Raw genomic sequence first — 288,358 nt, forward strand, 5'->3', positions numbered from 1 at the left:
CACTGTATCTCATCTTGTGTTGGGAATTGAGAGTGTCTATGGGCGGTGGCTTTCATTTATTCCCTTTCATTCCTCATTTCTAGTTCCCACACCGCCCCCTTTAGACTTTCAGCGCCCACAGCGGGGCGTTATCGCCCACTTTGGGAAAGGCTGATTTACCATCAGATGATATTATATCTGCTTATTTTCATTTATGTAACGTTCTTATTATACAAGTCATAAGAGTACACAGACTAACGTTTAGGTACGTAGTAACTATTTAGTAACAGATTATAGTTGGGGAGAGGAAGAGGGGATTTCGGGAGTAGCTCGAGCGTTAGGCTTCCGACATGTGTCTAGTTATCATGGTATAGAAATTAGATTTCTCACGTGGTGGGTAATTTTTTTTTTAAATATTGAAATGTCGTCGGATCTGTCAGATTAAGAAAGGGGATGTAGTATACTTACCCCTACGAATAATAAAAACTAAAGAATCGTAACGCCCATACTATTACCGTTTTAAATTTGGTTCCTTTTGATCTGTCATGTAACGTCAGCCTAGTATCGCTCAAGGTAACCTAATTATTGTGAATGTATTGAAATGTGTACCTAAGGTATACTTTTTTGACAAGTATTGTGGAGCATGTTTTTTGACGGAGTTACTTTTATTCGTAAACTTACCCCTAAGAAGCTTCCATATAAAGCACTGACGATTCAAAGGTTAGATAAGCCTGTAGGGACATTTCAAAATATAAAAATAAAGCTTCATATTTTCTTAACTAAGCTTTGCAGATATTTTATTTTGCTCCTAACTAAATGATTTAGTCCTTGTGGTCTAAAATATATTTATAATTTACCTAAATAAGCAATTTAATGAATATATTTTCTTTTTCAAAACTTTAAAATGGCTGCAGTTTCTGAACCCACCGCTAAAATAAAAAAACGCTCATATTTTTTTTATCAGTTTTACCTAATGTACAAAACCTACTAGGTCTGCAAGACGCTCGAGTGACCACAAAAATAGCACCCTCTCCTCCTCTACTAGTACAGCTGTATGAACTGATTAAAATTATAAGGGCTCGTTGTACTAACAACTGAACCCTAAAAAGCAAGATACATAGTTGTTTTTGTTAGGTTACGCACGTTTAGTGCAAGATCAAAGTTCTTTAGTAGTTATATTTTTTGTTACATGATGTCTATCGAACGTAGGCAACTAGGTATCTAAAAACTATACAATTCAATATTATATTTATTGTTAGTTAAGAGATTGCTTAATTTTTAGGGTTCAGTAGCCAAATGGCAAAAAAACGGAACCCTTATATTATATTCGTCATGTCTGTCTCTCTGTCTGTCCGTCCGTATGTCACAGGCACTTTTCTCCGAAATTATAAGAGCTATACTATTGAAACTTGGTAAGTACGTGTAGTCTGTGAACCGCATTAAGATTTTGGTACAAAAATGGAAAAAATATTTTAAAACTTTAAGGGTTCCCAATTCCCATAGGTATAAATAGTAAACCTTAATTTAACTTTCATGAAATCAACTGAAATAAGAACTAAAAATAAATCGAAAACTTTTCATCATAGAAATAAACCTTATTGCTGCTGCGGAACCCTTCATGGGCGAGTCCAACTTGCACTTGGCCGGTTTTTATTATTCTTCGAATCTATAGTCACATACCTATTATTTACTTAATTCATTTACATAAATCTATTAATATTTTTTAATTCATTTCATCACAATATCATCAATAGCTATTTGGAATTGCAAATAAAATGTCGATATGTTTTATTTGAATTTAGATTTGTTTTCGGCAAGAGTTTCAATTTTTAAGTTCTAGAATAATTTTCTCTCAGTTTCGGCATAGTAAAAGGAGGGGAAGTAGGATAACTCCGGCCCAATCCGCGATATAATTACCTACTGTCTTAGGGTTGTCAATATTAGGCGGCACGGAGGCGCGGCGGGTTGGTTTGGGAGCGGCCGTCCGCGCTTCGTTCGCGTAACCGCATGAACAGCGGCAACGTCGCGTCGCGTTCTCCCGACTTTTAATAAAAAGTAAATCTTTATTGTGCATATTTCGGCCATTTTTCGTGCATATTTGCATGCATATTTCGGCACTTTGATCGTGCATATAATCCGATGTCTAAATAAAATTATAAAAATACCCTGTAAAACAACATTAAAAACTAACGCCTGTCTCTTATACTAAGAACAAATCTGTTGTTATGATTCGAACTTTGCTTTATGTGTATTGTGATTTACAATAATTAGTCAATTAATACTTCTTTTTATTAACGATTTAAAATAAGTAATTGACTGTAAGTAGTTAGTTAATATACGGTCTACAACACCAGAAATCGGCAAATTACTATTACGTAAACAAAGCAATAGCGGCAAATTAGTTGACCCGGGATCAAAAGTACATAAAACATTATCTTATTTATACTATGTTCTAGTGGGAAAGTAGATCTACCTACCTACCTACTTCCTTTGTGTGATAGAAAACTAATACAATAAAAAAAAAGTAAGTAGGTATCTGATCATCAAGTAAAAATTATTACTTATATTATGCTAGAATAAGTGAGTAGTACTGACCTTTCCTGTTCTACAGGTAATTTAAACAAAGACAATTCTGGAATTGTTGCATTACTGTTAAAACACCCAAACACACAGCAATATCTGTTACTCAGTGCGATTATCGGACATTTTTGATTCGTTTAGCCGTGGCGCGGCGCGAGCGTGCAGCGTAAAGTGTTAGCCCCGACTGGTTATGCCGAAATATTGTCCGAGATTTTGTTGTGTGCCGTGTGGCGACGTATTGATACTATGGCGCACACATACAAGCCGCGCGCGGTGCCTTTGTATGAAGATAACTTACTTCCCCTCATTTTACTATGGTTTCGGCCATGACATCGCACGTATTATATTTTTGTCCATTATGTAATTTTGTACACGTTAATGGGTGAGACCGCCAATTTTTGCTCATATGACGCAAAAGTAAAGCGTTGGTAGCGTAGTTTAAAGTGACGAACAATAATAATAATTGTTAAGGTGTGCATACAATTATTTGTATTGTATAAGTACTTAAATGTTATACTTATTTTTAGGGTTCCGTAGCCAAATGGCAAAAAACTGAACTCTTATAGATTCGTCATGTCTGTCTGTCTGTCTGTCGGTCCGTATGTCACAGCCACTTTTCTCCGAAACTATAAGAGCTATTGAAACTTGATAAGTAGATGTAGTCTGTAAACCGCATTAAGATTTTGATACAAAAATGGAAAAAATATTAAAAATTTTAGGGGTACAACTGAAACAAAAAAAAATTTTTTCATCTAAGCTATGCGTGTGGGGTATCTATGGATAGGTCTTAAAAATCATATTGAAGTTTCAAATATAATTTTTTCTAACCTAAATAGTTTGCGAGAGAGAGTCTTCCAAAGTGGTAAAATGTGTCCCCCCCCCCCCCTCTAACTTCTAAAGTAGGCGCATGATAAGTCTAAAAAAAATATGTGATATACATTACTATAAAAACTACCAACGAAAATTAGTTTAAACGAGATCTAGCTACTAGCTAGTAGTTTTTTTATACGCCATAAATGTATTATACCTTAAATTAACTTCCATTAAATCAACTGAAATATAATAATAAATCAAAAACCTTTAAATTTCATAAAAATAAACCTTATTGCTGCTGCGGAACCCTTCATGGGCGAGTCCAACTCGCACTTGGCCGGTTTTTTAATGGTATTTTCATGGGCGTATCCAGGTTCTGGGCCAGGGGGGGGCAAATCAGATTTTTCATAAGCTAGGTGTTTATAAAGAATAAAAAATTATTAATTTTTAGTTGTAAAAATATTGTATTGCAAACAAATGGCAAAATTTCGTTCTTAATTTTTATAGATAAAAGTACTAGATAATATACTTAGTAGGGACGTCAACATGATCCAGGGGGGGGCAGCTGCCCCCCCCTGCCCCCACCCCCCTCGGTACGCCCATGGGTATTTTATTGTTATACATACATACCCGCATATTTTATTTATTTTATCTATTCTAATTATAAAGAAGAAAGGTTTGTTTGTATTTTTTTATTTTATTAAATAGGCTCAATAACAACTGAACCGATTTAAAAAATTCTTTCACCCACGGAAAGCTACATCTTATGTGAAGAACATAGGCTATGTTTTATCCTGAAGAATTTTCTATTTTTTACCCGCGACGAAGATATAGTGGTAAGTTTGACGTGTCTGTCTGTCTGTCTGTCCGTAGCATTGTAGCATCCAAAGGGGTTGGCCGATTTCAACATAGTTTTTTTTAAATATGGCACGATCGAAAGTGTTCTTAGCTCTAATTTATCATCATCAGCTCACTCACTGCTAGAAAATTTATTTACGTTTTTGATTTGACATCTATCTAAACCAAGCTTTAAGTTAATGGCATGTTTCTCTTCCTCTCTTTTATTTAACTAAGCAACGTTGTCAATATGTGACTGCTTATGACTAATAAATCGTTAAAAACATGCATACAAAAAGAGTTAGGTTGTTCTTTGGACGCGTAGTCCGTAGATCGAAATCAATATGGCCAGTGATCCTAAAACTTTGTGTAAAAATAAATTGTCTATATTAGGTACTTACTTATTAAGTAGGTAATTGAAAGGAACAGAGGCGGATTTAACACTTATTTACTCAAAATAATGTACCTATAACATTAATTTTAAGAAATGTAAAATGAAATGTAAAAGTAGCCGAATTTGCCTGTCAAATCTAATTTTACTTTTCATAACAATGCAAAATGATTTATATTTACAACTAGCTGTCCTGGTGAACTTCGTGTCACTTCAAAACCTTCCCTGGACTTCTATGAATATTTTAAGACTAAAATCAGCCCAATCCGTTCAGCCGTTTTCGAGTTTTAACGCGACTAACACATTTGGAAATCCATTTTTATATATAAGATTAGTAGGAATATTTCAACAAATTATAAAGATCAAACCAAAAAAAAATCCTAGACTGCTAATCGTAATAAAGGAACAAATTTTTGTATGCTTATTTCCTTGACTCATTGACTACAGCTCGAGAACAGCTGAACCGATTTGGATAATTTCAGTCTTAAAGTATTCGTGGAAGTCCAGATAAGGTTTATACGGTGATAAAATTTAGGAGTTTGTGATACCAAGTTCATCTGGTCAGCTAGTCTGTTAAAAATGTTTAGCACCACAGCATAATTGTTCAAACTTAAATTTAAAGCATGTTTGTTTTGGCTAATGACATGGCCATTTTTTCTACTACTTTTTGTTGTTAACCGAAAATACCTGATGTCCTTGGTAGTAAAAATCGAATTATTATAAAAGACCTGTGCTTGACGATACCTCATCTAATACTTCCTAAACTTTTGTGAAACGTACACTACACCTCAAGATGAAGGCAGTTATTGTATTGTGTTTGGTCGCAATTGCATTGGCAGAGGTATGTTAATTTTAAATGCTTGCCCCCTTACTAATAAACGTTGTATAAGCTTTGAATAGCTATACAGTGTTTTGTTCCTGTCACACAAGTGACATTTTTAATTTCATTAAAGAAGACCAAACACTGTGAGCGTGCTTCAAAGCTTATACAGCGTTTATTAGTAAGGGGGAATGTAAATAGGAGTTATTGAATATTGATGTATAATATATTTTGATGGTAAAATATTGATATAGCGTAATGCTAACAGCTAAGTAGATACACGTATTAGACGTGACTGCAGTCTGCAATTAGATGTTAGAGTTTTCTACACAGCGTTAAGTAATTATGTTAGATACATAATCAATAAAAACTTTTTGAAGCAAATATATTATTATGATTTAAATACTATAAGGGTTTTAAAAAACGGTATAAAGACACGAGTTTATTAATACATTACAAAGAGTTTCATAATATACTATTATAAAATATACAATCAAGTGAAGGCGTTGATAGAAACCTATGTAGAGACTTATGAATCAAGTAGACCGTAATCAATAATAGGGATGATGACAAGGTCAAAGATTAGCGAATTTTGTTAATAAAATAAAGAAATCACGGTACCAAATAAGTGTTCCCAAAATTTCAGCTTGATAGCATTTGTATTTTTTTTGTTATGCGCCTTCAAAGTTGGATATTCAAGTCGAATTTTTTTTCAATTAAATTTCTTAATATTTGTATACAATTCGATAACTTATGCAATTAAAAGCAACTTTTGTTATGAAACCACTTTCATAAACGCAATATTTAATATACCTGTAGAACAAAGTTTTCTCCCGATGCGTACAAACTACGAAAGACTGACGTCATACTTTCGTAGCACTTTGTATGGAGCGTTTCGGGCAGGTCTTTTTTATGAGATATTTGAATTGTCATATCTTGGTGAATTTTTAAGCTATCAGAGTCATTCTTTCAACGATGTTTCAATTTTTTAAGTGTCTTTCAATTACCGATGAGAAAAAAAATAGTCATCATGCCTATTCTCTTCGGAAGTTTGCTAGTAAGATCATATTTTGAACTAATGTCATAATATAATTTATATGGCATCTAATCATTAAATAATATTGTGTATTATAATTGCAAGATATCAGCTTACTTATTTTTTTTTACCTATATTATGTTAATCTTATTGGTAAGTATATAAAATTCTCGTGTCACAATGTTAGTTACCGTACTCCTCCGAAACGGTTTTACAGATTTTTATTACCATATTTTATATGCATATTCAGTAGGTCTGAGAATCGGCTACTGGCTACTTTTTATATTGTTAAGTGCATTTGTTGAATAAAATATATATTAATAGTTAATCATTACAACTCGAGACTGACGTCGACCATTGTACTTTGTGCGACTAGATAGCGATGGACGATGCCATGGTATTATTTAGACACTAGCTGTTGCCCGCGACTTCGTCCGCGTGGACTTCAGTTTATAGCGCGCGATGTCAACAAAATTGGTGTCAAAAGCTTTTATAAAAAAACCCTGGTACCCCTTAAATCAATACAGCTGTGCAGTGTGCAAACAATAAGTACTTAATTTTTGTATCTTTATATATTATGCCAAATTTTAAAGCTTATTTAGCCCCCCAATTACACAACTTTACCCATAAACTATTTATCATTGATAGGTTTAGCCCCAATTTCACCAACGTCTGTTAGTGTTAACAGCTTGTTAAAATATCCTGTCTTCTCTTTCATTCATATGAAAAACGAAACAGCTAACGTGATACTAATTCGAGCATTAACTTTAACAGTCGTTGGTGAAATTTGGTCTTAAGGTTACGTCACTGCCTGCACAGATAAAGTACTGAGTTATTTAATACCGTAGAATAGATATAACAATCGAAAAAAATCGAGACTTAAATGTAAGATGATACCACCTCTTATAGAAAGACTTTTGAGCAAGCGTCAGCGCGATGTAGAAGACGCACGGCGCCATCTATTATGAATTTTTTGAACAAATTTACGACCCTTACAACCCTTATTTCCAGTAAAAAAGTAGCCTATGTCCTTTCTCAGACTTTAGACTATCAGTATACAAAATTTCATTACAATCGGTTCGGTAGTTTTGGCGTTTGGCGTGAAAGCGAGACTGACAGACAGACAGACAGACAGAGATACTTTCGCATTCATAATATTAGTACAGATTATGTGCACACTGCACAGCTGTTTTTGGGTATTTTGATTAATTAAGGGCCGCGCTACACCGGAATGGCAGCGGCGAGGCGAGCACTTTCAGCGCTGCCATTCCGGTGTAGCGCGCTGCGCGGCCCTAAGAGGGGTACCACTTACCAGGGTTTTAAAAAGTTTTTAAATTTGACACAAATTTTGTTGACACCGCGCGCTATAAACTAAAGTCCACGCGGACGAAGTCGCGGGCAACAGCTAGTTATGAATAAAAACAAATTATATATGTATAATAAAGTAGGTATGATTAGTTCTGTTATAATAATGAAGTAAAAAATAAAGCGCCATCTGTTTTCATATATTAGAATTAAAATGTAAAAATATTTTCTGGATGGAATATAGGCCAACACAACACACTCGAACTCCTTAGAAATGCAGTAGGAGTTCTATAAGATAAGATAGATTGATTATTATTATAGCAAGTGATAATATTATTAAACATAATATTCTAACGTATTAAAAACTATAAACAAAAACATAATAACTAATAAGTATGATTAGTTCTATGTTACAACGAAGTAAAAAAGCGCCATCTGTTGAATCGTATTAGAACTAAAATGTTCATTGCATCGCGTCGATATATTTCTGGATTTTTTATAATATTATACATAAAATATATTTAAGATTTTTGAAATATTATTTTAATACACATCCAAGACCCAGGAACATTGAAAACTTTTTGTTCCGCCTGCGGGACTCGAACCCAGGACCCCCGGGATGAGCGCTGGCCACGCGCAATGCGAAGTAATTTTCATCGATATTTTCATGGAAATAAGATATTTTCCCACATCAAAATGTAGCCTATGTCCTTTCTCAGACTCTAGAATAACTGTGTACAAAATTTCATTGCAATCGGTTCAGTAGTTTAGGCGTGAAAGCGAGACAGACAGACAGACAGACAGACAGACAGACAGAGATACTTTCGCATTTATAATATTAGTATAGATTGGACATACTTATCTTATATCTTTAAACGAGCAATTCTTGTATATATATATAATTGGAATCTCGGAGTCGGCTCCAACGATTTTCATGAAATTTAGTATATAGGGGGTTTCGGGGGCGATAAATCGATCTAGATAGAAATTATTTTCAGAAAATGTCTTTTTATTCGTGTTTTATCGATAATCGATAAACTGAAAAATGTGACTCTTCCTGACATCTATTGGCGAATAATAATACTACATATTTTGTTAGCAACTAATTGTTTTAACGACCAGCAGATGGCGTTATTAAGTAACACGAAGTCAATGAGTGTTTGCTATACCGAGCAAAGCTCGGTCATCCAGGTACTTTAGTCATGAAGTGACATAAAATAACTTAACTTTTATGGTAAAACAACGTTTGCCGGGACAGCTAGTTGTAGTATATTATTAACGTAAAATCACTAATGGTAGACACTATAAGGAAAAATAAAACATTTGAATGTAATAACTAATAAATAATAATATATATGTATAATATTATGTTTATGAAAATAAAAGGTTGATAACTTCTTCTATGTCTCCAGTAACTCTTACAAAATAAAACTATTACAATAATTAATATTCTCTAACAAATAAAAAAAAATATGATATTATTAGTCTTTTTGTAAACCTAGTCATAAGACCTAATGGATGACATCACAAAAAACAAACATCACTAAAGTAGACACCAATCAATAATTATGAACTAATAGTTGACATAGAACATGACATTACATTTTACATTTTTCCTATTATTAGGTCTTTATTGGCGTTTCTTTAAAATATTTCATTAATTATTTAATCATAGTAACTACATCAGAAATATCATCTTGTTATCTCCAGATTTTATCCATTCTTCTTCCGAGCTTTCTTCTTATTCTCTTTCTCTTCTTTTTAATTTTCATATTTCGTCTTATCTTTCCTCTTATTTTTATTTTCATACAAGTATTTTTTTCCAATCAAATTTATTTTTAGTCTTTAGTTTCCGTGCTTCTCTTGCCTCTTCTTTTTTCTTCTTTCTTTTCTCTGCTCTCCTTGTTTTTTGTTTTACTGCTAAAAACTAAAGCAATAGATTGTTAGATCAGTACAAGGTCTAATATTAGACACCATGTCTTTTTTAGGGTTCCGCACCCAAAGTTTCTTACGCCGGTTCTTCTCGCCGGGGTAGTTCCCGAACCGGTGGTAGGCATCAGGTAGACATTCTGAAAAAATTTGATTCAAATTTACTCAGAAATAAAACATTTTTTATTTATTTTATTTATTTATAAAGGGTAAAAACGGGATATGAATATGGCCACCGAATTATTTTATACAATAGGTCAATGCTAAACCCAGCAAATAGGGTAACGCCAAAACCAGCAAAATCTCACATCAACATACATGAATATTGGCGTTATACATGACTAGCATGTAATTTCCCGTTCGACAATTAAAATAAAATAAATTGATCCAATATAGCCAAAGGTGTACAACACCACAAGGTGACAAAAATAAGTCACTTAACTACCTTTCATTTCTGTTTATACACGTAAAAAATCACTTCTAAATACTTGAAACGAACTATTAAGGACGCTGTCACAAATATTATGACAAATATTAGCAGGTCAGTACGAATATCGACGTTAAGGACATTAAAATAACATTCAATATCAGGGCGCCTTGTACAGTGGCGGTTACGACGCTCGCCGCTTTTTTGATAGGGCGAAAATGTATGAAGAAATTTGAGAGCGTTTCTTATTTTTCTTTTAAATAGAAATGTTACTTATTTTTATTTAAAATATTTAGCTATTCGTACAGGGGACTAAATAAGCAACAATTTTTTTGTATATTTATTTTCCTCAGTTCAGTGTATTTAGCTACAATGGTACCTAATCAGGCCCCTTTTTTAATAATTTGCGATTATTGTGATGGTTAAAACGTATTTTATGTGAAAATTTTGTATGCGGCTGTAACATTTTTGTGGTATAGACGTGGAGATGAATATATGTATTATCTTTCATTTGAAACCTAAATAATATCCTCGCAGTGTGACTCCTAATTCTTCGAAATGGTACCGGAAAATCGTTGATATTTGTGAAAAAATGTAATAGCGTCCTTAATTCGATTGCTGTTGGGTCGCTACTAAAAAAAAAGCAATTAGAAACAGACGAAACTGGCGCTCGACAGGAGCCATTAAATTTCCTGGCGCTTGGCGCCTCAGAGGAGCCACGAAATATTTGTTATTCGTGGCTCCTTATATACACAAAAAATTGCAAAAAATGACACCGAGGGATTCAGTGCGGTTAACCCATCAATACTGAGACGGCAGCCGGCTGCCGCATAAAAATTGAAAATTTACTGTATCTGCGATACCCACGATGGAGGTGTTAAATAATAGAGTCATTTACTTCAAATTACGCGTAGAAACTCAACGAATTCCTCTTTATTTCTAGAAATTGGAGCTGACCGAGAAACAGAAGGAACTCGTCAACAATCACATAGGGCAATGTATAAAAGAAACCGGTGCTGACGTCGCAGCAGTACAAGCCTTCAGGAACGGAGAGTGGAGAGAGGATGAGAAGCTTTACAACTTCTTCTACTGCTTCTTCAGGAGGGTCGGCAGCGTCGACGAACAGGGTAAAGTCATCATCGAAAAAGCTTTGGCCAAGTTCCCTCCCGGAGCCGATACGGAAAGCGCAAGACAGGTCATGAACAAATGCATCTCTGAGACTGGAGCCACCCCCGCCGAAACCACCGCCAAGATCCTCAAATGCTACAAGGACAACGCCAATCAAAACATCCAACTGGTCTTCTAAGATTATTGTTGGTATTATTAGTTAAGTTTGTGTAATAAATCTGTAACTGCATTTTGTCTATTTTTGTCGTTCTTATTTCAAACCAGATGACGCCGGAACTCGTTTACCGCGCGGAAACCGTACATTTTCCGGGATAAAATGTATCCTATGTCCTTTCTCGGGACTCAAAGTATCTCCATGCCAAATTTCAGCAAAATCTGTTCAGCGGTTGGGCGTGACAGACTGACAGACAGACAGACATACTTCCCATTTATAATATTAGTCTGGATGCCTACAGCAAATTGAAAATAGCTCTTTCTTAAATATAATTAGATTAAACTGGAACAAGAATAATAATATAATAATAATAATATTATATTCATACTTAGGTATGCATAAATATCAAATAGGTACTTATTTATGATGTCATTCTGATCAGGGATCTTAAATCTAACTATGCTTTCTACCATTTTTTTGTCAAAATTAGGCTCAGAATAAATCCTTTTACCAATTTTTATCAATTAAGGGTTGATACAGACCGCAATGCGACGCGTAGATGCATTTCTAAGGCCCCATCCCCACTAGCGCGCGAACCGCGCGCGACGCCGTGAACCGTGCGCGACGCCGCGGAATTTCCGCGAAACGTGAGTGTGGATCCGATTCGCATATTTTTCGCACTTCGCGGCTGGTTCCCCGACCACATCCACACTCGCGCGCGAACCGTGCGCGAACCGTGCGCGACGCCGCGGCGCGGGCGCCGCGAAATTCCTGCGAAGCATGAGTGAGAGATCCGATAAGCATATGTTTCGCACTTCGCGGCCTGTTCCCCGATTGTTGTACGCATCGCATTGCGGTCTGTATCAACCCTTAATTTATAAAAATTGGTAAAAGGATTTATTCTCAGCCTAAGTTTGAAAAAAATATTGGCCCGATTAAAAAAATATTTTAGTGTTAGATAGCTCATTTATTAAAGAAGGCTATAGGCTATTTTATCACGCTAAAACTAATAGGATCAAAGAAACAGAGGAAATGTGGTTAAAACGGAAAGTTATTAGGAAGGGTTTATCTCACGAACTACTAAAGCAATTTTGTATGTTATTTGGCACAGATATAGAGTAGACTACGTGAAGAGAGATAAGCTATTTTGTTGCGAAAAAATGTACGTTTTCCGTAAAATTCCTAATGATTTACGCGCAGCGAAGCTGCCCGAGACATCTAGTTTATAATATAAAGTAAGATAAATACGGCTCAAAAACTATAGTGCGTCAAGAAAGTGAAGAAATTAAAAAGTGGCAACATTGCGGACATGTCACGAACTTTGCGAGTGTGGATCAGTAAATTTGGCAGTATGCGCGATCCGCGCCGCGGTCCGCGGCGCGCTGTCGCGCGCGAGTGTGGATCGGCAGTAAATTAGTATGGATTTGACAGATTCGCAAGATGTCTGACGCAATTGAAATCTGTCAAATCCATACAAAATTTAGAAATGCATATCGCGTCGCGTTGTGGTCTGAATCAACCGATTGTTTACGTTATTTATACATCTAAGTAATAGTTCAGATCATATTTTGTACTGTATGATTTCTCTATGATATCTAATATGCAACTTTGTCTCTATTATCTTGCCAATCGACATCACAAAGAGTAACCTATTTGACATCGAACTCTTGCTAAGAAACGAAAAAAATACACCTTACAAATACAAATTATTACAATCATATTATTACAATGATCACGACTTTGATCAAGATTGAACTAAAGTCTAATGCTAAGTACTTACATACCTCACATACGGTTTTGCTCGATAGTTTTACTCCGAATCGAAGGAAATGACATATTTGACATCTATACTATCTATACTAATATTATAAAGAGGTAAACTTTGTTTGTTTGTTTGTTTAATTGTTATGAATAGGCTCAAAAAGTACTAGACCGATTTTAAAAATTCTTTCACCATTCGAAAGCTACATTATTTACGAGTAACATAGGCTACTTTTCATTTCGCAAAATATAGGGTTCCGTAAGATATTTCAGTTTTTCGGAAACAACCAGAAAATATTCTTATTTTGCGTACGCTGCCTAATCTATAAAAGTTAGAACCATACAATGTTCTAGATAAATGTAGATCTTATAAATATCTACAAAAATGTCCGCGACACACTATACCTATCTATGTCGAGTGAGGCTCAACAACCATTTTTTTATTTAAAAATCTAGATTTTTTTTGGACTACATTTAAACGTATTTATTTTACTCATGCTAATAATCCTTATCAAAATAAATTATTTCATCTCTAAGTGAAGTTTATGCAGACAATATTTGGTCTTTGAATGATTAAAATTGGACGTTTGGTTTAGAAGTTATGGCGAAATTAAAATATTGCGATTTACGCCCGTTTCGAAGTGGGCGCTACCAATGGCGGTGCGCTCGCGGGAGTTAGGATCTATGAGTATTGACTATTGAGTAGTAATGTATCTATCAGTAGTATCGACGGAGAGCTGACGACCAAATCAGTCATGTAGCTTCAGCTGTGTTAAAACTCCGTTAGCTACTTCCCTAAACAACCCTTGCTGATAATCTGCGTGCTGGCAGGCCGTGGGCGGTGGGTGTGGGAGTAGTGGGGTGGGGAAATTTTTTAAAAGAATGTAGGTTCGGCTGTATTAATTCCGTTAGCTACTTACTTCCCTGAACAACCCTTCCTGATAATCTGCGTGCTGGCAGGCCGGGGGCGGTGGGTGTGGGTGTAGTAGGGTTGGGAAAAAATTGAAAAAAAAATGTATGTAATTGATTGTACTGTCGGTTCTTGGTGGAAATTCATGTTGTACACTAATAAAACACACTTTTCTTGCACTTGCACAAAAAAAATGTAGTTTCAGCGACTTAATAGTGTTTGCGATGATAAATGTAAATTAAATTTTTTTCACATGGATAATAATGCATAATCGGCCAAGTGCGAGACGGACCCACGCAGGAAGGGTTCCGTACTGGTATAGACCGAAAGTAGACAAAAAATTGTGTTATTTGGATGGGAGCCCCCCTTAAATATTCACTTTATTTAAAATTTGTTGTTAATTATTAAAATACAAATATAATTAAGGATTTTGTAAATATTTTAAGTACCTACCTAGCTGTTACCATTATTGATCACGAGCAAAAAAAGGCCAAAAAATCAGGTTTATTATATGGGATTATTACTACCCTTAGATATTAATTTTATTTTGTTTTTAGTATTTGTTGTTATAGCGGCAATAGACACACATCATCTGTGAAAATTTCAGATGTCTATCCATAGCGGTCCTTGAAATATAGCCTGGAGTCATGTCGTACAGACAGACGGACCGACGGACAGACGGAAAAAATCAAAATTGCTGAACATATATTTTTTTTTCATTTTTACCCACCCCACCACTACCACACCCACCGCCCACGGCCTGCCAGCACGCAGATTATCAGAGAGGGTTGTTCAGGGAAGTAGCTAACGGAGTTTTGATTCAGCTGAACCTACATTTTTTTTCTTTTTTTCCCCACCACACTACTCCCACACCCACCGCCCCCGGCCGGCCAGCACGCAGATTATCAGAAAAGGTTGTTCAGGGAAGTAGCTAACGGAGTTTTAACACAGCTGAAGCTACATGACTGATTTGGTCGTCAGCTCTTAGTCGAGTAGTAGTATCTATGAGTAAACAAACAAACAAAGTTTACCTCTTTATATTATTATTTATTAATATAGATTAAAAACTACTGAATCGATTTTAATCATTTGTTCAGTGAGTGACATAGGCTATATATTTTATACCCGTGCGAAGCCGGGGCGGGTCGCTAGTAATATATAATTCCATCGAGCCGGCTCGAAGCGAGCCTTCGAGCTGTCAGTTTTGCGGTCCAGTGCCACACGGTGGTTATTGCTCGATTTGGAGTAAAACTATCGGGCAAAACCGTATGTGAGTACTTAGCATAAGAAATACGTTTGCACAATGACATGATAAACTAGGTAATGCCTGCATTACCTAGTTTATCATGTCATTGTGCAACACAAACTATAGATTGTAGACGAGGTGCATATTCGTTTGTATGGTCAATTTAAGACAAATCAAGTTTGTATGGTAGTATGGTCAATTAGACGTATTGTGCATGTAGATAGTTTCCGCAATTATGGTGATAAAAATCGCGGTTACCCATCATCAGCCGGATTTATAAATAGTCCGTATAGGACGCGGCCTTGGGGCGGCAGCATCCATACCGGGGCCGACAGATTTCGTACGTATGAGGCGACGGAAATAAAGAGGCCTAAACTCATCTATACAACTATACATCTATACATATAAATAAAATTGAAGAGTCTGTTTGTAATATTGAAAGAACCGTTTTTTACTAAATGCATATGAATGTATATAGGATACATACACCATAAAATTAAATTAAGAAATTTAAAAAAACCCCCGCCAAACAACTTTAAAAAGTAATGAAATAATATTTACTGCCATTAAGTTCAAATAATTCCTAACTTGTGTAAAGTAATATTTTAGTCCATAATTGTTGTCAAGGTGTGTCGGGGGACCGCCAAGTAAACTACACCCTACAACCGCCAAGTCGCTGATTATCTCCATTCGATTCGGATATAATGTTATGTGAAATCTCAAATCAAACATCTACAATAGCGGTCCCCCGACACACCTTGACAACAATTATGGACTAAAATATTACTTTACACAAGTTAGGAAATATTTGAACTTAAAGGCAGTAAATATTATTTCATTACTTTTTAAAGTTGTTTGGCTGGGTTTTTTTTAAATTTCTTAATTTAATTTTATTTCATACTTTTTAAACTTGTGTTGGTTATAGTGCAGAATAATTCCTATCAACGTAATTACCATCTATCAATGTCCTTTTCGATGAGGCCGTTAATATGAGCCCAAACATGAAACCTCCACTTTGGGTTCATACGAAGCTCGGTTCCTATAGAATCCAGGTGATTGATGCTGCAGCAGCAGCATGTAAATATTTACTGTCTATCTACTTTTTACTGGTTGTCGCAATTAAAATGAGCCCAAACACGAAACCTCTGCTCTAAATTGGCGAGGAGTTGGATCCTATTGATTACCAGGTGATGCTGCAGCACCAGGTCAACTTTCCATTAATATGTGTATACGTATATTCACAAATGCCACGAACTAGAATGAAATATAAAACCCATCAAACGAATACAATATGTTGCTAACGGCCTTTCATGAACCAGATAAACCCTGGTTGTCCAGCAGTGAGCAGGCTGATGATGATGAATTATAGCTAAGAACACTCTCGATCATGTCAGCTTTCAAACAAAAAAAACTAGATATATACGTGGGAGAGCCATGTTTCGGCACGAATGGGCCGGCTCGACCGGATAAATACCACGTTCTCACAGAAAACCGGCGTGAAACAGCGATTGCGCTGTGTTTCGCCGAGTCAGTGAGTTTGCCGGAGGCCCAATCCCCTACCCTATTCCCTTTCCTACCCTCCCCTATTCCCTTCCCTTTCCTACCATCCCCTATTACCCTATTCCCTCTTAAAAGGCCGGCAACGCACATGCAGCTCTTCTGATGCTGCGAGTGTCCATGGGCGACGGAAGTTGCTTTCCATCAGGTGACCCGTTTGCTCGTTTGCCCCCTTATTTCATAAAAAAAAAAGATCAAAATCGGTCCATTCGTTTGGATGCTACGATGTCACGGACAGATACACACACAGACAAACAGACAGACAGATAGACAGACAGACACGTCAAACTTATAACATCCCTCTTTTTTGTCGGGGGCTAATTATAACACCCCTCTTTTTTGTCGGGGGTTAAAAACAACATTTTTTACAATTTTTGTCTGTATGTCTGTTTGTTCCGGCTAATCTCTGAAATGGCTGGAGCGATTTTGACGAGACTTTTTTTATGCACATATCTGATGTAGTAAGGTAAAACTTAGGCTACTTTTTAACCGACGTCCGAAAAGGAGGAGATATACATATTTCACTTTTTTATAAAGGAACCTTAAAAAGGTTTTTTTTTCTCTTTTATATTATCCTTGTTATCACATTTTGCTGACGCAGACGAAGTCGCGGGCAACAGCTAGTGAACAATATAAATTCGGCATTGCCCACCATGGCTCATGGCCCAACTTGCTTAGCTGTATCATTTCATCATCAGCCTCTTTATACGTATACACTATACAGGTTGTAACAAAACTAAGTGATAATATTTTAGGGTGTGTATGGATTCCCCATATACAGTTCACTGTGAAAGTAGCAGCGCTGAAAAAGTAATTTTTTGTGATTTGTATGGGCAATTTGTATGTCATAAATTTTTCCATCCAAAAGTAAAAAAAAGTTTAAAAAACACTTTTACAGCGAACTATGTCTATACATAGTTCATACTTATTCATAGTTTGTACTTTTTTTACATCTTGACACCCTGGATAGAATAGAATAGAATATTTTTATTGCAAGAATGTAGTGTTACATAGGTCTTAACATTAATTAGTATATTGTTCTTATACATTCTGCCATACAAATTGAACATTGAAAATATCAGCTACTGAACTATAATAAGTAATTACAAAATACGATAGGATTCAATTAAGTAGTTATTATTTTATCAAAATTAGTGTAACAATGTCAAGGTAATGTCAGAAAGTTAATTAATTAAATATAATTTAGTGTTAGTAATAGTAAAATGGGAAAGTCAAAATGGAAGTTAATTATTAAATTGCGTAATATACCTAATATTATTATAATGAATAAATTTTTGGTACATTACATTGGCTCTGACCTGCAGAAGTATTATCACTTAGTTTTGTTACACCTTGTACAAGGAAAGTAATATAATAAAGTTTGTGTCAAGAAAGTTGTACAAAGAAGAAATGCAGAACCCTGGAACAGTAACCTATAAGCATATTCAAAACAATTAAGGCATTATACATTGAGAGTATTTACCATAAGCGGTCCGACCCACATATTGAGGTCAACGGGTTTTGAGAAGGTTTTGCAGTAAAACATCGGATTGGTAGAAAATTCATGATACAGTGTGTTAGTGTAAACACCGTTATCCTTGAAACCATCAAATGAGCCCGTCAAAATGAACAACAAAAAAATGCCTTCTTCATACCCATACGGATGCCTGGATTGGCAATTTGTATGGGTATGAAGACGGACTTTTTTGAGTTCCCAGCATTGTTCTCATAGAAAAAGTTTTTCATTTTGACGGGCTCATTTGATGGTTTCAAGGATAACGGTGTTTACACTAACATCTTGTATAATGTATATATATACCTACCTAGTATATACGATATAATTTTAATAAAAATATAATTAGCAAAATGCACATTATTGGGTTAAGATTTTTAGCGTTCACCACGAAAAAACTAAGAGTGTGCTGTGTGACGAAAAGATAATAATATTTAAATTTAACTTAAGTAAGTACTTACCTGTTTTTTTCGCAATGCAATTTTATTCTTTTTTATAAATATTTCTTGTCCAGAACACAATAAAGTTTTATTATATTGCTGTGTTATGAGTAAAGACAAAATAAAAATATATTTTGCTTTTAAAAACAAAACGTTTCAATTTTTTAAGCAGATCTTTTTTGTTTTTAACCATAATATTTACCTAGAATAAATAATTATCTTTTATTATGATCAATATTTTAATCATATAAATCTAACTTATGAAAAACAATTTTGTTTCCTTCTAGAGTGTTGGTCGGTACTTGTGCGAGAAGAGAGAGTGATACTGCCTTGACCACAGCCTTGTCGAGATGGACACGGCCAAGCACACATTGTTGACCTGTCCATCAAGGACGGAAAACGCGTGGCCCTTACGGCTGCCATTAGATTTGATCTCTCCTTGCCATCAATAATCCGGGCAATGCTGAGCAGCGAGATTGTGTGGCAGGACTGGCAGGCGATGAATAACTTTTCCCTGGAGGTCATCACTGCAAAAAAGGAAGTAGAGCGTAGGAGAAAATCTCGTCCCATTAAGACGGCCGAAGTGAAGACGCGCACCACAGAGTAGCCGCAGCGCGCCTTGTCTTAGCCGGGATACTCGGGGTGGCAGTTTGGGGATACCACCGCCCGTTGCACCGAGGCCCAGAGAGAGCCCTGATATGGTGCTCCTGCGCATCGCCCCGTGTGGGCTTTTCTAGGCCACCCCGCGGGGCGGCCCAAAATAAAAAGGCACACTGTGATGGGCCTGCAAAACGTGGACAACCGTTGGTAGAGATGCGGTGGGTTGATCGTGCCCGGAACTATGCCTAATCGGGGAGTGGATCCCCATGAGGTTTTAGTGGATATATCCTACGGAGAGTCCCACGAAGCGCGACCGATGTCGCCAGTACGCAATATAGGCAAAGCATTTCCCCCATGTAAAGAAAAGAGGCCGTCGTATTTTTTTGAACCGGCCCTTGCAAGCTATAATATAGCTTGCAAGGGCCGTGTAACATATAATGTTACATTTAGCAAAGCGACTATGGCAATTTTGCGCAGACCAATAGTGAGGTCTTTCTTATTTTCCTTGTAAGTATACATCTTACTATTCAAAATATAAGAAGTTTCCTTCATGTGTAACTCTATCGCCTCAATAACTCAATGTAATAAGTGTTCGAAAAAAGTGACTTTATAACTTTATTAACATTAATCTTATACTTGCTGTCCTCGTTTGTTGCTATATAAGCCTGAACTGCGTGGATTTATGTCAAAGTACTAAAAACCCTGCCAATATGAAATACCTTGTTTTGTTATGTTTGGTGGTCGCTGTTAGTGCCCAAGTAAGTAAAATTATGATAACCTTCAAGCTCTTCTTCAAAAACTTTGGTCTATTGTAAATAAACGAGCTTTTGCCCGCGGCTTCGCTCGCGTTAAGAAGTATTATTATAATATACAAACTTTCATCCCCTATTTTAATCCCTTGGGGTTGGAATTTATTAAAATCCTTTCTTAGCGGATGCCTACGTCATAATAATATCATCTACCCGCATGCCAAATTTCAGCCCGATCGGTCCAGTGGTTTGGGCTGTGCGTTGATATATCACCATGTCAGTCAGTCACCTTTGAGTTTTATATATTATATAGATAAAAAAACTATAACGTAAAAACGGCGAACACAAATCATATTAGACAGGAGCTAAATGCCCATGTAAATAATAATTAACTTACAGCTTTTTTCTACCATCCATATTCATAGCCGAATTATTATTTTATTGAGTGGCTCCTAAATTAGGTGATATTATGACACTCGAATGATGTTATGTTTAATGTTATCATTTTGAAAACAGCACAGATTCCTTGTTATTCAAAGAGCTCCTAATTTTAAGTGGCGTTTAAGTTTTTGTCTGTTGAGAAAAGTTTAAATGTGACGTTATCAAGTTCTTCATCGTTTGCAATAATGGAAAATGCCGTAAATTTTTGCAAATATTTTTTTTATAAGATACTCGTAGGTCTTAAAAAGTCTTCGTTACCTCAAAAATAGGTCCAAACTAGGATAAAGCAATTTTCATTTATTTTATGTAAACAAGTCCTGTATATCTACATATTTTTGAAGAAGGTAATGCGGGGGTATTATTTACGTGTAAAATTTGCTACAATTAAATTACGATAAGCCTGATTACTTAATTAGATTTAGTAGTAGTGTGCTAACTCAAATATTTTTCCAGAATGCACACCTGTCAGCAGCACAGAAGGAAAGAGTCGCAAAATTTACAATCGAGTGTATGAAAGAGACAGGTGTCAAAAAGGAGGTTTTAGCTGAAGCGAAAAAAGGAAACTTGAGCGACGACGAAGGATTGAAAAAGTTCTTTTTGTGCTTCTTCAAAAAGGCCGATATAATTTCACCAAATGGTCAATTAAATATGGATGTGGCCTTAGCCAAGCTCCCTCCAGGCATAGACAAGGCTTCCGCTGCGAAAATCCTGAACCAGTGCAAGAGCAAATCTGGCAAAGACCAGGCAGAAACAGCCTTCAACATCTTGAAATGTTACTACTCTGGCACCAAGCAACACATTATTTTCGATTAAGTTTTTATTTGTGTATTTTAAGGATTATTGTTATTGTTTTGTTCATTAGTTTAATTATTTTATAATAAAGTAGTTTTCATATTCCATGTTTTATTATGTCCTTAAACGGAATTACAATATCTTGACGAGAATACAAGTCAGAGTACCTACTTAAAGTAGAATGTTTTTGAAACAGTTCTTAGCCCTTTATCGTTATCGTCATACTATGTAGTCGACGCATCATTTTTTGTAACGTAAATAAGTTGCGATCTAGGATCTTGAAAAGTAACAATAATAATAATTAAGTTACTGACAACAATAATTACTTTAAGGAAACCGAACAAACGAGATGCTACGTGCATCCTTATAATTATACCTGTGGCATATAAATAGGCAACAATAGAAGGAGTTACAGTCTTACAAATTCAAATAGCCTGCTGCATACAATCTATTGATATAAATATTATAAATAATATCGGCATAAAAATGATTAAAACAGTGTTTCTATGTTTGGTGGCCTACGTGGTTGCTAATGCTCAAAAAGTAAGTATGTTTTGCTTAGAACATTTTATTAATATAAATTTTAAAGGATTTTTATAATACATATCTAATTATAATTATAACGTAATCTTACTCAAATTTAATTAAAATACAACTAAAATATTAAAGTTACATTTTACTTGTCAAACGCGAATTACACAGCATTGAAACAAACTTACACCTATGTACCCTCTAAAACAACATGGTGCTTAATATCAATTAATATTTTGTCAACAGGAATATATACCATTACCTCAAGAAGTTGTACCCAAGATTGGAGACTCAGCGTTCACCTGTCTATCTAAGAACGGCTTAGACCAAGAGGCTCTGCCCAAACTCTTAGCGGGAGAGATTCAAGATACCCCTCAGATAAGAAAATTCATCCAATGCTTCGCTACAGGGTCAGGGTATGGTGACAAAAATGGTCACTTTAAAGAGGACAAGATGGTGAAGCTGGTTGGTAACCATAAGAGCAAGGATAAGTACAGATCTGTTGTACAGGAATGCAACAAGAGCCAAGGGAGTAACAGCGAGGATACTTTGTTCCAAACTGTCATTTGTTTCGTAAAGAAGTCACCGATTTTGTTCACTCTATAATTTTTAATGGTGTTGAAAATATAAATAGTGAAATTTAAGTATTTTTCTATCTTAATATTGTCTATCATGTCAAAGGTATAATATGCATTGATTCATACTAATTTCTTACTTTTCTTACTTTCTCCTAGCTATCATATTATGACACTTTGTTTAAAGTGAGTTAAAATAATTTATAGTCTGTCAAGAAAGTGAAGAAATTAAAAAGTGCCAACATCGCAGTGTCATCCCTTTCAAATTAATCTAAGAAAAAAGGGATGACACTACGATGTTGCCACTTTTTAATTTCTTCACTTTCTTGACGGACTATACAAACGTAATCGGTCCCTTAATACAACTATACAAACGCAAAGAGCACAACTAAAACAACTCAATTTTCGAGAAAACGCGTTTAAAGTTTTGGAAACTTAATTTTTCATTGAAATACGCATATTTTTTTTATTTATAAACTTGATTTATTTCTTTAGATATATTAAAAATTAAATAGCAATACATAAATACTCGTAAAAGAAAAAAAGAAGTTCCCAAAATTTTAAAAGCGTTTTTCAGAAAGTAGAGTGTTTTGAGTTGTGCCCTTTTAATACGACTAGCCGATGCATAAGTCACGATAACTCTTTATAAGTTATATTTAAGGCTGCTCCGTCTCTAAAATTAGCAGGTCAATGTCTGTCAGTACGAATATCGACGTAAAATACATTAAAATAACATTCATACGCTCGGCGCATCCTTGATAGGGCGAAATAGGAGAAAATTATACTTTTCACATGGACGTGACTGTTCGATTGAAAATTCCTCGTTAGGAACTGTAGTGTAACTGATAATGTATGAAATATAAAAATTTCAATGCTCTAGCTCTAACTTAGCCAACAGGTTACGAAGTTATTAGAATATTTGCAGAAAAATCGATGACCACAGTATTTTTTTTTTCTGAAAACCTATTGAGTTTGGAAAAAAAAATCCTCGTGAGCAATTGAAGATTAAAGACCAGTCTAGAATATATATTTTTTTCGGTATTTTGCTTTGAGTTCTACCAGACTTTATAGAGGTTGAACTTAGTCGAAATTGCCAGGTAGCGCCTAAATCAAAACAATACAAAGTCTCAAAAAATCGTTGTGAAAAACTCGAAATTAGGTGTGAAGTGATTACAGCATTTAGCAGGAATCTTAAGAAATACGGATGTCGTTGTAATTAACAAATAACGAGCATCGCGTGAGCCACTACTGTATTTGTTTGCATTATTGTTCCCAAGTAATTAAATGAAATAAATAGCATACTATAGCAAGATTTATCATTGTACTTTGTTCCGTGATGTTTAAGGATACTTTTTATATGTTCTACATCTAAGTACACAGTAACGTCAGTAACTTATATAAGTAATTATAAAATATCGTCTTATTAAAATATATTATTTATTAATTATTGTTTTGTTATACTGCATTGTTAGTGTAATTGATAGTTGTCATTACCTATTGTTCTTTATAATAGATAAGTCTTATTGTACAAATGCCACCAGTAAATATAAGATAAATAATTATTTATCGAGAAACTCAGAAAATTAAATATTTTATTATATTTATTAATTATATTATATATATTAAATATTAGAGATGTCAAGAAAGTCACAATCACAAAATACAACAAAAAACGCAAAAGAATACCACTTTTATTATTCTTAAATCTATATTGTTCTTATGACTAATTTATAAATAAACTTAATTTAATCATTCGAATCCTAATCACATCAAATTCTAGTTTCCATCACTTCCGATTCTAATTTACTATCGTCATCCTTTTGCATTGTTATATCAATGCCTTCTTCAACATCACTTATGATTCTCACATCGTTGTCAATATTTTCATATCCACTAGTTTCGCTACTTTCTTCTTTCGTTTCGGTATAGTCATTTGTAAAATCTTCATCACTTGAGAAATTTTCTAGATCAAACGTTGAGTATTCTGATTGGGAGGAAAAACTATCTGTATCTCCACAAGCATTAGCATATGGTGTAGTTCTATTAAAATTTTTATTTTCAGCTTGCGTAACACCTGATTCTTTATATTTTTTTACTAAATTGAAATCTTCGTCGAGTGGTACAAAGTATGTGTTTACGTATCCTCTACCTTTAACGAATGTTTCGCCTCGGTATACTGTGACTATACCACATTCACCTAAAATATTTGCAGTGTTTTCTGTTACCTGAAAAATAATTAATAATTTAAAATTACATTCATCTTCGCAAGTCATAGCTGTTATAAGGCCAAAGAATGATATTATATTTACTTGTATTCTACCAGTTTCCCCAGTTGAATCCATACGTGAAGCCATGTTTACAGCGTTACCCCAAATATCGTAGAGTGGTTTCAATGAACCAACTACACCAGCAGCCACCACACCATTTGAAATTCCTAAACAAACACAAAAGTTTTTAATATCATGAACCTTAATTTCAATTAGAAATATATGCAGAAAACGTGTGGTAAAGTAGGAATGGAAGTAAGTATAAAAAAGAAATAGTATCTAATGCTAAGTACTCACATACGGTTTTGCTCGATAGTTTTACTCCAATTCGAGCAATAACCAGCGTGTGGACCGGAAAACTGACAGCTCGAAGGCTCGCTTCGAGCCGGCTCGATGGAATCAAATATGTCAAATATGTAATTTCCTTCGATTCAGAGTAAAACTATCGAGCAAAACCGTATGTGAGTATTTAGTATAAAGGGTATTAGTATCTACTCTTACCTATACGTAGATTTAACCCTTCAAAACTTTGAAAAGATCCACGGTTGAAGTTTTGTAGTTGCATCATCATGGCTGCAGCGAATTCGACCATAGTTACTACTATGGCTCTATTGTATGGTGCGTTGTGACCTCTATCCATAGCCGAACCGTATGATGTTGAGTCGAATGAATCTCTTCTGTTTGGATCTAGACCACAAGCAGCCATATACGTCCATCCAGCCATTTTTATTTTTTCCACCTTGTACACGGATGCACCTGTCAGTAGAAGCTGAAAAATCACTTCATTATTTGACTGACCTAGGTAGGCTATTGATGCAATAGAGAATTTTCTGTTTATCTATTTGCAGATGTATTAGGTCGCACACAATTTTTAGATTGCTCGCCATAAATCAGAAATGCGCGGTGTTCGTATAAGTTAGGTTAGGTTAGGTTAAGGCACAGATTGCTTAATAGTTTAAATATACCTACATAGTAAATAGTAAATAGACCTTTAGACTAGAAGAGAGGGAAGTGGCCGCACTCGCAACGGGACGCTGGTTTTAAGTTTTTTCCTAGCGGACGGACGAATACACGGACCTACTTTATATGGTCGGTTTCCATTAAGATAATTTCAGTCGCCCGAGCTTGACATAATCTGACCAAATAACGTAGGCCCGCCGTCTGTGTAAGAATCAATATCTGTGTACATTATTGGTATTGTAAGCATGCGTTGATTGGCCTTTCCACTTTCATCGACTGATCTTAAGTTGTGCGCAACCTATAGTAATGGTAAGATACTTACTCTGTCAAAATCCGATATAACTTCATCCAATATGCTCAATACGAATTTGTCGCTCATCTCAGCGTCGCTCTCGAGTCCCAGTTTGTAGTCAGTTAGTGATGCAAACATTACTGCTACGTTGTCATACTTCTCGTAATATAATTCATCTATAGATCTATTTAGATCCAAATAGACTTGCACTGAAAGGTAAAGAAAGAAACCTTTTAACATGCATTAACATTTCGGTAACAGTAGATATGCTTTTAATAGATGTGTGTATGATAATTTTAACGCAGATTAGATATTCTGATGTCTAAATCCGGAAGCAATACTGCAGCAACTGATCAAGTACTAAAATTTGTGATGATTTTGTTGACTACACTATTGCCTACACATTTACTCACCAACATGCGCAGGCAAGATGTTTTCAAGCAACATGTTATTGACTTTTAACATCGTCTCTGCCTCCTCTTGTTCCTCGCTCAGCTGTATTTGCCACAGATGATCTAATCTATTCCTATACTCTGTCGTCCTGTCGATCCAGTATAGAGTGACAGTTATAAATATGACTGACAGAGTATGGGATACTCTGGGATCTAGGCCGATGTTCCAAGTAACGTCTATCGCGAACAAAGAGGTTTTCATCTCCCAAACGATCCAGAGGTAGAAGACTGTCATGCCGCCGGCGACGATCCATTTGAAGATGAAGAATACTCTGCTGAAGAGGAAGTTGAGGAGTAATGCTAAACTCCAACATTGGGTCACGTGCTGAAAATATAAAGTAAGTATTAGTAGAAACGTATTCACGTTCATTTTTGCTAAGGTGGTAGGTAGTTTAGGCGTAGGCCGGCCCGGCCTCTCATAGAAAACAAGCAATGGAACAGCAAAAAATGGAAAGGGCGTAGCGACAAAATGGTTTTTGTCGCGTAATTTAAAAACCATAAATACATGTCATTTATGCTATGGGCAAATTAAAGTGCATGCTTGAACCAATCTATGTACAAATTTTGGAAGCTTAAATTACTCTCCTCTGTTGGCAAAATTGGAATCTCTTTTTTTACAGAGGTCTTTTTGATCGATTATTCTGTGTTTAGTTATAAAAGTTGACCAATCGTGTTATGTTATGGGTGATTCAAAGACAAAGACATGATGAATACTGACAATGAACTTTAGTTTCTTAGCTTTAGTCATTGCTGAGAAAAATAGATATCGCTACAGCCAAATTATCAAGGCGTCACCTTATAGTGAATAATCAAAAGTCTCAAATAATTATTTTATATTTATTTAACAATCTATTAAGGCATTGTTTCCATGAAATAAAGCCTATTTCATGGAAAACGACTGATTCGATTATGATGTACTTTCACACATATAGAGTAAACTACATACTTAGGCTATTTTTTTTTATGAAATAAGGGGGCAAACGAGCAAACGGGTCACCTGATGGAAAGCAACTTCCGTCGCCAATGGACACTCGCAGCATCAGAAGAGCTGCAAGTGCGTTGCCGGGCTTTTAAGAGGGAATAGGGTAATAGGGGAGGGTAGGGAAGGGAATAGTTGAGGGTAGGGAAGGGAATAGGGTAGGGGTTAGGGGATTGGGCCTCCGGTAAACTCACTCACTCGGCGAAACACAGCGCAAGCGCTGTTTCACGCCGGTTTTCTGTGAGAACGTGGTATTTATCCGGTCGAGCCGGCCCATTCGTGCCGAAGCATGGCTCTCCCACGTACAGAATATATTTTGGTTTGATTCAAAAAATGTAAGATTCCTTGCAGTTCCATTATACGCGTGCGAAATCAGTGAAAAGAAAGAAGTTTAGTAAAATAACAAATATAGGATTACCCACGAAGATACGCAGTTCGACAAAACAGTTTCTGATGACGGTTCTACTCTTGCTTCTTCGCAGCCAATCACGTTTATAATGGACGTCGCAGCCAAACCCAGACTAAGCAGCAAGTACATAGCAGTCCTGATCTTTGGACTCTTAATTATACCCAGGGATAGGTCATAGAACCTCCGAAGATGGACGTTGGTTGGTTCATCGATTCCTCTATGTTTCCTCCATAAGAATTGAAACCAGGACAGAGGCTGCATAACCGCTAAGAAGGTTATTAGTATGGCAAACGATAACCACGCTGGCCATTGAAAATTCGCTAGCCTGAAAAAGATATGACAACTTACTTTAAAACTCTACCGGTTGTGCTTTTCGATGCACACGATTGCTACAATTATAATAATAATAATAATAATACTCCCCACACCGGTTTCGGTGACGGTGGCCGGTTTCATTGAAACCAGACCAGGTACGCAGGAGTAATTTTATAGTGCCCAAGTGTGTGCGCAGTACACAAGAGCACTCTCTATTCCTTTACTCTCATAACCCAGTGGGACGGAAGACCGACACGACTGGCGAGAGATCAGGCGCAGGACCGACTTTTTACATGCCCATCCGACGCATGGATCATCTTACTTGTCAGACAATCAGGTGATCAGCCTGCATTGTCCTAACCAAACTTGGAAATAACATGTTTCCAACGCGGGATTCGAACCCACGACCTCCGGAGTCGAGAGCGACGCTCTAACCACTAGACCACGGAGGCATTATAGTAGTCGAGAAGATGCCAAAATTCTAGTGTTCACAGTTTACAATACAATTCACATGAATTTGCCAAAATTTTCAACAGCCAGGAGATATTTTTTCTTTTATGCTAGTACATATCCAGTTAATGTAACGTCATTAATATAAGAAATAATTTAAATACCAATAAACGAGAAAGCTCTATGTAATGTGATATCAAAACTACCGTCTCAGAATCCTATTTTCTGGTGAAGATCGGATGATAGATAGTACCTTCTAACCCTTAAAATATCCGCTTCTACGGTTCTACCAAATAAACATCGTATTTTACTTTGGAATGTAAACCAAAGATTGAATATCATAGAGTCGATAGCTCATTACTTTATTGAGTACCCATAAAATAACTTCGATATTTATGACCCAATTTTCAAATACCAAACATATCAAATGGTTTTTTGATGATTAAAAAGTAAGGATTATGGTTATTTGTGGAGAGAGAGAGATAAAAATTAGATGTACCTATAATTAGTTTTAAGTAGCTTTATGTTCATAAGTAGCAAAGAGAAAAAAAAAATCGGATGATCGTTGATGATTTCTTAAAAATTGGATAAAAAATGTTCGTCTGTATATTTTTACCATTACTTATTTCACAATGTTCTAAGATTTCAAGGAATGCAAAATACCCAAATAAATAGAACGAGTTGGCTAATAGATTTCACAGTTTCTATTTATTTCATTTTAACCAAATTAAAAATAAAAGGAAAGGAGGACGTTATAAATTATAATATTAATAGGTCTGTATGTATTGAAAATAATATATTTGAAACTGGCCAAAGCCGAAAAATTGATGCATTTCGTAATGAAAATTATACCATAACTTACCAATTTGTAGTAAGACCATTGATAAGCAATATCAACATTGATATAATGAGGCAGCACGTCATGTAATACTTGAACAGGGGGTCGGGCTGCAGGAGAAATGACTTCTCTAGCTTTATATCCTTGTACATCAATGTGATTCTGTTCAGTTTTAGCTCGTTACGTACTTGTTCTCTGTGAATCACAAACATTTATAAAATTATTTTTAATTTAAATACACACTTATGCTTAATCTAAAAGCAATAATATCCCACATCCCACAACCTGTACATTTTGTGGTACACTTTACGAAAAAACTATCACGCCTATGGATTTGTACTTTATCATAGTGATTTCTTCTATATCTATAGTAATAGGTATTATAAAACAAAGTCGCTTTTTTCCCTCATGTCCCTTTGTTCCCTTTTATCTTTAAAACTACGCAACGGATTTTGATGATTCTTTTAGTGTTAGATAGCCTATTTATCGAGGAAGGCTATAGGCTATATTTTATTACGCTAAGACTAATAGGAGCGAAGAAATAGAGGAAAATGTGGAAGAAACGAGGAAAATTATTTGAAAGGACTAACGCGCTTATCTCAGGAATTACTGGTCCGATTTGAAAAATTCTTTCAGTGTTAGATAGCCCATTTATTGAGGAAGGCAGGCTATATTGTATCACACTAAGACTAATAGGAGAACGTGGAAAAAAACGGGGGAAATTATTTGAAAGGGTTTATCTCGCGAACTACTGGAGCAATTTTTATGTTATTTGGCACTGATAAGAAGTAGACAACGTGAAGGATCAAAGGCTATCGATTTTATTATTTTTTTCAGTGGCTATATATTTTATTTATAACATGTAGATGTGTTATAATCAGTTAGTCAAGGTTTTTCGTAATATGTAGGGACGTGTTATCATCAGTCAGTCAAGGTGTGCCCCCACAAAGCTCAGCTTTTAGCTAGTTTATCCATAGCACCACTTTCTACGTATTGTATTATAAGTTCCTCATCATAATTACAGATGATTTACACATCCAGTGTTAAAACAATCTTCTACTTTTTTTTCACAAATCAAATACACATGCAGTTCAACCGTATCACACATTTATCAACCGCCGAGTTATAAATAACAAGTTTTATGCGTTATTCAACGGGATTGGACTTAAATTATTACTTATACTCGAAAATAGTTAATGTGCAAGAGAAAATATAAATCAACAGCACTGGGAACTGATTAGGTGGCATTATAAATAAACTATGAGCATTCGTTTGATAGTAATGAAAACGTATGTTTTTTAATATAGTTATGCATATCTATTACTTATATATAGAATTAAGTTTTTATAAGAGTGAAAATAAGTTAGGTTTCTACAATAATAGGGTAGAAACATCACTAATAAAAGTTTTTACCACTTTGCTTTCTGAATGAGAACATTAATATCAGTATGCAGTACTATTTATAATCTAATTAAATTCTTGCTTTGCTTAATTGCATGCTTTGGTTAATTTCGCTGTCTTTTGAAAATTACTACAGTAACTTCTTGTCACATTGCGATAGCCTTTTGTCATATCTCATACATTTTTGATGTCAACATAACGAAAAAAAATATACAAATTAAATTCAGCAAGCTATTTTGTTACTACTTACTTTTGCACCCACGGTAGCCTGTCTTGGCCACCATTCTTTTCACTGAGAAAGTAGTAGCTTGCTATAATAACTTTCCGAAAATATGAATTTACTACTCTTAAAATACCTTATTAATTTGGAAAACTTTTTTTTCCTGCTAGATACTTACTTGCCATTAGTCATGTCCTCAATCTCTTTAGCCATCTGTGCGTCAGCAGCCTTCAACATTTGCTGGTACTCTACCAGGTTTTCATCCATGAAGGATGTGGTTCGACGAAAAGTGGCAGAATTTCTGTTCTCCAATCGCTACTAAAAGTACATATGATATAATATATTGATCCAAACTATAGGTAATTGAAAATTGAAGAAGTAAGGTACCTATAATATTCACAGGAGGATTTACCTATATTAATTACGGGAAGGATTTTTTACTACTCTTGAAATATAATGTTTATACCCCTCTTTATATTGGGTCATGATGGATTTCTAAGATTGTTGCCATCATTGTGAATGTCCATAACATGCAATTAACTAGCTCATGGGCAATTTCGCTCATATTGGTCCCACATGAGCCAACCTTAAAAGGCCGTATACTTACACAACATTGTCATGACAAAAAGCAGTTCTAAAAAAAAAAAACAAAAAGAAGAAGGAGAAACAAATTTGAAATAAGAACTTACTCTAGCCCGGGAACGAGATGTAATAATTTTGTTAAAGCCCACAGAAGCTCGGCGAAATGGCTTGTAGTCGGCTAGAGGCTGCAACATAAACAACTAAATAAAGGATTTAGTATTAAATACGGTTGCCAAGTTGCTTATTAAGATATTTCAATTTCCGTTTCCAAATGTATTCTGTAATTGAAACGGAGGTCTTTATTCTTAACTATTATTTGAATGGAAGTTATTATTCTGAATTACTTAAAAGCTGTTTTATCCGTCTTGATATTAAACTAGATGATGCTTTTCGTTACTTCATAGGAACCATACATTTTGCCGAGATAAATAGTAAGTACCCTATATCTCTTGACTCAAAGTGTGTCTATACCAAATATAACAATCAGTTCGGTGGTTTTAGCATAAAGAAGATACAAATAGAGGCATACAGATTTAACATTAATTAATATATTTGTACTAGTTTAAGCAGTAGTTACGAACGTTAAAGTTTACCTTAGGAGGTCTAGATAGCAGATAGGTTTCAAGTTTATTCTTGGCTATAAACGGGTCGTTCTGTGAAGCGAAATTTGGCTCTATAATGTATTCCCTGGCGTAGTCCAGCAATAGCTCTAAAGTTTGTTTGGTCACGTGCACTTTACTGAAAATATATAAAATATTCATACAATAGCTTTTAAAATATCTTTATGTATATTAGACAATATTCAAAATGTTTACAACGTACGCGTATGAGTCTAAATACAAAAGACTTCAAGTCGAATACGAATTAATATATTTGTACATGATAAGCAATGTACCATCGAGGAAATTGTTCCTAGGCACCCTACCTACGTCATTTGGTCTGCTTATGTCAACTCAATGTCAGCTATGATCGGTCGGATGGGTTTGACTTAACGCGACCAAATTACTTAGGTCCGCCATCTGCCTAGGAAGTAGGAATCAACATCACTGATAGTGGAAAATAAATTTTATTAATTAAGGCTTTGTTTTACGCCCTACGGTAATGAAATAATTAAATATTAAGAGGTTAAATTAAAAAGCATAAAATGTCAATAACGTACTTAATGCATCGAAATAAGAACTACTTAAACTATAAAATGTAAACCTTATTTATTGTGCCACAAAGGGAATAAATACAGTCCAGGTGTCTACATTTGGGTAACAGATTTATTTATTCAATTACAGGGAACTACAAATCAAGCGGGGATGCAGTCACTAGTCACTCTCCCGAGTCCCGACACTCAACTATGGTTTAATGACATGCAATTTTGTGTTGGAAATATATGGACACTAAAACGTTCAAGTTTTTGGTTCGACATAAATAATGGAGTTGGAGTAAAGATGCGTTTGTTTCAAATATAAAAGGGCAATCTATATTACTCAGTGTCAGAGATGTCTCACTAAATAGCTCGTATGCAGCGTTAAAAACTTTACTTCAAGTATGAGTAAGCTTTTTGACAAGAGTTTATTTATTCGATAGCGCGTTTAATCAGCTGACACCAAGTGAGCCTAATAACAACTTTATGAAACGTATAAACTCAACATAGGAAAGTCTAAAACCAAGCATAGATAGACTTATCAGTCGATATAGTCGTTTACTGGCCATAGAAAAATATATAGATAAATATATGCACGCAATTAAGCTTTTTCTATATAATAATATAGAAAAAGCTTAATTGCGTTCGAATATAATAATTGAAAACAAATCCAAAAACATTACTGGCCACAAAAAAAATAATATAGATAATAAGAATTTGAAAATCGAACGCTAACTTTTTAATACGTTCACAACAATGCGGCAAATATCTTACCCCGCTTTGCCGGTGGACTCCATCTTGTTGGCTATGGTCACGTCCTTAGACCAGATATCGAACTGCCATTTTCTAATACCGATCAGCCCGCAAAGGATTTTCCCAGAATGCACACCTATTCTCATATCGATGTTCAACGATCTTTTCTCTCTGAAACACAATGTTAAATTATGTAGTTTATTAAAAACAAAATGACACTATTGCAAAAAAAATGGTTGGAGAAAAACTTTTTCGATTTTATTAAGTGTTATGAAGAAAACTATAACTTTTCCTGACATAATTTTTACTTGACTTGAATCTTATATGATTCTGTCTACTCTGCTTATGGTATTCCAAGAATTAGCATAAAAGCTATTAAAATAATATTACTATGCTAATAATAATATTCAAGATTAAACTTTTAATTTTACAGCTCGAGATAATAATTATGAATTATTACTATGAACTTGTAGGCTTAAGTAGGTTAATCGTTTGTCTTTGATAGATTGTAAAGATACTAAAATAATCTATTTATACTTGTTAACATTTGAGGTTTTAATAAAATCCATATTCATTACATTTACATGTTAGTTTTACTACAGGTGCACAAACTGATATTGAGCTATGATAGCTATATTATCTATACTTAATAATAATATATTATAATATTATTAAGTGTTGTTTGTTTGAACGCGCTAATCTCAGGAACCACTGGTCCGATTTGAAAAATTCTTTCGTTGTTAGATGGCTCATTTATCGAGGATTGAGGAAGGCTATGGACTATCATTTCCGGATTCCGGAGTGTTCCGGATAGGATATCTACAACTTTTTTGACAGATTCTCCATACTTTATCTGTCAAGTTAAGTGTTGGATAGCCTATCCGGCACTTATCAGGAAGTGGTGAAACAGGCCCTAACACTAATAGAAGCGAAAAAACATACGAAAATGTGGAAAAAAACCGGGGAAATTATTTGAAGGCGCTTACCTCGCGAACTACTGGATGAATTTTTAAGTTATTTGGCACAGAATATGTAGAGTAGACTATGACGTGAAGAAACATAGGCTATTTTTGGTGGAAAATGTACGGTTTCCGTAAAATTTTTCATTTATGCGGACGAAGCCGCGTGGAACTTCTAGTTACTTATGTTAGTAATCTCTATATTTCTTGGTTTGCGCCTGTGCAAAAATTACCACAATATTCAAAGGCAACTAAAAGTTCTCGTATGGTATAATAATTGTAGGAAACGAATATTTTACTGTACTATATTTTTTATGACGCTTGTATAATAATATTATACAAGCGTCATAAAAATTATTGTAACTAATTACTAAATATAATAAGTATATTATATTATATTTAGTAATTAGTAGTATTCTATATATGATGTAATTTGTATCGTGTACAATTACTATTTCTTCATAAAGATACTTCTTAGAAGGCTGTACTCAAACTTGTAAGTTGTAGATATAGATGATCGCGTTCATCTTATATCTTTAAACGAGCAATTCTTGTATATATATAATTGGAATCTCGGAATCGGCTCCAACGATTTTCATGAAATTTAGTATATAGGGGGTTTCGGGGGCGATAAATCGATCTAGCTAGGAATCATTTCTAGAAAATGTCATTTTCATCGGATACCGAGCAAAGCTCGGTCAAACAGCTAGTTTTTATTTAACCCTGAGAGAACCTTTATGTTGACGACTTAAGGATCACTCTCTATAAAAGTCTATAGTTAAACAATTATAAGAGTGAGGCCACATTACTCCGTTGCGTCGCGGTGCGTCGTAGGCCGTAGCGTCAAAGCTCTGTCGCTTTACTTACTGCCAGGAATTTGACTATAAAATATGTAAAAGGCGGCTCTACGTAATTTGGTCGGGTTATATCAAATTAATGCTAGTGGGATTCGGAATAGCCCGACCAAACACTGGCCTGTCTATAACTGAGTCTATATCTCTTATGATATTCCACATTGGATGCATAGCGTCGATGAAATGATGGCCAGGGTATAAAGTCAGTGGATTACGCTATCAGCGTCTTATGTATTGCGTTTTCGCTAGGTATATGTGGCATTATGCCTTTATGTACCTACTATCAGAGAAGTTGACTCATAGGCAGATGGCGGACTTATATAATTTGGTCGCTTTGTGACAAACCCAGCCGAGAGATCATATTGACATAATTCGACCAAATGATATAGGTCCATCAACTGTCTATATATGAATAAATTTCTTCGATTTAAACAAAGCAACGCACCGCAAAGCAACGTGGCTCCACACTAAGCCACACGTTTCAATATACGAATATCGTGTCTTTGTGAAGGTGACTAAGCTGTTGGCCAGCAGCCAGCTTAAGCCTTCAAGCAACAATATTACAAAACTGTAAGTCGTCTCTACGTCTCTATTAACCTAGGAATTAGTTTCATTTAGGTCTGTCAGTGTTTGTGTAAGTTACGAATAAGACCTAAATGTTAATCTCTGTATTGCTGTTATAGCGCAAACGAAAATAGTTTATCTGTAAATACTATCATAGTTACGGAGGAAAAGCCTGGTGACAAAGACAGAAAGCGAAGCCTCAATAGGATCACGATTTTACCTTTTAAGTTATGGATTATTGAACCCTAGTTAATGTTTATGATTAAATGCGTGGCCACAAAGGAAGATCTACTGACCGAGTGTGGTGGTCAGGCCAAAGCCCTCTAGACAGATTTCAGCTTTCGTATGTATAGCTATAATACCGTATAATTATATAGGTACTTATACTACAGTCAGTAGAAAACCTCGATACCACGATGCACGAATTCAGTAATTGTACTATACTTATCTAAACTAAACTAACTAAAGGTTGTCTGGCAGAAACTGCTGTAAGCAGTAAGACCGCCTGTTTTTATATAGTTTTCCTATATTGTGTTTTTAAGTTTAAGTTAAGTTTTATGTTGTATAAATAAAAAAAGACGTAGGAGAGCCATGCTTCGGCACGAATGGGCCGGCTCGACCGGAGAAATACCACGTTCTCATAGAAAACCGACGTGAAAAAACGCTTGCGCTATGTTTCGCCGAGTGAGTGAGTTTACCGGAGGCCCATTTCCCTACCCTATTCCCTTCCCTACCCATCCCTTCCCTACCCTCCCCTATTACCCTATTCCCTCTTAAAAGGCCGGCAACGCACCTGCAGCTCTTCTGATGCTGCGAGTCTCCATGGGCGACGGAAGTTGCTTTCCATTTGGTGACCCGTTCACTCGATTACCCCCTTATTTAAAAAAAAAAATCTATTCTAACCTTACATCCTTGATAATAGAGATCATCTCCAGTCCAAGATCCACGCAGTTCTTGGCGTGCTGTGTGGTGGGTTTGGGCACACCGCTGACACAGTAGTAGCAGTCGCCTAAGAACTTGATCCGTAGGACGTCGTGCTCCTGAAAATAAAGAAACCAAGATAATTATTGAGCAGCCTACTACTTATACACACCTAGTAGGGTCAATTCAGACTGCAACGCATCTTGTAAATCTGTTAAATCCATACAAAAGAAATACATCTACGGTTCGCGTTGTGGTCTGAATTGACAGTAAATATACTAAGTGAAGCGTTCTCTTCTCAAGAACGAAAAACCTACAAATACCTTTCCCTGTGATCTTCTCTATATCTTTGGCTTTCATCAAAACTATTCATTAGAGTCTAGACTGATGATAACATCAAGTAGGTACGAAAATTTAATGCTTTGACAATAGATGCCTATTCCATGCAAGAAATAATTAATATGCCATTTATATAGGCATTATATAGGCATAGGCATTTATAATTAATATGCAAGAAAAAAAAAACTGTTCAAATAACATACACGTTCTGTTTGTGTCATAAAGTTAATATACCTAGCGGAATATAGAAACAAAGGAGAAAGCGAGATGTCACTATCAGTAACACTGCGTGATAAAAAGAGACGTGTGACTGTGTGACAGCAGAACGTCTTTTTTTGACGTCCAATCGGCACTTATCGGCACGTTGACAATTTAATCTCATAGAATTCATGTTCCATCATGCTTATGTAAGTGTATACGTACAGTGTACACATAATATTTTTACACACAGATTTAAATTGATTTCGGTTTCCTTTGTCAGCTTGAGATTGTTGCTCTATTCAGCTAGGTACTCGTATATTAACTTTATTTCTCGCCGGTTAGTTCCCGAACCGGTGGTGGGCATCATGCTGAAAATATTTATTTTAAATTTATTCAGAAATAAAACAATTTTGATTCTGATTTTGATTTTATGGTTTGTACTGTTTCTACGTTAAAAAAAAAATCTGCAATTTGTTTTGTAGCGCAGAAACAGTACATTTTTTGGCGACGAAATTATCCTACGTTATTTTTTAAGCTAACAGTATCACCATTCACCATATTATTCAGTTACCTTATTTACCAGTTGCTCGTGTGCAAAGGTAACAGACAAACTCACTTTCGTACTTGTTATATTAAAATATGCACATATATGGTTGATGATGATATTGTTTGTTCAAAGACGTTCAAACCCGTATTCTTGTGAGCGAATGTGGTTTGCTAAGCCGATTCGGTGTCGGAACCTGTGCAGTGTGCACTGTTCACTCCGTTTAAATGAAATGGATATTGTGCACAAAGATTGTAAACTATTGCTGCATTTTAGAATTATTGTGGGTAGCTTATTGTGTTTTGCTACACCTTGTACGAGGGCTGCTATTTATGTATCCGGAATTAAAAAAAGAAACAAACATATATCATTTAATATGGTTTTATTGCTTTTCAAAATATTCGCCGCGATGATCGACACACTTTTGCATACGCTGGAACCAATTTTCATAGCACTTTTTCCATTCTGATTGAGGTATCTCCAAAACGTGCATTTTGAACGCATCAACAGCCTCTTCGCGGCTAGAAAAACGTTGACCACGTAATTTGTTCTTCGCGTATGGAAATAAAAAGAAATCGTTAGGTGCCAAATCAGGGCTGTACGGCGGATGACCAGTCAATTCGATCTTTTGACCCTCCAAAAACTGAGTTGTTTCAGCTGAGGTGTGACAGCTAGCATTGTCGTGATGTAATATGATTCTGCGTTGTCGGTTGTCCTTTCTTATTTCTTCAAAGACTTCTGGTAAACAAATGGTCGTATACCATTCAGAATTAACCGTTTTACGATTCTCTAATGGCACTGTAGCCACATGTCCATTAATTCCAAAAAAACAGGCGACCATTTGCTTCAAAGTACTTTTTGCACGAGTAACTTTTGTTGGTTTCGGCTCATCTTGGAACACCCACACCGTTGACTGTTGTTTAGTTTCGGGGTCATATGCATAGATCCAAGATTAATCACCTGTGTAGATATTATAAACGGCTTTTGACGTACCACGGTTGTATTTTTTTATCATTTTTTTGCACCAATCGACACGAGCCCGTTTTTGATCGATTGTCAAGTTGTGCGGAATCCAACGCGAACATATTTTTTTTACAGCCAAATGTTCGTGTAATATCTTATGTATGCTCGTCATACTTATGCCTAAGGACGCCTCTATCTCGCGATATGTAACATGACGATCACGCATTATTAGTTCCCGCACAGCATCTATATTTTGTGGGACAACAGCTGTTTTTGGGCGACCTTCTTTATTTTCATCCGTGAGCATAGACCGCCCACGATTAAACTCACTGTACCAGTGATAAACAGTGGTTTTTGATGGTGCTTCATCTCCAAAAGTTGCGGTGAGTTGAATAAAGCACTGTTGTTGATTTAGCCCACGCCGAAAATCGTAGTAAATCATTGCACGAAAATGTTCACGCGTTAAATCCATGGCAAATGAAGACACGCAATTTTCAAAATGACGCCACAATGGAAAAATAATTGACAGTCACATGAAACAAAATGTATTCTTCAACCAAAGAGTTCTATTTTCAAATGTTGTAATTACTTTTTAAATATTGTTCTTGTAAGTGGCCAGTTCCGGATACATAAATAGCAGCCCTCGTATAACACTATTATACAAGGTTTTTTTTTTTTTTTTAAATGAAATAAGGGGGCAAACGAGCAAACGGGTCACCTGATGGAAAGCAACTTCCGTCGCCCATGGACACTCGCAGCATCAAAAGAGCTGCAAGTGCGTTGCCGGCCTTTTAAGAGGGAATAAGGTAAGGGGAGGGTAAGGAAGGGAAGGGAATAGGCGAGAGTAGGTAAGGGAATAGGGTAGGGGATTGGGCCTCCGGTAAACTCACTCACTCGGCGAAACACAGCGCAAGCGTTGTTTCACGCCGGTTTTCTGTGAGAACGTGGTATTTCTCCAGTCGAGCCGGCCCATTCGTGCCGAAGCATGGCTTTCCCACGTATAAAACGGTGTAGCAAAACAAAGTGATAACACTTTAGGGTGTGTAATTTTTTATTTTTTTATTTTATAATTTATTTCAGGCATCTAGGCCCATAATACAAACACCCTGTATAGAGTTTACTGTGAAAGTAGCAGTAAGAAAGAGCAACTTTTTTTACTTTTGTATGGAAAAAAATACATGAAGCCGTAGCACTTGATCATATAAATCACAAAAATTAAAAAAGTCTTTCAGCACTGCTACCTTCACAGTGAACTCAATATAAGGGACACATACACAAGTCTAAGGTATCACTTTGTTTTATTACACTCTGTATAAACGCAAAAGTGTATGTCTGTCTGTTACGTCTTTAAGTTAAAATCGCTGAATCTATTTAGGTAAAATATGACGCAAAAATTCTTTCAGTCCTAGGAAAAGACGCAGCATATAGTTTTGGCAGCGGCTAAATATATTTAACTAGCTGTTGCCCGTGACTTCAGTTTATAGTTGTTCCCGTACGTCGATTGAATCGTTTACGCGCAAATCAGAAAAGTATATTGTGTGGGAACCGCACATTTTTCCGGGACATAAAACTATAATGTTCCGCGCGGTGTCGCCCGCGTAAATCAGATATTTCACAGACAAATTAGTTCACAAAAAATAGCCTATGATCCTTCACGTGGTCTACTTCTTATCTGTGCCAAATAACAGAAAAATTGCTATCTAAAACTGAAATAATTTTTCAAATCGGACCAGTAGTTCCTGAGATTAGCGCGTTCAAACAAACAAACAAACTCTTCCGCTTTATAATACTATTAGTAATATTAGTAATTAGTAATATTAGTAAATTAGTAATTAGTAATCTATAATATAAAAATGAGTCGCTGAATGTGTTGCTAAGCGTAAAACTCGAGAACGGCTGAACGGATTGGGCTAATTTTAGTCTTAAAATATTCGTAGAAGTCCAGGGAAGGTTTTTAAGTGACACGAAGTTCACCGGGACAGCTAGTATTAGATAATTATTTATAGTTGTTATGTTTCAGTTCAATAAGTTTGCGGGTACCATTGTGCTGTATATATGTCGCAGCCGACTGGTTTAAATAGCTGTTCAATCAAACAGCTAGCCCTTTGACTGAACAACGCCATTTAATCACACGGCTATACGTCGTTTAGCCGACTTGTTGACTACAACGTTCAACACTACAGCTGGACGACGCTTAGCCAACTGGTTTGTTTTTGTTTTGGCGGGGGGCTGCGCCCCCCGAGCCCCCCTTTTATTTAACGGCGGTCGCCGGCTGCTGCCGCAGCACGCTCGCTGCGCTCGCTCGGCTCCCTCTGAGTTGTGGTCTAAGTTCTAACCTAACCTAACCAACTTTTGGACTTTCTGGTGTTTGTTTTTGTTTTGACGGGGGGCTGTGCCCGCCGAACCCCTTTCGGGGGAGGCTGCGTCCATCCATTTCATAATCCCGTAATTTCTCCTCGAATATTTGTTGAAATTTTAATTCACTCGTATGTGCCTCCACAATTTTTGTCTCTTTAATAACACTTGTAACTTTTATTAACTACTTTCTTTCCGAAAAACAACCACAAACACTAACAAACACCTGCTAGTTGACGCCATATTGTAAATAAAACGCACTTAGCGCCGCAGCGGTGCGCGCTGAACTACTTCAATTAGACGGCGGCTTTTGAATCAGCTGTAGTGTTGAACATTTTGAGCGACTAAAATATTCAATATAAAAGCTAGACGTGTGATTGAATGGAGTTGTTCAGTCAAAGAGCTAGCTGTTTGATTGAACGGCTATTTAAACCAGTCGGCTGCGACATATACATTGTGAATTTCATCATTCCTGATAACTCTACGGGCTTCAAAATTTAAGATAGAGAGAGTGATTGTAAATACTACGAACACACTTGGGCAATACAAAATAATAGCCTTAAGTGACTAAATACACTAAGCCGAATTTCCGCGGCGGATGTTCGGTTTGATTCCGCCTGCAATGTATTATTACCGATGACACACCATGCCGAAATTCCGTCGCGTTATATTGTATGCGTTTGACATTGCTGACGCAATCATGCGGAATTTCCGCCGCGGAACTTCGGCATGGTGTTTTTAGACATCAGTTAGAACTTACTTTCTAACTTTGTTCCTAAAAAATGAGAATTAAAACTCAACACTAACGACGCGACACCATTATGACACATTATTGATATAGTAATCAAATTGAGTATGGGAGTCCTTAAATAACATCTTACTTATCATCACGTTTTAAGCTTTGAAAGGGATTTGATTAAACTGGCAACCAGGTTATGTTCTTTATTATGCATTTTAGTGAAAGTTTAGATCGTCTTCTCCAAATTAACAGTCACATGGCATTTACTCTGATTCGATATTGTTTATTCGTTCCAAAATTTACGTATGCTTTGCGGTGTTGTCAGCTCTGGAAGTTCCCAGAACTTCTCCATAGCTTAGATGACACCCTAAAGCATACGCTTTCCACAATTTTAAACATAAAATTTGATGAACGTTCCTGGACCCAAGCTACACTACCAGTAAGGTTCGGTGGCCTGGGAATACGAAAAACATCGGACACAGCTTTACCGGCTTTCTTGTCCTCGGTCCACGCAAATCGCGCAGTAATAGCCAAAATTTTAGAGCCCTCATCTTGCCCATTCGTCATTCCCTTTGCGGACGAGGCCAAGGATGCCTGGGACATTGCTAGTGCCGGCAGCGAGGTTCCCAAGAACACATCTTCCCAAAGGCTCTGGGACGAGCCCATCTGCGAACTGGTGCGTAATAAACTGTTTAACACGTCTACCAGCGCCGTAGAACGGGCTCGACTTTTGGCCGTGGAGAGGTGGGAGTCGGGAGCTTGGCTGCAGGCACTGCCATCTAAAAACACAGGAACATTGCTGGACCGTAATACATTCCGTCTTGCCACTGCCCTGCGTCTTGGTGTCCCCCATGTCGTCCCCCATCAGTGTGTTTGCGGCGCGCGCGTTGACAGCTATGGTCACCACGGGTTGTGCTGCTCGCGAAGTGCCGGACGCTTTTCACGGCATCACAACCTGAATGACCTCATTCGTCGGGCTCTTGTCACTGCCGGCGTGCCAGCGATACTGGAGCCCTCCGGTTTGGCGCGCGACGATGGCAAGAGACCCGATGGAATGACCCTGGTGCCCTGGAATGTGGGTCGGGCCCTTGTGTGGGACGCTACTTGTGTCGACACACTCGCCTCGTCCCATATTCAGAGCACCTCGAGCTGTGCGGGCGCAGCCGCAAACCAAGCAGAGAACCTCAAGCGGCGCAAATATGAGAACCTCAGCGGAGATCTTATAGTTGAACCGTTTGGGATGGAAACTCTAGGCGCATGGGGTCCGGGGGCACATAAGCTTTTTAGAGGAATATCTAAGAAGCTTGTTGAAGCCACCCGAGACCCCAGAGCTGGGAGCTACCTGGCACAGCGGATAGCAATTGCCATCCAACGTGGCAATGCTGTCAGCTTGCTGGGCACTCTGCCAGATGGGGACGACTTGGGCAAGTTTTTTTTTTATAGTTTTATATTTAAAGTTTGTATATATAATATATCTGTATATTTTAGATAGTATTTTAGTGTTTACAGAAATGAAATTGATTATAATATACATTTTTTGCAAATAAAACGAGTTCTCTTAGTATCTTCGGAACCATACTATACCTCAGTGCAAAATCTTGCGTTTTGGTAGCATATGCTTAGGATGCTTCTCATAAAACCAAAATCACCATATGTTTCCATATAAATTTCGAGGAGTTCCCTCGATTACTTCTGGTTCCCATCATCAAGTCCCCACTTTTGTAAAAATGGGACCAAATTGGAGTAAAACCTAATACAACAAAACAAAAATTTCGAAAATCGGTTCACAAACGGCGGAGTTGAACATACAAAAATAAAAAATAAAAAAATATCCACAGCCGAATATACAGGGTGTAACAAAAATAGGTGATAATACTTTAGGGTGTGTACGTGTTCCTTGTAGAGAGTTCACTGTGAAAGTAGCAGCGCTGAAAGACCAAATTTTTTTTGGTATTATCACTTATTTTTGTTACACACTGTATAACCTCCTCGTTTTTTGGAAGTCGGTTAAAAATGGCGGTTGACATATCATTCTCGAGTCAAATTGAACATCTACCGTCAACTGACGCGCTGATCAAATTAAACTAACTAACCGTGCTTCTAGCAACCCAATTGTTACTTGACAAGAGATTTAACAGGCGATTAGTTAATTTTAGTGTTGATCTGCCTTTCAGAAACCGGGTGATACTTACTAAAATCCTTTGCACTAAGGCCCACTTGCGCTAAGTTGCCCCTGGATTAAAGTTAACCCTGAGTTAAAATAAGTTAATTCTCCCGTATGAATTCTCCCGTTCCTTGTATTTGTGAAAGAAATGGATTATTGTTTTCACACAGGGTTAACATTAATCACTCTGACATTGGCGATTCACCAAGCAGCCATATTACTACAACTAGATTGTTAAACGTAAAGGCTATTTTTTATCACGGCAAACGGTATAGTTTGTATAACGAGATTGCAAGCAAAAATGTTTTTACTTAGACGTATTAAACGTTGTATAAGAGCCATGTTTCAATTGAAAAGTACTGATTCAATTCAATTCAATTCAATTCATTTATTTCAGATTTTCATCCATAGTGTTAGTTACAACAATATGTCCTTATTCTAGTGTTAGTAAAATATAAAAGAAATTGGAATTACATTACAAAATATTATTAAAAATTAAATATATGGGAACCGGGCTATTGGAGCATGGAGCTGCACCCAATGCTTCAACAACATGGAATCCCACCTGCTACCCAACACATTCAGGAGTCTGTTTGGACTGTTTTGCACACGCGACCAGAGCGAGGCACATCTCTTTCTAATAATTGTCTGAAAACAGTCTGTATGTGCCTCAGCGAACATAGATGAAGCGCTACAATAACGCGACAGACCAAACAGCATCCTGAATATGTTGTTGTACTGGACTTTGAGCGTACTATATGAGCGCTGCGTAAATCTGACCCATAGGCTACACGTGTAGAACGACTGACAATACGCTTTAAAGAGCGTTATTTTTGTGTCCCTGCTACATCGTGCGAACCTACGTGCCAGCATATTACCGCGCACACATAGCGCTCTACGCCCCTCTCTATGTCCTCCGTATCTGATAGAGAGGCGGTGACCCAGTGACCCAGATATTTAACTCGGTCGACTATTCTCAGCTGCACACCGCCAAGAGTCACAGGAGGTACACTTCTGCGACTCCTGTCAGCGCCTGCATTAAAAACCATAAATTTGCTTTTATTAGCGTTATACCTGAGCCCATGTTCCACCGCATACTCTTCACAGACACGGAGAAGCCTGCGTAACGCACTGATCGATGGGCTCAACAGCACCATATCGTCCGCATAACTTATATTATTGATACAGACGCCGTCAACGTGACATCCTATGTAGGTGCTGTTGAGCTCACCTATCAGCCGATTCATGTACAGGTTAAAGAGGCGGGGCGAGCTTATCCCCCCCTGTCTCGTCCCACACTCCAACCCGTACACCTCAGAAAACACTCCAGCCCATTTTACACTATTTTTCTGATGACCGTACCAGTACTGAAAGAGTCCAATCAGTTCCTTGGGCAGATTGGTTTCGTCGCCAAGTTTTTGCCACAATTTGTCATATGACATTAAATCGAATGCCTTCGACAGGTCCAGGAAGCAAGCGTATACCGGCGTTTTCCTGGATGTGTAGTACTGCACAGTCTGCTTAAGACAATAAATGGCACTTTCAGTGGACAGGCCCGGCTGGAACCCAAATTGAGAATCGTTTATATCTGTATGCAGTTCCAGCCTTTTGTCAAGCAGACTGTCCAGTACCTTGGCAGTCACAGTAGCCAGTGATATCGGCCTGTAATTGGACAGGTCGGAGGCATCCCCCGTCTTATTTTTTATAATAGGCACAACAACTGTAGACATCAACGTCTGCGGCAGATATTGATGACTCACACACAAATTAAAAAGCATAGCAAGTATTCGCGGCAAGTGCACCCCAGCATATCTCAAGTGCTCGACACTGAGACTATCGTGTCCCGGAGACTTGCCTCGACGCATTTTTTTAATAATAGAGGCAACCTCTTTAGCACTGAATCTAACCTTTACTTCCTCGTCGGCACTTGGGCCCCATAGCACTCCATTCCGCCGAGGAAGTAAAGAGGATATCTTGAAGCACTTTTGGAAAGCACTCGCTATTCCAGCAGGGTCACAAATACCAGCCACAGACATTGGAAGGCTCGGCTTAGGATTCAACTTACTGGTATTTTTCCAAAATTTTGAGAAATTTTTTTCAGAATGATTTTTAGCTATTATGTCCATTTTAATTTGTAATGCATTATCTTGACAGTATTTTAATTTAGCCTTAAAATATTTTCTAGATTCGCACATATTTTTATAAACAAAACCATGTCTAGGTTTGCCCAGGGAAACCCAGAATTGAAACCATAGACGAGCCTCCTTATGAGCACTACTTACATGTCTATTCCACCCTGTTACATAATTCAGTTTCCTAAGTTTTTTCTCCCTATAACTATTCTCAGCAGACTCGCTTAAGGTACATACAATACTACTGTAAAATCTGTCTAATATTAATCTGTGTTCAACGTTTGTACATATTTTGTCGGCACACATAGATAATTCAGCAGGAAAATCAATTAGTCTTAACCTATTATTACATAAATTATTATACTTTTTTATCTGATCACTATCTCTCTCACCCCATATTACTTTATTATTAATAAACGAGGGTGCCTCAATTTTGGTAATAAATTTGTTTATATTACACACTAATTTCAGCGGGAAGTGATCAGACCAAAAAACATTATACAATACAGAAATATCAACAATTGCGTCTCGAGCGGCACTAGTTACAATACAGTGATCGAGCCATCGCCTGCATCCGTGAGCTTCGCTCACAAATGTATAGGTGTCACTAGGTAACATATCCAAGTCAACGCAAGTCCACAGTTGTTCTGAACAGAAGTTAGAAAGTTCATGCGAAAACAACTCACCGGGGTGGGCGTTAAAGTCTCCAAGAACAAACACATATTCGCTGTTGCACGTGTCGATCAGAGCACTTATCTCACCTAGGCATTCCGCAAACAAGGGGAGGTTGTCGACGTCGTCCGTAGGCATATATACAGAAATCACTAACACTGAACTGTTGTTACTGAGATGAATTTTAATAGCACAGAGACGAACACTATGACAATCAACTATGGAAACATTGGGGAACGCCGACTTTCTCCACAGCAATGCCACACCTCCGTGTGGTCTGCCCCGTAGCACTCCACTGGATGTATCCACAGCAGATTTCCCATGAAATGCAAAGCTATGATGTATATTCCCGAGAAGAGGTATATCTTGCGGTAGTAGCCATGTTTCTTGTAGCGCCAAAATATCAGCTTCAACGCATAGGCCCTTCACACAGTCCATTGAGCGACTCACATTTTTACAATTAAAACTAATTATTGTAGTAGTGGTCATATCCATAAATTCTAATTATTGATTTTCTTGACTCCGAGTCTTCGATTAAAATCTATGAAGCGGCGAAAAGAAATTCCTTCCGGCCAAAAATCACTTTGCATAAACAAAGATACCTTGCTTCTGGGTACGAATACTTTATAGGCATTATATTCCTTTTCAACCTTCATATTCATTTTCTCCAACCTAACATCCATTTCAGATTTTTTTCGTATGTAACTATGAATATCATCTTCGGTTACATCCTTGGCAATGTGATAGATATATATAGGTATCATAGTGTCCGAGGCCTTGAAATTTACATTTGCTTCCACCAAAGCTTTGCCCTTAGTACCGATAAAACGATTCTTGTGTTTCTTTCTTTGTACCAAAGTCCAATTTTGATCCTTTAAAGTGTCTGCATACGACTTGACCATAATATTTTTATTACATTCATTACGGTTTTGTAATGTCGCGGGCGCCGGCGCGCGCGCTTCGCTTGTCGTGTGATTGGGTAAATACTCGGGCAGGTTGCCATCGGAAATCATATGGCGGTCGCTAACCGGTTCGGACGTTATCAGCTGTGCGGCCGATACATTCACGGCCGTTTCCAAGGTCGGGGCAACACCTGATTTGTTTTTCGCACTACCCTCAAGTAAGAACACTTTTTGTTGATTCCCGATATTGTCATCTTTTTGCATCTTTGGTGAATAATAGCTACCTGACATAGTTTTTACATCCCTATAATTATTCACTGGCGGCAATCCCATAGGACCACTATTACATTCTAAATCGTCAAATTTACTGGCCCCTCTCTTTGAGTTAATATATCCAGTAAAATTGTTATTTACTAAAGATGATTCCATTATGCTCTTAAGATCGTTTTGAAGCAATTCCAACTCCTTTTTTGTTGCATAGATATCAGCAAATCTATTTATCTCCTCTCGCACCAACACTTGGTTTTTGAGTATCTGCGTAACATCCACATGGTCGAACAAGACGGGTGGGAGTTTTTGTAAATCTCTCGCCACAAATATCGGTAGGTTCTCAGGATCGTATTCTTTTAAAGTAGAAATGACATCATCAATTTCACGACTCTTTTTTCCATCGCGCCTACGAGATTTCATAGTTTTCGACAACGACTCGTACAGCAGCCGTTTTGCGTTGCTTATGTCACTTTCCGAAAAGGCAGTTACACAAATACGACTAATGCTTTCTTCATCCATTATGTCGATTTTATTGCAGATAAAAGCAAGCACTTCGTTAATCACTATGTTGCACGTAGAACATTTCACTAGATTAGACATTTTAACATAGTTTATGTCACTCCGCGCGTACAATCCGACCAGTCGCTTACGCTGTCGGCGGTAGACTGATAGCTGTCAACCATATTTTAAACAATACCAACTTCTCACATTTCCATCTTTATATATACATGAGGTTGCATTATTTGTAAAACGTAATTTACATCTCTACCCACGACTGTCAAATAATGTAATAAGAAATAGACGCCACGGTGACAAACTATGTGTACATACCTGTAGAAAAGAGATAATGGCAAAGAGTGTTTTCTGCATGGGCCCGAAAATTTACAATAAAATTCCAAAGAGTATTAGTGATACTAATGTAAATATTTTTAAAAAGAAATTGAAAAAATTGTTACTTACCAAATGCTATTACTTTATAAATGATTTTTTATCTGATGACCACTATAATGTACTTTAGAATTTTAATGAATTGGATTTGACTGATAGATTTGTGATATCAATATAATTATTAACTTATTTTTAAATTTTATTGTTTTGAAAGTACGTATTTTTTATTTTTATTTTATTATTAAAATGGATTTGACTGATAGATTTGTGATATTATTAATTTATTGACTTACTTTTAAATTTTTATTGTTTTAATAGTATTTTTTATTTAATGAATTTGACTGATAGAGCTGTGACATTAATTATTTACTTATTTTAAAATGTTATTCTTTTGATAAATTTTGTAACTAATTAGCACTTAAGATATAAAAATTTGCATGCTTTTAGCAGAATATGTGTTCTCTAATATTTAATGCTAAGATCAATTTGTTACCATATTCTAGCAAATAAAATTATGATTATGATTAGAATAAAAAATCAAGTCATAATCATCGCGTTTACGCCTTATAAACATACATTTTTTAACAATCTTCTGAAAAAGATTATAGTTATGGAGCCCTAGAACAATTTTTTTTATTACTATCAAGATATTTTTTGTGAGTAGCTTCATTTTTATTTGCAAAAAATCTCGAAAGTTGTATCATAGTAAAATTTTACTATGGTGGTATGGTAATTAGCTAACAGAGATAGAAAGGATTTCATACTTTGACTTGATGGTCCTAAAATGTGAATTATTTTATTTGTAGGACAATGTTACTCTTAAATTAAATGACTATTAATCTATCAATATACAAAAAATCAGCTCGTTAGGGTTCCGTTATAGGGTTCTGTAATCAACAAAACTTGGTTGACTACTGAACCCTAAAATGGAACCCTAACAAGCAGATTTTCTGGTATATTGATAGGGTAATAGTTGAATAATTTAAGAGTAACATTGTCCTACAAATAGAACAATCCATATTTTAGGACCATCAAGTCAAAGTATGAAATCCTTTCTATCTCTGTTAGCTACCACTTTCAAGATTTTTCGCAGATAAAAATGGTGTTCGTCTCATCAAAATGAAACCACACACAAAAAGTTGGCTTGATAGTAATCAAAAAAAAATTTGTTCTAGAGCTCCCGTACTATTTGAGATACTAGATAAGTCAAAATTCGTGTGTCGCTCGGTAAGGTACGTTTTTATGCGATAAATTTTTGTGATTTCTTTATTTAAATTTCTAATAAAGTATAGAATGTAAAAAACAAACCAACAAAATAGGTCATTATATTATAGCTCTTCACTTTCTCTTCTTTTATGAACACAATAAAACCTTGTGACAACATATTTACCATGTGTATCTTTTTATTACACTATTTATACCTTGTTGGATTTTTATTATGACACGTTTTCATTATTATTTCTTTCTTATGTAACCTTTTATACTCATCATAATATTGTTGTATGTTAATTCCATTGTCATTGATAGGAAATCAATATTAATTTTCTTTTATATGTTTAAGAGAAACCTACGTGGGATTTCTAATTTGCAAGGTATTATTGTTTTGTTATAACTGTTACTGCGATAAAAATCATTCAAATCAGATAAGAGAAGCTTATGTTTCGATTAAGTTAAGTGTTGCATAATAATTTGAAATTAAGAAATTAATAATAAACTAATCATAAAGTGCGTCACACTATTTTCATGTGGTGTAGACCACCACGTGACATAGGATGCTGACATTGTCATGGTTCATCAAAGTACTTTATATCCTAAAGGCGTTAAAATAAAGTACATTTTTACTTACTTCAGAAGCCTCGTCGAACCTCCCGAACAGTTCGTTCAGTAGCTCCACCATCCTCATCGGAGACAGCGTGGTAGAGATCTTGGTGTAGTTCACCACGTCAGCGTATAGGATGCTTACATTGTCATGCTCCTCTACGTAGAGTTGACTAGAAAAAAAATCGCAAAAAAAAATAATTCCGTACAGGTGACACCTGAAAATATATTTCAGGTGTCGCCTGTATGGGCAGACTTCATCTCGTTTTAAGATTCGTCAAAACTCAAAATGCTAGTTTCTTGGCAATACTTTGGTTAAGCAATAATTTAAAACTCATAATTGAACGTCTTAATTTTTTAAGAAAAAAAAAACCACACCTGAAGGATTTCATGTTATGTCCGTGTCTCTGTGATCGAATGTCCAAGAACATGTTCCTGATGTCCTGTCTCACTCTAGACACGATGTGCTCCGGTAGTATACTCAACATGAGACGCTCCTAAAATTCAATTCAAAGTTAATTAAAATGAGATTGAAATTTTCTTACGAATTCAATCAGTTTATATGTTATGATTGGGAATTTGGATTACTTTAGATTGTAAACTTTAATTAAATGTAATCTTCGAATACACAGGCGAAACCTCAACCTACTTATAGTTTGAATAATAGATAATTATAATAATATGTAAGTCTAGATTCATCATCATAACTCCAAACAAATATATCAGTATCTCACTTTTAGTAATATGCAAGTGCGGCTTATTCTCGTAGCCATAAGTTTCTCTTTCTGTCTATGCCATAATGTTAATATACCTAGCGAAATTATAGAGCAACAATCTCGAGCTGTCAAACGAAACCGAAATTGGTTTCATCTGTGTGTAAAAATATGTGTACGTATACACTTACACAAGCATGATTGAACATGATTTCTATGAGATTAAATTGTCAACACTCAACGTGCGGCACATGCCGACTGGACGTCAAAAAAAACCGGCCAAGTGCGAGTCGGACTCGCGCACCGAGGGTTCCGACAGCTTAAAGGTATTATAGACCTGAGTATTTGGTATGAATTTCAATTTAATACCTCTACGCGTTTATGAGGAAATGGGTAGTAAGTTTAAAATTATTAAAAAAAAATATATTATGTGATGTAACTAAAAATTTATGGTTTTCGTAATTTTTCCTTTATCTATGCTATAAGACGTTGCTTCGTACCAAATTTCAAGATTCTGAGTTCACGGGAAGCACCCTGTAGGTTTTGATTCCCTTGCAAGTGTCGAAAATTTGCGGCATAAACGGCTGTATCTTTTGATTGCGTTGGCTTAGAAGTTTGATTTTTTCACAGCTTCAAGGGACAGTAGACCTGAGTAATTGATATAAATTTCAGCTTCATACCTCCACGCGTTCCTGAGAAAAAGGGTCTTGACAGACGGACGGACGGACAGACGGACAACAAAGTGATCCTATAAGGGTTCCGTTTTTTCCTTTTGAGGTACGGAACCCTAAAAAGAGTGCTGTTGTCATGTATCACACGCCTCTTTTTACCACGCAGTGTTACTGATACTGACATCTCGCTTGCTTTGTTTCTCTATTCCGCTAGGTATATTAACTTTGTGGTCTATGCGTAACTCGTAAGTTTGATATAATATTTGTCTTATTACAATCGGTACATTAATATTATATAATTGTGATAGTTTTTTAACTTTAAGACTTTATTCACTAGATGACGCCCGCAACTCCGTTCCACCAAAATTCGTTTGTCGCGGGAACGGTACATTTTTCCGTACCTCTTCAAGCCAAACCGATGAATAAATGCTGAAATTTATAGTTAGTATGATCATTGGTCGTATAGAGATAATTAGAGTTTCGGGAACGGACATAGGGTAACTTTCTATCACAGAAAAATGTACGATTCCCGCGCGTTAAGCTAATTTTGGCGTAGCAGAGTTGCAGGAGTCATCTAGTAATATAATAAATACGAAAGTGTGCCTGTCTGTCTCTACAACTAAATAAATTACCCACCTCCTGGTCTTTAACAAACTTCAGTCTAAGCGTGCTCTCGACGCAAGCTCGACGGTCCAAAAACGACCGTCGCGTGACAATCTCGTTCATCAGACGAAAATATATCCCCATGAGGTTCACTCCCAGAAGATATATCACGTCGCATGTTACCTACAACAGGTGAATAGATAAAGTATTACAATTTCGATGGATATTACAGGTATGATTAGAGAAGTTGATTATGTCCAAGATTGTTGACTGCTATTTGGTACCACGTTATTTGGTCGGGTTATGTCAAATCAATGTTAGTTATGACGCTTGATATAAATAACGTAGCCCGCTACTTCCCTAAACCAATGTCTCTGATTTATTTTAACATGTAAAATGCAATCATCATAATAATTTTGAAAATATAATGATATGATTAATATCATTATATTTCCAGAATTATTATGATGATTGCATGTAAAACAATCATATTATTAAGAAAATATTTTTTCTATAAAAAAATTTAAAAAATTGCTAATCTCAGAAAAAAAAGTCGACTGAATAACGTAGAGCCTCCGCAAAAGTTGGCGTAGAGGCTCTACGAAAAATGCGTCTCTAGTTGTGATAATATTGTCAATGCTTCAAATCATCACTTTCAAAATTGGATCTTAAATCAATCTTATCACTTAACTAGAAGTGGAAGACATCATTTTTATTTCTATACACTTTTTTGTTGTATGAATTTAAGTAGACGTTGATGGATGGTTGCGTAAGTCCGCATATAAACTATTTTATAATATAGTTTGTACATTGTACAAAATTTTCGACATACGACATATTATTATACAAGTACTCAAAAGTATAATTTTATACTTGCATATACTTATAACAGTGTTAATCTTTGTTCCATTTACCTATTTAGTCTCCATCTATTGATATTATCAGAACCACTACAAATAGGTAATTGTTTAGTTTTAGATAGACAGCTGTATAGAAATCGATTGCGGATTGTCTATATTTATTTAGGATCCATTTTAGCAACGACACTATATCAATATTTGGTTTTATTCAGACATAGATATTCACAATAAAATTAATTCAAAATTATTTTAGAGAACCACAAAACAGTTATTATCAATGTTACGAAAGGATAGTTGGTTTTTCTTTTATAAATTTCTGTAAAAATAAACTTTTCTATATTTTATTAACTTTAAAAGTTACAATTAATTGATGTTAATTCATACTTAAGATAAAATTGTCCTGCCATTTAAAGTTTAAAATTTAAAAGAAAATCCCGAAACTTGTAGGTAATTTTTGTGTTTCCATTATTTGACGTTTGGGGATTTTTATTTCGTCGGGGGGAAGATCTTTTCTTTCAGAACATGAATTTTTTCTTAGAAAATTCCTTCGGTGAAAAAGATAATTGGAGGTCAAAGGTCGGGAAATCAGTTTTCGTGTCCCCGGTGGTTGCTTTTGAAGATTTTCTTCGAATTGATGCAGTGCGTGACGACCACGGTTAGTTGAACAAATATTTTCTTAGAAAAGATTGTTTTATGAAATTTAGTTTGTAGACTTTTTATATTAATTTTTCAAGCCCCTTAAGAGCATCGGTGATCGCGACAACAATAGAATACAATAGCATTTCCTGGAAACTGTGATCGAACACAAGTGTTAAAATTTTTGTATTTTTAGAGAAGTTGATTCCTTCGCAGATGGAGTACCTATACTAATTAAGCCCGGCTGCACATTATCCTAATTTGCGATCTGAAAAATTCGGACACTCACACTGCACACATATTGACACGTCAGAATTCTGATAGTAATGCGGGGTCCAAAACAAATTGTATAAACAGAGTGCGTTCCGTCGGGGCGTCCGAATTTTTCTGATCAGAAATTCGGATTAAGTGCAGCCGTTGTTCGCGTTACGTCAAATCCATCCGATGGATCACAGCTCATATTATTGAATAAAGCCGCGCCAACCCACCGTAGCGCACGGGGAGACTACGCACGTGCGTCAAGCTTCGCTTTGTAAGAAAATATATTATGTGAATGTGTCCACTGCAACCCACAGACACGCTACGCACGAATTGACTCACGTAGCTTGCAATATGGTGCACACGTAGCTCAACGCTGGCCACGCTACGCATGCTGTGCACGGGATACACGGAAGCGTGTACATAGTATTCAAAACTGTGCTGCGCTACAGTTGTAAGTTGTACCATCGAGGAAGTTGATTGTTATGCAATTGACAGACCAACGTTATTTGGTCGAATATGTCAATTCAATGTTAATTGTGATCTGTCAGCTGGGTTTGACGTAACGCAACCAAACTACTTAGGTCCCCGATTTGCATAGGAATCAACTTCTCTGATAGTACATAGTCGTGGCCGTGTGCATAGCGTGTGCTGCAGTGGAAACATTCACCCACGCGCCGCGTGGCCGTGCACAGCGTGCGCCGCGGTGGAATGGCGGCTTAATTGACATATTAAGCCGACCAAATAACGTAGGTCCGTGCCTAGGATTCAATTTATTCGATGAGTCAATTTAGTTTTGACCTACGCTATATTTTGTCTCTTTTATTCGAACCCAATTAATGTTTTGGTATCTTATACAAATCAAGTAACAGTGAAATTTTCAAGAACAAGTTAATTAATGTTATAATACAATAAAACCGGCCAAGTGCGAGTTGGACTCGCCCATGAAGGGTTCCGCAGCAGCAATAAGGTTTACTTTTATGAAATTAGGAGGTTTTTGATTTATTTTCATATTATTTCAGTTGATTTAATGAAAGTTAAATTAAAGTTTACCATTTATGACGTATTAAAAAAAAACTACTGCCTATATCTCGTTCAAACTAATTTTCGTTGGTAGTTTTTGTAGTAATGTACATCATATATTTTTTTAGATTTATCGTGCCCCTACTTTAGAAGTTAGAGGGGGGGGGGGTGGGGGGACGGACACACATTTTACCACTTTGGAAGAGTGTCTCTCGGAAACTATTCAGGTTAGAAAAAAATGATTTTAGAAACCTCAATATGATTTTCGAAGACCTATCCATAGATACCCCACACGCATAGGTTAGATGAAAAAAAATAATAATTTCAGTTGTATCTATGGGGACCCCTAATTTTTTTAATAATTTTTCCATTTTTGTATCAAATTCTTAAAGCGGTTTACAGACTACATCTATTTACCAAGTTTCAATAGTATAGCTCTTTCGGAGAAAAGTGGCTGTGACATACGGACAGACAGACAGACAGACAGACATGACGAATCTATAAGGGTTCCGTTTTTTGCCATTTGGCTACGGAACCCTAAAAAGCTACATTAGGCTCTTATAGAACGCCAAAGGAAATAAGTACGAGTATAGATAGTTTTTTTTTTGTTTCGATGCAGTCGGGTAAAAAACAAATACATGCATTCGTAGGTCAATGTTAGTTGCAACCGTGAACGATAAAGGATTAAATCAGATAAAAATCACAAAATCATGCATTTCCTAATTATTATTCCGATAAAATATTGTAGGATTATCAAAATTTGTGATAAGGTGTTTGATACTTTTCTGCTACGTGACCATGAAGGGAGGATTGGATAGAATTCGCTCTGCCTAATTACTAATAGGGATGATGATAAGGTCAAAGATTAGCTATTTTTTAAAATAAAATAAAGACAGTGATAAAAAATAATTTAATTATTCCCAAAATTTCAGCTTCTTATAACATATGTATTTTTCTTGATATGAGCCTTCAAAGTCATGTCGATTTTTTTTTTCAAAAAATTCTTGAATTTTTGTATAGGTCTCTTGGATATCATTGCTAAGCTACGGCAACGCCGCGGGTCGGTTGACGGCGGAAACTCGTGACCGCTTTTCTCATATGATTCTCATACAAGTCACTGCACTTTTTTGGTAATTGTTTATATTTTTAGCACAATAAAAAGTAATGAGCCAAATTACTATTAAGTTTGGATTTCGGAATGTTTCCACAGACTTTTTCCGCGGAAAATCTGTATCGAAAGCTATATTTACTTAAATATACACGATCATAAAATATTCTTTCAAATTCATTGAATATGATTTTTTACTGTGTATTTATTTATTTGTAAGATCATCTTATTAGTTACCCATTACTTATTACTAATAACAGGTTGTTTACGTAATTAAAAATTATAAGGCGCAAACAAGGCAATCATGTTCATGAGGTCTTCGAAATCCATGATGATGGAGAACGAATCATCCGTTTAAAAGTAATACCACAGACGAGTAGGTAATCGACTGTACGACGTGAAAGTGGACCTATGTATTAATTGGAAAATTAATTAACAGTTGAATAATGTAAACAAATATATTTTCAGCAACTATTCAATCGTACAAGCAAAATAAACATGGAAAATTAAGATATTGTATTCAGCAGCTTAGGCGTTAAGGGCAGACAGACACACTTTTGCAATATAATATTATTAGTAACTTAGTAATATCAGTAATTAGTATATTAGTATGATAATAGTATAAATGCAAAAGTGAATATTGAAGGAATAAGTATTGTTCTGAAATATTGAACCGACAATAATTTTATTTGTTACTAGCTGTTGCCCGCGACTTCGTCCGCGTTAGTATAGTAGATCACGTCAAGTATTATTTATTGTACAAAAATATTCAATGTACAGAACTGACTTTCCTACGATTTTATTATATATAGATGTTCCGCGCGGCTTCGCTTGCGTAATTTAGGAATTTCACGCGACCGTACATTTTTCCGCAAAAAAATAGCCTATGTCCCTTAACGTGGTCTAGTCTTCGAGTTTGCCAAATAACATAAAAATTTCTCCAGTAGTTCTTAAGAATCTTAAGATAATAAGCAATTTCATATAATTTCCCCTGTTTTTTCCACATTTTCCTCTATTTCTTCGTTTCTATTAGTCTTAGCGTGATAAAATATAGCCTATAGCCTTCCTCGATAAATGGGCTATCTAACACTGAAATAATTTTCCAAATCGGACCAGTAGTTCCTGAGATTAGCGCGTTCAAACAAACAAACAAACAAACTCTGCAGAATTATAATATTAGTATAGATTTTTTATTATATCGTTTTTTAAATTACAATATATTATTATACATAAAGAAACAATGATATTAAAAATAACTTGCACGTGATATTTTAGAAATATTCATGCTAGATTTAGATTTAAGCATGATTAATAATCCGCATGTTGATTTCGATACATTTCCCAATTCCGTCTCAGAAACGAATAACACGTTAATTCACAGTTCGAAAGACTGGGAATTTTTGCACCCTACAACACAACAGTACCTCGTACCGCCCATATTTTCCTATTTCAGAGCATTTTTTAACGTTTTCAACGTGTTTTCATTTTAACTAGTAAACCGTATTTCAGAGCTGATCGCACTCTGACACCCACGTGTTGCCTAACGGCCGTTCCCAATATTTGATCTATCTCTGGTTTTGCCCTACTAGAGATAGGAATAGCTCACATTAGACATTAGAGACATATATTTTATGTCAATTGTGAGCTATTCCTATCTCTAGTAGGGCAAAACCAGAGATAGATCAAATATTGGGAATGGCCGTAAATCTGCCACTCGCCGCGCCACTAGAGATATCCAAGAGGCCTATACCTATCGATCGATAAGTTATGCAATTTATGACATTTTTTTTATGAGACCACTTTCACAAACGCATTATTTAACATAGCTATCGAACTAGGTACAAACTAGCTATGCGTGACGTCACAGTTAGCTGACATTTTGTATGGAGCGTTTTGGGAAGGTCTATTTTATGTGAGCTTTGAATTGTGATATCTTGGAGAGTTTTTAAGCTATCAGAGTCATTTTTCCACCAATATTTCTATTTTTAAATGGTCCTTTACTTATCAACAAGAAAAAAAAATCGACATGCCTATTGTACCTACTGGACTTTTCCTCTTGTCGTTTTTGTATGGATGTGATGAAAGTTTAATTATACTTAGTATATAGATACATGCATGGTTGCATACAAATCAAATGCGTTGAAGCGTATTTTCAATCGATGAATTAGATCGAAATAATCGCAACGTATGGCCTAAAATGCTACGAAATATTTACCTAATTAATGATTAGGAGTTAGTAATAAAATAGATCTAACCCTTACCACCACCTCGATTTGCGGGTCCCCGACATACGTGAAGAAGGTGAACACCAATGTGTATACTACACTGACGATCACACCCAGTAGTATCGCCAGAAAGTTGTTCCGGATGGGCAGGAATATGTATACGGAGACCAGAGCCATCGTGGGGTAAGCTGGCCTGAGCGACATGCCTTCGACTGAGCTGTAGATGGTTATGGCTATGTCTAAAAAAAAAGAAATTAACGTGCTAAAAATGTTTATTGGCTGAGGGTGGACCTATATGTCCCGGCCCTCCTACAGCAGGGCAAGGACATTATCCTTCCTATGCTACTGAAAATATTCAGAGCAAGTTTTGCGTGGGGCTACATCCCATTGGCATGGACAAAGGTAAGGGTGTCCTACATACCCAAAAGTGGGGACAGAGACAAAGCTCTACCAAAGTCATACAGACCAATTAGCCTCACTTCTTTCATGCTTAAAACAATGGAGAAGGTGGTCAACCTACATATAAGGGACACCTATCTCACTAAAATGCCGCTGCAAGAACGACAACATGCCTACCAAAAAAGCAAATCTACCGAGACGGCCCTAATGGATTTGGTAGATCGGATTGATAGAGCAATTGAAGATAAAGAGATTGCGTTATGTGTCTTCCTCGATATTGAAGGCGCATTCGACAACACTTCAACCAGCTCTATCACAAATGGCCTGGCTTCAAAGAATATAGATCCAACAACTAGGAAATGGATCAAAGCCACGCTCGACAATAGGGTAGCCTCATCGACTTTTATGGACCTGACACTCAAAATCAGGCTGACACAAGGTTGCCCACAAGGAGGTGTCCTGTCACCCCTGGAATGGTCCCTGGTAGTGGATGAGCTACTAAGGGAACTGAACCTCATAGGTTGGTAGGCCAGGACGTCAGCGTAACCTTGAGCGTAGTAACGCTCAAGGGTACGCTGACGACCTGGCGATTATGGTGGTGGGAAAATGCGCATCGGTGGTCGCTGGGTTGATGCAGTCAGCACTAAGAGTCGTCGAGGATTGGTGCCAAAGGGTCAAGCTAACAGTAAACGCTGATAAGACGGTCTTGATACCTTTCACCAAAAAGAGGAAGTTGGAGGGACTAAGACCCCCAACACTCTTCGGGAAAACTATTAAGTTTGCGGGTGATGTCAAATATCTAGGAGTAATCCAAGGAAAATATATTGGTGATCTGCAGGACAGGCTCAGCCTAGTGCAGGCGTCAAAGTTATATAATATGTGTAAAATCTGTTATTTATTGTCTTCGTAAGTTCATATACAACTGTATTGTACTTCTAGGTTATATTATAACTACACATTGTAACAGATGCTAAAAGTTTTAAATAAAGATTATTATTATTATTAATCCTAGACAAAGGACTCACTTGGAATAAGCACATCGAGTATATTACGAAAAAGGCTAGATGTGCTCTGGGTTCCTGTTGGTAGCTTGTCAGCTCTAAATGGGGTATTCGGCCGAAGGCAATGCTATGGCTATATACAGCCGTAGTGAGACCGATTACCACATATGGCTGCGCAGTGTGGCATAAAAAGGCTGAACAAGTAAACTGTAATAAAAGACTAAACAGCGTACAGAGACTGGCATGTCTAATAATCACGAGTGCACTCTCGTCAACACCCACCGCTTCCCTCGAGGCCCTGATCAACTTAACTCCGCTTCCTCTGCTTGTTCAGATGGAGGCCAAAAAGGTAGCTCTCAGGGCCAGGACGGCGGGTAGGACGAATTGGGTCTCCACCCCGTTTCGACAGCTGGAACAGTCTCTCAGTGAATCACCTATCATGGCCATGCCATCAGATGCCATGATCAAGGTGTATAGCTTTTCGAAGCAGTACTAGGTTTTTATACCTTCCAGGGAGGACTGGGAAAGAAAAATCCCAATCGATGTCCGCCTAGCGACATAGTTTGGTTCACGGATGGATCAAGGAAAGACAACCGTGCGGGAGCCGGATTCTACGGGGGCAGGCCACCAAAAGGCAAATACGCCTGTTTGGGGGAGTTTGCGACCGTGTTTCAGGCTGAAGTCTTCGCTATCCTCGGTTGTTCACTAGAAAGCCTGGAGATGGCCCTAGTTAATAAAAACGTTTTTATCTTCTCCGATAGTCAAGCTGCACTTAAAGCACTGACTGCCGCAGAAGTCTCGTCCAAATTAGTTCTGGAATCCGTTGAGACGCTAAACATGCTAGGAAGGAACAACAAAATCCGCCTAGTATGGGTCCCGGGCCACAGCAACGTCCCCGGCAATGAAACCGCTGACGAACTGGCTAGGCTTGGGGCCGAGAGTCTCATATATGGTCCAGAACCAGTCTGTGGTATAACTCCCAGTACCACAAAGCAAGTGCTCAAGGAATGGGGTCACAGACTATGCAGGAAGCAATGGGCTGAGACCCCTGGCCTTGAACACTCCAAGGCACTAATTCCTGACTTCAACAAGAAACAATCAGAATTAGTGCTCACCTTGGGTAGGAACAAATTAAGAAAACCAGAAACCTAACGAATACTCGTCCACAGAGGAAATTCGTGGCACCAACCCCAACCATATCGTTCAATTTATGAGCAGTATTGGGTTGGGGATGATACTCGCGAAGGAGTCACAATAGATCCTCATGGGTCGCAGTGACGTCAGGGCTACAGCGACCTGCCTTCTTTTAAAAAAAAAAAATATGTCCCAAGAAATAATATTGAGCTAAATAACGTATATCTGCCATCTGCCTATGAAACAATTTCTCTGATGGTACTTAGGCTATCCCTTGGGATATAATAAGAGTAAGAACTAGCAAACACAGAGTTATGATCTGAGATATGGACTTAAAATCTAAAAGATTTAACTTAAGTTGAGCTGAAGATCTTTCTGGTAAAATAAGATACCTACGACTTTCCTTGGTTTTTAAAATCCTAATATTATGTTATTATCTCGGGTTCCTTGTTTAAAGGGTAAAAACTTTGCGAATAGCGTACCTGTCAACACAAGATCGGCTGCCAATACAAATGCGACCAAGATCGGTATCCAAAACCATCGCCTCTTCAGTGGATCGTAGAAACATTTCCAGAACGACAGTAATGGTATGGAAATTCTTAGCAAATACATTCCTAATGATAGGTACGTTGAGCGCCATTGTACTTGCTAAAAAACGAAAAGTTATTATTAAAATAATCAGAAGTCTATAAATACAACCAGGCTCTAATTTCATATTGTCTATTAAGACCCCATTCATTAAAATCTGATCAGACTCTTAGGTGCTACGCGAATTAAACATACAATACATATTTTATAGACTGCTAAAATCATTAAAAGGCCGAAGATCCTTTTCGTTTTGCTATAGTCTATAATATTTTATTAGGTTTCCTGAAAGTTGAAACTTACCTCGCTGTAAGTAGCCAATACAATAAGTCCTATGTGGATTGTCGAAAAAAATAGTAATAGTGATACGTAAATATAAATTAGAGTTTCTTTGAGTTTGTCATCGTACTTTCTGTAGAGACCTTCTAGATCCTTTTGATAGAACTGATCCTGAAAAAAAGCAAACTTTTTAGTACACAAACAAACAAAACATACAAAAACATAAAAAAATCACTTTTGGCAATGCTTTTGACATTATCAACTCCCAAGCGGTCGAATTCGACCGCGATAACAACATAATAACAATAGATTTCCAAGAATCCGCGATCGAGGGATTAAATGATTACTAGCTGTTTGACTGACTGTATCCGATGAAAATGACATTTTCTAGAAATGATTCCTAGCTATATCGATTTATCGCCCCCGAAACCCCCTATATACTAAATTTTATGAAAATCGTTGAAGCCGATTCCGAGATTCCAATTATATATATATATATATATATATATATATATATATATATATATATATATATATATATATATATATATATATATATATATATATATATATATATAGGAATCTCGGAATATTTTTTTTTAAGTAACGATAATATAATGTCCTTGGATACGGCTCTAAAAGACAACGAAGACATTATTCTTCGGCCTGACCAATCACCAAGCGTACTATCTCGCTTGCTTCTCTCTTACTATGCTATCTCCCTTTAGGGCTTCCTGTCCCAAAAATCCAATGCCGCTTCCTGCGTCCGGAACTCATGCAGCGATGACAGAGTGGTAGGTTGTAGCTCGCCCCGAGTTCATGGAGTACCGGGCCAGCAGCTCCAGGGCTCCCACTTGCAGCACCACTAATATTTAAGTCGTCCGACCATACACCCATTAAATAACCAAAGCCATACCCTCAAGTATTTCCAGTTCCACTGCTTCCCGCCCGTCTGCTCCGCCTCCTGCATCCGGAACTCATGCAGCGATTACAGCACGCTGGTAGCTCGGCCCGAGTTCATAGAGTACCGGGCCAGCAGCTCCAGGGCTCCCACTTGCAGCACCACTAATATTTAAGTCTTCCGACCATACACCCATTAAATAACCAAAGCCATACCCTCAAGTACTTCCAGTTCCACTGCTTCCCGCCCGTCTGCTCCGCCTCCTGCGTCCGGAACTCATGCAGCGATTACAGCACGCTGGTAGCTCGGCCCGAGTTCATGGAGTACCGGGCCAGCAGCTCCAGGGCTCCCACTTGCAGCACCACTAATATTTAAGTCTTCCGACCATACACCCATTAAATAACCAAAGCCATACCCTCAAGTACTTCCAGTTCCACTGCTTCCCGCCCGTCTGCTCCGCCTCCTGCGTCCGGAACTCATGCAGCGATGAAAGCACGCTGGTAGCTCGCCCCGAGTTCATGGAGTACCGAGCCAGCAGCTCCAGGGCTCCTACTTGCAACACGACTGAACCGGTCGTCCGAGATAATGCATCGTCCTTGAAAGATAAGGTTTTCTCTACTTTTACCAGACCAAAACTGCTGCGCAATGAACAAAATATACATATTTTGCTATCCCAGTATTTTTTATCGGCAAAGGACAGGGGGTAAAAAGTAAAAGTATCTCTCTTTTCCGGGATCGTTGATATATTCAATAATGATACACACTTTCTTGAAGAGACGTAAATATTTGATTTTGTTTTTAGTATGAATAATACAGTTGTTATTTAGTAAAAATGTTATTACATAATATTATCTATGTTATTGTCATTATTTATTATCATGCATCTTTATTATTGTCAAGGTCCCGATTGAAGTAGGTAATTGCAAACTTTATTCAAATACATATAATATTATTGCAGTTATTTCGTATTTTTTGGCCGGCTACACAAGCTTACTTAATTCGTCTTAGGCCCACTTGCGCCAGACTGGGTTAACACGCTTAACTCTGAGTTAAATTATACTTCGAATTTAAATTCAAATCATGTCTTGCACCACCAAGAGTTAGGAGTTAACCTCGAGTTAATTTTTTAAATTTTTAACCCACCGATGTCGGAGGGTTAAATCAACTAACTCTGGGTTAGTAATATCAAAACTGAGATTTTTCGGTTATGATTTATGTACTTTGTTGTGTTCAGTAATAGGTACCGGTTTTATTTTGTATTTAACCATGATAAATGATCAGTGGTTGTTATCTGATGATGATGAAGAAATTATCGAATACATTAGTTCGGACTCGTATTATAGAAGGATTGTAGAACGGACCGATCTGTTTAGGGTCCCGTATGTACTCACAAAGAGACAAAGATTTCCATCGAAGATTTCGCCTAAAAAAAGAAACTGTTCTCTTTTATTAAATAAAATTGAAAATAATTGCAATATACAAATGAGCATAAAAAGTAATTCCCTACCAAAGTTTAATAATAATATCATTGGATTAGTGCGTCTTTAGTTTACTCTTTTATAAATACTTAGGTAGACTAGATAAACATTGGACACAAGTGTTTCTTCCCAATTTTTATCATTTTCCGCTTAATTTATTTGCACAAATTATCACAATTCACAACACAATGCGACATAGAACTACGTGTCATTTCAAATCTGACATAAGGAGATAGCCTTATTTAAAGTACTGTGGAGCGAGAGAGAGCAGTACACTTAAATTATTCAGCATTCGCTCTATCATATTTGGCTGGATGTAAAAAGAATGAATGAACATGACATGGTTAGTTGACTCTGGGATAAATTCTTCTGGTGCAATATGTAGTATGAGTTAAAAATTAAAAACGTTAACACTGAGTTAGTAAGCCCCGGGTTATTTATTTAACTCAAAGTTTTGGCGCAAGTGGGCCATAATCTATTACTTTTTATATTGTTCCGTTCTGGAAGAAACACTTTCTGTGGGGGTCATTCTAAACGTGCTTCTGTGTATAAATCCCAACGTTATAAGGATTTTATTAGTGGCAGCCCAGTAACGTAAAGTATTGTATAAGTACAGGGGCTTGTGCTTTTTTCTCTGATACATAATAATTATGGTCTTACCATCAGATGAAATCTATGCTCTTTTCAAAATCAAGTTCGAGTGAAGGTCCCATTTTATCAGTGTGTTTTGTGGCACTTTTAGTATCATTCTTTGCACCTAACATTGGCTGATTACAGCGATAAATGATCACGACAAAGAATGTATGTCGCATGAGTCAGTTTCTATCGAAAATACGGTAGCTTGTTGTGATAAAGTGGCCACGAAATCTGTTGTCCGATATTAGGACTCATACGATGATAGTATTGACCCATTGGTCAATTTGAGATTTTTAAAATTTTATTTCGTTTACGAGAATCATGGACCTTTGAACAACGAAGAGACGGCAATGCACTCTTAATTATTTTTTTTATTACTTAACCTTTTTTTTCGGTTTTTAGCCAAGAGCGTCTAATTACTGCACCAAAGCTTTAGCTTATCATCACGAGTAGCAAGCATATTATTATTATAGATATTTTGTTGCTGACAGCTTCTGAATTCTATAAACACCTCTTCGTTGCCAAATCGGATTATGCTGACAATAATCAAAATACTTTTATCACACAAGTGTAATTAATTCATCAATAACACAAATACAAGCTTAAATTCACAATAGAATAAATATTAAAATATTAGTACTATAGATAGATAGATTGTTTAATTGCTTACGTCCGTTCCCAATATTTGATCTATCTCTGGTTTGACATACAACCGATCGCAGCTAACATTGAATTGACATAAAATATGTCTCTAATGTCTAACGGCCGTTCCCAATATTTGATCCATCTCTGGTTTTAGTCTAGCACGAGTCGGCGCATGAGTACCGAAAACTATTCCACCTCAAATTTTTTATGCGATCCTCTTTAAATTGCCCTCCTGATGATATAAGTGCATGTCGCCAGGGCGCAAACCGGTGCCCATATTTTTTAAACAAACATTGTTTAAACAAATGCAAGGATTTGTTATTTTTCAACCGAACAATTTTTTTTTTAATATTCTTTATTGAAATACCAATAAAAAAGGTCCTATGACCTTTTACGATAAAGTTAATATTTTTAAAGTTATGAATTTTTAAAGGTTCGAAAAACCTCAAAAATGTCAGAAGTCTAGCTATAGCGGTTCTTGAGATACAGCCTGGAGACATATAGACAGGTAGACGGACAGACAACGAAGTCTTAGTAAACCCTATTATTAAGACTTCTGAAATTTTCACAGATTGCGTATAACCGTTGCTGCTATAAGAACAAACACTAAAAATAAAATAAAATGAATATTTAAGGGGGGCTCCTATACAAGAAACGTGATTTTTTTGGCCTTTTTTGCTCGTAATCAATAATAGTAACAGTTAGGCACTTGAAATTTTCACAAAATCCTTAATTATATTTGTACTTTAATAATTAATAATAAAATTAAAATAAAGTAATTGTTTAAGGGGGGCTCCCATACAAAAAACACAATTTTTGTCTACTTTTGCTAAGATAAAAAAAAGATATAAACAATGAAATTTTTTGAAATCTCTATTTTAATATATTTTTCATCGGTCGAATGTACCCAAATTTGAGGTTTTTTGAACCTTTAAAAATTCATAACTTTAAAAATATTAACTTTATCGTAAAAGGTCATAGGACCTTTTTTATTTCTATTTCAATAAAGAATATAAAAAAAAATTGTTCGGTTGAAAAATAACAAATCCTTGCATTTGTTTAAACAATGTTTGTTTAAACAATATGGGCACCGGGTTGCGCCTTGGCGACATGCATTTATATCATCAGGAGGGCAATTTGAAGAGGATCGCATAAAAAATTTGAGGTGGAATAGTTTTCGGTACTCATGCGCCGACTCGTGCTAGTCTAAAACCAGAGATAGATCAAATATTGGGAACGGCCGTTAGACATTAGAGACATAATATATTTTATGTCAATTCAATGTTAGCTGCGATCGGTTGTATGTCAAACCAGAGATAGATTGAATATTGGGAACGGCTGATTGAATGCAGCTGGTACAATAATAAAATAATACTATTGAAAAATAAGTAAGATTTATATTAAAATTTATATTATGGATTATTAGATTTGTTTATCGCGCAGAAACCGCACATTGTTCCGGGATAAAATCCTATGTCCTTTCCCGGGACTCGAAGTAAAATACCGGATTTCAGCAACATCGGTTCAGCGGTTCAGTCGTGAAAAGGTCTTTGACGGCCTCTGCGGCTCAGTTGGTGAGCTGTTGGTAGCTCAAGCCAGGGGTCGCGGGTTCGAATCCCGCCGACGGAACAAAAAGTTTTTCAAAGTTCCTGGGTCATGGATGTGTATTAAATATGTGTATCATATTATGATAAAAATCTTAAATATATGTATAGTATAAAAGTATTAAATATATTTCCGTTGTCTGGTACCCGTAACACAAGTCCTTCAGGTACTTAGCACGGGGCCAGACTGACGTGGTGTGAAGCGTCCATAGATAATATTATCTATTTATTATTATTATTAAAAGGTAACAGAAAGACGCACTTTCGCATTTATAATAATTATTAGTATTCAGTATAGATTATTACTGCTAATGAAAAATAAGTGATTGTGTTTTAAATTTTAATATAATAATCTCGTTATAACTAATAGTACGATTGTCTACAATAATATAACATTTTTATTATATTCAAAGTAAAATATAGTGACTGGTCCATAATGACAATGGATGGCGGAATTAGGAATTCTCCGCTAATTAACACTGAAATGCATTAAAAATCTACTTAGCTTCAATGCAAATACTGAAACAAAAGAAATAATTCAATGAACAAGTCTGCTAAAAATAGACTTGTTACATAGATTTTATTTCAAGTTGGCTATTTAATTCTTGAAACGACTTTATGTTAATGAACTAGACGTTACGCAGATAAAATAATACTAATACAGAATTTCGTTTGTAACGCGTCCACCATACCAAGTTTTATTAAAATAGGTTCAGCTATTTATTCGTGACGAGGTCACAGACATGCATTTAGACAACAGTTTTAGATTTAAAATATAGGCAAGGCCGCAGGGATAATAAACCTTTTACCACACAATAATCTTAGGAGAAAAAAGGATGTCAATTTTTGAAATGACGCAAGCTGACCGGGGCCTTAAATCGCCACCGCGGAACTATCTGGATATTAATATTAAATGCAAAAATGTCTGTCTGTATAACCGATTATGTGATTACTTTTTATCCCGGAAAAATGAACGTTTTGCCGGCATCAAGTAGTTTATTTTAGCAGAAAACAATTCTGGAAATTGAAATGGACTTTTACAATGGTCTCGTAGTAAGAACTACGAGACCATTGTGAATAGTATTATGTGTTCTCTGAGTGTAAATTGTTTGTTATCTCTCTGAATTAATCAATCAATTCTAAAATATTAACAAATCAATCCCCAAGCAGCACCCGGCTGTCGCATAACAATTGAAAATCTATTGTCTGCGATTCCCACGATCGAGGTAGTATCGTTTAAAATTTCGTAACTAATATATAATATAATATATACTATCTATGGACGCTTCACACCACGTCAGTCTGGCCCCGTGCTAAGTACCTGAAGGCCTTGTGTTACAGGTACCAGACAACGGATATATATTTAATACTTTTTATACTATACATATATTTAAGATTTTTATTATATAATACACATATTTAAAACACATCCATGACCCAGGAACTTTGAAAATCTTTTTGTTCCGTCAGCGGGATTCGAACCCGCGACCCCCGGCTTGAGCTACCAACGCGCTCACCACTGAGCCACAGAGGTCGAAGTCGAACTATAACAACGAGGCAAGTCACAAAATTATGTTAATAATTTCAATTGAATGTAACTAGTTTACTAACCGTGGCTTAATCATAATAACGTCTTAAATCCTTACCGTCTGTTCATTACCTTCTTAGATAAATCATAATTTCAACTTCACACCAACTTGGACAACTTTGTCCTTCACTTTGGAGTCTGGGGACAGAACTGTTGCATTTATGCAAAAGTCTAAAATAGTCACTACCAACTACTACTATGCACTTTATAATACTAGAGCATTATGTCGTAAAACTGGGCTGGGTTGCCTTTAAAGTTTAAATATAACACTCAAATAAAATATGACTGTTACTAGATTTTATTAGAGTAAAAGCAAAGTTCTCTCAACTAAAAAACAGCCTATACTTTCCAATGTTTTATTCTATGTCGATGTTTTTCATCAAAATAAGTCCAGTTATAGCTCTAGAAGTTATTTAATACAAACAACAAAGTTAAGAGTGATAATATTAAGTATACAAGTTACTTACAACATTTACCTTGCTTTATAGATTTGTCAACTAATTTTTGAAATACTTAATAACATACTATTATTATGCAAGTATTGAATATGACTGTATCTTTTTAGTATGTGTCACAAAGCTTATTTTCCTACGAACCCTCAAAAAACATAACCTATCCTGTTGTAGTCGGGTAATTAACAAACAAACAGAGAAAACACATTATTATTACTAATGTCAAAAAACGGACATATTGACATTAATAATAATAATTAATAATAATTACGATTAGATTCAGTATAATATTATTATGCAAATGCTTATCTTTGCAAATACGGAAGACATGTAGAGTGTAGACTTATCTAGATTTTCATAAAATACCTTAAATATTTTCTATGATGCAAACACTTTTCTTATAAGTACATAAACTTTCATTTAAAAAAAGAACTCACCATGGCTTTCAGATTATCCAATTTTTTTTCACAAAACACAACAAAACATTGTCACAAAACACAACAAAAAACAGTACATTCCTCGCCTAATTAAACAAACAAGAAGCCGAGTTTGTGGGCATATCTATTGATAATGGCTTGATAAGTAACACTTGACGAAAGGAATTAGCCGATTATGATAAAATTATCGATTCGCTCCAGTCGTAATGACTAATGACGCACGATGAACGTCAAAGACGTTTGCACGAAAAAAAAGCGTCTAATAAATTGAATAAATAAAAAAAAAAACAACGCACTGCGTTCCAAATTCGAACACCTTTAGAATCATGTGAAAATGATACAGGCACCTTGACTATCCCTACGTTCCAGATGACGTTGAAACGCTAACGCTCAAGACTGTAGTTTTTCCCGTTCCACTAGCATGTGAGCGTCAGTGATACAAACCCAAGTGGAACGGATTATGGATCGTTTTGAGCGTTTTGAGAAAAGTTTAAAAAAAGAACTATAATTTTTTTTTATACATAGGTACATTGAACCGAACTTGGATATTACGATCCTTTTCTTCAAGTCGTAAATAAAAGTAATTGTTTATAGTTACATTTATTTTACAAATAAAATACATAATATTATATTTGTTTCGTTTTTAGTATTACATTTTTTAATATTTTAATATAGTTAAACTTTTATTACTTAAGTATATGTATTTGAGTTTTCACATTGAATCATATTTTAATAACAAAACCACATACGTTGAATATTGACTATTGTCACATATTATAAACGTTAGGTAACAATACCGCGTAATGCTTAGTCAAGTACGAGGTCAACAGGTATAGGAGAGATGAAAATTAGTATTATATTTTATAAGAAATCATTTGACCTTTCATTTAAAACAATTTATTTTCCAATCAAAATATTTCATAAAATGTTATTTCATTTAATATACATATTTCAATTAAAATATTATTTGTAATGAAATAATATAAAGTTTTTTGTCTCTACTCTGTCGTGAAAACTTTCCGAACATGGCTTTCGCGATATAGTTACGTTAAAATTAAAAAAAAAAACTAGAACGACCACTTTGACCCATCTTCATCGAGGGTCGTTTAGAGCGAAAATGATGACGTCATGAGTGACGTCATAGCCGCGATCAACACGACCGCGGTCGTCAAATGGAACGGCAGAAGGGGACGTTTTGAGCGTTTTGGTCAAAATTAACGTCTTCTGGAACGCAGCCTATATATCATAACAAATGAGGTTGGAGGAGAACAGAAACTTCTTTTATTCTGTAATGACGTTTCGTAACGCTGACAAACGAACATAATTTACTTCCAATGATATTCTACTTAAGTATATAGATATGTTACGTCCATACTATTTTCCGGTTTAAATCTCTTCCGAACAATTTTCAAATTCAAAATTGCAAACATTGACAAATTTGACTGATAAGTGACTCTAAAGATACGAAAAACCATTTACATAAAAGAGACAGTTCTATTTTTAAACGTCGAATCGTATTGCTGTCTCTTTCTTCGCCTGAGCTATGACGAAAATTCGATTTTTTCCAGATTGTTCGAAAAAATAATTGAAAATGTAAATAATCGAGGTATTTATTGCAATCAAGACATGTGGTAAGAGATTCCATGTGTTTTGTTTACCTTCGAGTCATAATTGGTACTTTTTTGTTACGCACATGACGTTATTTTCAATTTATTTAGGTAAGACAAGACGCAGCATGTTCGTGACTGCGCTCGACGCAGACTAAACAACAGACGACCCAATTGGGCCGTATTTGAATCTTCACAACGCGCGCGGTTGTAACGTATCTGCTTTTAGTTTTTCATCATTGGCTGACAATAGATATCTGCCGTAACCGTTTGGCCATATTTTACGGCCGTTCCCAATATTCAATCTATCTCTGGTTTGACACACAACCGATCGCAGCTAACATTAAATTGGCATAAAATATATGTCTCTAATGTCTAATGTGAGCTATTCCTATCTCTAGTAGGGCAAAACCAGAGATAGATCAAATATTGGGAACGGCCGTTAGAATGCTGAAGCCAATCTCCAGGAGTGAAAAGGACCTAATATTTTTTAAGTCATTTTAATTAAGATTTTTGCATCAGATGGATGAAGCGAGCGAAGTAACCACTTTTGAAATAGTTTAGTTCCTGGGACAGATTATTTTGAATATGCGTACGGTTAGCACATATACGATATTATTCTCGTAACGTAGTCGGCCTAGTCCAGAGGAATAAACTTATATTTAGTCTACCACGTGTAGGTTTCTTTATAATATTTTCACTTACCAGTACGTACGCAATTTACATGACTGAAATCTGAAGTCTAAAAGTCTTATTGGCACATGCCATCATCTGGGACCAAACCCGCACCCTCTCGAGAACGAATCAAAAGCCTACTTACTGACGCTTTTTCTCATTTTAAAATACATACCTATGAGTTACAAAATAGTTCAGTTTCATAAATTCATTGTGATAGAATGTGCATAAATGTGGAGCAAAAATGGTCAAATAGATAGATCGAAAGCTTCTCTCGGAGGAAATCAAAAGTATTCTAACAATTTCTGAGACCAACGTATTGAAATACACAAAATCTACCTAACGGGGATTCACTAGAGAAAAGTATGAGGTCTCGTGTATCAGATTACCTTAATACTACCTTAAGGTAGTTTTTGCTATGTGAGATAAATTCAATGCACGAAATATCCATACTAATATTATGAATGCGAAATTGTGTCTCACTGTCTGTCTGTTACCTCTTCACGCCCAAGCCGCTAAACCGATTTTGCTGAAATTTGGTATGTAGACATAATGAGTCCCGCAAACTGCTAAACCAATTTTGCTGAAATTTGGTATGAAGATACTGTAAAGAAAGGACATGGGATAGGTACTTTTTATCCCGGAAAAATGTACGGTTCCCGTGCGATAAACGAGTTTTGGCGCAACCGAGTCGCAGGCGTCATCTAGTTATGCACTTATAATATCGTAATATAATACATAATATATTTGATTAATATTAAAATCGATCTTTAACACATGGGGGTGAGCCAAAATCTTTTCGTTTTCGCTTCGTTATAGAATCGCCGATGAAAATGTATGGAATTGACATAAGCGTTCGTTAATATGACGCGGACGTTCGACTCGTCTTATGTCAATTCCATACATTTTGATCGGCGATTCTATAACGAAGCGAAAACGAAAAAGTTTCGGCTAAATGGCCAGGTTAGGTTTACTTTATTATTGACGACCTCTGTGGCTCAGTTGGTACTTGGTGTGCTGTTGGTAGCTCAAGCCGGGGGTCGCGGGTTCGAATCCCGCCGACGGAACAAAAAGTTTTTCAAAGTTCCTGGGTCATGGATCTGTATTATGTGTATCATATAATAAAAATCTTAAATAATATAATATGTATCGTATAGTATTAAATATACAATCCGTTGTCTGGTACCCGTAACACAAGTCCTTCGGGTACTTAGCACGGGGCCAGACTGACATGGTGTGAAGCGTTCATAGATATTATTATTATAAACCTAACCTAAATGTCTTATAATAATATATTTTTCTTTGCGTGCAGTCGGAATAATGATTACGAAGCCTATTTTATGAAACTTGACACGGACCTAGAGAACCTAAGTACGTTTTTGTCCCATGTTTGACGGCATGGAGAAGACGTACGCTGCTGCTTCTTGTCGCGGATAAAATATACGGTTCTTGAGAGATTTTCTTTCGCGCTCATTATAAACTTTTATGTATCTTGTTAATTATTGTAAAGTCAACCTACAAAGTAACAATCGTAAGGACTGGTTCTGAAAAGTCCCCGTATCTATAAAATAATCCCTGTAATCTGACGTCTGCAAGATTTTATCGATTAAATATTGTTACAATGATTTATGTTATGTCTAAAATCTATAATAGCTAAATTCTAAAAGATATAATAAATATTTATCGTTGTTGTAGTTATTATGCCATAATAATTGAAAATAATAACAAGGAATGAATATAATAAATTTAGCAATTGTATTATATTAAGAGACATTAACTTATAGTATTGGATCCGACCGTAAAATCCTGCAGGAATCGTTTTTTTCGATCAAATATATTTTAAAATAATCTTTAGACGTTCTAAAGATTATTTTAAAATCTATACGTTCTAAAGATTATTTTAAAATATATTTGATCGAGATACGTTCTAAAGATTATTTTAAAATATATTTGATCGAAAAAAACGATTCATGCAGAATTTTACGGTCGGATCTTAGGATATTATTTAAAGCGTAGTTTAAAGCAGATGACGGACCTACGTAATTTCTTGGGCTATGTTAGTTACGATCTGTTGATTGGACTTGTCATGGCTAGACAGGAGTGATTTTATATTTGGGCAGACGGCAGCACACAAGAGGCACTCTCCTCTACCTTTATCTTATAATCCGGTCCGCTATTCATCCCACTGGAGTAACTGGGTTGACCAAGCTCTACAACTCTTTAAATTTTATTTACTACACAAGAAGATATAAACATTTTACTGATAGATTTGCCACCTGTGTTGGGCTGCCTATTCTTTTTTTTATGAAATAAAGGGGGCAAACGAGCAAACGGGTCACCTGATGGAAACCTGCAGGTGCGTTGCCGGCCTTATAAGAGGGAATAGGATAATAGGGGAGGGGAGGGTAGGGAAGGGAATAGGGGAGGGTAGGGAAGGGAAAAGGGTAGGGAATTGGGCCTCCGGTAAACTAACTCACTCGGCGAAACACAGCGCAAGTGCTGTTTCACGCCGGTTTTCTGTGAGTTTGAGTTTGAGTTTAAAGTGTATGCTTGAACCAATCTATGTACAAATTTTGGAAGCTTAAATCACTCTCCTCTGTTGGCAAAATAGGAATCCCTTTTCTTACAGAGGTCTTTCTGATTGATTATCCGGTGTCATAAAAGTTGACCAATCGTGTAATGCTATGGGTAATTCAAAGACAAAGACATGATAAATACTGACAATGAACTTTAATTTCTTAGCTTTAGTCATTGCTGAGAAAAATTTATATCGCTATAGCCAAATTATCAAGGCGTCGCCTTAAAGAAATCGATACATACTGTGACTTGCGAAAATGCATCTAACGGGTTGCGGTCTAAGTAGTGTCACCTAAGGCTTTAAATAAAATGAAATCCTACTTAGTTGAATGTTAATTCACAATTACGTGTTAACGAGTCTATAACAGAATTATAGAGCCACAGAGCTGGTGATAACGCCCAGCTGGCGGACTTCCAGGCGTTTCACTTACCGCTGATAGCATAATCCTAGGTTACAAACAAATAATTAGACGTGGTGCTTCTGTTACGAAACTACTCTTGGTTTTTACATTTATTTAAATATTTTAATCTTGAATCTTTTCTTGAAGTTTCGATTATTGGAACCCAAGCAGGTTACGAAGGCTGCGTTTATTTTTAACTATCAACTCCCAAGCGGTCGAATTCGACCGCGTAAACAATAGATTTCCAAGAATCCGCGATAGAAGGATTACAAGATAATAACAAAGATGAAAATTTTATCCTTTTTTCCACATTTTCCATTGAGTTTTTGCTCTTCAATTCTATATTCTATTTGATAAATCGACTATGTAACACAAAAAATATAATTTTTCAACTCGAACCACTAGTTCCTGAAATGAGTGCGTCCAAACAAACAAAAAACTTGTCAGCTTTATTGGTAGACTAGATAATAATAATAATTAAAGTACTACGTTGTGAATTGACGACCTCTGTGGCTCAGTGGTGAGCGCGTTGGTAGCTCAAGCCGGGGGTCGCGGGTTCGAATCCCGCCGACGGAACAAAGAGTTTTCACTGTTCCCGGGTCTGGATGTGTATTAAATATGTGTATGATATACTTAATAAAAATCTTAAATATATGTATAGTATAAAAGTATTAAATATATTTCCGTTGTCTGGTACCTGTAACACAAGTCCTTTAGGCACTTAGCACGGGGCCAGACTGACGTGGTGTGAAGCGTCCATAGATATTTCAAAAAAAAAATCGTGACCATTGTAGACATTATTTACCATGTTAATACTAGTGACACTACCGCAAGTTTCTTATTAGAATACTGTCCCCTAATGGGCTAATTTCTTGATCAGAAGGGTGACAAGCTGCCAGTTGAGCCTACACCTATCTTATGAGAATGCTGTATAATGGATTCCAATTAGCTATTCGCCCACTTGCTTATTGTCAAAGTGAAGTATGAAAATAATTGTTAACTGGAAGGACAACTCAGAACATTACTTCTAAAATCTGTAAAGGAAAACTTACTTACCTGAGGGGTTAGTGCGAGTTTTATTCGATCATACGCATCGAGCACGTTTACGCGAATTTATATGGGATCAAAGCTATCCACGTTAGCCAGTAGATGCGCTGCTTTCATTCCATATAAATTCGCGTTAACGTGCTCGATGCGTATGATCGAATAAAACTCACACTAACCCCTCTGTAGGGAGATTGTTTATCTTGCGACAGCAGTGAAAGGGGTTTGGGTAATATTGGCGTCATTTTCAAATCTCGCGGCCACTCACCAAACCGGCATATTATGAAAGAACATATCAAGGGGAGTAAACTTTATTATGGGGGACATATTATAGCTAAACTATATCGGAGCCGAGATAATTACTAATTTCCTCTTTTTGTTTTTTATACTTATGAGCTTTTAAAGTAATACCAGTTTATTTAAATTCAAGCATAAATTCGGTATATTACAAAAATTACGGTTATTCGAAACACACGCCAATAGATCGACAATTTCATTAACTACTTACATACTTTTAAATTTTTTTAGGTCAATTTTGAACTAAGACAAGTAAAAAAAATAGGATTTTTACGCGATCTCGGCAACGCGGCAAATGTATGGTCAAGGTCGTTCGCTCAGGGGATGGACTTAATAACGGTATTTAAATGGATTGAGAGTCTTGAAGATAATGCTCTTTTAAGCGTTTCTTGAAGACATTGATGGTGGAGCTATCACGAACTGTATGGGGAAGCGAGTTTCACAATCTGACTGCATGGACGGTGAAGGAGTAGGAGTAAATGTTGGAACGATGCCGCGATGGAGTGGGAGTGAAAGATTCGTTCTAATATTGGACCTGCATGGGGTATGGAGTGGTCGGGAAAAATTTAAACGGTCAACAAGGTCCTAATTAATAAAATTGGTGTAAATCTCTTATAACATATTGTTTAATGGATTTTAAGACTACTCTCGTGGGATACACATCCGAAGCCGCGAGCAAAAACTAGTTACTTTGTTTTAACCGATGTCCAACTTAACTATAAAAAATATGATGCTCCAAAAACGAGGAGGTTTCTCAAATCGACCGTATCATTATGTTTTTTTTTCACCACTAAAATATATTATTACTTACCTAATCTTTTGTTGTTCACAACAAAAGTTTTGTGTTATCGGTTCGTTGACAAACTAAATGTGGCAATCGTTTGTGGACTAGTTTGTGTGGTTTATTAGTAAAACTAATAGGCCGTCGCTTCCTTTGATTCTGGCCGTGTGAAACGAGTGAATTATTAAGTTGTCTCTAATTGACGCTAAACTTTACTATATGGAGTCATTGTGTTGTCTCCGACCTACTTCTGATAATAGTATCAGCGTTACGTAATAATGAACTTTTATTTTAATTGAGTTATTAGGCAATTACTTTTGACGGTAAGTTATCTTTGATTACTATTTATAAAATATTATTATACCCAATATGTAATTTAAAATTTTAGATCTGAGTAGGTACAACTTACTAATAAAAATATTGACACGAATATTGCAAGACTAAAATTAGCCAGATCGATTTAGCCATTCTCGAGTTTTAGCATAACTAACAAAATTTAAAATTCATTTTGATTTATATAAGATAATAATATATAATTATATTGTGCTTTAAATAATTTTGTTAGACCGTATAATATAACCTGAGTATATAAGCGCCATCTTATGGATACTCTTTGAACTCAAAAGTAAACGCAAGGAGGAAAATGTTGCCTGTAATGCCGCCGCTAGAGTGATGTCAGATGTGTGAGTGTGCAAAAACTTCTATTTAAATAGAAGTCTTTGGATGTGTGATCTAAAGGAGGGCTTGAAATGAGTAATTACGATTTACTACTATGAGTAACTTTTGGAGTAACTGAGTATAACCATAGTCCATAAGTATAATCATGAGTAACTTTAACTAGCCACCAGCAGAGAAATTTCGTTTAAGATGGTGGACTTCATTAAATCGTTCGGACTAAGTATGTCAAACGCTAACGATAAATTATAAACAGAAAACTTCTTGAAAAAAGCTTTTATTTAAAATTTAAATAGTCTAAAAAGAAGAAAATATATTTCTCCTTAAATTTTTTAACTATTAAGTTAATCCTCAATATAATATTATACAATTTGTAAGTATGATAACAAAAGCTTGTCGTGACTCGTGACTCCCGAGACTTAACAATCTAACAGGACTTACTTGCTTTATTAAAATAAAAATATAATAATATCAATTTACTCAGTTAAATTGGTACTAGTTTATTTACAAATCACTCGACAAGCTTTAAGCATCATGCAAATTGTATAATACATTGAGGATTAAAACTTAATATAGTTAAATTTAAGGAGATTTTTTTTTCTTTTTAACTGTTTAAATGTAATAAAAGCATTTTTTTCAAAAAGTGTTTTGTTTATTATTTATTTTACTTAAGTATCGTACTCGACTTTGACCAATGTATATACAGGGTGTAACAAAAACAAGTGATAATAATTTAGGGTGTGTACGTGTTCCCTGTAGAGAGTTCACTGTGAAAGTAGCAGCGCTGAAAGACCAAAAATTTTTTTCACTTTTGTATGGGGAAACTCGTGACGCTCGGGCCCTTGCCCATACAAAAGTGAAAAAAAATGTTGGTCTTTCAGCGCTGCTACTTTCACAGTGAAATCTCTACAGGGAACACGTACACACCCTAAAGTATTATCACTTGTTTTTGTTACACCCTGTATATATCGTGTTTCGTCAAACAGCTATACAAGAATTGCTCGTTTAAAGATATAAGATATATAATAATTTTATTGTTTTCTATATATCTATGCAATAATGATAAAACAATTATTTTAGAACATTTAGTATTGAATACAATGTTTCTCTTCTATAAAATATTATGTTGCTTTTGTTTACATTGAGGTTATAATTATAAATCTTTTCTAAGGCCTATATACCCACTCTGTCGATATCCAGCCTAGATGGATGCGGATAACGTGACCAGCCCAATGCCACCTTAGCTTGGCAGTCTTGATTCCTACGTCTGTGATTCTAGTTTGGGAGCAAATTACAATCGTTAATAACCTGCTTCGCAACAATAGATAGGATACTTCTTATCCGGGAAAAATGTGCGGTTCCTACGCGATAACCTAATTTTTGCGCAACAGATTTGAGGGTATCACCTAATGCTCTTTAATAATAAGCAGCCTCGTCGCATCGCGTTTCAGTAAAAGCTAACCTTTCAATCTGGTAACACTAAACTAATTATGCCGCGGCCGCACATGCGTAGTGCTTCGTGCTTGAACGATACCATTGGACGATCTGCGTGTATCGTCCAATGGTATCGTCTCATAGCACGAAGGTTCGTACGATAGACGCATGTGCGGCCGCGGCATTACAATAGTAATATAATGTATAAATAACTAACTTCGTCGGCCTAAGCGATTTCAGCGAGTATTTTGAAGTTAGGAGACTGAATACGTTCACCGCTCTGTGAACAATGTCAAAATGATTTATGTACTGGCATTATTTAAATAGACATAATATCGTATGATGTGGATATAGTCCGAAAGAAGCCTATATGAAGAAGCCGTGTTGCTAAGAAATTTGGTGGGAAAACGCTACAACCTATAATTACAATGGTATGTCAGATTAAGTACCAAAATCTGTACTGTATATTTTACTGGTAGGCAGAGGCTCTACGTAGTTGGATTTTGTTATATCATGATGATGCCTAGATGACAGATCACAATTATCATTTACTTGACGTGACCCAAAGAAATAATGTAGAAGTAGGCCCGTTATTGCTACATCTGTGTTAAAAGTTATATCCTATCTCCTTTTTTCTCCAGGATATTTTTTCATATTATCCGTCCAAACCCATTCAGCGAGTAATAAGAGGAAAACCGATATATCTACAGAAAAATAACTTTCACATTGGGTATAATAATATATATAATATATTATTATTTTTTATGAAATAAGGGGGCAAACGAGCAAACGGGTCACCTGATGGAAAGCAACTTCCGTCGCCCATGGACACTCGCAGCATCAGAAGAGCTGCAAGTGCGTTGCTGGCCTTTTAAGAGGGAATAGGGTAATAGGGGAGGGAAGTTAAGGGAATAGGGGAGGACAGGGAAGGGAATAGGGTAGGGGATTGGGCCTCCGGTAAACTCACTCACTCGCCGAAACACAGCGCAAGCGCTGTTTCACGCCGGTTTTCTGTGAGAACGTGGTATTTCTCCGGTCGAGCCGGCCCATTCGTGCCGAAGCATGGCTCTCCCACGTATAAAATTGAATGATGATAATATAATTCTATTAAGTAATACTTGACTTTGTATTGAATAGAATACAGCCTACAAGGCAATAAAATCTGATGTTCAAATTAAAAGAAATCAAGTCATAATAAAATTTATCTATATCTTTATTATATTTCTCGGAGGCATATTTCTAACAAAGATGTTTCGCAGGTGATTTATACTTTGGGAAAATGAAAAAAGTGGGCGTACAGTGTACACTGACAATATAAGTGATATACAGTATACTATCTTCATACCAGACCGTCGAATCCGTCGAATTAATACATTACGTGATTCCTGATAACTTGAAGTAGCAAATGTTATAGTATCGTTGCGAAAGTAGATACACAAAACTGAGTAGGTCAAGTCTGCTAAATGAGCTGCCAGTGTACAATTTCGATGTGATTGCAATGCAGTCGTGGTAAAAGAATTGCAAGATACTATAGCCATAAAATGTGAACCAAACCTCAAAAATATTCTGATTGGGTAAAACTCCAAAGTTGGATGTTTGCTTGACGTAAATCAAATGTGATTGGCTGATAGTAACCGGGCTGATTGAATTTATTGTAATGTGTTTTAACGCTATTGTGGTACTGTCTTGTTTTCAAGGACACGGCATTACAGCCTACCGCATGATACTTATACTGTGGTACACTTTATATTTGTGATGACAGATGTAATATGGGCGCAAAGGGGCAGTACAAAATAAACGCCCCGTCGAGTCAGGCCCTATTGTAGTTACAGCTTACTTAAGCTTAGTTTTTTCAAGGGCTAGCTACCTGATAACCGTTTCGGTGATAAATGGCTAAGTTTTTAGAAAATCAGACGGCTATTGTCCATTTTAACATCTTTCTTAGGAAGAAGATTGTTCCTTTCGCAGCTGGCTTTAAGTTGTTGTCCGCGACTTCAAGCGCGCAAAAAGGAACCCCATAGGAACCGTACACAGTCTATAGGCAGTCTATTATATTAACTTCTCTGCTATATCCGTGCTTAATATTATCAAAAATCGGCCTTGTGGTTTTATAGCGTAGTCGATACCAAAAACAAATTGAAGAATTAAAAAATATATAATTTATTTAATTATTTTTTTGTTGCACTTAATCTCACAAGCATTATATTATTGTAATTTTTAATCATCAATAGCATAACTATTACAATTCAAGTAGTTGAAAAACATTTAAAACTTTAAAAAGTTCCTAATAATAATTTATGGCCATCATAAACTCACTAAATAAAAAGAAGACAAAAAAACACAACAACACTGAGTATTCAATAATTTAAAACAATGAGAAGTGAGTTACGGCAAACTTTTTTTTTTACGGCCATGCAGGGAGCTTTTACTTCACCACATGGGGTAAATGATTATTGCACAGTGTAAATTTTAAATGACTCTATTGTCAATAATAAGCATTTAACTAGTTACTAGTTATTGTACGTTTAAGTAACGAGTAACTATTTACATATTATTAGCTTTTATAGTCTGTGGTTAGGTTAGGTAAAGTCACTAGTCATTAAGGAAAGAAAGAACGCTAAAAAGCTATTGAGCACTCAGGTTCGAAGTCCAATTACATATACGATTTTAAGCCATATATTAATATTATAAATGCGAAAGTGTGTCTGTCGGTCTGTCTGCCTGTTACCTCTTCACGCCCAAACCGCTGAACCGATTTTGACGAAATTTGGTATGGGGATAATTTAAGACCCGAGAAAGGACATATTATTATGATACTTTTTATCCCTGAAAAATGTACGATTCCTGCGCGATAAACTAATTTTGGCTCAACGGAGTTGCGGGTGTCATCTAGTGCATTAATACAGGGTGTAACAAATATAAGTGATAATACTTTAGGGTGTGTACGTGTTCCTTGTAGAGAGTTCACTGTGAAAGTAGCAGCTCTGAAAGACGAAATTTTTTTTCACTTTTGTATGGGCAAGGGCCCGAGCGTCACGAGTTTCCCCATACAAAAGTGAAAAAAATGTTTGTTCTTTCAGCGCTGCTACTTTCACAGTGAACTCTCTACAAGGAACACGTACACACCCTAAAGTATTATCACTTATTTTTGTTACACCCTGTATAGATAGGGTTTACTTTTGCAACAGTCATTTTGGACTCCAAAATACTACGACGTTTGTATATTTCTTGCGTGGTTGAATTATTACTATATTAAAAAAGCCTCTGATTTACGTAACTTTTTAAACGTTTAATTTTTAAACTAGGTTAGTACAACAATATTAAATAAATAACATTAAACTATACAGAAAATTGGCCGATTTATTCGAAAACAAAGAAACACATTTTTAGAAAACGCAAGGAAAGTTATAAGTAGGTAAGTATAATAAAAACGTATTTTAATACTTTGTGAAAGGTGTCAGAATTAATTTCTTGATAACAGTTTAGAGTTTACTCAGTAATAAAGCGGGAAAACACGAAAATCCACAATACACGCAATTTTCAAATAAATAGTTTGAATAATAAAATCATCGAGTTTCGTAAATTTTTAAAGTAGAATTATTCGAATTACCACGCTTTTGAAAGAGGAAGTCTTGGCGCTATTGAAAATGTATTTGAATGAGTAAAAAATTTTTACAGTTAACGTCAGAATTACGCATCCGTCAAATATTCGGCTCCTTATTAAAAATCTCGGCCACCTGATTTCCTATTTTATCCCAATCCTCACGCAAAATCAACGGAAAAAATGTCAATTTTTCTTGTCTAAAATAACACTTTGTCTAAAATAATCCTTGTCTGTCTGTCTCCATTAATAACGCGAAGGCGGGCATTCGTAATGATACGCCGTTCTGAGAACACCTGTCTTTTAATACCCAACGCGAGAAGGTTATAATTTTTATGGGTATTTATATCCCAACTTTAGAATACTGGGAACCACCTGGACTGTGGATGGAGAAGGTTTATTAGCACTAAACTTATATCAGAAATTTTGCGATAGACAACCGTAAGACGGGAAATGTCATATTGTCAGTTTTGTGTCTCGTTTATATAGTAAAAATCTATCACATAACGCAAATATATTGTAGCTTAAGAAAAATGGGGTATCTGCAAATTTAACTGTTAATAATATGTTTAATAATATTTTGTTTAATGTTAGTTCCCGTGGATTTTTTTTGCGCGTTTCCTGCAGATGCACCGACCTTCGGTTATCACATGGATAGGTACCGCACATATTATTTTGGGATAAGGCTCATCCTTTTCCTGGCGCGTATTTGGTAAAAAATTTAACAGAAAAGTTTTTAGACTTTCTACGCTATTTTAGACGAACAGATATATTTTTGCATTCAAAATATTAGCATAAATTGTATGTTTTTCTCTTATCACTCATCTTATATTTTGACAGTGTGTGTATAATCATTGTTCAACAGTGGGGATGCGCGGTGGGCGGTTCTGTGTCGGCCACTCGCATCACTAAAATGAATTCGACATGGCGCGCTGCCAAACTCAGCTTCAGGAACCTAACGTATTGTGTGTTAAAAATAAATAATATATGAGGTATTGTCCAAGTAGCTCTAATTTTAACTGCATAAAATAGTTCGTTTGTTTTTGATGGACCAAATGTTAGCTGCCGAGCGAAATGTAGTGTTGAGCCAAAGGCCAGCATGGCGGAGCTTTATTTACTTAAATAGAAGTAAAGGAGACGTTTTCATGAGTAAAATATTACTTACTACTCTTACTAGATGACGCCCGCAACTCGATTGCGCCAAATTTCGTTTATCGCGCGGGAACCGTACATTTTTTCAGGATAAAAACTATCCTATGTCCTTTCTCGGGACTCAAAGTATCTCCATGCCAAATTTTAGCAAAATCGGTTCAGCGGTTCGAGCGTGAAGAGGTAACAGACAGACAGACAGACAGGCACACTTTCGCATTTATAATATTAGTATAATAATAATAGCTCCCACACCGGTTTCGGTGACGGTGGCCGGTTTCATTGAAACCAGGCCAGCTACGCAGGAGTAATTTTTATAGTGCCCAAGTGTGTGCGCAGTACACAAGGGCACTCTCTATTCCTTTACTCTCATAACCCAGTGGGACGGAAGACCGACACGACCGGCGAGAGATCAGGCGCAGGACCGACTTTTTACATGCCCATCCGACGCATGGATCATCTTACTTGTCAGACAATCAGGTGATCAGCCTACATTGTCCTAACCAAACTTGGAAATAACAATGTTATTTCCAAGTTCATGTTTCCAACGCGGGAATCGAACCCACGACCTCCGAGTCAAGAGCCGAGCTCTGAACCACTGGACCACGGAGGCGTCCATATTAGTATGGATGTGTTTTCAAAGCAAAATCATAACCAACAAAAGCTCGAGTAAACTTAAAGTAAGGCTGTATTTTGTGTGGTAGGAGTTAGGACACACGTTTTGCATAAAATTATGATTACAACAAAAGTTGTCGTATCGTATCTTTCTAATTCTCTAATTATTCTAAATTTAAAAAATCCAGATTGTTGAGTGTTACCATCTCTGTTATTGAATATTAATTTAACTACATACGCTTACACACATACTAAAGTACGCTATATTTTTATGTTGTGAGTAAATCAACTTATTCTTTCGTATGTGTTTGTTCGACGTGATATTATGCGTAGTTTGACTCAAACATGAATGAAAAACTGTCTTTTCTTGTTTTTAGAACCTATCCATAATTTTATTCGATCGGAGATATCTAATTATTAATTATTTCCAAAATAATATTAACTATTTCACCTACGCTAAAATTTCAAAGCATCTAAAATCTAAGCAGCGTAGGGAAGGTTGCGCTTGGAATTTTCAAAGTAAGCAGAAAAGTTAGTTCATAAGCAAAGAGATGGGGGCTGCAGACTGCAGAGCGTTAACGATTTTGGGCTATATCTTTTAGACAGACGAAAACAGAGGCTTAAGTTTGAGCGTGTCTGTAGTATCGTAACTTCCAAAATGGCTATTTTTATCGCCATCACTCAATATTATGGCTATAATTCAGTCTTAAATAACTAACTTTTGTTCAGCGGGGCTAAAATGGTCGTTTTGAAGAATCATATTATGAATCATAATATGATTCATTTTTTAAATCGCAAAATGGTTACTCTGCTTGCAATTCATGTCTAGTAATTCGTACTAATTTGACATTCGTCAGTTTGACAGTTTTGACAAATCATTTGCTGAATTGATTGAGAGGAATTGCTAAATGTGACCGTTTTTAGCCCCGTAGGACTATTATTATTTAAATACGTTTTTGGCATAAATAGATGATTTTGACATTTAGAACCGATGATACCTTAGAACCATAACATACTGTGGTCTTTATCTACTATAACATACAGTGGTTTATCAGGGCGAGCGAAGCAAGCCCTAGTATATCCCACAACCTTGATCATTTTGTGGTACACTTTACGAAAAAACTATCACGCCTATTGATTTGTGCTTTAACATAGTAATTTTTATTTATATAATGTAGATCTTTTTTTTTTTTTACCCATCATGGGTGCCCCGGGTTGGGGATGTGCCTCAGTTAGCTGAAGCACCCCGGGGGTATGTGGGACTCTTACCCACTAAAACCACCTGCGGTTTGCTTTCAGCCGTATACGGAGGAATGTCCTGGATCTGTCTAACACAGGACTCCCTCCACGACCGGCCGGTCTACCTTAAAAGGGACCGGACTTCCACCAAAGTAAGGGAATGCTCCGGCAAACTGAAGCGTTCCCCTCGGCGCCGGGACTAGCTTAGCCGGGCAGGTTCCCATCCTTGCCCGGAGCCCCGAATTAGACGGAAGTGTGGAGGTTCGCGTAACGACGCCTCCGCACTCCCGTCCTACGCCGGCGGAGCGGAATGGACGATGGGTTATCCTCTCTGTTCCGCTCCGCGGCCTCTTTCTGAGAAAGGACGGTTTCGCAGAAAGAGACCGCCGCCTGCCAGGCCTCATCGCTCTCGAGCATGCAGCGAACCATGCTCGAGAGCGAGAGGTCCCGCCCAAGCACCGCCATGAGATCATGGCGCTGCTCGATAGCGAGAGGCCCGCCCAAGCACCGCCATGAGATCATGGCGCTGCACGGCCCAAAGATCGCACACCTCGAGGACACTGGGCCGTGTCCTCCGCAGCGCCGCACTCATGGCAGGCTGGCGACCTTACACAAGTACGCACCGAAACATCCGTGTCCGGTGAGTACCTGTGTAAGGCGGAAGGTGAGGGGTTTTCTCTTGCGACGCATCCACGCCGCAAGAACTGGACGCAGAGCCTGAGCAGTACGTTGACCGTACTGGGCCTGCGCCAGGTCCTCACCCCACCTCCTCAACAGCCACTGTTCTCCTAGCCTTCGTACCCGTCGGAGCTCCTCCCATTGCAGGCCTTCACCCCGCGACCTCCTCTCTGAAGCGATGAGGTGCAACTCGGCGAAGACCCTTGCAACTAGCTCCCACGACGGGTCTCCTGCCAGGGCAGTAGCTACCGCCCAGGAGACTGTACGGTACCCCCTGATGACCCTCACTGCTATGACCCGCTGCGCACTTCGCAGCTGGGCCTTATTACGAGCGGTGAGGGAATCCGCCCAAATTGGGGCACCGTACATGGCTATACTCCGACTGACTCCGGAGTATAACCGCCTGCAGGCTTCGCTGGGCCCTCCTATATTAGGCAGGAGCCGGCCAAGCGCTGACGCCGCCCTCACGACCTTCGGTCCCAGCTGTTGGAAGTGTGGGCCGAAGGTCCACCTCCCGTCCAGGATGAGCCCAAGACATTTAAGCGTCGGACTCATCCTGACCTCCGTCTCTCCGATAAGGAGTCGAGCTCCGGGTGGGGGTCCTCTCTTCCCGGGTCCGCGGAAGAGCAGGGCTTCGGTGTTGCCTAAGCGTACCCGAAGCCCCAACCGCTCTATGCGGCTGACAACGAGGGATATAATGTAGATCTGTGTTATTATCAGTCAGTCAAGAATTTATAACATGTAGCTGTGTTATCATCAGTCAGTCAAGGTGTGACGACGCGAGCCCTCACAAAGCTCGGCTTTTAGTTAGTTATTAGACGAAATACTGAAAACTGAAAAACTTAAAAAGCACTTAAATCTCCAACATCTAAGTAATTATTACAAACACAGTTTTTGACACCGGCTTAGGGGCTTATGTTTGTGGAAAATTGCACGCGTTGCGCCCTGCGCGTCGCAGGGTGTATATTTAGAAAAACGTTACCCATAGACCGTCAGTTGCTCTGTTGCCGGCGTAGTGAGCGCACGTCACTCAACGTTGTATATTACGATCAGTGTGGTGTCGAACTGGATTTTGTGTGTGAAAACCTTATGAATGGACTTTAATTATTGGTTTTACGTAATAAGGTATGTATTGTTGACGCGAGTGTCAATATTTAGCGCGAATAAAACAGTATCTAAATATTTAAATAGACACATTATTAATTATTATTGTAGGTTATTTGGTTGTGGTCTGAATAATGGGATAATATTAATAATTAATATTATATAGAACCAACACAGATGTTTGCTAAGTCATGAAATATTTCAGTATAACTTGGTATTTGAAATACCTACCACGGTCTGCATTAAATTACTGAAAGAAAAGCAAATCGAATTGTATGTTACTTAATATTAGAGTTTTTTGGTTGTATATTAAAAATAATATGACATATCAATGTTAAGTTATAACTTATAATGTTCTAGATATGAGCCAACGCAATTCAGTCTAATTTTCCAGCGCATGACAATGCTGTGAATTGTGATTCTATTTCTAACCCTAAAATAAGATAACTGTTTGAATATCAGACTTAGCCTATAGGTTAAACATATAATTATGGTAACTTCCTGGACACAGTAGTAGTAAATATGACGTTTCTCATGATAATAGTCTTCACACTTTTAAGTAAAATAGTATAGTTGAATAGTATATGGATTGTAGAGTATCAGTATGGTAGAGAAAATAAACTAATGTTTTATGTATGAATTTCGGGATTGTGACACTTGTCCTAAAAATATATATTTTTTTATTTCACACTGAAAAAAGCCTTCACTCATCAAATGTAATTTTCATTTAAAAATGCCTAAAATTAACAGAAAAAGGCTATCTTTTGCATCAGACTTTAGTCTCTACATATTTTGTGCAAAACGTTGCAACATGCAATAAAGTCACAAAACTAAAATAAGAAAATTACATTTCATGTTTGAAAATAATAATAAATTTAGGAATTATGCTCATTTAAAAAAAACTCCTATCATGACTTAATGCAACTTTAAGTTAAAGTGAAAAATTGTTTTGTTTTTACGCGACTAAAAACCGGCTTGAGACACTGAATGAAAATGAATGACGCTATGTAAATATATTTTCTTGCTTTCTAAACAATGAAGAAATTTCATCTGTGTCAAAAATGTTTCTCGAGGTGGCGTACATATTTAAGGGGAGGTTATTCCTAAATTAGCAGGCCGATGTCTGTCAGTGCGAATATCGACGTAAAAGACATTAAAATAACATTCATATCAGCGCGCCTTGTACAGTGGCGGTTACGACGATCGCCGCGTCCATGATAGGGCGAAATAGGAGAAAAAACCTTTTTACTTAGATAAAAAATAGTATAACTAAACATGTATCCGTACATTTCCCTGTAAAATTTGAATAGTAATCGAACTATCCAAATTATTTTTTGATTGAGTCCCTGTAAGTCCTATAAAACTGAAAATGTTTTTAAAATCGAGGTTGTTTCGGAATTTTTTTTTATCGAGCAAAATTATCTGTATTGTGTTTCTAACCGTAAAAGTCACTAGTTAGAAGATGTATCTATACATGTATATATTTTTCAGTTTTTTTTAATGACGCTTTCTTTAAAAATTACTCATTCTAGAAACGTGAATTTGGAATAACCTAGCCTTAAGTCAGTTTAACGCAGAGTATAAATTAATATTGATATGACAGGCGACATTTGATACGCACAAAATGTAAATAATACAGAATTTCCACTATGTGATTTATACGAAGTCGCTAGGGTTGTCACTACGTAAGTTTTTTGTGTGATATTATATTTTAATTCTTAAAACGCTGTGCATATAACATATAATTGAAAATAGAACATTTTCTTTCTTAAAAATCGGGTTTTTCTAATCTTTTTACATTTATAGAACCGTTTCTTGCCGCCTGTCAAGCTGGCGGCAGCCCTCACAAATGTGATGGATAAAATATTTATTGGCGTATCTTTTTCATGTTGAAACATTAGATTCCCGGTCAGTGAGCGGATCCGGCGGAGCATAGCAGGAATTTCCACTTTACTGACATCGCCAACAGGAAAATTCGCCTTGAGATATTTACGAAAAACCGGTTCAGGGCACACCCGAGCTGGCTAAAACTGGATATTACCGGTTTTAGATTGTTATTTTTTTTACTATTAAAAGCAATTATTATTTAGTTTAAAGTATACAGACCTTTTCGCTACGTTTTAAAGAAAAAGTCCATTTATAAAATAAAAAAAATATAGTATAATATAAAAAAATTGTTTTCCATAGGTGCGTTTTAAAACTTAAGCTTTAAAATGTAGTTGACACTAGATGTATAACAGTGGAAAAACTTGTAACTTTTTTCTTTATAATAAACTTTATAAACTATTTTTGGCGATTCCTCAAATAAAGCAATAATTAAATGGGATATTTACAAAACATACCAGCATCGCCTATATACATAGTATCTCTTGTACCGTAATGTGTGCAATGTACCATTCTAATCAATCTATCTGTCCGTCCGTCCGTACTCCAGGCGATGTCTTTCATAAATTATTCCATCGTGTGCCTTCCAAGATTTCTCAAGCAAAAATAGCCTTTTTTTACTTCATACATTATGTTTTCTTAAAAATAAAGTATATTTTCATATCATTGAGTTTAATAATATTTTGTTTCATGAATACGTTATGAGCTTAGAATTTAATGAAAAAAAAAAATCAAATGAATTTCAGAAACGTTTGAGTATGGAATACGAAAATGAAAAGCCTATATTTTCAATTACACTTATTGTTATAATTCATGCTTTCAAAGGGAAAATTAAATATTACATTAACCCTATTAAAATAAACGTTGGTTTTATATGAAATTACTTAATCACATTACGTTTTCGAAACGTATTTAATATGAATTATATCTGCGTAGATATGCATATCCCGTTTTTAAATATTATAAATTAAAATAAGGGTTTCTGTCTGTTTTCTGTTATCTATTCAAGCCTAAATCGTTGATCCGATTATGATATTTGGTGTTAACGACATAGCATTATTTATGTCATGGAAAAATGTGTGCAAAAAAAACTAATTTCTGAGGGAAGAAAGGACATCTATAATTATAGTGTAGTAACAAAAAAAAAACTGAGACGTAGCATAGAGCATTAAAGCGAACTACTACTTACTAGTACCTATTAGTTCCCTAGAACATTTTTTTATTACTATCAAGCAAATTTTTCGTGAGTAGCTTCATAAGGTAAAGCGTACAACCATTTCCTTTGCGAAAAATCTCTAAGATGGTAGCTAACAGAGATAAAAAGGATCGCAAAAAACATCGAATTTCTGCGCGAAGAAAGTTAAGAACATCTAATATACAATTTTGAAAAAAGAACTTTAAATACTAGAATATTAAACAAACCTCATCATGTGTTCGTAACTCTTTTATTTGTGAAAAAAATAACTCAAAATTCAATTGCACAGCCGTGAAATTTTAAATTAAACGACATAACTCTTAAAACGGACTCTGACGGCTTAATTTGTGAGGATATTTTGTGTGCGGCGGAGGTCTATATACTATTACCACCAATTAGTAGCGGGCTTCTTTGATAGCGGCACAAAATTGATCAGAAACGACCGCCCAGAGACCACTGGCCGTTCAAATAATTAAGTCGACTTGGTTAGTTTATAACAAAACAAGTTGTATGCTATGATCATGTTTAAGGTCAGTTGACGAAAGAAGGTATAGCTTTAAAAGTGTTTTGGATTGAAGAAGATGACTTCGTATTCTTCTTGAATAAAAAAGGGATTCAAGATTATAACATGTCTATGAATATAAATAAATAAAATAAAAAACCTTACATTTACGCCGGTATAGAATATGGGATTTCTGTACAAATCGAACTCTACTTTCACAAGAAATATACAAAATTTCCTATGTCTTTAATATGTGTTGTGTGTCTTCAAAATGAAAGTGAAACCTTAATAAAATCGCTCATTATAAGTGTTTTTAAAAGTTAACAACCTTTTTTGTCGACTCTACCAATTTCTAAGCTATTGAACACACATAGAGCTATTATTGTGTCCGGTTTGAAAATTGAATGTACGGAATCTTAATATTAAAATTAGGGACCCACATTATGTAGATGATGAACGTATGATTTGCTGTCTAACAAAAACTATATTAATTATATTGTTTTCGGAGCTATGAAAAATGTTTTACTGATTGTCTACTAACATCATTGAAGCGAAAATTCTGTGGCGTGCTATAATTGAATTCTTGAACGCAACTATTTGGGAACTCTTTAATAATTAGGTACAGACTACAGAGTATCAAGAAGTGAATGCTGAGAACCTTACTTATGGTTTTACATCATTCCAATCCAGTAATCAAATCAAACACTGGATTGCTGCTGAAATAATAATATAAACCAGCAATAAATAAGGTTGTGTATAAATGTTCGTTCGTCCAAGCTGTAATGTCATTTTATATGTGTTTTGACCGAGCAACGCTCGGTAAAATAACTAGTAATACTAAATAAACAAAATCGAGTAATTGAAATTACTAGGTTGCGAATATTTTAAGTAGAAAACTCAATCGAGTTCCGGAAAAATACGAAGAAACTTTTTTATTGAAAGTTTATTTTGTTTTAAGACGGCGGCAAGTGACCTAAAGCTATTTCGTGTAATCCTCATTCCACCGAAAGGTGTTAAAACTTCCAACTCGAAACTTTCTTACGTTCATAAACATTTTACTTCGCGGAGTTTCGATTTCCACATAATACCACACTCGAAATTCGTTAAAATTTAATGAGAAATTACACGGGAAGTGGGAATTCGAAGTATAAAACTTTATATAAATTTCAAATGTTTGATGTATTTTAAATTAATTGTTTGAAAATTAAAAAAATGTAAAGTAACTATTTATAGTAAAATACGTAACTGTTTTTTTATGAAATACGGGGGCAAACGAGCAAACGGGTCACCTGATGAAAAGACTGAAAAACTACCGTCGCCCATGGACACTCGCAACATCAGCCCTAGTAGACACGTGGAAAGCGATTATCGTAAACGCTAACAAAATGTATGCGATTTGACATAAGTCATCGCTTCGCTAGCGAATACTAATGTCAAATCCCATACATTTTGTGGCGTTGGCGTTGGCGTTTACGATAATCGCTTGCCGCTTGTCTAGGCCCTCTGAAGAGCTGCAGGTGCAGTCGTGTATCACGCATTTCCCGTAGTCCCATCGTAAACGCATTCCCCCAACGAAAAAAAAAAAGTTGAGTTGCCGGCCTTTTAAGAGGGAATACGCTCTCTTCTTGAAGGTTTGCAGGTCGTATAGGTCCGGAAATACTGCTGGTGACAGTTCATTCCAGAGTTTTACAGAGCGCGGACTGAGACTACCAGCTAAACTAACGAAAGTTTAACTGGTAGTCTCATAAATACGAAAATATATCGATTCAATAATTTAACAATTTCTTGTTCTTGACTTCCAAAATCATTTATTATGATTACTGTTTCATGTAATAACATTTTCATTCACACAAATCGAAAATCGTCGACAGCATAGTACCTACAGTGCTCCCAAAGTGATAATGCGCATAGAAGTTTTCAAATTTTTTCGGCAACGGTCGTATTTCCCGAGCGACGGTAGACGATATTGCTTTCTAATTGCATTGCGTTTAAGATACATGTATTAGTCAAAGTTCGTCGTGATATTCCTGTAGCTTTTGTAACACGGTCATTCATGCGCATTATTAATTTTGGAGTACTGTACTATACATTAAACGAATTCAAGCAAACTATTCAAATGCAAACAAAAAGCTTTTTCAAGTAAAATTGGTGTCGCAATTTTCACTATAATTAAGTAATTTACTGGGGCTTAGGCATATGTAAATAAAATATGCATGTGAGCTACTTGAGTAAAGACTTAATTGCGAAAAATAAGCAGACATTAGCGCGGGAACGTATGTGAGCTATGAATAAATTATTTACACTACTTCAGGTTATTTCGTTTAGTTTGTGACGCAGATGTAGAGTTCTGGATGTGACTTATTAATAAATAACTGGAATATTAGTTTGTTTAACATATTTTTGGGTACTTCTTTGTTATATGTCGTAAATCGTATCTACAGAGAATAACTCTGTAATATAAGAAAGTTTGTAGGACCAAGAAGGTATAATTACTAAGGTTTTACAAAATATAAACCCGCGAGCTTAAAAGCAGACACAGTTTATATCAAAAAACTTAGTGACATTAAGGGCCTGCTTCACCACTTCCTAATAAGGAGCCGGATAGGCTTATTTGACAGATTCTACATACTCTATCTGTCAAGTTAAGTGGTGGATAGCCTTATCAGGAAGTGGTGAAACAGGCCCTTAATATTTATTTAACATTAATTTAATATTTACTAAATACTTTTTTGCATTTAATGAAAAAATAATCATTTTCTGTCAAACTCTTCATTAAATTGAAGCTTAGTCACAAAATATCTCTGAGTGCGGCTTTAAAATAGAATAAAAAAAAGCTTTAAGAGGCGCATCTAGATGTTGATATGCGGTATGCCCTCATATCCGTGTCACGGACATATAGCTCGTTTATATGACTAGTATTCATACAGCATAGATTATAGCGAGTTAGCTTTATGCATTTTTCAGCGATGAAAATGAAATGTTTTTTCCATTCCTCACAAACTCTGTATAGCGTACTCAGAAACCTAATACGAAATGAGTGCTGTGTTAAATATTGCAAAATAGCTTTTTCTCGCGGCTTTGCGTAAAAGAATAATCTTTAATATTTAATATCTATGGACGCTTCACACCACGTCAGTCTGGCCCCGTGCTAAGTACCAGAAGGACTTGTGTTACAGGCACCAGACAACGGAAATATATTTAATACTTTTATACCATACATATATTTAAGATTTTTATTACATCATACACATATTTAATACACATCCAGACCCGGGAACATTGAAAACTTTTTGTTCCGACGGCGGGATTCGAACCTGCGACCCCCGGCTTGAGCTGCCACACACTCAACCAATTGAGCCACTGAGGTCGTCAATAAAATAAAATAATCTTAGTACTTTAATTTCACTATCTCGGGGTGGAATTTTGAAAATTTATCCTTGCTTAATGACGCACCATAAGAGCGATAGGAGTGCACTCTATCAATCAGCTTCTCATTTTGTATATAGGTAAATATTTGTATTTTTTAAGATCATTTTTACATTCAAGTAACATTTCATATATCTTTGTGCTGTCGGTTTAAATCTTATATATAAAAATGGATTTTCAAATGTGTTAGTCGCGCTAAAACTCAAAACGGCTGGACGGATTGGGCTGTTTTTAGTCTTAAAATATTCGTAGAAGTCCAGGGAAGGTTTTAAAGTGACACGAAGTTCACCGGGACAGCTAGTCAACAATAAAGAAACGCGTTTCAAAATAACATAATCAATAGCGCCGCCAAGTATTTTCGTGATGATAATGCTATTGAAAAACTTCCAACTAGGTTAGCCCGTGATGAAAATACAATGTGACTGAAAGCTACTTACAGGCTACAATGAATTTATACACTCTCATAAATCGCTGTTGTTAGCTGTTCCACATATTGAATTTATGAAAGGGAATAAAAGTTCAATGGAAAAATCTAGATTTTTAGTACTTTTACGTCCTATTCCGATAACCTAGTTCGACTCGTTAAATATGCAATACGTTAATACTTAATATCCATACTAATATTGTAAATGCGAAATTGTGTCTGTCTGTTTGTAAAGTCTTCACGCTTGAATAGCTAAACCGATTTTGTTGAAAATTAGTTATAGTTTGAGTCCCGGAAAAGGGCCTAACATAATTTTTTATCTCGGAAAAATGTACGGTTCCCGCGCAATAAACGAATTATGGCGCAACGGAGTTGCCGGTGTCATTTAGCATACAATATTTTTATGATTGTATATTTTTATATAACCTATTAACGGCTAATACAAAATACAATCATTAAAATATTTTATTTATTTATTGAAGGACCAGTAAATAAATAAATAAATAAATGATGTTTTTATTTTCGGTTACAAGAACACTCCTAAGCTGCTAAAATAACCGGCTCCGGCTCGACCAGAGAAATACCACGTTCTCACAGAAAACCGGCGTGAAACAGCGCTTGCGCTGTGTTTCGCCGAGTGAGTGAGTTGTAGGGAAGGGAAGGGAATAGGGGAGGATAGGGAGTACCCTTCCCTATCCTCCCCTATTTCCTTCCCTTCCCTACCCTCCCCTATTCCCTTCCCTTCCCTACCCTCCCCTATTCCCTCTTAAAAGGCCGGCAACGCACCTGCAGCTCTTCCGATGCTGTGAGTGCCCATGGGCGACGGAAGTTGCTTTCCATCTGGTGACCCGTTTGCTCGTTTGCCCCTTATTTCATAAAAAAAAACCTAAAAATATTTTCACACCATCCTAAGTTCAGAAAAAACTAAGTTACTCTTAATTGGTAACCATCGGGTGCGTGATGATTTATTATATTTCTGTGTATAATTAAATAATTAAAGAGTCGGCTTTAATTGAGACGTATTATACCTAGGCGGCGGGCGGCGGTAATCTTCGAAATATTTTTAAAATGGCTACCTTACTTTTATTTAGTCCTATATGAACACTATTTAAAGTCTTTTAACTTTTTGTTATTGATGGAATGTAGTCAATATAACAGAAAGTAAATATAAAAAGTTGTCATATAATAATATATTATTGAAGCTGAAGGCGCAATTTACACAATAGGTATTAGAATACATTTTTGTAGATTTTGATGTAACCCGAAATAAATAATGAATAAATTGGTATTGGAAAAAAAATCTTAAGAATACTGCGTTCCTTATTTAAGAGTGATTAATGATTTAGAATTCAAAACTATAACGACTCCACATTCACATTAGTCACGTAAAATAGATCAGAATTTATAGCCGACGAAAAAAAAACTAATCTCTCGGCGCACACTAAACAACATTTTTTTTGCGAAACCAGTTAAAATCCGTTGATACAAACTGATACAAACAACTAAAAAAATCAATCACACAACAAAAAAGTGAACAAAAGAGCCGTTATTCTGTGAATGGAGATTCTGACACGGCGCTATTTATTTATTTGATATCGCAATCCGTTCGGCTGCCTATTAAATCTCATAACAATAGGATTTTTACATTGAAACTTTAATGGGTTTTATATTGATTTCAGATTTTTGATATTGAAACGTCGTTTGTGAAAAAATACACTAACAACTCTACATTTTTAACTTGCTTCCAGGTATAGTATGTGTTATGAAACTGATATAGCTGTATGCTATAAAAATGGAACTTTTTATCCAAGATGAAATTACAAACAGTTAGCTTATGATAATATCGTAATGTACATGTTAAGGCCTACGTGATAAATTGCATCAGTTATTTATTTTACAAGAACAAGGAACGAGCTACAAAGGCGAGCACTTTGTTATGAGCAACTAGAAAGGAAAGTAATCAAAACTCCTAAATAAACAGCAAGACGAAGTCCAGACAGAAGAAAAATAAAACGAATCAAACCCGGCGGCGAAAACCTAAACCGAACAATACACCTGCTCTATGAATTTAGTTCTATTGCGACCTTAAATTCCTACAGTTTTTGCTTGAAAAACTGACGTTTCATCGATTGGAAGTCTCTGTTTATCTCGGTGTATCGGAGCGGGATGGAAGAGTCGTAGTCATTGGTATAGTCGACAGGTGTAAGCGTGCACCTGCGAGGCGGTCAGACGAGAGATGAAGGACAACGAACCTGCAACTAGTCTGAGAGTTATATCCTACATACACGTACTCGAAATCATGCAAATCAGTAGGACGATTCTTCAATAAAATCTTAAATTTGTCAGCATGATCAAAGTATGGTATTTTCATATTTCAAACCAACGTCAAACGCGATCTAATCGGTCAAATGTGAGAAACCTACTTGGCGCATTGATCGAACCAAATCGAAGCTGTATAAAACTATTAAATGAATCCGAAACGAATCGAAGATGTACTAAAATTAATTTTAGATTACAATCATAGAATCCGAAATTATATAATGACTTATGAATTTCGAGCGCTGGAAATGTAAATTATTGAAAACATTTTAGACTCCTGTTTTGTCTGCAAAAGTTTTCGTTTGCTCTTAATCTGTATATGAATATCTGAATAATACAAAACATTGAAACATTCAAGTAAATTATCAAAACGGTGAATAAATATTATTACATAAACAACTGATAATTATTATCAAAATGGTGTAAAAATGTGACCTAAAATCTAACTTAAAAGGGACTTACGTTAATCTACTCACAAATTAAATCCGTGTTGTAAACAATATTTTAATAATATCTGACCGTCGTATCCTGTAGTTCATCCGCTTATTGTGAAAATATAATATAGCAATGTAAACTATATTTTAATTAATATCTAAAAAAATAATTAGGCTGTACAGAGTGTGGTAATTGTCAGTTTCTAAATTTTTTGACAGGAGTTCATATTCACTGGAGTTTTTAAAGACATCATTATCAAATCAAACCAATAATCCAATCAAAAACACGGTTAATCAGTCAAAGTCCTGTCAAAAAACCTTAGAAACCGGACGTAAGCGCGGCAGAATCTTAACGAACCCCTATAAATAGAATTAATGGTGCAGATCGAAAATCAATGTTGAATTTCTCTATTTCGAACAACTTAACCGAGTCAGGCTAACGAGTATCTCCAGATAAGACATGCAACGTAAGAAACATAAATTAAATGAGGTAACATGAGAACTCAGTCGATAGATGAATGGACACGATAGTGGTGATTAGAGTTGGAATACAGGACATAAAACGCCGTGTAGATACCTTGATTATTTACGCCTTAGATGCATTTGAATATTGAGAAATTCAAACGCTAGTTCAAAATTCGAACTTAAAACGTAAGTTCAAAGTTTGAACTCAAAAGTCAACTTGTTAATACAGTAATTATTATTATTATTATTAACTTTACTTTTTTTTAATAATAAAGGCAGTGGGTCACATTTTAAAATAATACTTATAACGCCTTTTTGTTTCAGTGTTTCGCGTGAAGAAGACAATTTTTGGTAAGTGTATAAAATAACCTCAACATATTTATTTTTTTATATTAATTATAATAATAATTTAGGACTGTGTTTTCATTTTTTTTATTGCTAAACTATCTTGGAAACTTAATTAAACGTTTTTTTAATTTTCATTTTTTAATGAATAATAAATAAATAGGTGAATAAAAGCCCAGATGATTTTTTTAAGTCGCGAATATTAGGTTAACTGTCACTATTATAGATTACTGATAGCTTTAGTGGCGTGACGGTTACCCAATAATGCAGCCCAAACATTATCTTCATTATCCAAAATGAAGCAAGCGGACGAATCTAAAGCTATTAACTGTGACTGAAATATGAATCCGGTTATAAGTAGTTGGTGTATCCGGGTATCGAGAAAACCCGGGTTTCCGGATATTGAATATTGATCGGCCACCCTTAACCGTGATGTATCAGCTTTGGAATAAAGGGATTTGATGATCATTCAATTGTAGAACAATGGAATTACATCAATGTTTTAGAGTAACGAGTTAATAACGATATTATGACCAGTGACCACACAATTACATTTAAAGTGAGACAGTTTTTACATAAGTTTAATTTTTAAGTAAAAAAAAAATCTTATTTTGTACATATAATCTGACATATTTCGATGTACTTATATAAATACGTTATAATATCTGTGCGTATTTTGTTCGATAAACTTTATATATTCGTAGCTACTAGCTGTACGTAGATTCATTTGAATATAAGACAATATAGCACGTACTAAACACGCTTTCAAATAAACACATCAAGTAGTAAGTTAAGGCTAAGACAAACTACTCCTTTATAGCCTCTGAGTCCTGTCACTAACGTGTTGTAACGGAAGTATGGCGGCACCGCGCAATCATAGAACCCCAAATTAAACAGCAACGTTAACCTCGACACATCTCTCCATTTATAACTGTCGCAGCCATCTTGTTCAACGATCTAATTCATTAACTGCCGACATTTAATTAAATGACTAGTCGAATTATAGAGCGAAATGAAGCTTTGTTTTGATGACCCGCTCACTTGGTTATTGCTATGTAGTTCTCTAGTTCCGTTTTTCATCATCATCACCAGTCTATGGCCGTTCACTACACACACTACACTGAATTTTACCCACCGAATGCCAATCATTCCGATCTTGGACAGCCCTCGCCCATCTTCTGCACGCATCCATCTTCAATCGAGCTGCAGGTTGTTCTATGCTAAGTTTGCTTTCTTTTTTTATTATTTCTACTCTAACATATTTTGTCCGCTCAATCGTCTGTTTATCCGAAGACACGGCTGGCCCATTTTCATACTGTTAACATCAATTTGACCACTCCTAATAAGACAAGAAAATGCATATTTCCCAATTACCACAGTGTTTCTAAATATTTCCATGTCAACTTCATTTGTCACTGTTTTTGGATGTCGCTAACTATGCTAAGCGTCACTTCTGTTTTAAAAACCAGTGCTTACACCAGAAAGGAGTTCACTTTGAGTTTTAGAACCATCACTTTACTTTAATGTTGCTAAAAACTGAAAAATGCCGACCAAAAAGCCTTTACGTAATGCTCCTTTTCTAAATGCATCCCTGAAGTCACATAAAGCAACGAGGAAGTTATGTTAAGCGATTTCATACAAATTGCGAACCGTGACGAACAGGAATAGGGTGTCACAAACGCGAGTCTTTGAAATTAGTAAGCCACGCAAACACGCCAGTAAAACTTTGACACACAATATCTGTCTCATATTGGACGTGATTTATGTAGCGGGTATGCATTCCATACGGCTTCCACTGAACGTGTTTGATTAAAATTTTGATTGCGAACTTTTTGGTCACCCTACTCTTTTGCGTTTGGATTTCTTTGCGCGTTTGAAAATTCTGTGTAAAATAAACGTTTTATTAAATGTTTAGGCTACTATGATTTTATTCACGCATAATATTTTAACGCTTATAAATTTATTCCAATTTTTTCTCATAACTATCACTAATGATCACATTAGCTACTAAATATTTAGTTCAAGTTTCCTGAGGCTGGGATGATTAAGTAAGTGGAATTTCTTACTTTACTATAAATAAAGGATGGCGTGTCAGAGTGAGGCGCTAGTGGGCTAAATTAAAATGAATGTGACCAACGGGACAAGCTCACTTTTCTTTGCGTTAGTTTTTCTTCATCGTGTTTCCTTTTAAAGATTGGGGAAAATGCACTTAAGTTTTTATAAGCTTATCCTCTTTTTTAGGAATGCTTCATTTAAAATGAATGAGGCGTTATTTACTGTTGTATACGGTTTTTTTAATGAATAAAGTGACAATATTATTATGTTTTGTCGTTTCCAAGCTTTTTTCACCTAGGGTTATAATTTTTTCGACTATCGTAAAGAAATTTAATATATTTTAATTGTGTACTAATATGTAATATGTATATTATTTAACTAATTGTCCGCAATACTAACGATGATGATAATTTCCAAGTGCTTTCATCTGTCAGTGATGTCACCGATTGTTTAGTATCGGCTGCGAAGGAGTTGATGTATTTACTACTGGCAAGTCCTAACAATAGGACCGCGTTTACGATGGTCGCAGATCTTATTGCTCTCATACTGCTCTTACAGCGTTCCTGCTAGTCTAGACGATATATTTCAGATAGGAATAGAACAGTATAGTCTAATTAACGTATAACATGGTAGAACAATTTTAATCAATGACAATTAAGTTTATTATTATGAGGATAATTGCTAGACAAAGATTATAAATGGTTTGGCACAATCAGTATTTCTAAGTTTGCTTCATAAGTCTTGCTCATTTAGTTAAAAAAAGGTTCAACCAATGGAATGCAGCGATACATTTTATTCGCAAAGGAAATATTTCATTTTTGTAACAAACAGAAATTAAAGTTTGGAAATCATTTTTCATATTTGCATGCACGTACTATGATGTACGCAAATGAAACTTATCACCTGGCAACTACACTGGATATAAAAGGGGTACAGCGGTCTGTTGATGATTCTACCTATAATATGTACATCAGAGAAGTTAATTCCTAGGCAGATGGGGGACCTACGTAGTGTCTACGTAGTTTGGTCGCGTTAGGTCAAAGCCAGCCGACCGATCACAGGCTCTCATTGAATTGACATAAGCTGACCACATGACGTAGGTCCGTCACCTGGCTATGAATCAATTTTCCCGATGGTACATAAGTAAATTGTATTACATTTTTCCGGGATAAAAAGTACCCTATATCCTCGAGACTCAAAGTATCTCCATACCGAATTTCAGCGAACTCGGTTCAGTGATTTAGGCGTGAAGAGGTAACAGACCGACAGACAGACGGACAGACAGACACACTTTCACATTTATAATATTAGTATGGATAACTTACGGGTTACTAATACATATATTGTATTCTGTGCTTGGGGTCAATTCAGACCGCAACGCGACGAGGCGAGGCGAGGCGCGGCGCGGCATTTTGTATGGATTTGACAAATTTCAATCGCGTCAGACGTCTTGCGAATCTCTCAAATCCATATAAATTTAGAAATGCATCTACGCGCTGCGTTGCGGTCTGAATCAACACAAGTTTAGTTCGTAAAACTTCTGTGAAAAATGCGGCTCTGCTCCCTACGCGCCATCAAAATGTATACAAAGCTGAAGCGTTCAACGCATACCACGCAAAGGCGTTTCGACACTAAATTGCTGCGATTATAAATTCTTTGCGTTCAGGTTCCAGGCTGTTTACTTATTCCGAGATAATTGCGTGTCAAGAAAACATAGACGTTTACCACATTTATTTATTGCTGCGTCAAAATAGTAAACGACAAGAGAATTGTTCCGCCCTTGTTTTGAAACGTGTAGGCGACTCCATTACAGCCCAGTAAATAGGTTTTACGAAGCGATAAGAATGGACCGTCTCGACCGGTGAGATCGCCTCGGAGAAAACCGGCGTAAAATATTGTTATATTTCAGTACCTGACCATAATTAGTCTTTTTCTGCCTTTTTTAAGTGGTATGAATAGTAATAGGGAGAGACCCCTTCCAAAGGCTGCCACAACGCCTAGACCTATATATGTTCAAAAGAAAGATAACAGTTGCAGACAGACAATGGACATCCGTGGACATGTGTATTGTACATGCCTTGGTACTATCAAACGTACATCGCATTCGCCAGTATTATTCCATTTAAAAAAACCTTTAAAATTTGTATGCGGCATGCTCCTTCACTATATCCGCCGCGATTCCATATTCTAATACAAACTTCTTTTGAATGGGGTATTAACTATTCCCAAGGAGCGAAGAATTGCACGTCCATATTAATATTCTTCGCGAAACAAAGGGTTCCTTTCATAGTTTTTTAGTTTGCCGCTTAGACATTCTGTCAGTCGGATCATTTAAATTAATTACACCTCCCACGTACTAAATTGTTAAGCGCGTTGAATCCGTATGTTTGTTTCAACGAACTTATGTTCGCTTTTGAAGTTGCTTTTATTCCATTTCTCGTCAAACGTGTTTTCATGCATATGAGTTTACATTCTTTTTTGTGTTTACTGTTTGACATGTTGGTAATAACATTTTCTTTAGTTTTTCTTCATTGATTTTCTTTATACCGTACATTATAATAATATCATTATCTTTTACAAATAAAATATTATGGTATGAATCCTACTGCTCAAGCTTACTTATCATAGTAATTAACAAAGATGTTTTTTTTTTATTAAATAAGGGGGCAAACGCGCAAAAGGGTCACCTGATGGAAAGCAACTTCCGTCGCCCATGGTCTCTCGCAGCATCAGAAGAGCTGCAGGTGCATTGCCGGCCTTTTAAGAGGGAATAGTGTAGGGATGGGAAGGGAAGGGAATAGGGGAGGATAAGAAGGGGAATAGGGCCTTCGGTAAACTCACTCACTCGGCGAAACACAGCGCAAGCGCTGTTTCACGCCGGTTTTCTGTGAGTACGTGGTATTTCTCCGGTCGAGCCGGCCCATTCGTGCCGAAGCATGGCTCTCCCACGTATGATGTATGTATTCAAATGCAAATTTAAATACCCTTCATTAAATCAAACACATAATATTATATTACGTAATATAACTAAATACAGTTATATTAGATTCACGTACATAATTGTTCGTCCTATTCCGCCACTGACAAATATTATGAAATATTGTTATAATAAAATATTTACAGACGTTCCATAAATGATTTATTTCCTGGTATTATTATGAGTTCAGTAGTTCATTTTGAGACAAATGGTCTCTGTTCATAGTTAAGTGGGCGATGAAAGCAAACTTTATATCTTTGACGAATGTTCGTATGTTATGATAAAATTGAGTAACCTAATTTTAGTAGTCAATTTAAGTAGCTTTCCGTTGGTTGATTTATGATAGTTAATCTATATTGAATACAAAACCTATATTGAATATAAAAATTCTCTAAATAATGACCTACAAGAAGAATCGAAAAAGTTTTTCGATTCTTCTTCTGCGGTTAGAATATTCAAAGTTCCCTGAATTTCTATTAGGATAAGTATTTGTAAGCTATAAAATGAGGTCTAAGAGTACTAAACGCCGTACATGGTCAACGTCTGGCATCAGTTAAGTATACTGTATATCACCGTGTAACCGTACTCTAAGACAACACTTTGCTGTTATAAATAAGAGTACCTGGATGACCGAGCTTTGCTCGGTATAGCAAACACTCATTGACTTCCTGTTACTTAACAACGCCATCTGCTGGAATAGCTTTAGCTGTTGTTGTGTCGTTAAAGCAATAAGTATTAAGTATTCGCCAATAGATGCCAGGAAGAGTCATATTTTTCAGTTTATCGATTATCGATAAAACACGAATAAAAAGACATTTTCGAAAAATGATTCCTAGCTAGATCGATTTATCGCCCCCGAAACCCCCTATATACTAAATTTCATGAAAATCGTTGGAGCGGATTCCGAGATTCCAATTATAAATATATATATATATATATATATATATATATATATATATATATATATATATATATATATATATATATATATATATATATATACAAGAATTGCTCGTTTAAATATATAAGATAGATAATTTAATAATCATTGCACCTCATTGGCAAGAACATAATGAATTCTATAATATATTGCTACTAACTCCCAAGTCCCAACTAACAATATAATCTGGCTCGTGTGAATGACATTTACTGTTCTACAGCGCTGAGCTAGATGCAAGTAGGTACTTACCTAGTTTATGTAACATCGCTAATATTGTGCGCCATCATAATATTATTATTATAATCCTTCTTATGATATTATGGTTGCTTTGCGATTATAATCTTGCAGCTTATCTATCGTCTTAAATACCTAATTTCTGATGGGTCGCTGTTAAGCATTTGTGTCCTAACCCACATTTTTTTGTTATAGTCTTGAATACAGTCTTGTTCAAAATCATCTAAAGATACTACATTCATTCACTCAACACGTACTTTTTATGGGTAAGTTTATAGGTAGTACACGAATGATGAGCAGAGTCCAATAATATTGCCATTATTTTGTTCATCCTCTTTCTTAGTTTGTATTTTATCACATCCAAATCAAATACTTATCGTAAATATACAAACTATCTATTTTTGTGTGTTATCAAATTTTCTGTCTTTTCGTCTACTTGGTTTCTTCGTGACCATAAGGTAGATATATTATTACAGGAAGATACAAATAAACTGCTCATGTGTATTATTGTGTATGCAGTATGGACAAGTATAACATCTAATTTTTTTTTTTTTTTTTATGAAATAAGGGGGCAAACGAGCAAACGGGTCACCTGATGGAAAGCAACTTCCGTCGCCCATGGACACTCGCAGCATCAGAAGAGCTGCAAGTGCGTTGCCGGCCTTTTAAGAGGGAATAGGGTAATAGGGGAGGGTAGGGAAGGGAAGGGAAGGGAATAGTTGAGGGTAGGGAAGGGAATAGGGTAGGGGTTAGGGGATTGGGCCTCCGGTAAACTCACTCACTCGGCGAAACACAGCGCAAGCGCTGTTTCACGCCGGTTTTCTGTGAGAACGTGGTATTTATCCGGTCGAGCCGGCCCATTCGTGCCGAAGCATGGCTCTCCCACGTATAAAATATTTTTTATTTATTTTTTTATCTTCATGCAATGTTTGATCTCTATTATTAATTTAATAAACGACATTTCCTTGCAATCTGCGCTCGCGTATGTAGCATTTTTTACAATCTCAACTACATAGCTATTTTCTGTCATAATCTTAGCTCGTGTTTAGCACCTTGCAGCTTGCTAATCCTGTTCTATATACGATGATTGCAGAACGGGTTCCGTTGCTTTGTGGTCGGCTTTTTCTCACCTGTGTTCTGCTCTAATTGTATCTGCGGTTTGTTGGTTATTCATTTTATGGGCATACAAATAACTTTGAGATAACTAAGTTGTGTTGAAGAATGTTCGCTATTTCAGAAAGGTATATCATAATATTCTGTTCTATATCTACTGAAGTGTGTATTTTATTTTAAAAGTTTATGCAGTAATAAAAAAACTTTTCTGAGTTGAAGAAAACGAACGAATTTTAACTACTCTTGTAATAATAAATTTTCATAATTGATTGTACTGTCGGTTCTTCGTGGAAATTCATTTTAAACACAAATATAAAACACAATATTACTAGCACTTTTTCCACTATATTTATTAATTACTACAAATTTAACTTAAACACGACCGGTTTCGATATAAACACCTGATGATGATTTATATCGAAACCGGTCGTGTTTAAGTTAAATTTGTAGTAATTAATGAATATAGTGGAAAAAGTGCAAGTAATATCTATTGTGTTTTATATTTGTGTTTATAATAAATTTTGTTATAAGCTGAAGTTGTGATGATGATGTGACCTCATTAATCTTTCGTGTTATAACAAAATCGCGTTCTTTTGTCGTCATAAATCATTACCATCAACAATCCACCCCTGACAGACTTTCATCCGCGCACAATCTTGGGGCCATTATTTCATTACAAACGCTCAAATTTAATAAATCAAATTGGCAATTTCGGTACAATAGTGACGTCTATATTCTGACTTCTAGTAAAATGGCATACCCAAAAGAGCACAATGATGTCTCTATCGAATTGTTATCGACAATAGTTTATTTAGATACATACCTCCGCGGCCCACACTAATGGCGAAGAATAGATCAGATTATAAAGGCCAATGGCGGCCATTGTATTTTTTCCAGGATAATGGGGTAGGTGTCAATCGGGCCGGGCAGGTGTATGGTCCAGTCGCTCCGGGATAAAACGCTCATAATTTCATTCCGCAGCTGCCTGTCAAGCGATGGCCGATTCGAACCCGCACTCGTTTTTTTCCCGTCTCGGATTCCACGCTAACCCCGTATTATTTTTAATTCGCCTCTGATTATCGTCCCGGAATGTACTGGATGACTTTAGGTCTTTCGAGACTCGCAAAGGAATTAATCGGACGAGTAATCGGTTGAGAGTAAATTGAAAAATAGTTTTACTACCGAACCAGAAAATATTTCTTGTACGTAGACCAGAATATAGTTAGAGTAATATTTTTAATTTAAATATTTATTATTTAGCTTTACATTCAACTAAAATAATACCATACAATCTGAGCACACTATAGCTTAACAATTAGGCGTGTTCCATTATATTTAAATTTATTAATTTTATTAAAAGTAGTGGCACGCCCGATGCGCCCACCGCTAATACGGCTTGAATAAAACATAAGCTCGATAACGTACTATTAAGGGTAAAGCACATTTAATACCTCTTACAATTACCGGAGCGGGCGTTAGCTTCGATCCTGGGTAATCTCAAACGCGTGCTTAATATCGACGAACATTTAATTTAATGATGATATGAAAATTCTTAGAAATACAAAAGCTAACATGAATTATGCATAGAGTTTTGTTTGCTTTGTATGTTATTGCAGTTATTGGTTCCCACTTTTAAAGGCGAAATGTCGAAATGTTTGTCTGTAGTAAAAGTGCATTTTGTAATGACATAATTTTGACACCTTTTTTCACTCACGCAAGTTTCGAAAAATGTCAGTTAAAACTTTACTGCAGATGTTTATGTTTTTAAACGATTCGTGACTAATTTAACAATTCAAAGCCACAAAAATGAGCCGGGTGTTTAGCATTAAGTTGTTAGTTTTTTTCCCATATCACACCGGGCCCTTTGGTCAGGACAATGGTGTGGTCTCTACACGAACCCAAAAAAAACAGTTGTACTCAGAATAGAACCTCCCAGTTGGACGTTGATTAATTAATGCTATAAATATATTATGGTAATTAGGATCGATACAAAACTATTTAGTTATATTAGTAATTAGTCGAAATGTGTAATTACAGGTAACATTAAAATTATTATGTTGTGAATATTTTATCGTAAAATGAACATTAATTGTTGAAGTTTTTTGGAGACAACGCTGTTTAAAATTTCTGGTATGCTTTGTACAACATTTTCTATAAGTAACTTTGTCAGTCCCTCAACATTACATAACTATAAGTAGTTTTTGAAATAGTTCGAATCCGTGAATTATAGAAGCATAATTCATAATATTATATTTGTAATTTCATTATATAATTAAGTACATAATATACAGGGTGTAACAAAAATAAGTGACAATACGTTAGGGTGTGTACGTGTTCCTTATAGAGAATTCACTGTGAATGTAGCAGCGCTGAAAGACCAACTTTTTTTTCACTTTTGTATGGGGAAACTCGTGACGCTGACAGTGAACTCTCTATAAGGAACACGTACACACCCTAAAGTATTATCACTTATTTTTGTTACACACTGTATATTATGTACTATCAAGCACAGCTAACGTGTCCTTTTCTAGAATGTCCACGATGTGCTCAGTCCTTCACACTGTATAATGCACTTTTAATATACTCGTGAGATGTCATTCACACAATCTCATCGTTTCAATTAAGGCGCCTACGCGTACTGTCACGGAAATTTATGGTTTCGCACTTTTGAGCCCTGTTGCTTTAGGAATAAGGTCGAAATGTGATGCTCCAGGATTGTCAACGGCCATAAAGCCTTTCAATATCTGGACCTCGTAGTTCAATCAATTCTCTTTATCTGAACTTTTCTAAAGATAAAATGTTCGAATTCGTTTAAAAATGTTTAGTTATTGGTCTGTAGGCTGTATATCTGAGGTCTTCAATTCTGAATTTTCATAATATTATGTACAATTATAATAATTAAACTGTAATAACATTATTATATTTCAAAACTTATAAAATAATTATGTCTTATGTACAAGCTAGTACAAGTAATTTAACGATTCAGTAAGATTTTTTGTAGCGCAAACCAAAATATAATCATTTAAAATATGTCCTTACAACCTTTTAAAAGTTCTCACAACTCTCACACTTAAATTATGGCCTGTAATGTGTACATTACAGTTCTAAAAATATACAAATAAATCTAAGGAGACTTTTGTATACGCAATTAGGAAGTTTGATTATTGTTGATGGCCGTTTAAAGAGCATTAGGGATTCATAAACATAAGGATCCGCTTCCGTAGTACGCTCTTTAAATAGACAGTCAGTAGAAAAGTATAAAGACATAATATTAGTATAGAAAATTTACTAGACGCAACTTTTTTTTCTAACCGTACCAATCCCTTTTTTGGTGCCTCGGCCTCGGTCGGTACTAAGTATAACATGGTATAATTAATAATAATACACAGTAGTGTAAAATTTCCTTGAAATCAAATTGCTTCAACGCAGAGAAAAGTGTGCGCGGTGCGATGTGCGTGCTGCCAGTTTTATCTAGTAAGGAGGCAGTCTACTGTGTTATTTATACTGTGGTACCAGGTGTAGTTTATACAGTTATCTATTGTACAGTAGGTTGGAATAGTCACGCCGCATAAAGTATGGATAGCCCTGAGGTAGCTTCGGTGTGGTCCATTATTTACTCTTTTCGTTATTATTACATGTTATACTATTATTAATAATGAACATTCGCCTACGTAACGCTGTGCTTCTATTTATGGTTTTTATATTTGGATAGAATAAGTTTCCTCCTCCTCCAGTCGTGTTCCTCATGTCTGAGGGTCGTGACCTCCCCCTTCCATGACCTTCCTTCTAATGGTCTTACGCCAGCTGTTCCTATCCTCGGCCACTCGAAGAGCGTCGTAGACGGTGGACTCAAGTGTGGTGCGGATTTGATCGGACCAACGCATGGGACTGCGACCTCGTGGTCTTTTTCCCTCAATCAGAATAAGTTTAGGAACATTATAATGAAATGCAAAGTTATAAACTAAGTATGCCAAAACACAGAATACTAAATAGTTACTACGTAACCATAGTCCAATGTTTTGGTTCCTATAATTATTGTACTTACTACTATTATATTATGCACCCAGTATAATACTTTAATACTCAACCTAATCAGTTAAAAGCTAAAACCCAACTTAGTAACAATTTCAATTATACTAAAATACGACGTACGAATGTTTGGTAAGCTTTCCAAAATTTGCTTAAATGTGCAAATACTTACTAGTCTGAGTGACAATATTACTTACTGAAATTTTTCTTGTGTAAGTAATTTAACCCGTCGATCGTGGGAAAACGAGACACAATAGATATTCTATTGTGTCTCGTTCACCGGTCAGCGTATTCGGCTTGATGAATTAATATCTTGGAAGTTAGAACTTTATGGAAATAATGTCTTTGTATCTTTCTCAACCTTAGAACGTACCTTAGAACGTCAACCAAGTTTTGTTGATTACAGAACCCTAAAACGGAACCCTAACCAGCTGATTTTTTGTATATTGGTAGGTTAATCCTACTAATATTATACAGGCGAAAGTTTGTTTGGATGTATGGATGTATGGATGTATGGATGTGTGGATGTGTGGATGTGTGGAAGTATGGATGTTTGTTACTCTTTCACGCAAAAACTACTGAACGGATTTTAATGAAACTTTACAATAATATAGCTTATACATCAGAATAACACATAGGCTACAATTTTAACCGACTTTCAAAATGGGGGAGGTGTTATGTTCGTTTTCTTATATTCAACGATTACTCCGCCGTTTGTAAACCGATTTTCAAAATTTTTCTTTTGGTATATAGGGTATCATCCCAATTTGGTATTATATTCACAAAAGTGGTGATCTGATAAAGGATCCATAAGTAATCGAGGGAACTCCTCAAAACTTATAGGGAACGCGGGACATCTAGTAGTTATATAATTTAAGAGTAACATTATCCTACAAATAGACCAATCCATATTTTAAGACAATCAAACCAAAATATGAAATCCTTTTTATCTCTGTTAGCTACCACTTTCAAGATTTTTCGCAGATAAAAATGTTGTTTGTCTTCTCAAAATGAAGCTACTCATAAAAAATTTGCTTGATAGTAATAAAAAAAAAATTACTAGGGCTTCCTGGCTTTATTATTTCAGAAGCTCCTAATAATATATTTTCGTGAGTCTTATGTCACCCAGACATAGATGATAGAGCAGATATATTACTATTCGCGACGCGACGATATACACATAGAAAAAGCTAGTTTCGGTACAAAAAAAGATCTCGTTCCTAATATTAAATAAACGCTTGTTATATCATCATGTGTGAGAGAATGTGCTAATGCTATAATGATAAAGGAAAAGCGTTGTGTCGAACCTTCGATATTTTGTTTTCTTATATAAATTTTTAACGATAATGATTAGTAACAAAAATATAGTTATGAATTATATTGGAGTGCATGGTGGCCATAAAGTTAATATACCTAGCGGAATAGAGAAACAAAGGCCTGAGCAAGAGAGATGTCACTATCAGTAACACTGCGTGGTAAAAAGAGACGTGTGATAATTGACAGCAGCATTCTTTTTTTGACGTCCAGTCGGCACGTGCCGCACGTTGACAATTTAATCTCATAGAAATCATGTTCAATCATGCTTGTGTAAGTACACATATTTTTACACACAGATGAAACCAATTTCGGTTTCGTTTGACAGCTCGAGATTGTTGCTCTATTCCGCTAGGTATATTAACTTTATGATGGTGGCGTGAGCCATTAACTTTGTATGCAACTGTCAATCAAGTGACATTATAAACACTATTATATGACCTTTTCCGGATTATCTGCATAATAACGCCTCCGTGGTCCAGTGGTTAAGAGCGCGGCTCTTGACTCGGAGGTCGCGGGTTCGATTCCCGCGTTAGAAACTTGTTATTTCCAAGTTTGGTTAGGACAATGCAGGCTGATCACCTGATTGTCTGACAAGTAAGATGATCCATGCGTCGGATGGGCATGTAAAAAGTCGTTCCTGCGCCTGATCTCTCGCCAGTCGTGTCGGTCGTCCGTCCCACTGGGCTATGAGAGTAAAGGAATAGAGAGTGCTCTTGTGTACTGTGCACACACTTGGGCACTATAAAATTACCCCTGCGTAACTGGCCTGGTTTCTATGAAACCGGCCACCGTCACCGAAACCGGTGTGGGAGTTATTATTATCTATTATAATTATTGTCTGCATAAACAAAAAATCTGCAAAATCCGGTTTGGGCGTGAATAGGTAACAGACAGACAGAAATTTTTGCATTTTTTATATTATTATAGATATTCGCTTGAGTAAACTTAATTAAGTAGAAAGCAAAGCAAACAAAATCAAAGGTATCTATTGTCTTCCTTTGTAGATACTGTCAATCACATAATTATCTGTGGCTCGTCTATTACGGCCAGGTGCACATTTATCACCAACACAAAAATCTTCGAGCCCAGAAAGGGTTTTCGTGATAAGTGTTTTGGGTTCCGAAGAATTTTTTTTATTATTATATTAAAATAAGTCACATTTAATAAAGGGAACAAAACCGATCTTATGTTGTAATTTTCTTGTGTGCCCTCGTTGTCGTATATTAAAAGTTTCAATCAGATAAAATGGACTGTGAAAAATACTTTTTTTTTCTTTTCCAAGTCGATCATAATAATTATAATGTGTATGTATAATTATTATTCCCAAACATCATAATGGTAATGTACCATCAGAGAAATAGATTCTGATGGGCCTCCGTTACTTGGTTGGTTTATATAATATTTTAGTCAAGGCAATAGATTAAAATTAATATTTATTTATTGTTTACCTTACATAATAATATGGAGAGAAATTCGAAAGTCATTTGCCTATGAATCTTTTTCTGAAATAAATAGATCACTGAACACTGCGGAACCCTGCTGGGCATGGCATTGGATTAGTTTGTGAGCACACCTTTATTTTTTAATTACTTACTTACGTTCCATTATATGATAAGATTTGTGATAGAAACATACATTTTATTAGACTCGTAAATTATACCAACGGGCATTTTGTTTTAAAACTTAATCAAAGAAAAATTTTTCTTCAATTTTTATGAATCTAAGTTTGTTTTTAATAATTATTATGTTCTTTATTTAAATATTTTTAACATTAGTAAAAAAACTTTTAAGGACTAATAGTTATAGAGCCAGTAAAACTGATGCAATAAAAATTGGTTGTCTATTAAAATATCTAACATGGCATCAATACATACACATGGCACACTGTTTTACAGAACTAACTAGACGTGATAAAATAATTCAATACATAAGGAAAGAATATTATGACACTTAATATAGAAATGTTAATTATAAAGTAATATTTCTATACATTCATATTTCAATAACAAATATTATACGAAGTCCGGATTGCGTATGAAAATCGTATGTAAATATGGACACCTGCCGCATACATTTGTGGTTTGTATGCACATTATTGAAGAAATCGTTTTCTTGCCGACTGTATTCAAAACTCGATACCTTTTCGACAGTCTTGATACTTTTATTCGAATACTTGGTACGTTTCTCGATTTTCATCGAATATTTCTGATGCTTCATTTATTTTATGCGGAGTGTGCAGAAACGAAACGGTTATCGATATACACAATTTTATCTAAACAAAGAAAGTTTTGAAGTGAAGACTTTTTAGCGACGTTTTGCATTTTTTAGGTCTGGGTAAATTATTTAACTTGAGTCAGGGGCCAGGGCACGTGACCCGATCAAAAATTCGTATTATATATGTATATAGAGGAATAGTAGACCACCGGAACTGCGTTGGAAAAGAAGTGATAACCCCCTTTATCTACCGTGTGACGAAATTTAAACGAACGTATGCTTGCTGCTGCTATTTGATTTTTGCTTTTGCCGGCACGTACAGTTATTTTTTTATTTGTCTTGTGTATGTTGATACAGTTGTTTACGTTATAATTTGTAAATCTGTGGTGTACTTTGTTATCGCTACCTTAATAAACGCGTTAAAGTAACACGTTAAACTAATAAAGCTAATAGGATGCGTTGATTGTCTGTCCGTTAGCGAACGTGTTAAAGCCAAAATGTACTTGTTTGCTTATTAATATTAGTCCAACGCATGCGTTATGTAAATTGTAAGAGATGATAGATCGTTTAGTTAGCGCATCCATATCATTAGGGTTGTCAAATAAAAATTCAATAAGTAAGTATAAAAAAAGTTTAACGGCACTGAGGTTTTTCAATGTTTTTAGTAAGCCGCAGATTCTTCTGTATCCTATAACAGTTCATTGAAGGCCTTAATTATCCTATATTTTTCATAAAAATGTGCCCTAAGTCTTTGACTGTCTTTGCTATAAAGGTCTTGTCCAGAATCTAATCACTCTGTTGCCAGGTACGCAAGTAAATTCATAGTGATTAGTTTCTACTCTTTCACGTTCCTACTTAAAATTTGGTGTTTATTTTTACCTACTTAACTTATATTATTGGCTACCTAATCGGGTAAGTAGTAACCCTACGCAGGACGCGTTAAACAAAGCACACGTGTTTGAACTATCAACGATAGTCCCAGCCTACGGTTTTACGTGGTTATTATACTAATGGATAATGAAATTACATGCACTTTTGTGCACGACTTTCCTATTTATAACATTGTCAAGTATCAAAGACACTTAACTGCACTTTAATGATTTGAAGGACAGTCGAGCGAAAAGGTCGTTAAAAATCTTTTTTTTGTTTAATTTTTATAGTTTTTTATTTAAAAAGTTTATATCAAGTATACCTAATTATAAAAGTAATAAACCTGAACACAAACACGTTTTATGTAAATCCGTGGAACGTTAAGTCGCAAAGCTTAATTTTATTTGCATTAAATAAAGTTATGAAACTGCTATCAAAATTGAAATCTTCGTTTATATCCTAACATAAACTAAAGGTTACCCTTTATGCGACATAATAAATTAAATAAATTAAACCGAGGAAATTATTGCTACCCGACTATTTAAACAAAGGCGTAACGTTTTTATGGACATTTTTGTTTACATAATATCATAGAGATTTAGGTATTCCATAGATAAATACTATTTAGTACTTGTTTATAATCTTACATACTGACTAACATAACCTTTAAAATTAACGAAGTTAACAATCACTTTAAACAAAAAATAATCTTATCTCAAAAGGTAGTTATAATTTTGACAAGTTTTTGTATCGCTTTCATCAAGTCTATTAAAGTACACTCAACGATAAAAGTGTACACGAAAAAAGTTTTAAAATTATCGTCGCTGTCAATAACACTAATCCGGCATCTCAGAATGTCTGGAGTCCGGACAGTGACGTTTCGTAATCGGACGAATTATTGGTCGTTAATGTGTTGTAATGCTTTCTAGTTTACAGCGATATGATTTATATATTATTATGATACTTCTGATCGTGCATACAGGGTGTAACATACTGATAATACTTCAGGCTGTGTACGGATCCCCTGTATATGATAGAGTTCGCTGCGAAAGTAGCAACGGCTAAAATAGTATGTTTTCCTTACTTTTTTTTATGAGAAAATTCATGACACTCGAGCGCATGCTCATACAAATAACAAAAAAAGTGAATATAAGAGACAAATACACACCCTAAATTATTATCATTTAGTTTTGTTACACCTTGTATTTACACAGCCGTAAATTATGGATGTAGAATTTAAGCTATTAAAAATCTGAAAGAACTCGTGTTTGATCTTCTACAAGTTGTAATCGTTGACCTATATTTTAGCCTATAATATATTTTCTGTCATTCAAAAATACGTATTAATAAGAAACGGCTTTTCGTCAAAACCATAAAGTTAATATACCTAGCGGAATAGAGAAACAAAGGCCCGAGCAAGAGAGATGTCACTATCAGTTACACTGCGTGGTAAAAAGAGACGTGTGAATTGTGATACATGACAGCAGCACTCTTTTTTTGACGTCCAGTCGGCACGTGCCGCACGTTGACAATTTAATCTCATAGAAATCATGTTCAATCATGCTTGTGTAAGTGTATACGTACACATATTTTTACACACAGATGAAACCAATTTCGGCTACGTTTGACAGCTCGAGATTGTTGCTCTATTCCGCTAGGTATATTAACTTTATGATCAGAACGATACCTAACACTCAAAAATATTTTTTATTAGAAATTCAGTTAAGTCCACTCGACTTTCCAATGCATAATTACAAAACTATAGCATACTTTCTATGGATGTAATCATCAGTATCATTCATCATAGGCCATTGAACCGTAATTTGGGTATAAGTAAAAAGTATCCGACAAATAGATATTACTAGAGCTGATCTGATACAAATCTATTAATAATATTCGGCCAAGCGATGAGTTTCAGATAAGATACAATTGATTGATGTTCGTTAATAATTCTATTATACTTTTCCCGTATTGTTTCTCGTACTGGTTTCTGGTTAATGAATTCCTAATGAAGTTTTTCGTGTCAGTCTCACCAACGCCTGAGTCGTAAATAATAATATCAGTACCTGGATGACCGAGCTTTGCTCGGTATAGCAAACACTCATTGACTTCGTGTTACTTAATAACGCCATCTGCTGGTCGTTAAAACAATTAGTTGCTCACATAATAGTATTATTATTCGCCAATAGATGTCAGGAAGAGTCATATTTTTCAGTTTATCGATTATCGATAAAACACGAATAAAAAGACATTTTCTGAGAATGATTCCTAGCTAGATCGATTTATATATACAAGAGTTGCACGTTTAAAGATATAAGATACTTAAAATAATAAAAACTGCAACATTATTTATTTCTCTCGTCTTCTGTTTAAAATAATTAACATTTTGTTTTTCGCTTAAGGGGCCGACTAACACAAAATTTTCGATTTAAAAATAAGCCCCGAATTGTTTTATTTTCTAAAATTAGATGCTACATTATATTTTCAACTTCCAAGATTCCGATATGAGCAAAAACACGATATCTTAAAATTTTCTCGATAGAAAAACATCGCAAAGATGCATCTAATTTTCACGAATTTTTCATTTATTACCATAACCGTGCAGTGAACTAACTTAATATTTTAACACATTGTATAAAATTCTATCATTGAGAAACCGAGCTAGCGGATTTTTAAAATGTTGTTTATTTATCGAGTTATTCAGAAAAAACTAATTTGGCGATTAATCCGCGTCGTCCTTTTCGCCTGGCATATGAAAGACGGGCGTGAGTGTGAAGAGAGCAGGACGATGTTTGATTTTTTGGGTTAGTCGCCCTCTTAACAACTAGGAGGTCACTAATTTTAGCAGAAAATAATGTAACGTTGTAAATAACGTAAATTAACCTGCTATAACGTTATTCGTACACTCGTTTACCGTAGGTATAATAAAGTCAACTTGAAGCTATTATAGAGCAATATTACGTAACTGCCTACTGCAATAATTTATTTTATGACGAGCTATTCGGAATAATATAGTGCATTTCTATCACGTCTATAAATGTGACTATATGTTCAATAAAATTTAATATTTCGAAAATACGTTGCTACTGCCGCTATAGGTTATTGTCACTTAACAATTTCACTTTGAAATGTATATTATAGTTCAGTGAAAATGGATTTACAATACCAGCAATTGAGTTATGTTTTAATTTTGTTGGCCCTTTACATTTATAAGCAGATTGTCAGATAGTAATGATTTAAATTTTTAACATAACAATATTCATTATTACATACTTTATTTTAACAAAAATAAAGCCCTAAGAAACTTCCAAATTGGTTGCAGATCAGAAAGGTAAAATAAATGTGCTAATTAATAGTAAGTAATAAAAAATAGCAATAACTTTTTGCGAAGAAAAAAAATCACATAAAATACATACGTAATTGCAAGTAGCTATTGCAATAATATGGACATGTAATAAGAAATGCTTCTGATGACTACAATGAACGACATGAGTTTATAGACAGAATAAAAATAAGGTTGAACAGGTTGATTGTAAAAGACCTCCGCTAGGATACATCCGAGGAATAGTGAACAGAAACAAAAAAGAAAACGTTGGGACCACACAGCCGCCTTGTTAGTCTAATGATATGCACATTTCAAACGTTGAATCTAAACATGTCCATGTTATCAATTATGATGCATCCGTGATTTTTAAACTTCGTTTTAAGTTTGCAATACATTGAGAAATTTTAATCCGCTTTTTGTTGACAAATGTACACAAGGAAAGATAGAGATCGTATATCATTCCAGCAAAAAGGTATCAAAAAAATTTGGGTGACAATAGTCCCGGATATCCGGAGCTTCCAACGTATTCAAATTTCACACTTGCAACTTTAATTTCGAATTCTATTTTATAGGTTTAACTGAGATTTACCAGTTTTGATACTAACCGTACTAAATAAAGCAATATTTTGTTCCAATATTCAACAATAAGCCTTCGTAATACCGTTATCTCAAAATTATCTGATCCATTTGGAACGGGCAATAGACACGAAAATGTACCAGTCGTTACCCCAGTACTAGATTTCTCACCTAGCAGATAAATCTAGTTGTGTAACAGCATTAGCATTGTTAAGCTCGCTCCGATAAAGTAAATATTGTATCAACATCCCTTTCTTTGAGTCGAGGCCAAATTATTGTGTGCATTGGCGCTGTGCCCGCGAAGGAAATTTTTCATATTACCAGCATTATAGCGTCATTTTTCATAAAATGTGAAATAAAAATAAATTTTGCATCTCTCGTGTAGACCGGATTTTGTATTGTACCTATACTTTTATTGTGCACTAATCGCATGGGAATTGCATTAGCGATTTTGAGGCCAGATTATTTGTTGCCAAATCTAAAGTAATAGATTTGGCAAATAATACAGACTATTCAGGCAATATTTCGATAGCTTAGAATTTTTTTTGTAGAATATAAACAAGGAGGTTTACGTTAATATTTTTAATTTATATTTTGTTCCATAATCCAAGCATTCCAGCCTAGCCTTTGTTAGATTTAAACAAAGTAAAACTCGATAATTATAATACCGGCAAGAATCTTTATCATATGCAGTACAATCTGTATTGTTTTACTCCCCCCGGAGTCGGAGCATGTTAAACAATGATAATTCTACGGACCCACGTGTCCTGTGAATCGTAACCGTACGGACGAGTAGGTATCCATTCTCTAATCTGCATATAAATATACTCGGCTAACTCGTCGCACGAAATTAATTCACTCGAATCTAGCCGATAACCCCGGGCGCTAAGGTTTAAAAGCCCGCTAACGTAATTACAATGTATTCTGACCGCCTAAATTCACATGCATAAAGCCTTTTGTACTAGCTTTATTAGCAGTCGTAACTTTTTAAAACGTTGATGTTTTTGTTTCGATGATTTAATATTTAACGACGTCACTGCCGTTCGGTTTTCGGGATGCCAAATCGCAAATAGTGACGTTAACTTTTTCATCCGTCGCATTCCCCGAAGCGTTAAGCATTATTATAAAATGATTGATGGTCGGATATTTAAGTTTGTGCCCAAAAAAATGAGGCCCAAACACAAACACTTCTATTATGATGGTACAAAGGGCTTTGGGCGCGCCTATTCCACTATCCGCGTTAGACACGGCAGTTAGGCTCGCTCGATCGGCATTTTTGTATTCCCCATCAATAGTCGTTAATGACGATATCATCTCATTAACAGTCACCAGAGCGAGCGAGGAGGGTACGTCCGCGTATTATTTTGGACTGTTCCGTCCACATTAATAACTTTAATGTTTTCATTCCAGTCGAAATAATGCTCGCGACATAAAAGGGGACCTAATTGTCGTAGCGTGCGTATAATTAATACATATCCCCTTCCTTTTTATGGCTCGTGAATATTTTAAAATTTTAACAAGCCCAAAGTCCGAATAAATGAAGGACCGCCTACGATATTGATTTTTTTAAATGAAAAAATGTGATTTACACGATAGGCAGGCAAAATTAATACAGCCAACATAAGCTACAGGGTGCTATTTGGCTTTATTAACGATGATTCATTAACTTAAATATCCCCAGATTCTCCGAAGAATACTAATTTAAAACCTCGGGCAGATTTTTCAATTTTAAGTTTTATGATTTTAAATAGATGCCATTAACATTTTGCTCTTTAAAAGCCGTGAGAAAAAATACATTTTCATATCTCGACCATAATAACGGTGCATAATATTAATACTAATAATTAATTACAAGCTTTCATAACTCATTAATTTCATCATTAGTCGCTATAAAATTATCTGTTTGATATCATTTACATATTTTGGTCATTAATTTTAATGATCTGTCTCGCACATAGGCTCACTAAATCCTAACTATTAATCACGAAATTATGTATTTTAGAAAATAGAGAATAATAGTAAGTAATCTATTACCATTATTAATAAAAGCTGTTGCTTTAATCATATATTTCTTTTTTTCAGACGTTAGCAATCAAACCGTCAGAACCATCAACAATTTTGAAGGAGACTCGGTATGTATTTTAAAAATTATACGCGGCACGCACACGTATTTGTGGAATAAACATTATCATTTACATCACGAAATTTAATTTGACGTGCGCATAGTGAAAACTCATAAAGCGTTAGAATAATATTCATTCGACGGAAAGGGTGAACTGAATTTGACGTAAAAAATGGGGTATGGAGCCATCATTGGAAATAGACGCGCTCGGCTGAGCCCAACGGGCGGCTGACTGTTCTGTCGCATTCTTATTCTGATGGTCCGATAAAATAGATCTGTATCCAACGTTTATAGAACATGTCTTCATTATTGCTTGATTAGCATAAAAAATAAATGTTTGAATTTAGTTTTGTAACAGTCAGTTAGATAGATCGAGATAGAAAGTTTTACAAAGTGTTTCTTAAGCACGAATTAACGAAAACCTTAAAACGTCGACGGAGGCTACATGAATATTGAGTCATACGTAGAAACATTTTTATTAAAATAATAAGAAAGATAATTAAAGTTGTTTTAAAGACTCCTTGTTCGAAATAAGGCTTCCCACAAAATATAAAGCCATTCCGTAAACAATCATAAGAGCTAGGAGAGGAAGGTTAGTCGGTTAATAAAGGTATTGGAGTGCACTCGGCTCCGTAAACAAAAGCGCTAGGCTGTTTCTATTTGCCCTCTCCCGCAGGATTAGTAATTTAAAAGTCAATGTAGACACTCGATCCCCGAAGAGGGTCAATAGCTTTGTGCCCTTGTACGCCAACGAGGTAGTATTCGGAAAGTCTATGAAAGTTTTAAGGACTTCCCCAACTATGTAATTAACTTCTGCGGTTACAAACTTCGTTATAAGGAATATAATCGAAACGCCTCCGAGGTCGGCCTCAGATATGTAGACTCGTCAGACCCTTGTTTGATTTGCTGAGTTATTTGCGAAGACTACTCCCGAAGCAGGAAATTGGATCCCGCCGCTTTCGACTAACGCTAACACTTGTCCGATTGCTTCCTCCCAACAGTTAAACAAGTTAAGCGGCTCGTTTTAATAAACTACGCATTCGGCCCGACGTGTTCATTTCCGTGACACTCGCGAATGAACAAAGAGTATTTAGCATGTGTCACGTTGTAATAGAACGGTAAACGTTGACGAATAGTGGAGCTATTTAAGTTCGGAGCGGGGCTGCCATCAATTTTATTTTCTCGCACAGAACATGTCGGCTGTCGCAACGCATTATGCCGGAGCGCCACACGCAACATTTGAACGGCGTTTTATTTTGGGTAAACGTGATGTTTCCAATGATTGACTTATCCGGGGGGTAATTTGAGAGGCACTCCCGCTGCACGGAGTGGTCACGGCGTGGTCGACGTTTGTGTGGTAACTCTATCCTGCGTCGTCGACCGGACACCGCCTGAGAACTAGCTGTCACGCTATTATAGTCTTATCCTGTGACATTTGAAACAAGCGTGAAACGCGCCGACGTCCCTACGATAATATTATTAGTACGAACGAGGATTATAGAGCTGCAGTTGAAATAGAACATAAATATTATTGTGATCTTTTTTCTGCGTCATATTATTTTCTCGTTGATATGGAAAGGAAAAACGAACATTACCGATATTGACAAAATGAAATTAAACTTTTCATAAATAATAGCCGTTATGAAATTAAAATTAATAATAATAGTACAAATTACAATTAATACAAATGAAATTATGCTAATGCTTTTATCGTGTTGGGTTTTAATACTGTTTGCTAGTAAACGTTAAATTATTATTAAAGAATAAAACAACTTGGTAACTTTTTAAAACTCTGTTATTCAAAGTGATACGAATATGTTTCAACTTAAATCCTTAATGCTTGAAATATCCTCAAATGGTTCTATAAACGAACTTCGCATGTAAAATAAAATATTGAAAAATAAAATGTGGTTTACATCCCCGAGCCACTTAGATATTCTTCGGAGATGCATTCGATTCGAAGTATTCTGTTTTAAAAGAAAACTAATACGAATGCGCCATCTGTGCGTTGTCTTTCTCGAATGGCCGGAATAACGTAACTCGATACACTCCGACGTATTGCAGTGAATCTAAATAGAGGACGTGAGGATACGAATATTCAATGATAGGTGGAGGCTTAGCGAAATGAAAAGAAAATAAAACCGGGCAGCCAGCGTTAGCCGGCTTAACATATCACCATAATTCAATCGTAGCTACCAAAAAGAGCAACGAATTTATTACAAAGCTCTACGAACCCCGGCTATTATTTATGGCACTCGGTTGGTCTGTCACAAAAAATGGACGGGTGCTTCGAATGTCTCAACTCTCAGCGGGTAGCGTCGGCATAAGCTGCAATAACACGCACTTCCTAAAAGTACTACGATCCGTGTGGTTAAAAATGAACCTTACGGGTTTCATGGTTGGATCTATTTTGTTTTTTAATTACTTTTCGCTCGTGTTCATTTATCAGTAATCCGAATTTATTGAATACGTTGTATCGTAGTACATGTTTAATACCGGCCATGTGGTAGCGAATGTGGGAACCCCGCCAAGATATTGCTCCACTAAATGACTTCGTTAAACTATTGTTACATCGCTGTTCCCGTGTTTCTTACTCCGAAATATTATGTTACGTTCCATGACATGTTTATTTTAATAATTTAAATGGACGACTGCCTCCGAAAACATCGGTCAATATTTAATATTCATATTTGTTTTTACGTTTGTTTACACTATCGTACATCTGCAGCGTTTCGTTTATTAAGATTTATTCTGCAAAATTTTTCTTGATTATTAAATACGTATACCGTTTTGCAATGGGGTTTCTATTAGATGTCTACTAATAAAAGGATCCGTAATCTTCTCAAGTGTAATCGGCAAAGAAAAAGCTCTAATCGTTTCTTTACGTGCATTCAAATAATTAAACGCTGAAGTAGCCAGGTGCAAACTCAAATATAAAATACAACCTAAACCGGATACGTTTAAAAAATTGCCACTCAAGTCGAAACGAATTCTATTCATATCCTGAGCCGTGACTATTCTAAAGTTTTCTTCCTTTGTAATTGAAGAGGATCAGAGCTAATTATAAAAAGCTTCCAAGGGAAAGACTTAAACCGATATTTACTGAGGGCATATTCAATAACAAGACGTTTAGGCGCGATCAATTCTAATCCCTACAACGAGAGAAATATCACGAAACGGGTCATCGGCTATCTTCACACGTTTGTTGGTGTCTTAAAGTGTGATAATATTTATTAAACGGTTAATTTTACCAGCAGCTATAAATATGTTCGGCCGTTACGTGTCATGAAAGATTTAGTTAGCAGCAGTTATGCGTACAGTGGCCTTACTGCTTGGAATTTTGACCGCGATGTTATCAAAATTTTTGTTTCTCGTAATTAGAACGTGTAACTGGTTGGTTTTTGTTATTTATTGACTGTGTACCGTTTGTTTCTTTGGTCTTTAATGTTTTATCGTCCGTATTTCTTAATTAAGATTGATTGAATATTTTATGGTTCTCTTAATGTTTTCGATTTTGCAATTTAGCTCTTACAGTCATAAAATCAATACGATCTGCTGGTATGATCTTGTATTCTATAACTGTACACTTAAAAACTTAATTCAATTTCTTTTCCTCGTTTATGAATATTAGTTATAAGCTGGTGAAGTTAGCTTTGACAATATTAATCTAGAGTTCACGCATATTTTTTGGTACAGATTTACTAACCCGAATAATAACTGTAAAACAAAGCCCACACAAAACGGTAGCGTGTTAACAAGATTAACGAGAAACAAAAAACACAAAATTTGCCGGCCATATGTTGGGAACGTGATATGACGAAATACTTAACGCTCAAATAAACTCTTACCCCCATCCGTAAAGTTAATCTACCTCAGATTTTATCTTTATGCCAACGCAGTAAGGGCCATTATAGAAATCCGTAGGTAAAATAACTCTGAACGGGCTTGTACTAAATCATACGATAATTGAATCATATGCAGCCTGTCACATAGTTAATGATAGGATCTACACATGTGCCTTTTTATCTACATCTCCCTTGCCAACTAGATTAATATTATAATTATGGTAATGAATTTATTACATTTTGTAATGAGTCACAATGTAATGTAATGAGTTTTGCATTTATTTTATGTGCATCCCATTAATTTTACTTCTAACACAATCCAAAAAAGCTATGTTTGCATGTGGATATATATATATATATATTTTTTTAATGAAAAGTTTATTATTTTATGATTCACTAAATTGCCTTTTCTAACCTCACAAACGCCTTTTGACATTTATTCACAGTTTACGAATGAAATTATTAGTTTTTATGTTTACGGAGACAAGTTAACAGCGATGTTAACTTTGTAACGAGATTTTTGATAGTTCTTAATGTTTTTATGGGTACTCTGAAATATTACGTTGTTAGTCGTTTGAGCTAGTTTGTGTCACTTCCAAGAACTGTGGCAACTTAATAAGAAATCTAAATAATGGTACTACTTATGTGAATGTTAGGTAGCTACTTAATATTTACGTAGTAAAATATCAAGAGCGTTACAAAAATATACAAAAAGGATTCTATGTATATTTTGTAACGCATTTTATACTTTAATTCCACTTCAATGTCTCCGTAACGGATTACTTACATTACAACTTTATAGTCTGAGAGCATTGGTGCTTTCCCTTTTTTCATCAATGCTATACAATGAGACCCTGAGGGATAGCGAGCAATTTCTTAATACCGGTGACAAACCGGCTGACGACACCGCGACGACAACACGCTCGCGTGATAGTCAATAATTTATAACCATAGCACGTGACACCCCTGAAGATATTGCTTGTCAAATGATGACAAGCAGAAACAGCGAAAAATGATACGCGTTTAGTTTATGATCGATATTCTTTGGGTTCTGTGTACTGGAAAAGCTTTGTTAGATTAGACAGCATTCTCTGTTCGAATTCAACTTGTCTAAATGTTACGATATGATATTATGTGCAATGCTTTCAATGTATAAAAAATATTTTACATTAATTTTAAACTGTTCAAAATACCAATTTAATTTAATAATAACTGACGTATTTCTGAGGTATTTCTCTATTCGTTTGATATGATTGGTATTTGCCCTTTGCTCCATATTCAAAGGTCAGTCTAGTTATTGACATATTTAACTAGAAATCCATTATAAGCATGCTGGACATTTCATACTAGTGAACTCAATAAATAATTTAAAAGCTTTTACTTAAAATTTCCCTGTGCAAGTGTCGTGTAGGGCACATACGTTACATTTTATACCGTCATAAAAAGCTGGAATGCGGACAGGGGTGAAGTTTATTTAAAAATATTTTAACATTCGTGTAGACATGGAGAAAAGCTTCCTCAATATTTGTGACCGCTTAGTGCACTTAAGTGTTTTTTTACAGACAAAACTTTTGTCACAGACTATAACAGTCCATGAAATATTCTTGTGTAGGTATTTAATTCTTTCGGTATTTCGATGTTAAAAATATGTAAATTGTAAGTGTTACTGTTGCAAACATATTATGTTCAGACCATTACCAAAATATTGTATTTTTTTTTTTAATGAAATAAGGGGGCAAACGAGCAAACGGGTCACCTGATGGAAAACAACTTCCGTCGCAGATGGACACTCGCAGCGTCAGAAGTGCTGCAGGTGCGTTGCCGGCCTTTTAAGAGGGAATAGGGTAATAGGGGAGGGTAGGGATGGGAAGGGAAGGGAATAGGGGAGGGTAGGGAAGGGATTAGGGTAGGGGATTGGGCCTCCGGTAAACTCACTCACTCGGCGAAACACAGCGCAAGCGCTGTTTCGCGCCGGTTTTCTGTGAGAACGTGGTATTTCTCCGGTCGAGCCGGCCCATTCGTGCCGAAGCATGGCTCTCCCACGTATGTTATGTAACTTTGGATACATCATTTATTTTTGTACGACATATCGTCGTTAAAAGGTTATTTCCTGAAATATTATTATAATAGGACACACTCGAACTAAAAGATGAAAGCGCTGTCAACACAACTAATCGATATTGCAGGATATGTACAAACAATTTTACGAGTTGTAATTTACGCCTCTGTTACACCAGCGCGGCGGCTGAAAGTTGTAGCTCGTAAAAGAACCGTAAACCGACTTCCCGCGGCAAAGGCACTTTGATTTGTACGAAGCAGCTGTTTAAAACGTTAATATCTTAATTCGTTAGAGCTACGTCATGGTTAGGGGCTTAAAAGGAAACGTGTTACACGGTGTTTAAGAAGTTTGTCGCGAGAAACGTGTCATGCCGCATGCGTATGCGCTGTAGTATGATAATAATAATATATTATTATATATTTTTTTAGTTTTCTGAAAGTTCTCTTGATGCCAGAGGGAAGTACCTAACCCTGAAGAGAAAAAACTAGTGCACAAACTATACAACTAGGGAATGCAATCCCGCAAGATAATTTCAATCCCGGTATTTGCGGGATTGAACCGTCACAATCCCGCTGGATCCCGGTATTTCCGGGATCCCGCAGGTTGATTAACCTTTTTAAAATATATCATTATAATGATACTTGATATACCTCGTTTTATGCTCAGAAAGTCAAAGAAAACAAACTTTGTGGAACACTTTTTTACAGGGGTTTATTAATAAAAATAAAAGAAAACTATTTTTTTATATTATGTATAGTGTCTAATCGTAATAATAATAGTTAAAAAAACTAAAAAAACTCACTAATTTATTTTCATCTTATAATTAAGTTTTTTTTTTTCGAAATATAGATATAAAATTGAACTCAAAGAGTCCGCTACATACATACAGCCCAAACTTATAAAAGTATGTTAAAAAAGTTAAGGTATTAATTTTGTGTCGTCTGCCAAACGGCTCCTGATATTCCACACTAGGTAGCCAGCAGCTGAAAAAGTTAGCTCAGCTTCCACGCTGGTTGGTACAATTGTCATTAAAAGTGAATTGAAGGTAAATAATTATTTAGTGGGCTGCTAGTAGCCAGTTCACGCTCCTCCGCCTGCAGAGTTACACGTATGAATCACGCTTCTTTGTAATCCCGCCAGTGCCGCGGGATCCCGCTAAATTTTCGACCGGGATTAGTCCCGCAAAATGCATGCGGGATCCCGGTTTTTCGGGATCCCGGTATCCCGGTATTTCATTCCCTATATACAACATAGTATTTCATTTAAAAATCATATTTTTTTAAATTTTTAAATAAGTAGGTACGTACCTACTTATTTTTGGAAAACGATTTCCATAATCGAATAATGTCATTCCTAAAAACACCAAACGAAGATTTTTGTTTATTATACTAACATAGTTTCAATTCGCTCCCAAAATATCACGAATTTAAAATAGAAACATAGTTTAAGCGAGCATACAAACACTTTATTTATTTGAACTCGCTAGAAAATTCTCTAATGTGGCTTAACATTTAAAAGCGTCTAAGCACACAAGCTTAAAGTATTCCGTGTATCGACGGCCAACAGTCTTTATTTACTGTCTTAACGTCAGCTATTTCGAATGCGGCTTAAGTGTTTTAACACTCAATCAGAAAAAAACGTGTTAAAGACGCGTACACATCGAACTATTCGAAGACATGAGTAGATGCTAGGTAGCCACAGACGTAGATCATGATAGATACCGCATGTGTGTGTACTTCGCGTACCATATCGCGCTCCCAAACGACGAGCTTTCGAAAGTCTGTTCTTTAGTCTGCTATCGGAATCGGACATCTATCAGATTTTAAAAATGCCTAAATGCCTAAAAGTGCCGTATTGAGCTGTAGAAATTCAAATAGAAACGTTGGCTTAGATAATGGGCACTTTTCTTATCATTGGTACGACATAGTTGCTATGAAAAAGTGGGAGTGGGAAGTCTATTGAGAAATAGACTCCTATATTTTATAACTTCGTTCCATCTGGGTGTCCCTTGACTGACCTCTCAAGTTTTTTTATTTCAAATCGTTTTTCCTGCCCTAAATACTCCATTTAAACAAAAAACCTCAGTTTTCAAATTGTTAGTTACCCTCGTCATCTACAAGTCTTCATTTTATTGCGTAAGCGGTTTAGGTTGGGACTACTTTACGATGGCGCTTAGACAAGATGCCTTCGTACTTTCGAAATTAAAAATCAAAAATGTATGAAGCGTTAATCGTTATACTGTGACATGTTATTTGTGAAGGACCTCTCATTCTGCGCGAATTTCAATTTGTGTGAAATCACATGAAATGTCTAGTTAAAATCATAACTAACATTAACATACAATCTTTAATTATGTAACATATTAGTTCTAACAATATGAATTAATTTGTAGCCGTAGGCATACAATATACACAAACTACGATTTCTGATTTATACGCTATTAAATTTGAATTATTGGCAATAATATTATATTAAATACCATTCAAATTTAATATTGGATATAATTTGTGTTTCCATACATAGTAAGTAATATCATAGATTGAAAATTATGCAGACATAACAAGCGAAAATCTCTGTAGAAAGTTATGAAAATACCAAAATTTCTAAGAATTTTTTTCCTTTAAAACAACCGGTACCTACCAAGAATGTAAGTTCTTCAAACGCACGATGAGAAAAAATTCCTTAGTGAATACGAATGCGTCGGCGTGGAACTGTGAGGCCCTTACAGCTCGAGAGTCTCTTAAAAGGCTTAACAATATTTTTATAAGGCAATCTCGAGTATAATAAAGCCTGTAGCTGTAAATAGTTCTTTAAATTTGGATGTTTGTTATGCTGGGAATGTTCTCTGAGATGTTTAACTTGGTATTACTTTGTTAACATTTGAAATTAATGTAAGTAATTGTAAATATTTTTTCAACAGAATTTATTTCAATGCTACTTTCAGGGCTTTGATATTATAAGTAGTATTTTATCAATATAAAGATAAAAAAGCTTTGCACTTGTATCTAAAAATTACCAAGCATACAAAATTGTTAGTGGCTTACCTCAATTTGAAATATTAGCTGAACTCAACAGGATTTAGCATATTCCAAGCTAGCAAACACTGTTTCCATATCCAGCTTGAAAAACTAGTACACCAGCATTCATAGGTATTCTGTGAGTTAACACTAATTGGAGTTACAGTTTTAGCTCAGAAATCGATAGTTCATGTTTGATTTAACGCAGCAGGAATACTCGATGGTGTTAATGAGGAGACGGCTTTGGAATACGTGAAAGGGCTTAGGAAATGTTGGGAACATCTGAAAGAAGAGATAAAGACAAAGAAAAGTAGAAAAACGTGGTAGAGCCATGCCTCGGCATAAATGCCGGCTCGACCGGAAAAATACCACGGGCTCACAGAAAACCGGCGTGAAACAGCGCTCGCGCTGTGTTTCGCCCAGTGAGTGAGTTCACCGGAGGCCCAATCCCATTCCCGTCCCTACCCTTCCCTATTCCCTTCCTTACCTTACACCTATTCCCTCTTAAAAGGCCGGCAACGCACCTGCAGCTCTTCTGATGTTGCGAGTGTCCATGGCCGGCGGAAGTTGGTTTCCATCAGGTGACCCGTTTGCTCGTTTGCTCCCTTATTTCAATAAAATAGAATAAGTAGAAAATAAAAAAAGTAGGAAAAGAATGCGGAAGGCGATAATTGCGATAATGGAATTAAAATCACTTGTGACTTTTTAAACTCAAGAATTTAAAATAATGATAATAAGGAGAGTGTGGAAGAGAATAATTAGATTATAATGGTTAGAATACTAAAATATTTATACATAATATACTCAAGTAATTGTAAGTCACTAAAGACGGTACGAGTATCTAGGATACTTGAAAAGGTATATGAAACTATTAGCATAACTTTGTAGACCTCGCAGACAATAGTTTGGTAAAGTATACATTGTTACATAGGCAAAGTATCCTGAAGTATCCGAACAGCAAACTTTCAGTTTAAAAATTATAACTTCATTAAAAGTTGGCCTTGTCAAAGTAAACACGGCGCGTCATCTTGTTAGGGAACTTCTTAAAATTAATGACCATTTTCTTCCTGAAGTCAGATTAGTCAACTCTAGCTTCTTGTGTTGACCAGAAAATGGACACAGGGTACGTTTGTCCAGGCGAAGGGATTAAATACTCAGATTCATATAGTTATGATCTGCAATAAACAGTAATAAGATTTTTTTTAAATTAATACTATCTGTATTTAAGCGATTGAAATAAGAAGTTGCATAACCAATAGTCAATACGACACGGCGCTAAGCTTAACATAAAAAATATTAAAGGCCATAATAAAAGATCAATTGACGTAAAATAGATCTAAAATATAAACATAGGAAATGTGGAGGAGGTAAAATACAACATGGACGTGACAATTCACAGCGTTAATCCAAAAGATATAAATGTAAAGAAGTCTAAAGAACGAGCATGTGGGTCATATTATGACCGTAACCGCCATTCTCAACTTAATATCTAAATGTAACAAAGGAACCGGGTAAGTTAGAACCGCTCCATGTAGAAATGTAGGAATCCGTATGACAGACTAAGAAGAAAATAATAAAATGGATGTTGCTGTAGATCATTGCTTTTGTAGCTTTGATACAAGACTAGGAAAGTAATTGAAACCCAATACACAAACAGTTTTCTGAAATGAAGTTTGCATACAAAATTTTTTCAAAAAACCCATCAAACGGCACTTCACACTACGAAATAAAAAGAAAAAGTTCCGTTACTCGTGTAGAGGGGTGACTTTTTGCGCTTGCACCATTTTGGCGTGATTACGTCCTTTGCAAGTCAAAATGCCGCAGGACAAACGCATGGATATTAAAACTGTGTCATCCACGGAACCCTAAAAAGTACTCCCGGCGTGAAAAACGAATGGAACCGGCGCGTCAGATTATAAGCATAAATTATTAGGTACTTTTGTTCGAATCGAATAGTTCGAGCCATTCAATTACATACAAGGAGAAGTCTTTTTGTCTGTTTGTTTGGGATTAGTATCCGGCGGTATCTCCGTAAGATAAGTACGAATATACGTCAACGTCGTACGAACTAAGCGGATTATTTTAAATGTATTCACTTCCTAATGGAGCTCGTTTTTCACCGTGTCTTGACTTCCCGAGATTTTGGTTATGATCAGGCCAATGACTGTAACGGATTATTATCCGGGGTTTTATTAAATTCCGCCTTATCCCCGATAATGTAATTATGCTGGCGCCATCTTTTATTTAATCCGCGTAGTAATTTTTTGGAGATTTAATTATATTTTTGTCTTGCAAAACTACGCTCAAACCTCGTTAGAAGTATTTTGTACTTTTGTTTTCAGTTACAAAAATATACTTAGTAGCAACTAGAAAGTAATTTAAAAGTAATTGCATTATAATATATTACGAAAACCTTACGTAGATATCTCAGTATACCCAAAGTTTAATCCCAACAAAATCAATCCTAAATAAAGCAAAATGTCACGTCCCACAATCTATGAAAAACTTATTTCTTATCACATTAAAAACTACTTTGTCACTCGCCCACTGCGTACGGAGAATGTTCACGGGGATCCTTTACAAAACGGTAGGAATGTAGAGATTATCAGTAAAATAATGTCCATAATAAATGACAGATAAGAGATATTAGATACAATAACTGTTTCCAATATTATTTATAAGGGAGCTCGAGCATTAGGAGGAAATATTATAAAGGACTTTTATTGTTATTTTGTTTTAAAATAGAAGTATGCTTATATCTTTCGTTATGCATTAAATGTTTCGACCGCTAAGCTGTTATTATACAGTTTGGCGATTTATATTTTATTTATTTATAAAAGATGTTAATTAAACGAATAAAATAATACATTTTTATCATTTTTATACACTGAAAGAGTATGTTTGAAATATTAAAACCTTTTGCATTTTAATTTTTGTTTATCTAAGTAAAAAATTAGGTAGCCAGGAGGGAATAACATTTCGCTTATCACACGAGTAATAACAAATATTAATGTGGCAGGGCCTTCATAAATATTACTTACGGCTCATCCATAATAATGACACAGGCTTTTTTTGGCAAAAAGGGCGAAAATTCCCAATGTATATGGGAAATGCGACAGCTACCTGTGAGACACTTGAGTTTATTGGAAAAAAATTTGAAGCTCAATCTCCTCCTTAAGCCTCCATCGTGGGTATCGCAGACAAATAGATTTTCAATTGTTATGCGGCAGCCGGCTGCCGTTTGGGGATTGATAGGTTAAGTGTATATTTTCAGATTATTATTTTCTTAAAAACAAAAATAAAAAAGACCTCAGAACTATAATCCTATTTTGAGCAAATTTTACAATTATGTTGAAATTGTCGTTATAAATACATCACCAATCGCCGTAAGGGATATTAAAGTTAGTTAAAACAATTGATATATTTGATAACCATAATTCAATTTAATATTATACGTTACCGTTATATTTCAAAGCTTTCAGGTTAAACAATATTCAGAAATATAATTTTCATAAAGTTTGACACAGCCCCACCCTATTCTCATCTAATTAATTAGGAAATTATTCCCCATAGCTCCAGGGCAATATCTACTCCATGTGTTTGCGCTATAATGTACGTACCTTTTACATTTTAATTAAGTTTCAATTAAAAAGTTTCATAATAAACATTATTATGTGAATATTTGACTTCAGATAATTGTATTTGTTCGAACAAATGATATCATAACGGTTATTAAAAATTTATCTGCTTTTTTCCTCATAATTAACCATAAATAATACTTAATGTTGCCGCAATTTCATAGCTTCGAAATTTTTCAATCGCTCGGGAAACGTATGTTTTTTGTGATAAAAGTGACCTACGTACTTTGCTAAAATGGTTGGATTTAGCAATTCCTCTCAATCAACTCAGCAAATGAATTGTCGAAACTTTCAAATGTCAAATTAGACTATAACAGATCAACAAGGCTTTTTATGAACGTGAGCGGGGGCGCTGCACGTAAAGGAGAACTGTCAAAAATGACGTTTTTGTATGATGGTAGCGTTAGTTCCTTTTTTCGCCACGTTCATATAAATCTTCTCGATCTGTAGACACGAATTGCAAGCAAAGTGACCATTTGGCAATTTTAAGAATATGAATCATATTACGATTCATATTATGGTTCTACAAAGCGACCATTGTAGCCCCGCAGCTAAGGCCCAAGGCTACCCCAAGACTTAAAAATATACAAAAATTACTTGTGTAATCTGTCTGTACGTACCTTGACTGTGAAACTGAAAAGGTGATTCATTAATACAACCGTGTTAATCTATTCACCCGTAGCCACCGGTGCGTCACCCCTGCTCGCGTGCGCGGGCGGGGCCGCTATCTCCTCTACATCACATTACACTATTATTATCTTTTAGCCTAACAGACCGATTACTAATGTGCGAATTGTGTGATTTGAATTTGGAATTTAAAAAAAAACTTGTAATCATCCTATTTTATTATAATTACTAGCTGTCCCGGCAAACGTTGTTTTGCTATATAAAGTATTTCTCCCATATTATTTTATTGCAGTGACTAGATAAGTATGTCACCATGGCAACGTCCATCGCTATCCCGTCGCACAAGCAATGGTCACCGTCAGTCTCGAGTTGTAATAATTTGCTATTATTTATTCAACAAATGCACTTATCAATAATATAAAAAGTACCCAGTAGCCGATTCTCAGACCTACTGAATATGCATATAAAATTTGGTAAAAATCAGTAAATCCGTTTCGGAGGAGTAGGCGGACTAATATTGTGACACGAGAATTTTATATAATACTAGCTGTCCCGGTGAACTTCGTGTCACTTAAAAAGCTTCCCTGGACTTCTACGAATATTTTAAGACTAAAATCAACCCAATCCGTTCAGCCGTTTTCGAGTTTTAGCGCGACTAACGCATTTGAAAATCCATTTTTATATATAAGATAAGATATTGTATTATTAGCTGCCACATCATACCATTTAAGTATTTCTTGTACTGATATTTGCATTTTAATAATAGGCCTTAAAATAATAAAAGCTTAAATTATAATATACTTTTAATTTGCCTTTGTTCTTGATAGGGACTAAAGTAGTTAATTTAATCAACTATGAAAACACTGCTTAAATCACTCATGGAATATGTCTGATTCTTATACAAATTAAAATTAAAATATAGCATGTAAATCACAAAGAATTTAATATGAACTTTAAAAACGATTATAAATGAAATCTGAGTACACAGGTGCATAATTATAAGGCAGAGTTACACAAGGCTCTTCGAACGCGTGAGTAAATATTGAACAGAGTGGCATACTCAAACAAATCGTGTAAGAGGTATAGGTGACGCGTTCATTCAGTTAAACTGGTTTGAACCGGTTGTAGTTACATCCTAAATCCACGAAACTTAGTGTAAAATGATCGGTAATTATAAGAATTAAATATTATGTAGTGTCTACGCAGTATCATTACTACCATTCTTGGCGTAGCAGTCTACGAAAGCCGCTGCGACGGTCATATCTCATATCTTTAATATATATTAAAGATAATGTGAGATATGACCGTCGTTAATGTTTTTAATTTTAATACATAAAAAAGTTTTGCTCCCTTAGGTATACTTGAGAAGCCTTTCTTGTTGTTGGGCCGAACCTCAGTGATAATCAGTTTGGTTTTCGCCAGGGCCGGTCTACGCTAGGGGCGGTTGCTCGTCTAAGGGACATAACGGAGGAGGAGGTGAGCCAGGGTGGTGTAGTATTAGTGTGTGTCTTTAGATATTTCTAACGCTTTCAACTCCCTGCCCTGGCCTACAATAAAAGCCGGCCTACGACACCACGGCGCTCCGAGGTACCTGCAGAACACAGTTGACAGTTACCTCTTTGAGCGATCAGACTCAGGAGGGTTGGGATGAGCAAGAGGTGGAGTGTGGCATTCCGCAGGGTTCGGCTCTCGGTCCGACTCTGTGGAATATTGGTTATGACCCTGTTGAGATGTATCAACCTCAGCGGCGCAGAATTAGTCGGTTACGCTGATGACACGGCTGTCTTCTGTCGTGGAAAAACCTACCGCGAGGTGGTGTTACGTGCGACGGCGGCGCAAGTGGTCCGTCGGATCCGAGCACTCGGCCTTACGGTAGCCCTGGAAAAATCCGAAGCCCTGTGTTTTCATAGGCCGAGGAATGTGCCACCACCGGATTTGGCTGTGGTTGTGAGTGGGACTTTTTATTTTATTTTTATTAAATAAGGGGGGCAAACGAGCAAACGGGTCACCTGATGGTAAGCAACTAACGTCGCTCATGGACACTCGCAACATCAGAAGAGCTGCAGGTGCGTTGCCGGCCTTTAAAGTGTAAGTGTGGGCGTGACTTCAATAAAGTCACGCCCACACTACCTATTTGGGACTTGTCCTCGACGGTCGATTGTCCTTCAAGGAGCATTTTCGTCGGCTCTTTGAAAGAATCACCGGGGGCCTTAGCCTCGCTGCTCCCGAATCTTGGGGGCCCAAACTTGGCATGTCGGCGTCTGTACATGGGTGTTATTCGTTCCATGTCCATGTATGGCGCGCCGATTTGGGCTGGGAGACTGTCGACCAGCAACAGGCTCGTTCTGGGACGCCTTCAGCGAGTGATGGCGACGCGGGCGGTGCGCGGGTATCGCACTATCTCCCGAGATGCGGCTTGCCTACTTGCTGGTAGCGTCCTATGGGACATTGACGCAAGGGCCCTTGCCGACGTTTATTGGCGTTGCGCAGCAGTCCGCGAGGGGGGCAGCAACCCCCTACCGGACGCCGTGCGTCGGTGGAGGGCTGAGTCTAGTGAGAGGTCGTTAGACCTCTGGGCGTAGCGGTTACAAGAACCGTTGGTAAGCTTCGCCCTGATAGAGGAAATCCGGCCACTATTTAAAGAGTGGATAGCCGGAAACATGGGGCACTCTCCTTCCAACTGACTACTGAAAAAAAGGTATACTTGAGAAAATTTCAAAATTAATTGTTTTTATATTTCATAAATACGATTTTAAATAACACAATCCTATCAAATAAATCTGCCCACGCGCATAATCCGGTCTGAATTTCGTAAAATGGGACACACAATTATAGATGTTCAAAGAAAATGGTCGCCGAAACAAAGGACAGTTAAGAGCATTAAAGAAATAAATCTTTTGTCAATAGTTTTTCTAGTTTCATTTTTAGGAATTGGCGCATTTATTTCTTAATTGATTACATTTAATTGTGTCAGATGTATAGTATTTAATTTTTTTCTGTCACTCAATTTAAATGAAATAAAACAGCCGGTTAAACTATTCGATACAGTAATTTGTAGGAATGGTAAAAATACCTTTAAAACAATAAAAATGCAAACTTCTAAAATAGGTTTTTATATGTTTTAAAGCATCTTACATTCACTAAAAAGTCTAGTTTAGTTAAGTTGTTATGGAATCAAAATTTAGAGTAAATTGTCTACAAAATTTCTACAAATTTTAACTGTAACCATATTTAGCTCTGCATCTAATTAAAACCGAAACACAACGCAGAACTGAATTATGCGAAATGTTAAATACAAAGTTTCGAATCGCGACTGCATATTGCAAAGCGAATTGCGGATCTTAAAGCGATGGAAATTTAAAGAGTTTGAAAAGAAAATTAAGGGACGGCATGAAAGCAGCTTCGCTGCAGTTGGCTCGTTAACTGGAAAAATTACTCGAATTAATCGTTGTTAATTTTTTTCCGCGCAAAGCCAACTAATGAGATATGTTCTCTTTGAATCAGGTGTGTGTAGGCAACTTTTACCTCGTGTTAGTTTATATTTCTATACTAGCTGGTTTTCTTTGTAATTTCACATGTAGTTTTGTATAATCTGTAGATACTGTTTACCTAAGAAGAAGTCTTTTTCTAAGGTAAATGTTGCTTTTTAAATGATACTTAATAAACAGCAAATTGATGTCGTATAAAATCAATATTAACCTAGGTTTAAAACTCAAATATAAAATCCGCAATAGTCTGACGTGAAAAACGGGCGTTCATTTATGAAAAACTCTCATTAAAACCCAACAATGGAGATAACTCTTTTTCAAGGGAAAATCGTGTGTAAATATTTTTCTAGAGTATTAATCAGTTGAGATTGCACCATTAGAGAAATGTCAAAAGGTTTCTGATCTCTGCGGGGAAAGAGACAAAAGGTTCCATTCAGTACGTACTAAATATCCAACAATAGCTTTCTCTTTAGATAAATTAAGCTTTGATAAATTACATTAACGAGTTCGTTGCTGTTGTTTGTATTATGTTAAAATGTACTCTGGTCTCTGGATTAACAAAATTAATGTGACATAACAAAGTGTGTGTAAAGGGAAGATTTTAATTCCTTTATCGTTGAGTTTCGTATAAAACCTAATTCGTTCGTTCGTGTGATATCGTTGTTTATTTCAAGAATTTTTTAAAGAATCTACAAGGTGTAACAAAAATAAGTGATAATACTTTAGGGTGTGTATGTGTTCCTTATAGAGAGTTTACTGTGAAAGTAGCAGCGCTGAAAGACGAAATTTTTTTTTCACTTTTGTATGGGCAAGGGCCCGAGCGTCACGAGTTTCCCCATACAAAAGTGAAAAAATTTTTTGGTCTTTCAGCGCTGCTACTTTCACAGTGAACTCTCTACAAGGAACACATACACACCCTAAAGTATTATCACTTATTTTTGTTACACCCTGTATATAAAAGAAATGTAGTGTACTTTGAGCGTAGATTTTGACACGACCCAAAAATGTAACTTTCAATTATAATTATTAGCTATGGCCACACTATGCACTTTCATCTTCAATTTTCGCCATCTTCTTTCATTCAACGTTCGTTTTGGCGCATTCAGTAATTAAATGCGTCAACAAACGCAACGCCAACATTGTAATTTTTGTTCAGTTGCAGCGTCTGTCAGCTTATTGTATGTCCGACGAGAATATTTTAAGGTGGAATATGTGCGGCTTATTTATATAACTCATAAGAAATTCTAGAAAAAAAAAGAACAAAGCTAATGTTTTGGATAAGGTCAGAGCGCATGCGTCGCGGGCATGCCTCACGTGCGCTGTTGACTGCGCTATAACGCATGCCCTTGATGAATAAAAAAGGCACAGTGTGGACCTAGCTGTTATACTAAAAAAGGCATATCCGAATGGTTAATATTTACTCGTTCCTCGTTATTTATATTATATTTCGAACATCGTCGGCGCTAATTTATCGAACATAATACAGACTTTACTGTCTTTTTGTGGTGATGTTACAGCCTTTTTAATGATTCGATAAAGGATTTCCACGTTTAGGATCTATAAAGCAGACCTTCATAAACAAGCAATATTTCTTTACGGGCTCCCCGTTATTTATGTTTTTACATCTCTCTACCAGCGTCAGACAGTATTCAAATACTTTATGTAAAACACTCTTAGCAGGTGGACTATATAAAATAATGAAGGACATAAAATACCTTAAATAATTACGTAGCTCGCTCTTTGTGAGGTAAATACAGTTTTTGGAGGCTAAGCTTGAGTACTCTGTTTTTAAAGCGAAGAAAAGGATTTTAATAAATTTTGGTGTAAAATAAACTTGTTAAAAATGCTATTAAATGGAAAAAACGGGAAGTAATAAACCATTGATAAAGTATATCACCAATCTGCAGATAAATCATCTTTATCTTTAGTTTATTCGTCTTCCTAATTAATTATATTCGTAAACCGACAGCGGCGCTGTCTCAGGTGGTGTTGCCTTATCAATTTGAAATGTTAATTCAAACTACAATACATTACGGTGATGGATTTATGTAGTTCACTAGTTTGGGTTTAGTCACGAGCGTGCTACATAAGAAATGCCAGCGTTTATATCAGTATAGCTACATTGAAATAAAACATTATATTCCTCTACGAAAACTGAAGCGTATTAATTTTTGACAACTTATGCATTTGATATAAGTAGATCATCCAAAAATTAAAGTAAAAATCAATGTTCATTTATAATAACTTTGTTTCCTTTTGTTACAGATTGATGTTGCAGGAGAAGCTATAACAGAAGCCCATGCCACCAACACACACAAAGTTATAACATTTACCCGTCGCCTACACTTAGGTAAGATTCTAACTTTTATCATTTAAGTTTACCTTCAAAGATTTAAGGATACTTACTTTTTATTAAACGACAGAAATTTATTATTCCAATATTTATTTGAACAGAGTAACCTCTTAATAACAGTCGTTACAATAATGACGATAATTCATGACAGCACGCTCTTAAATACTAGAAAAGTGATCAATTGACTATTTAACATCCTCAAAGAATAATTAATAGAATAACATATGAATTAGACTACAAAAATATATAAACTTAGATAGATATAACTATTAAATTCAAATCAGTTTAAATTAACAATTAATGGAGCAAGCAATCATACTTATTAATTAATAATTAAAATGTAATCATTGACGTCCATAGTAATGGGCGGAATTAAGGAGAATTACTGTTCTCCTTAGTTCCGCCTACCATTACCGGAAGTCGGTAACATTTTACAATTTTCATATAAGTATAGATTTATAACAAGATTTATTTATAACCTGCAAACAGTACAAATAACAAAAGTCCCGTTAAACCCAACCTTTTCACAGTAGTGATTGATGTTTAATCAAAATGGGGGAAAATCTATAAAATCCGCAAGGAAAAGGGGTAACTTGTCTTTTTCAATATGGCAACACCTGCTCGCCATTTGTACCTTCCGCTTTGTAAATGTTAAACCATTAGATTGAAAAACTGTTTCGGTTTAACTGCGTTTCGCTTCTGTATTTATGTCGTGACTTTACGGCTCCTTTCTGCAAACTCCATACAATGCTACATTGTATGTTTGATATTTCGCGGTATTTTTCTTTACGTGTTACATTTTAAAAGTAAGCTGATGTAGAAGTGGTACCTATTAAGAAACTTTAAGAGAGATTCACCAATTCTTAAGATATTCGGATATTATTCAATATTTCGATTTATTATGACGCTACTTACTTATAAATTAAATTCATCTGATCAGTTCCATCTTTAAAATAAAAAAAGTCGCGCTGCGTTTAAAATCAACATAATATAATTATAAAACGTAATATCAAAACATGATATAAAACCACAAACTAACACAGTGTTTCCGTTTTTTTAATTTATGTCATGACAAATAAAATATTATTAATGTCTTCTGGTGCAGGGGAAATTGTTCATTTTGTTGCTGTCATGTTGCATCATATGTCAAACTGTTAAGCGCTTGGGTGTAAAATATGACACATGCCAGTTTGTAGATCAAAGTATTTTTTGCATATGCGAGAAACCTTGTGGTTGGCATCTCTTATCACTATTAATTGAGTGATAACGGGTTCAAATTCTCTCTACACATTTTATGACGTTATTTTTCACATCCTTATTTTTATGCTTCTATATTTTGGTATTCTCGTCTAAAGTTTTTGTTTTACAAAAAATATTTTGCTTTAAATAAGCCATGATAAATGTTTACGAGTCGGGGTATATTTGACCCATCTTGACATATGTGGGGTTAAATGACACAAATAAGAGAGAGACTTACGACATGATAAATCGAGATTTAAAACGGACAATCTATTTTAACCCTTTATAACTTTTGCGTTACAAATTGGAGTCAATAATTTTTCAATGGCGGGCCCCTTTTGTTCAAAACAGCGGTGTGTTTGAACGATACGTCCCAATATGTCAATCTCACGACTCGCTGGGCCCAAATGACCAGAGCTGACGAATATATGACGACCCCGGTTTAGGGTTAATATAAATTTCATTCACAATTCGATCCGTTTAAAATTTTATTAATGTTTCTTTTGACTTAGGTACTGTATGTTTTTATATTTTTTTTCTTAATTATTCTGTGTCAAAACAATCGAACTTTTATCGTTATAATGAGTTCAAACACAGCTGTTGTAGTAATAGAACTAAAGTAAGATACATTTATACGGACAAAAAAAGTAAAATGATTTTCTGGAACTTTCCCGTATTCAAGAAATAAATTATTATTTTCACAATAATATCTTTTAAGGAGAAAATTAAATCAGCCTTTAAAATATATTAATATCCCAATTAAAATCCGACATAATGTTATTATGCGTTGAAAGGACTTCATAACAAATTGATATTGAAAGCAGTTGAGAGTTGATTAAATAAAAATTATTACGCAAGAGCTAGTACAGAGCTCTTGCGTAATAATTTTCAAAATAAAAATCCTACCGGTCGAAAAAGTTAATCATTTAAAAAAGTAATATAATATTTAACCTGTATCACTATACAGGTTACACTTATAAGAATAATTTATTAATACTACTCAGATTTTTCAATTAGCGTTATAAATAATTTCCCAGTATACAGTCCCCATTTATAGGCTATTCCATTTTAGCTCCAGTCGAAAGTGGATACGAGATCGCCTTGTTTTAGGGTCTATATAAACATGCGGGCCCAAACGAGCCGTCGATCAGTTATGTTCCTGTGTCAACAGGCCATTGTCAAAGCGATTCAAAGGTCCCAGAAGTGGGTCAACGAGAAAATGACCATTGTACGATTTTATTTGAATGTAAGAGTATTATTTATTTGATTCTTACTTGGATGATTTATATTATCACTCATAATCTTTTTCAAAAGAATATTAATATTTTCTGTGAATTCTTTCAACAATGCGTTGGCGAAACTAATTAAAAACATTCCAAAAAAAGCAGAAAAGATTTTCTCAAAAAAGCCTTAAGGAAGCCGTCAAAACTAATGGCGGATAAAATTTTTAGGATGACATAAAGAGGACTTGTTTGGCAGCCTCTAGCTGAGGGTATTCATTTCAGCACGGGGATAAGTGCGGGCGTAATCTCTGCTTGGGCTCGTGTAAATGCAAATCGGCCTATAAAGCCATCGTCCCCCCTCACCCCGCCGAACCCCTCCCCTTAATGAAGAGCATCTCGGAGCGTTCGTCATCTCAACGTCGGTTACTACCAAATTAGTATAGGCCCAAATTGCTTCTAGAGTTTGGTTGACAGAGTCGTTTGTGCATTGTGTGCGAATTAGCTGTACGGCACTCTATTATGGAACAATTTGTGTGGTCAATTTGAGTGAACTGATTTATCTGCTAATGTTATAATTTTTACTTATAATATAAAAAATGGTTCCATTTTTCTTTGCTTTCCTACTGATTAAAAATTAAACATACGAGCATAATGAACAATGAAATAAAAGAAAACATATTTTCTGCTCAAATTTTAACCCGGATCTTTCTTTTTGTCGACTGCGTCGGGATTTTTGCATAAACTTGCTATTTCTATGAAAAGGCAATTTTTCGTTATGGCACTGATATGACTCTTAAAGATAAACAACGGAAATATGATAAGCAACTTGTATTTGGCTTTACTCCACGGCATTCAAATGTTTAAGCAAAGTTGAGAATAAAGGAAAAGCGAAATGTATTTTTCTCTTGCTAAAATTGCTGTAGCTAATTGAGAGATGCGAAAGCTTTTAAGGCAAATTTAAACCTGATGAACAGCCAAAACAACTAAAAAAAATAACGTTCTATAATTAACTGAAAGAAAGACTGTAAAATAAGTATGTGATTTATATAGGCTTTCAGTATAACGGATGTATTTTAATCAGTCTTTTCAAGCTGACTGTTCAGCTTTTTGCGCCATCGATGATCAAAAAACCAACGTAGCATGCAAAAGAAAACGATACTCATTAACAATTCGCGTCCAATAAATGTTTTTGAACAAAGAGCTCCCCCTTTAGCGGTTGTAGGTGAAACAATACGCCGGGGACCTCGCGTTGAATTACAAATACGACCACTTGACGTGAATCCCAATGAGGTACTATTTGTACTCATACTTTTTGTTACAATACAAATTCCTGTATATTTATAAAAGCTACATGGGATGAGAATTGCGATGGAAATTATCGGAAATGAACTGGAAATAAAGAAGATAAAATACTTATACAAAATGGTAAATTACTAATTTTATAAAAATATTAATGAAGTAGATAATTGCATACTTACTGTCTAAAGCTCCTACAAAATGTATTTCTGTAAAGTTAGAGTTTGCGACAAAAATGTATAATGCTCGAAAAGTGAACGAAATTACTAGTTACTACACGCGAACGAAGTTTTCGTATTAAAGTTGGTAATGAAAATTGCAACAATTGTTCGAAAAAATAACTGTATTAACTAATCTAATATCGGAACTTTTTCTTTGCAGATAATGTTACAATTGCTAAAGTTTTGCAGCAGTATAACCACAGTAAAGCTACAAACAGAAGTAGCGGTATTCAATTACATTTCACACAAACTAACGGCGAGAAAGTAAAATAAGATAATATTGTTAATGCAATACTATGTGAAAAAAATTTTTTTTCGGATTATTATGAAATTATAATTACAATAATTATTAAAGCTCCTATTAATTTTTACTCAGACAATGTACCTAAATTAGTAGATTTCGAGCAGAGTTCTTAAATAGCCTTTTTTACCCGACTGCCAGGAGGGTTATTTCTAATCTATTTGGAAAGATTTTTTTATTTATTTTTAATTTTCATTTCGATAAAAGTTTATAAGATATGGACGATGGATCTGTATCCAAATAACGCACGTAATATAGGTTGTAGATCGGAACGAATTGTATAATTGTTGTATTGGTTCACGAGAAAAATAATTATGGAGTTTGAAACGTATTCGGAGGCGGTGGAGCGGAACGCTGGGAACGTCTTGGATTTAGCTTAATTTACATTTGATAGAAGCTGAGGTAGACCACAGCTTTGTTATACGCCGTCATCCAGTGAATTGCTAATTTCGTTGAAATAATTTTGATATTTTTTTGGGATTACGATATCGAATAACTTAATTTCTTGTGAGGAATCTCGCTTCTCATGATCAGTGATTATGAGTTTTTTACTCATTACTTTTATCATTCGCAGATATAGCTACTTGTACTAATATGTGTTCCGTGACATAGCTTAAAATCTTTTATAACATGAAATTAAATGTAAACTGATACTCGATTTCTCTTCATGAAATCTTACTTTTCTAGACATCTCTACAAAAAGCAAGTGCTCTAATAAACGAGAAACAGGTACACGTTTATGCTCCTCTTTAACTGCTTTTATCGATTCATCACGCATCAATCAAAACGATTTTAAATAAAAATCTTTGAATGATATAAAAAATAGCAGTTTACTTATTTTAATCTGTATCTTCATGGTCCATAACCCAATATAAATTTGAAAATATGATTGTGCCGCGTTTGATATGCGATAGCTCCCATCGGGTTAAGTATCGACTTGACCACATGTGTAATAAAATGTAATTGGTGCAATTTAAACTGTACACCGATACAAATAAGGCCGGTTTTGGATCGGTGCGGTTGTTGTAATCGATCCCGGGTAAGTTATATACCTTCGGTTAACGAGTGAGGCCACTGTGGTGAGACCCGGAGATCTCGTGGGAGATTTTACACACCTTCAAAAGCACATTTTGATGTTTGCGGTGATTTTATGGGAACCATTCTGAGATTCACGGCTATTGCTTGAGAGAGCAATTAAGACTTTAATTGCTCTAAATATTGATTTCATTTCTAACTCTAATTAATCGTTTGAAGACGAGTTGTCTGTAGGCAAAATTTTGGTAAAATTAGGAATTTGTTATTATTAAGTAATACTAGCTTGTCTGTTGTAACATCGGAAGTTAGAAAAAAGATACGTAGCAAGTTCCGAAGAAAGGAGCTGTTTTTACATTTTATAAGGACAGGGAATTGCGACAAAGTTCACTTCCGAGCCAAACTAGTTCTAACTGGTTCGTGTGCACACTTTTACAACTCTTCCATACTTATTCGAGTCACACACGGTACCGAGAACTCATTTGTTATTTAATACTTTTCTGCGTATGATCCTCACAATGCTATATTCAAATAAGGTTTCTTGAATCTTTAACTTTGGGGTTTTAGTTTCATAATATAACAAGCCATTTTTGGAGCTTTCAAAGTTGACAACTAATACAATGTATTTCAAATTATATCTACCAAGATGCACATTCCTGTATAATGTCGATAATGAACTTACTGTCAACACAATCAAAAATCTCATTCCAACTCATCAGTTTTTGATTAGCATTTCAACCGATTTAATAGGAAGCGATAAGTTGGATGTCATAAATTCTCGATTCAAACAAACAATATGTCGGTCATGCATCTTAATATAAAGTTACATCACTGTTATCAACATGATTTATCACTTCTAAGTATATCAGGTCATTGACCCCCGGAAGCAGCTGACACGATAAGACATGCTCGAGCTGGTCATTTCATCTTACGGCTCCATTCATGTTTTTGTTGTGCTGCAGGATGTGGACCGCTAGTGCATCTAAACTACAGTTGTAGACCTAACTGGTTACGAGACTATTTAAGGAACCTATTGATGATTGCAGGTTTGCAACTATAACTTAGATCCTAAAAATGGGCTTGGTGAAATTAAATGTTTTTAGCATTTTTTTGGAAAATACAAACAAAAGAATATTAAATATTATGGACATGATAAATAATATAGACATATAATTAAATATAACCAATTGAAACATAATATGACAAATAATTAAATATAACTAAATTGATTTCGGATGATGGCAATAATGATGAAACTAACAAAACATTACAGACTTTCAGTGAAGCTTATTACTTAGAACACAAGATAAATCTATGTTATAGATCGGACAATGTGTAACATAATCTATAACTTTGATAAGTTTGTTCATTGTTTGTGGCACACACGTGGATTCTGTAACGAACATGTCTATTGATAAAGGTATGTTCCAATTTGAAACAAAATTGAACAGTAATAGTCAAGACAAATCGTTATTGGTCAAATTGGTTTGTGAATTCGTATTGAAATCAATTTGTAAAGGAAGCCAGATACGAGTATTGAAACAATGACAATACAATTTCATTGTTTCACATTTTTCTTTCCATTTGAATATAATGATGTATTTTGCATGAAATTTTCGGGTCTGAAGGGCAAGACAAATCGATCTCTTTAATATTTACTAGTTAACTTGTTACGCAAGCTTAAAAGCTCTGTGATAAAAAGTCTCTAATAATTTACAGATTTTCAAACAACTAAGTATAACATAACAGAATGATACGCAAAATTTGAATAGCAGGTTTGCTTTTGTTTATTTGTTGAAATCATACAACAAGAATGGCACAAAACTGAAGTAAAATGCTGGAACGGTTTGTTTATCATTTACCGGACGGTTGCAATCAGCGCAGAAAACAAATCCTATTACGACTCTTTGGATTTACGAGCTATTTTCAGATGCACTGATTAATAAGCAATCGCTTTACCTTCACTAATGCAATGAAAATTCCTCTAGCACCTTTTGATAAACATACGGTGTATAAATCCTTTCGCTTTGATGTTTTAGTGAAAATAAATCGTATGCACGTACAAAAGATAACAGGCAGAAGTTCTTAAACGAATTTTAGTGTCAGAAAAAAAACCTTTTAAAAGAGATTAAGCTTACGGTGAATGGTAGATGAAATCAATAAAAATAGAACGTAAAATGAGTATTCCGCTCAGCTCTTTACTTTATGTATCGTAAAAATGCTGTAGCCTCAGCGTAAAGCATAGAAGGTAATATCTTTATTACAGAACGCGTATTGTTTATCAAATCTACGGAACAGTGAGGCAGTATTGTGAATTTATTGCTCGAAGCGAGCGTGAGTGCTGCGGGGAACGATGTTGAAACATTCAGCTTTTGTTTTAGTATAATGAGTAAGCAACAATTTCGCTTACTCATTCATTAATCGACTAAAGTAAAAGTATTCGAGTTAACGAGTGAAAACAACTTAATACGACGGGATACGCAGAAACATTTCTGTTTTGATGAGTTCACATTTTTGAAACAACAAACAATAATTATGAGAATAAACATTCGCAAGTAACCTAAGTCAGATTATTGTGTGCTATTCATTAAAATTTGCTACGATTTATTTTAGCATTAATGAATACCAAATAAATTCTACTACATAATTATAAAACAAAAGCTAAACCCATTTAAAATTTTCACAGTTTGAAGTGAATTGTAATACATGCACGCTATAAAACACAATCCAATATTGCAAGAGATGAAATTTTCAGTTGCTCTTTGATTGCATTGTAGATATTGAATTGAAAATATCCCGACGTATTCGAATTTTTGACTCGCAACCATTTGACCAAACTTTTTTATAGGCACTTAATTTATTAGGCATTAAAGTATTTTACTGCATAATTAAGAAATAAGTAACTAATACTTTAGTTACTTATTTCTTAATTATGAAACTGAGACAGTTGTTAAAAACGGATGCGTCACATGTGTGTTAACAGCAGTGACATGAATGTGAAATGTGTTAAAGTGACATCGCACTTTATTGTAATTAAAACTCCATTAATTACGACGCTAGCGTTCCAAAAAATGATAAACAAGCCAACAGACTTCTAGGATAACCTGAGAATTCAAAAGCTGGAATAGTAAATAAGCCTCAACATAAAACAGCTCATGAAATAAACAGCGCAGAAGTGACAGACATATCTAATGCATGACGTAAATCTATTACATTTTATTTCAAGACGCGACGAAAAGTTGAATTCTGTAGCGAACTGGAGACTCGGGTAAGCTAAGCTGGATGCGGGCTTTGTGCACGTCGCCGGGTATCAAGCGTTGTATTTGTTTTTAGAGTTACAGACGGCAAAGGAACGAATTTTGTATGTGTACGTTCTACGCGAGCTCCTCTTTATCCATCTAAAATGTTTATTTTTCCACTAAATATTCCAACTTGTGTTTGGCCTTTTGAGAACGTTTTGTAAATTGATTTAGCTGTAAAGTCGTTAAACTTAATAAAAATAACTGGCCAAGTACGAGTCGGACTCGCGCACGAAGGGTTCCGTACCGTTATAGAGCAAAAATTGGGCAAAAATTGTGTTTTTTGTATGGGAGCCCTCCTTAAATTTTTATTTTATTTAAATATTATTATTAATTATTAAAGTACACATATATTTTAGGCCTTTGCGAAAATTTCAAGTGACTACCTATTGCCATTATTGATATCAAGCTAAAAAGGCCAAAAAAATCACGTTTGTTGTAAGGGCAGCCCCCCATAAATATTATTATTATTTTGTTTTTATAGCGGCAACAGATATACACAATTTGTGAAAATTTCATAGCGGTTCTTGAGTTACAGCCTGGAGACACACAGACAGACAGACGGACAGATGGACAGACAACGAAGTCTTAGTAATAGGGTCCCGTTTTTACCCTTTGGGTACGGAACCCTGAAAATGAGGTAGAATCTTCATGAATAAATAAAAGCATGTCACGCCTTTATTTCATCTGCGTTATATAATAGTATTATTATTTTATTTAATACATAATATTAATAATAAGAATTACCTATATTCTACTCATAATAATTCTATGCCATTTGATTTAAATATAATTTTTAACCACGATCGTATAAGGAACATAATTAATTTAATCTACTCCTTTATTTTTATTCGAAACAATAGAAAACAGGGTTGTTAAGATTAATTAGCATTCGTAGTTGCCCGCGTTTATTTTTATTGAACTAATCTAATCCACTTTCATTTCATTAGGCATTAACAGACCTGAGTGAATCGCATCGGATTTTATGTTTATAAAAGCACGCATTCATTCAAGACAAAGTGGGGCTAATTTATTTCATGGGGTTCCTTTATTTATTGAAAATACGAATTTTTCACCGTGAAAAGGAAATGTGAATATATTTGGATCTCCCTAAAACCCACTCCATTTAATAACCCTAAAAGAGCCGCTAGATATCTCACACGGAATCCGTCGGATTTCGGGCTCGGTGCGATTGCGTTTCAATGGCCTCACGATATCGCGTATCCGACGCCTCATTGAGCTATTTCATTATTCCTCCTCGACTTCTTCGAGATGCGGGCAGATAGGATTGACTAATTTTCCAGCACTTCCATATAAAGAGCTCTCGTCTTCATTTGGGTCGGGATCATTTAGCAGGCTTAGTTTGAGATTTGCAGTTTACCGGCTACCTTCATTAAAATCCTATGGCCTCATCCTATTTGCCAAACGTCACTTTTCATGATTACGAATTTTCGTACCTGTGTTACTTTGCTAGTACAATTAATTTGGACACAAAGGTAAGTAGGTAGGTAATATCTAAAGAAACCTAAACTTTTCGTAATTTTAACAATAATAATAGGAAAATGCATTTCATGGTGAAACTTCAGAATTTAAATTATGTCAGATACTTCTAATATGCTAATTTGCAAACTATGCTAATTGATCAATAATTGAGAGTGTCGACTGCTGATCGCCGCTTCCGATAAATCTTAATCTTGTTAAGCTGTACAAGCATTGCTTTAATCATTCGTTTGGCCCAAATTCGTTCATTGACTATTCATCCGTAATCCTCGTCCAATCGAGGCGAGCCAGCGTAATCCAAGCGATGAAAGTCAAAGCGAAAGCAAGTTCGTGTTCGCTAAAAGCCCTTTAGCGTGCACGTGCGGCGGGGCGCTAGCGCTGGTTCGGCGCATCAGGGCCTGTAGACAAGTGGCAAAGCGCTAACGCTAACGCTAACTCTAGCGCTACAAAATGTATGCGATCTGACATAAGTCATCGCTTCGCTAGCGAATACTAATGTCAAATCCATACATTTTGTAGCGCTAGCGTTAACGTTAGCGTAAGCGTTTTGCCACTTGTCTACGGGGGCAGTGCAGCTATTACTTGCCCGAGTGGTAAGTTTTGTGCTCGCTTTATGGACGATTCATCGACGCCTCTTGTTGGCCCTCGCCTGAATACCGCCTTAGCACTTCTCATTATTTCGTTTATAAAGGCGTCTTTAGAAAGCTGATCCACTAAGACTCGCCGGGGCCGGTTGAAAGGAAAATGAGATTGTGTTGACGTTTTGTTCGGGTAAAGCCTTTTTCATCCCTTCTGTAGGCGCGCAAGGATAAGGCCACGCATTAATAACATATTAGGAGTGGCACGACTCGCATAAACATAGTTCGCCCTCCTAATTTACAACGATCATAATCTGCAAGGAAATTTTTAACTTCGTGGAAATTACTATCCACGTATTTGGAAATTGAACGCGCTCCAACTGGACCGTAACTTCTACAAGTTTATGAAAGCTTAATGGATCGTTATAACTTTGAATAGTTTTACCTTTGATCGCTTAAAATAATAAAAGAACTAATGTTGCTCGCACCGACAGACTTTATTTGGTCTTAAAATGCCTATCAGAAATAACAGCACATACAAAGAAAAACAAAAATTATAACATCAAAGAAAATATAACGTTTAATATAGAAGATAAATTATCATTTGATACAGAAATAGGATTAACTGTAAAAGATATTAATGATGTTTTCATACCCGTATATAATTTAATAAATCTCACTGCACAACTTGGAGAAAGCGGTGGAGCTGTCTAATCTGGCTGTGATTACAAAATCAATATACGAGGGGTAACTATTGGCAGGTGCTACCCTAATATTAAAATTTGTCGGCCACGGAATAAGGTGTGGACACGTTATCTTCATTAATTGTTATTACTTTTGTTATTGGTTACACTGGTATAATGTCAGGGGATAGCAAAATGAACAGTGATAATTGAAAATAATGATACGTTATTTAATGTCAATTTACTGCCATTTAATTTGCCATTATAGTAATTGATATTACATTATATTACTATACTAGATGGCCCGCGCGGCTTAGCCCGCGTAAATTAGGAATTTTACAGAAACCGTACATTTTCTCATAAAAAATATTTCCCCCGTTTTTCCCACATTTTCTTGAGTTTCTTCGGTCGTATTAGTCTTAGCGTGATATAATATAGCCTATAGTCTTACTCGATAAATGATCTATCTAACACTGAGATAAGTTTTTAAGTCGGACCTGTAGTTCCTGAGATTGACGCGTTCAAGCAAACATACTCTTCAGGTTTATAATATTAGGTAGGTATAGATTTTTTTTAATTATCGCTTGACAAACTCGAGTCTCGATCTAAAAGACTATGAAATGGTATAATATGGTAGTGATGATGATGATGATGATGATGAATGTAATTTGCATAGTAGCATATGCTTTCTGTTCTTAAAACAACGCCGAAACTCCCAAACTTGTATCTATAAAGAATCAGGAGTTCTCTCAGCACCTTCTGAACCACGGTATACCAGGATCTTACTTATGGATCCTTCATGAGATCACCACTTTTGTGAATATAATACCAAATTGGGATAATATATACCAAAAGAAAAATTTTGAAAATCGGTTTACAAACGGCGGAGTAATCGTTGAATAAAAGAAAACGAACATAACACCTCCCCCATTTTGAAAGTCGGTTAAAATTGTAGTTTATGTGTTATTCTGATGTATAAGCTATATTATTGTAAAGTTTCATTAAAATCCGTTCAGTAGTTTTTGCGTGAAAGAGTAACAAACATCCATACATCCACACATCCACACATCCACACATCCATACATCCATACATCCAAACAAACTTTCGCCTTTATAATATTAGTAGGATTATATTTCATTTTTGACTATTATTAATTAGATTTACCGCACTCAATTCTTATTTAATTATAAAAATATATATTGTTAATAAGTTTATTAAAATATTATATGAATCGAGTTTTATTCAAACAATGTTAAAGTAGCTGTTCAAAACAAAACAAAAAACAATTTCAAAGGAAATTGCATTAATATTTATGCAGCAGTATTTTTTACGTCTTAATTAGAAAAGATATCAAAAAATATAAATATTCAGATAGCAAAAAGTTTTTAAATTAAAATCGTTCGGTTGAAACAGCACGTCGGAAATAGCACGTCTTAAGAAAGTCATAAAAATGAAGGGATCTCGGGGAGAGGAGCGGTTAGCCGACTTTTACACTGGTTTTATTGTTCGGCTCCCCCTGTAGCCTCTGTCTCGGGCTGTATTAACGCCGTGATAACTTCAGTTACGGCTCCGATCGCTCCGCCCACAACTAATCGGGGCTGAGTGGATAGTTTTGCCGGTAATTTAAATGGGCCATCGTCGTTCACCGTTATTAATAGGATCTTTGATATCGCGCTCGCCTATCGGGACGCCATTTGTTTATTAAATAAATGAATTAATGTCGCCTTTGTTGCTTTCGAATTATCCATTTCGTTGTTTATTTCATTGACTTCAGTTCTAAAAATATTTATTTTTACGTGTTCCATAATGGAAGTAGAACTCGTGTTATCTTAGATATTAAAGTGTATAGAAAACTGAACATCTTTTGTAATATTACGTAACAAAAGATCCATTAGACTTATGAAAACTCTTCGTTTAAATTCTTAAATATTATTTTAAACTTTCCAATAAGAAAACATTTATACTCTCAAGAGAGGCGTTTGAAGTAAGAAAAAGAGCAAAGTTTCTCCAAATTGGCTTACGAAAAGATAAGTGAAACCATTTTTTACTTTGTGATTGTTTGGAGATTTTTTTTGGAAATTTAGCGGTAGCAATCAATAGAAATTCTAATGGAAAAGTTCAATCGCTAAGGACAAAGCTCGATACAAGTTAACGAAGCTTACGAAAGCGAATTTTGCGATGGGGCGCGTTCTAACAGGCAGGAAATTAAAGGACAAAGAGTGCCGGTCGGAGCAGTGTAGACTCGGAAATGAAGGCCGTAACGTCGTTTTAGTTTCTTTTATCGCAGCCGCACAACCACGACCACCTCGGAATAAACGCCTAATATAGAAGCCTGAGGTGTTATTAAAGTGTAGCTCCTTAAACGTGGTGCTATCCTGCATTAAACAGCCACGATCCAGAATCAGAATTACAAATATATTTCGGAGGTGGTTTTCATGTAAATATAAGTCTCGTTCTTTATTCTAATAAGCTTTTTATAGCTCACGTTTTATTTAGCATCGTTATTCTGTCACGTACATGATAAGGGATGTATTTTGAATGTCGAAGCTAATCCGAACTTTACGGGAATCTTCGGTGTATCGAATGCGCGCAAACGTATGGTTTCTGTAATTCAGGAGCTGTAATCTATTTCTATGGGGTGATATTACATTACCGGGACTTAATCCTGACTTAATTCATCAAAAATGTATTAACATAATCTATTTTGTTTGACAAAAGCGTGGCAGATCGAAGTAATGGAAATGTTAATTGAATTCTGGGACTGTTTAAATAATGTTGATTAAATTCGTTTTGGTTTGTAACATTTGTTGTAAAGAGCTTAAAATCGAATTTAAATATTCAAAATCAACAACTCCTTTAAGAATATTTTTTAAATTTATGATTTACTCCAATTTAATTCACAACAGAAGATTATGGTTTGGGACTCTCTCACCATTAAGGACTTGCTAATTGCGTTTGCATTTGGAATCAAAAACTTCGTGACACTGTTTTGCATTATTAATACTTTGGCACGGCGTGATCTCCCGCAAGGCGCACTAGCTATAAATTGAATTCCAACCTTCGCAATTAGTTATTCCTGCGCGTGAAAACTTTTGAGATCGTTCGCCTTCGTTAACAGATGTTACGGTGCTATTCATTATACATTCCGTCGAATCGTAAAGCCGAACATTTAATTTAAAGTACCAGAAGCTCCTTTGTTAAACAGTCGAGCATTTTGGAGGTATTGTAAAGGAATCACCGGGCGTCAGAGGATTAGCAGAACGGGTCTGCTAGTTCCCGTTTACGATGTACATTCGTCTTGCAAATTGAGAACCGTAAAACGTAAATAAGGAAACTGAGTCTAGGTGGTTCGAGTTTATGCGTGGGTGATATAATTTTGAATACGGCATGAATTCCTACTGTAAAGGTCGTGAGGCTTTAAAGTATTTGAATATTTAAATGATCAAAAATTAATCACAATTTATAATTATAATGTAAGCAGCCATTTATATAAAAGAAAATGTACACTAAAATATTCGTTAATTTCACAAATAAACGTATTTGAATCAGAATAATTGCAAAATCCAATTGTATTCTAATAGTCGTTTTTCTTTCTTTGCAGGTCTTTGGTGTGGTATACATGAGATGTTATGGGCTCACGCGGCGTAGCAAAGTGGCGGTGGTTGGTGGTAGTTCTGGCGTGGACATGGAGCGCCTCAGCGCGTACTCTGTGCCCTCCGAGATGCGTGTGCGACGATGCCATGAGAGCGGCGACTTGTGCCAATGCCGCTCTCGAGATCGTCCCGATCCAACTCAACCCAGAAGCGACACACATAAACCTCACTCACAACGCCATCGACAATCTTCTATACGCCTTCACGTTTTACACTCAACTAGCGATCCTAGACATTTCTTACAACAAAGTACAAGATCTAGGTAGTAAGAATTTTGAAAATAATATGGAGATGACCACTTTGAATATCAGTCATAATGCTCTGAAGAAACTAGACCAAGATACCTTCGTAGGCCTAACGAGACTCATCGATCTAGATCTGTCCAGCAACCAAATCACAGACATCCATATGCACACCTTCAAAGATCTTACATTACTAGAAAGACTGGATTTATCTCATAATAAATTAGTAAGTTTCGATTCAGGTACCTTCGAACCACTTTCGTCACTTAAAGTGCTCTCACTTAAAAATAATTCAATCTTAGATATTCCCACTGCCAACATCATGTATCTTATACATTTAGAGTATCTAGATTTATCAGATAATTTAGTGCAGAAAATAGAGAAACACGGAATACCTCATTTACGAGAGATGAAACATTTGGATATGAACAACAACCTGATCGACACCATTAATCATTTGGGTGTTTACAATTTGCCATCCCTGAGACATTTAGATTTTAGTGATAACAATTTGACTTCCATACCTACCTCGGCCCTTTCCAAATTGTCAAACTTGTCCCATTTATATCTCAGCGGAAATTTCTTTCAAAACATTTCGTCCCTATCTTTCCAGAGTCTGTTTCATCTGAAACATTTGCATATAAGTAGACTTTATGAATTAGATAGAATAGATTCGAGAGCGTTCGTCGATAATATTAATTTACAAAAGATATGGATGAACGAAAACGTGAAGGTTAGGGAAGTGCCGCCGAGATTGTTTCATGGAAATCCGAAGTTGACTCACATTTATATGAAGAACAACGCCTTAGAAACTTTAGAGGCGGCACATTTTCCGATCGATACTCTTCAGGAGCTGGAGATTTCTGGAAACCCTTTTGTTTGCAATTGCTCCCTACTCTGGCTGTGGAAACTGGGAAGAGATTGCGAAGTGAGTGCTAGGAAATCAGACAATTCCAGCACGGTACTCAAAATCGATTATGAAATTGTAAAGTGCGTGGCGCCCGCCAATTTAAATGGCGTATTGTTCGTACAAATTCCCGAGTCCGAGTTCGGATGTTCTAGTGGATGGGTAGTGGTAGCCGTCGTGGTGCTAACTGTGAGTATCGTTATAAGTGTAGTCGGTGGTGTGCTGTACTTCTTAGGGCCTTTGAAGAAATGCAAGGGTGATAAGTCGAAGCAAGTAATGACTAGTGTTATGCTCAATGGAGACGTGTCCAAGTTAGGGAACGGTTTAGGTTACACCTCCCGGAGGGAACAGGAGAACAAAAGAGACGTAGACAGGTACCTGATGATAGGTTCGTCCGTTACTAACACCTTCCACTCGTTGAACCCCTCTTGGCATAGTGTCGATAAGAATCCCTATTACCAGGAGGATAGTGAGGAACATATTTATCAACAGTTCGCTTACGAAACAATACCTCATCACAGGACCCCAGAGAAACCACACATAGTGTACGTTTAACGAAAGTTTTCCATTCTGAACTTTATGTGTAAAGAAACAATGTATAAATTTCGTCGACAGTGAAAGACATTATTGAATCGACGAAACGCTCCAAACTTTGCAATAATGTATATAGTGACATATAAGATTGTAATATGTGATAGAATTGTACATAGACTTGTAAATATATTTCGTATTTGATATTAGGCTCTATTTGATTTTGTACTTAACTTATTTAGTGTTATATTTATCGATATAATTTTATAACTGTATCTATATAAACGTTAAATTTTAAGTTGTTATTGTTAGCTTTATGAAGTAAGCCGTTGTGTTGATTTGTTTCATTTTCAATAATAATATAGAGATACATATAAAAAGTATAATAAAATCGATTAATACGACAATGTAACGGTAGTGATTATAAATATATTTTCTGAATAACACCAAACATGAAAACTTTGTACAAAAATGAGCAATATAGAATATTAATTTGGAATAGTATAAATACTGTAATTTTTACTAAAACATTGTTATAGCATAAATATAAAAGTAATCAAATTATCTAGATACAGCTTAGAACAGGATAGATTCAGTCTCAGGCCAAAAAAGTGCAGACGGAGTTCTGTTAATCACAAACTGATGCCACACATAAGAAGGGTCACAATGGCGCATGCTGTACCCTCGATATTTATCGTCATATTTCGATAGTAAATCAGTTTTACGATATTTGAGATATATATTGCAAAATAAATATTACGATACATATTAAGCGTATAGCTTCTAGTAATAATTTCTCCAGTAACGAAACTACGCCTTACTTATTTGGTGTATTTTAAGTAGTGAATAAATGGCCTCACTTTTTGCTTGACAAGTCTCCGTCTTCACTTTTTATCCTGAGGATTCAATACGGATTAGCTGAAGAGTTTGTAGCTGTTAAATAATTTATTGTAAAATAAAATCATATTACTGTTTATTTCAAAATATACAATAGGTAGTTCATTTAACATTGTGCACAAATGTTCTTAGCTAATCCTAGATTATAAACCAGCTGCTCTGATGGGAAGGGGTACAAAATGAAATAGTGCATTTATTGGCTTTACTTTTATGGGTTTCTTTGTTTATTTGTGAAAATAAATTGATATTTTTATACTAAATAATATAAGGCTGGTCCAAATTATCCGGTGTTCATATTTTTATCGTTTTTTTTTTACGATTTTTGTAGGGTTGTGATTTTTTGACCCTTGATGATAATTTGGACCATACCAATATAGCTGCGTATACCCTTGCAATACTATTTCATATTATTCTATTTAACTTGTATACGTTCAAGTTACGCCTACTTTGTAATCGAGTTTTATGCCTATTCCGCGAATATTACAGTATCTAGTATAAGACTATTTATACTTACTACTTTTAAACTTTTGTTATGAGACTTAATAACTTGCATTGAAACAAACGACAAATAAACAATTAAATATGATTAATATGGTTTTTAATTTCATCCTTTTAACAAAAAGTACGACTCGAGTAATTATAATACTCCATGTACTTATTACATATTAAAAAATATATAAATATAAATTATAGCACAGAAAAAAAACGAAGTAAACAAAAAGTTGTTATTCCGAACTGGGTGACAGCAAGCCTTTCCAAGGAAAAAAGAGTAAGTATATTGCAATTAAATCAAATAATACATGGACTGAGCACAATAGAGTGAATCGTCAAATTAAAAAAGGCCTACTGTGGCTGACCAATAAACTACGTGTGTACAAAATTATTATAAGGCTGATCGGGCATAGAACTCTGGAGCTCCGCAAGTAACTCAAAAATAGAAATTCTGCAAAGGTTCCAAAACAATGTGCTCAGAACTATAAGAAATGCACCATGGTTCATTCAGAACTCAGAAAACCATGAACACCTGCAAATAGATACAATAAAGGAAACAGTCAATTCTTAAAACACTAAATATAAGAGCAGACTTAAAGAACACCAAAATGTACTTGCGCAAAATCTCCTAAATACTACAGCTCACAGGAGACACTGTTCGCCTTAAAAGGAAACAGATTTTAGACTTGGAATGATGTTCAAGGGAACAAAATCCACTTACTCCTATTAAAAGTGACCTCATCAGATTATAGTTTCAACTAAGCTGATTCTGATAACAAAATAGGAGAAAAAGGCAATTGTAAGGTATTCAAAATGAATAATAAGTAAATAAGTTTATTTGATTCCAAAGCTCTGGCTGCATTATAAAGTATTTTAAAAGAATATTCAACATATTAAATTACTTGAAACATGTCTAGACACTAAAATATCATTGTTATATCACTGTTTTCGCATTACTTTGCTGTCCGTCCATCTGTCTGTAATGTAGAGCAGCCCTTATCTGCAGACAGTTGATAGACAGTTACTTAATTGTACTTTGATAAAATAAATAGGCACGGAAAGCTGATGCTATCTTGCTCATCGATTCAATTTTAAAAATTTTAGCGGTCATGATGTGAATTAAAATCGTTTGTAAAGCCAGGCGAGTTTATGGTTAAAATTGTTTTACATTTTGAACAGACAGTGCGTTTTTCGTACTTATAACTTCCTACCATAAACAGTAAAACTCTGGAACGAATCGCCAGCAGTATTTCTCGACCAATACGACCAGCAAACCTTTAAGAAGAAGGCGTGTTCCCTCGTTAAAAGGCCGGCAACGCATCTGCAGCTCTTCTGATGGTGCGAGTGTCCATGGGCGACGGTAGTCGCTTTCCATCAGGTGACCCGTTTGCTCGTTTGCCCCCGTATATTATAAAAAAATAGCGACCATGTTGTGAATTTAAATAGTTGTTTAAAACAAGTGTAGATACTGAATTTATAATTAAAAATTGTTCAAAATTTTGGTAAGTGAAAACTAGCTTCTTTGATACACATACGTTTACTATTTAACAGCTTAGTAAATCGAAAGTAAATGTAATGATTAAAGAGCATAATATTATTATTATTATTGACTTATTTGCAAGAAATTGTTTCCGACTGCCTGAAGACTATGACTTCTTGGGCATGAATTTAAGAACAAAAAATGAAATCATGCCTATTATGCGCTAAGCTAACGTCGCTTTTATATATTTCAGAATACTACCTACGTAGGTATATTAGATCCTCCTTATCTACTAAGGGCCTGTTTCGCCACTTTCTGATAAAGTGCCGAATATGCTATTCACAAATTTTTGACAGATTCTTCATCTGTCAAGTTAAGTTGTGGATAGCTAATTCTGCACTTATCAGGAAGTGGCCAAACAGGCCCTAAGAATAATATTTACGTAGTGTATAATTAATTAAGGTCCGCTATCTCTGCCTGTCAAGTATTTCTATGTGCCAGAAAAAGAAAAGCGCACCTCGTTTTAGCAAATATTATAAGTAAAGCTGAATAGCTTTACTTATAATGCGTATACTACTTAGCGTATGCTACATAGATATAATATCTTTGTTACTTACGGGGTTAGGGCTTTCACACAAATTCGCATCGCATCGCAAATATCTGAGACAAAACTCATACTAAAAAAATACATTGCGATACGAATTCGCAGTTATGTATGGGAGAGTCCTGTGTTTGTTAGATCCGGGACATCCCTCTTTTATACGGCTGAAGGCGAACCGCAGGTGGTTTTAGTGAGTAAGAGTCTCAGGTTAGGTTGAAAGATTTCAACATGCTTTATATCAATTACCGCGTATGTCCGCACCCCAAAAAAGGGAACAAATTATATTTCGGCATCGTATCTGTAAATAAATTTCAATTATTCGCCGGCTTTATGCATTAAATGAGGAGCGGGAAAATTCATTTTATTAGTGAATTTCAGCTCGCAACAAGTAGATTATGATAAAGTCATTTGCGCTCATCGCCGTCAGTGCTTGTCCGTTTTCACTGAAACGTGTTAATAAATGTTCGATTGATACGTTTTATATGCCTTTGAAAGTTGAAGCAGTTAAGGTGGATACACACTATTCACATAGATGAATGCTTAACCCATCCAGGGTTAATCATTCATAGCAGTTCACATTTTTACCGAACGCCTTTATTCGAAAGTTGAAGGAGTTAACGCGAATACACTCTCCAGATTTAGGGTTCTCTTGTTTCGTTCTAGAATATGCGATGATTTATAGCATAAGCCTATGAATCGAGTTGGCCGTGAATAAAGTCAGAAATCTCGTAGGCCACGGTTTTCTTAGGAGTGACGGTGGTGATATTTTGTTTGAGAATAGAGCCAGTTGAAGTGTTTAAAATATAAATATTTAAATACATTGCAAAACCTTTTAAAACACAATCTAGATCTTACTTACATACGTCTTAATTAAGGCTTAAAATTGAACGTAGTTCTATGATTTGGTTGGCTGAAAGTCAATGTTTAGTTACATACTTAATTCTTAATTATTAAGGCTTAATTTTGAACGTAGTTCTATTTTTTGGTTGGCTGAAAGTTAATGTTAGTCGTAATCTGTTGGCTGAGCTTGACATGACAATATTATGATCACATTACTTAGGTTTGCAGTCTGCTTGTGGATCAATTTTTTGTTCAATTAACAGTTTGCATGACCTACACAATATAAAATATACATAAAACGAAGTCAAAAGCACTTCGCCATCGATTAACAATGCATTAATTTAAACGATTCAAAGCCTCATTTATTTCAGTTAATGCTTTTAAAACATACAACTATTTAATTGTGATAAATGTGTCAAGTACTGAAATTGCGTCGGGCCGAAAGTGTGCGCCCGCCCTAATGGAGGTTACGTGTTAAGCATTTATTTTACAATTAGGTACAAACTTGGTAGTTGTTTTACCGTACCACCCCTCGAAAGAATAATGTATGCTAAATTTACGTTTCGGACAGCAAAAAGAAGTTAGATTTATTGTGTAGACGTTGTAATGAATGGTAGGGTTATTTTTGTTGTTTGAATTAATGTTTTTATTCCATTATATATAGACAATGAGTTTTCAAGTTTTACTTTTTCTGCCCGTTTACCTACATGCTTCAACCACAGAGCCAATTTAAACGTAATTTGGTATGTTATGATAGTTTTTATCAGTTGCGGTCAGTTTAAACATCTTTTAAAAGACTGTAGGATATAATAAGTATTGATATATAGTTAGCCCGATTTACTATGGCTAAACGGGTGGTAGCCTCTACTAGTTAAGATAGAAAATAATAATTATTATGTTATGATACAGATATGATTTAAACCCTTGTAAATAATAGAAGTATCGAAACCGAACCCGCCAATTCCGAGCCCATCAGACTGAAAAAGGTTCCACCGCAATAAAAGAACTAATATTTTATACCCGAATGGTAATAAAACCAATAAACTATACTTAATAACTCCAAAATATAAGGGCGCGCCCGGAGGCTGCGAGCGGAAAATTGGGAATGATAAATGTTTTTTTTACATCACGACGTTATGTGGCTCGACGATTTCAAGTCCCTTCTTTATTGGGGACAAACGAGCTGGCTTCGCCTGCTGGGAAGCCGTTACTACAGGTTCATGATTGGTGCTCAAACCAGAGATAGTGGAAGTGCATATCTGACGTTACAGTGAAGAAATAATACATAATATAAAGTAGAAATTATGTCTTCGTTAATGTCCCTAAGCGACCATGGAGAGGCGCCATTAAATTGACCACGATTATTGCCTCAACATGACTATTGACTATAAATGTCTATGAATAACGCCTTTTATACGTGGGAGAGCCATGCTTCGGCATGAATGGGCCGGCTCGACCGGATAAATACCACGTTCTCACGGAAAACCGGCGTGAAACAGCGCTTGCGCTGTGTTTCGCCGAGTGAGTGAGTTTACCGGAGGCCCAATCCCCTAACCCCTACCCTATTCCCTTCCCTACCCTCAACTATTCCCTTCCCTTCTCTTCCCTACCCTCCCGTATTACCCTATTCCCTGTTAAAAGGCCGGCAACGCACTTGCAGCTCTTCTGATGCTGCGAGTGTCCATGGGCGACGGAAGTTGCTTTCCATCAGGTGACCCGTTTGCTCGTTTGCGCCTTATTTAATAATAAAAAAAAAAAAAAAAAAGGCAGCAACTTTAACTATATTAACTCATATGTATTGAATATTGTTGTCAAAACAATAATAATATTACTGTCCTACTTCATAACACATAATATAATCAATAATGTAATGCCGTAACCGTACTTAACATAACAATATATTCCCATTCGAATCTAACCGATTAAAGTCTTAAAGCATAAAGGCTTGGTAGTAAAAGAACTGAACAATTATTTTTAAAATTTTCACTGGAAAGATTTCGTATTTCGCTAGCGGGCATTACAATTAGTAAATGAGTTATTTGGCTGTTTCTTTAATTGTATTTCATACGATGATTACTTTCGAATAACAAATTATTTAAAGTTTTTTCACGCACAATGTAAAGTAATCACTAATTATTATTATAGTCAGTCATCACGATGATGTTAGGTACTAACTGAAACCCTTACAGGTTTTTGAAGACCATAATATTATTATCTTAATGTACCATCGAGGAAGTTGATTCCTATGCAATTGACAGACCAACGTTATTTGGTCGAATATGTCAATTCAATGTTAATTGTGATCTGTCAGCTGGGTTTGACGTAACGCAACCAAACTACTTAGGTCCCCGATTTGCATAGGAATCAACTTCTCTGATAGAACGTAGGTCCCCGATTTGCATTTTTTTTTTTATGAAATAAGGGGGCAAACGAGCAAACGGGTCACCTGATGGAAAGCAACTTCCGTCGCCCATGGACACTCACAGCATCAGAAGAGCTGCAAGTGCGTTGCCGGCCTTTTAAGAGGGAATAGGGTAATAGGGGAGGGTAGGGAAGGGAAGGGAAGGGAATAGTTAAGGGTAGGGAAGGGAATAGGGTAGGCGTTAGGGGATTGGGCCTCCGGTAAACTCACTCACTCGGCGAAACACAGCGCAAGCGCTGTTTCACGCCGGTTTTCTGTGAGAATGTGGTATTTATCCGGGCGAGCCGGCCCATTCGTGCCGAAGCATGGCTCTCCCACGTATAAATAGGATCAACTTCTCACATAGTACTATCATAGAAGTTGATTCCTATGCAAATCGAGGACCTAAGTAGTTTGGTTGCGTTTCGTCAAACCCAGCTGACAGATCAGTGATTACAATTAACATTGAATTTACATATTCGACCAAAATATAACGTTGGTCTGTCAATTGCATAGGAATCAACTTCCTCGATGGTACATTACTTTCAGGTTCACTTCGTTCTTTGATTCCAAATTTAATCTCCAAAAAAACATTTGTTTTGATCATTCTCCCTTGATGAGGGCGGAAATTTCCGAATGACATAAACAAAAGCGATAATATGAAGTGTAATCAAGCTGTTCCATAAAGGTTCCAATGAAAAAACGTAAAGAGTTTCCCGAAGGCTGCGGCGTTCGGGAAGGGAGAGAAGATTTATTTCACGACAATACTCGTTACGGCACCAAAGGGACAGTACGCAATAAGATCTTTTCCGTATTAGGCAACAGATCAGACGATCTAATATTTTGTGATTGTACACGGGAGAGAGAAAGATGCTGAAAGGGATTTGTTTGTTTCGGTGATAACCACATGTTTGGGGGTATGTTCTGGAAACCTATTACGGGTAATGTATTAAGGGTTTAACTTTTATTGCCAGAGGAAAATATGCCAACTTATTATAATGATAATAGCACCGGTTTCGGCGACGGTGGCTGGTTTCATTGACACCAGGCCAGTAATTTTTATAGTGCCCAAGTGTATGCGCAGTACACAAGAGCACTCTCTATTCCTTTACTCTCATAACCCAGTGGGACGGGAGACCGTCACGACGAGAGATCAGGCGCATATAGGGTTGCCAACTTTTTTTGACAAAAAAAAACATATAAACAAGTTTGGATAGGAAAAAATAAAGTATTAGGGACAAAAAAAGTGTTTTTAAAATTTTATGTTTTAATTGTTTTAAAAACGTATTTTTGTTTGCTTTTAGCACATACTTACAATTTTTTGTTACCTTTAAATGTTACAAAGCTTGTTTAACAATCAACATTTTAATTTAAATAAATAAACAATTTGTTTATTTATTTATTTATTGATGCTCTATTTCGTTCAGCAATTGTAAATCGTAAGTAAATACCAATAATGAGAGTACACATCACAGTAAAGGTTGATAATAAAGTATTTTTGCATACTTTATTTGTATGTAAAAGTAGGATACGTTATTATAAAGTATGGTTGGCAACCCTAGGCGCAGGACCGACTTTTTACATGCCAATCCGACGCATGGATCATCTTACTTGTCAGACAATCAGGTGATCAGCCTGCATTGTCCTAACCAAACTTGGAAATAACATGTTTCCAACGCGGGAATCGAACCCACGACCTCCGAGTCAAGAGCCGCGCTCTGTACCACTAGACCAAGCAGACGTTCAACTTATTATATTGCTCGTAATGCACTTCTAATGTTGATTACATTAGAAGTGCGTTACGTTCTATAACTAGTAGAAGTGTAAATAAATTTTACAGTCCCAGATAAAACCCATTACTGTGGTTTATGGGTAGCACTCCCCTAATGATGCTATAATATAGGGGAGTCTGCATACTGCGGTCTATTTACATTTTATTTTGACTTGAAATACGACAAGTATTTTTAATGTCACGCGATTTTATCAACGACCTCTCGAGGAAGGGGGATTTGATTAAAATATAGCAATAATTGTGATTTTGGATAACCACGACTATACCAGCTTTAGCTGTAGCTGCTGTACTTAGGGTTGGGTAGTAAATCCTAATTTTCAACATAAAATAATAAATTATCTTATAAAATTACCTATTAAGAGCCCGGGTGCCATTGCATTTCTCATACAAACGTAATACCAAGATAATTTCCCATACGAGAATATTTACCATATTTGAGTTACTGCAAAATATTTACATATCAAAAATATGAACGATTACAATATTTACATACTAAATTGTAATCGTTCATATTTTTGGGTATGTAAATATTTTGCAGTGAATCTTTGTACAGGAACTTAGGTAATTACTATCTTAAGCTTAATAATAACTCAAATATTATGTTAAATATTCTCGTATTTTTTTATTTTTTTTAATGAACTAAAGGGGCAAACGAGCAAACGGGTCACCTGATGGAAACCAACTTCCGTCGCCCATGGACACTCGCAGCATCAGAAGAGCTGCAGGTGCGTTGCCGGCCTTTTAAGAGGGAATAGGGTAATAGAGGAAGGTAGGGATGGAAAGGGAACGGAATAAGGGAAAGTAGGGAAGGGAATAGGGTAGGGGATTGGGCCTCCGGTAAACTCACTCACTCGGCGAAACACAGCGCAAGCGCTGTTTCACGCCGCTTTTCTGTGAGGACGTGGTATTTCTCCGGTCGAGCCGGCCCATTCGTGCCGAAGCATGGCTCTCCTACGTCAAACTAGTATGGGAAATTATCTTGGTATTACGTTTTTATGAGAACTGCTATGGCACACAGACTCTGAAATTATGATGGTTTCATACTTGCGAAAATTTCACCACAATTTTTTTGGCTCTTAAAGTTGATTCTAGAAAGCATGTCTTCACTCTCATTCTTTGTAATAATGATAGAGAAGGCATGATAATTTGACGAGCGCTCAGCACTAACGGGCGTTAGTGATATTGGCTCTAGAAACGCTACTTACTAGCTCATAGCTACTCCTTGCTTAAACTCGATTAAAGCGCTCGTTAAGACATTAGGAACTTGCTATATTGATTTAATATCAGCCAGCGATCGGCAACTTAGACGTTTAGAATATACAACTATTTACTTAAATTATATTCAGTGTCAAGGCTGCCAAGCTACAGTGGGATTGGGCGGGTCCATACAGTTAATATACCTATAGCGGAATAGAGAAACGAAGGCCTGAGCTAGAGAGATGTCACTATCAGTAACACTGCGTGGTAAAAAGAGACGTGTGATACATGACAGCAGCACTCTTTTTTTGACGTCCAGTCGGCACGTGCCGCACGTTGACAATTTAATCTCATAGAATTCATGACGTTCAATCATGCTTGTGTAAGTGTATTCGTACACATATTTTTCACACAGATGAAAACCAATTTTGGTTACGTTTGACAGCTCGAGATTGTTGCTCTATTCCGTTAGGTATGTTAACTTTATGGGCGGGTCACGTTGGCCGTATGCATTCCGACCGCTGGGCAAGGATTTCAACAACCTGAAGACGGACGCCGCCGCCGAGGCCTAGAAAAAGATGGCGTGATGACTGATGAGCTGAAACCATACCAGCCAGGCTGACCAGCGATGGCGCAGGAGAGAGAAAGATGTGGAAGTCCTTTGCCCAGCAGTGGGACAGTTTAGGCTTACAATAATAATATATTATTCAGTTCAATTAATTCAACATTTTCTGCAAATTTTTAAGTACACTAAGGAGTGTTTAAAATCTTGAAAGTATTTTCTCTATGTAATGTAACAGGTAAATTACAAAAGAAAGTTTTAAAAACTGATTTTTACTAACTTATTTGAATATATTGAAATGTTGGAAGTCTGGTCGAAATATAAATTCATAATTTTATTTTCGGTAGTTGGCATTAGAGGCTTTAGAGCGTCCGATTTCTCGTTCAATAGCTGATGCTTAGCTCAGCCAACGCAATGCAGCAACCATGCAGGTGTAAAATGACTTATATGTACTGCCCGAAGCTATGTTATAAGTTTATAACTATAAAATTAGGAATTAAAACGACTAAGTATAACATTATCTATACTAATATTATAAATGCGAAAGTATCTCTGTCTGTCTGTCTGTCTGTCTGTCTGTCTGTCTCGCTTTCACGCCAAAACTACTGAACCGATTGCAATGAAATTTTGTACACAGTTATTCTAGAGTCTGAGAAAGGACATAGGCTACATTTTGATGTGGGAAAATATCTTATTTCCATGAAAATATCGATGAAAATTACTTCGCATTGCGCGTGGCCAGCGCTCATCCCGGGGGTCCTGGGTTCGAGTCCCGCAGGCGGAACAAAAAGTTTTCAATGTTCCTGGGTCTTGGATGTGTATTAAAATAATATTTCAAAAATCTTAAATATATTTTATGTATAATATTATAAAAAATCCAGAAATATATCGACGCGATGCAATGAACATTTTAGTTCTAATACGATTCAACAGATGGCGCTTTTTTTACTTCGTTGTAACATAGAACTAATCATACTTATTAGTTATTATGTTTTTGTTGATAGTTTTTAATACGTTAGAATATTATGTTTAATAATATTATCACTTGCTATAATAATAATCAATCTATCTTATCTTATAGAACTCCTACTGCATTTCTAAGGAGTTCGAGTGTGTTGTGTAATTGGCCTATATTCCATCCAGAAAATATATAAATGCAATCAACATTTTAATTCTAATATATGAAAACAGATGGCGCTTTATTTTTTACTTCATTATTATAACAGAACTAATCATACCTACTTTATTTTATTTTATTGCTTCGTCCGCGTGGACTTTAGTTTATAGCGCGCGGTGTCAACAAAATTTGTGTCAAATTTAAAAACTTTTTAAAACCCTGGTAAGTGGTACCCCTCTTAGGGTCGCGCAGCGCGCTACACCGGAATGGCAGCGCTGAAAGTGCTCGCCTCGCCGCTGCCATTCCGGTGTAGCGCGGCCCTTAATTAATCAAAATACCCAAAAACAGCTGTGCAGTGTGCACATAATCTGTACTAATATTATGAATGCGAAAGTATCTCTGTCTGTCTGTCTGTCTGTCAGTCTCGCTTTCACGCCAAACGCCAAAACTACCGAACCGATTGTAATGAAATTTTGTATACTGATAGTCTAAAGCCTGAGAAAGGACATAGGCTACTTTTTTACTGGAAAAAAGGGTTGTAAGGGTCGTAAATTTGTTCAAAAAATTCATAATAGATGGCGCCGTGCGTCTTCTACATCGCGCTGACGCTTGCTCAAAAGTCTTTCTATAAGAGGTGGTATCATCTTACATTTAAGTCTCGATTTTTTTCGATTGTTATATCTATTCTACGGTATTAAATAACTCAGTACTTTATCTGTGCAGGCAGTGACGTAACCTTAAGACCAAATTTCACCAACGACTGTTAAAGTTAATGCTCGAATTAGTATCACGTTAGCTGTTTCGTTTTTCATATGAATGAAAGAGAAGACAGGATATTTTAACAAGCTGTTAACACTAACAGACGTTGGTGAAATTGGGGCCAAACCTATTAATGATAAATAGTTTATGGGTAAATTTGTGTAATTGGGGGGCTAAATAAGCTTTAAAATTTGGCATAATATATAAAGTTTAACATACAAAAATGAAGTACTTATTGTTTGCACACTGCACAGCTGTATTGATTTAAGGGGTACCAGGGTTTTTTTATAAAAGCTTTTGACACCAATTTTGTTGACATCGCGCGCTATAAACTGAAGTCCACGCGGACGAAGTCGCGGGCAACAGCTAGTATGAAATAAACTTTCTGGTCCGGAAAATGTAGTTTTGTCACATTTTACGTTTTTTTAGGATATGAAAAATAGATGTTAATTGGACGTAGTTAAGCAGAAAGGACTCAACCCACAAAATGGGCAAAATTGAGTTAAGTATGCCATCGTACTGCTGAGGGTCGAATCTATCATGTAGTGAAAACCCAATTTTTAAAATATACACGGAAACTACTTTTTTTACCCCCCCGACTCAACCCACAGTATGAAAAGAACTCTAAATAAATTAGCTGAACAAACTCAGTCCACTTGAGTTGTTTCTGAGTAATGGTATTTCTAGGAGTATTGCCTTAAAGTTGATTAATCAGAATTGACTCAAACCGTTTGGATCATTTCTAAATATTTATATTGGATTGGAAATGTCACTCTATCAAATAACTAAAACGACTCAAACAGGTTCAATACTTAACAGCCACCCAAATCTCAAAACAATTACTTTCAAATATTTAAGAGTCCGGTCATTCTTTTTTGCCAAATGACACTGTTTTTAGTAAAATTATATGTGTACTTAAGCATCAGGAGCGAATATATACATTAGAAGAGTATATTAAACTCATGAAAATCGCTAAAAAGAAAAAACCGCTTGACGTTACGAAAATGACTCAAGATTTTTTGAGTACAAAGAGAATAGAAAAAAAAATAGTGAACCGCAAAATATGTACAAACAAAGATAAAGTGAATTGGCTTAAAACTAAAAATATTTTATTAAAAAAAGAAGAACTATTTTTAATAACAATGAGATCAGAAACTAGAGATAGTCAAAAGCTAGATTTGACGAAAAAAAAACAAGGGTGCTATAATGCACTTTGCCGAAGATTTTGAAATTCTTTGGCCCCTTGGTAAACTAATTCCTCAGACAAAACTTGACGACCTCCAATCAATGTTCAGTTTAATACCTGAAGATAGCCATGCATTCTATAGTAATCTCAAGGGACACACCAATATCAAAGAGGATGTTGATGGTTATGGACCCACCCTAGATTTTGACTTAGACGATCGATGACGCAAATAATTAATTTGCGCGCAATAAATTGAAGACGTGAGTGGAAAAATCGAACAAGTAACATTTCGTAACATACGGATAATACCTCATTTTTTCCCTAATTATTTTAATAAAACTTGTAACTTATCTACTTCATATCCTAGCTAATATATCTGGCTACACATATACTTCATAGTTTTTCTATTTCAAATAAATTTTCCGGCCCTAATGCCTTCATTTAAGCAAAAAAACGGGATTTTTTTGCATGTTACCTTATACTTCCACTCACGTCTTGAATTCTTGCGTGGTTTTTAATGTTTTTAAATTTTAATAAGGTTTCTTTTGTGTGTGTTTAAACGTTTAATTATCAAGTTTGATAAATACATAACTTTTTATTAATTTAACTTCTTTTATTTTCTTTAATCACTTATTTTTCAGTCGAAGGGTACTTATGAGTCCTTTCTGAGAAATAAATAAAAAATACCTGTCCCTACAAAGTTGAGAATATTAGTAAGGACTCAACCCACATTTCACTTAATATCTTGAAATTTATTGCAAAATATACAAAAGATAATTGACAGACCAATAAAGTGTGAACTATTCTTTAAATTAAGCAATTACTTTTTTTGTTAATGTAACTTTTTGATAAAGAAATTCAAGCTGAAACTTCAAACGCCAATATCTCAAAAGTGACTTTGTGTGGGTTGAGTCCTTTCAGCTTAACTACATCCAATTGTTAACCTATTTTCAAATAGGTAATAATAATAATAGCTCCCACACCAGTTTCGGTGACGGTGGCCGGTTTTATTGAAACCGGGCCAGCTACGCAGGAGTAATTTTATAGTGCCCAAGTGTGTGCGCAGTACATAAGAGCACTCTCTATTCCTTTACTCTCATAACCGAGTGGGACGGAAGACCGACACGACCGGTGTGAGATGAGGCGCAGGACCGACTTTTTACATGCCCATCCGACGCATGGATCATCTTACTTGTTAGACAATCAGGTGATCACTGATCAGTCTGCATTGTCCTAACCAAACTTGGAAATAACACGTTTCCAACAAGGGAATCGAACCCACGACATCCGAGTCAAGAGCTGCGCTCTATTAATACCACTAGACCACGGAGGCGTTAAATAAGTAAACAACAAAACCAGTCCAGCCGCTTCTAAGGAGTTTGGCAACGAACAACGCGACATGAGAATTTTATATTATTTAGGATAACCCAGTAAAATATTTCCAGCGAAATACTTTGCCAAAGATATTTTTATGATTGTCGGTGTGTTCAAAGAAAAGAAACAAAAACTTATCTACGTCTTGTTGCCAAAAATGTTTCTCAAGTAGGACAGTCAGATTTTTACCCACTTTTACACAGCTTTAGAATGTCTACACTCTACATATCCACTTTAAACCAGGTGGTCCGGATGCTTACATGCTACCAAAATAAAAATACGTATCGGTTGTTGAAAATTTTAAAGTTGGTTTAAAAATTTCTGATTATTGAATATGACCTAGAACTTTCCTTAGTTCTTAATATATTATATTTGTCGTTTAATCGTTAAGTTTGTAAGGTACCTAATATAAAATTGTTATTTAATTACATAATATTTTAAAGAACAATGAATAATGAAAACAATCATTTTTCACTATTTCCAAAAAACAAAAAATAAGTTTACTACTCTCATACATTAGTATTCAAACCTTAAGCAATAACACACGTAAAAGTGATTTATTCCCAAAAACATAATTTACAAGATATCCCCCAAAACCGGGTAAGTTAAATGCGTTAGAAACAAATTTATCTTTTTTACTGCTTGCATACTAATGCTTCGGCCCCAAGACGCTTGCCAGGGTGTCCGCATCAATAAAATTAACATTGTAATCCACTTTAAATTGCTAAAATAAAAAATACGCAACGTATTTCATAAATGCTGGAACATTTTTACGCTTTTGTATTAGCATAGTCAGAAACCTACTTAGATGTAGTCTACAGATTTCGGTATTTATATTGTAAATTTTATTTATTTATTTAACTCTGGCATCTTGTCAATGTCGTTTATGAAATATTATGATAAAAAGGTAATTTAAAATACGTAACTAAGTGTTTGTACCATCGAGGAAATTGATTCCTAGGCAGTTGACGGACCTATTATTCAATGTTAGCTGTAATCGGTCGGATGGGTTTGACCAAATTAGTTAGGTCCGCCATCTAACTAGGAATCAACTTCTGTGATAAGATGATAGTACATTAACTAAATGTACGTTTTTTTGATAATATGTATGCAACTTTTTTACTCTGTTTATCAAAAAATCTATTTAAATTGCCACATGTGTTCGGACATGAGGCTATATTATAGAATCCATGTCAGAAAACTCTGAATTAAAACCCCAAAGAGTTTAAAATCTACAAAATCTAATAAGATCCTGATAAAGGACCGAAAATCAAAGTCACCTTATTATTCATAGCAAATATAGAAGACAGCTTACGACTTAATAAAGACGGAATATTCGAGAAAATTTAATTGAAAGGGACACATTAAAGGGGGACTTATTGTTCCAATGTTATTTTCCTGCTGTAATTTTCGACCAGTGAATTTAATTTGGCTTTGATGGCGATGACAGTAATATGATGTACGAAATCTTATTACCGCGTTGTCGGTAAACTACGCTGTTTTTCTTCGATAAACCTTTTTGCTGAAATCATATTTATTATTATGTTCTTTCTTGTATATGTATGTATTCTGGTAAGAAGCCTTACTAGAAGCCTAAGTGTCTAAACACACTAGGCCGAAGTTACGCGGCGTAAATTTCGCATGATTCCGCCTGAAATGTAATTTTAAATTACCGATGACACACTATTCCGTCGCGTTCCGTCCGCATTTTGTATGCGTTTGACATTGCGGACGTAATCATGCGGAATTTACGCCGCGTAACTTCGGCCTAGTGTGTTTAGACACTAACTGGGCACTGCAAGCTCAATAAACTCCTAAACAGAATGGGAATTTGTAGTATAACGACTTGCAGATTCTGTGAGGAGGAGGAATAAGACACCTATTCACCTTCTCCTCGACTGTCCTGCTTCTACTACAGAGAACACCTTGGTCACCACGAATACTCTTCCACAGAGGAAATTCGTGCCACCAACTCCAACCATATCGTTCAATTTATGCTGAGCGGTATTGGGTTTTGGGATGATACTGTAGTGCGAAGGAGTCACAATAGATCCTTATGGGTCTCAGTGACTTTAGGGCTACAGCGACCTGCCTTCTTTAAAAAAAATGTTCTTTATGAGACATGTGAGTTGCAGGCTCCCTCGGTTTACATAAGAGATAATACGCAATGTGACTGTTATCGCGCGTCAAGTGAGTCAACGCAACGATATTTCGCTATTAATTAAATAAAACTACAAAGTGTAATAGTCGTCCAAAATATAGTTTAACATGGACGTTTCTTCCTCAGTTTGGATAAGGACAAAACCAATTTATTACCTCGTTATGTCCTTGTCTGACACGTAAAAAAGTCGATCGTCAGATGAAAGCCTTGTATCAACAGTAATGTCTTTGACACAGTATTTTCTATAAAGAGTTAATGTACCTAACTTATAATTAACAAAAACAATTGCAATTACTCCTATAATATGAGATCCTAGCAACATTGATAATGCAATATACAAGTTGCTTAATGAGTTTCACCTCAAATGAAACCGCAAATAGGATTATAATGTAGATCAGAGGTTCCCAAACTCTTGTTTTATAGACGACCTTCGAAATGTTGCTGGATCTGGTGGACCTCCCTTACGAGCTACATTACCACCAATTACTAAATCTTCAAAAAAAATTAAAAATTATAGTTCTTCAGCCAACATTTTAGTTCTTCTCTACAAACATAAAATTACCTATTTCATGCACTTTCAGTTTACAATTATTGTGGACCCCCAGTTTCTGTCACGCACAATGTACCACCACCGCCGAGTCTTCCGTGGACCCGTGGGGGTCCACCTGGACCACTTTGGGAATCACTGATGTACCGCGGGGCGCGGCAGGGAACATGGTCCGATTTCAATAAGAAATAAATTACTTCTTATTACATTTTTACAAAGAATTCGCTAAGTCCAATTTGGTGTGGGATATTGTTAATTTTGATAAACGGCTCCGAATTAAATTTCAATAGCCCGTAGTCATAGTGTAAAATACGAATTTAGTAATCTTTGTAGATAAATTTATGAACTTGAATTATAAGGTTGTAAATTGTATTATAGGCTATATAGTACACTAGCTGTTGCCCGCGACTTCGTCCGCGTTACCATAGTAGATCAATTCCCAAGTTCAATATACAGAATTGAATTTCCTACGATTTTATTATATATAGATGTTCCGCGCGGCTTCGCTTGCGTAATTTAGTAATTTCACGCAACCTGTACGGTTGCGTGAAATTCCTAAATTACGCAGTGCAGTGCAAATTTGCAGCAAAAAATAGCCCATGTCCTTTCACGTGGTCTATTCTTCATGTTTGCCAAATAACATAAAAATTACTCCAGTAGTTCATAATATAATAAGCAATTCCATATTATTTCCCCCGTTTTTTCCACATTTTCATTTATTTCTTCCCTCCTATAAGTCTTAGCGAGATAAAATATAGCCTATAGCCTACCTCGATGAATGGGCTATCTAACATTGAAAGAATTTTTCAAATCGGATAAGCAGTTCCTGAGATTAGCGCGTTCAAACAGGCCCTTTCATATAATTTCCCCCGTTTTTTCCACATTTTCTTCTATTTCTTCGCTCCTATTAGTCTTAGCGTGATAAAATATAGCTTATAACCTTCCTCGATCAATGAGATATCTAACACTGCAAGAATTTTTCAAATCGTACCAGTAGTTCCTGAGATTAGCGCGTTCAAATAAGCCCTTTCAAATAATTTTCCCCCGTTTTTTCCACATTTTCCTCTATTTCTTCGCTCCTATTATACTTAGCGTGATAAAATACAGCCTTCCTCGATAAATGGGCTATCCAACAGTAAAATAATTTTTGAAATCGGACCAGTAGTTCCTGAGATTAGCGCGTTCAAACAAACAAACAAACAAACAAACAAACAAACAAACAAACTCTTCCCAATTATAATATTAGTATAGATAGGTTTGAAGACAAAATATGTTATTTTGTATGTATTTACGCGACTACGCTTAGTATCGCATATCACTACCACGAGTGTACTTACAATTATTATGATTACTTAAACTAGATAATTTCTTAGTTCTTTAAAATTCTCCAAAACCTAAATAACCTTTTTCATAATTTATTTGAAAACATAACCTTACAAATCGTCATGACTATAAATTTAGAAATTGGGAAAACAGTGTCTACTCTCAACACACTAGGCCGAAGTTACGCGGCGTAAATTCCGCATGATTACGCCCGCAATGTCAAGCGCATACAACATACGGACGGAACGCGACGTATTATTGTCTCATCGGTAATTTAAAATACATTGCGGGCGTAATCATGCGGAATTTACGCCGCGTAACTTCGGCCTAGTGTGTTTAGACACAAACTCAGCAGCGACTGATAATGATGAACTATAATGGCCAAGAACAACACACACACACTCCTCATCAGACTTACAACACCCCGCATTTTCATCGCGGGTTAAAAACAACGAAACTATTAAAACTAACCACCAACCACTCATTAACTAAATGCACAAACATAATTAACGAAGTTTAAAAAACCCAGAATGCGCCGCGTGCGAGACTAATGTGTCAGCGAAATTCGGGGAAAATTTCGGGGAAAATTCACAGACAAGTTTCCCGCAAAAGTGTGAATGGAGAGAGAGAGAAGATTTATAATCTGTATTTAACATTCGCCAACAATGAGACACAATTTAACCGAACAAAGCGCCGTCGATGTTAAATAAGAATGCGATACTTTGGCATTTTCCAGTGCAGGCGTAACTACAACATCCGGGGCCCGTGGCAAATTAATGGGGTTATGTAATAAACGTCACGTTAATAATTATAAGAGAATGTATAAAAAAATTCTGACCTCGCGGTCTCTTGGACTGGGGCCCTTTTGGGTCGGGGGCCCGTGGCATTTTGCCAGCCCTGTCACCCTATAGTTAGGCCACTGGCATTTTCTATCATCCATAATAATATATTAAATCCGAAAGTGTCCGTCTGATACCTCTTCACGCCCAAACCGCTAAACCAATATTGCTGAAATTTGGTACGAATATACTTTAAGTCCCCTGAAAGGACATAGGATACTTTTTGTGCCGGAAAAATGTACGGTTCTCGCGTTTTGGCTCAACGAAGTTGCGGGCATCATCTAGTTTATTATATAAACCCATCAAGCCCCATAAGGACACCGGTGTCCTCGACAACAATAGAATAACAATAGATTTCCAAGAATCCGCGATCGAAGGATTAATTACTTCTAGTTTTTAAACTTCATTATGTTGTAATAACGAGAAGTTTTGCAATATAATGCACAATCTATTGTGGACTACATGACGCCCGCAACTCCGTTGCGCCAAAACTCGTTTATCGCGCGGGAACCGTACATTTTTCCGGGATAAAAAGAATCCTATGTCCTTTCCCGGGACTCAAAGTATCTCAATGCCAAGTTTCAGCAAAAGCGGTTCAGCGGTTGGGCGTGAAGAGGTAAAGACACACAGACACTTTCGCATTTATAATATTAGTAGTATGGATTAGTAATCTATTACCGGACGTGGGAGAGCCATGCTTCGGCACGAATGGGCCGGCTTGACCAGAGAAATACCACGGGCTCACAGAAAACCGGCGTGAAACAGCGCTTGCGCTGTGTTTCGCCGAGTGAGTGAGTTTACCGGAGGCCAAATCCCCTACCCGTTTCCCTTCCCTACCCTCTCCTATTCCTTACCTACCCTCCCCTATTCCCTTCCCTACGCTCGCCTAGTACCCTATTCCCTCTTAAAAGGCCGGCAACGCACCTGCAGCTCTTCTGATGCTGCGAGTGTCCATGGGCGACGGAAGTTGCTTTCCATCAGGTGACCCGTTTGCTCGTTTGCTCCCTTATTTCATAAAAAAAAACGAATTAGTAATTGGTTATGTTTAGCTGTACTGATCAATATTGAAATATTAGGAGTTCGTGCCTCGATAATAATCCTACCGACTGCACTCAATGTTACATAATCTATCCACAGCCGCGGTCGACGCAGGGGTGGTTACTATTACCTGATTATTATTATTTAAGTATATTTAGGGCCTGTTTCACCGCTTCCTGATAAGTACAGGCTACGAGTATCCACAACTCAACTTGATAGATAGAGAATGGAGAATCTGTCAAAAATCCTATCCGGCACTTTATCAAGAAATGGTGAAACACGCACTAAGTGACGTAAGTACATTACGAATATCTAATATACAAAATTCTCGTGTCACAATGTTTGATAGCGTACTCCTTCGAAACGGCTTTACTGATTTTAACCAAATTGCATATGCATATTCAGTGGGTCTGAGAATCGGCTACTGGGTACTTTTTATATTGATAAGTGCATTTGTTGAATAAATAATACTAAATTATTACAACTAGAGACTGACGGCGACCATTGTTTGTGCCCCTCAGGGTGACAACGACAACTTCTTAAAACGACAACTTCCGAAAACAACAACTTCCGAAAACGACAACTTTCTAGAATGTCAACTTCCGAAAACGACAACTTTCTAAAATGTCAACATTCGAAAATGACAACATCCTAAATCGTCAAGTACCTAAATTGACAACCGCCAAAATTGAGATCTTCCTGGAAAGACTACGAGTTCGATTCTTTTTTAAAGGACTTTTGCTGCTGACTGTACCTATTTTCATTAATCCGTACCCAAATGGTAAAAACGGGACGCTATTACTAAGACTGCGCTGTCTGTCTGTCCGTCTGTCTGTCACCAGCCTGTAGCTCAAAAACCGCGATAGCAAGACAGTTAAATGTTTCACAAATTATTTATTTCTGTGGCCGCTATAACAACAAATACAAAAAAAGAGGCGCTCCCATACACAAAGCGCGATTTTTTTCCCTCTTTTGCTCGATATCAATAATGTTAATAGGACTTGAATGGTAATAACTTTAAATATTCACAAAATACTCAGTTTAGTTGTATTTTTACTTTAATAATAAAATTAAAATAAAAAAATATATAAGGGGGCTCCCATACATAAAACCTTTTATAGTTATTTTATAAATTATATACCTAGTCAATGGCACGGAACTCTTCGTGCGCGCATCCGACTCGCATTTGGCTGGTTTTTTGTCATTAGTATGTATATAATATATAAAACAAACTAACAAATAATTCATTCTCGAGTAAACTGCACTTTACTTTTCTCGAAATGCTAGTTACTAATCTCGAAATAATGTATTTCTTAAAATCACAAAAAGGGAAAGACTTATACTTACTATCAACGCCCTTTGCCCCTAACATGCAGGTACTAATAAAAAAGTGTCGAGGTCAAATCAAGGTCATATATCGTTCTGTCTAGCCTTCAGATTTACGCCGAACGCGCGATAAGGAACTTCGTTCCAATATTTTTGGGGAGTTTAAAGTAGCAGTGGTTTGCAACATTCCGTCGCACGACTGTGGCGCCGCATCTAGGGGACTTTTCACTTGAGACGCAATCTAACCGTTGATCGTCGTTGCCGTCGCGCGTCGCCGTTGGTTGTCGTTTGATCGTCTCGGGGGCCCTCTTATAAATTAGACATTTATCATTTTCGGAATTTGTCATTTCAGGAATTTATTTTTTCGCAATCTGTCAATTTAGGAATTTGACATTTTAGGTATTTGCCATTTCAGGAATTTGCCATTTTCGGAAGTTGACGAGTTTAGAATACACGTTCTCGGAAATTGGCATTTTCGGAAGTTGTCACCCTGAGGGATAATAAGTTCTAGCGGGCCCGATGGACGCTGTCCTGTCATATAGATATGAAGTTCTAATTGACATTTATTTTAATTATCCTAAGTAATTTTTAAATTTTTGCTTTTCGTAAGAGCTATCCTTATGCTTAAAAGCATATTCTAAAAAAGAATCAGCGAAATCGGTTCAGCTACTTTTGAGATTTGCGCTTAGCAAAACATTCACTATTAAGCGATTATTTTTGTATTATAGTTCAAAACAATATTATTTTTAAAGATGAATATGATCTAAAAAATTCTTCAAAGAACTTTCGTCCAATGGGTAATATTTTATTCATGGATAGGGTTACAATTAAGTATGTCAAACTTTTCCTTTTGGTCAACAGACACGTATCGATGTGGTGTGTTATTGGACAAAGTATTGTATAACAAAGTTTTAAGTTAAACGACATACTGTGTATTCTTTAATTTATTCAAAGGAGGAAACTTAGTCCGTTACTCCGCCGCTAACGGTTAGTCACGTAAACTCTGTACATCTTTCTTTGAGAAAAAAACCTAGAGTTTTAACCACAAAACCAAATTGTGTCTAATTTGTTCACACTTAAAGAAAAAACAAACACACACACTCACAAACTTCCGCCTTTTTTATTTGTGTGCTGTGATGAATAGTCTATTATTTATAAGATATCGATGGCCAGAGCAACAGTATGGGCGATGTACCCAGCCCACTAATGTTTTGGCGGACCTGCGCCGGTTTTTCTGCAACGCACCAAGTTTTTTTTGCTTGCACCTAAACAAACTTTATTGCTTTTATTACTTTCCCAACATTTAATTTGAAAATGGAAGCGTGTCTGAGCCTCGCGTGAAATTTTAAGGTAGGTACTAGGTATTTATTTAAATATTCTGTACCTACATAATCCTACTTAATATTATAAAGGCGAAAGTTTGTTTAGATGTATGGATGTTTGTTGCTCTTTCACGCAAAAACTACTAAACGGATTTTAATGAAACTTTACAATAATATAGCTTATACATCAGAATAACACATAGGCTACACTTTTAACCGACTTTCAAAATGGGGGAGGTGTTATGTTCGTTTTCTTATGTTCAACGATTACTCCGCCGTTTGTTAACCGATTTTTAAAATTTTTCTTTTGGTATAAGTATAGGGTATCATCCCAATTTGGTATTATATTCACAAAAATGGTAATCTGATGAAGGATCCATAAGAAATCGAGGGAACTCCTCAAAATTTATAGGGAAACATGTGGTGACTTCGGTTTCGTGAGAAATATTCTAAGCATATGCTACCAACAAGTAAGATTTTGCACCGAGGTATACCTGGTATACCGTGGTTCGGAAGGTGCTGAGAGAACTCCTGATTCTTTATAGATACAAGTTTGGGAGTTTCGGTGTTGTTTAAGAACGGAATTTATTACATTCAGCATCATTATCATCATCACTACCATCGTACTAACCAACAACATATTATACCATGCATCTTCCCATGGTTATGACTTATGAGCCTATAATGACCCTGTTATTGGTACTTTTCATAGTCTTTTAGATCGAGACTCGAGTTTTTCAAGCGATAATTAAAAAAAATCTATACCTACCTAATATTATAAACCTGAAGTGTATGTTTGCTTCTCAGGAACTACAGGTCCGATTTAAAAACTTATTTCAGTGTTAGATAGCTCATTTATCGAGTAAGACTATAGGCTATACAATATTATCACGCTAAGACTAATACGACCGAAGAAACTCAGGAGAAAATGTGGAAAAAACCGGGGAAATATTAGAAATTACGAACTACTGGAGCAATTTTTACGGCAATATTTGGCATACATAATATAGAGTAGACCAAGTGAAGGGAGTAGGGACATAAGCTATTTTTTATGGGAAAATGTACGGTTTCTGTAAAATTCCTAATTTACGCGGGCGAAGCCACGCGGGACATTTAGTAATCCATACTTCCATACCTAATATTATAAAACATGCAAAAATGTGTCTGTCTGTCTATCTATCTGCCTGTCTGTTACCTCTTCACGCCCAAACCGCTGAACCAATTTTGCTGTTTAGTAAGGAGATACTTTAAGTCCTGGAAAGGACATAGGATACGTCTTTTTACCCTGGAAGAGTGTACGGTTCCCGCGCGATAAACTAATTTTGGCGCAACGGAGTTGCGGGCGCCATCTAGTAGGTAATGTACTAATTACAAAAAAAACAGTCTCTGTCTCGCAAAAAACCAGCGTAGTGTTATAAATAAATAAAATAGAATATCTTTTTATTCAAAATAGGTATCGTGAATACACTTTTTGAACGTCGAAGAAAGAACGGAGGCCTACTTGCCTGCCTTGCATCAAACAACAATTATAATTGCCTGTTATCAAAGGCAATTATTGTTGTTTGATGTCCAAAGGTCTCATACTATCAGACGATCGAGATTATTGCAATAAAACACATCTTTCAATGTTATCATGTAAGACAAAAGCGATTTCAGAAAACAAAAGTCACATACTTACCGTATTTCATTTGGGAGCTAGAATAAATAAAGTTCGGAATTAGCAATCCCAAAGTTATTTATACAGTAGCAAATTCAATTTTCTAAACCGGAGAAATCAATTCGTTCTGTATTAAGTCGGTGATTGTCTCCCAAATTACCATACTTAAATTCACTGAAAGATTCATGAAAATCTACGCGAAAAATTACAGCGTCTTTTAATTTTATGGACACTGAATAAAATATTGAAATTCAATTATCTTTGATAAAACTCATAAACCCCTTTTTATCTCCGGAGAGGTATTTTAATAAACGCTAGGAAATTTTATGTTGAACTGTTCGATATCACAGAAAAAGATTAAGGTCGATAAAATCTTAAGGCAAAAAGAGTGTAAATAGTAAAGGTATACACTTAGATACAGGATGTAATTATAATGCCCCATACATAAAGTTTAAACTGTAAACTTTCTCATTGCAGCACTTAAAGAGTCACTTTAAACTTATATGTTTCTCTGAGAAATGCCCCAACGTCTAAATGAACGCTAAAATAAAAATTCCTTAAATATATAATAACAATTATTTTAATTAAAACCGTGACAAAATAATAAAAAAACATTCGTTCAATTCTTTGTGCCACGACACGAAATTTGCGTTTTATTGAAAAGGAATTCGTTACCTCAATTACTGTCGAAAAAAGCAACGCACTTGATCATTTATAGATTTTACCTACTGTTGAGCGCTTTCGTTGTTTCATAAATATGTAAATTTTTAAACAAAGTCAAATAAAACATGGCGTCGGTACTCGCGTACACACTAGGGTAGGAACGACCGCTCGTAACCCAAACTGCGATATGTATGACTAGGTAGGTACCATAGATAAGATAATACAATATACATAATAATTATAACGTAGGTACTTCATTGATGGCCAGATTCGTGATGGCAATTTCTCTGAAAATGTAATTGTCATCGACACTGCACTAACTGCTGACATAAAAAAGTGAAAATAAATATTAAAATTTTTAAGCAATGTACTAATATTGTTTTATACGACGATGTGTATTCAAAGAATTTTATTTTACTTATCCTTTATCATGTTCCAAAATAGAGGCCTTTGCCCAGCACTGCAGGTTGCTAACAATAATAATATTTTATTATGTAGCCTTCCTAAAACACAGTGTTGAGTTGAAGAAGCGATTCGTAATCTTAGCCTATATAAGTGTCTATGGATTAAAAACTTACCAAATAGTCTGTGGTTTCTCTTAGTTCACTGCTTTACTCACCAGCTGGCGCCCTCTTCTATGAGAATAGGCGCGACGTCATCTGTCAACTTCATAGCGTTCGTAAATTTTTACCGCGCAAGCCGTAAAAATTTTTCTTAAGTGTTTTTTATTGTTAAAATAAAACACAGTGTTTAGTGTTGGTGTTAGAAAAGTGCTTCAAGGTGAAATGAGTGTGGATAGAAATACACAATGTGCAAGTTCTGTCGCCTCGGACGAGGGACAGGCTTGTAACAGCAGCGGGGCCGATGCAGGCTCCTCATCTTCGGAGGATGAGGCTGGCTTTGCTTCTCCACCACCTAACAAGCGTCGTCGTAGGTATGTACAAAATCCTTATGCCGATCCACGCGTCGATGTATTGATGGATCAAGTAAGTCGGATTTCAAACTTCGTCTCCGAACTAACTAGTCAAACAATGCATAACACCAACACTCACCAGATCATAAATAATTGCTTACCAGGCCCTAGTCACGCTGTTCAGTCTAGTAATTTGGAGTCAACTTTCCTTAAAAGACCATGTACTTCATCAAATAACCTCACTTTAGGTGAATTAAACATTGATTATGATGACAAGAAGATTATACCTTCTGCTGATAAAGACCGCCTATTAGAGCTGGTAAAGTACCAAAAATTCAACACTCAAGCCTGGAAGGGCATTCGCTATAAAAAAGCGATGCAGTCTTATGCTGCAACACCTGGGTTTATAGGTCTTAAAATAAATGAAGAGCTTTGTCATTTTAGTAAAAATAAAGACTATTTAGCATCTACAGAGCAGCTATTAGCTAGCTTATCTAATGTCTTACTTGAACAAAGACAATTACTGCAAACAGGACTGCGGGGGATTGTTGACTGGGCCTCAGCGGATGCAAAAAATCTTAATGCCAATTCTCTCTGTGAGAGATTTTTAACAACATTTGGTCCCGGATCTAGTATATCAAAGAATTCTGAGCTGTCCATGCAGATAATCTGTGGAAAAAGGGCAGAGTGCATTGAAGTTAGGCGGGATCGCATTCTTAAAGAAATAGCAAATTCAAACCTCAGAGCTACTTTACAAAACGTTCCACCCAGCTCGGAATACTTATTTAGTCGAGAGGGCTTACAGCCTATTATTCAGTCATTAGGTGGTTCACAGACTTGGTTGAATACACCAAGTTACTTAAAAGAAAAGAGGTCTAGTACTCCATTTAATCAACATTCAAATAAGAAACAGAGATTTCCATCTACTAGATCTTATAAAGAGGAGAGAAAAATAAAGACTATGCCCAAAAAGAACCGGCCCTTTCGTCGAAACAACCAAGCAGAGAATACAAGTTCCCACACTAAACAAAAGTGACAATCCAACGAGGGTGTTCAGGGGTGGATGTTTGAGGGAACATGTAGAGGCTTGGAAGAAGTTAGGTGCCAACCCGTTCATCCTAAGAATTATATCCAATGGCAAAATAGCATTCAAAACAAAACCTCCTCTACATTACCCCAACAAGAGTATCCAAAACAAGTTCTCAACAAGAGTAACTACAAAGATGTCAGCAGTGATCAAAGAGCTGAAAGAAAAGAAAATTTTAGAACACCCTCCAGTACTCAATGCAGGTTTCCACTCAAAGATGTTTCTTGTAACCAAAGCAGATGGAGGAATACGCCCGATCTTCGACCTCAGGGGCCTCAACGCACATGTCGCCGTAAAGCACTTTCAGCTCATTTCACAGGCAGATGTGATAACCTTCTTACAGGATGGGGATTGGTTGGTCAAGATCGACCTCCACCAAGCATATTTTCACCTGCCAATCGACGAGAAACACCGGCGCTTTCTGAGGGTGATATACAACAACGAAGTGCTACAGTTGACTGCCCTACCATTTGGCCTATCGTCTGCCCCCCGTTTATTTGCAGCGGTGTCCAATTGGGTTGCGGAAATCCTACGGACAAAGGGGGTGCGACTGCTTGCATATCTAGACGATTACCTCCTGGCGCATCAGAATCGTGCCAAACTTGTCACTCAGGTTGCGGAAACGCTGAGTGTTCTAGAATCACTAGGTTGGCATGTCAACTATCAAAAGTCCAGTCTCATACCAACACACGAGTTGGAATACCTAGGACTTACCTGGAATACCGAAATCAATTGCCTGTCATTGCCCCAAATGAAAATAATGAAAATAAAGAATATCATATCAAGTCTGCTAAAAAAAGGATGCTGCACCCTGAAAGAGATGCAAAGTCTATTAGGCATGTTAAATTTTGCAAATTACTCAATTCCAAAAGGACGTCTGCATTGCCGCAAGATGCAAATATTTTTGAAAAAATTTCATCAGAACCGACCCAGAGACAAAAAAGTAATACCACCTTCGGTAAGTCAGGATTTGACTTGGTGGCTAAATGCTGTAAACAACAGCAGGGCCCCATAACATCAGAAAGAAGTAACACACTTTCTTACAACAGATGCAGCAAATGCGGGATGGGGTGCACATCTAAACAGCCTACTTCTATCAGGCAAATGGGCTCCTTACCAAAAGAAGTGGCACTCAAATCTAAAAGAACTTTATGCAGTATATGCGGCAATAAAGTGCCAAGAGGAGAGCCTAGAGGGAGCTCACATACTGTTGCAGACCGACAACCGTACTCTCGTTGCATACATAAGGAACGAGGGGGGCACAAGATCACTAGCCCTATTAGAACTGACAGGCAGGGTTCTAGAGTTAACCGAGCAGCTCAATATAACGCTGTCGGCCTGCTACCTCCCAGGGAGGCTAAACGGAATAGCAGATCGTCTCTCGAGGGGTCGCCCAGTCCCAGAGTGGCACCTACTTCCACAGGCCACGGAAGCCATATTCAAAGAGTGGGGGGTCCCAGATATAGACCTGTTCGCGTCAAAAGAGACCGCCGTCGTGCGAAGCTACGCCACATTGGATTCAACAGATGGGTGCGCAACTTTCTGCGACGCATTCAGCCTTCAGTGGGATTACCAGATGGCCTGGGTGTTTCCCCCCCCAAACCTCATCCCACGAGTATTGGCCCATCTGAACAAGGCGAGGGGAACATATGTTCTAATAGCACCTCATTGGACTCGGTGCTTTTGGCATCCAGACCTACAGGCGAGGGCTCTCGGAGAGCCAATAATAATCAAGGATCTGCGGAAGACCTTGATAGATCAGACTACAGGCAGAGTGCCGGAACAGATAGACAAGTTGTCTCTTCTAGCCTGGAAGGTTGGGGGTGGGCAGACAAAGTGAGACACTGGAGTTTAGACGAACAAAACTTATTAAAACAAAGCTGGCGGGAGTCCACCCTTACTACATACAAAGCACCTATCAATAGATGGCTGTTGTGGTGTGAGTCTGAGAATATAAACCCAAATACACCAGATGGTAGCACAGTGGCAAGATTTTTGGCAAAGCTATTTTTAGTAGACAAATTAGCCTATAGTACTATCTTGTTGCACAAATCAGCAATTTCAACATTTTGTGCTACATCTGTGGAAAATTTTTCTAAAAACTTTTTTGTTACTCAGGTTTTGAGAGCTATATCCATCGCTAAACCGCCAGCTCCTAAGCCTCCAATATTTGACATAAAAATACTGTTCGATTGGCTCAAAAGTACTAGCTCCAATAATTCATTATTTGACATTTCCCGGAGAACATCTCTCATTCTTTTATTGGCATCTGGGCGTCGTATACACGATTTAACTTTACTGGATATTTCACAAAATAATTTTCATAATGATGAGGATAAAATCACATTAATTCCTAAATTTGGCTCCAAAACTGATTCCGGTACACATAGACAATCTGGTTGGTGCCTTCTACAGCATCCTGATGAAAAAATCTGCCCTGTCAAACATATAAAATCTCTTATTTCAAAATCTCAAAATAGAAGATCACAGCAGCAGGATCTTACTAATTTATTTTTATCTGTAACTGGACCTATTAAGCCAGCATCAAGAACCATGATTACTGGATGGATCAAATCAATATTTAAAGAAATTGATATAAGAGCTTCTCCGGGTAGCATCCGTTCAGCCGTTGCTTCAAGAGGATGGCTTGAAAATAGACCTGTAGAAGAAATTTTGAGTAGGGGAAATTGGAAAAGTGCTCAAACTTTTAGTAAATATTATTGTCGCTCTGTGCAAAGCAATAATGATAATAATACTTCAGCTGATTTGTTACATAATAATTTTTCTTGTTTGTAGCAACAAGTTGACAATTTATAATATTTTTAATTGTTTGTTTAATAAGAAATTATTGATCTCTCTCACACAGAGTAATTTATTAGAATAGAGCTAAATTACTATCTCCCTAGAGTTCCTATAGGAATAAGTTTGTAATGTGCCATTTTGATAATTCAATATTATTCACAATTTGTTATGTTTTAAGATAAGAATTTGATTTGTTTTGTTTAAAAAAAAAAAAAAAAAAAATATAATTTTATTTGTTTGTTACAAGTTAAATTTTAATTAATAATAATTTAATATTCAGAATAAAAGTTTTTCTTATAGAAGAGTGAGTTTCAGTTGTTAATAATAATTTATGTAATAGAGAATATTTGTAGTATCAAATTTAACAATTTATCACATAGCGTTCATGCACCAGCAGATATCAGACACGTCTTCAACTCAACACTGTGTTTTAGGAAGGCTACATAATATAACTGTTTTGCATTACAACAAAACAATTATTATGTGCCAAATAAAACACAGTGTTGCAGCAAGGTCTTGCTGGTGAGTGAAGACACTATGAAGTTGACAGATGACGTCGCGCCTATTCTCATAGAAGAGGGCGCCAGCTGGTGAGTAAAGCAGTGAACTAAGAGAAACCACAGACTATTTGGTAAGTTTTTAATCCATAGACACTTATATAGGCTAAGATTACGAATCGCTTCTTCAACTCAACACTGTGTTTTATTTGGCACATAATAATTGTTTTGTTGTAATGCAAAACAGTTATATTTATTGAAGTAAGCACCTACCTTAGATTTTTCTTTTTTTTTTCACGTGTCACAACTCATATCGCTCGTCCCCTCGTGCGTACGGCCACGGAAACCCTCGACTGTGTCGCCATGCCAAGAGATATCAATTTGCATCCTCTCGATGCGAGTTTGAAGTGTTGTCCCTTTGTTACAGTTCGCTTTATCCGTTATATTTTATTGTATTATTCGGCTATGTACTTCTATAATCTCCTTTGATGTATTAAATGGGCATTCGTAGAGCTGGTCGAGCGATGGACTTTACTTTTTGCGTTGTAGCAATATTTGCAGTCTTTGCTCCCGTTTTTTTAAAGTAAGTATTAATATTTTTAATTTTATTACATAATAAACATAACAAATTTATTGCACAATATGCTATGTTGTATGTTATTTAATAGTTAAATGAGTGTAACCGTACACATCAATAAAATACTTACTTCGAGAGTTTTGTACTGCTCTATCTTTTTTTAAACGACTTCAAAAAAGGAGGTTATGTGTTGTATTTTTCAAAGGTTCTTATTTGAGAAAATACGTGAAAAATTATGAAATGTAAAAATAACTTTAAAGAAATGAGCTTTAAGTATATAATAAAATATATTATATTTCAGATCTAATATATATATTTCTTGTGTGCGTGTGTATGTGACTGAACTCCTCCTAAACGACTGGACCAATTTTGATGAAATTTTTTGTGTGTGTTCGTGGAGATTCGAGAATGGTTTAGATTTACAGTTTGGTCTACTGGAAAATGTTTTTTCAATTAATTTCTTATTTATAAGGAGTTGTTGATTTTGGAATGTTTTACATTAGATCCGGCGGACGGCGCTATCATCGCATTCAATATTATTCTATTTCAATTTTAGTTTGTCCTGACAGATGGTGCTACGATTAAATTGAAAAAAATTTTGTTATTCAATTCATGTGCTGATTAAAATATTAAATAAATAACACATAGGCTACAATTTTAACCGACTTTCAAAATGGGGGAGGTGTTATGTTCGTTTTCTTATATTCAACGATTACTCCGCCGTTTGTTAACCGATTTTCAAAATTTTTCTTTTGGTATATAGGGTATCATCCCAATTTGGTATTATATTCAGAAAAGTGGTGATCTGATGAAGGATCCATAAGTAATCGAGGGAACTCCTCAAAACTTATAGGGAAACATATGGTGACTTCGGTTTCGTGAGAAGTATTCTAAGCATGCTACCAACAAGTAAGATTTTGCACCGAGATATACCTGGTATACCGTGGTTCGGAAGGTGCTGAGAGAATTCCTGATTCTTTATAGATACAAGTTTGGGAGTTTCGGCGTTGTTTTAAGAACAGAAAGCATATGCTACTATGCAAATTACATTCTTCATCATCATCATCATCATCATCACTACCATATTATACCATTTCATAGTCTTTTAGATCGAGACTCGAGTTTGTCAAGCGATAATTTAAAAAAATCTATATCTACCTAATATTATAAACCTGAAGAGTATGTTTGCTTGAACGCGTCAATCTCAGAAACTACAGGTCCGATTTAAAAACTTATCTCAGTGTTAGATAGATCATTTATCGAGTAAGACTCATCATTTATCGAGAAGGTTATATTATATTATTACTCTAAGACTAATACGACAGAAGAAACTCAGGAAAATGTGGGAAAAACGGGGGAAATATTTTTTATGGGAAAATGTACCTACGGATTCTGTAAAATTTCTAATTTACGCGGGCGAAGCCGCGCGGGACATCTAGTATATTATAATATCTAAGGACGACCACGTCAGTCTGGCCCCGTGTTAAGTACCTGAAGGACTTGTGTTACGGGTACCAGACAACGGAAATATTATATTTAATACTTTTATACTATACATATAATACCGTATTTAAGATTTTTATTATATGATACATACATTTAATACACATCAATAACCCAGGAACATTGAAAACTTTTTGTTCTGTTGGCGGGATTCGAACCCCCGGCATGAGCGTTGACAACGCGCTCAACCACCGAGCCACGGAGGTCGTCAATTGCTTTAAATGTTCTTAATATGTTCTTTACAAACTGACCGTTCATAGACCAGTTGAAAGCGAGAAGGCTGTCTGGAGGTCGCTGATAGATATTTTGATGTCTCTGCCGTCTAAATTAATAAGCCTTAGCCTATTCGCTTTTTAAAACGGCTCAAACCATCGAAGTGGAATATTTCTTAAAAGGAACGTACTTATTACATTTATTTGTGTACGCCAGGGGTCACCAATTAGTTTCGCTCGGGGTCCCTTTTAAGACATGAAATGACCTTCGCGGTTCACACATTTTATATATTTTATTTTAAACACAGGTAATTACGGAAATTACAAAGGTATTTTAGATAATTATTATTATAATTATTATGAGAAAAGTAACCATTTTTGTAGCGAATTATTTCTCAGAAATTTGGAGTGAAATATTGGTGCAAGCTATAATATTGACAGTAAATCCTGGAGATGTTGAAGTCCTAAGATGAACGAAGATCATCTTCGAACATGTTTGGTCCGTACACGATGGGTCGGCGCGCGGCGGTCCGGATGCGGACCGTGGTCCGCCATTTGGTGACCCCTGGTCTACGCTAATAGCATTTATATGTGACTCTAAGTACGAAAATATGCTTTACACTGTATACTAAAGTTATTAAAGTTCTGTGCGACATGAAAGTGAGAATCTCTTTTATCGTTTTTATATCAGAAAATATTATATTATATCAGCTACCTAACCTTGTAATAGAGCAATATAGGGCTATAATTTTTGTGAATTTAATTCGACAGACAAATGACTAGTATAAAAGAATTAAGGCGACGTCTTGATAATTTGGCTGTAGCTATATTGATTTTTCTCAGCAATGACTAAAGCTAAGAAATTAAAGTTCATTGTCAGTATTCATCACGTCTTTGTCTTAGAATTACCCATAGCATAACACGATTGGTCAACTTTTATAACACAGAATAATCAATCAAAAAAAATTCTGTAAAAAAAGGGATTCCTATTTTGCCAACTGACAGAGGAGAGTGATTAATAAGCTTCCAAAATTTGTACATAAATTGGTTCAAGTATACACTTTCATTTGCCCATAGCTTATATGAATTATGGTTTTTAAATTACACGACAAAATCCATTTTGTCGCTTACGCGCTTTCCATTTTTTGCTGTTCCATTGCTTGTTTTCTATAAGAAGCCGGCCCGGCCTCTCATAGAAAACTAAAACATAAAATCTAAAACATATCCAACATGGTTTTTTGCTTTACAGCGGCGTCACCTTAACTGGTATGAATCGGTCCTGCTCATAAACTTTTATTGGCTTTCTAACTTCTTACCAGTAATTAAATTGTCTTTAAAGCAAACTATGAAATCAGTTTCCATAGTTTTTTTTAAATTTGAAGCCTCAATTCTGACACCTAGGAAACTCTTGTTTGCAAAAATCGATACCTCTATAAATTTAAACAACCCCTTCGTATGTAGACGGTTTCCATCAGCGTCAAGCGTGGTCCTTGCAGGAATGCAATCTGCGGCGGAATGCTACTCAGATGAATTAAATTTTGCCCATCCAGACTAGACGCGGCCAAGTGTAGACAAGGTGAATTTCAAATTAAAGTGTACATTGATGACTAACGGGAACAGTGGCACAGTACCAAGTGCAGCAGTAATTCAGTGCGGTACGTTCGAATCTAAAGGTAAATACCATGTGGTTTTTCCCGCCAGGTTCTTCAACTAATGGAATTTAGGAATTTAATTTTTTTTATGAAATAAGGGGCAAAAGAGCAAACTGATCAGCTGATAGGAACTTCCGTCGCCCATGGACACTCGCAGCATCAGAAGAGCTGCAGGTGCGTTGCCGGCCTTTTAAGAGGGAATAGGGTAATAGGGGAGGGTAGGGAAAGGAGAAGGGTAGGGTATTGGGCCTCCGGTAAACTCACTCACTCGGCGAAACACAGCGCAAGCGCTGTTTCACGCCGGTTTTCTGTGAGCCCGTGGTATTTCTCCGGTCGAGCCGGCCCTATTCGTGCCGAAGTATGGCACACCCACGGAAAAATTAATCTGTTGGAAAATACAATATTCAAATTTTTTAAATATCCGAATAAGTAAAAATTTTTTTCTCGGTCCTACTTAACCCTATGACGACGAAACTTTGTAATTAAATTCTATGATGTTCTATTATAAAAAAGGTCGATATCGCACTAGCGCGTACAGTCTGATACGGCCAAATGAAGGTAAGTGCCTTCTTTTGAATTAGTTGCATGTTGGCAGCGAGTGAGCGACGAGGTGTCACGTTAGAATATCATTGTGTTACGTTTTTGACTTAAAATGCCAAGCTGCGTTTTTAGGAAATGCAAAAATTATAGTTATAAGGTAAAAAAGGATGAAAAAGTCACGTACCATAAGTAAGTACTTGAAAACATGCAGTAATTAATTTTTATTTGGATATTTTCCAACATTTATCGACAAATTATTTAATGCAAAAAATTAAACTAAAAAAGGATAAAAAATACGGACGACAACTGCAGCGTGATAAGGACAGATAATCGTGTGACATAGAATTAATCACGCATGCGTGCCGATGTGCAACTCAAAGTATATAGCAATCCTTTTCTATATCATTCGTAACGTATTATCTGTCGCCTTCATTGTTGTAATTTATAGATATACCAGAACGTACGTACAGGAACAAATTCTGAGGACCGCTTTTATGAGCATACGCCATCTTTAATAAAACATCATTGATTAAATTCACAATTTTCAATTTGTGATTTTTGTATTTCATATTCTGATTGGATTTGATACAATCTGTACCGCCATCGCTCCCTTTGATCGCGCGCTAATTCATTATAACACTCCCACTTTATTAAAGATAATTATAGCGACAGAGGCTTGGTGGATCTCATTTGCAATTCAAAAACATGTTATACATTTTATACCGTCCCTCTTACATTTGAGAATGGATTAATCCCGTGGGATTGGTAGAAGTTAGAAGCTAACGACGCGGAACTTTTTGGTGGTGCATTTTTCCTGGAGAAGGGTGTTTTTAACCCCCTATTAAAAAGAGGAGTATTGTTAGTTTGACATGTCTGTTTGTCTACCATCTGTCTGTATGTGTCTGACATCGTGGCGTCCAAACGGGCGGACCGATTGCGATCTAAGTAGTTTTTATTGTTTTAAGCTGACATGACCAAGACGATCTTTGAACTATTTATCAATTTTATTTTCGAACATAAAATCAAATGCCCAAATTACGTATAACATTCCCAAAATTATCGTCGTCGCATTGTTGTAAATGACTTTAGATGAGTCAGCAGTAACATAGATTAATTTTAGTACCTAGTCTAACCGCCTATTTCACCACTTTTTGATAAAGTGCCGAATAGGCTATTCACTGCTTTTTTGACAGATTCTCCATACTTCTTCTGTCAAGTTAAGTGGTGGATAGCCTATTTGGCACTTAACAGGAAGTGATGAAACAGGCCCTTCTTCTATGACATATTATAAAACAAAGTCCCTTTTTTTCCCTTATGTCCCTTTGTTCCCTTTAATCTTTAAAACTACGCAACGGATTGTGATGATTCTTTCAATATTAGATAGCCCATTTATCGAGGAAGGCTATAGGCTATATTTTATCACGTTAAGACTAACAGGAGCGATGAAATAGAGGAAAATGTGGAAAAAACGGGGAAAATTATTTGAAAGGGCTAACTGGAACACGCTAATCTCAGGAACTACTGGTCCGATTTAAAAAATTATTTCAGTGTTAAAATTATTTCAGACGCCGAGGCGGGTCGCTAGTATTATAATAATATAATATGCACTTCCAGAAGATCTGTATGGCACTTTATTTCAGTAGGATTAGCCATAAATAGTTCCTCCTCATTACGTTTTCATGAACCCGCTTGTGGATTTATACGAAGAAATCTTTGACTTTGCTGAATTAAATATAAAGCTGGAGATTTCGCAAGAATCCAGTTCCATTCAAATCGTTAAAAGAAAGGCAGTTTAAGGATTATTGTTCATATTATGCATAAAATATTATTTAAAATGCAAAAATGTGTGCATTACCTGTTCATTGTTAAGCCGCAGGATAGATTATGAATATAATATGTAGATATTATTGTCAGTCTCGCTTAAGTATGTAGGATAGTTTTTATCAAGGAAAAAATATATACGGTGACCGTAACAAATTTTGGCGCAAAAAAGATTCGGGCAACTAGACGTAAGTTTCTCTAAATTATTTGATACTTTTTTTCCTGCAGTGTTATCCCACTTTAAATAAGTAAGTAGGATTTAGTGCAGACCGTATTATAAATTGTTTAGTGAGATCATTATATTATCCCAATTGTTGCAGTCATATTTTATGCAGCTGAAGTTGAAGTATTATTTAGTTTTGATAATGATTTTCTTCAGCATTCACTATCCAATTAGCTGGCCTGATGCTAGAATTTTTTTAATTTATAATCTAACATTTGATTAATTTACTTATGGGCATATAGAACCAAAATCTGAAAACAAGACGGTTTGTAGTACGTACTTGAGGTCTACCCCTGTATTAAGGGTTCCGTTTTGAAGTGGTATAGGTATGCATTTTGCAATGAAACCCAATACAATTAACAAGGTTTTAGTGAAAAGGAAAGCTAAAAAACATAATTGATAAAAGTGCATCATTATTTCCTGAAGTATGTTTGTATAATTAAAGAAATAATAGTTATTTATATTGCTATCAATTAAGTTCATCATCCATCCATACTTACCTAATATTAAAAATGCGTCTGTCTGTTACCTCTTCACGGCCAAACCGCTGAACCGATTTTGCTGTAACTTGGTATGGATACTTTGAGTCCCTGGAAAGGACATAGGCTACTTTTATCCCGGAAAAATGTACGCCTCCGTCGCGATAAACGAGTTTTGGCGGAACGGAGTTGCGGGCGTCATGTTTATACCATACTAATACTAGCTATTTGACGGAGCTTTGCTCGGTATTCGATAAAACACGAATAAAATGACATTTTCTAAAAATGATTCCTAGCTAGATCGATGTATCGCCCCCGAAACCCCCTATATATACTAAATTTCATGAAAATCGTTAGAGCCGATTCCGAGATTTCAATTATATATATATATATATATATATATATATATATATATAAGAATTGCTCGTTTAAAGATATAAGATTACCTGTATCAGTCCGTTTGTTTGTTACCTTTTCACGCCCAAACCACTGAATCCATTTTGCTGAAATTTGGAATGGTCGAGATACTTTGAGTCCCGGGAAAGGATATGGATACTTTTTATCCCGGAAAATGTACGGTTCCCACGTGATAGACTAATTTTGGCACAATGGCGTTGCGGGCGTTATTTAATCTAGTAATATATATTTTTTATTAGGGTTCCGTACCCAAAGGGTAAAAATTACTAAGACTTCGTTGACTGTTCGTCTGTCCGTCTATCTGTCTGTATCATAATGTCTGTCTATCTGTCTGTATCATAATGTCTGTCTCCAGGCTGTAGCTCCAAAATGGTAAAAGCTAGAGAGTTAAAATTTTCACAGATTATACTCCCATACAACAAACGTGATATTTTTGGCCTTTTTTGCTCTATATCAATAATAGCAACAGGTAGGTACTTGAATTTTTCACAAAGTCCTTAATTATATAGATATTATGTAGTTTTGTATTTTAAATATAAATTAATTTGGCTTAATTTTGCTCTATAATGGTACGGAACCCTTCGTGCGCGAGTCCGACTAGCACTTGGCCAATTTTTGAAATATGTACTATCAGAGAAGTTGATTCCTATGCAAATCGGGGACCTAAGTAGTGTAAGTAGTTTGGTTGAGTTACGTCAAACCCAGCTGACAGATCACAAAACATTGAATTGACATATTCGACCAAATAACGTTGGTCTGTCAATTGCATAAGAATCAACTTCCTCGATGGTACATTGTACAATATTATCATTAATTCCACTTTTTATATTTTCAATATAAAAAGTGGAATCATTTTTAAGTTACAATCAAGGCGCAATGGCGATCTATTCAGTTTTATAAACCAAAGCACAAAAAATACCCCGATTTAAAATCGAATTACGCCCTCAAAATATTTTTTCTTCTACCAAATGGGGTTGTTATTGAAAAGACCTTCTCATAATTTAAGTGGGTAAAGAAATCAAGCGTAAAATAAAATATCGGTGCTTAGTATTTCATAATGCGCTTTACAAATTTATAAAAAGGTTTTTTACCCCTGAAATTTTGCTTGTTGTGGTTTCTTGATAACTCGTTTAAGCCGAATAGTTTGTATTAGTTCTATTATTTACGCGAAAAAGATTCGTGCAAATCAAAACTTTTTATGGAATTCAATTTTAAGGATCAAACCATACTAACAGCCGTACTCAGAAACAATTTTAATTATTACCATACCACTTTTCACGCGGCTTCGCCCGTATAAATTAGGAATTTTTCGGAAACCGTACATTTTCCCGCGAAAAATAGCCTATGTCCCTTCACTTCGTCTACTCTACATCTGTGCATGAAATCTTAATAATTCATTCAGTAGTTCGCGAGATAAGCGGCTGTAAATAATTTTCCCGGTTTTTTTCACATTTTCCTCTGTTTCTTCGCTCCTATTGGTGTTAGAGTTTATAGCCTATTACCTGCCTCAATAAATGGGCTATCTAACACTGAAAGAATTTTTCAAATCAGACCAGTGGTTCCTGAGATTAGCGCGTTCAAATAAACAAATTCTTCCGCTTTATAGAATGTATATTATAGATTTGATTTTAATTAAGTTTTTTATTAAAATTGTATGAAGTTTAAGTCAAATTATTTTTAACACGCTTTTATACGCTTGGGCTGAATGAATGTAACGGAATCTTTGAGCACGATTTGTATCTATCTCCAGTTATAGTCTTATAAATTCGAAACTTTGCATACGTATTAAGAGCCTGCAATGCCAATGCAATTCCTAATTTGTTAAAATAAAAAAAAACGAGTTTTATTTTATTTTTTAGACTGTTATTTTTCAAATTGAAGTGAAGTAATCATAAAATCACTCTGGAAACGGGCTTTAAACATGTTGTTACAGTAAATATTATGTTTACCCTACAACATAGTAGGCAACTAATAATAGGGATGATGACAAGGTCAAAGATTAACATTTGTATATTTTTTTTCGATTCAAATTTGGATATTCAAAAGTCAAGACGGATTTTTTTTTAAATTTTCTTAATATTTTTATACCTACCATTCGATAACTTACATAATGTTAAGCAACTTTTGTTAGGAAACCACATTCATAAACGCAATAATTATTAATATAGCTATCGAACAAAGTTCTCCCGCTATGCCTACAAGCAACTCTGAGGTGACGTCATAATCGAGTAGCATTTTGTATGGAGCGTTTCGGGCAGGTCTATTTTATGAGATCTTTGAAATGTGAAAAAAAATATCTTGGTGAATTTTTAAGCTACCATAGTGATTCTTTTACCGATGTTTCTATTTTTGAAAGGTCTTTCAATTACCAATAAGGAAAAAAAATAGTCATCATGCCTATTATAGTCTTTGCAGCACTCTGTTTTCAGGCAGGCTTCATAGAACTATGATTGTTTTCCGCTAAACCAGTCTACCTGACGAACTTTAACGTTATAGTCATAATAAAATTCTAGTTTGCACTACAATTTACAAGACTATTTTGGCCCGTGACTACAATCAGACTATCGCCGCCATTTTCTTTATGAAATAAGGGGGCCTCCGCTAAACTCACTCACTCGGCGAAACACAGCGCAAGCGCTGTTTCACGCCGGTTTTCTGTGAGAACGTGGCATTTCTCCGGTCGAGCCGGCCCATTCATGCCGAAGCATGGCTCTCCCACGTCTAAACTAAAAAAAAGGAATTTTGGTAGCGAACAAAGTGCAAACGGGTCACCTGATGGACAGCAACTACCGCCGCCCATGGACACCCGCAACATCAGAAGAGCTGCAGGAGCGTTGCCGGCCTTCTTAAAGGTTTTCAGGTCATTTAGGTCCGGAAATACTGCTGGTGACGGTTCGTTCCACAGTTTTACAGTGCGCGGCAGAAAGTTACGCGAAAAACGCTCGGTGGAAGACTTTGTAATTATTTTAAAACTATTGTAAATTGTCACTCGAGAGATAGTTCTACATAAACACCGTCCTGGCAATATCATACAAACTGTATCATTATTCATTTGGAATGTATCACTATCGTCATTTCGACAGCTTCTTTGCAACCACCATGACAATATCAAAGTATACTTGTAGGTATGTACACGCGTAATTATTTCGCTGACTGAATAATGTTCATATTAGTAGACCACAGGAGTTCATCAAGGCGGTAGAGTGCCACCAACGTGTTTCATATACCTTAATTAAATTACTGAATGCTTTAAGGCCGCGGTGAATGGTCTTTATATTTTTACACATTCATAGACTGAATAGGGCATGCTTTCAACGATGTATGGGTAAAGTAGGCAAACGTATATACTCGTACGTAGGTATGTTTATTCATTCAAAATATTTTAATATGTATTTCAATCTTTTATTCTTTAAAGTGTGTCATATTTTAGAATTGTGAATGAAACATGTTTATTCGAATGTGATCGGGGCATATAATTTTTTATATGCCGGGGCATAAAATATTACTCTTTAACGATTTCAATAAAAATGTCAAAACTACGCTACTTGTACAAAATCCGCTTCGCACTCAATAATCACAATGAGGCCATTAAAAATCTCATTCGGAACTTCTAAAAAGGATACTTTTAATGAAAAAAATGAACGTCTAAATTGAGTTTCGGTGTAAGCCTTAAAGTTTTAAAAACGAAAAAGCGAGTCCATAATGCGGTGCGATGACCGCGCAGAAATCACCCCCAAATGCGGTCCAATCGTGACGTAAACAACACAATTACAATCGAATTAATTAATCAAGTGAATTCGAGTTCGAGTCGACTTAAAAAACTTGCTGTCGAAGTCACCGACCAAGTTTTAAGGAGAAGCTAACGAGTAGGACGAAGTTGTACGAGATCGCAGACAAGAATGGATGTAATTTAAAAGTCGATTAGAATTTATCACTGAATGGACGCGGTTATTAAAATTTAAATTACTCGATCGTAATACGAGAACATGTACGGATTATGATTAAATCTACAGACTCAGAGAATTCGTTGTGTAATTGGGAAACAGTTCAGAGTACCTAGTTGTTTGAAAATTGAAAGGGTTTCGGAATTATATTGTTGTGGTGTGGATTCCAGATGTTAATTGTCTTATATTCCAATAAAATAAAAAAAAACAAGAATGAAGCAAAATAATATAGTTTTAGTCGAAAATTTAATCTCATAGTTACTCATTCTTTTTAAATGCCCATTTTGAATATTAAAATTACTGAAAATACGATATATTTTCAAGCTATAATAATAATTGATAAATATTTATTCATAATAATTATTTCAATTGATTGAATTGAAATAATTATGAATAAATATTTATTATTGTGAAAGGAAAGTGAAATCGTTCACACCACACGATTCAAACACATGCAAAACGCAAAAACAAAATGACTAATTATTAATTAATTACCGATTGAATAATTATTATCTAGTAATCATCATATTATGCAATTTATTTTAGACAAAATGAAATTATAATCGAATTAAACTGATTGTGAATTAATTTTAAAAGACAATGTACTACCCCGATTCTACTACAGCTTTGATTCAGTCCAGATCCTACGTAAACAGCAAAATAGAATTAGGCTGCGTTTCCACCAGAGACATGTTGCGAGGAATGTGTTTTTAAGATCCAATATAATCGCTGCGCTGAGCGAGGTCACGGCAAGCTCACGTCAATGCAGCGATTCTATTGGTTCTCAAAAACACATTCCTCGCAACACATCTCTGGTGGAAACGTAGCTTCATTGTCATTTAAACGTAGTGTTCAAACGTCAAAATACTTTTGGAGTGAACGCATGTTTTTACGTTGGTTTTACATTGTTAAGGTATCTTTCTGATCTTCGCAGCACGCGACCGCAACCGATAAAAATACAAATGAAATGCCACCATAAGAGTTAGAAAATGGTCTAGCGACCCCAACAGCCACTGTTTTATAGTGGCGTAAACCAAAATTAAACTAAGAGCTTTTTATACAGTGGCAGTGAATACTACCTTTAAGTTTTACATAATTTTGATAGTATAAAGATAATGTATCCAAATTCCGAACTGTATCGAAACAGTATTAATGTTTGATTAAAATAGTATAATTGGAGTAGTGGATTTAAAATGCAAATTCAACAATAGAAGTTAACGGCTGCCATACCGTCCATGATTATGACCGCCAATCAAAATTGCAAATGGACTAGACTAGTTCATTATATTTCACTGTTTCGCTTCCTGGCTTCACTTAGTTTGGACATTAAATAAAGCTTTAGAAAATATTTTTACGAGATGACGCCCGCAACGTCGTTGCGCCGAAATTTCTTTATCGCACGGTAACCGTACATTTTTTCAGGATAAAAAGTATACAGGCTTACTATGTCCTTTCCGGGACTTAAAGTACCTCCATACCATCTAATCGCCTCATCAAACGCCTCCGTGGTCCAGTGGTATAGAGCGCGGCTCTTGACTCGGAGGTCGTGGGTTCGATTCCCGCGTTGGAAACAATAATATTATGTTATTTTACAAGTTTGGTTAGGACAATGCAGGCTGATCACCTGACAAGTAAGATAATCCATGCGTCGGATGGGCATGTAAAAAGTCGGTCCTGCGCCTGGGCCCGTACCACGAAACCGTTTTGAAACTCAAACAATCGAGCGAGAATGCCGCATCCTACTCTAACAAATGTAAAACGACGTTGTTAGAGCAGGACGCAGCATTCTCGTACGATTGTTTGATTCTCAAAACGGTTTCGTGGTACGGGCCCTGATCTATCGCCAGTCGTGTCGGTATTCCGTCCCACTGGGTTATGAAAGTAAAGGAATGTGTACTCTTGTGTACTGCGCACACCCTTGGGCAGTATAAAATTACTCCTACGGAACTGGCCTGATTTTTTAATGAAACCGGCCACCGTCACCGAAACCGGTGTGGGAGTTATTATTATTATACTCATCGAAATCGTTGTAGCAGTCTGGGCGTGAAGAGGTAACACACAGACAGACATCCACACTTTCGCATTTATAATATTAGTATGGATAATAGTTAATAGATTACAAGCCACACAAAAGCATATTCAATGGACGTGAATAAAACGATAATTCAAGAATAACATTGAAATTTTCCAATTACGAGTCCCTTCTTTGATTCCAATGGCGTGCGTTGGCAAATTAATCCGGTAGACAATGACCACGCGCTGTTTGTTGAGACAATAACAAATTATTCATACTCCACGATGAAACGTAAACAGAATATGATTGGATATTACCGGCCCAGGGGAATGGTCAGGGGATTACCCTATGCTCAGTGGCAAGTAAGCAGGTTCGATGTTATGTTCGATGCTTAGGGTCAATTTATAATAGCGCAGACTCGAAGCGAAGCGAAGCGAATTCCCAATAACTGAACACAGAAAATTCAACCTTGGGAGACCAATGGGAGAAGAAACCAATGGGAGAGCCATGCTTCGGCACGAATGGGCCGGCTCGACCGGAGAAATACCACGTTCTCACAGAAAACCGGCGTGAAACAGCGCTTGCGCTGTGTTTCGCCGAGTGAGTGAGTTTACCGGAGGCCCAATCCCCTACCCTTTTCCCTTCCTTACCCTCTCCTATTTCCTTCCCTACCCTCCCCTATTCCCTTCCTTACTTTCCCCTATTACCCTTTTCCCTCTTAAAAGGCCGGCAACGCACTTGCAGCTCTTCTGATGCTACGAGTGTCCATGGGCGACGGATGTTGCTTTCCATCAGGTGACCCGTTTGCTCGTCTGCCCCCTTATTTCATAAAAAAAAAACCTTAACTCCAGACCCTAACGCATACATTACTTCTGCGAGGCCAATCAGCTTTGGTCGGGTCGCGCGCCTTTTTATATTTTCAGATATAATAAAGTGCGTTAACGCTTTGGAGTTAAGGTTGAGTTTGTTATGTTCAGTTTTAATAATTCTCTTCGATGCGCTTCGACTCTGCGCTAGTATAAATTGACCCTTAGAAACGTGAGTGAGAGAGTGACGTCACTAATGTGTCTTTTGTATGGTCAAAGTGTATAATTAGTACTTTTTACTTCTATATTTTCATCTGAGTCCTGATTATTGGTTCCTACTCAATATTTTTATAACGATTACACAGATTAATAATCAGAACAACTCTCGAAGATTTTCATGTGTGTCATATTGATATTGAAGATATTAACACAAGATGTTTGTGAACAGGGCAGTAAACAGAGCTTAATGTTAAAATCAAGTCTTAATTAAATTAAACTTTAATAGTCATTTAACCCTTAATTAGGCGTATCAAGAAAGTCACAGAAGTAGTCGCATGGGGTCTTTACTGACCCCAAATAAAATAGTGAAAATTAAGGTGAAGAAATGACTAAAACGAAGAATCAATTATGCAAATTGTTAGAGGGCATTATTGTGATTAATATTAATAAACAATCACCCTGGTTTGCCTCTTTACAACAAAAAAATCAGTCAACTTCTTTTCTTTCTCGAAATCTCCAAAATATCACCATAGCTGAGATAGAGATGAAAAAAAAATACTTTTTACTCTGATAACCAGATTTTTTTGCAGCACCAATGGAATTAGATCTTGAGATAATATTGAAAAACATAATATTTTCCTCACTTTCTAATTTTACGCACTTTTGGCCATCACCCTCTGATCATCATCATCATCACCATCCGGTGGTCAGAGATAATTTTAATCATTACTGAAGTCTTCAATCTTGCTTCCCGATTCATTTCTTGCTCCGAACTTCGAAACTATACACAAATCGGTGTATAGTTTCGAAGTTCGGAGGCTAGCCTCACAGAATATCTTTCATCTTCAGAAACCTTCCAGCGGCTATCGTACTTTACTGTCTTAACTCATATTGACATTTTTATGAAGCAATTATGTGAAAAAATGCTGTTAATAGAATGATATTCACCTATATTTATGAAACATCCTAAATTATAACCAATGAGACATTTTCTGATCTCAAGTACATAATACGGACGCTCGTACGGTGAAGGAAAACATCGTGAGGAAACCCGCACATAGTTGGTCCCAGACGTATTGACTAGTTCTTTCCTCTGGACTAGGCCGACTATGATGCGAGAATGCCGTATGCGCTTGGGCAACCATACGGACATTTAGAAATCTTGTCCCAGGCACTAAAGTATTTGAGGAGTGGTTACTTCGCTCTGAAAAATACTGTATAGATCATCCACAACGGATGTAAAGGCCTAGTTTTTTTTAATAATTTAAATATTAAACATAATATTACAATAATAGAAACTTATCTTGTGACAGAAAAAGTTACGTAAGTGGTCGCATGGGGTCAGCGCTCAAGAGAGTACCGACGCATGCACCAGCGCTAGCTGACCGGCTACCACTTATTATGATACCTCGATAGGAAATAGGAGACTACCAAAAGCATCGTTGCATTCCTAGAACTCTAGCACATATTTTTTTCGGTTTGAAAGTCATTTGACCCCATGCGACTAATTAAGGGTTAATATCTCTGAGAGTGCGTCTGTAATCTGTTAGTCTATACTCTATACTCTATACCATAATCGTAGACACACTATCACATAATATGATATTAGATATTCATAATATTATGGATTTCACATTATTGCTATGAATATCATCAATTATGTACAGTCTACGGAAAATCCCATGGGGCTGGTGGCCAGGGGATCATCTCCACACTATTAACAACTCCAACTTTGTTCTAACGTATTCCGAACTTAATTTAATTAATTACGGGCCCCTCCAGTCCATTTCGCTAAATATTATTTCAAGGGGACTAAGTAACTAAGATCAAATGGGCTTCGGGGTATTACTTTGGTCTAAACGAAACGACGAGTCACGAAGTCTCATACATTTTTAATATTATGAAGTTTTGTGGCTAGTCTCATGGTTTAGGCGTGCCGAATTTATTTAAGAGCTGGCTGTCAGAATTATCAAAGCACGCTAGCCCCGCCTACACTCCCCGCTATCCTCCAATCGTGATATAATGATTCCATGAATCGTGCCACCGAGCATGGTGCTTGCATTATAGCACGAAATAAAGGTCGTAAATCCAAAAATGTTTTTGATGATTACTTAAAAATTAAATACAATAGTAATATTTCCTTTAGCCATTATTTTATAAAGTGTGTGACTGTAGTAGTGCAAGTTATTTAATGACAGTAACTCAATAAGTGTGACAGATATTTTTTGAAAAGCCCAAAAAGATTCATAATTTCGAAAAATATAACTATCGAGTCAAAATAAGTGAATCGTGTTTTCCGTTATGCAAATATCAGTATGATTAAATATATCTCAATTTCATTCAAGTCAATCGTTTTCCGGGACCGTAATACTTATTAAAAAACACAGCAAAATTTGGCAGCCCGCTCTTAAGATACGTTAAAATCTAAAAATGTATGTCAATTTTATGCGCTAGATTTATGCTCTCTAAAATCCGAAAGCTAAGGCGAGAGAAATAACATCGAAAACTCTGTATTATTAATTAAACAAAGTTGAAAATTGGACCCACGATTTGACAATTCTCATTCTGATTGATATTTGACATTGACAATCGTACCTCTTTTTAGGGTTCCGTACCCGAAGGGTAAAAACGGGACCCTATTACTAAGACTTCGATTTCTGTCCGTCTGTCTGTCTCCAGGCTGTATCTCAAGAACCGCCATAGCTAGATTTCTGAAATTTTCACAGTTTGTGTATATCTGTTGCCACTTGCCGCTATAGTAACAAATACTAAAAACAAAATAAATTAAATATTTAAGGGGGGCTCTCACACAACAAACGTGATTAAACGTGATTTCTTTGCTATTTTTTGCTCGATATCAATAACGGTAATAGGTTGAAATGTTCACAAAATACTCAGTTGTATGCTTTAATAACAATTAATTGTAAAATTAAAATAAACTTAATAATTAAGGGAGGCACACATACAAAAAACACAATTTTTTGGCTATTTTTGTTCTAAAATGGTACGGAACCCTTCGTGCGGGGGTCCAACTCGCCGACCGATTATTTATTTCTTTCACCAGTCTAAATAATTATTATAATTAGACTTCTGGATACTGGATGTTATAGCTACAGTCTGAGAGGACAATTAACTACAAAAAGCTACACGCAAAAGTTACGTGAAAGGGATAAAGATTGATAAGTTTAAATATTTGTCAAATATACATAGTATTGTATTATATAAGCAGAATTTGTGCATTCTTTCAACTTTTTAATTATTAATATTATGTTTGTTATTTTGTGTCATTTGTCCTACATTTGTCGATAAGTTTTGTTTTCAATCACAAATGTGAAAACATGTAAATGGTCTATTGTAATATTCCTAGAAATTTTATAATATTATGTAAATTTTATAAAATGTATATTTTATAAAATACATTACATTTTATAAAAAATTATAAAACGTATTTTATAAAATGTACTGTTTATTTTCCTAAATAAAATAAAATACGATTTCTGATTCGAAATTATGGCTTGTATTATGGGAGACTTGTATATAAATGTCTTGTCGTAAATGGAAACTAAAAGAAAACACAAATATTACTATACTTGTTTAAATACAATCATAAACACATTTAGAAAACACTTGATCCTTCGCATTAATAAATTGTCACCTCGTTCAGCGTTCTAAATACAAAATGCGTCATTTTGTTTTTATCGCGATTCGATAAACATTTCAACGGAACGCTCAAATAAACTTAGGGTGTAGACACAGGCACAGATCTTATGCCGCTGATCTTCGGCGTCAAAATTTTTAGACGCCGCACTCTATTTAACCATAGCACAGAAAATACGCAACTAAATACAGGGAACTCTATACAAGGTGTAACAAAAAAGTTTAGTGTTTAGAGTGTGTATGAGATCCTTGTATAGAGTTCGCTGTGAAAGTAGCAGCGCTGAAAAACCCCATTTTTTTCACTTTTGTATGGGCATGCGTCTCAGCGTCACGAGAGTCCTCATTCTACAAGGAACACGTAATACCCTAAAATATTATCACTCAGTTTTGTTACACCTTGTATTTAGTCCCGCTATTTTTATTTTTATTTATTTAATATGCTTTATTGTGCTCAAAATGTACAAACATAATAAAGGAGTTACATGAACTCAGCATGAGCACAAAGGCGGCTTTATCGCTATGAAGCGATTTCTTCCAAGCAACCTCTGGCGCAAGGAGATAATTAATTACAAAAACAGTGCAGCTTAAATTGGAATATTACAAAGGAAAACTAGGCTTATCATATATCTTAATAAATTACGCTAAATTCTATTTTAAAATGTAAGTAATACTTATATTCTAAAGCAAATTGGGTTAAATACTACTAATACTATAAGTACTTACTATTAAAAATAACATACTAATACACAAATACTAAATATAAACAAACTAATATATATATATATATATATATACATATATATACATACTCATACCTACACACACAGAAATAAATAAATACAATACTTTAATATAAGGTTTACAACTCCTTCGCACGAAATCTTACGAAATACTGTGGTAATGAATCTTGAGCATTTTTTTGAAAGATACAATAGTTTTAGCTTGCCTGATTTTGGCTGGTAAGGAGTTCCATAACAGTATTGCCCTGACTGTAAATGATCCCGCTATGTTAGTCAATGAAGTGTCTTATAAACTAATGTTATCGAGTATGTAAGCAAACGCCAGCGCTGGAACTGGGCTCGGCATGTCTGTCTCAAATTCTATCGAAAGCCGAAAGGCTTGGGGCTGATTTATTCTGATACTACCGATCGTTAATATTCATTTGTAAAGTTAGACTAGAAGTTGGACAGATATGAGAATCGAGCTAAAATAATCACAACTGTATTTTTTAAAGTAGCATTGCAGGAATATCTCTAAAGTTGGATAGATGAGTAATATTAGAATTGGGGGTTAGAAAATCGCACCTTTATTTCTTTTTAGCAGGCCGAATTTCGGCCGCATAACATCATTGTGCACTCACCTTAAATCTACACAGTGCAAGCTCTTATTTATAGTAACAAACAACAGTCTAAGGATTAAACTCGGGCCACCGCGGTTGTTAGTAATCAATTTCGGTTAGACAATATTGGATTTTAATTAACCGTATCGCACTCTCTCGGTTTTGTACATCATTTGCGGTTACATTTTAATAAATGACAGCCATAATTAAAAACAAATATAGATCTAATTAAAAGCGATTGTTTTCGGTCGTCGGTTTTATCACTTGTATTATTATGGTGCAGTCTGATAGTGAATGAATAATATTGCATTATTGATGATGGATAACAGGATGTATAACCATGATGGACATTGGGCATGAATGTTACGTCATCAAAAACATAATTGACGTCGATCATGATCGACAAACTCAAGGGGGTGATAGATACGCGAGTAAGTACGCGGACTTATGGCTCGACGATCTTAATCGCCTGTGTGTCAGCAAAGAGCCGCGAGCTGCGAGCCTGGATGGGGGCATGGTAATCCAGTGTGAGCGATTCTCGTGTGTCACCGACGCGAGCCGAGTAAGTTCGCGAACTTAAAACCCGCGTACTTTAAGTTCGTACGTCTGTCCCCCCTTGTAGACAAACGATGATCTCTCTACACGATCGTAATATTATTATTATCTTTTGTCAATCATGGACCTAGGTGGAGAGGCCGCTTTTTATATTTAGTTTTGTAATGACAACGACGCATTTAATAGTAAGCACGTTCGAAATTCGCTAATAATGTTATCTTAAATCATAATATGATAAACCCTACATGTTTGTTATAAGCATAGAGAAAACATGTATAAGTAGTCCATGTTATCAGATAGAATAGCTCTCTGTTTAGTCAGGAATATTTTTCACGTAGAATGAGTTTTCCACTACCCTCACCTTTTACCAGTGCACAGTTCTCATAAAGACCGCGGCTACTCCGCGCGCGTCATTGCGCCGCATTTGTGTATTTTGTTGTGTCCTTTTTAGGGTTCCGTACCCAAAGGGGAGCCAAAAAAACGGGAGCATATTACTAAGACTTCGTTGTCTGTCCGTCTGTCTGTCTGTCCTGTCTGTCTGTGTGTCACCAGGCTGTAACTCAAGAACGGTAATAGCTAGAGAGTTGAAATTTTCACAGATTATGTATATCTATTGCCGCTATAAAAACAAAAACAAAATAAAATCATTATTTATGGGGGGCGAGAGCCCTTTTGTTGTATGAGAATACAACAAACGTGATTTTTTGGCCTTTTTGGCTCTATATCAATAATGGCAACAGGTAGATACTTGAATTTTTCACAAAGTCCTTAGTTGTATATATGTTCTTTAAAATTTAATAATAATATTATCAAAATAAAATAAAAAATCCCATATAAAAACATAATTTTTGGCCTAATTTTGTTCTATATCGGTACGGAACCCTTCGTGCGCGAGTCCGAGTCGCACTTGGCCAATTCTTAATAATTACAATAAGTTTTTCTTTTTCTATCTTTGTGTATAATCATACAACTTAACCGCTACTTAAATTAATCTTAATTATTGTCGTGTGTAAAATCGCAAGTATAATAATCCAGATGGTGCTTTCAAAAGCAGTGCCGAAGGAAAAGAAAAGTTAGTGCTGTCATGCTGTGTGCTTTTCCTTTTAAATTATCTGTCAATTGCCTATTGTACAACTGCCAAAGTTAAAATACACTTATATAATTTAAAATCAAATAACATAATATCTATACATATTATAAAACAAAGTCGCTTTTTTTCCCTCATGCCCCTTTGTTCCCTTTAATCTTTAAAACTACGCAACGGATTTTGATGATTCTTTCAGTGTTAGATAGCCCATTTATCGAGGAAGGCTATAGGCTATATTTTATCATGCTAAGACTAATAGGAGCGAATAAATAGAGGAAAATGTGGAAAAATCGGGGAAAATTACTTGAAAGGGCTAACTTGAACGCGTTAATCTCAGGAACTACTGGTCCGATTTGAAAAATTATTTCAGTGTTAGATAGCCCATTAATTGAGGAAGGCTATAAGGCTTTAATTTATCACGCTAAGACTAATAGGAGAATGTGGAAAAAACGGGGGAAATTATTTGAAAGGGCTTATCTTGCGAACTACTGGAGCAAGTTTTATGTTATTTGGCACAGATAAGAAGTAGACCACGTGAAGGATCATATTATAAGGCTATCCATTTTAATCATTTTTTCAGTGGCTATATATTTTATACCCGTGCGACGCCGGGGCGGGTCGCTAGTAATTTTATTAAATAGTAGAAAATAAATCAATGTAAAGCAAATCAAAGGTCCATCCAGAGTTTTTTGATGATCTTTACATAATATGAAAACGCATCCCTTCTCACGTTTCCACGACTCACGGGGTCACGCGTCTCGACCAATTCTAATGAAAGGCGCACTTATTAAATAATAAGAGACGGACAAGCATGTATGTAAGCATGCGAAGTCGTGGGGTACATGGGCGTAGCCAGCCTTGGGTTCAGGGTGGGGCAGTCAACCCCCCCCCCCCGTAGGTAATTTTTCGAATAGCACTAGATTAACTACAAATTAAAATGAAACAAAACAAGCAAACAATACGAATTATCTAAACTACGGTAATAATACGGCTAACTTTCAAAAGACCGCTGCGATGCGCGCGTTCGGTCAATGGTACCTACGCGATTTTTGTTTTGTTCGCACTTTTTCTCATGTCGACTTATTTTTTTTTGTGTAACTTTCACAGATATTATGGTTTTTGGTTAGTATAAGATTTTTTTTTTAAATTAGGCACCTTGTAGCTCAAATCCATGGTGGGGTATACTTACTTACCTAGTCTTTAAATATTTACTTTACGAGTTAAACCATGCAGTTTTACTATTGAAATTGAGTTTAGATTGTAGTGCCAATATGTATAAATTCTGATTGTCGCGATATACGGGTATAAAATAAAAGTATTCGTACGCTGGCTACAAAATAAAGTGAGTATGTTGGTATGACGAAACTGAAATAATATTAAACCTCCAAAACGGGAGAATAGTTTTCATCGGAGTCTGGCAATTTTTCAATTTTTATTCGTTTATTTCATTGCGACGTCGAATTTATTGAAGCATAAAACATTATAATTTCATTAATATTTTAATTTTTATTGCCTTTTGAAGCTTTTTTACTTCATTGGCTGTTTTCCTTCATAAAAGCTATTTACACGAATGCTCAACTATCTCCAAGTATCGTTATTTTACATCAGCTTTCTGTTGATTATAAAATTAATTTAATAATGATTATCTTGATACTGTAATTATTGTTCTTGCATGAGATCGACGCTATTTCAAAACCGCATCGGCCATGTCGTTTAAGTTTAATCAAAATCAAGCTATTGCAGAACTGATTACTTTAGGTCACGCGCCTATTGTTATTATAAGAACAATATAATTATATTATATGTTAAAGAAAGATTAAAATCAAATAATTGTGTAGCGTGGGGTTTCGTGCGGGGCTTAAGCCTCTACGTCAACCCTCGAGTTGTTGAAAGCAAGCTACGTTTTAGTTGTTGTTATTATAAAATAATGCCACGGAACATAATATTATTACACTTACCTACCTAAGCTGCACTGAAAGAGATTGCATCATTACCTTTTTGGATACAATTAGGAGGCAAACGAGCAAACGGGTCACCTGATGAAAAACAAACTACCATCGCCCATAGACACTCGCAACATCAGAAGATGTTTGACGTGGGAGAGCCATGCTTCGGCACGAATTGGCCGGCTCGACCGGAGAAATACCACGGGCTCACAGAAAACCGGCGTGAAACAGCGCTTGCGCTGTGTTTCGCCGAATGAGTGAGTTTACCGGAGGCCCAATCCCCTACCCTTTTCCCTTCCCTACCCTCTCCTATTTCCTTTCTTACCCTCCCCTTTTACCCTATTCCCTCTTAAAAGGCCGGCAATGCACCTGCAGCTCTTCTGATGCTGCGAGTGTCCATGGGCGACGGAAGTTGCTTTCCATCAAGTGACCCGTTTGCTCGTTTGCCCCCTTATCTCATAAAAAAGAAAGAGTTGTGTTGACGGCGATTTAGAGGCAAAACGCTCACTTCTTGGAAGTTTGCAGGTCGTATTCGTACGGAAATACTCCTGGCGACAGCGGGGCTAAAATGGTCACATTTAGCAATTCCTCTCAATCAAATCAGCAAATGAATTGTCAAAACTGTCAAACTGACAAATGTCAAATCAGTACAAAAATACAGAAATGAATTGCAAACAGAGTAGCATTTTGCGATTTTAGAAAAATGAATCGTATTATGATTCATATCATGATTCTTCAAAGCGACCATTTTAGCCCCGCTAGGGTATGTTATTCGAATATTCGAATACTCGTTTTATTCGAATATTCGACGATTTTATTATTCGAATATTCGCCAAATTATTTTTCGAATAATTCGAATACTAAAAATATTTTTTATTTTTGTTTAAAATGCTATCAAACATTCATTAACATGGAATAAGAACATAATTAAGTTTATTTTAGAAAAATAATATTATTTATGACTATTCTACATTTTTAATGATATATACAGGGTGCAATTAAACCTACCTGCCAAATTTTTTTGGGGCTTAGTTATTATTAGGTGTGTCCTTTAAACTAAAAAATAGGGTGTTAATTTTTTTACAATAACATATTTTATCCCAAAAAAAATCGATGCACAATGGTCACTTCATAAGTTAATAATAATTACGATATTGCGACCGAGCTAGTAGGTACATCGCGCCGCACAGATATCTAGTCGAGACCGGTTATGCGTAGGGGTAAAGCACTTATTCCACTTATCCTATAATGTGTAATATAATGTAGAATAACATTTAGAAAGCTAGGATCCTAGCTAGGATCCTAACCTAGCTAGGATCCTAGCTTTCTAAATGTTATTCCACTTGACTAAATTTGTTAGGATCCTAGCTAGGACTTCCTAGCTAGGATAAGTGGAATAAGCGCTTAAAGCGGGGGTGACGCGCGGGGTGGGAGGCGGGAGGCCCACCGCCCGCCGGTCGCCGGCGACCGTTTAGTACCACGCGCGTAGTTGTATAGCTAACACGTAATTATTTTGTTTGTCACGGCCCCCCCGGCCCCCGCGCTTTAATTAGTGTCTGTTACAATGTACCCTAACCACGATCGAGTGTTATGAAATGTGGAGGCATAGGTGGAGGTGCTACATTTTGAGTGGCGAAAGTTTACGCGGAACCCAGAGACTGTACGAGCAAGAAAGCATTCCTCGTCTTCGTAACAGCTGATTGATGATTCTCGAATGCAGCAGCTGTACCCTGAATCTGAATCGCGAGACAATCAAAGACTCGGATTATGGACAGTACGCACTTCGCAACACCTGCACACGCCTAGCCAGCCTCGAAGACATGCCTCTGACGAGGTTAAAAGTGACAAAGTTGTGCTTAACAAACTTTTAAAGACAATGTGCAAAACGCGCTAGACTCTGCTTAGAGCAAAACCGATTGCAGTTTGAACTCGTTTGAACTATGCTAAGTGTAGACAAGATGGAAGTAAATAAGATTTAGAGGTGGGTTGTTTTGATTTTTATTTTTTAATTAGTTGTACTGTGTACATAAGTTAATTGATTTTTTTAAATACGCCTAAATGCAAAGGATGTGGTTTAGATTTATTATAAATTTCTTAAATGCTTATTTTTCGTAATTAATATGTTGTAATTTTCGATTCTTTTGATGTGTATCAATTAATTTTATTCTAAACATACCTGTCTACGTCCTTTTCATTTGACGGTCCTAAGTTTGTCAAAGTATGAAGGGAAAATTCGCAACTTATGATAATAGCAAGGATGCAGTGACGGATTAGCCCTTAATCAAATTAAGCAATTGCCTAGGGCATCACGTCTGAGGGGGCACCAGAAGAGTAAAGGTTCCAAGACCGATTCTAGTTGAGATACGGATAGGGGGGCCCACAGGCATGGATTGCTTAGGACATCAAGTAGTCTTAATCCGTCACTGCAAGAATGTCAATGGAAGGGCGAGGCTGGGCCGGGCCGTGCATGTGTCCATATATTGTGGTGTTTGGTAGGATAAATTTCGGAGGCTATTTCTCAAAATTTTAGTACTGAGTGATTATAAAAGAAAAAATACGTGTATTTTTATTTTTAACAAGGATCAATATATCCAAATTTGGCAGGAAGGTTAAATTGCATCCTGTATATAAATCTGTTTTTAGTCTAACTAATGAGTATACGACCATTCATCGTCGCCGTTGACCATGTTTTAGTTCATTGTTGCTCATGTTCATTACGCCAGAAGGTGTATATAAAAAATTTTTTCTTTGTTGTGGGGTTGGTTTTCTAGTGGCCCTTTTTTATAATTTCGAGCCACATTGACACAGGTGAAGCCGACTACGTTAACTAGGTGAACGTGGATCGAAAATATCAAAAAGACGGGTTAAAGCTGGCTTAGTATTAATGAACAGATATTATAACGTCGAATATCATATTATTTTTTTATCTCAACTGCTGCCTAGCAAGACTTAATCATAATCACATGAGATAAAGTAAAAGGTGCTGCGATCGAAAACGGTTTACACTTTAGAGCCTTTCTTTTATTGTCCAGCTGTAACCTTAAAATATACATTTTTAAAGTGTTTCACAATAAAAATTAACTATGTCATGTATAAAGATTTATGTTGATAAGAGTAAAAATAAGAATTGATTACTTTATAGTATTAACAAAATAGGTTGTACATGGCTGTACGAAGCTTTTTGTTACTTTTATTCAGAGTTTTCAGCATTTTTCAATATTTTTTAATTATTCGAATAATATTCGAATTATTCGAAAGGTTTTGTAAAATATTCGAATTATTCGAATAGTTAATTTGTCGAATAATAACATTCCCTAAGCCCCGCAGATCATTCCACAGTTTTACCGTGTGTGGCAGAAAGTTACGAGAAAAGCGCTCGGTGAAAGACTCATCACGATCACATATTTTATGAGTCCGTGGCAGTCTTCCACCAAGGATGAGTATTTTCGCGTGGAACAATGATGAAAACGATCAGGAACCAAACTTTAAATTAATGAATTTCGCAACAAATCACAGCAAAAAATGATGTTAATATATAAATGAACGCGTAAAGCAAACTTCAATCAATTAGCGGTGGCAACCCTACTTGGCTACGCGTAAACACAAGTCGCTAACGAACCGAAGCAGCCCCTGCACATTTGCAATTTCGATTGGTTCTGTTTGCTGTACCTTTCCCTTCACATGTTAAAAATGCAAATTCGTAAATTGTCCGCCGACTGATGGGTTATTAGATTTGTATGATGTATTGTATGACTAAATCATTTTTTTCATGCAAAATGTCGGGTGATTGTAGGGATCGTCGTCAGAAATTGATGGCGGCTTATGAATACACGACTACACGTGTTGGGTGCAATACGCTGTGATATCGCAATTTATCTTACCAAGCTTATCTTCATTTTGTTACCCACACAATTTTATTATAATTTTTATACTTACTTACTTTATGTGAACTACTTTTTAACTAATATAGCAAAATAGTAAATACAGCATAATTATTAGAAGCAAGTTAGTAAAGATTGTGTTAACTCTAAGTATATATTTTTAAGACCTAAGTGCAAAAATGGGTGCCCTCTAATGGGCACGATAGGTGCAATATTAATTAATAAGACGTCATAAGCAAATTGGGAGATGTCCTCATTTGGGCACGGTGGTAGTAAACGGGTTAAGATCGGAAAAACTATAAAATTAGTACAGAACTACAAAACTCTCTATAGATACATAAAAGCCTTATGTAATCAGAATGTAACCCTCCTTAGGCGGTAATAAGATAATATATTTTTATGCTACCTCAAACAGAAGGTACGCCATAAGCAAGTTAGTGTTGTTTGTTGACGTAAGTCCCAGGGGTGATCAGGATGTGGAATAAAATCAGAAATATATCGGAATAGTGAACATCGACAAAATCCATTGTAATATTGGGACATATTGTTTTGTGTGGTACATGTTTTTTTTAATAATATTTAGATATCGTTGAGCATATTATTTGTGACGTGGCAAAATTTTATTGAATATAAAATATGTTAATTATTCTATGAAATCGACGAGATACTAAGGAAATTAATTTAGCTTTAAAATAAACTTATTCAATGGCATTTATCTGTGAAATATACTCGTCTTTAGTCTCTCTACTATAAACCAATCAGTCGTCGCAGGCTCCGCTAAGTGCTCATTTTATCTATTGTCTTTAGTTACCCGGGAAATGTATGACGGCGATAAACTAAGATAAGGGATCGCTTTAGTCACTGACTTTTTAAAATAGTCGGATCACAACGTTATCACTTGATTGAACATTAAGTTTTTTAGTTTTGTATAGTGAATTGTAAGACATTTTATAAAAAACAATGTTTGAGACATTTTATTGTGTTTTTCTTTTTCGTTCTTTCGACAATAAATTTACATAAATACTAAATAGATCCAGATGACTTAATCAGAGTAGACAGAATTATAGAGTATACCGACTTAGAACTGATGTTGAAATTTTTAAATTTGACGTGTTATGACGAAAATCGGCGCTAGGGTTGTTAACTTGTTACATACGAATTTAAAACTATGACATATTCGATAGACGTGTTCCTCTTTGGTCGTATTGTTGTTTGTGTTTTGGCATATAATGCGATTAAAATTGTCAGAATCCAATTTTGAAATCTTTATTTTAAATATTTAAAAATAAATTATATCAGCCAGCGCGAGACACATTCCGTTTATAATCCTAGTGAAACCCGACGAATTTGACAGATATTGAAACCTGTCCTTCTCTTTGCAGTCGAACTACTGCTAGTTATGTCTATTGTGACTTAATGAACAGGAATTTAGGACATCCACATCACTATAATTACTGTTAAGCTGCGATCTACTTGATAATACGTATGTAAGTTTTTGGAGACTGGTTAATTCATACAGTATTAAAAAAAACTATGTTTCCGCCCGGGATCGAACCGGGGGCCTTCTGCGTGTTAGGCAGATGTGATAACCGCTACACCACGGAAACTATGTAAATTGTGTACCAAATTAGTCAGTTCTAGTCCACATGCTCAATGTTGACCGACTAGTTTCATAAAAATGTAAATTAGATCAAAATATTATATGTCAAGTAGTTTGATGGAATAAAAATTAATGTAATAATATTACGTTGAGTTAAAAATATTTCCACGAATATTTCAAGACTAAAATTTCGCTAATCGGTTCAGCCGTTCTAGTGTTTTAGCGAAACTAATAAAATTGAAAATTAATTTGTGTAATATATAGATAGATTGTTACTGTTGCTATAATTGCAGTTGAAAATGTACAATCAAATATCCTTAAGACAAAAAGAGAAACATAACTCTTCGGACTGAGAGAATTATTTACTACTGGCAAGAGTCTTCAGGGACACGAACCAATTGGCTACTAAGACTATTTTAAATGCCAGCCAGTTTCTTGTAGTCTAGGGAGTTGGAATGAACCTGACGGTCAGGCTGAAATAAATTTAGCGCCTCACGTTTGAGTCTTCGGAAGTTCCGAATAGTTTATTTTGCTTCTCTAAGTATTTCTTTCACTTAAACCTGTGCTTAAACTTTGTCTTGTTCACTGAGTGATGTTTTTAGCAGGCTACATATCCAGCTAGAATATTTTCCAACGTCTCGTGTTACTGATTATTATTTGAGTAAAGATATAATATTGTACCAAAATCAAATAAATTATCATGTCGATAACTTATAACGATAGATAAGTTAAAAGTTACTAATGGTTAGCACCTTTAGTTTTGCAAATTCGTGACCATACAAAGACTACAGAATGATCACAATAGTATAAAAATCTATTTCTCTATTTTGTCTCTGTTGACAATAAAAATAATGAAAGCCAAAGACTTGCAGGAAAAGTGCAAGGCGCCAGGGGCTCATAACGCAAACAATCTGACGTGATCCGCTTACTTCTAGATTACGTACAGACAGTAAAATGGTACAACAATTATTTAGTGTCGATTTGGAAGGGTTTTCTTCCAAAGGATGTTGAAAAAGTTACACTGGGAAATAATTTTTAAGAAAAAAATTTAGACAATTAGGGTGTGCAGTGTGAACGATTCCCCTGTATAGGATTTACTGAGAAAGTAAAAGCGCTGAAAGAGTATTTTTTTAAATTTTGTATGTGCTAACTAACGACGATAAGGCGCTTGCCCAAATAAATAAAAAAAATATCTTTCAGCGCTGCAACTTTCACAGTGAACTCTATAATATACGCGACACATACACACCCTAAAGTATTATCACTTTGTTTTGTTACACTCTATAAGCTATATTCAGATAAGTATGTAAATAATATATTTTTTGCTATCTCTACTAGAATACGGAAAATATTCCAAGTTGGACTGTAGTGTCTAGTAATTCACGGTACTGAATCTTATCAATGAGAAATTGTGTACACGCAGCATTGGACAGTGGAGTGTTTTCCAAATATATTGTTGCACGAATATTTTGTGACTTGTTTAGCACGCTACTACTAAAGTAGATTCTATTGCCTCCGTGTTAGATTAACTTACATTCATAATATATTTCTAGAAGTTTTGCTTCTCAAAAAATGCGTGTAGCATTCACACGCTACACGCGTGTGAATGCTACACGCAAATTAAATATCTCAGCTTACTCACTTATTTATATCATCGCATTGACTATATTATATGCTATTGAATTCCAAATTACAATATTGCTATAACGGTGTTTATTCGTGATTAGTACTTTTCAAATTCTATACAAAATTATATTATCTTTACGATTTTATCAAACTCATAGATTGTAAATTCGTTACAACACTATAATGGAAGTTATTGCTTTGATAACATTTATAGTATTTGAAGATACCTATCTCTTATACCATAAAGTATCGAATTGGAAAAAAATCTAAACCTGTACGACTTTTTACGGCAAAATAAAAATATCAAAAAGCAAAGCCCACTCCCACTCGTTAAAATTCATAACACAATGGACACTGGGATCTAGCAATCACTAACAAAATAGACGAACACACAGTCCTAAGTTATTATTGACAAAGGAAGCCTAAAAACAACAGCAATCTCAGAACGTTAGTGTTAGAAACTACGAGACGAACTCGACCGACTGGTATATCTTGTTCTAAATGCTTTGTTTCAGATTTAAAGTGAGATTAAAGTCACTATTGCGAATGCTATTGTAAACGAAACCGTGTAATTCTCTTTTACGATAATAGGTGTAAGCTATCTACAACATATTTTTCTGTCGCACAATATATTTGATGCATAAACGGAATAAGTAAGAAGCTTTTGTTGCGAATCGTCTGAGAAGGGTTGTAATACTTTTAGAACGTTATTTTGTGTAATGTTAAGGAAAAGTTTATTTTGTACATCACGCGTATGTTACAAGTTTGTGGTATTTTTTTAGAAATGTAAATGACAGAAATATAACGCATAAGTATTTTAGAAGTAAGTTTTCTTATACAAAAGTTTTTAACTTTTTTTATAAAATTAATTTTATATAAGGGTCGAGTTTTTCTTTTCGTTAAGGAACTTTCCTTTATAAAACTAATTTCATATCATAATAATTGTTAATATTTTGTTGAGTTAAGGAAATAAACTACTGTACTCAAATGAGTACGGTGGTATGTAATGGGTTAATTTACTATATTACTGAATTATTTCAATAGTTAAAAGTTAAACATACTAAAATAAAATAAAATATTTTATTAATAATTATTTAACAATACTTCTTCAAATAAAAATAAAATACAAAACATTTTGAAGTAAGAAAAATCTAGAATTACTTGTAAGTAAACACTTCATTATAATTTTAATTTAGAACTTAACAAGTCCAGACAACAAGATACAGCTCTCATGATTATTATAATTACTCGATAACCAGAATGCCTACATAATTTCAGCAAACAGAAATTAGATTCGAAAACAGTTATCAAGTTCAGTAAATCTGACAGATAATTGAAATATTATTATTGTGATAAAATGATTGCGACCGCAGCTCGTGGTTAGGTTGTTTCGCCAACAACTCCAAATACTTTGGCCTAATATTTGTATTTGTTGTTTAACTATACTGTACACGGCGAAACATGGCAGTAGCGGTCATTGACCTTTTTAGTCTAGGCGCTAAATGAAAAAATGCTCGCACTGTATTTAGAATATTAAAGAATAAAATTCTCCTGTTATAAAGACACATATTGTTACAGATTCATCGGAAAACCTCTCGGTAACTCTTAAAATGATAATCTCCAACTTTTTATGAGTTAGAAGTGATATGCTTCATATTCAGTTCACATCGAGTATGCAAAATACGATGTCAGCCTAAGGGTGGGTTGCATCGGAATTAGTGTTGTTATAGTTAAGGTTAGATGGTTTAGAACTTAAGATGGTCTGATCAAGTACGCACAACTCTAGATACCTGCCTCCATGATGCTCTCCATTCTGCCAAGGATCGCCACAGATGGCGTAATGTGGTCGTCACTAAACTCCAAAAGGGGAATCACGACCCTCAGCAATGAGGATCACGACGCGAGGAGGAGGAGTTAAGGTCATCGTCAAATATGGCGTCCATTATTGACTTTTACTAGAGATTTAACTGAGTGATTACAAAAGAAAAAATACGTGTATTTTTATTTTTAACAAGGATCATTATAATTTATCCAAATTTGGCAGGAAGGTTTAATCACATTCTATATATTAGATAATTAATATTAGATAATAGACGACTAATTGTCATTATGTCATATTATAATGTTAGTCATGTCACATAATATTGTGGTTCTTCCATCTTCTTCTTTAATTCACAAAGGTCTCGCTTATTAGAATTACTACTGACAGACTAGAAAAACTAATGAAGAAAGAGATAAGTATACATAGATACATATTATAATATACATACTTACTGCAAAGTAACAAAGTTGAAAATTTTCATTCAAATATTCGAATCTTTATCAGCATTTATCGAGTAACAAGTGTAATATCAGAGCTACTTTCGTCCCACTTTACTTGATATACGGTTTTGCAGATATTGATAATGTTGAAGAATTATTGGCTCTATGTAAAACACTTTATTGTTGACTTTAACACCAATGAAGATTAATTCTGTATAACTTGTTTAATTGAATAGTATTTATACATCGATAAATACTAGCTAAAAGTCGAACTTTCTGAAGGTTCGCGTCGTTTTTCTGCGTGGTAATAATCTTTTAAGGCAGTTTTTTTTATACATTTTAATATTAACCAAACCTTGACTAACGATACGATGATAACACATCTACATATAAATAATCAGCCATGTGCGAGTCGGACTCGCGCACGAAGGGTTCCGTACCACTATAGACAAAAATAGGAAAAAATGTGTTTTTGTATGGGATGGACTTTTTTGACTGGATGTCTCCAGGCTGTATCGATCACTGTCGTCAGACAGACGGACAGACAGATAGACAGACATAGAAGTCTCAGTAATAGGGTCCCGTTTTTACCCTTTGGGTACGGAACCCTAAAATGACTATGTTAAAGCACAAATCAATTGGCGTGATGGTTTTTCCGTAAAGTGTACCAAAAAAGTGCTCAGGTGGTGGGATATAGTTAAGTAGTGACAAGTAATCGTTTAGACACCGTGGATTGGCGAATTCTTCTTCAAAGGATTCTAGCCTTTATAAAATAAAATATTTGTTCTTTAATGATTCAATATAAAAGAGGCATGGAGTAGGTACTGTTATAATAGGTTGCCCCATGCCTTACCCGTGTACGGAAAACCTATTTTTCATTAATTTTAGTTTGCACTGTTATAATGGTCACTGGCTAGAGCTAATAATATTGTTTTCATCGAAATATCGAATGTTTGTAAACAATACATTTCAAAACAATAACCTTAACACAAAATAAAGGCAATTTGTAACAAGAGATCACTTACTGACAGACAATTTTGAAATGAAATAGGTAATGTCGGGAGCCGCCTTGGGCTACGTCCGCAAAATCGACTTCAGACTCATTTTCCCTCTACTTTCTAGGGCAGATTGTTATTACTCCTTGCGTTCTTGTTAGAAATAACAAAAGCGGTTAAAATATCTAACTAAAATATACAGGGTGTGACGTATCAAAGTGATAATACTTTAGGGTGTGTATATGTATCCCTTTTATAGAGTTCACTGTAAAAGTGGCAGCGCTGAAGGAACACTTTTTCGTTATTTGTATGGGCATTGGGCAAGCGGCCCAGCGTTAGAGGTTTGCCTATTCAAAAGTAAAAAAAGTGTCTCTTAGTTTTGTTACACTTGCATAAATATTTAAAAACACAATAGTTTTGAGAAGAATATCAATTGTTCGAGGTACAAGACAATAAGTAATTAGCAGAAAACTAAATTAAACATCTCGGTTTTTTGTACAAAAATCTTTAAAAAAAATATAGAATTAAAAAAAAAAACTCAAAAATCAGAAGGCTCTTAACAAAGCTGAAGGCATGAATCCACTTAATATCTTTAATAACAGTCATGCTATTTTTTATTCCAAAACTATATTCGGATACTGTCATAGCTATAATTTGTTTTTGAGGCTAGTATAAAATTAAAAAGGATATTTAGAAGAAAAAGATAGAAACAAAAGATCAGTGATCGAAAACTCTTAGTGGAATTAAAACGATTCACAACTGGAGTGACGAAAGTGATTCCATTTGCAAATACACACACTTTGGTTAACGAAAAACAATGAGAAGAGATACAGACGAATAAGGTTCTAGCCTTTCCGTACAATGAAACGAAATGAAATATATTTATTGCAAGAATGTAGTGAATGACATTCTTCAAATTATAAAATACTGTTCTAAGCGTTCTGCCATCCAGGTGGCGCGAGCGTGCAAAAGTCAAAGTTAACATAAAATATAAGTATTGAAATTCTCAATAATGTTTGAGAGGATTTCTTAGATTAAGAATGTATTAAATGCCATTTAAACATCTTTAGATATCATAAAAACTTTTCTTTGGAATTAAGTAGAAGAAACAATAGACCTATGTCCTCAAATTAAACAATAAACATGTTACAAAAATTCAGGATGTCTTAGTGCAAAATTTCGCTTCATTTTTTGTGTCCAAAATAAGAGTGGGAGTTGGAATAAAAAAATAAGAAACGGCCATAAATTATTTCTCCACATCGATAGGGGCTTTTCGTGCCTTATCACAGAGTCGTCTGTTTATAAAGATCAACACGGCTTCCGTGCTTGCCGTCTGATTAAATAAAATGTTATTTTAACGCACATTTAGGCAAAAATTATGCAATGCCAGCTACTACACAATAGAACAGCATACAAACCAAAATTTATAAAATTTTATTTCATTTATTATACATAACTCTTACTCAAAATTCAAGCCAAAGTTTTTGGGGTTTATATTATGCTCTGTCGATTTTGTATAGTGATATCATAATATAGGAAATGAGAATTTTCATTACAAAATATAAATACCCATTTCATGAAAGCGACTGTCATGGCAAGACGACTGGGAAAAAAATACTCCCAAAAAGTTGAGTGAAAAATTGTAAAATATAAGCCACGTTGTATTTCCATACAATTCACAGAATGATAATTTTTCATATTAAGCGGCAGATCGCGATTTGAATCTCAAAGAGTAAAAAGGCTTCTGGAATTTTCGATATGATAATATAATACCGTTTATGCGTTGATCAAAAGGCACGTTACAGAAGTCAGCCAAAACGCTTAATAAGTTTATATATTGCAGGAGTAGTACTTAATTTACGAGCACCGTTACTAATTTTATACTCTTGGCTGCGTTTCCACTAGAGCTGAGCGGAGCTGTGTTGCGAGGGATGTGTTTTTGAAAACCAATATAATCGCTTCATTGACATGACTTTGATTTGACATCGTTCAGCGCGGCGACGCTATTGGTTCTCAAAAACACATTCCTCGCAACACAGCTCCGCTCAGCTCTGGTGGAAACGTAGCCAGGGTTGATTCAGACCGCAACGCAGCGCGTAGATGCATTTCTAAATTTAACGCAATTGAAATCTGTCAAATTCATACAAAGTTATGCCACGCCGCGCCTCGCCTTGCCTCGTCGCGTTGCGGTCTGAATTGACCCTTATTAGTTGGTGGCCGCAACTCCGCATAGGAACCTAACACTTTTACCGGATAAAAAGTATATTAATAAATACTTTTCCCGGATTCACATAATATAATCAAAATCGCATTGACAGACAGACGCAATTTCGCATTATATTAGTAGAGATGTTTTAAACTAGACTAGATTAGGCAATTAATAATGTACCCTAGCACCCGATAGTCTTCTGAGAAAAAGAAACTTAAAATAATCGACCAAGTGCAAGTCGTACTCGCGCACGAAGGGTTCCGTACCATTATAAAGCAAAATTAGGCCAAAAATGGTGTTTTTTGTATGGGAGCCCCACAAAAATTTTATTTTATGTTAATATTATTATTAAATATTAAAGTACACTGTATAAATAAGTAAGGACTTTGTGAAAAATTTACTACCTACATGTTGCCACTATTGATATAGATTATAGAGCAAAAAAGGCCAAAAAAATCACATTTGCTAGCGGCAACAGATATGTAACATAATCTGTGAAAATTTCAACTCTCTAAGTATAACCGTTCTTGAGTTACAAGCCTGGAGACAGACAAACGGACAGACAACGAAGTCTTAGTAATAGGGTCCCGTTTTTACCCTTTTGGTACCGAACCCTAAAAAAGGAACATTTGAATTTTTATTTACTTCGTTTATCGTTCGTTTATGTTTTAAAGTGTATTATTAAAGACCATAATATTATATTTTGTTGAAAAATCAATAAGTAAGCAACACTGGCATTATTATTCTCATTTGTATGAGGCCTTGGACTATATGGCTGACAGTCATACAATAGATGTTGCCCTCAAGCAAAATATTTCCGGCGAAAAACCAATGTTTTTGTTCGGGAACAATTTTACACAAGTTATTTCTTATTCATGTCGTGTTTGATCGTTTTCTCGTTTTGGACGTTTCTCATATTTTATAGATGTTAGAATAATAATAGGTTTTTTTTCCAACTCGTGAGGTTTCTTAATATTTGGTTTGGTAATTTCTATTCGTGTCGTGTGTGATCCTTTTGGGTTCCGTCGTCGGCAAAAGTGAGCTCTATGTAAATATTTTAAAAGTTATTTATCATGTATGTACATACTACCAGAGAAGTTGATTTCTTGGCAGATATAATGGGGGACCTACGTAGTTTGGTCGCGTTATGTCAAAACATTAAATTGACACGATACGACCAAATGATGAATAATGAACTGCCTAGGAACCAATTTCCTCGATGGTACCTGCTTCCTTTGTTGCCATTAGGGTATGTTATTCGAATATTCGAATACTCGTTTTATTCGAATATTCGACGATTTTATTATTCGAATATTCGCCAAATTATTTTTCGAATAATTCGAATAGTAAAAATATATTTTATTTTTGTTTAAAATGCTATCAAACATAAAATTAACATGGAATAAGAACATAATTAAGTTTATTTCAGAAAAATAATATTATTTATGAATATTCTACATCTTTAATGATAATATTATAATATATATAAGGGTGCTTTCACAAAAACTTTTGTAGGTATTTTGTCTTCATCATATTTAATTTGTTATTAAATTCCCTGTTAGTGTACATGATAGGTGATCAATTAATTGTGTCTTATCTAAAAGAGCCAGTCACTTCATGCCTTAATTTAGGAAATTTTTAGAGTTTTGCTGATTTACGCATCTAGGGACTGACAACTTTAAACCCTTCATGCGCGAGTCTTAATCGCACGTAGCCAATTTTATTATTTTTTAGGACTACGTCGGCTCGAAATTTCTTATAGGATATACAGTGTGTAACAAAAATAAGTGTTAATACTTTAGGGTTTGTACGTGTTCCTTGTAGAGAGTTCACTGTGAAAGTAGCAGCGCTGAAAGACGAAAATTTTTTTTCACTTTTGTATGGCCAAGGGCCCGAGCGTCACGAGTTTCCCCATACAAAAGTGAAAAAAATAATTGGTTTTTCAGCGCTACTACTTTAACAGTGAACTCTCTACAAGGAACACGTACATACCCTAAAGTATTATCACTTATTTTTGTTATACCCTGTATAAAGGGTGGAACTGTATCACAAAAGTATATATTTTCCAACATTTGGGCCAGACTAAAGCTGTTTGTTTGACTGCTCTTGATGAGTTTCAGTTTCTGATATAATATTTTCAATAATTGTACTGATGTTTTCATACTAAACGTCAATCCGAGCGCCTTTAGAAGCTAGGGCCTGATGGTCTAGGGACTGATTATTTGGAATAAAATTGAACTTAAAATTCTGTTGCAAATAACATTATAAAGTCTAATATGATAATATTGCGAACAATGCCGACGTATTACTTATAAAATATATTGATTAATTCATAAGAATTTAATATCAATAAACAACAAAATTACTTATCTAGGGATTGAACAAGTGACTGGAATTACCACGTGGTGGTACAAACTTTCATTTTTGCACTGATTTATAAAATTACCGCCGCAGAGCGAGTGTTGTCAGAGAATAACTTCATATAATGCTCTTAAATTCACCCAACAATATTCAACGCACATTCTAATGATGCCGCGAAATTTTAAAATTCGTAAGTGGCTAGGGCCTGGCGAATAAAGTTGAGGACACTAAACTCATTCGAGAAAAAATCATTATTGTTTATTTTAACTACAAAATACTCACATAATTAGCTGCGAGTACTTAAACATTTTAAAAATTATTAATAAATATAAGAATAAACATAGTACTTTTTTAAATATGTATTCCTAGATACAAAATTTCGGAGAACGGACATGCCTACGGCCTGACATTTGGGACATATAAAACAGATTTTAAATATCTATTATAATGTTACTTTTAACATAATTTGGGGGATAAATTAAACACATTGTAAACTATTATTTAGCAATTGTGGTAGTAAATAATTAGTATTGATTTTAACTGAAATGTGCTGCGGAAACTAAGTTTCCCTATTTTTGTGAAACCACCCATAAATCTGTTTTTAGTCTAACTAATGAGTATACGACCATTCATCGTCGCCGTTGACCATGTTTTAGAAACGTCTAATAAATTCATTTGCATGTGTTTAGGCAAAATAACGATTTTGCCTAAAGACATGAAAATTAAGATATTATAAACTCCTTTCAGTCATGGATTTCAGTATCGTCAGTAATGGTCGCTGACGATCTGTATCCATTTACTTCTTTCAAGCATAATCACATGAGAAAAGTAAAAGGTGCTACGATCGAAAACGGTTTACACTTTACAGCCTTTCTTTTATTGCCCAGCTATAACCTTAAAATATACATTTTTAAAGTGTTAAACGATAAAAATTAACTATGTCATTCACAAAGATTTATGTTGATAGAAGTAAAAATTAGAATTGCTTACTTCGTAGTATTAACAAAATAGGTTGTACATGGTTGTACGAAGTTTTTTGTTACTTTTGTTCAGAGTTTTCAGCATTTTTCAAAAATTTATAATTATTCGAATATTCGAATTATTCGAAAACTTTTGTAAAATATTCTAATTATTCGAATAGTAAATTTGTCGAATAATAACTTTCCCTAGTTGCCATAAACATAATATTATTACGGATTATATCCAATTACATATTTACTATGTCAAATTCTTTTTGTTATTTATCTAACTATTACGAGACAGCATTGCATGCATGCATTACTTATATAATAAATTATATAATAAACTAAGAAAATGTTAATTTTCTCTTCGTATTTATTTATTTTCATAGAATATTATATTTGACCTCATTTACAACGGGGAATCCCCAGTGGAATTCTCCAGACACTGACGGCATTGGGTTTGCGAACCGTGGACTTTTGAAATTTGTTCTGTCCTTATTCTAATATAATCGGCCAAGTGCGAGTCGGACTCGCGCACGAAGGGTTCCTTACCGTTATAGAGAAAAAATAGGCCAAAAATTGTGTTTTATGTATGGGAGCCCCCTTAATTATTTATTTTATTTAAATTTTAGTATTAATTATTAAAGTACACATACCTAATATATTTAAGGCCTTAGTAAAAATTTCAAGTGCCTACGTCTTATGATTATTAATTACGAGCAAAAAAGGCCAAAAAATCAAGTTTGTTGTATGGGAGCCCTCCTTAAATATTAATATTATTTTTATAGCGGCAACAGATATACACAATCTGTGAACATTTCAGAAGTCTAGCTGTAGCGGTTCTTGAGATACAGTCTGGAGACAGACAGACGGACAGATTGACAAACGGACAACCAACGAAGTCTTAGTAATAGGGTCCCGCTTTAACCCTTTGGGTACGGAACCCTAAAAATGTACGGTCATGCCAAAAAAGATCATTAACAGCCGCACTCAAAGACATTTAATGATGAATCAACTTCATTTTAATAAAGAGTTTGACAGATAATGTATGGGACTTCTATCAAAATCTTCAAACTCAAAACTCAAACTCATTTTTTTTATTCACAATAAATTTTGTGCAAATGTTCTCTGAAAGTCATGATGCCTACCAGCGGTTCGGGAACTAACCCGGCGAGAAGAACCGGCGTAAGAAACTCGTTCTTCGGCGTAAGAAAATCATGAAGATTTTAAATATTTTTAAATTCTAAATGTTAAATATTTAAATTTTAAATATTTAAATACAGTTAGGGTCGTAACTTACGTAAATAATACTTCAGAAGTTATAAATTCTTGATCATTATATTTATACCATATTAGGCGGAATAAACCAGCATGTTACTGCATCGTTGGCAAAGTATTTTGCCAACGATACAATGATTAGCAAGAAAAAAAATTATCTATTCATTATCTATTCAGTCTAGGTAATTTGCAAGTTTGATCAATTATCCAACTTTTGGATCCTGTAAACATTTTCAACCAGAGCTTGTAAATATTTTTAGTTTACCCATAATGTATAAGCTACATAAGTATCAGAAATGTTTTAATGTGACACATTGTTGGCTAATATGCGCTCGTCACGGAAACCGTGCAATGTCACATAACGACGGACAAGCCCATTTAATTGTAGGTATATGTATATGTATTGACCGACATGCCACACGTACCTAATCAAAAGGTGGTTCTGATTTTATTTTCTGGATTTTATTTTGTCTTAATAACCTCTCAACCCTTTGCTCAACCCCCATAAGGACACCGGCGACCGAACCTCCTAAGCCCCCCCCCCCCCCCCCTCTGGCTACGCCCGTGATCGTGGGAATCGCAGACACAATAGACTGTTATACGGCAGCCGGCTACCGCTTGGGAATTTGATGGGTTAAAGTTAAACCATTCCAAAACACAGAAGATTGTTATCATAGCAAAGGAAAAGACTAGATTTGTTGTCATATATTAATAACCTTCCCTAAAATCAACACAATCAACGGTTATAGCCGTGTATTCAGAATCTCTTGAGATACCATCAAGATTGTGCATTTCCTAACAAAACAAGGGTTAAAATTGATAACCGGCGTTTTAAATCAATCCCCACCCAGTCAATTATTTCTAGCATAATGTCTCGAAATTTTCATGTGCGTAGTGCGAATCCCCATTAGACTGTCTATGGTACCCCATTAAATAAACATCTTCTCTCCCCTAACCACTCGAAGCAGGCAGATACGGCACGGAGGCGGAAGGGGGCAAAATCAATTTCATTTTTCGCCACGAACATTAACGCTCGTAGTAAAACCACATATTTTATTTGGTCTAATGGATGATATTTGCAGCCTGCATTTTTGTATGTTTTATGGGTGTTTACGCAGCTGATATGATACTGATAACTTTTCTATAAGCACTTAACGTAAATTTAAATTTAAGAAATATTTAAGTACTTACCTATCTCTTGCATTATACGTGACTACTAATATAATAGTTATGTTAAATTAACGTTACTTCTCATCATTATTATTTATTACAACAAAATCATTTACATGATTGAAAATATTATCAAGATCGTAAAGGTTGAAACCAGTTTTAGAACAAACATTTACATTTTCTTCAACAGAAAACTTTAATGTTCTGCTGAAGCCAACAACGGTCTAGGGAATAACCCTTGATAGGCAATTAATAGCAGTTGACAAACAAAATGACTTTGTAAATCTATTGGAGCCATAAGTTTTTACGAGTTGTGTAAGCGGCCTTAGGAGACCCGATTCACTTGTGAAACCGGCCTTATGAGACCCTAATTCACTCGACTCGTCTGAAAACTCTTCAGGATTATTGTTTTTCATTTTATTTTTCAGCCCCCTAGGTCCTTTGTGTGAACGCATAGTGTGAGTAAGATACGATTTTAGACACGTTTCCACCCCTGCTATGTTTTGTTGTTTTTTCTCATGTTGTTACTGTCTAGTATTTTTAGGCTGTATTATCTATATATATATAAAAATGGATTTTCAATTGTGTTAGTATGGCTAAAACTCGAAAACGGCTGAACGGATTGGGCTAATTTTAGTCTCAAAATATACTTAGAAGTCCAGGGAATGTTTTAAAGTGACACGAAGTTCACCGAAACAGCTAGTAGTTGTTAAAAAGGAGCACCAAGTTAAGAATATGATATTGTAATGAGTGTTGTTTCTAAGTCAATTTTACACATTTAACTTATTCTTAACTAACTGACTCATTTGGTTTCGCCTACACATTAACATGAACTTTATAATAATTATAGGCCTTCCTCTCGAATTTCTTTCTCTGTTAAAAAACACCAAAATCCGTTGCTTACTTGCTTAGTTTTAAATGATTTTATACTATGTTGTTGGTTTTGGATTGTCATAAAATATGTCAAAACTATAGACATAAACTCATAACTCATAATGGATTAACGGCCGTTCCCAATATTTGATCTATCTCTGGTTTTGCCCTACTAGAGATAGGAATAACTCACATTAGACATTAGAGACATATACTTTATGTCAATTGTGAGCTATTCCTATATTCTAGTAGGGCAAAACCAGAGATAGATCAAATATTGGGAACGGCCGTAAGGTGACAACCGCGGGCACTAACCTCACTATTCAAGGAGTGATGTGAAAATTAAGTCGTGTACCTAGACTTTAGTCTGCAATAATCTGCAGAATCCGTGTAAGTGACTCTGTACTGTGAACATGTAAATTAAAACTACATATTCAAATAGATGTCGCAAGACGCAGACATGACATTACAATTGTTAATCCAAAGGTTAACTGCAAACCACGCAGACAGATATCAAAGTTACGGGCCCCGGACACGCGTTGTAAACTAGTTTACATGAATCGTGGTAATAAAACAAAATCTATACTAATATTATAAATGCGAAAGCCTGTATGTATATCTGTCTGTCTGTCTGTTACCTCTTCACGCCTAAACCACTGAACCGATTTTGCTGAAATTTGGTACGTAGATACTTTAAGTCCCGGGAAAGGACATAGGATATTTTTTACCCCGGAAAAATGTACGGTTCCTGGGCGATAAACTATTTTAGATGCGCAACGGAGTTGCGGGCGTCATCTAGTATACAGATATATAAATTTTTCAAAGATTTATATTCTAAAAACTTATGTGGAAATTACATTATGTTATACATAATATTATTTAGATAATATGATACCATTTAGATTTTAGAGATTCTATTTGCAAAAAATTGCGTTTAATTCCTAAGTACCAGGTTTGGAAAAGTTTGTTACAATATTCAAAGTTATGATCTACTCGTATTTCTTATAAAGCTAGTAGGTACATAGACGGAACCGAAAAAAAAATTGTCATACGTATTATTTCTTGGTTAGATTTACGAATTACGTAATATAATATAATCCTATGGATTATATTATATTACGTAATTCGGAAAACGCTAATACAATTTTTAACAAAATATTTCAATATTTTTATAATAAATAAAGGAACAATACAATAAATATTTCCGAAAAAACATTTTAGCAACTCGACGGACGACGATATCTAAGTTTTCGTTTAACGTCCACTCGCTCTGTGTCATTACAGCAAAGCGAAGTGATATACCCATTGACAAAGTTTCCAAAAAGTTGCCCCGACACACACACACCTTTATTTTCTTAGTGTTATGGTTGAAAATTGCCTGTTTTTTGTGGTGAACAAGTTTTAAAGTTGGTTGTTCAATACCGTGTTTTACTGCGATTGATTCCGTCCACAGACGGACTGGCCCGGAACGGAACTAGCCTGCACTTATCTAATTTTATTGTCACCATTGATATCTGATCTTCAAGAAAATTGGGTCTTTTAAAGATTTTTTTTACAATGAGCTGATCCGGCGTACGTTGTTTTGCCAAATAAGTTATTTTGGGTTTGAAAACCAGATAATAGCCAATTCTTACACCTAACCGATAAGCACAGGTCCAGCCAGAATGGGTTCATTGCTTCACAAAAATTAAATCAAATTCATATTATAAGTACCAGTTTTTGTTAGATATTATTAGACAGTAGGTAGGTAGGTACTTTGCAAAAATTGAGATAGTACTTGAAAAATAAGAAATTCGGTTATAAGAAATTCGTGAGAAACCGATACGATACAACTTGATTTAACATGATTATTTATTACATTTTAATTTTTAAACTTATGTGTACCTACTTACCTTTAAATTTGAATATTATTTGCATTTAGTTCAGTACAATAATGTAGATGACAGCTTAATAGGTAGTGCGTCATCCAACTCCCACTTGGTAGTTACAGAAGTAAGTCCTAAATAAACGTTGAGGGTCGGTGAAAAGACGAGCTCTATGTGCGAATTTAAACAGTTTTGACACTTTTGACGTTCAAAAACCACACAAAAACAAAACAGGTTTTGTTTTCTTCATAATATTCTTACTTGTTAGTAATCAAATAAAATATTAAAATTGTACATTATGATTTATTGTTCGAAATAAGTTAAGTTCATAGTAGAGTTTCGTATTGAAAAGATGGGTACATCTTATGCACCTTATTATGCATAAAGTTAAGGAAAATAATACACAAGGGGCTACCAATAACCTCCCCCTTCTTTTAGGGTAGGTACAGCTGCAGACATAAAATAGTTTGAAGTCATCATAATGTTTAGAAGGTACTCAAGGCAACAAAGTAGCCGATCTTAAAGTAGAGCTTTTTAGTGCTTTCCGTCGGAGAGTCTTCCGGCCACATACCCTCGTCATCGTGTATAATGGAAGCTACTGCTCTGCAGGTATAAAGTTAGGATTTCACGTCCAATCTTTATTTACTTTATGGTATCGTAATATTAAAAAAGTTATGCAGGTCTTTTTTGTCTCTTATCTTTTTGTTAATCCATATAATTATATCTACTTTTGTGGTACGGGAGATATTCCAAGTGTGGATAAAAGTAGGTTGATCAGAAATATTGTAATTTAATATTTACTAGAGATCGCCCAATGGTCCTTTATCATATTTTTTTCAACTCTTGTCTGTGGGACTCAGCTGATCTCAGACTGGCCGTGTAAGCATTGTCTAATATTGATTAAGATTCAATAAAAAATATTTAATCCATTTTCAATTTGTCACCTTGTTGTCAACAGACTTCAACCATAAATAAAAGAATATAATTCGTAGGTATAGGCTTGTCACTCAAAAATCTGTCATTTTTCCTAGTGTGTGTGTTGTAGTGTGTGTAATGTTTTATTTGTTAAAAAAATGTATGATAAAAGCATAATTTCAAAATAATATTAGCTCGATGCACTCCTTCACCATATAAACTATAACTGTGCAAAATTTCATTCACTTACGTTTCCCCATTTTTAGTCAAAAGGGATACAAAGTTTTTGGCTCACGTATTAATATATAGATAATATATTATGCCATGAACATGATTACTTAAGTAGTACTGATTTCATTTTATTTTTTTATTTTAAAGCAATTTCACCACACTTAAAGATACGGTGTCAAATTAATACAAACAAAAAAGTTCGAATATTTAGATATTTATCTTAATATTATATTTTAACGATATCACACTTTTGGAAATAACACACCCATATTAAGATGAGATTTTATCTGGCAGCCTCTGTGGGTTTTCGTGATAAGAATTTGGCGAAGCGTACGCCAGCTCCTAATCAGGCTGTCTGGTCCTATCGCTTGCGAAATTTATGGCTACCCAACATGCCTTAAGGCGAAAGAGTTTCCACGTCCATGGGACGCAAGATCTCATCCTATAACTTTAGACATGGGTCGAAGTGCCTTGAGACTATTGTAATGCTAACCGTAATTGGGGCATTGATGGTATTTTATTGGGGACTTTGAGGTTTAATATTAGAGTCATAATAAACCTTTAATAAAAAAAAAACACTTAAGTTTTTCATGCTGACAAAAAAACTTCTTGATGGTATTTATTCTGCCTAAGTGAATGCACGGTTTGAAGAAGCAGATTAAGTATCATAAAGTACTTCATTAAAAATACGATCAAATATCAAAAATGTAATTGAAAACTCATAACAGCATCCTTTATTGCATTAATGTGCCGTTCGATTTAAAACTTTAAATTTATGCGAATTAAGTCGTAATTTCGTATGCGGGTATGTTAAAGAGCTTCTTGGAATGTTTTGCGGGGCTCGTACGCGGTCCCATCTTCCCGGCACATTAGCTATGATAATTGGAACATTCGCTTTGCCAGTGGAATGACATCGGTTCACCCGATGTTATAATAATGTGCCAGAATCTCGCAGACTTGCGTGCTCATCAGACATCTTTTTATAAGCTGCTGAGCATGTGATAATTGGAGTAATTTGTTTTTGTTTGGATGGGACTTTTTGCTATAGGATACTTGCTAACTGTTAAGTTTCTTGCACGGTTCTGTTGTTGAATAAATATACACCAAACATTTCAGAATTCGTTTAATATTTCCAAAAAGCAATGTCTTTAACCTGATTCATTTGGTCGGCTTAGGGGACGGTGGGCTGGGGAGCGAACTGTCAAAAACCAAATCCAATCATGCGGTTGAGGTCTGCCATCAGAAACCCTTTTCGGAAACACTACTCGTTGCAAACAGATACACAGAAAAATATTTTGTTGTTTATCTTTATTATATTCTTATTATCTCTTTACGTAATCGCATGCTTTTCGATGCTTGCAATGCTTTTCGAATGCTTATAGGTATGGATATTTCTTCGGCACGCTCTAGAGCCTAAACGTCAATTATTAGGATATTTTAAATCGTTTTGGTTCGTTTTTGGACATGGCTCTGGTCATAAATACTGGACATAATAATATTGCAACTGAAGTTGGAATTTTACAAGAAACTGTTGCGTTGTTGTAAATAAAACTGTATTCGTTACAAACAGTGATACTCTGAATTGTCTTTGTGTAGACCGCTGACACGTGGCTCCAACTCCAGCAATTTCGTCTCCAACTTGAAGTACACTTGTTTATGGAGGTCATGACACTCAAGCAGACAGAACGGGAAATCTGGAAAAATACGTTATTCTTTAAACCTTAGCGGCCCGGCGCCCCCTAGACAATCAACTTTATTGTACAAGATTATTGATACTGAACTCGCCTACCTTTCAATCTTATTGTCAATTAAATTGTTCAATAATATTATTTAATGAATAAAATTAATCGTCTAAAGGCCCACTTAGGTTGGTTTAAAATCCAAAAACTTTCTATGAAGTTATCCATTCAATATACTAGCTGACCCAGTGAACTTCGTACTATCACTTTCCTCTATTCGCTGAACTTCTACGAATATTTCAATATTAAAATTAGTCAAATCGGTTCAGCTGTTCTCCAGTTTCAGCTAGACCAGTGGTTCCCAATTAGTTTTTGCTGCGTACCACTTCAAAAAAGACCTCAAACCTGCGTACCCCTTATTGTAGCAATCACACTAATAATATTATAAATGCGAAAGTTTGTGAGTGTGTGTATGTTCGTTACTTTTTCATTCTCAAACGCCTGGACCAATTTTGATGAAATTACCAATACAGGTAGTAAGTTGACACCCTGGATTAACATCCGGAAATTATTCTTGTTTTTACTGATAGCCGCACGTACCCCTTGATGCAATTTCACGTACCCCTGGGGGTACGCGTACCACTAATTGGGAAACACTGAGCTAGACTAACAAAATAGGAAATTTATTTACTTATATTTATTTTTATAGATGATAATGTGAAAAAAATATCGATGCGAAATTGCGAATCTTCTTTCAGATATTTTTCGGACATTTTGTCCGAGACATTTATTTAACTGAGATATTTTGTAATTTTGTTCCAATATAAATAGCTTTTTATTACGATCCCTTTGAACCCTTATTAATGTTATTACAGTGCGAACATCTAACTCTAAATATTTACATTTGTTACAATAAAATATATTATGTAAGTATATAGAATAATATTTCGCATTTAGTATGGATTCATTTTCAATGGAAAAAGTTCCTTACTTATTTTACGATTTTACGGCTAGAATAATTATTATGTCAATCATTTTTACTTATAATCGTACCTCTTTTTAGGGTTCCGTACCCAAAGGGTAAAAATGGGACCCTTTACTAAGACTTCGATATATTTTGTCCGTCTGTCAGTAAGTCTCCAGCCTATATCTTAAGAACCGCTATAGCTAGACTTCTGAAAATTTCACAGATATGTATATATCTTTTGCCGCTGTAACAACAAATACTAAAAACTAAATAAATTAAATACATGGTTTATTTTGATTTACAATGGTATATAGCCCTTCGTGCGCGAGTCCAACTCGCACTTGGCTGATTTTTGGATTTCGTTGAAATGACATTGGGACCTTTATGACCCGCTTTACGAAATTCAGCAAACACGAATGAAACTTATATTAATTTTTAGATAACCTTGCATAAGTTATAACTGTGTAGTTTTTTTTAAATAAAGTAATGGGAATGTAGAGATAATGACAAAAATATGTTTTAGTTTTTGCACATTTTCATGCTCAATAATATTAGTAACTAACTAAGATTTTATACACAGTGCCTAAGACCATCATATTATATTAGGCGTGGAATGCGGTGAGAGGGTTACGATTAATATTAATAAAGATTTGTGCATAAAAAAGGGCACATTTTTTTCTTTAACACCTACATCGTTATTGAGATATTTGACATGATTTTATACAAAACGATAGTGAATAGAGTAAATGTAATCATTTTTTGTTATTATTATAAGAAACAAAGTGCTTTCCGTAATGATAATTATTTTACTTTGATATAAAACTGATACATTGAGTCACTTTTTTAATTTAAAATGCTTCATATTCCCATACCCCACAATAATGAGCTTTAAATCAGTACATGTAGAAGTATCGGGCTTTAAAATAAGGTAGGAATCATTAGTGTTTGCCGTGGGTATTTTGTCCATAGTAAAGGTCCCAATGTCCTTTATGTATAACACTCAATTCCCAAGTAACAAACAACCGCTATATTTCAATCGTATTAGATTCTTGACCGTGGTGCCGATTCAAATTCAAAACCTCTTCGCATTGTGACAGTGGCATGACAAATGAGGACGGAAAACGAAACGTGGCGAACTATAAATTCATAAAGTAAAAGCGCACCGAGGGTCACAATCCCCTTGTCTGCAGTCGAGTATACTTCGCTTGACTGATGACCCGTGCCCGCCCGAGAAATTGTATTCCGTTACTTGCTTTGATTAAACTTAATCATGCATTTTTTCTGTTGGACTTCGTTTGAATGGATCGCGAGAGTGCAATAGTATTGTATTGACAGAATCGTTGCAGTTTTATGAAAGTGCGGATATGCTTTACAATTTCGAATAAATCCATACTGATATTATAAATGCGAAACTGCATCTGTCTGTCTATTGCTTCTTCACAGTTCACACCCATAACCGAACCTGCTGAACCGATTTTGCTGAAATTTTGATATGGAAATACTTTGAGTCCCGGGAAAGGACATATGAAACTTTTTATGCAGATAAACCTTTTACGTGATAGAGCCATGCTTCAGCACGAATGGGCCGACTCGACCGGAGAAATACCACGAGCTTACAGAAAACCGGCGTGTAACAGCGCTTGCGCTGTGTTTCGCCGAGTGAGTGAGTTTACCGGAGGCCCAATCCCCTACAATATTCCCTTCTCTACCCTTCCCTATTCCCTTCCTTACCCTCCCCTATTCCCTCTTAAAAGGCCGGCAACGCACCTACAGCTCTTCTGATGTTGCGTCCATGGGCGACGGAAGTTGCTTTCCATCAGGTGACCCGTTTGCTCGTTTGCCCGCGTATTTCATTTAAAAAATGTACGGTTTCCGTGCGATAAACGGATTTTTGGGCAACGGAGTTGCGAGCGCCATTAAGTTTCTCATAAGTTCTACGTTACAGACGTCTAATGGCATAGGCTTTTCGTCAGACGATCCTTTTCCACGTCCCTCTATGCTTAGAATTTTACGAAAGATTTTTATAAAAATTAAAACTTGAGATGTGTCAAGGGACACCCGAATGGAACGAAGTTATTTCTTATGTTCAAAAAACCTGCATACATATACGTCATTGTACACTAAAAAAATATTAAAAAAACGCCATCTATTGACGCCCAGGAATACTAATTTTATTCTCAAAAAACGTCATCTAGTTGACGCACAGGAATACTTTCAACGCCCTGTGCCCCTACCATGCAGGTACTAATAAAAAAGTGTCGAGGTCAAACATAGATCGTTCTGTCTAGCCTATCTAGCCTTTACGCCGAACGCGCGATAAGGAACTTCGTTCCAATAAATAACTAAATATTATTCTTGAATAACAGTAGAACCAGAACAGACATAAATATTATTCTTGCCATATTCTTTACGTTTAAGTATCTTGGTTCTCGTTCAGAAACTATGCACGAGGTTGGCTCCACAGGTACTTCCTACATTAAAAGAAGGCTCATTATCAAATAGACACGTTTTTATGGCTACAAGTTAAATTACTTTGTTGAATACCAAGTTTCTACATTACACCAAAAAGAGCATAAAACCCGCAAGGCACGTCCGAATTCTTTACAATTAGTTTGCCTTTAAATTTTCTACGCTTTTTTCCATACTAAACTTTGAAAATTAAGTCACTTCGCCGGTACCAAGAACGAATTTATTTTTGAACTATAATGAAAAAAGGGTGAACTTTCATAATTTCTGTATTTCAGGACTAGTTAGTAGTAACTGCAAATTTTAGAAATCCCAGAATCGAGGAATTGGTGCCAAATATTGATAAACGATAGTTATTTGGTAATTTAAAGTTTACATACAATACTACGACCAACTTACTAACTAGCGTTCTAGCGTTCTTCGTTATTAACTAGCGTTCTTGAATTATAGTTAGTTATTAAATTGTTTGCCTAAAACTATCATTTGGTAATTTATCTCCTCCATCCCACTAACTTCTTTATTTAAAAATACAGAATTACTTAAATAGGTTATAAATAATGATAACTTAACTCTCTGAATATTTAGGTTATCAATATTTATAACCACTATATTAATAATACTCCCCCACACCGATTTCGGTGACGGTAGCCAGTTTCATTGAAACCAGGCCAGGTACGCAGGAGTTATTTTATAGTGTTCAAGTGTGTGCGCAGTACACAAGAGCACTCTCTATTCCTTCACTCTCATAACCCAGTGGGACGGAAGACCGACACGACCGGCGAGAGATCAGGCGCAGGATCGACTTTTTACATGCCCATCCGACGCATGGATCATCTTATTTGTCAGACAATTAGGTGATCAGCCTGCATTGTCCTAACCAAACTTGGAATCGAATCCACGACGTCCGAGTCGAGAGCCACGCTCTTAACTACTAGACCACGGAAACGTTTACCACTATAATATTATAAATACTATGAATGCAAATCACAAATCATAACTCCGATCTAGGACAACTAAGTTAGTATACTTTTCAAGTAAGGAAAGCTAATATCATGATGCAAATGTTGTGAAGACTTATTAGGAAGTTCCTACACATAGTCAGTCTATAATCATTCTTGTCAACTCAGCGCTAAGACACGCAAGCTTCAACATACGAGAAACCGAAAGGCCTGAAGCAGAGGAAAACCGCAACGCTCTTGTTATACGTCGACAAGGTTCTAATTGTGGCAAAAATCCGTCCCACATACGACTGTTTGTGATTAAGACAACTCCAACGTACCAGTCAGGAGCCGCAACATGGTAATAATTTGATCAGGTGCTCGGCAACGAAACTTTATGCCAATTGAAAAGTTTTACTGCACTGAAATATGTTGTAACAACCCGTTTGAGTGACATTTGCTGTTCTTTTTTATTAGGGTTCCGTAGCAAAATGGCAAAAAACGGAACCCTCATAAGATTCGTCATGTCTGTCTGACGTCTGTCTGTCTGCCTGTCCGTCCGTATGTCACAGTCACTTTTCTCCGAAAATATAAGAGCTTTAAGATAATATTGAATTAAGATAATATTGAAACTTGGTAAGTAGATGTAGTCTGTGAACCGCATTAAGATTTTGATACAATAATTGAAAAATTATTTAAAAAATTAGGGGTCCCTAAAAATAGGTACAACTGAAATAATTTTTTTTTTCATCTAACCTATGCGTGTGGAGTATCTTTGAATAGGTCTTTCAAAATCATATTGAGGTTTCTAATGTCATTTTTTTCTAACCTGAATAGTTTGCGAGAGAGACTCTTCCAAAGTGGTAAAATGTGTGTCCCCCCCCCCTCCTCTAACTCCTAAAGTAGGGGCATGATAATTCAAATAAAAAAAATATATGATGCATATTACTATAAAAACTACCAACGAAAATTGGTTCAAACGAGATCTAGCAAGTAGTTTTTTTATACGTCATAAATGGTAAACCTTAATAATTTAACCTTCATTAAATCATCTGAAAATTACGGGCTTTGGCACCACACATTCTCACCAATGTATCTCCTGTGTCGCCAGGATCGTTAGCGGTATCCAACCACGAAAACCCTTTGATATGATCTCAGGGAGCCCGAGGGACATGCTAAACTGTGTTGGGACCCGCAACGAAATTAATCAGAAGAAAATAGGAGGAGTAGGAAGGTTCCAGTTTCCCTCCCCATAAAAGCGGGAGACAGCACAAAGTTGCAATGACCGAAAGTCAAAAAACTTAAGGGGGAGCACCACGGAAATAAAATTAATTCATCTGATGTAATTAAATCATCTGAAGTATAAAAATAAATCAAAAACCTTTTAATTTCATAGAAACAAACCTTATTGCTGCTGCGGAACCCTTCATGGGCGAGTCCAACTCGCACTTGGCCGGTTTTTTTTAATTGTCGTTTGGATGATAGTTTGTTATAAGTAGAATAATTTAGGTATTACTTAGTCTATGTTTTGAATTTAGATAATAATTTATAATAAAAATAGACGAAAACGTCAGCAGAAAGTATATGTTCTTGTGTAAATTTTTTTATCCTTTTACCTACAAATAATAAAAACTACCTTTTACCGATAAAGATTACAGAATTATTTTTTGCAAAAATGTTTTTATCATGGTAAATTATTTAAAATAACATTCAACCGTTTTGTAAATCATTAGTACACGGTCACACTATCAAACTAAGCCCCTTTTCCATTACATAGTAGAAGGACCATTAATTTCACAGAACATACAGAAAATAAAAGACATCAATGTTGAACTAACAAACGTTCTAAATAATATCACGAATTCGGTTAGAGGTAGTGCGGAACTTGCGAATTGTGCTAACTTGGAGAGCCCTTCGGTTGTTACCTAACAAGATTATTTCCTGGAAACTAGTCTTGGAACTATTAACAGCCTTGAAATTTAAGGGCCACATACTATTGTTTGCAAGTCTGATATTGTTAGTGGTGAAGATATTGAGATACCCCTACAACTGTACAATTTACCTGTAAGGTACAAGTAATATAATGTATACATTGGCGATAATAATGTTTTCGATAGTGTGTTTAGTTGTAATGGAATTATAATATTACGAGCTTTCGCCCGCGGCTTCGCTCGCGTTAAGAAGTATTATTATATACAAACTTTCATCCCCTATTTGAACCCTTTTGGGTTGGAATTTATCAAAATCCTTTCTTAGCTTTCTTCTTATAAGTTATAACATCTACCTGCATGCCAAATTTCAGCCCGATCCGTCCAGTAGTTTGGGCTGTGCGTTGATAGATCACTATGTCAATCAGTCAGTCACCTTTGAGTTTTATATATTATATAGATATAGATTGTTTAGTGTAGTGAATTTAATTTCCATTAAATGTTTTATAATTTCAATAATCAAGTTAAGTATATAAAAGGACATGACGATAATGTTAGGAAGCTCTTAAAAATACCTATAGAAAAAGAAAAACATTTAAAGTATTTAAAAAGGTAAATAACGTTAAAACATTTAAAGTGCAAACAGTTGAAGCGTCATCCGATTTGCATACAAAGTTGATACGACGATTAATTACAGCATTGCGTAACAAGATTGCAAACAGAATTACGCTTTAAAAGGAAAATAGCCAACGTGTGTTATCAGGATCCCAATTTGGGTATTTATTGCGATATTGCAGTTTCATTGCTTGTTCGATCCGGTCCCTATTATAAAATAGCAAAATAGTCCTATACCTACATCAAAACGTTTATTTGACGATTTTTATGACATTTTGCAATTAGATAATAATTTATCGAAAATTGTAAAAGGTGTGATTGGAGTTTAATAATTTTATTTTTGCAACTTATTGACTAGGAAATATTTAAGGAAATTTTCCTTAATTTTATGACTTTGATTTTGATTCTCACTCAAATTTCACGACCCTTCATACAGCTCATTTAGATTCCCCGATGGAACTACATGGATTCGATTCATAGTCGTGACTCGTGACATCAGCATGTTCGACCCATAACTGGCCCTGACATGACATGAGTCATGAGTCATGACACACGACGACTGGTCCCTTGGCGCGTGCAAATTAGGCTCTCGCCTTCTTCGCCAATTGTCATAATCATTATCTACTTATCGACATCTGTGCACTTTTCTGTCGCATTATTGATTTGACCGATAGTATTAGGGTTCGTTTTATTTCTAGGAACTCCCTGCGGCTTCGCCTGCCAGAAATAGTAGATGATTTAAGTAAAAAGTTATCATAATTTTGCTACTTATTATAATTAGTTAATTTCTCTAATTGTCAACGCTACATACAGACAATACTAATTTATTTTAATGACACCATAATATTATAATAACGCGCGCCTTCGTTCCGCCAAAATTCGTTTATAGTGCGGGAATCGTACATTTTTTGGATAAAAAATGTCCTATGTTCTTTCCCGGAACACCAAATATTTGCATATCAAATTTCATCAAAATTGATGCTGCAGCAGTTTAAGCGTAAGGTAACAGACAGACAGAGAGACACACTTTCGCATTTATAATAATATTATTAGTATGGAGACAATTTATTATCAACACAAAACACAATAAGACAAAAGCATTATTTTATCAAAGTTTGAATCGGAGAAAAGTCACAGTTTAAATTGCTCGATATCAAAAATGGTGAGTAACAATTCAATAAATCGGTATAACAAGTTCTCTTTGAAGTCACTCACGGCCATTGCGAGATTGCTTTCGTTAGAGGATAAAATATAAACCGCCAGTTGGGAGAATTGTAACTAACTTACATGAAAATTCTGATGATTTGTCTTTGCTACTTTATAATAAGAAGAAGACAAGTTTGTGTGCTTGTTTGAATATAATAGGCTTTGCAAGTACTGTGCTGATTATTTTGAAAATTTGACGTGGGAGAGCCATGCTTCGGCACGCATTGGCCGGCTCGACCGGAGAAATACCACGTTCTCACAGAAAACCGGCGTGAAACAACGCTTGCGCTGTGTTTCGCCGAGTGAGTGAGTTTACCGGAGGCCTAATCCCTACCCTATTCCCGTCCCTACCCTCCCCTATTCCCTTCCCTACCCTCCCCTATTCCCTTCCCTTCCCATCCTACTAGATCCTATATTATCCTACTAGATGTCCCGCGCGGCTTCGCCCGCGTAAATTAGGAATATTACGGAAACTGTACATTTTCCCATAAAAAATAGCTCTTATGTACCTACTCACTTCACTTGGTATATTCTATATCTGTGCCAAATATTGCCATAAAAATTGCTTTAGTAGATCGTAATTTCTAATATTTCCCCCGTTTTTCCCACATGTTCCTGAGTTTCTTCGGTCGTATTAGTCTTAGCGTGATAATATTAATATAGCCGATAATCTAACTCGATAAATGATCTATCTAACACTGAAATAAGTTTTTAAATCGAACCTGTAGTTCCTGAGATTAACGCGTTCGAGCAAACATAATCTTCAGGTTTATAATATTAGGTAGGTATAGATTTTTTAATTATCGCTTGATAACCATGGGACGATGCATGGTATAATATGGTAGTGATGATGATGATGATCATGAATGTAATTTGCATAGTAACATAAATATGCTTTTCGTTCTTAAAAGAACACCGAAACTCCCAAACTTGTATCTATAAAGAATCAGGAGTTCTCTCAGCACCTTCTGAACCACGGTATACCAGGTATACCTCAGTGCAAAATCTTACTTGTTGGTAGCATATGCTTAGAATACTTCTTACGAAACCGAAGTCACCACATATTTCCCTATAAATTTTGAGGAGTTCCCTCGATTACTTATGGATCCTTCATCAGATCACCACTTTTGTGAATATAATACAAAATTGGGATGATACCCTATATACCAAAAGAAAAATTTTTAAAATTTGTTAGCAAACGGCGGAGTAATCGTTGAACATAAGAAAACGAACATAACACCTCCCCCATTTTGAAAGTCGGTTAAAATTGTAGCCTATGTGTTATTCTGATGTATAAGCTATGCTATTGTAAAGTTTCATTCAAATCCGTTTAGTAGTTTTTGCGTAAAAGAGTAACAAACATCCATTCATCCAAACAAACTTTCGCCTTTATATTAGTAGGATTTTCTTTTCCGGGACTGAAAGTATCTCCATTCGAAAATTCAGCAAACTTGGTTAAGTGGTTTAGGCGCGAAGAGGTGACAGACAGTCAGATAGACTTTCGATTTATATTAAAAGTATGGAAGGCATAAACATCGATTAGACCACGCGCGTATAATGTATTAGAGGATAGCTTCGACCAAAGTAAGTCATTTAAGTAATAGTACCTGGATGACCGAGCTTTGCTCGGTATAGCAAACACTCATGATTGACTTCGTGTTACTTAATAACGCCATCTGCTGGTCGTTAAAACAATTAGTTGCTCGCAAAATAGTATTATTATTCGCCAATAGATGTCAGGAAGAGTCATATTTTCAGTTTATCGATTATCGATAAAACACGAATAAAAAGACATTTTCTGAAAATGATTCCTAGCTAGATCGATCTATCGCCCCCGAAACCCCCTATACACTAAATTTCATGAAAATCGTTGGAGCCGATTCCGAGATTCCAATTATATATATACAAGAATTGCTCGTTTAAAGATATAAGATTAGATTGGCCAGTGATGTGAGCTGCATTAATTACTATGATGACATTAATATGGTAATATATTAGCATGTAAGAACGCAGCGAATTCTAAGCGAATTCTATTCGAAGGTTTGTCTTCAACCCTTATGGTTGGTTGAAGACAAACCTTCGAATAGGCGCAACCGCATAGGCTTAATTTATATTATGCCCGCCCGAACGCGCGGCTTGGCTTCTACACCGCGAGATTACCAGCAAATGTATAGCCACCGCGTTTGAACCGCTGCAAATAAACGTTAAAGTGTTTCAGGAATTGTGTCCTTTTGTAAGTGATGATTTTGGATTCGCACGTTGCGATACGATAAATCGATCGAGTGTAGATTTCTTTTTTCGTCGAGCTGTCTTTCCAATATTTGGCGACTAGCACGACAGAGCCTGTAGCCAAGACGTTTTTTTAAGAGCCTATGCTGTCCCACTGCTCGGCAAAGGCCTCCTCCAAGTCCTTCCATTCATCCCGCTCCAACGCCACCATCGGGCATCGGCCAACCTGACTCGTATGTGTCAAGTTCATCGCTTTCTTTATTGCTTCTTTATTGAATTACCGATCAAAATGTATGGAATTGACATACATGAGTCAAATTTCGACTTCATATTATTGAACGCTTATGTCAAATTCATACATTTTCATCGGGTATTCTATAAAGAAAACGTCGTGTCTAAAGAGCCTGCAGGTCTAAATTAAATCTCATCGGCTATGACGTAGCTCTAATGAGTGTCTAGTTAAAACGTAGCGACTTACAGGTAAGTCAACAGTTCAAGTTTGTAACTTCCAAGTCGAATGGCATTGCTGTGATCAAATTAATGTTCGCTAACTATCCCTTTAGAATTTGATAATTATTGTTCAAATAAAACTTCGGGACTTGATTTTCGTTTGTGAAATATAAAATGTAATTGAAGCTCGGGCAGCATTGTGTTTGGAGCGTCGTGAGACTTGTCAAGGTAGTTGTCAAGTGTATAAGACAGGGGTTCCCAAACTGTGCGCCGCGGTGCCCTGGTGCGCCGTGAAAAGGCAAGAGGGGCGCCGTAAGTCGATCCTCCGTCATTTTCCGTAACCTCAAATATTATAAAATAAAATTATAATATGAATTATACAGAGCAGGCAGATGATTAAATATTAGTTTATTATTATTTACTTGCTGAACCTAACTATAATCATTGGGGTGTTTAATTATGTATCTTTTTGGTAAAGTAGGGAGCCGTGGCAAAACATTGAGACTTGTAAGGGCGCTGCAGGCTGAAAAAGATTGGGAACCCCTGGTATAAGATGTTTTAATAATTCATTAGCTTTGTCCACACCGCAATAGACTCTGTAGAATTCTATCTCCTCTGTCCACACTATGCCTTTTTCTGTTCGTCAAGGGCATGCGTTATAGCGCAGTCAACAGAACGTGAGGCATGCCCGCGACGCATGCCCTCTGACCGTATCCAAAAAACGAAAATCACAATGTTGGCGTTGCGTTCGTTGACGCATTCAATGATTGAATGCGCCAAAAGTCAAAACGAAAGTTGAATGAAAGAAAATGATGAAAATTGAAGAAGAAAGCTCATAGTGTGTACATAGCTAATGTTTAACTTCTGAGTGGATTTGGTGAAAATATTGTTTGACTTTTGTAATAATTGTTCTATAATGTTCTTGCTGAGCTGCTCAAAACAATGGATCGCTTGAAATAAGAGCTCAAAAATCCGTACGTAAGGATTTTATGCACCAAAATAGCTTAGAATACTAGCAAAGTTAAAATTTGAAAGTCGGTTTTAAAGTAAAAACACACGGTACTAAATGGTACTCTCCTAAATAAACCTTTGACAATTTGGTGCCTTAATAAAAAGCGGAGAAAGGCAACACGAAAATGCTTAGAGAAGCGAAAAGCAGTCCTTATTGCGAAAGCAATTTATATCCGGAAACTCCACATGTGCACTTTCTTTATAAAACTTTCAAGACAATATCAACTATTAGTACGAGATATGGCATCGTCTACAGTCAAATGTGTTGATGTTGCAATTATTATTATTATTAAGTACCTGGATGACCGAGCTTTGCTCGGTATAGCAAACACTCATTGACTTTGTGTTACTTAACAACGCCATCTGCTGGAATAGCTTTAGGTGTTGTTGTGTCGTTAAAGCAATTAGTTGCTCACAAAATAGTATTATTATTCGCCAATGGATGTCAGGAAGAGTCATATTTTTCAGTTTATCGATTATCGATAAAACACGAATAAAAAGACATGGACTATAAGTATTACCAGACTAAAAGAAAAGTCATCTATTTATTATTCATTTTTATTATACTAATTGATAATACGCACTGTTTAATTTATTAAACATAGGTAGATACTATATTATATTTTCGAGGGTCTGAGTTGGGCTCTGTACTAGCAAAAATACGAGTACGATATCATAAAATTTTCTCCATAGAAAAATTCGCAAAGCTGCATCTTTCACATTTTTAATTTTTTTTCTAAAACGGTGCATTCAACTGTATTTTGTATATTTATCGAGCTATTACAAAAAGAACTACTTTGGAGCCGATTCCGCGTTGTTCTTATTCACCTGGCATATTACGAATGACGGGCGTAAGAGTAAAGAGACTAGGACGATGTCTTATTTTTGCTTTATTCGGCCCCTTAAAATATATAGAATTCAGAAATGCTAAAAAGATCATAAGAAATGCTTTGATTTCTTAACTACATGAGACAATAATCAGGTCCATATTTTGCAGACAGAAACCAAATTGATAGGTCAATGCGGCGTCTCTTCGGTATCGATGTATTACGGCCATAAGTCATCAGGAATATTAAGATGTCGGAAAATTTCGCTGTCCTCGGGTTACTATCTCCATGAATCATGATTCACTTAATGACGTTAATATTTTGTGTCATACACCGCCATCCATTACGACGGGTAAATTGGGCGTCCCCACAATATCAGATATCAAGTTAATCTGACTAACACTGATCAATTCTGACCGGCGACAATCGAATTATCGTCTGGTGTGATGTTTTTTGTCATATTTTTGACCATCGCCCAACCCTAGTCGAGAATTATAGGCAGAGATATGGTTAATTGGTTTGGCGCTGCGGTGGCCTGACATTTCCAGTGCATTGCTTTTGTCATCGCTTTAAAATTTCCACGGTCATTTTTGCGAATTAAATAATGATAAAGCGCTGCATGAAAAATATTGGAATGAAAAATTGCATGTCGCTTTACCAATACTAAATGATTGTCGTATAACGGTTTTCGATATCCCGCCGGACTTTTTACGTTTCTGTGGCAAACGTAGCATTGGTTTTAATTTTATTGCTTCCAAGCGATTCTTTCCTAATTTAAATTTTGTTGTATAATTCTTCGCTTCAAATGATAATATATTCCGTTTTTTATAAGTAGATACCAATAACTACACAAAACCATCGTGTTAATTATTTTCTTCGTGTTTCGGATTACTATTTATTTCGCAATTCCTTAACTCTATTCCGTCCGTGTAGCACTTACACTCATTAGTTTCCACGCATTTCCTCTTTCCTTCTGACCCAAATAGTAACAAAACTTTCCTTTCAAGACTTATGCAAATGTAATCTAAATAGGCAGTTCTACTCATGATAGTTCAACAAAGCGACATCCGAAAAGTCACGTTATTGTTCCGAGATGAATATTAACGCCCGAATAAGGCTAGCCGCAGACACAAGTTTTCCGTATTCGATTTTCAAATCGTTTTCCGTATTCGGAAATCCGAATGCATAAAATCAGTAGAGAATACCTGACGCACACGTTCGCTCTTTCCGAACGGGGCGAATTTCGCACGTACGTTTCGAGTGCAAGTTAGCGCGTTCGCGAGTAAAGAAAAAATGTTTGCGCTAGTCTCACGGAGAATTCAAAATTCCACATTTTGGTGGCACTTCAAATGGCTATTGGTATTTGCTATTTGTTGCATATTTTGGCAAAATTATTGACGTATAATAAACAAGCAAGCAAGCAAGCAAAGGCAAATACGACCTTCCACACATGGGCGTCAAATACCAAAATTTTATTTGATTTTGTTTACTTGCCTATTTGACTCTTTTAATGTGCGTCAAAAACCGATAAAGGTACGGATACGTGAATTTGGTAGGTATTGGTCATATTTGTCAAATAGCCAAACTTATTTGGCCTTAGCCAATACTTTGTCAAACATACCGTCTACACATGGTGATTGTTTGGCGAATATATTAAAAACGCAAATACAATTAATAGCCATGTGAAGTGCCACCATTAGGAAATCGAATACGGAAAACGCGTGTATGCGGCCAGCTTAACAGCCGAATAAGCGCAATAGGACCCGCGAAGATAAATTCACCCCTGCGTCGGAAACGTTCCATTTTTCACGGCGCCTAACGCTAGGTGTCACATGCGCTATACGAAGACGCCGTTACTTAGGACTACGTGAGTCGAATATAACACGTGCTGCTGAATTAGCTACACTACTCTTTCACTGACAATATTGCTTCACTACTTTCATATTTCAGATGCTCTAAACAGTTGAATTTGAAAGTATTGCGACGGGGAATGAACTTTTATGTGAAATGTGGTAATGAAATTGTAGTTTATTGTTACTTTTAAAGTTGTAACAATTGTAACAAAAATACACCGTAAGGCCAAGGGTGTGTTTTGACTGTACATCAATTCGACCAAATGGCCGATCAACACTCCAAAAACGTACATAAAAGTGAACGTATGTTTGTTTTTCATTGCGTTTAGGTAGTCCTCCAAACGGCCGTTCCATCGAAGCACAACTGTCGCATTCAGAGACGACATTTCATCATAATTAAACCTTAATTATTTAATAAAGAGTTCGACGTCTAAAATTACAATTTAAATTATTAAATTCGTCGTTAAGATCTTATTATAAACCATGAAAAGTTATTTAAGCTGGCAGGTTTGCAGTTAAACTTTTAAAAGTTTCTCAGCTGTGTAGGATAAAGATCAGCTTAAAAATGAGGAATATATCAGGATTATAAGCTGCTATACTCGACACAATTTATATTACTTCCACTGGCTCACCTTTAAAGCAGTCTAGTCTCCAAGGTAAATTCTGTTCGTTCATTTTTACATGCAGGAACTAGAGAGTAGTATTTCATTTGCACCGTGTACCTCGTTACTCTAATGGGAAAATGTCTTAAATAAGAAATAAAGACAAATAGCTATACCTCTCAGCCAGGTAATAATGTAGAGAGGTGCAAGGCGAACTGAGCTCTATTACTGAATCATAAGGGTGGGACAGTTACACTTACTAGTGAACTCACAGACATAGATCATGATAGATACCGCATGTGTATGTACTTCGCGTGCCCGCGCTCCCAAACGACGAGCAAGGCTCGTCTTTCGAAAGTCTGTTCTTTAGTCTGCTATCGGAATCGGACGTCAATTGGAATTTTAAAAATGCCTAAATGCCTAAAAGTGCCGTATTGAACTGTAGAAATTCAAATAGAAACGTTGGCCTAGATAGTGGGCACTTTTCTTATCATCGGTACGTCACAGTAGCTACAAAAAAGTGGCACGCTCGTTTTTATACAAATGAAGCGACATGCGGTATCTATCTTGATCTATGTCTGTGAGTGAACTGTACTTATGGTAATACAAAATCATGTGTTAACACTCAAACGTATCTAAGTACTACCGAGCACATAATGCAAAAGAGACAAAAATATTTAATGAATGTTGCCACTTTCGATTACACATGAAAAAATGCATAAAAATACATCTGCAGCCGAACATAGCATCTTCTTTTTAAGTCGGTTGAAAATACGTTGAGTTTAATAAAATTCAATTAGTGTAAACTCGAAATCTATATATTAATACGTGAGCCAAAAACTTTGTATCTCTTTTGACGAAAAACGGGAAAACGTAGGTGAATGAAATTTTGCACAGTTATAGTTTACATGGTGAAGAAGACGTGCATCGAGCTAATATTATTTTGAAATTATGCTTTTATCATACATTTTTTTAACAAATAAAACATTACACATACTACAACACACACACACCAGGAAAAATGACAGATTTTTGAGTGACAAGCCTATACATACGAATTATACTCTTTTATTTATGGTTGATGTCTGTTGACAACAAGGTGACAAATTGAAAATGGATTATAGTTTTTTTTATTGAATCTTAGCTACTATTAGACAATGCTTACACGGCCAGTCTGAGATCAGTCCCAGAGACAAGAGTTGAAAAAAATATGATAAAGTCAATATTTTTTTACAAAATTATAGGTAGTAGTGTAGTACCACTGGGCGATCTCTAGTATTAATTATTCAATAACAAGGAACAAGCGAGTTTCGGCCACAATTAACTGCGGCAAAGGACAGACCTAATTTAAGTTAGTGAATATTGTCGTATGGAGCGGCGGTGAAAAATTTAATATACTTTTGTGACGGGTTTGTTTAGAAGTTGTGATTAATTATTTAGTTTTAAACTCTCGATGCAAAAACATCGACGCGACTCCATTATACCAACAAAGTTTTTGAGTTTTGAGGAGTTTAAAATTTAAATGGCTGAGAAAAATTACATTTCATATTTTTAGACTCACTTAATCTATACTTCCATACTGATACATAATATAAACGCGATTCGTATATTATAAGGGTCGATTTTGCTGAAAGAGCTATGGCAGCTTCCCATAGACGAATTTAGGTCATAAATAAAGTAAGCGTCTATGAATAAAATATACCTTGTTTTAAAGAGCATTTATTACTGATTCTTAAGAAAAAAAAATCGTGATTTTAGAAGGCCAGGTTTTTGAGTTATCATACTTAGAAGTTTTGAAGGTTATGTATTTATGTAGCTTATTATTTAATGCATGTACCATGTTTAATAATGTATTTATTATTAAATATTCAAGAAACTGATGGAGAAATGGAGGTTACGATTGCTAGGCAAAAATAATTAATGAAAACACAAGTTAAGCAACGGGATGTGAATACCACTTAGATTGGTGATAACTTTATTAATAACTTGAACTTTATGAATAGTGAGAGGGAGAAATATGGAAGATATTATGGAGACATCAGTCATCAAAAAGTATCACATGCTTTTATAGCTTGAAATTATAATATCTAACAGAATAATTAATTCATGTTTTCACTTATTGCATTAAACAATTAAGAAAAGTAATTAGTCGTGCCAGGGCTACCAAAGGCTTCTTAGTGTACTTTAATATGTCGAAAAAAGATTTTAGGAAGGTTTCTTATGAGGATTTATTGAGTCCAGTCCGTTTAAGTAAAATTATTTGAATTTATCTGGATGCAGTCTTGAATTTATTTTCCTTCGAAATTGCTTCACATTCGTAATATGTACTTTACTACAATTAATAGCAGTGCATAAAATGAATTGTAAGTACTTATACTTATTCAATATTTCATATGAAATCTACTTATAAATATACAAATAATGGAATAAATTACATTAATCATAATTTATATAAGCACTATAAATGTGATTACAAATAGAAAACTTTTTTGATTTTAAATTGGAAAAAATAATTATAGGCAACATCGGATGACAGAAAATGGCCATTTTGGAAAAGGAAATCACTTTAGCTATTTTTAAATATTATCTTTTTATCCTGGCTTTAGATCAATGTAACGAAATCGTTGAAAATCATTTACGAATATATGTTATTCTTTGGTTGCTATGCGTTCCTAAGACGCTTTAAAAACTTTTATCTAAAAATCTGCCATAGCTCTTTGGTATGGTTATACTTTGAGTCACGGAAAAAGACATAGGATACCTTTTATCCCGGAAAAATATACGGTTCTCGCGCGGTGAAGGAATTTTGGTGCAATGAAGTGCGGGCCTTATTTAGTTATTATACATAATTTATATAATTTTAGTAATTGAATCACTGCATATACCAAATTTTTTTTTATGAAATAAGGGGGCAAACGAGCAAACGGGTCACGTGATGGAAAGTAACTTTCGTCGCCCATGGACACTCGCTGCATCAAAAGAGCTGCAGGTGCGTTGCCGGCCTTTTAAGAGGGAATAGCGTAATAGGGGAGGGTAGGGATGGCAAGGGAAGGGAATAGAGGAGGTTAGGGAAGGAAACAGGGTAGGAGATTGGATTGGGCCTCCGGTAAACTCACTCACTGCGAAACACAGTACAAGCGCTGTTTTACGCTGGTTTTCTGTGAGAACGTGGTATTTCTCCGGTCTAGCCGGCCCATTTGTGCCGAAGCATGGCTCTTCCACGTCAAAATTATTATTAATATTCGCATATACCAAAATAAATGTACGATTTATCTATTTCGACGAACATGTAAAATGTATAAGCCAGAAAATTATTTTAATTAAAAATTATTCACCTCAGCATGCGACAGTACAAAGCACGAGGGCAGTCGATAGGGCGTGTGTTTTCAGAACCGCATGAAATAATAAAACGCGTGACAATGTTCACTGAAATCATTTTCATAGTTTGCTTATGATAATCGCGGCTTATGCGGAAATTTCATACTCAATTTGGAATGTTATTAACGTTATGGTGAAAGAATAAACATTAATTATACCCGGATACGTCCTGATTGATAACATCCATAATTCCTCCCCTCCCTTGTACACGCAAAGTCAATCGATTGTTTGGATAAGGCGTTTCTCACACTGACATGACAGTCAAAGAAACCACTGCCTCTCTCTTTCACTTGTATTATGATTTTCATTCGAAAAAAAAATGCACTGTCGCATTTGTAATAATATAAATTATGATTACTTACCTATACAGAATGTAACAAAAATAATTAGTGATAATTCTTTAGGACACGTACAAAATACTTTTTATCCTAGAACAGCGGTTCCCGATAAATATACCTTGAATAAGGGATACTTCCTAATTGATAACATGATGAATAATGGCTTTGATTCACAATGATTCACTCAACTATAATAATAAAATGTTCTTACATTTAATTGTGTTATAGTCCACATGTAAACGGATTATTTCAAAATGTTTTGAACGTCTGTTGGGTACGCTAGTGAATTTAAAATTCTGCACAACACTATTTTAGTATAACACACTATTTGTTTATTTCCTCACCTACTTTGGTCTGCTTACCCATGAAAACTCAAGTTTCGAGATTATTTTGGCATACACAACCAAGATTAGCCCTTAATCTTGGAACAAGTTTACGAGCGCCGAGAACACAAGAAAGTTAAGGATTAAATTTCTCTAGAGTGTATGTATATGAAATTGTTTAATTAATCTGGCTGAATTGAACAAGGACCGGAAAATGTTAACAATCACCAAGACGTCCATATATCCCGGATCCCACACCGCATGTATTACTCAAGCGCTAGTTAAATAGTGATATCTATCTATATATATATATATATATATATATATATATATATATATATATATATATATATATATATATATATATATATATATATATATATATATATATATATATATATATATATATATATATATATATAAATGGATTTTCAAATGTGTTAGTCGCGCTAAAACTCGAAAACGGCTGGACGGATTGGGCTGATTTTAGTCTTAAAATATTCGTAGAAGTCCAGGGAAGGTTTTAAAGTGACACGAAGGTCACCGGGAACCGGTGTTGATTCCAAGTTTCTTTGTTACCGGGAAGGTAACAAAGAAACTTGGAATCATTGTTTTTAGTTCTTCATGCACAGGAATCGAAACTACATCCTCCACATTGAGCTCCAAGCCAAAGAAGTATCTTCTGTTTAATAAATCAAATTACAAAATTAATAGAATTGTCCTATATTACGCTTTTATCTAACACAAGAGTTTTTGGATAACTTACGCACTACTACAACACACACAGTCGCCTCTCCGATATATTTTAGACTGGCACGAACAAGGATCGAAGTTGCATATATTATTTTTTATAAAAACGAGCAAACGGGTCACTTGACGGGAAACAACTACCGTTGCCCATAAACACGGGCAATATCAGGTGCTGTAGGTGCGTTGCTGGCCTTTTTGAACTGAGGTGGACTCACTCAAATTGTCACAAATTCATATTATGATTAACTGGGTGATATTATTTTAAATGAAGTTCTGGAGTTCGCCCCCAGCCTCGCGATAACAACTTGTCTGCGTGTCATTTGTCAGCGCTGCCCCGCGGCGCTCAACTTATCTCAACTATGAAATTACAAGTACAAAATTACGCTCCTTCAAATTCCCTTTGTTTTGCTTTTACGATTGGCGCTGTTACTAAAGTACTATGTTATGAGGTAAGTTATTATTTGTTTGCTTTTGTATATTTTTCTTATAAGCAAGTTAGGTACACGTATAAAATTATTACTTTATGCACACAGGTACTTGTACTATTATCTATTCTATGACACAAGGTATAGTATGCAGTAAGACAGTAGATAATATAATAATAATAACTCCCACACCGGTTTCGGTGAAGGTGGCCGATTTCATTGAAACCAGGCCAGCTACGCAGGAGTAATTTTATAGTGCCCAAGTGTGTGCGCAGTACACAAGAACACTCTCTATTCCTTTACTCTCATAACCCAGTGGGACGGAAGACCGACACGACCGGCGAGAGATCAGGCGCAGGACCGACTTTTTACATGCCCATCCGACGCATGGATCATCTTACTTGTCAGACAATCAGGTGATCAGCCTGCATTGTCCTAACCAAACTTGGAAATAACATGTTTCCAACGCGGGAATTTAACCCACGACCACGACAGTAGATATAGTAATGAACCGTCAAATATTTTTTACTAGATGACGCCTGCAAGTGTGTTACGCAGAAATGCGAATATTGCGAGGGAACCAAATTTGAATAAAAAGTATTCTATGTCATTTCCAGGGGCTCAAAGTATCTCCATACCTTTCAGCAAAATCAGTTCAGCGGTTTGGGCGTGAAGAAGTAACAGACCGACAGATACACTTTCGTATTTTTAATATTATTAAGGATGCACAACGAATATCAAATTAGTACGAATTACTAGTGCAAGCAGAGTGACCATTTTTCGATAAAAAAATGAATCATAATAAATGATTCTCCAAAGCCACAATTTTAGCCCCGCTGAAGTCTTGGTAAACATGTATGGCAAAGTTTCGAGATGACATTATACTCGTATCGCAGTAATTACAGTAGCTCCAATGTAGATTTCAATAATAATGAATTAATAGATACTTAATTAAAGATGTGAGTGGAAGAACGAGATAACTAACATTTTATAAGAACAACGAGCTTTTGCCCGCGGCTTCGCTCGCGTTAAGAAGTATTATTATATACAAACTTTCATCCCCTATTTTAACCCTTTGGAGGTAGAATTGATCAAAATCCTTTCTTAGCGAATGCCTACGTCATATTATCTACCTGCATGCCAATTTTCAGCCCGATCGGTCTAGTGGCTTGATAGATCACCATGTCAGTCAGCCATTTTTGGGTTTTATATATATAGATTACTCATTTTTTCCCGTATAATTTAAACAAACATTGTAACTTACCTACTTTATCATCAGGCTAATATATCTGGCTACAAATGCAATTCACATTTTTAATTACTTGAATCATTTTCCAAGCCCTAAACCCTCCATTTGTATAAAAATAATGGCAATTTTTAACTGTTACTTACCTGCTTCTTCCACTCATGTGTTCATTATTTTCAAATAGCAATAAAACCAATACAAAAACACTTCATCGCTTCATCAGTTTCCATCGTGACAATCCCGTATCGCAATCACACAAGTCGTTTTACACCTGCATAATTCGTCACATTGTTTTTCCAGCGTGTTTGCTTTGTCGGGGGCCTGTCAACTTCCCCCGATTTCACGCGGAATTGCCCAGCGATTCCAGATTGTGTGGAAAATGGGTTTAAAATGTTCAGCGAAATACGCCAGGATTGATGAATTTCTGATTAGCAAACTGAAAACCGTGAAAATAATTTTGATAGTGAACACTGAACAGTTTGTCCCGGTGAAGAAACAATTTTCAGATTTATTTATTATGTTCCAACAGTAGATATAAATAGAACTACAGGCCGCGCGCAATTGTTACATTGCTTGCCAAATCTGGAAAGAAAAATCAGCACATGTGTTAAATAAGCACCCACATACTCCTCGCCATACCAAAGAGACCAAAAAATCGAACTCTTCGCCTTCCTCTATTATTTTCTTCCGAACGATCTCAAAATAGTACGCGCACTAAAGAAGTACAACATTAAAACATTCTAACGTCAAACTGTCCAAAAAACACAACGATCCATATTAGAACAAATGAAACATAAGCAAATCGTGAATAAAAATAATGGACGGGTCTCCGCAACAGTATTGGGTGTTCCTGACGTCCCCCTCGTCAGCCGTGACGTCATGCCTATCTGAGCCCCAAAAGTTATTATTTATTACTCCAGTTTATTGTACTCCTCAATTAGGTGAAGGCTTTTTCGGGATGCGCAAAGTTATTATCTGTATGCCTCATGCGCTAATGTTTTTGTGTATCGTATTATAACTAGCTGACGCCTGTAACTCCTTCGCGCAGAAATTTGTTATCGCGCAAGAATCATAAACTTTTCCGGGACACAAAGAATTATGTATCATTTTTTGGGACTCTTAGGACCTGTTTCACCACTTTCTGATAAAGTGCCGAATAGGCTACTCACAACTTTTTTGACAGATTATTCATACTTCATCTGTTCAGTTAAGTGTTGAATAGCCTATTCAGCACTTATCAGGAAGTGGTGAAACAGGTCCTTAGTATATTTTTACCAAATTTCATGAAATTCAGTTCCGGAGTTTTAGCGTGAAGAGGTAACATACATTCTCGGTTTCCTACCGAGAGTATCTGTTACCTCTTCAGATCACAAAATTTTTAATGTTATCATTAACTTTTATTATTTCTGGTTCAGATATAGGTAAGATTAAGGGCCTATTTCACCACTTTCTGATAAAGTGCCGAATAGGCTATTCACAACTTTTTTGACAGATTCTCCATACTTCATCTGTCAAGTTAAGTGTTTAATTGCCAGATAGGCTATCCATCTTTTAACTTGACAGATGAAGTATGGAGAATCTGTCAAAAAAGTTGTGGATAGCCTATTCGGCACTTTATCAGGAAGTGGTGAAACAGGCCCTTCATACCTTCGAAACACCTTAACGCTGATAAGTCAAGAGTGAATAAAGTTGTCAGAAATAGGTAATAAACTTATAACGCAAATGCAATAACAAATGAACATCTAAATTGCATTGAAACTTACACCAATTTGTGGTTATTATCTATGACAAACTATTGTGAAGCATTTACTTGAGGCGACACACATTCTGATAGTTGGGGAACTCAAGAGTTGGTAAACTAGGCTATCGGTGGTGCACTCGGAGTTCTACAAAGGAACGCTGGAAGTGGGAAGTTCCCTAATGAGATGAATAATTAAACAGCTCCAATATATACATATAACAAAATCGTAGGAATGTCACAACTGTACCAGAGACTGTACAACATGTTTAAAAAAGAATACTCGGGGCGGATGTCGGAGCCAAAAATATAGTTTTTAGAATTTTTGTTTCTGTGTATGTTCGGGCTAAGCTAAAAAAAATATGCATGGGTTTACTTCAAAGCATGAATATTACTAAGAGGTCGGGGACCTTTTATAGCCTATCCGCTATAACTATCACGCTATCGCCTACTTTTGGTGCTGTAGAGCCTCGCAGACGGCGTCGCAGGCAGCAGCTAGTATGTAATATATTGCGCTCGCCGCACTATTTATATCGGGAAACTCTATACCATTGTCTATTGAAAATGCATCGAGGAACTTCCATGAAATCCACTTAATTAATTTTATTATACGTGTTTTAATGATGAGGTAACTGACCTGTTTTCTGTGAAAGGATGAAGGAAGGTATTTTTATAGGCTCTGAATAATTATGCCGGATTTGGAATTGGAATCATCATCAGCATGATGCAGATGCAGGAGCAATTAACCCATCAATCCCCGAGTGGCAGCCAGCTGCCCCATAACAATTGAAAATCTATTGTGTCTGCGATACCCACGATGGAGGTGGTAATTCAGTATGGTTTATCGTTTTATTAAGTACAGTTAAATTATCAAACGGATCATCGGTAAAATAATAATTGACTTTTGTCAGATAAAAAAAATGTCGAATCGTAGTCAAATCAGTTTACGTACATAACTTCCAGTGACCAAGAAAGTTAAATTTACTTTGACAATGTACCTATTACTGGAAGTTTTTATGACATTAATATATACATATTATAATAATAATAGGGCGTCCGTGGGCTAATGGGTAGACTTTTGGTTCGCACTCTTGAGGGTGCAGGTTCGAAGCGTGTGTACCTATGAGACATTTTCTAATCTCAAGTACATAATACGGACGCTCGTACGTTGAAGGAAAAAATAGTGCGGGTTGCACATAGTTGGTCCCAGACGTATTGACTAGTTCTTTCCTCTGGACTAGGCCGACTATGATGCGAGAATGCCGTATGCGGATACGGATATTTAAAAATCTTGTCCCAGGCACTACAGTATTTGAGGAGTGGTTACTTCGCTCTGAAAAATACTGTATAAATCATCCATAACGGATGTAAAGGCCTAGTTTCTTTATGTCATAAACAACTTCCAGTGACCAAGACAGTAGAAGACACATAAGCGGAACTACTCAATTATGTACCTATTCGTAGTTGCATGTGTGAGCAAACATTTTTGCCAAAAAGCCAAAGTTCACTTCTACCGAAATAGCTTGGATATTTTCGAAAATAAAACCTTTAACGTGCCAGTATCTCCGTCCGGCGACTTAAGGAAATTCGTATTAAGGAGTACATATTTCAAGACTATGGACCTAGAAAGAATTATCTGCGAAAATATACTAACTGAAGTGGAGAAATAAATGCTACGAGATTAAGTTCAGACGATTTATCAGGATTCAGCTCCAATCCTAGGTGGAGGAGTGTGGAAGACAAAAATGGATACTAATAAAACAAATGTGTTGGCAGTTGGTACGAGATTTATTCTATCTGAAAATTAAAGTTTAAATTTGTCAAGTGAATTGCTTTTTGAATCATCCTATTTAATTTTTAGCGAATCTTGCTGTTCATAAATAAAGGACAATTTCACGCATAAGCAGGTTTGGGCGTAAAGAGGTAACAGACAGACAGACAGACAGAAAGACATACACTTTCTCATTAACCCGTCGATTGTGGGCAAACGAGACACAATAGATATTCTATTCAATCTATTGTGTCTCGTTCACCGGTGAGCGTATGGGGCTTGATGAATTAATTATATTAAGTAAGGTTAAACGTTTAAAAGTGGGATCAATCTTTAAAAGGAGAGATATACTTAAAGGCTGTGTGTACCCACGCGTAGGTCTTCCGGTTTCAAGTTTATTCGTCTCTTGTCTTGTCGACGGTGTCGTATTTTATGTGGTGACAAATAGCTTGCTCTTTTTATTATATATCAACGACTCTTCACTCCGTTTATCATCATCATCATCATCAGTCTATTGCCTTCCACTGCTGAACGTAGGCCTGAAGTACCCCGGGGTTATGTGAGACTCTTACTTACTAAAACCACCTGCGGTTCGCCTTCAGCCGCATAAAAGAGGGATATCCCGGATCTAAAAAACACAGGACTCCCTCCACGACCGGCCGGCCTACCTCAGAAGGGACCGGACTTCCACCAAAGTTAGGGAACGCTTCGGCCGCTGAACGTAGGCCTTCTCCAATGCGCCAACCACGCCACTCCGTTTATGCGTCCAGGAAATTGTGTTAGACTTTAGAGTTAGGGTCAATTCAGATCGCAACGCGACGCGTAGACACAATAGACATAACTACCAGTAGTTCGACTGCAAAGAAACGGACAGGTTTCAATATCTGTCAAATTCGTCGGGTTTCACTAGGATTATGAACGGAATGTGCCCCGCGCTGGCTGATATAATTTATTTTTAAATATTTAAAATAAAGATTTCAAAATTGGATTCTGACAATTTTAATCGCATGTGCCAAAACACGAACAACAATACGACCAAAGAGGAACACGTCCAGCGAATATGTCATAGTTTTAAATTCGTAGGTAACAAGTTAACAACCCTAGCGACGATTTTCGTCATAATACGTCAAATTTAAAAATTTCAACATCAGTTCTACGTCGGCATACTCTATAATTCTGTCTACTCTGGCGTAGATGCATTTCTAATTTTGTATGGATTTGACAGACTTCAATTGTGTGAAACGTCCTGCAAATCTGTCAATTCAGTACTTTATAAGTGCAGCTACGCGTCGTGTTGTGGTCTGAATTGACCCTTAGCTTGAGTTTCTGTTAATATGTAAATGTGAATGAGTGCATTCATTCATTCAGTCATTCAAGCATCCATGCCGTCGTCGTCGTGCATGCCTAATATTAATATCAGTAACGTTCCTATTTTGAACAATATCGGTTGTAATATTCAACGCTACACACTCTACTACACAGGCTAGTTTATACAGAGATCTCAATATTTGTTCGTATAATGTTATAGTTCTCATAAAAATATGTTTCCTATACGAAAATTTGCGTCCAATAAATTTTATCGAGACGCATAAATAATGTCAACGCTACCCTCATAATTCTGTGCTCGGTCGATCGTAAAGTGAACATGTTTCGCTTATATTATAACTTCAGTTACTTCCCAGATATTTTCAACTAGTTGGCTACCGCAACTCCGCTGCAACAGCATTCGTTTATCGCGCGGGAACCGTACATTTTTCCGGCATAAAAAGTATCCTATGCCTTTTCACGAGACTCAAAGTATCTCCGTACCTAATTTCAGCAAATTCGGTTCAGAGGTTTGGGCGTGAAGAGGTAACAGACAGACAGACAGACACACGCTTTTTTAATATTAGTATGGATATTGACTTCAGTTACTTCCCAGATATTTTCAATGCAAATGCAAAAATACTGGCCGCCTGCCAGTATGGGTGCCTAATGAAGTAGTTGTATGCAAATCGTTTTAATAAGCAAACAATGAAGGAAAATAGAGACATCTTTGTTTCTAGAACACTGGAAATAAATGAATACTTTTCTTAGAAGTGGGCTGCATTACTTGGTTACTAAGGCCAAATTTTGACAGCCAACCAATTACAGAGCCTGCCGTGCCTTGAGACCGAGATGCATCTTGAGTACTGACTATTTATATCGGCCTAGGTCAAAAGACGTCAAGGTGACGCCGCGTTAAAGTAAAAAATCGTTTTGGATATTATTATGTTTTAGATCGCTTGTTTTCTATGAGAAATGGAAAACAAGAAATGGAAAAGGCATAAGCGACAAAATGGTTTTTGTCGCGTAATTTAAAAACCATAAATATATTTCTTATAAGCTATGGGAAAATTATAGTGTATGCTTGAACTAATCTATGTACAAATTTTGGAAGCTTAAATCACTCTCCTCTGTTGGCAAAATTAGAATTCCTGTTTTTATAGAGGTATTTTTGATTAATTATTCTCTGTTATAAAAGTTGACCAATCGTGTTATGCTATGGGTAATTCAAAGATAAAGACATGATGAATACTGACAATGAACTTTAATTTCTTAGCTTTACTCATTGTTGAGAAAAATCGATATCGCTGCAGCCAAGTTATCAAGACGTCTTTGTTGAAATTGTAGTGAAGTTTGAAAATCATTACGCGTATTAAACGTCTTCTAACTTATTAAGGCCCAATTTTTCCAACGTCTGTGAGTGTTAACAGCTTGTTTAAATATTATCTTTCGTTTTTTTTATATGAATGAAAGAGATAATAATCTTTTTCATACTACGTGATACTAATTCGAGCATTAACATTAACAGTCATTGGTGAAATTGGGTCTAAGACGTATCAGTTTTTGATCAAAAAACTATATGTTTCTCTTAATAATTAATAACCAGTTCACTTATAGCAACGGCAATATTTTTGATATTCAGTCCTAATAGAAACCATGATTTGTTTTACGTTTCCCTTGCAAACATATCACTTTTGACTCAGTAACTTCACTCAAATATTCATGAAGGCGATTCCTCTATAAAGGACACCTTAGAAGGGTGCCCGATGCATCCCCTTTTACGTTCCCACATAGATCAAGGAGCTTTTATTTCTGTAGTAATGATATTTTTCAATTTCAATATTTTAATGTCAAAGGTTTTGAAAATAAAATTATTCAAAATAGATTGTTTCTTATGTGGTGCTTTCTATCCCTTAAATAAGTGTCATTTTGTACATACATACATATCGAATCCATTGTTCATAATATTATATTATTAAGTACACGCTTTGTTGTTATTTGGTACGTTCTTCTTTTTTATCGACAATGTTTGGGACAAATTTCTGCATTTCTTAAGAAAATAAATATGTGATTTGTTTAGAATTATGTAATTTAAATTTTTTTAACGTTTTATTATCGTATTGTAGATTTCAAAAACATGTAATGCATCGAAGCATTACTTGTAATTTTTGTTTTATTTCAAATTTCGCAGGAATGGTATCAAAAAAATAACACCTCAGTCACACAAATGTTTATTTTTGTTATTTTCCATTTAAAATCAGATCTTTAGTTTCTCGATACTTTCTTATTAAGAATATAAACATTTATTTTTATTGAGCTTCATGGGACGGAATTCTTAAAATAAACATTTTAAATTAATTATCCAATACCACTCTGTCACATTTTTGCTTCTTAAGACATAAAACTATTTAATATTACGGACATCGTCCAATAAAGCAACTCGAAAATAAAGTGAATACCTTTTTTTTATGAAATAAGGGGGCAAACGAGCAAACGGGTCATCTGATGGAAAGCAACTTCCGTCGCCCATGGACACTCGCAGCATCAGAAGAGCTGCAAGTGCGTTGCCGGCCTTTTAAGAGGGATTAGGGTAATAGGGGAGGGCAGGGAAGGGAAGGGAATAGTTGAGGGTAGGGAAGGGAATAGGGTAGGGGTTAGGGGATTGGGCCTCCGGTGGACTTATATTTTTTAGCAAGTAAAGCAAGTATAAAACGTTATTTTTGTAAATATTACCAATAAATTGGTTCATACATTACTTTGATCTAAAATTATTAGGTGGACAATTGTGACAGAGTGGTTAACGAAGTGACGGAGTGGTAAAAATGTATACCCTCCGAACAAAGTTAACCATATACCAATTTTTAATTTTAGAAAACAATCAACTATTATATTATTAATTTAAAATTACTATGAGTACTGACTTCGTGACGGAGGTGTAAAATAGTAGTGTCCAAGATTCTCAGCATTTTCCTAATTTTAATTTACGCATAAAACTGGAAACATATTAAATATTTATCAGGAATTAATGAAATAATATTAAAACATTGAAATTACATTAATATTTGGAAATATATCTTACGTGACAGAGCGGTTGCTGAATAAACACACGAACCTCTTTTCACTGTTTGAGCGCGACCGACTGGTATTAGCTGGGCGTAGGAACGCATAGCGTGGGTGCGGGACGGAGGGGAATTTCTCTCTTGTCCAGTGACCAAGATCAGAATTGCTAACGCACATTATTTTGTACCATCAAGTAAGTGACAGAGGATAGCTACAAAATCATATACGTTGGGAGACAGCCAATAACATAATTTTTTTATTTAAAACTAGAAACGTTAAAAATTTTTTCTTCTTATTAATTTAATAACAAAAGTTAAGTAGTTCAGTTAATGTTTTTGGATAGAAACTTTCAATATGTTTTTTTTTTACGAGAGCATTTTGTTTACACTAGTGGTCATAGAGAGACACACTTTATTTGAATGTAAAACACCTCCGTCACATTTTTTATACACTATGTCACACTAATTTTGTAAAAAATATTAATAAATAAAATCTAGTTTTGAGGATATTATAAATATTGCATTGTCAACTGTATTTTTATATTTAAAAAAATCAAAAGTTTAGTATTTAGGAGCAAGTCATTGTCGACAAAAAAGAAGAACGTCCCATTTAACATCCATATAAATGTTATAAAACGAAAGAATAGCTGTCTTTCATATCTTATATTAACCCATACACGGTATAAACCGATTTTCATATTATATTTTCATTTGTTACTGTGTTAGAAAGTGCAAAACAGCACTCCAAAACATGAGCTCAAACTCAGTAGAGTAATCAGCGTAGCAAAAATTAGACTCAAACGTTTGACTCAAAGGCGTGCAGCGCCGAAAAATAAACATTTTTCTTGCAATTAAACAGAAGTGTGTCAAGTGACGTTTTAATGAGTGGGATGAGCCGGGCCACAGATGCGGCGGCAGAGCCGAGGTAAGCCGGGACTTAGGCGTGTCGTTCCGTTTTAATCGCAGCTATTTCGCAGCAAATTATACAAGTACAATTGCTGAAACTACCATTCTTCTCCGGGTTTTTCAGAGATAAGAAAATTGCTCGTTTTAAAGGATTTGTACCTAAGTATTTTGTTGGTAAAAATCCAGCGACATTAGGAGAAAAAACACTAAATGTGTCACAATTTAAAGAATTTTCTAGACAATAATAGTAATATTTCAAAAGCTCTAGTCAGTGAAATCCAAAAATTATCTGTAAAATTTGCTCATTTCACTTCACAATACAGATATTTTACTTCTGCTAACGCGCATAATATTTTATCACGTACCTTGTTTGTGTAGTTGTTTGTACAGTAACCATGTGCAAATGTACATTGGGTAAAATAGTTTCTCTGTTTTGTTATTGGCAATTATTTTTATGACTCATCTCTTGCGGAGCCTCCTATCTAGGAATTTATGAGCTATAAATTGTCTAAGGGTAAGTGGATCGGAGATCTCCATCAGACATAAAGACGCTCATTGTATTTAAAACGAATTCTTTCTTCTAGTTGGTTCCATCTCATCCTTGTCTTTAGTTTTATCTTTGATACTATTTAAAGTACATCAATATTAAAGGCCCATTTGCACAGGGTTAAAGTTGACTATTGGTTAAATATCACGTTCTACCTCGTGTTTAATACGAATGAGGGAAAGAAAGAACATGGTTTTTAACGCAATGTTAATTAAAATTTAGATCTGCGAGGCTAAATGGTCGCTTTGAAGAATCATGAAATGAATCATAATATGATTAATTTTTCTAAAATCGCAAAATGCACTCTGCTTGCATTTCATTTCTGTATTTTTGTACTGATTTGACATTTGTCATTTTGACAGTTTTGACAATTCATTTGCTGAATTGATTGAGAGGAATTGCTAAACGTGACAATTTTAGCCCCGCTGCGCAAATAGTCCTCAAAGTGACACTGACACAAACTACCTATGACTGTTTGTTACTTAATAATTTCATAACATTGTAGGTACTATTATAATTTTAAAGGCCTCTTTTTAAATTAAGGCTATGACTACGCGCTACGCTATCACCACCATAATTGCGTACCTGTCGACGTCAATCTTAGGCAATCATAAACAAAATATTATGCTGCTCTAAACGTTTATACTCATCAGTATTTGCCCATCATGGACCAACGTGGAGAGGCGGCATAACACTTACGGCCTGTCCACGGCGGGGCTAAAATGGTAACATTTAGCAATTCCTCTCAATCAATTCAGCAAATTAATTGTCAAAACTGTCAAACTGACAAATGTCAAATCAGTACAAAAATACAGAAATGAATTGCAAGCAGAGTTGCATTTTGCGATTTTAGAAAAATGAATCATATTATGATTCATATCAAGATTCTTCCAAGCTACCATTTTAGCCCCGCGGTGCGGTAACGTGGCATGGGACATTGTGACGTGAAAATTTACGGCAACGTAACATTTTACGTCTTTTATTTTCTTAAATCTCTCTCTCCGTCTTCTTAACAATAGCAGAAGCAGAATATTATGCGGTCCATATCAAGATATTAAATAGTGAAGAATGTAGCAGTTTTACAAGGCATGGTGACGTACAATGTTGCTACACCATGACGTGCATTTTCACGTTACGTTGACGAGAATTGTCACATCACGACAACGTACCGTTACCGCACCGTTCCAGGTTGACGACGTCGTAACGTGAACATGTGGACAGGCTCTTATTCAATTACATTCCATAAAACGTGTAATTGAAAACAAGAGCCCATAAAGTTGCATCCAGCAAAAACTACGAAGTATTTACATCAATTGCACAAGCCCATCCAACTTTGTTAATTTGGTTAGTTCATATTGATGGCTCTAATGTTACTCGCGGGCACAGTTTTGTCGATATACTGTGTGAATTCTCGCGCATTTCCACCGGATGAAATGTTTCGAATTGCTGTGCATTGAATGGTTGAAAACAGATAATAAATTCTGGATTACCGCGGATTGGCGGCGCCATCTGGTGGCCGCTGCGTTCAACCGAATCATACGAGTGAGCGCCGTTTTAAATATATTCAATTTTTCGACGAGAATGCTTTTTATAGGGTATTTCTTTGCTTAACCCTTGCTACTCGTAATACCCACATAATACACTTCAGGCAAACGGTTTGTGGAGTGTGTATTATTATTAATTGTATGTCTGATTTATGAAAATAAAAAAATTAACTTACTTGTAAAAGATTTACACAGTGAACTATTATATAAGTGTCCACTATCTTTATATTTCATACTAGATGATGCCCGCAAAATGATGCCCGATGATGATGCGCCAAAACTCGTTTATCGCGGAGGAACCGTACATTTTTTCAGGATAAAAAGTATCCTATGTCCTTTCCCGGGACTCAAAGTATCTCCATGCCACATTTCAGCAAAATCGGTTCAGCGGTTCGAGTGTGAAGAGGTAACAGACATACAGATAGACAGACACACTTTCGCATTTATAATATTAGTAAGTATGGATAGTATGGATGACGTTCCCATTATGCCAGACAAAGACAAGGACTAAGCAGGTTGCTAAGCATAACTTGACCATAAAAATATTTACCAACCAACGATGTGGCATTATAGAGTAGATAGGTCCCAAAGCATCGCATCGCTTTTATCGCGAGCTTTAAGAGGAGTCCACACCGCCCTTTTTTCCATACAAACGCTGTCCCCTGTTTCCTCCCTGGATAATGCTAGTAGAGTTATAATTTTTTTCCTGAATATCTATGGCCACTAATACAATGTCCCTATGTTTTCTTTTTTTTCATAATTTAATTATTAAATAAGATATGAACGTTCAAAAACCCCAAAAAAAATGGCCAGATGTTCCGCTGTGTTTAAACGTCCAGAAACAGATTTGGCTAGATTATACAAAAAAAGCAAAACATAGGAACACAGCTCAAGCCTTTCTTTAATCTTTAGTGAAAAAAGTTCTTAAATTGGTTAAGTTTTGGAGAAGGAATCAGGGGACAACGAATCGTTGATTTTCTGCAGTTGTCTCTATCGTTTTCTGCGGTATAGGCTTGAGGTAAGGGAGACAGCTATAGATATTACACGTACTTTTTTTTCATTTCTCTAGCCCCTGGTGTATCCTCTTAAGCGCGGTGACCAAATCAAGAAATTCCGTAACAAAAAAAATACCTAACGCTCGTCTAACGTTGTTTCAGTTAGACTTCGCCATGATGTTTGTGTGCGTGCGACTAGACGTATTATTAAAGTCCCCGAGTGCCACACGTATTTTTCTATATTTCTGTGTCTTCTCACAATTATATGTGACCTAAAATTCTAATCATTAAACAACGTTTCAAACATAAATGCTCTTGGCATTTTTACAACGGCTCAAGCAAAGTTCCATTAAATATAACCCGTTTCACTTCTACACCATCAATAACGCTTTTTACAACGATGAAACATTCATTGAAGTCCCTTTGTGGTGGAGAGACGTTTTAAATCCTCCAGTGAGGACGATTGTCTGCGCGAGACGGTCTCAGATTTAGATGCAAATATAAAGCTATGCATTTACAGCAAACGTAATTGGATATTGCGCTACAACTGGTTTTATATTGAGTATAACAATTTAAATGAGTTCTTCTGAAAAAAAAACTTTTATTTTAAAGCATAGTGAACACCCTGATTTGAAGTGTAAGCTTTACTATTTATGATCATTCTCTTCATTTTTAACTAACTTCAAAAATAAGTTGTTTATCAATTCGACTTGTATGCATGTAATATTTCCTGAACTGCCCAGTTTTCGTATTATATGATAGTCTATATCAGCGTCTGAACAAACGTGCCAAATTTTAAAAGTGTATGTATATGTTCGCATATCTGCGGGACTACAAGTCTGATTTAAGTAATTCCTTCAATAATTTCGTCAAAGTAATTTCGTCAAAGAGTTCTCCGTGGAGCCCTAGGGGTATGTGAGCGATACATAAATTGTTTTTAGAAATGACATCAGATACCAGCATGAAGACAATTCATTAAAAGATAGCACATTCTCTTTTTAGGGGTCCGTCAAAATGTTACGAAGTTCTGCTACCAAAAAAGTTTGAGAGCCTCTGATCTATACAATTAATCTTCATACATCGCGTGGCCAAGGCTATTGCGACCTCGTGAGGCTGTAAACTTTACCCATGAGACGATGTCAACAAAGTCAACTCAACAGATATAAATATTTATCGCCGTCGCAGCTCCTAAATACAACAACTTACGAAAATGATAAAACTTGGTTGAACAGCGGTGATGAATGCACACAAAGTTAGTTCGTAAGCTCCGGTAAATATTATACTGGAGACAAGACGGATGAGGTGGAAGCGGGAAATTCCCATTGTAGCGCAATTTCAACACTCCTCGGCTATTTATTTAATAACTCGTTATTCTACGAACATTGCAGCGAATTAAAATACCTATGTGGTAATCGCAGACACAATAGATTTTCAATTGTATTGCTACAGCCGGGTGCCGCTTGGGGATCGATGGGTTAACACTAAAATATCAGTATATGGTCATTTGTACCCTGGGGTTATTGTAAATACACCAACAAATTATTGCTAAAAACATTTCTTTAAATCTTTACCTAGGTATATCTTATTCTAAAACAAAAGTTAATTATAGGTGTACAAAGCAATTACAATAACTATAGGTCTATATTATACAAGTTCCCAAAAATAAATACTTAATGTAACAAGTCGAGTATGTAAATGTATTGGGTGTTTTATAGCGTTTTTCTGCAGTGTTTTTTTTTCTACTTTATTTTTAGAACAAAGTTACTCCAGTTAAGAATTATTTGAATCATATCGGGGATTGATGGATTAACACTAAAATATCAGTATGTGGTCATTTATACCCTGGGGTTATTGGAAATACACCAACCACTTGTATGTTGTTGACAAATAAGGATAATGTGTGTAATGATAATGATCATAATAATAAAATAGCAGGAATATTTTTGTAGTGCCCAAGTGTTTGAGTACACAACGCTCTCTTTTTCTGTTCTGTGGAATTATTACTCTTTACATACCTATCCGATGCGTGGATCAGCTTCAGACAATTGTGAATGGCAATTTCTAACTAAGCTTGGTAACAAATTAACAATATTAAACTACCACCAAAAATAATAAGACACCAAAAGTATCACAAAGTTTTGATACGTTATGATATTAAATAAAGTTGTTGTACTATATCAGGGGTCCATACGAGGGGTGTATTAATGGCCAGGTCCACGTTCTGCACATTAGCACGTACATGAAGGCTCTCGGCTTGAACCTTAACAATTTCACCCATGAATATTTCAAGTTTTACGGCAATGGTCACATTTGAGGGTTAAATTATTGCTTTATAAATAATCTGATATGAATCGATATCAGCCCGATACAGCAACAATAATAACATTAGAATGAGGAATGAAGCAAACTCGTTAACTATCGATAAGTATAAACTGATACGTGGGAGAGCCACGTTTCAGCACGAATGGGCCGGCTCGACCGGAGAAATACCACGTTCTCACAGAAAACCGGCGTGAAACAGCGCTTGCACTGTGTTTCGCCGAGTGATTGAGTTTACCGGAGGCCCAATCCCCTACCCTATTCCCTTCCCTACCCTCCCCTATTCCCTTCCCTTTCCATCGCTACCCTCGACCCCTATTACCCTATTCCCTGCTCTTCTGATGCTGCGAGTGTTCATTGGCGATGGAAGTTGCTTTCCATCATGTGACCCGTTTGCTCGTTTGCCCCCTTATTTCATTACAAAAAAAAACTCATTGGTATAGAGGATATTATTTTTATGTGAAGCGTGCCTTACTTACTGATTTGACACGCATGTAGTAAGCAATTGCTTAAAAATAATGTACGTTACCCGAGAAACATACGAATGTCCGCGTGAAAAATACTTCGTTCACAAAGACATTGGCCAAACAGGCAATATTATAGTCTTCCAAAAATAGCAATTTGAAATCAAATACCCTCATCAGCTTTCTGAATTCTAAAGTACGTTGTAAACGATCAAATTGTTTATCAAATTTTAGCCTTGTATGATGCACGTTTGTTCGTCTGCGCTGCTGTTTGATGAAAACCTAAATTTCATCAAACAAGTTTGTCAAACAAATTTGATCGATTACAGTGTACACACTTTTATAATTTGTCGTATTAAAGAAATAATGTTTTTAAAAACTTTACACGATCATAAAAAGTCAATTATATATGTAATGTATATTGTAAAAACAGGGTTGTTTCTTTATTTACAAAACGTATTTTGCGCTTAAAATATGTCATTTAGTGGTGTCACGTTCTTGTGGTCTCGTTTGCACAATTTTCTTTACAATATTAAACGTTCACTTTTGTAAGCAACAAAAAGACCGCAACAGTTGGTAACACTTGCCGCTTCTGAGTGTAGAAAGGTTTGTAAGGGAAATAATTATGTAATTATGGGGCTTATTGGTTTAAAAGGAGAATTACTTAATACTTTTATAATAACAACATAGTCCATTTTTTTGCGATATGAGGTGGTACTTATCGAGTACTAGGTATGGTAATTTGTTTAATATATTGTTATGCGAATTAAATATTTCATTATTCGTTGGATTATACAATGTAACATAATATTATTATTATCATATTTATACATTTACTCCGTTAGAGAGATAATTATTAATACTAATAATAAAGGCGCGGTAGTGTTCAAAATATAGAAATGTATTTTTGGCATAACCATAATGCCTCGCATGTATATTTGGCGTTATGTAATATAATGTCACACACAATGAACCTATTAGTATGCATAGACACATCAGAAAGTAAGCTGGGCTTTTACCAGAGGGGCGTCTTGAGGGTCCCCCGATTAGCCTAGTTTACATGATACAGGCATTAACCCCACGGCGTCTTTAAATTTTCTAATTAATTTCGTGTACGTGCCCCCCGACGTGGGGTATTAATATCCGACATTCTGAGGGTAACGGTGTGATAACCGACAGTAAAATGGCTGTGGGGTCCAACAGACCGCAACTGCTTGCCCAACGGTTAGTTATGCGAATGGCATCGGACACAGGTCTACCGCTGCGATATTGTTATCTCCATACCTACAACAAAGATAATGTAGTATACAGTTATTATAATTTATACGTCTTAATATTATATAAATACATATAACATGTATATTGGAACGTAGTTCACGGAAGACCAGGGACAACGGCGTCTGTCGCTGTCAAAACCTGAGTGATCACCTTTTCTTTTTTTCGTAGCAATGCACTGCTATTTTTGTACATATTTTTTTTTTTTTCACAACACATGTTTTGTTTCTTTTAGAATATTTTATTTTTTATTTCTAAGTTCTTTTTTTTGTTATTCTTCTGTGTATTTTATAATGGTGGTGTTTTTGTTACGATAAATTGAAGAAATGATTCTTATTCTTATTATTCTTTTGCGTTTTTTGAGAATAAACAGCGAGGAGTTGTTAGTATTTCTGGGCGTCAGTAGATGGCGTTTTTTTAATATTTGTTTGAGTGTGTACTATGTATACAGGTTTTTTGAACATCCATTATATTGTAAATGCGAAAGTGTGTCTGTCTGTCTGTCTGTCTGTTACCTCTTCACGCTCAAACCGCTGAACCGATTTTGCTGAAATTTGGCATGGAGATACTTTGAGTCCCGGGAAAGGACATAGGATACTTTTTATCCCGAAAATATGTACGGTTCCCGCGCGATAAACGAATTTTGACGCAACGGAGTTGCGGGCATCATCTAGTAAGAAATAACTTCGTTTCATTCGGGTGTCCCTTGACACCTCTCAAGTTTTTTTATTATATACGGGTATGTTTGTCAGTCTGCTTGTCTGTCTGTTACCTTTTCACGTCCAAACAGGTGAACCAATTTTTCTGGAGAACCAAATTGGTATGGACATACTTTGAGTGTCGGGAAAGGACATAGGATATTTTTTATCCCGGAAAAATGTACAGTTCCCGCGCGATAAACGGCAATCAATGCAAAATATTGAACCGATCATATTAATGAATGTTGCCTTCAGACTTTCATGAAGTAGATAAATCCTAAATGTTCCAACTGCGAGCGAGTTGATGATGATGAACTATAGCTAAGACCACAAGTCAGCTTTCAAACAAAAAAATATATAGATTAAAATTAGTCCACACGTTTTGATGCTATCATGTCACAGACACACAGTCAGATAAACACTTCAAACTTATGCCATCCCTCTTTTTGGTCGGGGGGTGAAAAGTGTCAAAATAATAATATATTATATGAAACCCAAAATCGACCCAAAGGGTTTGTTTGGGTCGGTTTTGGGTTTAAAAGTGGGTATAGGTAGTAGGAAGGTGTTGACACTTCTAAATTATTAAATAGGTATTTGACTTTGGCTATTATAATAATTATTTCAGATTGCTTCCTAGCAAACTTAACATTATTATAAAATAGCTGGCACTCGACCGGGTGCCTGGTATTTTAATTTTTTTTACCTTGGCTACCCGTAAACCGTACATTTTTCAGGTATCCTGTATCCTTTCCTGGGACTTTAAGTATCTCTATACCAAATTCAGTTTAGTGATTTGGGCATAAATTCATAATCGTATTATAATAAGGTGCGTTGCAACTTGCACCAGAGGCGTTGTTATAGTTAAAGTTAAGGTTATCGTCAAATATGGCAACCATTATTGATTTTAAAAAGTGATTACTGATTAGACAATTCATTTGACATTTTGTTATAGTAAAAGTGTTTTAACGCCTCCGTGGTCTAGTGGTATAGAGCGCGGCTCTTGACTGAAACATGTTATTTCCAAGTTTGGTTAGGACGATGCAGGCTGATCACCTGATTGTCTGACAAGTAAGATGATCCATGCGTCGGATGGGCATGTAAAAAGTCGGTCCTGCGCCTGATTTCTCGCCAGTCGTGTCGGTCTTCCGTCCCACTGAGTTATAAGAGTAAAGGAACAGAGAGTGCTCTTGTGTACTGCGCACACACTTGGGCACTATAAGATTACTCCTGTGTAGCTGGCCTGGTTTCAATGAAACCGGCCACCGTCACCGAAACCAGTGTGGGAGCTATTATTATATAGTAAAAGTTATAGTTAAAGTAAGTTAGTGCAACCCACCCTTAGTATGCAAATTTAGGTCGAAATAGCATAACGTTTCTGTCTTCGTTTTAATAAACATAGCATGACCGACATAGAAACAAGGTGTAGAAATAAATATTGCGTGCATCATGACATTATGCGTGAGCATGCATGCATAAGTTATTTCGTTTGTGGTTCTAACATCAACAATCAACATTTATTTTTACTTTGTACAAGATAGTTTTATTTACTGGTTTCAAATATATATTTTTTGCTTTAAAATATTATCCTACCTACCAGAAGTTTCCTGCGATTCCTTACAAGCAAAAAATATCCACAGTCGAACATAATATTATAACCTCCTCGTTTTTTGGAAGTCGGTTAAAAATGAAATGTTGCAGGGACTTTACATATTTCTACAATAAAAAGTATCGTGACTTTAAAAAGCTAAGAATCATTCCCTTGTCTACAACAGATTTGGGCAAAATTTAAACAAAATCACTCCAATGATTTTCCACTTTGACCACCTGCCCATACGTTGCAAAGATAACTTAAGAGGAGTCCACACCGCCGTTTTTCCATACGAACGTTGTCCCCTGTTTCCTCCCTGGATAATGCCGGTAGAGTTATGCTTTTTTTCCTGAATATCTATGGCCACTATTAGCATGTCCCTATGTTTTATTTTTTTTCATAATTTTATTATTAAAAAAGATAAGAACGTCCAAAAACCCAAAAAAATGGCCAGATTTTTCTCTGTGTTCAAACACCCAGGAAACAAAACTGGCTAAAATATACAAAAAAAATAAAACATAGGAACACAGCTCAAGCCTTAATTCTTAATGAAAAAAATACTTAAATCGGTTAAGTTCTGGAGAAGGAATCAGCGAACAACGAATCGAAGATTTTCTGTTCTTTTATTAGAACTTTTGTCGTGTTGTCTCTATCGCGCTCTGCGGTGGGAGATTAGAGATTGGTGAGACAGCAATACATTTTCAAATACCTATTTTCAATTTCTCGCGACCCTGGTGTATCCTCTTAAAATGTCTGTTAAAATGTAATACCTTTATTTTATAAGCTCCATCCTCTCATATCCATGTCTGCGGCTTAGACAGTGGGTATATAATAGCTTTTATTATGTAAATAACTTGTCTAAATAACTTTCACGTAGCGCCCGCATAGTTACACTTATAAATTTCCATGTTATTAGATGTTTGTTGATGGTTTCGGGAAACCATTATATAAAGGAACAAATTTATAATGCAAATACGATTACATTCCCGCCTCGAGTTGAGAGCTAATGCACTAGACGCTATGAATTGCAAAATGCACGGGAATTCTATTCGAATACATATGAAAATATTTGTTAGCTTCGAAAGCAAGTGCTAGTGATTGAGTAAGATGTTTGCTAAATAGATTTCACGACTTGCTACGTCCGCTATTTGTATAAGTAAATCAGGGTTTTTACGCTATTATATCCTAGGAATTGCTTTACATAATATAATATATCCTGCTTATTTCTTGATATCCAGGCGAAGAAGCTGCCTTTAGAGTCTACGGTGATTAGTCTGCGCGTTTGCCACTTGCTATTACCATGAAGCTAATATAGAGCTCTATATTAGCTTCATGGCTATTACACACACTTAGAAGTCCTGAAACATATTATTATAATGCCTATTTCACGCCCACACTGTAGCGGTTCTGAGCAGAAGGTCCCCTAAGTTAAACGTTCTTGGTGTCACATTGACCGCTATGTAAATAAAATACCCTTGGAGCAAAACGTCCACAATTGAAATAGTATGCTATTTAGGAGGCTCATGCATACGCCGCAAAACGGATTTACCTAATAAAGATTAATTTCAAATACGTCAGACTTATCAAACACGGTTCATATAAACGCCATACGCTGTAAAACAATAGAGAGCGAAACCCAAACATTTCTGTTGGTTTTCCCGGTAAAAAAGCCTCCCTTTGGCTGTATAGAACAGAGTGACGGCTATTGTTGCCACAATCAGAGCCTATTCATGGCTCGCCGGGCAAACGGAGCCCGAAAACATTAAAATGCGACCATTGTGATGATTTTTCTAATCCATTGAAGACATTTTTGATGTATATTTGAATATAAAAGCGATAAATAACGCGTATCGCGTTTTCCATTTACATACAACCTTGAATTTTGTTATGAAAATGCTAGAGAACGTATGGCACACATGAATAGAAGTTACAATTGCAAGCTAAAAAGTATGGTCAGAGCTGTTCTTCGAACAACAAATTAAAGGCGTCTTTTCATTCAAGCGTGAGTCAAACTAAGCGGTTGCGCAGTCAGACGACCAATCGAGCGAAAGGAAGCGCAAAGTAACGAAGTTTGGCATATTAGGTATAATGTTTATGTAATTATTAGGCATATATTATATTATTAGAATATAAGTTAGTTGATAAGTTTCAATACTTATAGTTTTTTATTAGTGCACAGTATACCCTAAGTTAATTATTATTGTACTCCTATAGATACCAAAGGTCGCTTGGAAGAAATTGCTCAATAGCAATAAAGCCGCCTTTGCGTTCTTGTATCGTTCCTGAATGTATTTTATGTTTGTACAATATTTTGGACGCAATAAAGCCCGTCACAGACTTAGCTATAATATATATATTAATATACCGTACTATAATATATATTATAGTAGCTACCAGAAATATATATTATAGCTGAGTAGGTCACGCGAAAATTAGTATAGAAAATATAAAGTAATATGCCTAGCTATAAAAATATTAATACATAATATTATAGCTAAGTCTGTGACGGGCTTTAAGTAAATTCTGTTCTATTCTATGCATGACTAAAGGGTTTCACTCTAGAAGTGCCGACAGATAAATAAAGAAAACAGCAGTCTTTTTTTAATGACATTGTATACACACAAGAATTGTGTGTACAAAGAATGTATTCTTTGCAGTTCACCTCCACAAATGCGTTAGGACATTGTGGGAGAGGAAGAACTCTTTCTAGCAAGTGACTAAATTCATGCCCTCATCACTCATGTATATTTTCCACTTCTGTCGTCACTCCCAGAATTTGTCTTTTGCTCGGTTCGTAGTATACCATTATAGACCTGGATCTCAGAAGGATAAGACATAACTTACTCTCTGATGGATGAAACCATAGTTTAAATTTAGTTTGTTATTATTGGTTGGATGAAACCATAGGTTATTAGTAGTGCCTCGTGTACTTAGAATACCTGCGAATTTGTGTAGCTCTAAGTGTGACACCTGGTCAGGTACCAGGAACCAAAGTGGACTAAAAATGAGTCTTACTTTACTTATTTTCAAATGGCTAATATTTATATATAATTTGTAGATTACGAGTATTGTTCTGAACTAGTATCATGTAGTGTAAGACACTTTTCAATGACCAAAACTATTGCCAGACGTTTTGAAAATAACTTTGTTGCTATATTTTTTTCAAAGGCATTATTTTTATTTTATAAATTAATATAACACCTTAGAAAACAATACGATATTGCAAGAATTTATTTTCTACTAGCTGTTGCCCGTGACTTTGTACGTGTCAGCATACTGCATAGTATAATAACAAAGATGAACAATTTTCCCCTGTTTCCTTACCCAAAGGGTAAAAACGGGACCGATAACAAAGATATTTCAGCCTGTCCGTCTGTCTGTCTGTCCATATCCAGACGGTACCTCCCCTTTCTAACGTGTAGTGAATATTATTAAAGTATGGATACAATTGAGTATTTTTTGGTCATATACCTAGTGAAGTGCCTTTCTAGTACCTAGTAGCCTAGTAAGTACAAAATATTAAATACACTAAACTGTGCAGTGTACACTGTACACACTGTCCAACATAAGTCGCGGACACGACCTTGAGCGTTCGTACTTCCGAACAGAATCCGACTGGATGTTTTTGCATCCGCGAACGTCCGGCTGACGGATGCGGCTTAACAATGTTGTTAAGCCGCATCCGTTAGCCGCGAATCGCGACTCATAGATGCGTCCGATAATTTGTTTCTAGCTTAAGGCGACACCTTGATAATCTGGATGTAGGCTGTAGCGATATCGATTTTTCTCAGCAATGACTAAAGCTAAGAATTTAAAGTTCATTGTCAGTATTCATTATGTCTTTGTCTTTGAATTACCCATAGCATAACACGATTGGTCAACTTTTATAACACAGAATAATCAATCAAAAATACCTTTGTAAAAAGGGGATTCCTATTTTGCCAACAGAGGAGAGTGATTAAAGCTTTGAACAAAAAGTTTTCAAAGTTCCTGGGTCATGGATGTATATTAAATATGTGTATCATATTATAATAAAAATATAAAATATATGTATAGTATAAAAGTATTAAATATATTTCCGTTGTCTGGTACCCGTAACACAAGTCCTTCAGGTACTTAGCACGGGGCCAGACTGGCGTGGTTTGAAGCGTCCATAGATATTATTATTATTATTATTGTGCGCACACCCTTACCGAAGTTTATCATACACCGCAATCATTACCAGCTAATCCGTTTTTACATTCACCGCCGTTTCCGTAATTATTCTACGAAGCGCCTCGTAAATAAAGCGGGATAATCGTAGTATAAATCATTCCTCGAATTGCGATCCAGCTTAATTCGCGGATAGAAGAAAGCCTTTGAATAAATATTCTAGTCGGACCACTACGACTTAAGTCTTTTACATAAATCACTAAATTACTCTTTTTTCGGTCAAGCAAATTTCGGTTCATATTTTGCGGTCGTAAATTTTAATTAGGCTCTCAGGGTATATTGTTAAATATTTAGTTGAAATAATGGCTTTTACCACTTAGGATCGAGTTACACCAAAACAAGATACATACATTAAAATGATTTCTTTTTTGCCTTATGCACCGCCAGTGAAACGATAAAATGAAACGAGACGACGAGCAATGTGACTTATTTATTTGCCATTTCTTATATGCTTTTTTTTTCGGGCTTTGGCCCACCACAGTATCTCCTGTGTCGCCAGGATCGACAGCGGTATCCAACCACGAAAACCCTTTGATATGATCTCAGGGAGCCCGAGGGACATGCTAAAGCTGTCTTGGGACCCGCAACGAAATTAATCAGAAGAAAATAGGAGGAGTAGGAAGAATTCCAGATTCCCTCCCCAATATAAACGGGAGACAGCACAAAGTTGCAATGATTGGAAGTCAAAGAACTGAAGGGGAGAAGCACCACGGGAATTAACGTTAATAATAATAATAGTGACTACTACACTAGAGCTAAATTAATTTATTGTGTTAGACTGTTGCCAATAGTAATTGTGACAAAAACGCTTGAAGGCACGGAAGTTGCTAGCGCTGTCCACGAGATCACCGTAGTATGCGACACCAGATGTGCAGAGTAGGTTGTTTAGCATTGTAGTTCTTTCGTCCTGCCAAAGACTGCACTCCCAGAGAACATGATGAGCTGTTTGTTCAAACATGTTGCCTTCGGTCGAGCACTCGCACATGGGTGATGCTACCAGATTAAATCCGTAGAGTTTGGCCTTAAAATTTCCATGACCGGTCAGGAATTGAGAAACGTCCTTATATGCTATATAGACTCATACAAAAATATCTAATAGACTCATACGTAACAATATTATGCTTATATCATATATGCTTCTATAACCCCTTGGCTGTCCGTGCCCATAACAATTTATGTGTAGGTAAAGGTACAAAAAATTGTAGTCATTAGGTAGCTTATCTATACTAATATTATAATTCGGAAGTGTTTGTTTATTTGTTTGTTTGAATGCGCCAATCTCAGGAACTACTAGTCCGATTTGAAAAATTCTTTCAGCGTTAGATACCCCATTTATCGAGGAAGGCTATAGGCTATATTTTATCACGCTTATACTAATAGGAGCGAAGAAATAGAGGAAAGTGTGGAAAAAACGGGAGAAATTATTTGAAATGGCTTATTTGAACGCGCTAATCTTAGGAAGTACTGGTCCGATTTGAAAAATTCTTTCAGTGTTAGATAGCCCATTTATCGAGAAAGGTTATAGGCTACATTTTATCACGCTAAAACTAATAGGAGCTAAGAAATATACGAAAAGGTAGAAACAATGGGGGAAATTATTTGAAAGGGCTTATTTGAACGAGCTAATCTCAGGAACTACTGGTCCGATTTGAAAAATTCTTCCAGTGTTAGATAGCCCATTTATCGAGAAAGGTTATAGGCTATATTTTATCACGCTAAGACTAACAGGAGCAAAGAGATAGATGAAAATGTGGAAAAAATGGAGGAAATTGTTTGAATGGGCTTATCTCACGAACTACTGGAGCAATTTTTCTGTTAATTGGCACAGATAAGAATATAGGGACCACGTGAAGGATCACAGGCTATTTTTTGTGGACTAATTTGTCAGTGAAATATCTAATTTACGCGGGCGAAGCTGCGCGGAACGTTATATTTCGCGTGGTCACGATATCACGCGTGGCCCATTTTACTGAAATTTGGTATAAGGATACTTTGAGTCCCGAAAAAGAACATAGGATATATTTTGTCCTGGAAAAATGTACGGTTACTGCACAATTTACTTTTATGATTTGCGTCTAAGCTATTCAATCTATTTTGATGGAATTTGGTATGGAAATACTTTGAGTCTCGGGAAAGGACAAGGAATAAGTACTAATTTTGTCCCGGAAAATGTGCGGTTCCCGCACAATACTTTTATGATTATCACCTAAACTATTCCATCTATTTTGACGAAATTTGGTATGGCAATACTTTCAGTCTCGAGAAAGGACAAGGGATACTTTTTATCCCGGAAAATATACGGTTCCCGCACAATAAACTTTTATGATTCACGCCTAAACTATTTAATCTATTTTGATGAAATTTGGCATGGTGATTGGAGATACTAATTTGAATCTGGAATAAGGAATATTTTTTTGTCCCGAAAAATTTGCGCTTCCCACACAATATACTTTTCTGATTTGCGCGTAAACGACTCAATGATCAATCGATGTACGGGAACAACTATAAACTAAATCCCACGCGGACGAAGTCGCGGGCAACAACTTTAGTTTACTAGCAAACTATAGATTTATAAAAACAAACGTCTTTGATACCATTTGTTTTAAGATATTGTCATTTTAATCATTCATCATGATGGACGTCATCGCGGGCGACCACCCACGTTGACGTGGACAGATGCGCTATATTGCATTTTTTTTAGGGACGGCGGAGGGGATAAAATAAATTATTGTGATTCAAATGCTACGCGATGGTCTACGTTCGTAGCAGTGCTACGAAATATCAAAAACATGATACGCAACGAGTTACGACACCCTAGCGTATTTAATACATAGAATTATAACCTTTAGAAAAGGCATTCCATACAATCGTCAGCGCGAAAATGTGTCATCCTCGAAATGAGTGAGCTCACTCATCTGTCGAGAGCAGTGTGCCATAGGACGCGGTGACAGTCGGACGTGTTTAATGCATTGATTACGTAAAATATGCATTGAAAGCGTAAAATGAGTGAAAGAGAAAGTAGTATATGCTATTAAGGCCCTGTATTCCCAGAAACGGACGATTTTCAAGATTTAAAAGTGACAGTAGACACAAAACTATAGTAATTTAAATTCTGAAAAAAATATATGTGTTAGTTAAGGATCTAACCCAGTGGAATTTATATTCCATTACACAATATCATGAACTTCACTCGATAGAAAAAAATCCCAAACTTACCTCTTCTTTTAACGAATTTTCCATACTATGTCCAAATTATTTGGAATTTTCAGATAATTTTTGCACTGAATTAAAGACAAAGAATATATCTAGGGCGATTCGTTTTTTTGACTCGATTTAATTGATGTATAAAAAAACGACGATAAAAAAACTATAAAATAGCAGGCGCAAAGTGTGTGACTGAAAGCGTACCAGCCGAACCTCTGGGAATATACTGGGAGTCCGTTTCTGGGAATACAGGGCCTTAATGTAAGACAAAAAGGACGACAATATTTTCTCGATACACATTTTGCATGCAAAAACATTGCTACAGTTTTGATGGCGTATGCCATATCCAGTATTGACATCGTTGATTTAATACGCTACAACGAATATAGATTAAATATATAAAACTCCGACAATCATAGTTATCATTATTCTTGTCAATAATATAATATTACGAGCTTTTGCCCGCGGCTTCGCTCGCGTTAAGAAGTATTATTATATACAAACTTTCATCCCCTATTTGAACCCCTTGGGGTTGGAATTTATCAAAATCCATTCTTAGCGGATGCCTACGTCATAACATCTACCTGCATGTCAAAGTTCAGCCTGATCCGTCCAGTGGTTTGAGCTGTGCGTTGATAGATCACTATGTCAATCAGTCAGTCAGTCACCTTTGAGTTTTATATTATACTAGCTGTTGCCCGCGACTTCGTCCGCGTGGACTTCAGTTTATTGTTCTCAAATTTAAAAGCTTTTTAAAACCCTAGTAGATGATGATGATGATGATGATGAATGTAATTTGCATAGTAGCATATGCTTTCAGTTCTTAAAACAACGCCTAAACTCCCAAACTTGTATCTATAAGGAATCCGGAGTTCTCTTAGTATCTTCGGAACCATAGTATACCTTGGTGCAAAATCTTGCGTTTTGGTAGCATATGCTTAGGATGCTTTACATAAAATCAAAATTACTATATGTTTCCATAAAAATTTTGAGGAGTTCCCTCGATTACTCATGGATCCCATCATCAGATCACCACTTTTGTGAAAATGGGACCAAATTGAAGTAAAACCTAATATAACAAAACAATAATTTTGAAAATCGGTTCACAAACGGCGGAGTAGTGGTCGAACATACAAAAAAAAATATATCCACAGCCAAATAAATAACCTCCTCGGTTTTTGGAAGTCAGTTAATAAAATAATTTATTTTGATAAGGATTATTAGCGTGAGTAAAATAAATGCGTTTAAATGTAGTCCAAAAAAATCTAGATTTTTAAATAAAAAAATGGTTGTTGTGCCTCACTTGTCATAGATAGGTATAGTGTGTCGCGGACATTTTTGTAGATATTTTTAAGATCTACATTTACTTAGTACATTGTATAGTTTTATCTTTTATAGTTTAGGCAGCGTACGCAAAATAAGTGAATTTTCTGGTTGTTTCCGAAAAACTAAAATATCTTAGGGAACCCTATATTTTCCAAAATAAAAAGTAGCCTATGTTACTCGTAAATAATGTAGCTTTCGAATTTCGAATGGCTTAAGAATTTTTAAAATCGGTCCAGTAGTTTTTGAGCCCATTCATTACAATTAAACAAACAAACAAACAACCTATATATATCTATATATAAAAAACTCGATGTTAGAATTCACGGGTTCACGGAGCTTTTGATCCTCTACAAGGGTAAAAGTAAAATAAGAATAAACGATATAATTAAATTTGAAAAGTCGTAAATAAGAACAAACAGTAAAATAAACAAGGTCTCGTGCTTATCTTTTCATATTGGAAACGTCATATGAAAAACAGCGGACCATCCTACGCTGCGTTAAGAGGAGTCCACACCGCCGTTTTTTCATACAAACGTTGTCCCCTGTTTCCTCCCTGGATAATGCTGGTAGAGTTATAATTTTTTTCCTGAATATCTATGGCTAATACAATGTCCCTATGTTTTCTTTTTTTTCATAATTTAGTTAATAAAAAAGATATGAACGTTCAAAAACCCAAAAAAATGGCCAGATTTTCCTCTATGTTCAACCACCCAGAAAACAATATTGGCTAGAATATACAAAAAAATTAAAACATAGGACTACAGCTCAATCCTTGCTTTAATTCTTAATGAAAAAAATACTTAAATCGGTTAAGTTTTTGAGAAGGAATCAGCGGACAACGAATCGATGATTTTCTGTTCTTTTATTAGAACTTTTGTCGTGTTGTCTCTATCTCGCTCTGCGATGGGACACTTGAGATTGATGAGACAGCAATACATTTTAAAATACCTATTTTCAATTTCTCTAGCCCTTGGTGTATCCTCTTAATGTCTTTATGAAGACGTAAGATCGTACGAGGAGCGAACAAAAATAGATACAGCTATCGAGAGCCATTCAACCCTAGGACAGTTCAGTGAATTGCTTAAATCAATGGATTTTCGTAAAAGTGGCCCAATCAGTGCTTTTCACCAGGCCGCTTGGTCTCCAGTGCGCGTACAAAAGAAAATTGGTGAAGCGTTACATGTCTCCTGGCCTATTGTTCAAGTACCCACTTACCCATCGTAAGTGCCTTATTGAACCCCCAATCGAAGGGTCAGATTGTTAGTTATTACGTCCTATAAATATAAAAATAATTTTGTGTGAGATAGTTTTTTTTTTTTTTATGAAATAAGGGGGCAAACGAGCAAACGAGTAACCTGTGGTAAGCAACTTCCGTCGCCCATGGACACTCGCAGCATCAGAAGAGCTGCAGGTGCGTTGCCGGCCTTTTAAGAGGGAATAGGGTAATAGGGGAGGGTGAGGAAGGGAATAGGGGAGAGTAGGGAGGGGTATAGGGTAGGGGATTGGGCCTCCGGTAAACTCACTCACTCGGCGAAACACAGCGCAAGCGCTGTTTCACGCCGGTTTTCTGTGAGAACGTGGTATTTCTCCGGTCGAGCCGGCCCATTCGTGCCGAAGCATGGCTCTCCCACGTATCAAAGTTTCAGAACGACATAAGCGCAACACATATTTTTTGTACCATCGGAAAATATGATTCTTAGTAGATGGGAGATCTACGTTATATGGTCCGGTTGTGTCAAAAACTATGTCGCGGGCTCAGCTTGACATATTAGCTCAGCCAAATTATAAAGGTCTACCTAGAGACCAGTTTCTCCGATGGTACCTACGCAAAAAAGATAATATATTTCTGTTTTGCGCACACACTTATGCACTGTATTCTTACAAAACTGTTCTAGTTTCAATAAAATTACTAATAATAACCGAAATTGGTGTGTGTAGGAGGCGTTTAATACTTACCACCAAAAAAGAATAATTCTACCGACTACCAAGATGCAGAAAAAAGTTCTAATACAAGGATGTTAATGTCAATACATGTATGGGATTTATTTTTAATAAACGAGATCCCGCGCTCGTGATCGGAATAACACCCCAAATCTAACAGCGACCGAATCTTAGAACACTGGAAATACTTACTCAAAGTCCCCATTCGCATGTCAACTAGACCAAACCGTTTTGATACTTGGCATTTGCGATTTTTTTTCATTGATTTCATCATTAATTAAAAATGTCGAAAGAGAGAACTAGGTCAGTACGATGTTAAATAGATAATTTCTAGTTTAATAATAATAATATTTATTATATTATTAGTTTTAGTATGTATTTGTAATAGTGATAATTTCTGCTTACATAAAAAATTGTTTTAGAAACCTGTTTTTTTTTTAATTTTAAGTGATATAATAATAATATTATTAAGCATGGAAATGACGTTTTCTTCGTTTAATTATTATTGATATCTGTTTTTAAACTTTTTGTTGTAATTAAAATTCCTTGGTAAATGTGAGAATATAGCAAATTTACTTACCCTAATTACGCGATAGTTCTAGGGGTAATTAAAGCCGCTTTATGAGGGCAATATAATATGAATTAAACAAGAAATAAACTTGGGCACTTAAATAAGATGAAGTGCGTACATTAATACCCCTTTGGCGGTGCAGTTATTTGTTTTTAACTCGTGTTAAGATCCTTCTGTTATTATTGTAAAGAACATGACTTATTATGTATAATATACAACTTTTGATATTGCAAAAATAAAATAACTGTAAGAATTAATTTCTGATAATATCCACATTTTAGTCAACGAATAAAATTTAAAAATACCAGGAAGCAAAATATACTTTCAACAAACAAAAACATACTTTTAATACGCATTTGAATATAAAATAACATTATACTTTTACAAGTCACTACTGCACTTTAACGAAAAAAAATACTATCATCAAAACTCTTCGATCCAACTTAATACGGTGCAAGGATATCCTGACAGGGGATTTCATTAGATGCAGCTTAACCACTAAGAGCAAACATAGGGACAGAACGATGTGTTCGTCTTAGATATGCTTTTCACAGAGATGAATTTCCGTAAGGCGCAAAGCACACATACTGTTTACCACCTTCCAATATCAGCCCTTCCGTTGGTTTTATATTGGGTATAAAAACGTTTATGTTGCTTTAGTTAGTAATAGTGTGTTTATTTTTTTATGTACATTGCTTTATAGTAGTTAAAAAAATGTTTTTTAGGGTTCCGTACCTCAAAAGGAAAAAACGGAACCCTTATAGGATCACTTTGTTGTCCGTCTGTCCGTCCGTCCGTCTGTCAAGACCCTTTTTCTCAGGAACGCGTGGAGGTATGAAGCTGAAATTTATATCAATTACTCAGGTCTACTGTCCCTTGAAGCTGTGAAAAAATCAAACTTCTAAGCCAACGCAATCAAAAGATACAGCCGTTTATGCCGCAAATTTTCGACACTTGCAAGGGAATCAAAACCTACAGGGTGCTTCCCGTGAACTCAGAATCTTGAAATTTGGTACGAAGCAACGTCTTATAGCATAGATAAAGGAAAAATTACGAAAACCATAAATTTTTAGTTACATCACATAATATATTTTTTTTTAATAATTTTAAACTTACTACCCATTTCCTCATAAACGCGTAGAGGTATTAAATTGAAATTCATACCAAATACTCAGGTCTATAATACCTTTAAGCTGTCGGAACCCTCGGTGCGCGAGTCCGACTCGCACTTGGCCGGTTTTTTTTAAAGTAGTTAAACATTATGGTAGTTTTAGAGATTGATAATAAAAGCACTTGTAATTTAAAATTAAGAGTATACTTGCCCTCTACTTTCAGATATTATAATAATATGAAAATTTTAAGACAGATTACAGACCATTAAAATATAATAATAAGTATTATTGTAGTCCTATAGGTACATTTTGTTTAGTGTCGTGAAGATGGCACTTGAAACAAAACGTAACGACTAACTAGGAGCGACAGAAGCACAACATAATAATATCTTGGAGTGCGCGAGTGGTACTACTACCTTATACAAGATTGTTCGGATTTTAATTGTTAGATTTTCCCACATACAACTGTCTCAAGACTGTCGTTTCCCAAGTCAGCGCTAATTTCAAGAGAAGAGCTCAATTTTGAACCCTCTTTTGCTAGATCACTTCCTGTAAATTCATAAAACCATTTCAAAAGCATTGTTTCACTTAAGAAACAAGGTTATGTAAAACACGTGTCAAATATTCCACTGAAAAAGCTTGACAATACGGCGCCTAACAAGTATTGATACTTAATGGATCACTTACGTCCACCCCATTTGGTCTAAGTGTTCGCGTCTACAATATATGACTTAGAGTAATGATGTGTGGCCTAAGAACAATAAACTCGGGTGGCGCGAAAGAGTAAAACCAATTTTCCAAGAGCTGAAGGGTGCTTCAAGTAATGGATATTTAAATTTATGTGGACACGAAATATATTTTCTTGGCGTGTTATATCAGAATATTTTGAAATGTTTCTCACTTCAATTGTTTTAATGGTACACTTACACTTACTTCTATTGTATTTAAAATTAGACGTTCCGCGCGACTTTGCCCGCGTAAATTAGATATTTCACAGAAATTAGTCAACAAAAATAGCCTATGATCCTTCACGTGGTCTACTTCTTATCGCCAATTATGAGAATGTAGTAACTTTGACCATCCGTAACTATTAAACTATTTATCGAAATTTCATGTAATTTGGAGGTTCAGCTAGTTTCAATACTTGCTCCTAGTCACCGAAATTCTAAATCACTAGCCTTGTTAACATCGCAGATAAAGGGGGTGTGAAAAAGCCACGAACCACTTCGAGAAAAGTATGGTACGACCGTGCCTCTGCTAAAAAGCTTGGCTGGGGCACTGCCGTGCCCCCAGATCGTTGGTATAACAACCATTTCTTAAAGAAACAACAAAATTGCACTATCATCGGGGATCACTCAATACCAAAAAGCTTTCATTGTCTGACCCAATCCAATTAGAAATACATTTACGGACAGACAAGCAAAACAAGAAGAGCGAAACACCCTCGAAAACTATAGAGGGGAAGATGCATATTGTCTTAGTGAATGCTGACGTCATTTATTAGCCAAACATAAAACATTTTTATGACTAGCGATATGAGTCTCCCGCATAAGAACAGCCGATTTATAGTGAAATAAAAATATATAGTGACATTATACTTGGCTAGTTATTTTCATTTTCAGTAGACTGTATTTGCTAGAACATTTTTGTTTATTGCTAAGATTTGTTGACCCGTTCGCGTCGTTTTGATAGGGATTTATATATTTTTTATGCACGTTAAAGGATAAATATTAAACAAGTATGTTACAGGTTAATAATAGATTTTAACGTAGTCTTGGGTAGATTATTGCTTGTAGGTACTATGTTTTAGGGTATTGACAGCAAATTATTTCAGATAATGTTTCTATAAAAAAAAATCTACAAAATTTAGAATTCTACCTCTTTTCACAATTTTACATAAAAAAATTGTAAGACGTATTATTTACATTACTGTAAATTGTACCACATGGTGATTACTAATTTATAACATCCTACCAAACATATTCCTTAAAGATTC

The 288,358-nt window shown here is 35.8% G+C and overlaps 4 protein-coding genes, 1 non-coding gene and 1 pseudogene across 6 annotated transcripts; 4 read left to right on the forward strand and 2 right to left on the reverse strand.

Moving 5' to 3' along the window:
* The first annotated feature begins 3,100 nt into the window (after nucleotides 1-3,100).
* LOC121730677 lies at nucleotides 3,101-11,423 on the forward strand (annotated as a pseudogene).
* An 8,713-nt stretch (nucleotides 11,424-20,136) lies between these two features.
* LOC121730678 (general odorant-binding protein 56d-like) lies at nucleotides 20,137-21,429 on the forward strand. Its single transcript, XM_042119820.1, has 2 exons — nucleotides 20,137-20,184; nucleotides 21,070-21,429. Exons 1-2 carry the CDS (start codon nucleotides 20,137-20,139, stop codon nucleotides 21,427-21,429), a joined length of 408 nt encoding a protein of 135 aa, XP_041975754.1.
* Nucleotides 21,430-21,796: 367 nt separating this feature from the next.
* On the forward strand, nucleotides 21,797-22,580 carry LOC121730311. Its single transcript, XM_042119296.1, has 2 exons — nucleotides 21,797-21,951; nucleotides 22,186-22,580. Exons 1-2 carry the CDS (start codon nucleotides 21,895-21,897, stop codon nucleotides 22,543-22,545), a joined length of 417 nt encoding a protein of 138 aa, XP_041975230.1. The 5' UTR covers nucleotides 21,797-21,894; the 3' UTR covers nucleotides 22,546-22,580.
* Nucleotides 22,581-24,246: 1,666 nt separating this feature from the next.
* Nucleotides 24,247-70,151, reverse strand: LOC121730310 (adenylate cyclase type 2-like). The gene is made up of 20 exons (XM_042119295.1): nucleotides 70,089-70,151; nucleotides 63,664-63,843; nucleotides 62,372-62,518; nucleotides 61,966-62,131; nucleotides 58,986-59,188; nucleotides 52,873-53,022; nucleotides 51,231-51,349; nucleotides 50,881-51,025; nucleotides 36,848-36,984; nucleotides 33,589-33,738; nucleotides 32,273-32,417; nucleotides 31,787-31,864; nucleotides 31,276-31,412; nucleotides 29,501-29,671; nucleotides 27,883-28,198; nucleotides 26,447-26,810; nucleotides 26,064-26,242; nucleotides 25,283-25,550; nucleotides 24,824-24,948; nucleotides 24,247-24,739 (listed from the first exon to the last, which is right to left on the reverse strand). The coding sequence occupies exons 1-20, from the start codon at nucleotides 70,089-70,091 to the stop codon at nucleotides 24,284-24,286; spliced, it is 3,639 nt and encodes a 1,212-aa protein (XP_041975229.1). The 5' UTR covers nucleotides 70,092-70,151; the 3' UTR covers nucleotides 24,247-24,283.
* A 17,725-nt stretch (nucleotides 70,152-87,876) lies between these two features.
* On the forward strand, nucleotides 87,877-157,947 carry LOC121730540 (leucine-rich repeat neuronal protein 2-like). 2 transcript variants are annotated; one of them, XM_042119631.1, is made up of 5 exons: nucleotides 87,877-87,986; nucleotides 98,939-98,965; nucleotides 120,692-120,741; nucleotides 139,671-139,755; nucleotides 154,733-157,947. In XM_042119631.1, the coding sequence occupies exon 5, from the start codon at nucleotides 154,761-154,763 to the stop codon at nucleotides 156,486-156,488; it is 1,728 nt and encodes a 575-aa protein (XP_041975565.1). In that variant the 5' UTR covers nucleotides 87,877-87,986; nucleotides 98,939-98,965; nucleotides 120,692-120,741; nucleotides 139,671-139,755; nucleotides 154,733-154,760; the 3' UTR covers nucleotides 156,489-157,947. The 2 variants fall into 2 exon arrangements, with proteins under 2 accessions (XP_041975565.1, XP_041975566.1); XM_042119632.1 differs by lacking the exon at nucleotides 98,939-98,965.
* A 57,796-nt stretch (nucleotides 157,948-215,743) lies between these two features.
* Trnav-aac lies at nucleotides 215,744-215,816 on the reverse strand. Its single transcript has one exon. It is a non-coding gene; the product is annotated as a tRNA-Val (tRNA).
* Between the last annotated feature and the right edge of the window lie 72,542 nt (nucleotides 215,817-288,358).

Source organism: Aricia agestis, chromosome 9 (genome assembly GCF_905147365.1).
Source record: "Aricia agestis chromosome 9, ilAriAges1.1, whole genome shotgun sequence".
NCBI classification, from domain to species: domain Eukaryota; kingdom Metazoa; phylum Arthropoda; class Insecta; order Lepidoptera; family Lycaenidae; genus Aricia; species Aricia agestis.

Bases quoted from the DNA above. Each gene is read 5' to 3' on its own strand.
- LOC121730678 (XM_042119820.1), top strand. From the start codon at position 20,137: ATGAAATACCTTGTTTTGTTATGTTTGGTGGTCGCTGTTAGTGCCCAA. The intron at 20,185-21,069 runs GTAAGTAAAATT...ATATTTTTCCAG, and splicing joins TGGTCGCTGTTAGTGCCCAA to AATGCACACCTGTCAGCAGC.
- LOC121730311 (XM_042119296.1), top strand. From the start codon at position 21,895: ATGATTAAAACAGTGTTTCTATGTTTGGTGGCCTACGTGGTTGCTAAT. The intron at 21,952-22,185 runs GTAAGTATGTTT...TTTTGTCAACAG, and splicing joins TGGTTGCTAATGCTCAAAAA to GAATATATACCATTACCTCA.
- LOC121730310 (XM_042119295.1), bottom strand. The intron at 51,350-52,872 runs GTGGGTAATTTA...ATTGAATTTTAG, and splicing joins AGTTTGTTAAAGACCAGGAG to GAGCGTCTCATGTTGAGTAT. The intron at 36,985-50,880 runs GTAAGTAAAAAT...CTTTATTTTCAG, and splicing joins GGTTCGACGAGGCTTCTGAA to GAGCACGACGTCCTACGGAT.
- LOC121730540 (XM_042119631.1), top strand. From the start codon at position 154,761: ATGGGCTCACGCGGCGTAGCAAAGTGGCGGTGGTTGGTGGTAGTTCTG.